The sequence below is a fragment of the Sparus aurata genome, chromosome 20 (assembly GCF_900880675.1).
Source record: "Sparus aurata chromosome 20, fSpaAur1.1, whole genome shotgun sequence".
NCBI classification, from domain to species: domain Eukaryota; kingdom Metazoa; phylum Chordata; class Actinopteri; order Spariformes; family Sparidae; genus Sparus; species Sparus aurata.
In genome coordinates this window covers 5,531,539-5,739,989 of record NC_044206.1, presented here as the reverse complement: position 1 = coordinate 5,739,989, position 208,451 = coordinate 5,531,539, and the positions used below count along the sequence as shown (strand labels likewise).

The 208,451-nt window shown below is 40.8% G+C and overlaps 10 protein-coding genes and 2 long non-coding RNA genes across 20 annotated transcripts; 7 read left to right on the top strand and 5 right to left on the bottom strand.

Moving 5' to 3' along the window:
- Window positions 1-469: 469 nt before the first annotated feature.
- adgra1a (adhesion G protein-coupled receptor A1a) lies at window positions 470-18,013 on the bottom strand. Its single transcript, XM_030400665.1, has 7 exons — window positions 17,880-18,013; window positions 17,133-17,438; window positions 9,389-9,516; window positions 7,602-7,725; window positions 7,140-7,291; window positions 5,239-5,334; window positions 470-5,149 (listed from the first exon to the last, which is right to left on the bottom strand). Exons 2-7 carry the CDS (start codon window positions 17,133-17,135, stop codon window positions 3,661-3,663), a joined length of 1,992 nt encoding a protein of 663 aa, XP_030256525.1. The 5' UTR covers window positions 17,136-17,438; window positions 17,880-18,013; the 3' UTR covers window positions 470-3,660.
- On the top strand, window positions 17,435-21,294 carry LOC115571320 (uncharacterized). Its single transcript, XR_003981901.1, has 3 exons — window positions 17,435-17,951; window positions 18,852-19,784; window positions 21,184-21,294. It is a non-coding gene; the product is annotated as an uncharacterized LOC115571320 (long non-coding RNA).
- tmem26b (transmembrane protein 26b) lies at window positions 18,518-21,428 on the bottom strand. The gene is made up of 6 exons (XM_030400666.1): window positions 21,152-21,428; window positions 20,924-21,020; window positions 20,747-20,830; window positions 19,436-19,638; window positions 19,252-19,331; window positions 18,518-19,104 (listed from the first exon to the last, which is right to left on the bottom strand). The coding sequence occupies exons 1-6, from the start codon at window positions 21,337-21,339 to the stop codon at window positions 18,854-18,856; spliced, it is 903 nt and encodes a 300-aa protein (XP_030256526.1). The 5' UTR covers window positions 21,340-21,428; the 3' UTR covers window positions 18,518-18,853.
- Window positions 21,429-23,152: 1,724 nt separating this feature from the next.
- On the top strand, window positions 23,153-30,046 carry cabcoco1 (ciliary associated calcium binding coiled-coil 1). Its single transcript, XM_030400667.1, has 6 exons — window positions 23,153-23,296; window positions 23,369-23,457; window positions 24,712-24,881; window positions 26,187-26,331; window positions 28,185-28,257; window positions 28,342-30,046. The coding sequence occupies exons 1-6, from the start codon at window positions 23,198-23,200 to the stop codon at window positions 28,447-28,449; spliced, it is 684 nt and encodes a 227-aa protein (XP_030256527.1). The 5' UTR covers window positions 23,153-23,197; the 3' UTR covers window positions 28,450-30,046.
- Window positions 30,047-33,806: 3,760 nt separating this feature from the next.
- On the bottom strand, window positions 33,807-42,476 carry LOC115571821 (zinc finger protein 271-like). 2 transcript variants are annotated; one of them, XM_030401439.1, is made up of 3 exons: window positions 42,388-42,476; window positions 40,000-40,379; window positions 33,807-37,993 (listed from the first exon to the last, which is right to left on the bottom strand). In XM_030401439.1, exons 2-3 carry the CDS (start codon window positions 40,184-40,186, stop codon window positions 36,750-36,752), a joined length of 1,431 nt encoding a protein of 476 aa, XP_030257299.1. In that variant the 5' UTR covers window positions 40,187-40,379; window positions 42,388-42,476; the 3' UTR covers window positions 33,807-36,749. The 2 variants fall into 2 exon arrangements, with proteins under 2 accessions (XP_030257299.1, XP_030257298.1); XM_030401438.1 differs by having other exon boundaries at window positions 42,168-42,455.
- Window positions 42,477-46,545: 4,069 nt separating this feature from the next.
- LOC115571034 (rho GTPase-activating protein 23-like) lies at window positions 46,546-115,238 on the top strand. 3 transcript variants are annotated; one of them, XM_030400034.1, is made up of 25 exons: window positions 87,335-88,747; window positions 96,610-96,690; window positions 96,786-96,977; window positions 99,122-99,152; window positions 99,498-99,590; window positions 99,809-99,887; window positions 99,989-100,043; window positions 101,245-102,697; window positions 104,065-104,229; window positions 104,830-104,938; window positions 105,651-105,690; window positions 105,808-105,945; window positions 106,274-106,582; window positions 106,667-106,728; window positions 106,833-106,939; window positions 107,907-108,019; window positions 108,495-108,647; window positions 108,819-108,897; window positions 109,052-109,125; window positions 109,243-109,332; window positions 110,435-110,560; window positions 110,677-110,721; window positions 110,837-110,930; window positions 111,796-111,827; window positions 111,934-115,238. In XM_030400034.1, exons 1-25 carry the CDS (start codon window positions 88,532-88,534, stop codon window positions 112,915-112,917), a joined length of 4,920 nt encoding a protein of 1,639 aa, XP_030255894.1. In that variant the 5' UTR covers window positions 87,335-88,531; the 3' UTR covers window positions 112,918-115,238. The 3 variants fall into 3 exon arrangements, with proteins under 3 accessions (XP_030255896.1, XP_030255895.1, XP_030255894.1); XM_030400036.1 differs by lacking the exons at window positions 87,335-88,747; window positions 96,610-96,690 and adding an exon at window positions 46,546-47,067 and having other exon boundaries at window positions 99,495-99,590; window positions 99,989-100,049; XM_030400035.1 differs by lacking the exons at window positions 87,335-88,747; window positions 96,610-96,690 and adding an exon at window positions 69,512-69,723 and having other exon boundaries at window positions 99,495-99,590; window positions 99,989-100,049.
- A 622-nt stretch (window positions 115,239-115,860) lies between these two features.
- Window positions 115,861-123,967, bottom strand: acbd4 (acyl-CoA binding domain containing 4). Of its 2 annotated transcripts, none has more exons than XM_030400038.1 (11): window positions 123,754-123,967; window positions 122,549-122,709; window positions 121,563-121,683; window positions 120,158-120,242; window positions 119,732-119,852; window positions 119,391-119,555; window positions 119,080-119,177; window positions 118,776-118,986; window positions 117,797-118,020; window positions 117,402-117,461; window positions 115,861-116,914 (listed from the first exon to the last, which is right to left on the bottom strand). In XM_030400038.1, exons 2-11 carry the CDS (start codon window positions 122,637-122,639, stop codon window positions 116,789-116,791), a joined length of 1,302 nt encoding a protein of 433 aa, XP_030255898.1. In that variant the 5' UTR covers window positions 122,640-122,709; window positions 123,754-123,967; the 3' UTR covers window positions 115,861-116,788. The 2 variants fall into 2 exon arrangements, with proteins under 2 accessions (XP_030255898.1, XP_030255897.1); XM_030400037.1 differs by having other exon boundaries at window positions 122,549-122,687.
- A 1,319-nt stretch (window positions 123,968-125,286) lies between these two features.
- Window positions 125,287-151,573, top strand: LOC115571105 (1-phosphatidylinositol 4,5-bisphosphate phosphodiesterase delta-3-A-like). The gene is made up of 16 exons (XM_030400181.1): window positions 125,287-125,681; window positions 132,691-132,746; window positions 132,849-132,960; window positions 139,140-139,368; window positions 139,632-139,761; window positions 139,964-140,189; window positions 140,961-141,162; window positions 141,646-141,790; window positions 142,117-142,269; window positions 144,668-144,814; window positions 144,905-145,058; window positions 145,206-145,322; window positions 145,526-145,704; window positions 146,029-146,164; window positions 147,412-147,561; window positions 147,644-151,573. Exons 1-16 carry the CDS (start codon window positions 125,594-125,596, stop codon window positions 147,802-147,804), a joined length of 2,385 nt encoding a protein of 794 aa, XP_030256041.1. The 5' UTR covers window positions 125,287-125,593; the 3' UTR covers window positions 147,805-151,573.
- Window positions 151,574-151,899: 326 nt separating this feature from the next.
- On the bottom strand, window positions 151,900-155,874 carry LOC115571108 (uncharacterized). Its single transcript, XR_003981878.1, has 3 exons — window positions 155,623-155,874; window positions 154,234-154,358; window positions 151,900-152,035 (listed from the first exon to the last, which is right to left on the bottom strand). It is a non-coding gene; the product is annotated as an uncharacterized LOC115571108 (long non-coding RNA).
- galk1 (galactokinase 1) lies at window positions 155,042-165,538 on the top strand. 2 transcript variants are annotated; one of them, XM_030400183.1, is made up of 8 exons: window positions 155,042-155,387; window positions 155,872-156,061; window positions 156,314-156,433; window positions 157,034-157,169; window positions 157,286-157,467; window positions 158,292-158,442; window positions 159,104-159,266; window positions 165,137-165,538. In XM_030400183.1, exons 1-8 carry the CDS (start codon window positions 155,223-155,225, stop codon window positions 165,206-165,208), a joined length of 1,179 nt encoding a protein of 392 aa, XP_030256043.1. In that variant the 5' UTR covers window positions 155,042-155,222; the 3' UTR covers window positions 165,209-165,538. The 2 variants fall into 2 exon arrangements, with proteins under 2 accessions (XP_030256043.1, XP_030256042.1); XM_030400182.1 differs by having other exon boundaries at window positions 165,134-165,538.
- On the top strand, window positions 159,311-165,538 carry LOC115571107 (BTB/POZ domain-containing protein KCTD21-like). The gene is made up of 2 exons (XM_030400185.1): window positions 159,311-161,712; window positions 162,278-165,538. Exons 1-2 carry the CDS (start codon window positions 161,293-161,295, stop codon window positions 162,740-162,742), a joined length of 885 nt encoding a protein of 294 aa, XP_030256045.1. The 5' UTR covers window positions 159,311-161,292; the 3' UTR covers window positions 162,743-165,538.
- A 1,781-nt stretch (window positions 165,539-167,319) lies between these two features.
- On the top strand, window positions 167,320-206,470 carry llgl2 (LLGL scribble cell polarity complex component 2). 4 transcript variants are annotated; one of them, XM_030400497.1, is made up of 27 exons: window positions 167,320-167,622; window positions 178,184-178,303; window positions 180,355-180,452; window positions 181,860-181,941; window positions 182,118-182,233; window positions 182,518-182,676; window positions 185,558-185,720; window positions 185,838-185,970; window positions 186,068-186,122; window positions 186,321-186,475; window positions 191,662-191,873; window positions 192,781-192,848; window positions 192,929-193,082; window positions 194,610-194,714; window positions 198,203-198,298; window positions 198,517-198,713; window positions 199,153-199,300; window positions 199,424-199,571; window positions 199,662-199,778; window positions 199,869-200,035; window positions 201,087-201,351; window positions 202,338-202,488; window positions 202,571-202,599; window positions 202,837-202,884; window positions 203,234-203,276; window positions 204,462-204,523; window positions 204,642-206,470. In XM_030400497.1, exons 2-26 carry the CDS (start codon window positions 178,229-178,231, stop codon window positions 204,499-204,501), a joined length of 3,024 nt encoding a protein of 1,007 aa, XP_030256357.1. In that variant the 5' UTR covers window positions 167,320-167,622; window positions 178,184-178,228; the 3' UTR covers window positions 204,502-204,523; window positions 204,642-206,470. The 4 variants fall into 4 exon arrangements, with proteins under 4 accessions (XP_030256357.1, XP_030256360.1, XP_030256359.1 ...); XM_030400498.1 differs by lacking the exon at window positions 167,320-167,622 and adding an exon at window positions 171,731-171,750; XM_030400500.1 differs by lacking the exon at window positions 202,837-202,884.
- Window positions 206,471-208,451: the final 1,981 nt, after the last annotated feature.

Sequence of the window (208,451 nt, the reverse complement as noted above, 5' to 3'; positions counted from 1 at the left end):
GTGGATGGATAATCTTGGCAAAGGAGAAGTGCTCACCTACGTGTTTTTTGTTGTTGTTGTTGTTTTTTGTTATACAAATTTGTGCTCAAATCAGATAAAAAATTATTGTGTGTGCATGAAGAAAATCTTAAAATGGTTAAAAAATGTGGGAAAACATCTAGTGTTGCATCATTTGTTTAATATAACAATTCATTATTATACATATTTTCTAAATGCTTGATCTTGTGTCGTTTCAAAGCTTTCTTTTGTTTGTTTTTTTGGTCCAATAAAAAAAAAAAAAACGAAATATAAATGCATTGACAGTAAAAGTACTGGATAAAGGTATTATTCACCCACTGTAGAATGTAACTCATCCCCCTGACGCTCAACCTGCCAAATTCCTAAAAAAAAAACAACAAAAACACAGAAGGCCTTATATGATCCCCGATGGTAGCCACAGCCCTGTTCAGAAAGAGAGCGATGACTCATGCAGTGTGTCACAGTAAATCTTTATTTCTAGTGCAGACAACACACAGTGCTATTGGTTCTCCCTTTGTCTTACAAGGTGTCACTTTGTTTCTTTACACTGTTGAGAAAATCCACAATAGAAGTGAGAAATCAAATATGTCACATTAAAATGGCTCCGTGTTTGGACAGCTTCTTCAGTGTTATCTCAACAACAACAGGTGATTTCCCCCACCCCCCTCGGTCTGGGAAGACGCTTAACGCTGTCGCAACACTGGGACAACGACACATCACATGTACAAAGTCATCAACGTCAGGCTGAGGGTTAGTGTCTTTTGATGATCACAGTTACATCAAACTGGGACATGTTGACATATAAGTGAACATCTGTGTTAACCTACAATATATAACAGCGATATGACTCATCCTTCTTTAAAGTAACAGTAGTTCCAGTATGAAGACCTGATAACGACCCTAAAGAAGAATAAAATGTATGTGTTTAATGGAGAGAAATTCAAAAAACTTACCATTTTCACTTATTCCAAATGTGCCGCTAAATACCATGAACCAGAGAGGTGTTTCATAAAGATGGCTCAGAAAAGCAGGACTTACTGCGATAAGTCTGGTTTGAGTAATTCTAATGAACCAGGATAAAGCTTGAGGAAACTTAACTCTAACTTGCCCTGGCCGGAAAAAAAAAAGGATGCTAATTTTGCTACTTTTTGACTCAATTGAAAAAGGTACAAAGACAAGCTATTTCATGTTAGGACAGGGGCAACAAAAGACTGGAAAAGTTGTGGAATGATCCAAAAATACAGCATCCGAATGATGCTGCTGATTCATATTGGCCAATGGTCTGACACCTGCTAATGTCAGGGTCCAAAAGCTCACCAGTTAACATACTTATTTGGTATAAGAAGAAGTCACATCCTGGAACTTTATGCTAACCTAGGCTAATTGCCCACTAAGTAGCTCCCTACTTAACACACAGACATGGAGCTGGTGTACATCTTCACTTCTCACTCTCAAACAGGAGACAAAGAAGGGTACATCTACAGAGGACTCTATTTCAATGTGACTGACAGACTGTAACACTGGTACAGAGACTTATTAAACTTGCTTAATGAACCAAAACTGAGCTTAATTTATACTAAGGTAAGTCTGGTCAAATTGCATTATGAAACACCTCATTGGAGAAAACATATGGAAGTTTCTGGAACGACTTGAAAGGGTTGCTGATGATCTTCTATAACCTGAGTTCAAGTTTGTATGATGCTACAAACTGTATGATCTCTCAAAACTCATTGAGAAGAAGTTGTGTGTAGTTTCCCATCACAGTGAAAGCTGGCACATAATTTTGGCACTATACAAAGTTTGTGCTTTGAAGCACATTGCACTTTTTTGGGAATATCTCACCAAGTGAGGGTCACTATAGTACATACTAGTGCAATATTTGTCTGACAAGAGTCTATTTGACTCTATTTGGCAGCATACATAAAGTGTCTCCATAGAAAATCTTCAGAGGCTTCATAAATTATTCTTTATCAATATATTCATAAAATTCTGCAAGGGTGGGTCCATAAGAATAAATACATATAGCACAAACACACCACATTGTATGTACCTACTCATGCACAGTTGCACACATAAAAAACACACATGCTCACACTGATTCAAGTGTTTTCACATGTGTAGCCAATCATATTTAAATTATATTGTGTCGAGCAATGCCATTAGAAATGTAATAATATTAACAAATATAGATCTTTCATTTTTTTCAATAATCAATCCATGTATTTAAAGGTGCAATCAGTGATGTTTTACTGCCCCTTTGCATAATACTTTATATCAACAATGGTTTGCAGATGTTGATGATCAATGTTGCTCATTTATCCTCACTGACTGCAGTGAGTTCAGGTTTTCTTAACAGACCCCTTACACATAATGCACTCACCACAGTAGTTTCTCAAAACCTCAGTGAACACAGGAGCCTCAGATTCTTCCACTTGTTGGTTAATAAGCCTGTGGGTGTTTAAGATCCAAAAGTATATATTATATATGTATATATGTGTATATATATATATATATATATATATATATATATATATATATATATATATATATATATATATATATATATATATATATATATACACACATATATACATACTTCTTTAAGATTGATTGATTAATTGATTGTTCTAAGCTGTATTTGAACCATACTCTTCTTGGCGAGCATCCTGAACTTAACCCATGAAGTTATATTGTGTAGCCCATGTAAAGATAGTGTAGTGGGGAAAAGAGCTGCAAGTCACAGTCCAGTGTCCATTCTGGACACACACATATGCAAGAATGGCAGTTTTTAGCAACTAAGGTGGAGCCAGAATGCAACTCTGCTGGATGCTGTGTACACTGGCTGTGAAGCTTGAAAAGTAAAATCCTGATATATTTGTTGTTTTAAAATTCTAGTTCTGAAGCTAATGCCTTGGTCAAAGGCAATGCCAGCAGAATAATTCTTTACAAGCTGAATTAGCTACTTGCAGTCTAGAGCCAACTTGGGATTTGTCCAAATTATCTTCAGTGTAATTGGACCGGACGATGGAATGTATTGCTTTTATCCGACCAGGGCTGCTAATTTCTGCTGCATCATGATGCTACCGGTGTTGTTTTCTCTCTACTGGGGTCTGCTGTAGGTCATACTCTAGCAGTTTTTTCTTTGGGTCCATTCAGACCAGGTCCTTGAGTCCCATTTGGATCAGTGTTTTTTTCAGAAACTTAATTCATGCACATTTCCACTGGTCTGTTTGGAATCAGGTCTAATGTTTTGGATCTGTGAAGACCTTTTGGTAGGAGTATTAGTTGTACCTGGTATAATCTGTACTGATGGGATTCAAACTCAGGACCCTCACGCTATAACCATGCTAACTGCTGAGCCACCGTGACCGTCAAGAGCCATGCAGTACTGATTGCAACTTTAAACTGCATGGAGTAAAATATTAGTTCAGCATTAATTGAACCATTGCATCATAATATCCCTTATAAAAATGTATTAGTAACACTTAAAGATAACTTTGTTATAAAGGGTTCTGAAACATCAGGATACGAGGCCTCTCTGAAAATTCAGCCTGTGATTTAAGGGCAAAGCTGAAGGCATTGAGACCCATCACTTCAATTACAGGGCTGTTAGGAGGTCTGGCAAGTACAAGCATAAGAAAACTATACAGTGGTTTCATTCTTCCATGGGCCAGTTCGTATGTTTCCTGTAGCGTCTGAACCAAACAGGCCGTCTTCCTGGAGGCTCCTGTTTCGACCGATGGTACCTCGTCGATTGACAGTGGCCTGCTGCCGAGGCAGAGTATTTCTAGGGAAGCCTTGATGCTCCACCTCTACACTGAGATGATCCTTTTCTTTTTCTGTCATCTTTGACATGCAGCTGTAAGTGTCGGAGTCTTGCTGATATTGCAAGGTGAAGGGATCAAGTTTGTCACAGCAGCTTGTAGTGGAAGAGTGATCAGCTGATCTGTACATGTGCCACTGGCAGGTGTGGACCCCGTGAGAAGGCAGGAGGAGGCTGTTACAGGAAGTAATGCTGTCATGCATGTTGTGTGCATGTCCGTGGCAGGAAGTCATTGAGTCTTGTACGCTATGACAGGAGGTCTGGTGTTGCAAACTGTGGCACGAAGCCAGCTGCTTATCCAGGTGAGGGCTTGTGCAGGGAAGCTGGATGTCTGGGTGAGGGCTGCCGGAAACCAGAGGTGAGCCTTCAAGGTGGTGTGCAGCATGAGGGCTGTCCAAGTGGGAACTATGCACACTCCCATCCATACTAGTGGAAGTCATGTGAGAACGGTAGTCTTGAAGGCATGGGCGTGGGCGGTTGAAGGAGCGTGACTTCGTTCTGTTATTAAGGCAGCTCTGTAGAGGCAGAGTGGGACGGGGGAGCTCGTCAGAAAGTGACTGTGGACGTGGTGAGGGAACTCGCTCGGGGAGAGGTGAGATAGGGGTTGAGGTAACGGGACCCATCATGGTCACACAGCATGGACCTGTGTGATTGGGTGCAGGGCTCTGGGGAGGTGGTGTCATTTTGTGGTAAGAAGTCTGGACAAGGTGAGGAGAGAGTAGCGGCTGCTTGCCTGAGCACGGGGAGCTCAACTGGCAGTGTGGCTGATGGAGCTCCTGCCTCTGGCTCTGTCCATCCCCATTCCCTTCCTCTGTCTTAGACTTGGATGGGCAACAAGCCCACCAGCGGTGCCATACGTCATCACGTTTTGCACAGTGCTGGATGAGAAGAAAGAGTCCTAGCGTGACACAAAAAGCCCCATACAGGCAACTGAATATCATATCCAGGAAATGTCCCAGTGATACCGCCAATGCCCCCAAAGCCCAGGTAGAAAGGAACAGAAAGAGGGTGAAGGCTGTGGCCCGTAGCTGGGATTTAAATGAATGCTCATTGGCCAGAACTGAAATGCCAGTTGCAAATGGTGGACAGTCCACAGCAGGCCCAGACGCTCCCCCAACGTCAGCATGGTTTGACTCACTGGACGATAGCTGCTGCTGTTCCTCACTCAGAACTCGCAGCTCGTATTTCCTCTCTGGGTGGCGTTTAAGCTGGATGTAGGTGCACAGAAAGTACACAGACATGACTAAGACCAGAAGACCCATGGGGGCGTAGAAACCTCCGAGGCTCGGTTCCCATGCCATCCAGCAACTAAAAACGACACACACAGACAAAAACATTAATTTTGTTGATAAAGTGATGAGTGAAAACATGATTTTTCTGAAATAATAAGTACTTACTACAAAGCGTCGTCCCTGCTGCCATAGTTATCCATTCCAAATGCTGCTGTAACTCCAACGATTACAAGAGGTATTCCATCACTCACAAGATAAAATCTGCAAAAACAAGTGAAAATTAAGTATCCATATTTTTGTAAAGAAACACTATGATAGGCTAACTGCATGATTTGCCATTAAATCTGTACTTCTGGCAATTCTCAGACTTCTCAGCTTGCGCTACTATCAGGTCAAAATCAAAGCAGAAACAGAGATTTTGGGAGACGATGATACAGACTCCCACATTTGCCTCCTAATTGAGTCTTATCAGTGATGTAGCATCACTGGTTAATGTGAGTATGATATGTGTTATGATTTCGAAGCATCTGAGTTTGCACATTGCGGGAAAGGATGACATATTGTCTGTGTTCAGAAAGACACAAACCGACAATGTAATGTGACAGTGATGAAAAAGAGAGACAAAACAGCTGTTGACAATGTTTTGATGAAAGCAGCATTATTCTGTGAAGAGCCTTCAGAATGCACTGCTTCATCATTTTCATCCTGTTTTCAGAAAAAAATCACTCTCGTCTTGGTTCCAGCCCTTAGTATCTGTAACTCGTATAACATGATACAAAAGTAAAAGTAAGTCTGTTAGTACGTAAAGAAAACGTAAATGTGAAAATATATAATATAATGTATAATATAATATTTTCTGTAACTAAGCAACCAGCTGCAGAGTATCTGCTTCCTGTTTACACCGGCACATTCGTGCCCAGTGTACGTGAACGATCATGTGGTACGTGTTTTCAGGTATGTTAGTATGGACAGCGATCATTTTTTGGAATGGTGCTAAAACATGTTTCAAAACCCTGTTTTCCAAATTACCCATAAACATGTGGACAAGTTCTAAGCTTTAATTTTACGCATAGTACTAGTGTTGCCACTTCCTATACGTCCCATATAATATGTGTCAAATGAGTTTAGATCTCTACACACTGGCCATATACCATCTGCAAGTAAAAGGGCATTATAACTAATACTAACAAGTAATTAGGAAATACATAATTTGAGGAAATTTGGGGACCTTGGGCGGGGTCATGAATTGGACTTTCAGCAGGATGGGAAAGGCATAACTAGGAAAGACCTTATCCTCTCAATCTCTACTAAATTACTTAAAAATACTAAAAGTATTTTGACCAGCCTCAACTCTTTTAGATGAATCTTTTATTCCCTAAATTGTGGTTTTAACTTGGATTACAGAGGAGCTGTACCGAGCCATTTTTTTCCAGTTATTTTTATGTTTTTCAAACAAGTTCCCTTTTACCTCAATTGTTTAATGATGCAACACCGTTTTGCTGTAAAGATCTTGAAATGTTTTTATTTATTACGAACCTCACTATTATATTTAACTTGAACTACAGACAAAAACGGGAGTGCACTAACTCTAAAAACACTAATGCCTTCTGTGACATGTAAAACAAGATACAAAACAACAATACAATCTTATAAGTGAGTGGCTGGTTGAGTGTTACAGTGCACTGATATTTGTCAGTGCATGCTGGCAGGGTAAGCAAGTATGGGTAGCATCAAGCAGCCGAGTATTGTTGTTAAGGGTCTGCAGGGGCACTCAAGGATGAACTAAATAAGGACCAGTTGGCTCAACGCTCTGTTTGCTTTCTCAAAGTCAGCTGAGAATTTCTTAAAAGACAGGGCCATGGGCAAGTGCATCACTACGTTAATCCATAATCCTATGCAACACAGTTTCAAAACATTCAAGCTGTCTTGATCAATCTCTCATGATGGTTTTGAGCAGAATACTGTTTGCTGACAGAGTGACTGAGTCACTGAAACAGTCATGACTTAATCATACATTGTAAATAAGTGGTTTATACAGAACATTTGTCAGCTAGTTTACAGCTTACCTAAGGATGGTTGGTTTGGTGTGAGTCTGGGCAGACCCATTTCTGTCCTGGTTCCGAAGGGGGTCTTTGGACACATCTTTACAGATGTTTCTAGCTGTAAACATCAGCCACAGCATGGTAGACAAAGAAGCATAGTGGAGTACAATGCCAACCTAAAACAGAAAATATTACAATGTCATGTAATAATGTCATAGTGTAATGTACTATTATTTTGGTATCATACTGGTTACTGAGTAGCCACAACGTTATGTTAAGACAATGAAAACAGAGATTACCTAAGATGCTTTTCTTTATTCATTTTTTCTTTTTTGCATTAATGCATTGAGGTACACTAATATCACAATTACAATTAATGCATAATTCACTTTAGCTTAAAGCTGCCGGCAAATGTTTGACCAACAACTGATTTGAAAGTGCAATGAAATACTACTATGCTAAGAAAATAGGAAAACAAAGACTTACAATCTGACACACAAAAGGTAAGTTGATCTGATTGATGCCTCCGGCAAAAACTCCAAACGTCAGCCCGGTGTGAAAGAGGAAGTTGAGGAGTGTGTGCCAGCCATTCCTGCTGATGCGGATCACGCTGCAAAATATGAATAGACTATCAATTTACAGTTTTTTCTTGGCCCCTCAACAGGAACCACCACCCAACCAGTGAAAGGTACCAAATATTTTATTTATGTTATTTACCTAATTTATGTGTACGTTATATTTCAGCCCAGTCTTGCGTTTTTTTTAAATGCACCCAACCTGTCTGGCAACACTGTAATATTGTAATTAATTGGGCTAGCATCTGCAACTACCACCACATACCCCAGTCAACCTTGGGGAAACAGTCACAAAGACAGAAGTCTTTATACCCACTATTTGTTAAGCTGTCTGGGGAGAGAACTCAGTACAGCGCTGTAGGTGGCTAATAAGTAATGTCTTAGGCCTCCTCCTTTGTTCAAAGGCCTCCTCTGTTTCTTTCCTTCAGTGTTATTTATATGTACTTGTGCATGTAAAATATTTTGAAAGTTTAACAGGTGAAAATCCACACCAACAGAAGATTAAATGTGACATCACACTACATCACCATGTCACATGTCTGCATAATTAATTTTAATTAATGCATCACAGCTAGTTTGGCATTAAAGAATTGATTGAGCACAGCTGTTCTGCTGTTGTTAATGGTGGCGGCTCTGGTGTGTTGGGGTAGACTGGGTATTCAGGAGGGGGGTCTTAAAGAGACAGGAGCTAAAACAGAGTGTTTCAGACAGAGGGGGAAAGCAGTGCTGCAACACTGGACAGTATGACACTGATATTTTTTTTTGAGCATTAAAGGGTATACCTATTTTAATGGTAACTCAAAATGAAATTATGAACCTGAGAATGAGAAGTTCTTACCATCCTAGTACAAATCAGAATATTGTGAGCTTGATGATCTCCCTCAATAACACAAGGGAACTCAAAGAACTTTTTCAAGGTTCATCTGAAAACAGCAAAACATAAACCTAAACTCACAGGTCAAAGATGCGTTCCGATGTTTCTAAGTACAATGCCTACATGCCATATGTACAATAAAGAAATATTGTGTGCTCTAGCTTCTGGTCCCTACTGGTCCTGACAGGAACACTGGGTCTCACTCATTTACTTTCCACTCTAAAAGGAATTCTCATTTTCAGCTGATACCAAGTATTCCACCTGTAAACAGTACTTTTTCCAAAACAGTGCAATCAAATTTCACACTTCATAAGGGGACATGTATGCCAACTTTTAACTCCTTGTTGCAACTGTCTGCAGATCACATAAAATGTGTCCAATCCACAAGAGCAAACCATAAAATCAGTTCATATGCAGATGACATGCTACTTTACTTAAAGAACTACAAGTAGGGATGGACCTAATAAGTGATTAATTAATGAATTAATGAACAGAAATTATCTAAAATCTCAAAATTATCCATTAACTGATTCAAATACCCACTCACTTAAAAGAGCTGGAACCCTGCACTCGACTATCACCCATCCCTCCCTCCACAGGCACCATAAGATACTAATATTTCCCAAAGCTGTCAGAACTGGTACACATTTTAACCCATTTATCAAAACAATAGAAAACAACACAAACAGATGATGAATCGCAAAGTCTCAATAACTTGCAGAATTGCAGTCCCCAAGATGACAATACCACTCAAAATAAATGACTTTTTTGCCTCAAATTAAAATAACCAAATTGGAAAAAGGCTTTCAAATTGTTATTCTCACCTGTGGTGGACAATATAGGTCATGATGGATACGAGCAGGCAGAGCAGCATGACTGCTGTGCAGGCATACACCACTGGATGCAAGTAATCCCCGGGGTATGGTGGGAAGGACAGCACTCTCTTCAAATCCTGCAGGAAGACAGAAGTTCACAAATAGAACACAATAATTAGAACCACAAAAACTATACTATTATACTACTATGCTCATGCTTCTTGGTTAGCCAAAAAGGCATAAAGATAGGCAGGAAATTGAGCTACAGCTTGAAAAATACACCTACCAACACCTCTACAGCTCAATAATTAACATGTTGTATGTGGTACAGACAGAAATGTTTAAGGGGGAGTCGGAGACAAATGCTGGAACTATTTCTTTACAAATAACAGTTTGTCCCATTTGACAATTGCTCCTGTTCAGGTTCCGAGCTATGCGGTCTGTAAGCACATTATTTGATTATTTGTACAGGCATCCTCTCACAAAACTGGCAACCTCCCTATGATGACAATGTTGTGTTCACGTCAAATTGAAACAACTTCACGAGTTTCCAGCTTTTAAATAGCCATCATTTCAACATCAAAGTCGCATTATGTTGCATGGTTATTTTTAACCCCCACATGATCAACTTCACAAATATACAAACATCCTTAGTCCCATTAACACTACCCAACGCAAATCTCCAACATGGGAATCTTTCAATCTCTACCATCCATTCTATGATCTGAAAGACCTGCTAGACTGAAGACTCAACAAAACTGTGCACGGTTACTGCACTCGACTGTACAACAATAAATAGTCACAGCATGTAACTCCCTCTAAAAACACTAATGCCTTCTTGCTTACCCTGCCAGCATGCACTGACAAATATCAGTGCACTGTAACACTCAACCAGCCACTCACTTATAAGATTGTATTGTTGTTTTGTATCTTGTTTTACATGTCACAGAAGGCATTAGTGTTTTTAGAGTTAGTGCACTCCCGTTTTTGTCTGTCGTTCAAGTTAAATATAATAGTGAGGTTCGTAATAAATAAAAACATTTCAAGATCTTTACAGCAAAACGGTTTTGCAGCATTAAACAATTGAGGTAAAAGGGAACTTGTTTGAAAAACACATAAAAATAACTGGAAAAAAATGGCTCAGTACAGCTCCTCCGTAATCCAAGTAATCCACGGTTACTGCACTCGACTGTACAACAATAAATAGTTACAGCATGTAACTCCCTCTAAAAACACTAATGCCTTCTGTGACATGTAAAACAAAATAAATGAGTGGCTGGTTCGATTTCCCAGCTCCCCCGACTACATGTCAAAGCATCCTTGAGCAATATACTAAACCTCAAATTGCTCCTGATGAGCAGCTTCTACCACCAGTGTATGAATGGGTGAATGTGATAAGTGCTGTTAAGTAGACTGGAAGAGCGCTTTAGAAATTCAAGTCCATTTACCAACAAGAAAACGCATTTCCCAAAATGTTAATTTTTGGTTGGTTGGTTGGTTGATTAGCAGAATTACACAAGAACTACTACAGGGATTGCTGTGAGAATCGGATGGAGGACTGGTCTCAGCCTAGAAGAGACCATTAACTTTTGGTGTGGAACTGGATAAAGAAAACAATACAGGATTTTTTTTTTCTCTTTTCTTCACCTTCGCGAGATAGAGCATTTTTCTTAATGGGGAATAATCTTTAAATTAAAAAGATGAGTCCTATTTAGGTGGCTGGTTTATGTAAGTGAGTACAATTTGATGCCGATCTAAGATCTAGTAAGCTTAAATTATGGTGAAGCAGTTAAGGGTGATCAAATTTGATGTCCGCCATGTTCGTTATTTCCAATGATTATGTTACTGTTGGCTTTTTTCTGACATGTAATTGAGAAATGACATAGTAAGGTTAGCGATTACAGTGATTCGCTGCGCCCACATAGTACACAGCCCTTGAGCCTCTCGCACAGCAGTTAGCCAACTCAGTAGCACAAAGCAAACAGCCCCTTAGCCGAAGAACTTACCAACAATGGCAACAACAAATTGATTTACGGCTAACCCAGTTAGCAATCACTGTCTATTTTGCTTGTTTTTATATGATTGTGGCATTCAAATAGGCTAGTATATAGGCCTATTACACTAAAAAAGCTAAGAGAGCTCACTGAAAATAGTGAACTAGCTGCCAACACACATCTCCCGCCTGACTTGACTTGCTCTTTCTGGTTTCTACAATCTCAACAATTCCAGCCTCTAAAGGGGGAAGTTCTTTGGCACTTCTGTGTTGCCCTGGAAGATAGTTGTTAATTTATGTTAGTGGATTATTTCTAGACTAACTTTAGCTACTGTTGCTCTCTTTTGGCGGAGCGGAAAGAAGCACTGACAGGAGGCTTTCAACAACATGCATACATGCAAGTTGCATCCATTGGACTGTCGACTGAAAATCCTCCACTAAGAATACCGCAGTCCAGCAGCATTAAGCAACTTAAACAAATCTTCCACAGGCTTTGTATGAGAGAGACGAGGAAGATCTCACTTTTCATGTTGAGTTACAATCTGCTCACGTATTGCCAAAGAAAAAGTGATGAATACGTGTAAGTTGCTTCAAACCGTTACACAGAGCCCCCTGAAGAGTGCCTGTTAAAGAAAATGATCATGTTTCCTCTTAGCATACAGCCAGTGCTGATACCAAAATTGCTGCCATGAACCATCAGCTCTCATAACATCCAGCCTCACTCATGTTAGTCAGAATGACTTCATGAAGCCTGCAGACTTGCTGCTGGAGGTTAGAATGTGCTGCATGTTTCCAAAGCCCTGCACAATTACTCAAGCTTCTTTCAATGTGAGTGCATTAATGAAATCTCCTGACCTGCTCCTCAGATCTACCAACACACTGAGGAACTTAAATGTAAATTATTATAATTAAATGGATTGCATGATTCAAGCAACCCCTCTCAGTTTACCATGGGTTTACATGGGGAGAGTCTTTGTGCAACTGCTACTGTAGTTGTAGTGTTGCCTAAGTGCACTGACATCACTATCTTAAAATAACTCAGTGCACATCATTAAACATGTAAAACATGGTAACAGGGATTTCAGTGTCTCCTGAAATATGAAATCAGATTAACAAAAGGCGCATTGTTTGGGTAGATGTGTGTTTGGAATAGCTCTGAGTGATCTGATAAGATTAGAGGAGCTGCTTTATGGAGAGAAATAGCCACAAATGTACACATCACGACCTGAATAAAATATCAATATCTCATGTACAGATGTTACGTTTCAATGGCGCAGGTTTCGAAAAGGTTCATATGTGAATAAATGCAAAGTAGATGTCTACTGTCAGATATTTGTGACGGTCTGTTGTATTCATTTACAGATTGTTAAATGTGTGTGCACACATTGGCTGATGCACACAGATCGGGTTACATTTGCATCCAGAGGTTTTGAGATGCTTTCCACGATCTCCAGCTCCATTCAGATTCACAAATGCATGCATGCATTTACAGTATTTACAGTACAGTATGTCCTAGTGGAAATATGAAGATACAGTATAGTGCATGCGGACGCAAAACAATCATCAGCATTGGAATAGGAAGTGGGGTTTTAGATTGAGATCAGTCGACAGAGCACTACAGCAGGAACAGGAGATGTGGACGCTTGGTGCTCACATTGAAAAATTGTATTAAGAATAATCTTCTGGGTACAAGCCTGTGTTGTATAATGAAAAATAAATGATTTTGTCACCTTGAAAAAATATACCATCAAGACATTGTTTTCTAGTATTATGACTGTATACTGATACTGAGCTTAGATTAGAGTAACTCCCATTGAACAGAAGTCACATATTCACTGCCTTTCATCTCTTTTTTTGTCACCAACTCCTGAGAAAAATATCAGATTAATTTAGCCAGCAAAATGCTCCTGCTAGCTAGCTAGCTTTGTCTGCTGCTTGGTGCTGGGCAGGTAGTGAATAGTGCAGTTTATCAGAGCTTTTTCTGTGAAAGTCACAACATGCTCTTGCTGAAAAACAGGCGGATGAGAGTTGCAATGAACTTACTAATAATAATCAGGCAGACTGGTGTACCGTAGTTCATTCTGTCATGCCATAGAACCAGACTCAAGCCCAAGAACTATTAAACAAATATATATATAGTATCACACTATACTGTAAGAGTGCCACACCACTGTATTGTTCACATATTATCTAATTACAATACACACAGGCTGTGTAGTATACAAACAGTTTATGATAGAAAGCATGTTCAATAACACTCAAAATATCTGTGAACCTACACATCCACTGATGAAAAGCACCAATCTGTCCATTTGCGTTACTCTATATGCACCTGACGTCCCTTGTGCATTACACCCAGGGTCACTCCCCTCGAGTGACAAACACACAAACAATCAGCATCTGCCGTCCTGCCTTTGCATGGGAAAACAAACATGGAAATCACAGCTCTAGTTCAATCCCACTGCGGAGATCAGAAATAATTCAAGCTTTTAACTGCTACACTGCGAACATGAGATTGACATCGATCTTCTGATCTCTCTCAGAAAGAAAGTGAATAAAAGGTTTTCATAAAAATGTAAAGTTAGTCCTTTAATCTACACTTTTAATTGGCATTTCGTTGGCCATTTTAGTCCTTCTGCGCGTTGGCAATTTGCAAATGCAAGGAGCTACTGACAAATCACTGCACTTGCACTAATATTCTTTAGCCAAGCTCAGATGACTTGGCTGTGGAGGCAGGACTGTGGAGGAGGCTTAGAGAAAGTGACTCATATACAGTAAGTGATGTGCATCTCCTGGGCAGGTCTAGCATTCCCTCTGCGTTAAAAGGCAAAACGTGCCTTCAAACAACAGTTAGGCCTTGTCCGTTCTCTCTCTGGAACACACTCCTGCCTGTGCATAATTCAAGCTGAAGATTCCTGTGGAGGCAGGAATCAAGAGCTAACTTGACTCCATCTTTACGACAGCGTCAACTCGCTTTTCCTTTGTGTTCCAAGGCCCTGTATTTTAGAGACGCTGTCACGTCTTCCTCCTCTCATCTCTCTCTCACTCCGGGACAGCATGCTCTCTCATCACGCTCCACTGAACAACCCATCTATTAGACAGAGCATGACTGATTAAATCCTTTGCAGATCCCATAAAATGAAAAAAAATACAGGCCTGCACCCACAGCAGCAAAGATCTGTGCGCACTACATTCCACTTATCTCAGATGACCGACCGCACACTGTGTCACGAGGTAAGATTTTGGAATTAGGCTTCCTTTGTTCCAAATCTGAATTCAGAGCATCGGTGCTTATCACCAGCTTAGTGTCACACGGACTCCAGATACAAGTTACAAGATTCATAATCATATTTTCGTCTAAATCCATTAAACAGGTCGAAGGTAGAAGCATTCACCTCTTTTATAGTTTTCCTGCCTCTGAGTTTTTCTTCCCACTGTTCACGTTTTTGTCACATTTCAGTAGTATCAGGAATGTCCTGGGCCAACTTAAAGGGACGGATCCAGAAATGTTTTAATTGACTGGTATCATCAACCATGGTGCCTGATTAATTTTGAATCCAGTGACACCATCTTTCAAAAACCCAGCTTTGTACTTGGATATATCTCATTTTCCTTCGTTGGTGCGTATTTTCAGACCTGATCTGTAAGGGCTCAGTTTAAAACCCACCTGAACCCAAAATGCGTAAATTGATTTTCAAGATTTTCAAGCGACCGAGGATGATTGGACCTAATGAAAAACTAGATTGGTGTTCGGTAGAGTGCATACCTCTGCCAAGGCCGAACAGTCTCCCTTGTACTCACGCACAGATACTAGCCAACTAAATACGCCTGATTTTTTTTCCTCCTCCAGATGCATGCATTATTCATTGCAAAATTGTTGAAAAATGCCTTGTCTCAAAATTGCCTGGATCCATCCTGATATCCAGATCTGCACCAAAAGTTAATGGGGTCTATTCTGGGCTAAAAGCCATCCTTCGTTTAAGTTTCATGGAAATCTTTTCAGTATTTTTTATGTAATCCTGCTGAAAATCCAACCAAGCAACCAACGGACATAACCCCCTTGGTGCAGGCAATCATACCAAATGAAAAATTACCCAAACATTAACATATTCAGGTTAGATGACTAACCAGGTCCAGCTAGCAACTGACCCTTACATAGTCCAAAGGCTCCAGGTCCATCGTGAGGCCATTAGTTTGTGGTAATTTGGTGGGAGAGGCATTTCAGTGATTTAGTATTGCACCATTAAGTTGGGGAATGGACATGTTAAGACAGTCTACAGCCATGCTAACAGATCTATGAGGCTGTACAGTGTACAGCACAGTGGTGCTTTGAGCTAAATGCTAATATCAGTTTGCTGATGATGACAATGTTAACACACTGATCTTTAGCAGATAACCCATAAGGTTTAACATATTTCACAAAGTACAGCTCAGCTAAGGATGATGGAAACTGAATGCATATTCAGATATTCTGAAAAATGTGGAGTCTCCGTGTTGAACTTGAAAAAACTAATAAACTGAGTTTGACACGTAAAATCAATGGAGGGTCCCTTTAATTTAGGTACGTATTGTGTTTACATGGTAAATGTGACTACATGTCTGTTGTTAAATAAATAGAAACTAGTGTGACTTACTTACTAATTAACTAATAAGTAATGGACCAAAGATGGGAGAGTCAAGTGGGTTAGTTGGGGCCCACAGCTCATTTTTGCACCAGGGACCCTTTGAGGCCCCTGTTTCTAACGTGCATCTTTGAAAGTTTGAAAGTTGCCACTGAGCAAAGCACAGTTTCAATCAGTATTCTTCACACTGACTGTGAGTGTCAGTGAGCAGAGCTATAGGTTTAAAAAAAAAAAAGAAAAGAAAAAACTGTCCCTTTGCCTGCTGGGTGTATTTTTTGGTCATTACATTTTCTTTTACGGGTATCACAAAAATAAAAATAATCAATTTCATATAAAAACTAATAAAGCCACTCTGTCACCAGAATTTTCTCGAAAAAAGAATGCACTCAAAGACCACAGGCACACAGACAGGCAGTCACTGAATTATATGAATTATTAAAGGAGCATTGTATAGTTTTGGGGAAGAAATTTAAATCAGAGGAGAAAGCTCTTTTTTTCCTGCCGAAACAAACTAAATAAACAAACTCTCTTTGCTTCCATGACTGAATACAATGAATAAACAAACTGACCTTACAGCGCAACACAATTTATACTGTTCTACTTTGTTTATATGGCACTTTACTAGCTTCAAACAAAACAGTGTTCTGGGAACCAGGGGCAGTTCTAGGGGGGGGGGCCAACAGGGGCCAGTGCCCCCGTAACTCTGAGTCTGGACCCCCCTGTGGCCCCCCTGACAGTGAGTCTGCATTAATAATACAATAACAGATTTCTGGCTATGATTTTGTTCTGAAGGGAAAGGCAGAAATAAAGTGTCTCAGCAGTTTACTACCCAATCAAAATTGCTGAAATTGTAAACACTGTTTTGTCTGAATGAGGGATTTACCCTTTTTTCCGGGTTGTATGTGCCCCCTAACAAAAAAGCCGGCCCCAACCTGGCCCCCCTATTAAAACTGGTCTAGAACTGCCACCGCTGGGAACTTACTGTCCTCTGGGAACAGCTTGTTCATTCATTGATGGAAAAATGAATGTCTCTCTGTTAGTACCTTAAAATTCTGAGTTTGAATTTCTTCAACAAAACTACACAGTGCATGCTGAACTGAGTACATGATGACTGGGTGCACTTGTCAAAGCACTTTACCATTAGCCTTGGTGGAGTTGCACTTCAGGTGTGAAGCTCTGGTTTCGCCAGGGGAGGCCCCTGCTGCCCCCCTACCCTGCACCCTCCGGCTCCATGAGACAGGATGAAGAATGTTTTTTTTGTTTTTTTATCCCTCAATCAACTTGGCGTTCTTCCTCCAAAACTCCGGGTGCAGCACAGGATGATCCGATCACAGGAAGTCGTCCAGCCGGCCGGCACTCTTCCTCCAGCTCGGCGGCTCCAGCAGCAGTGCCGACGGGCAGCCACGGCCTCCCGGTCCTGACTCCATCTGCACGGCGGGCGGCACTGACCGGGGGAGCAAAGCACAGGATGCATCAGCCGCTGTGTGGTCACAGCCGAGCCTGTGCACCACACGCCTGCACAGCTCTGAATGACAACACGAGTGTGGGCGGGCGGGGAGGGTGACAGATCACGCTCGGGAACACATCGAGACTGTTTTTCAAAATAATGGCAGCCACAGAATTCACAAGCGATGAGACGCGAGATGAGGGAGTGAAGTGAAGCGTGCTCCTGGTCACCGCGTTATTAGCGTAGTAAAGACAAACGTGGCTATTAATAGACCCGACAGTGCGTTTGCGCTCTGACTGGGATGCAGAACAGAGGATGGACAATTAGCTGATCAGTTATTTCTCCACATACGCACAGAGAGAAGCAGCTAATGGGTCAAGTGACAAGAGACAATGATGATCAGATCATGCGTGAAGAGAAGCGGAGGGCTGAGTTTACCTGTGGTGGTGGTGGTGGTGGTGGTGTCCTCTCCTGTCAGCTGAGTAAGAGTCCAGACCCTCCTCAATCCAGGTCAGTGAAGATAGTGGCTGCGCTCCATTGGCTTGTAACGATGTGCCGCATGTTACGTAGAGCAGGGGCGGCACAGGAGGAGGAGGAGGAGGAGGAGGAGGAGGGTGTGACGTTTGAGCTGACAGATGACAACGTGTTGGACTGACGAATTTATACAAAATAGCACCTATTCTAATTATACTAATGTATTAACAACAACTTAAGACCCTTCATTTACGAGATGAATATATTGCGCTGAATAACTGATCTCTGGCACTGGAAGATATGAAGAATTGTTTTGTCTGGTTTTGTATTTTTCTTGTTTTCAGTTGTCTTGTGTCTATGTGAGAGCATGTGACTTTCACCAGCCATCACATAATATTAAAATGTGTCTCACGCCGTTTTGCGTCTCATTGAATTGTTTTACTCACTCCGCTTTAATAAGGTCTTTGCAAATATTCTCGTGCAAAACCTCCAATAAATGAACTGAAGGATATTACAAATAATTTGAAACCGAAAGATAACACCAAAAGCTCATATGAATCCTACCCACCTCTTCTGAGAGTGAAACACCATGACTCCAGTGCTGCAGAGATCCATTTATTCGGTTAGTTTCTGACAATGAACAGGACACATCCCTTCATCAGGACTAACACATGAGGTCAGTGTTTTCTAGTTGGGATCTCTGATCACTCCCTCTTCACAAGAGATCATTTTAGTCACTGTGACAACATAAATAGGATTGCAATTCTAAAAAACAGTACAACCACTGTACTTTACCTATACAACTGTGGAAACTAGAACATTGCGGTTTCTGTTTAGACAGAAAATTCTCAGGTACACAAGAACACGACGTGCAGTCACAATGCCGTACACAGTAATGTCATTACAGTAACTTTTTCGCACTGGGATTGCATCCAGACTCAGGAGGTCTTGTCACAGACGAGCACGGAGAGTCGGTAGATGTTGAGGACGACAACCAGGAAGTTTTTGATGGCGAAGAAGATGAGCATCTGGTGCACCACGTTGAAGTAGATCATGACGGTGAGGCGGACCACCAGGAACGGCCCGTCCTGGATGAACAAAGCCTCCACAGTGCTCCAGATATCAGTCCTGAGGTGAGAGAGGAGGGAGGGGGCGCGCTCCGAGGGGTCCTCTGAGGTAGCACCCATCACTGTTGAGACAAAGGAGGAAATGACTTTAAAGTGGCAATCAAACAACTTTTCAACTTATCATTCGACAGTACATAGAGTACGATGGCTGCAGAAAAATGGGAAATAAAGAATGAGCCAGAATGTAAAACCACATCGCTGTGCAGTACCTGAGAAATGCAGTGGAAACTGCAGCATGCTCCAAGTCCACACAGCCAGAATAATGTAGACCATGGCTGGACTGCTGTCACTGTTTAAACACACACACACACACACGTTCACTTTACAACTCATTGTTTTATAAGGCAACCAGTGGAATGCAACAGTTCTCCCCTCCTGTTCCCCTCTACTCACTTGATGTCAGACAGTGTTTCAGAGGTGAACTCCAGTATGTCGGCAGCCGTGCCCACAAAGATGAGCAACAGCTGGGAGAGCTGGTCCCTTGTCAGCTCTCCAGCGGCCGGCAGAATCCACTTCCCCAGGATCAGCAGTATGAGCAGGATTTGGTGTAAAGCAAGGATCCAGTCATTGGCACACACTGAAGAAGGAGAGACCCCCTGTGAAGTGGGAGACATGGGGGGAAAACGTCACAGAAAAAGGCACTCCAGGATCAGATGCTGACAGGCTCACAAAGTGTCATATACTCCCGTCAACAGTCTCAGAAGTACACATGTCTTCTGATCCTGTAACCAAACGCTTAAAGGTGCGCTATGTAGTTTTGGGACAAACTGTTCATTCACTTATGGAAAAATAAATATTTCTGAGCCTGTATAATTACCTTCCTGATATTTTAAATATGGTGCCACATAGTGCCCCTTTAAGGTTTGGCTAAGTTTAGTCATTTGCTGATATTCATATATATTCAATGCTAAATGGCATGAGATTTTTCTGAAAATATATTCCCATTTTTAATGAACATTTCTAAGTGAAGTGAAAGGAGAAGCACTGGGTTAAAAATATTCCTCTTTAGTGAAAATTGTGAAGAAATCTGATGGTCAAAACGCAAACAACATGAACTTATTTCATAGTGCGCACAAGACTTTTACTGTTGAGCTTGTAATTGCTTTTATTGAGGGTGGGGAGCGTTATTAAAAGCAGGCAGCTCTATGAATGTGCTTGGGTTATAAGGGAAAAAAAACACCCGCAGCCTCACAACAACCTCTTTGAGGTGAACCAGCATTACACACAGGGCAAGAAAAGAGCCCCACTGTCTAGACATGTGAGGACATGGAAAAGGAGAATCCCCACAATATGTTTACCATTCAGTAAATTTGAAAAAAAACTCTATATAATCCTTCATCCTATGTTAAATCAAAACCCTCCAAATGCTCTAAACCTAGAAAGTAGCTGTCTGTTAAATTACACGAAGTGATTGTTTACATTGAGGGAAACCATGTCTAATCTCAAACACACTTGCACTTAAATCATGAATGATGAATTTAATGTATCTATGCAGACAACAGCCCTACACTAATAGGATAGTGCAACATGTATGTGATGTAATGTAAATGGAAACATTTTTTAGATTTAAAAAAAAAATGTCTTAACTGCACATTTATGGCTTGCATTTTAAATTACTTGAACTAAAGAAAGGCCACATTTAAGGAAAGGGTTCTAAACAACACCAATAAACACTAAATTGGTGTGAAGTTTAACCGTACCTACCTCAGGAAGCTCGCTGCCATTGGTTGAGTTCCTCCAGAGTCGGAAAAGACTTTTAATATTTTCAGTCGAGTCAAGTTTTTCACACTACAATGGGCGAGAGAGAGAGGAACTCTCAATTATCACAGCATATTAGTGTGAAAACTGTCAGACTACAAGAGAATATGAAAGAATAGATACCGCTGAGTCAGTGGATTTGTTTTCCTGGTGGTGAAGCTCTAAAATCCATAACGACGGGATGATACTTATGAGGAAGAGGAAGATAGCTGGAGAAAACCTGCAGGGAGAAGAAAACGTCATGGCAGAAATATTGTCATAATCTCAATTGTCATCAACCAGTTACATCCTATAGCTTAATATCATACACATATGCATCATGTGATAATGAATCGCAGTAGAGTAGCATACCATTTGTAATCATTTCCCCTCCTCCTTCTCAGCGTCAGGATCATCTCAGCCACCAGAGGCAGGTAGAGGATGGTGAGAAGCCAGTAGAGTCCATTGCTCTTCACAAACACCACTCTCCACACGCCTATGAGAGAGATGAGGATAAAGAGAGACCTGGTCACCACAGCACAGATGAACTTGAAGAACATGTTCTGAGTTTGTGAAGCACACTGGAGGAGCTCTGGCAGTACCAGCTGTCGCAAGGGACAGGGGAGTTATATGTTAGCAGTCTGAGGGAGTTCAGTGTTACAAAGGGAGGGAAACAGCAGCCAGGGCACGCCTCCAGCAACCTGCTGGAATACTTTTTTTTTTTCCCCATTTACTGGAATGTTGTCCCGATCATGATATGTTAGTTGCTTGCAGAGACTTGCAGTTGTTGACATTGAGTTTCTGAATTTCCATCGTTACCTCACCTTTACTACGTTTATAAAGCGCCTACTACAAAGTGCTATAAGTTAATGCCTCTCACTTACACAGTCACACACGTATGGATATATTTGGGAAACAGACAGGAACCAAAAACAACGTCTGTAACGTTCTCTGATGATTATAAATGTCAACTACTCCGTATATGTTTAGTATCCAGGCGGGCACCAAACCCACGTATATTTTTCTAATGTTTTTACCAGTGTTTACAGCTGCCAATGTATGTAAAGCTGTCACTGTGATGATGACAGGTAAATATTGAATCTGTGTCTATAATAACCACATCCTGACATGTAAATGTGACATCTGTGGGAATGAAAAGCATCAAAGTTTACACGTATCTGATTTTGATCAATCGTTTTTATAAATACAGTGATTTTTTGAAAATAATCTAAGTACTAATAATAACAATCATGGAGACAAAAAATTAGATGAGAAAAATAGAGATGAGAAACTGCAACTGGCAGTGAGCTGCTTTCTTTTATCTTAGCAGTGAAGTGATATACTCTGTGACAGAACATTATAAAATATGATATTGTATACAATAATATTTCATGATAAACAAAAGTTGCAGAGGGCTACTATTATAAATATGCACCATATATTACATTTTAGGACTTTTACCAGACGCTTTTGTCCAAAGTGACTTACAGTAATTCATACATACTTTCATACACTGAACCAGCACATCTGGAGCAGTTTGGGGTCCAGTATCTTTCCCAAGGACACTTCAGCATGCAGACTAGGGTAATCCAACCAGCAACCGTCTGATAACAAGATGCTGGCACTACCCTTGAGCAACAGCTGCCCCCTATATAGTTTTTATTATTATAATAATTAGTCTTTTCTTTTTTCTCCTTTTCTCCCTGCATGTTCTTGACTTTGAATGGGAGCAGCTGTAACGCAAGCAATTTCCCCTCGGGGGTCAATAAAGTATTTCTGATTCTGACTCATGTATTATGCAGTCAGTTGTCCATATTTAAAGTGAAATTAAAGTAAACAAGTTGACAGAATGGTAGACAGATGTCACATTTACATGTCAGGATCTGGTTATAATAGACACAGATTCAATATTTAACTGTCAGTAATCATCACAGTAACAGCGTTACATTTCAGCTGTAAACACTCATAAAGCTTATAGCACTTTGTAGAAGGAGCTTTATAAAGTTAACTCCATTGACTTGAATAAGTTTAGGGGGGGCGACGTCGACGGACGGTCCAGCGAGTCAATGCGACGTCTGTGTCTCTGGGACAGGAAGATAAAGCAGCTACACCGAACGCATACACCTTCAAAATAAAAGCACACAAAGGTGTCAGTGGTGGGCTAATGATTCTGTTTGAAGAAAACACCACAATTCACATTAGATCTTAATCAGCTGCATCAGAATTATAGCCTAAAACATAATATGTTAACCTACCTAAACAGTTGTATTTAGGGACTTTGGCACACACATAGGCTCCTAATTATTTTGTAAAGAGTTCCAACGGAAGTTCTCCAGTAAAAAAAAACTCGATGTAAAAAAGTACCTTGACGGTGGGCCTGTACTGCTTGGGGACAGCGGCTTTTAATTGGTTGTTGCCATGAAAACCACTAAAGCGTCAAACATGTCCGCAGGAGTGACACGTCGTGAGAAGAAAGAACAACCTAACGTTACAGTAAAGGATAAAGATAAGCTACAGGTAATGAGTTAAGTAAATTTGCTTGGTTTGCTTATATCTGGAATAACTTGAGCCTGTTTTTCTCCTCGTCAGAAAGAGGAAAATGTCTTCCTCCAGTGGGACGCGCTGACACACCAACAAATCCAAGACCTGATGGAGAAGACTGGAGACGACCTTCAGTCGTACGTAGCTAACTGCGTCACAGTGACAGTTGAAATTGTGTCAAACAAAAATGTCTGCCACGATCTGTCTGAGTCAGTGTCAGAGTCACCAGTTACTCACTGGAGTTACTTACTTTAACCCTACGAAGAGTATGACATTACATTACATTAAAGAGTATTTTACTTCCCAAAAATTAAACGGCATGAAAAGCTATTTGTATCATAATTTAAAAAACAAACATTTGAATTATTGTTTGGTTCAGTAGGCCTCCATGCCCGTGTTGGTTAGCTCTGATCAAAAGAGCTGAAGTAGCCAAAGTGAGAAAGGTGGAGGTTTAACCAGGAGAGGTGAATACTTCAGAAAGAAACCCACTTCCAATGTCAGGTTAATGGTTTAGGTAATTTATTAGTAGACTTCATTCTTTAATTACCATTTTTAAGTTCTTGGTGGGAATAAAACTGTATAGTAAATAGTAGTAAGCCAAATAAAACACACAGCAAAATACTGTATGTATACAGTGTTGTGGTCTGCTGGGTGGAGAATTTGCTGTATCCTGTCACCCAGTGTCTCAATTAGCTTTCGAGGCATAAGACTGCAAGATTCCTCAAAAAACTTGCCCAAACGGACCCAGAAGAACAATTAAAGTCTCAGTTGTTTTATTGAAACTCCTGAACCCAACTCTTTGCTCATTAAACTGCCTGCTGTTTAGAAGAGAGGCTGCTGTGATTGGAATCATAAAAGTGTCCCTAATCTTTAGCTGCTGTTGTCAGCAGTATTCCATCATTATTCATCTCTCACAGTTTAAACCAGAGCTTCTCTCTGTCTTGCCCAGCCCAGCTCACTCCTCTGAGGCAGGAGATCAACCTGTAAGCTTATCACAGCTCTTATATATGTTTTCACAAGTGAGACTACAAAGCCTTCATTTCATATGAATGTGTTGTAATATGATTATTAGCCATCTGTTCACTGCGTGTTGAGCCATTTTCTGAATAATATTAAAAGACCTGTCAGTCAGATCTATCAGGATTCACATACAACCTGCCGTTCCTTGCTCCACCATAACCAGACCTAACATCTACACCTCTACCAATCTTAATGCTCATACAACACTTTCCCCACGTACCCACATCACAAATGTTTACACACATCAACATGTCAGCGCAATATATTCCCCTTAAACCCTGCACACTGGACCTTTAAAGTGACTATTTCAGCGCATAGTTACCGCTGCACTTAAACAGTATTTATCCAGATCTGCTTTCTGTTGCCTCAAGGGAAATAAAGGAGCTTCTGGGCTTCAGGAACCATCAAACTTGTATGAAGGAAGCTGTCATGCTGGATTATTATTTCTGTGGTCTCTGGTGGGCAAAAGAGGCTACCTTCACCTCCACACAGACCTCCTTCACCATGGCTGTACTGCAAATGCTGCTGGATAACATTAGAGGTGAGGAGGATGTTCAGAGACTATCTCAACTACACATCGGTGGTAGTTGCCGGTTTCTATCCCTGTTTGTTACCGCCTAAAAATAGACTACCCTCTATGAAAACAAATCAAAATCTGCTAGATCCCAATTTTTATTAGGATCATACATACCAGCTACCTAAATAAGCCATATTGTTTTCAGTGTTGGAACCCTCACCACATGGTTTTGACAATAGAGCGACCTGCGTGTAGACCAAAGCTAAAATGCGTCTCCCTTGCACTAACAAAGCCTGGTAAGCAAAAGAAAGTGCACCGACCCTAATGTCCAGTGGGTGCCACCTGATTGTCACAGTCCCCCAAGGTTTGAGAATGGCCATCTCATTGTCTGAGAGCGCACCTGAATGCATCGTCAGTTCCTCGGCCACCGAATACACAGAGAAGATAAAAAGAGCTGTGCGCCCAATTCACTGCAGTCCCATCGTAATGTGTTGCTAGAAGCATCAGTTTGTGTCTGCGCAACTGTTACTAAAGGGGAGCACACAAACGTTTGGATCTCAACCACCGAGGCCACAGTTTTACATCTCTCTGGATGAGCCAAAACTGCCCCGTGTTTAGAAACACGCTCCGCAACCAGCCTCCCTCATCCCTGCGGAAGAAGACTTCACCCCTCAGAAAACGCCTGCTATCTATCTCTGTCTCCCTGCTAACCCACACGTGCACGTACACACATATGTTCGAGTGACACATATAGGTAATCCTCTGAGTGACTTATGGTCAATGACCTCGCTATGACATTAGATATGTGTGTCCTGAGGTATTATCACCACCATAACATTAGATATGGTTGCCCCTTGGTAGCACTGCTACCTTTGTGGAACAATGTCTTGTGTGTATTCAAAAGAGCATGTGAGAAAACGTTATGTTCATGTCATGTTTAGTTCACGCCTCGCTCAGGCTTGAACACTCCATGATGTCATCGTACAAGAGATTGTGTGAGCCATCTTGGCTCTTTTTCCTTGTCTCTCTGACACCCCACACAGACATATACACACACACTTTCACAATGTTAGAGAAAGTGAGAAAAATGTTTGGATCCATCCCTCTATCTAGATCAATCTCATAGGTAACACAGGTAAGACACAGGTAAATTCACAACATCGTCACAACATCGCTGATGAGGTAATGAATGAGATGATCAAGTCGTAAAACATTTCACAAGCTTTCAGAAAACCAGTAAACTAGCATGACTAGTAAATGCATTACTATATACCCTGTCAAATAAATCAAAATTGCAGCACTAAATTGTGCTTTATTCTCATATTTTAGAGAAGAAGATGGCTTTAGTTGAGAACTTGATGGAGTTTGCTAAGGCCTTAGGTCCTACCTGCCACTGCCCAACACCAAATGCAGACACCACTCCACTTCTAGACAGCAAAGAGGCAACAGCACTCATAAATTACATCAGAAACAGGTAAGAAAATGGTATGTATTCACAGGTCAAATCATGATATTATTATTTTTTTCAAATGTGTGTATGACTCATTGAGAGATGGCTGGAAGAAATCAAACGCATACCTACAGCCAACATGTCCATGTGGGCCCAGCATGGATTAGTGATATGCTGGCATAAAAATGTGTTCATCTATTTGCTCTGTGCAGCCCCTGTGTGGGTTATCCTACCCAATGTTAAACCTGCAAATGCAAAATGCATATGAAACATACATCCCAGTTCTCCCATTTATATCCCACAGTGACCCAGTCATTATTCAATATAAGGTAAGATGGTCAAAAAGGGGCCTGATGTCACTGCTGGCATTGGCTCTATCTGTGACCTACACTGGCATTATTTGAACCACACAGGTTGCACACAGTATATGGAGCTGACAGACAGATCTTCATGCCAGGCCAACAGTGTGGGTGGTGGACATGTTGACTGAGTTCATTTAGGAGAAACCTGTCACAGCATGCTTCGTAAAACACAGCCGGTAGGCAAACAGGACATCTTGGCCTTGCTTTTGCTTTCGAAATCAGTGGGGAAAAAAGTAGGTTAACAGGTAAAACCCAGATTACAATATAATGGAGAAATATTATACAAATGTTTTAATGTATCAAAGTAAAAATACTCATTGCCATATTGTCAGACTATGGAGCAGCTTCATTCCCCGGGCTGTGAGACTCCTGAACTCATTGCCAACACTTTTTGTGACTTGACCATAATTTATTGATTAAGTCATTTTGTGTGTGTGTGTGTGTGTGTGTGTGTGTGTCAATTTAATTATTAGTGATACATCGGCCGGCCCATATTATCGGCCGATTTTTGCGTTTTTTACGTGTATCAGCATCGGCCGGTGCGGGCTGCTGCGTTCACCAATCTGGCATTATTTACAGACAGGCATCCACAGGTAGCTCCGTTTTGCTGGAGAGCAGAAAACCAATCCAGTGTGGCAGCATTTCACAGAGCACTGTTCTACCTCACCTGTTTTTAATATTTGTTAAATATTGTTTACTTGTTGTACCTCACATTTTTCATTAAATGTTCCTTTTTTTTTAATTAAGACTCGTAACATTTGTTATCATCATTGTGTAAATTTTATGACGTAAATTGAGGGAGCAAAAGTAGCATCGGCTCCAAATATCGGCTCTAGAAAATCGGCAGTCCGTATCAGTCATCGGCTAAGGCTGATGAAAACAAATCGGTATCGCATCGGCCCTAAAAAATCCATATCGGTCGATCCCTATTAATTATACAATCTGTACTCCATAATGACAATTAAATAAAGCTTGAATCTGTAGTTTTGTACCTTTGTACCACAGTGGGCTCATTTGTACTAATTTGTGTATTTTATATGTACAGGGTAGTTTAATTTATAACAGTGCATCATTTGTGCTGTACATGTGTTTAAAATCTTAATGTCTTATATGTAATACTGATGTATTATGTAATATCAATATCTGTTGAGTACTGCCATTGAATAAATGTAGTGGAGTAAATTGTGCATTTCCCCCAAAAACGTAGCAGAGTAGAAGTTTAAATTAGCATTATGGGCAAATATTCATGTAAATATCACAGATTTGACCAAAGTGAATACACTTACTGTCCACCACTGCTTACACATAACTTTACCCTCCTTTTAAATGAATAGAATTGACCACAGATTGTGTAATGACACAATGTGCTGAGGAAAAACTCACTTGAATGGACAGCATATTGTGATTTATGAATCACTTAAGATAGATAGGTAATAGCTCTGTGTTGTTGTAGGGTGTGTTGTGTTTTCATAATTGAACTGATGCAGCTGACACTGTGTATTCTGTTGGCTGCAGTCTGTTTCAAAATTACAGACTGTTTGAGCTTCTCTTCACCACATCCAGAGACGAGCTACTGACAGGTGTGGAGGTGAGACAGCTTGTGATCCTTGTGTGTGTACTGTATGTCTATGTCTATATACACTTAAATAATACTTTAAATGCTGTTTTCCAGAGGACTATCGATGTGTTCAGCTGCCAGGATGCTCTCAGTCCATTGGAAGAAGGCATATCCACCCATTTGAACGTAGTAAATGGCTCTGTGTGCTCTCCAGAAAACTGAACAGGTCATGATGGACTGATAGTTGGATGGAGAAACAGCACCAGTGTGAGCTGGGACTTGTGTTTCAGTTTTCAATTTTATGTTTTAACAACACCATGCTTATGCTCTGGTTAGGTTTAGGTAAGAAAACATGACAGACACATGTTTAGTTTGCCGCAAACGGGGCAGGAGATGTCCTGAGGTCTGATAAAATATCTGAGGATATAATAGGATTTGGATGTTATCTTTGAACAATGTACAGACATACTGTAAACCTCACAAGAGTCAGCGCAGATTAATATTGCAGTCAGGAATGTATGAATTTCCGATGGGATTTTGTGAATAATGTATAAGCTTTTATTTCAAGCTTATATGTTTGCATTCCATATAGTGTTTTCATAGAGTTCAAGCATTTAGTTTGGTGTCAGTATCTATAAATTACATGGGAAAATGAAAATAGAAACTTCAAAACGATCTAACCTTGAACACAAATCAAACATGAGATGAGCCAACAGTACCCTTTCACTTGTTGTCCTGGTGTTTTAGTCCATTCTGTGCCCGAGGTGCTTTCAGCCTTCCATTCAGCAGGATTTCTCTGTTTTTAGACCGTCACAGATTTCCTCTGCTGTTCCAGTTTGCTTCCTTGTAAATGCTTTTTCATTCCCTCCATCCTTTCTCCTTCTCCTCCGCATCTGTGGTAATAATAATCACTTCATGTTTTATTTACAAAGCTTTTATCGTGGCAAAATCTCAAACTGCTACAAGGGAAGAAGGTTCAGATATGGAAAGCTCTCTGCCTGTGTGAGGGGGAAGGAGATTTATTTTACCCAGGGTTCTAAATGGACATGTGGCTCCCATCAGACTTCAAAAGGTTGATGTTGGGACTGAACAAAAAATGTCTCATGATACCTGTGTGATATAATGCATTCAGCATCGTATAAGATGCTTTTTAAATAAAGAAGACGTAGAAGTAGAAGTGTTGACATCATAATAAACACATTCATTGTTTTAAGACATTTGTAGGCACATATATAACTATTAACATATAACTAACTAGTGATTTTTACAGTTTTATTCTGTAGTTTTCCTTTGTGTGTGTGTGTGTGTGTGTGTGTGTGTGTGTTGTTGTGACTCTCCACTTCCTGCTCACCTGTGTTACAGGGGTGTTCAGTTTCCCATCTGTAATCTTCCTGTGCTCCTCCCCGACCTGATTTTCCATCCACCTGTCTCACATCAGCTTCATTAGCCACTGTCCTGTTCCCAGCATTCTTCCCTGCTCTCCCTGCTTTCCTCTATTCATCCCCCTCACCTGTGCTTCTCCGTCTCTCTCCACCTGCACTTCACCCCCTCATTAGTTTAGTTTAGTATGTATTTAAATCCAGACATTAGTTCAGTCTTTGCTGCTGTTTTCATCCTGTGTGTTTTGCATCAGATCCCCGGTCCTCCTGTGTTTCCTGTGTTCTGGACTTGTTCCCCATGGCTTTATGGTTTATCATCTGTTTTTGTATTACTGTTTAGTTTTCTAGGTTGTTTTTGTAGCCTGATTTTTTTTTGTTATTTGCATTTTGGATTGCAGGACTTTTTTAATCATCATTAAATCTTGCTTTTTGTCGTTGAACCTGCCCTGGTGCTGTGTCTGCATTTGGGTCCCTTTTTTGATTTCCCAAACAAAAATTCTGGTGAAAATGTGACATGAACAACACATAGTGTAGCCTCAGAGAGAATGCTTTAATTTAACCAGAGAGTCTAAATGACATGACAGAGCTGCAGTCAAATGGCAGAAATCTATTTTTGGTATTGACTTAAGCTGAAGACAGAAGTAGCAATGTTAAGTTGCTCATTCTCTCCGTCTGTGGCAGGCACGCTTGAATACTGTTGTCAAATACAGTCTGCCCCCTTCTGGCCAATAGTACACATTGTACAAGCACTGACTATCCTTATAGAGCCCTCATGCAAGGTACAAAAAAACCAATGCTGACCTATCTCTAGTTAATCAGTGAATGATTAAATGCATCCAGAAAATTGGAGATAAATGAATAAACTGAATAATCCTCACTTAGCTTATGCTTTACTTTGGCAAAATGACCTTAACTCGAGGTTCACTTACTAGCTTTTCCATAGCTTTTAATCGCATATTGTGAGCCTTCATCAGCCAAGGTTAAAACAGTTTATGGTCTTTCAAAAACAAGAAGCACTAGTAGCCAACATTCAAGTGTCCTCTTTGCAACTAGTATAGAAAACATAAGAGTTTGCTGTAGAGTATCTGGCGGTGCAAGAGATGCTTCAGACCTTCCAGACAAGCCAATCAATGCATCAGGTTCAATCCATAAATCACAAATGTTACATAACCCAATAAGGATATCCCGCCAGAAAGGGACAACCTAGGTACAAGACCAGAAAGTACAAGCTATGAGTCGGAAAAAGTACAAGCACCTTTTGACATGTTACGTCTGTCATAAATATCAGATACTTTAGGGTACATCTTTGTCATCTTCTATCTTGTTTTCCAACAAACATACCAATTTTAAAGTCTATTCCTATGCAGTGCGCAAGTTCTTTTGATGCCTTACAGAATTTGTATGGAACCTTTGTGGACTGCTCCTCAGGTGTAGTGCCTGAAGGATTTTTTTTTTGGGTGGTAGATACACACAAGTCTCATGCCAACCCTGAGGAGAGGTCATATGAGTAAAGTGTAATTGCAGCATTGGAACATCTTTTGTCAAAAGAATTGAGATCTCTAGACACTGGCAATATACCATCGGCAAGTAAAAGGACATTATCCCTAGTTCTGATATATAAGAGCCCTGCTATTAGTGTATTGTATTAATAATCAAATGTGTGATTGTTGTCATGATTACGATGAAGTCATAAACAAAAATCGAATGAAGAGATTGACCAGACAAAAGTAATATACCATCTGAAGTGGGGTAAAGGTCAAGACTGATGCCCCTGATGAGGCCAACGACTCTTATTCCCAATTAAGACTATAAAAATCCTGGGATGATAATGCGTTCAGCACCTGAATCATGGCTTACCTATTGCTGAACGTCGTGGCCTGGTGGCCAGGAGGAGCACACGACTCCTTTGCTTTACAGTTCGGTGGGGATGTGTTTGGCTCAGGAAGCTGCTGGAGATGGGCCACTGACAACTGATGGGTCACTGATGGTGAATGATTTGTAATTCTAAAAACCACCATCCAGTTTAACTTTTATAAAACTCAGTTTGATAAAAATGTCACCCTCATTCCATGACACATCCCCAGACCAGACAGGAGTGCTCTTACAACCACTGTGCGCACCTGCTCCACGGTAGAGCGCACAATCGGAGTGCTGAAGATACTGTGTTTTTGACGTTCCTTTAACGCCAATGCTGTCACTGTGGAAGATCACACATGTAATAACTTACATAGTTTTTGTTTTTTTTTCAATTTAACAATACCGTAAGTTCACTGCTGCTGACATTCTCCCTCGTGTTACGACCCTTTTATGGTAAATGATCTGCATTTTTATAGCGCTTTTCCAGTCTAATGACAGCTCAAAGCGCTGTACAACACATGCCACATTCACCCATCCACACACACATTCATACACTGATGACGGAGGCTGCCATGCAAGGCGCCAACTGCTCATCAGGAGCAATTTGCGGTTCAGTATCTTGCTCAAGGACACTTTGACATGCAACTAGTGGGAGCCGGGATTTGAACTGGTGACCTTCCGATCACTAGACGACCCGCTCTACCCACTGATCCACAGCCGCCACCTTTTATTGTGCCATCTCTCCAATCACTGTGCCAGTATCAGCTGTTTGCCCACTGCACAACACCTGCCCTTATGTGGTGGTTAGTAAGCACTTCCTATGCTAATTGGTCATGCACCTCCAATTTATGAGCAAGTGGGATTCATCATTTAGCAGACCTGCTTCAGAGCTAATTTGGAAGGTTAAGAATGTTGGGTGCATCTGGAGGGGAATTGTTTTCTCTTGAAAAAAAAAAGTGATTTTTTAAGGGAGTGTTGCTGCATGATGCCCGATTGTTTTGGCCTCAGTTTTGAAGGGCTTCAAAGTCCTGCAGATATCACTGTGGCTGCTGCATTCAATGCCCCAAAGCTTCAAGTCATTTTCAGCATAAACAGGGAAAAATCCCTGAAGCTTAATTAGGCTTCATCCAACTATCTCTAGCTCCCTGTCAGCTTACAAGGAAAGATCCATCGTTAATGTAATTAGCAACACTTCATTACTTCCTTTAACTTTCACAAATTAAGCCTAGATTTCGTGCTTGTCCACATTAACATTAGCACTCGCCATCTTCCGCAAAAGACTCAAGACTCCCCCCACATAGCATGACTAAGATATGCACTTAAATCAGAGCACTTATGAGCTTAAGGTATCTTTGATAAATAGCAGCTACTATGATCAGACGAGGGCTTGAACATCGTTTCTATTTTTTCTTTCTTACTGTATCGATGGTGGTATGTTGTGGGTTCTTTCTTGTGACAAATGTACTTTTTAAGTCGCTTGGACAATAGCATCTGCTAAATGCTGTAAATGTAAACATTTGTAAATGTAGCCAAAGTGTCTCCGCAAAAAAAAAAATCCATCTAGGAAATTTACAGACACAAGGCAGCTCAATAATATCAGCAGTCCAGATGGACTTGCACGTTTGTATGATAAATGAGCAGACTTTAGTACCTGTCAATGAACACAATGTTGTACCGAGACATCAGACAGGATTGCTTGTGTCAAAGAAGACATTTCCACTGTTCTGTCCACTTGCACATTTTACTGTCAAGTTTTTGTTGGTGCACATTTGAATTCCTGAACCAGTTTCCTGATTTTGTATGCAGATATGAAATGTATATACAGATACAGCCACCTTGATATACCCCTTCCAACCAAAGGCCTTTCGGGTGCCAGCTCACTGCCAGTCACTGGGAGTCGCCCCCTCCCCGTGGGTGTGGCTAGATGTAATTGTAAGGCAGGTTGTTTGCAAATGCCTCTTGTAATGCATCTTTCTTTCAGCAAAGATTTATGAGCCTTCTTTCGTTGTTGTAAAAATATAATATAATATATAAAACCTTAATGGCTACTAACAAGAGCATGAGAAGGGCATTACTTTTCACTTCTGGTGGATGAAACGAAAAGTACCATCATTCTCAGTTGTGTCAACAAGATCAATTAAAGCCATATTCTGTTTCTCTCTAAATTACGATGTGAAACCACATGATTAATAAGGAATAAAGAATTGACAACGTGGCTGAGCAACAAGCACAAATGGTAAATTCTCTTACAGCTTACCTAATGTCTGTATCACTGGCTTGTATACACAGTAACTTTCCCATGAAAACACTGACCAAACACTATAGAATTAGACAGAAGCTTGCTTTTAAACTGTCATTTTCAGATTTTATGTAGAAACCCATTTTCTTACACATTTTCCGAAATAAAATTATTAAAAAACACAACCATATATATATTTTTCAAATACAAATCTTTGAATATAACACAGATACCTAAAACTTAATGGGATAAGTTAAAATACAGGCAAAACACAAATCTATTACACATCCTTCTACGGTTTTCCTACACAAACACATGCTTGCACAGAACAGTTGTCTAGAAGCACTGCTACAATAGTCTACGCCATACTTTGATCTTAAATTACAATTCACATGATTCAGAAAAAGTTGAATTCAGCTTCTCACATTGTCGGCTGCTACGTATGCATTTATCAGATTTCACTGTTGTGTGACCATCGTTAGCCATATTGAATATATCAGCCGGTCGGACAATACTGACATGACAATCAGGACATTTGACTGAAAATGACAGCTGTTAAGTGTCATGAACTGTACTCCACCAGTTAAACCATCCACAATGACAAACAGAGCTGAGTATATATAGAATTATAGTGCTGATATAATACAGAGGCTTTATTTTCATTTGATAATATAAGCCAAGGACAAGAACTTTACCTAAATAAAATTCTGTCTTAAATGGTCACATTTTGAGATTGAACATTGATGTTTGACCTTTGAATCATAACAACATTCACATTAGCCAGTGACAGTGACAGTTGTTGTTTCGTTCTGGAAGGGAAGATTATTTTGTCTCTGCAACGTACACGTCCAGTTAAACCCCTAAACCCACCACAGGCAAACGGAGGGCCATGAAGTCGGGATCTAGGTCAAGGTTCATTAGAAAAGAACATGGTACCTGAGCAATGGCACAGCGGAAGAAACAGGTAGGTAATCACAGCTCAGTGCAGCTAATGTTCAACGTATGATGTTATTGCACAAATGAGAAAAGTAAAAACACATGTTAAAAGACAAGTTATTTATTGCAGCTGTTTAACGTTAGCAAAGTTGGATGCTGCGTTTATGTTAGTCTGTGTGTGTGAAAGAGACAGGTATGATTTTGTACAAATAGTAAACGTGGTATTTAGCACAGGTGGTTTTTGTTAAGGATAAATGTTACTAGCTATAACAACTAGTGTTATCAACGCTAAGTTAACACTTGCTAACATGAGCTGCCAACATGAGTGTGTGTGTGTGTGTGTGTCTGTGATGAAGGCTAGATAATGTTATTTGAGTTTGTACTGTTTTTAATGAGTTTGCTAAATTTTAAATAATTTCTTCTTCCAAATAAGTGTTGAGACACAGCTTTTTCATCCCTCCTCTCCTCAGCCTCATATCTCTGTATGACCTATTCATTTGGAGCCAGGGTTTATACACAATTCAGAAACTGTTTACCAGTGTCCGCTCCTGTGGAAACAGGGCGACAAACAAATTGTGAACAAACAAATCACAACAAATTATAAAAGCATCCATATGGTTTTAAACCGTCTGCCGATACAGGTTTAGATTTACAGGTACATGGGGAAACCCATTGAAAAGACCACACAGATGTCAACGCGTGTAGTGCTGTATGAACTGACACACTGCTGCGGCTTTACGCCAGAGCTGGTTTCGATACTATACTACCGGTACCAGTTGTGCTTTCCCACTTTATCTTCTCTCAAACAGCAGTCTGACACACACAATGTTGCAGCGTCCACACAGGCCGGCCTCCTTCCACTCTTCTGACTATGGTCAGAAATTAACTTGGATGCTGATGTGCTATAGCACACAGCACACATGCCTTATATTTATCATTTAATAGAATCAAAAATGCAATGCCCCTTTTTTCTGTCAATTTTTCACCCTGATATAGAACACTGAATAGAACATCGATATTGTTCAAGGTATTGTTTCACATTTAACTTTCAGCATCATGACAACACTACTTTAATTACAAGGCCACCAAAATAATGTAGTTTAACATGCAGGTAATTGTGCTATCGTGTAATTGTGTACCATACAATTCAATCTAAAAGTACATTTTGTATTTGTATTTGGTATGGCCCTGTTAATTTGGTGTATTGAATTGAAATGCAAAATGTGTGTATACAATGCAACTGTTAAGTATGGAAGCCTGTAACGGCCATACGCACAATTATTCATGATGCCATTATCGCTGGATCACAAGTTAATCATTGGGTTATCTCAAGATAACATAAATCATTTTCTTCCTTCTTTTATGTAGCAAAACAGTTGACCTCTCAAGACAACAAGATCCTTTCATGTGTGTTGGGGTTAGGAGTTTCAAAGCAAACCAAATGAACTTTTTACAAACTTTTGATATTTTTCTAATTTTATACGAGGGTTTTACATTATAGCTATTGTAAGGGGTGAGCGTAACAATAAGATTGTTACATTTAGCTTATTTTCACACATACTTTTTATAGTGACACACTTGTGTGACGTATACTCTATAATAATAGTTACAATGCTTCAATCATCTATTCTGTGTAGAGACAGGGCAGAATAAAACAATAGTCTTAGATGAAATGATCAACCCGAGGCAGATGCGTTACTGTCCAGTGGGTTACGACCTCCTGTTGTTCAAGGGAAAAGTAATCTAAGGAAAGAGAATGTTGTTTACCGTACAGATTGTAAAACCCACTGAGGCAATGTGTTTTTGATTTCGGCCTGTATAAACAAATCAATAAATGATTTGTGATCTCAACATAACAGCTATAAAAAAAAAATGACTGCATTGCTGTTATGACCTTTGTCAGCTGGCAAACATTTGATTTAAATCAGAACTATATGATCAAAGAACGTGGTCCACACAGTTATGAATCAGAGCAGACATGCAGTTCCTGACTAGCTACAGACACATTTCTGTACCAATGAAGGTATTTAGGTTTTGAAAATGACCCTGCAAACTCCACATACTATGTGTAGCTCTGCATGTGACATTCAAAGGAGGACTCCTGACTATAGCTACAGCTGGCACTGATACGATTTCTCTCCTGCATGTTTCTTCATGTGAACCATCAGGTTGCCTTTCTGAGCAAAAGACTTGTGACATTCGTGGCACTGATATGGTCTCTCTCCTGTGTGTATCCTTGTATGATTGACCAGGTCTGACTTCTGACAGAAGTTTCTTCCACAAAACGGGCACTGATATGTTTTGTCTTCTGTATGGATCTTGACGTGTCTTATTAAAGTCTTAGTCAAGGAGAAACATTTGGTGCAACAAGGACACTTGTAGGGTTTCTGTGCCGTCCCTGCTTCAAACTGAATGATGAGTTCAGTGGATTTTCCTGATGGTCTCCTTGGCGGGGGGTTTTTTATGTTGAGATGTTTGGGCTCTGTCTCACCTTCAGCCTGTTCACCTGGATTCACTGACAGGAGCAGCTGATCATCTGTGGTGTTGTCTGATAGTTCACCATCAGCTTCAGCTGGCTCAGTTTTAATGTGATCAACTGGAACTGTCGAGGCTTCTTTATCGATATCAGCAACAGTCTGAATCTGGTATAGACACAGCGGCTGCAGAGACTCCTGATCAAACTCACTCTTATCATAGGGAGTGATAGTGAGAGGAAATGTCTTAATGACAGACTCCTGCTGTCTGGAGTCCAGGTCTTCTCCAATCTTCCTGCCAGGTGTCAGGTAAATATCTGCCTCCACCTTTTCACTTAAACACTGATATGGTTTCTCCTCAGTGTGTTTTTGTCTGTGAAGTAGCAGAGTGTCCCTCTGCTCAAAGCTTTTATCGCAGTCTTGGCACTTGTATGGTTTGGCACCTTTGTGTGTCCTGGCATGAATGATGAATTCAGATTTGTGGCAGTAGCTGCGGTCACAGAACTGGCACTGGTACGATGAGGACTTGTCCTCCGGATGCCTTTTGAGGTGTCGCACCATCGTCTTTTTGGAAGAAAAATTGGCCAAGCAAACGGGACATTTGAATGGTTTCTCCACGTTGAGGAAATGGGAAGGCACGTTCAGGTCAAACTCCTGCTTCACATCATCATCTTCTATATCGACCAGTATCTCCTGGTCACTTTGATCGTTATCACTGGCAGGAGAGGAGTCTGAGTGAGTGCTGTTCATGTTGGGGCTGTCTTCTGTCTGCTCTGATGTGGTGTTTTCTGATTTCCAGCTCACACTGATGTTCACGCTGGCAGCAGGCTGCTGCGGACCAGACTGCATCTTCACATCTGTGGCCGACATCTGGAGAGAGTCTGAAGCAAATGACAGGACGACATTTATTTCACAGGCTTTCATGGATTAGATCACTACTGGACAATTTTAAAGGCTGAGTTGTAAAATGTAACTGAACCGTAACACACGCTGACAGCATGTAACTGGGGCTTCAACTAACAGTTATAACCTCCAGGATGGGTCTCAGCTCACAATAGACCCCATTAACTTTTGGTGCTGATCAGAATAAAGGGATGGATCAAGGAGTTTTTTTCACAATTTTCATAGCTTTATTTGCTATTGTTTTTTTGTTTTTTTTACATTCTCAGGGAATAAAGCATGGATCTCGGTGAAAAAAGAAATCTGGTGTATTAAGGTGGCTGCTATCTGTGAGTGAGTACGATTTGATATGGATCCAAAAAAAAAAAATCTGGATCTAACAGGTTTGATATTGATGAGGCTTGACTGAATTAAAGGGGACTGTTGGGCCTTGGCAGAGGCATGCACACATCTGCCATTCTAGTTTTCGTTACTGGTAAATCTGCCAATTGTTTAATCGATCGTTAACTGGTCAAATGAAAATAAGGAAACAATTAGGAAAATTCTCATCACAATTTCCGAAGACACGTCCTTGAAGATGTAGTGGCAAATATAAACTGGGTCATGATCATGCATATAAATTGATTTGAGAAATACACCTTACAGTTGTGTGCTAACAGTGAATATGAGCCTGATGTAAGACCAAGGTCAGATGCTCCCTTTATAATAACAAGGCTGGAGTGAGGGAGCACCCAAGGCCAAGATAGAGGCCTGGGTGAGACACTTTGCAGCCATTAGGGAAGATATTTAAAAAAAATTATATTAAGATGATAGTCTCGCGTGATCATGACGAGGGGGGTGGTCCAAGAAGGGGCGTTGGTGACACTGACCCCAGGTATAAAAGGGGGTGATCCGGGGAGATTTCTCAGTTGTTCGGGGGTACCTAATGGATTTATAACTTCTCTTGGAATAAACACCTTTTTGACTGAAGACCTGCTGCCTCGCCTCTGATTTGGACTTAGTCTCTGGAGGAGATTTGGGGACTTAGTCTCTGGGCGGATTTCACCTCTGAGTTGGACTTAGAATCTGGGCTGTTTCTCCTTTAATTTGGATTTTAACCTTTGAGCGGATTTACTGGGCCTGATAGTGGAATAATTTGACGGATAAGGATGGTAGTCTCCCACTACAAAGACTCAGAATGACAATGAAAAGCAGCAAATCCGCTCATAGAAGAAGGTGGAACCAGCACATTTTCCACATTTTTGTCAAAGAAATAATTGAAACGCTTCAATTCAATCAATCAGACTCCTGCTCTCTCTGATCACACCCACTGTGTTTTATATGCACCCAGATTCACCAGTTTTGATTAGTCAATCAGACGATCAAAAGTATATGTAATTATTCAACTAATATGATAATTGATTAGTCATTGAATTGAAAAATTGTAATTCACTGCAGTAAATGAAGAGTCTTTTGGTTTGGGACTATTGGTTGGACAAAAGAAGAAAGATTCTGAAGATGACACTCCGGCCTGAGGTAAATGAATGAGTGAAAAAGAGCATTTTTACACAAAGGTTTTTTCTTTTAAAGACTAAAACCCTGACTCAGTTATGAAAAGAATCTGTATAATCTTAATTGATATTGAAATAATCTTTAATTATAGCCCTTAACTTCGTATCACCAGGCTGCAGATACGATAGTTATTCAACATCACAGCATCATCAGACGAAACAAAAACACAGGTTATTAATATACTGTAGGTCACTCGGTGAAGAACGTTTAATAAGTGATGTTACTTTTGTCAATTTACTTGCGGTCCCTACAGTTACAGAAGAGTCATGTTTTATTGACAGCATCTGTAACACAGCCCGTGACTCCTTGACTTCCACCTGAGAATTATGCATCCCAGTGAAAAAAGCATCTGAAAAATCAACTTCTGGAATCCAAAATCAGCTCGTGAATACAGTTTCCTCCTCCTTTATAGAAAGCAAACGTGTGATGAACTGACCTTCGCTGTGTGAGCTGGCAACGTCCAGCAGTCTGCGGTGGCTGTCCACCACCCACTTTGAACAGGACATTTCCTCTTCATACTCGATGATGGTTCTTTCTACAATCTTGAAGATCTCCTGGGCGGCTGCAGACAAGCACTCACTGACAAGTGCTCTCAGAAGCTCCATCTTTGCCGTCTTCACCATGCTGAAGTGCTCTCCACAGTGAAGGCTTATAAAGTAGACATGAGCCCCCCCCCCCGAGTCCTTGTCACTCCCGATCGCTACTCAGCTCCACCTAAACTTTCTGCGTCCTCAGATCCCACCTGTCTCTGACCATGTGTGCAAACACAGCATCCTGTTGTACCAGCAGCAATACTCACAGGAGTGAACTGGAGATCTGAAAGACATTTAACAGCAACAGTAGGGTGTATAAAAAGGAAGAGATCTCAGTTTTGCTTCTGAACTATTAAATGAAGTCATCCTCAACACGCCACCATAAAAAGTTTTTTTTTTTTCGTATAGCATGAAGGGACTAGAACTTACATGTTGCTTTATAAACCCGTGTTGAGAATGACAATTCAATTAACTCTGAACCTTGATTTAAATTCATTGTAAAAAGAAGCAGCAATTTGAAAGAGTGTGAACCTTTTATGATCCTCTCAAAGCAAAGAATGTAACCGAGTTGGCCACCCTGTGTTGTGCCATGTGTTTATGGAGAGGTTGTTTTGTCTGTTTGTTATTACATTTGATAGACAGAACAACCTCTCCAACAGAACAGAGGAGGCGGCCTGCAACATTAGTCCATCAACCACTTGCGATGCAGTAACTGAGTTCCCTCCCCAGACAGCTTGACAACCACTCTCACCTGGGCTCACCTAACCCTAGCAACCCACATGAAGGCCGGTTGGGTCAAACACCACAGGATGCCCTAACAGCTCTGAAACTGAGGGCTCATATGTGTCCTGAACGACTCTGTGAGGACACTCACCACACGGAGTCTAAAAGCCTGCAACTCCCCTCCAGTTCGTTAGAACTGAAGAAGCATCTTGGGTGGGAGGTGAAACATTTTCAAGAGGCTGAAACACATCCAGTTGCCTACGATACAGCACTTAGTACAACTGGTATGATTTAATAAGGCTTATTCCTCTGGCAGAGAGTCTGAACCTCACAACATGTTCTTAATAATACTGGGTCGTCATAAAATAAATATGTTATTCTTACACACCAAAAGTTATTGGAGTATAGTATGAGGCTGTTCGAATTGAACTGATTTGTTGATCAACATAATGTACCTTGCTGGTTTTGCTCAGCTTGTCTGAAACAGTCAGGGAACAGTTTTGGCTGCACATGTGCCCAAAAATCTGTGAAGTGCAGCTGAATATTTTCGTCAGCAGCACCAGTGTACCTGATATTCAGCAAGTCACATTTATAAAAAGTAGAGAAATATTTTCAAAAACATCTCAGTGTGTGACCAGTCGCTTTTGAAAAAAATATCAATATAAACATATTTTCTGTCGATTATTTTCAGCATGAAGCAGGATTTAATGTAAATTTTACACATGTGCTGTGTATGTCTGTGTATGTTAACCTCACACTGTGCTGCACCCACAGTCCTTGCACACAGACGAGAGAAATTGTGAGACAGCACAACCTTTAACCATTGCAGCCTATGTTTCTTACCGGCTACTGATTATTGTTATGTCCCAAAATCTAAAATGCTGTTACTACTTAAGTACTAAAAGCTGGGACTAAATCATCATTGTTTATTCATGAAAAAGACTGTATGAAACCATATATTGTCTTTCTAATATTCATGTGGGGAAAGCTAGAACCTGCTATGCTCCTCAGTTACATGTGTCCAGTCTGCCCGTGGACCTTTTTTACACATTAGATAAAGTGAGGTCCTGTCTTATTAACACTTATTGTTGGTGTTGACGAAGTAATTCCTCATTATTTAGCTATTCGTACGTACCCTCAGGAATTCGTGCTTTTTGTATGTTATGTTATGTACATTTAGTGGCAACTAAGAAAACAAAAAAGTGCAAGAACTTTTAACGAAGTTTGGCTCAATATGATCTGCAGCTAACGCGACGTGTCGGAGATAATTAATTAAAGAGCTAATGTTACAAAACCTCATCACACTTTAAGCGGTCTCCCACCTATCTCGGTAAATTGAAGTGCTTACCCAGCTGACACTGTCGCTGGTTTTCTTTTCAGCCACTACTGGATTAGCAGAGTTAGCTTTAGCTAAGGGAAGCAAGCTAGCTGAGCTGCAAGTTGATAGCGACACGAGCTTGTGATAAGAACAAAGCACTAACTAGAGGACACAGGCTGTGGTCTGCTGGTTTTAGTTTATTAAAGTGCCGCCAGCCTGCCAAGTATCAAAAGTTCCAGAGCAAACTAACCAGCTAAACGCTGCAGAGTGTCCAGTCAAGTTGAGGAGTCACAATGCTAAAAACACAACAGAGCTTCTTCTTCTTTTTCTTTGGTCGACAGACATTGTAGTAAAAACAACACCGCCGCCATCTGTTCGAATCCAGAATAGCGCCACACTTTTATTTTTACTCAACAGCAGGTGTAGAAAAAAAATCAGAGCAGACGAACACTTCACATTTCAGTAAGTGATGAAAGACCGGAAAATACTGAGAGATGTTTGGTATTTTTATAACAAGCGGAGACATTTTTTCCCACATGTAAAATAATTTGTTGACTATGCTGAACCGTTTAAAAATGTTTCCTTTACCTAAGCTTTATGTCCCAACCGCTTTTCAACACAAACAGATGCCCTTGATTATTCAAATTATAGCTTTAACTAGACATGACAATCCTTGAGATTAGAAAAATAAATGATTTAACAATGCAGAAGTGTACCATCATCTCTTATTATCTTTTATGTTTGACGCATGATTTAGATTTATGGCAGCAATTGTCACAAGATTATTTTGTGTTTATTTTGTGTCTTGACTGTAGGTTCAATGGACTCTCTGTGCATTCAAGATCATTTATGTACATCATGCAGCAGATGGTGCAATTCGCTTTGCTAGTTTCTGTACCAAGCAGCAGTTTGACCACATCTCATGCGTCTGATAAAGCTGTGTTCCACTTGACAATTCATGGGTAAAGTCACAGGTTGTTTAAATACAGCTCCTTTAAACTGAGCAATACCAGAGGTTAGAAATGTGTTCTGTGCTGTAGTGTCCAGTAGTAATAACGAGTGGAAACCAGCAGAGAAATAACAGGCAAAAAAATCCATAAATTGAATAATTTTAGTGGATGTTTGTTTTCCAAGCCACGTGTCTGTTAGCACTGAACTACTGTGTAACCAGGAGTAATGAGAGTGATTTGTGGAGTGGAGAACAGTGGGCCGCTGCAGCGCGCCAGCTTGCTCGTTCCTGTTGTTGTGGGGTGGGAGTTTCCAGCTATACAGCTCAGGGGAAGCACCACAGGATGTCCTTTTCCTCATTCCTCAAGGATAGAATGACTCCACATGTGTGTGTTACCATGTTTCTGATGTGTATTTCAATTAAGTAACACCGTGGTTACCATGTTTCAAATGGGTCAGTATGCTGTGATTTCTAACTCAATTATGTCGCAGTGATGTGACAAATAGACCTCTAGAATGAAACTGACTGAACCTAAACCTGAAGTTCACAGTCAACACCAAAAATCTAATTAGTCCAGTCAGTATTATTTACTACTTTCCCTATGTGATATTACATAATCTGATCGATTAGTTATTGTTAAAAATTGTAAATACTGCACTGATTATCAGTAGGACACCCTGAAACAGAATTCTAAAATATAACTTTTTGATCAGACTTCACATAAGGTGATTCATGTGTATGCAGCACTTATCATGTCAGTATGGGTATTCTAGATTTTAGTGTAGAGCGATGGTGTTCCATGGTCTCATTGCTGTTTAAGAGATATTTCCACCCTAAAGAGGCAAAACATGTGATCCCACATTTCATGGGAAATACCAGGAGTAGAACAGAAATAAAAAAGGGATACATTATAACTTGTTGTAGCACACGGCTCCGAACCAAAAATGCAAAGCAAAACTACAACAAAAGCTGTGCGCATATATTTCTGATGAACAAGTCAAGTCTGTGAAAAAGCAATGTGTGTCTGTGACAATTCCTTTTAGTGAAAGAAAAAGAAAGTTTGCAATTATCTGATCTTGGTGAGGAAGTTGTAGTTCTGGCCATCATTCCCATTCCTCACTGGAATAGCACTCAGTAGAGTGTACAACGCCCTGTTTGACATTGTAGAAATCTTGCCGTGTTTCCAGAACTCAGCAAATACATTTTTTGACCAACTGGGTAATGGAACAAGCTGTAAACAATAGGCTTTCAGGGCGAACATTACTTTAATTTAAGAGTATTAAGAGTTTTTTGTAGACATGTACAGTTGAAGCAACATTAGCGTTCAGTCGGACTCATGTTTCGTTCACCAACAAATGTACTTTCAGTCTCTTGTTTTAGGTCTGATTTGATCTCCACCGACTATGTTCAGTATGGTCAATGTGAGAAGGTGAGCATCTATTTTGCTTGCTTTGCACACATTGTTTCTTCATTATGTTCTCCAAATGTATGATGTTTTGTGATGTGACAAGGCTCTGACTAAGAGTTTAAGGTTTAGGCACACAAACAAATGGGTAGGATTAGGGAAAGATCATGGTTTCGGTTAAAATGACCCCTCTTACAACATCTTCCACAAGTCTGAGGTTACCGTCTTGATACCACCATTCACTAGCTATTCATCAACTTTGGCTAACTACTGTTTGGTGCCTCGCAGTACTTGGGTTTTACCTCGGAAACAAGCTGTTGAAATTTCTAAGATAGTTTCAAAAGAGTGAAGCGGTCTATGAAATGAAAACAATGAACTGAAAGACATAAAAATGCTCTGTATAGCAGAGGAAAACAGAATTAAGTTATAATTCTTTGTCGGTTTGTCACTGTTAACGTTTCGGGAAAAATGCTGTAGGGACCTAAAGGGTTACCATCTGATGAAAGAGAGACTTCCAGGGAGTGCACTGAGGGTGCAGACTTCACTGGACTGACCAAATTACCCACAATATATGGCAATGCAGGCAGGACTTTGACGTTTTTCCAGTTGCTGACTGAAAAAACAAAGAAAGACTTATTGTGAATGTGAAAAACAATAACCTTATTCAAATGTTAAAACTATTCAACCACATCGAATACAAAACTATGTAAAAATATAAGGCATGTATAAGGCTATAGATGTTAAAATGCATTTTATTACTGTAGTGTTTGGGCCTGTCTATTGCCATCTAATATCACCTGACGGAGCCACGTCTTTGTAAACTTGATGTGCGGACAGTGAACACATCACATTGTGAACGACTGAACTCCGGGAAGGCTCCGTCCACAAGCCCTGAAGGTAGACATTTGTTTAACACCTCGTTTCCACACAGTTATGTGTCCATAATTATTTCTTTTATGATAAATAGTCAAATAAGATATTCACACATCCAACTAACTCACACGCAGCTTTGATGTTGGAACGTGTCACTTTAGTTTAGAAAAAAGAAGATCCCGAACACTGTATTTGCTCATCATAAAAATCCAATCATTTTACTGATGTTTCAGCCCCTCTGGAAAGTTCCCACTGTAACAGTCTTCTTTCTTCAAGGCTTTTCTGATAGATAGACAGGCCAGTGTTAACATGTATGACATGGTTATACATGGTTATACAGAAGAAAAAAGACCAATCATGCATGGTTAAAAAATAAGTGAGGAGGTTGGCTAGCCTGGTAGGTGGCCAGTTTTGTGTAATATTTTGTCAAACGACACATGGACCCCAAACATTGCGCATGTAATCTTTATGTTTTACAGCTGGCATGCTACCAGTGTTAGCTAGCTGAATGAGATGTCGGACTTTTCACTTAGAACAAAAGCATAAAAGGAGGTATGGGATATTCAGGGATCAGTTCGATGATTCACTTATGCTAACTTATTGTGGCAGAGTGTATACATCCATCTGACATCCGCTGTGAACGTTTCAACCTTTTAAGGGTGAAAAGTGCAATATTTTTGAACAATAAGTGTCAATATTGAAAATCAATAACCTAAACGTTTATCCCAGTAATTTACTGGGAAATCAACCAATTGTTATTATGACATTTTTTTTTTTTATTTGTTCTGTTCAGATTACCCCACATTGTTCCCTTAGATGCCTCGCCTCATTGGGGTGGGACCTATAGTATATAACAGTAAATCTCTTTCTGTGCCTCACTTTGCAGCAGGGATTCAGCTGGTTTTAGGTAATCCTGCTCTATTGACAGTTTACCAACACTGGTCATCAGTGGAAGTGTATGAAGCTCATAGTGAAGCACCATGAAGGAATGAGTGTGACAGCTGCTGGGGGAATCCTACTACACCAGCAGATCACATGGTACACACAGACACACATACTCTATCCCTCTGATCCCTCCACCCTCCCCTACCCTCTGTCTCTCACTAATGCTGTGTACAGTGAGGGGAGGAAAAAGCAGGAGGGTTTTAGAGGAAGGGGGAGGAGGGGGAGCAGCTGAGAGAGCAGAGCAAGCGAGAGGAGGAGGGAAAAGGAGAGGCAGTGAGCGGCGTGAGCCCAGATTACAACCAACCAGATACTGAAGCAGGGAAGACAGGAGCGTGGAGGGCAGAATTAAAGGGATACAAGCTCCTCTGACATATTCTCTCCTTCTGTGTCAGTTGAAAAGAAAAAAAAAACAGGGGGGGGGGGGGGGATTCCACAAAGGTTGTGGCCAGGAAGAGGGAAGGAGAGTGAGAAGAAGGGGAAGGCAAGGAGAGAGGAGGAGTACTGTGTTTCCAAGAGCGAGCGTTTGAGAAGACAGTGTGGAGGAGGAGGTGGTGTGTGCGCCCGTGTGTGTGTGTGAGAGCGCGTGGGTTTGCGACACACCAACGACACGAGACCTACAACACTGTTGGAAGTGAACTCTCCCACCACTCCCCTCTATCACCAGAACCCCAACATCTACAAAGAACCAGCCTGAGAGTTTCACAAGCCATGCTGAGGAGCTGGAGCCAGCTGAGGTCCTGCTGAACACCATGTCCCAGGTGAGGAGAGCCTCTCTCACAAACAAGCACACACACACACACACACACACACAAAGGATGCATGTTGTTGCAGAAAACTGGGATATAACTGAAACAGGGATATTTGAAATGCATCAGCACACTCACTGAGTTCAGCTGAAGTTCCTGTCACAGCCCTCATGCTTTGTTTGTCTTTCTCTTGCTTCCTCTCACACCTTCAAGAGACATGCAGGCATTAGCCGCATGTTTGACAGAGCTGTAAACACTCAAGATGGGTCTTGCGAGTAACTTTGCATCGCTGTAGACCCAAAGAGAACAATGGAAGAAAGGCTAAAAGTGGCATGTGTTTGGAGGTTAGCTCAATGTCTGTAGAATTATCGTGTAATGTGGCAAAGCACTGTGGCAAAGCATAGTACTTTTCGTAGCTTTTAATTTCGCAGAGTTTGAAGTACATGTTTGCTCAGAATCTGTGTGACATTACGTGCACAGATCCAACGCTGGATTACCAAGTGAGCAAAGCGGGAAACTGCCCCAGGACGCCGGACCCCAGGGTGTCTCTGCGACAGTTACTTTGTGGTGATTCAGTTCATTTCAAATTTGATCGGCAATATCAACCCCTAAATCACAACAAGCATTGGTGTTGTGGGGCTGTTACAGTTGAAATGTAAATTCTCCTGTGTGCGTAAATAGATACAATGAGTCTGCAGTTATTATGCATATTTGAACATTGTTCAAAATAGAATAAGACAAGTTTTAGACATTATGTTTGTGGGTGTTTCCTACGACGTCAGCTGGCTGTGAGCTGAATGTTGCTGGGAGGCATGTTGTCAACTCTTGTGGCAAGTCATACTGGACAGTTATGTACATTTATACATTTTATGTGTTTCTAAGTATGCTTAGTATTAGCTTTAGCTAACAATTCAAAATACACCAATTCAAAGGTTAAGTACAGTGTATGAGATTTTGAACATTAATACAGCAACACTATTTGCTATGTAGAGATGTAGTGGAGTAATGGCGTCCTGAGCAGAGAGTGAAGTTGCTCTGTGTTGTAAACCGAGTTTCTCTGTTCGTTGTTTTGATGGCTGGATTGGACATGTGTATGTTAATGCATGTGATAGATTCAGTGTCGAGATAGTTGATTGTTGAGTGTCGTTTCCCGGGTGGTTGGGCCACCAACCTGGGGATGAGTCTCAGCAATCACCTTTAGATGTTCTTTATGACAGATATTACGATACTGCAGTACCTACATCGTTATCTACTAGCAAAAATACATGTTCCCCGGAGAACACCAATGTATGGGGGGGGTAGTCCAGCCCTGTTCGACCCTTGAAAGTTCCCTTGAAATGGCCCCTCACCATGGATCAAGAGGTCTGGGCAGACTGGCAGCTCTCAGTGAACCTTGCCTGACAGGAATGATCAACACAACCTCAACAGAAGATGGAAGCTGGTGTGATGACAGAGAATACAGCAGTGACGTGGTTTTTCTTGCCCAATTTGGCTCTTGGCACCCCTACGACTGAGTCAGCAAACAGGAGCGCTAACTTAGCTGCACGGCTACAAGCTAACTACCTAACCTCAGCTACATTCAGCAGCAGTAAACAGTCTACGCTTTAGCATTGTTTTCTGGGAACTTACTCTAAAATACCATTCAGAACGCCTACAAAACAGCTTTTTTTTTGCCATTGTTGGGCCTGATACTGGCTGATCGCTAAGATAAAGAAGAGTTTAACATTGACTTTGACCTCATGGGAACTTTATTCCCAGCAGCTTTGCATTGAAACGAGCACTCGCCCCTGCTGCTTATTGACAGTTTTACATTTTAAAGTTTTAACTCACGAGTTCCTTTGTTGAGAGAATCTCCTGTCGGCGGCCACACCTGATACAAACATTTCATCTGTGCTAATATGTAGGATCTATGGTGTCTCAGTTAAATCAGAAACTTTTGATGTAGTCTCAGTGTAGTTCTATCCAAGAATTCAACCAAGGACGTCTGGGTGAAAAGGAAGAAGAGCATCTATCAGTCGCTGGAAAATGAGTAAGTGTATGTTTGGGGCTGTCAGTGGAGCAACCGCAGTGTACCAAGTGCAACAAAACCCAATGAAATGAGGAGGGGAGTATTTTGGGCTCGTCTCTATGAGGGCGAGAGTATCTCCCTGAGAGAAAGGAAGGTTGTGTATTTTTAGCCAATCGGCTCAAGTGATGCTGTTTTTTCTGTCTGTGTTGTGTGTGTGTGTGTGTATGGGCAGACTGTGACAGTGTATGGCCAGAGTGTATGGTCAATTCACAGTTGGTGAATCAGACAGACAGTAAGAGAAAGAGAGCATGGGGGGGTCTTTATGGAAATGTTGATATAAAGGACAGTTTATCCTTAAAGATAGAGCAGGCTTTGAGCGTGTAAGGGTGGAACAGCTCATTCTGCCCGGCAGGATAATGGAGAAACTATGTAGTCAGGCTGAGCGAGTGTGAAAGGTGCATTGTGTTTTTGGAGGTTGTGCATTTGTGTGTGTGGAAACGTCAGGATATCCTGCTCTTGCTCTTGTGGATAGCCAAACACATTTACTGGAACAAATATGAGACAGGTTCAAACTGATGAAGTTCCCAACAATTTGTCAAACAAACATGCATCGTCAGATAGGATTGGACTAATAGACCACAATGGTATTAGTCTATACTTTTATTACAGTATTGACTCATGTAATGTACTTTCAGCTGTTTAAATATGTATTATTGTTTGAGTAAGGGGAGACTTCAATCTGAAATGAACTTTTGATGACATGCATTGATCTGATTCCATCTAAATACACAAGACAAAATTTGATTAATAATACAAGCGGACATTATAGGACATACACATCCTCATACCAAAAAGAATGAATAATTAATCTGCCAGTGACTCCCAAAACAACAAATGTCACTGTTCCCAAAATAACATGACTGTTGCAGCATACATTTAGCTTTTGTCCAAAGCAACTGACAGTAATCAGTACATACATTCACACACTGATGTCACAGCAGGAGCAGTTTGGGGTTCAGTATCTTGCCAAAGGACACTTCAACATGCCAAACAGGGGAATCGAACCAGCGACCTTCCGAATAACAAGATGCTGGCTCTACTGCTGAACTAACCCAAGTGACTGTGGCATACCCGCGACAGGGTTGCCTGACTGCCGATGTATGGTCTCAGTTTGGTTAGGTTTAGGCAAGAAAACTACTTGGTTAGGTTTAGAAAAACATCAAGGTTTGGTTTTAAATAACTGTAACGTATGTAACTTCAATTACAAAGGTATGTACGTACATTTTGTAAAAGTTACTTACATGATATAATTTAATTATGTTGATAAATCAAAATAACCATGACTTTGGGCTTCACATTGGATTTGAACAGCAGTCTTCTCCCAAGTGAAATTCCTGTGTTTGTTTAATCCCCAACCCCCTTCCAATGCTGACTTGTGGCTCTTTATATTACCGCTCTTCTCTATATGACTGCCTCCTTTGCTGGAGTAATAATTACTACAGCCACTAGAGGTCACTGCCAAACAACAAATATAAATATGGTCCGTAATATGACGCTTTGAAACTCGACCTATCTGATTTTCTGGAGACAGAACCAGAGCATACAAAATAGAGGAGAAAGAGCTCAGTGAAATTGTTGAATCAAAATTGGGATTTCGAGCCTCATGTGAAGACAGTTACTGTTCTTCCTACTTCAACTTGCCCTTACAGCCTAATACATGATTTAAAAAAAGAATTATCTAGCCTTTAGTATCTATTTAGATAGAGTTCTGTAAAGTCTGATAAATGTCTTTCAGTGATGTCACTGCTGGTTGGTGCAGCAGTAAGTTTGGTAATAAAAAACAGCCTGTTTGGTTTTGAGTAAGACAGACCTGTAGGTCTTTCTCTCTGTTTTAAGCTGGAGTATCAACACTACATCATTTGCTACTAGCAGAACACACCTGATTCTTTATGCGGATTCAACATCTCTGGTTTTACTGCATCCATTTTTTACTTTTTTTTTGTTTGCCTTCCACCTTGAGCAACACAGTGTTATACGAGTGCAATGCTAAATAGCTGCAGTACACTTTAAATACAGAGTTCAAGTCAGACAATGGTTAGCTTAGCTAACATTAGCTAGCTAAACATAAAGCCTGGAAGCAGATGGAAATCACTAGCCTGGATCTGCCCAAAGTGTCAAGAATTTAAAAATCTTAAAATGTTCACAATGTTATAACTCAGATAACTCTGCAGTTTCACTCAAGGCAATGTTGAACAGTGTCTGTTCACTTGTCCCTATAACTTTTAGGATGGCATTTGATGATACATCAGAGAGTGAGGAAGGAAGTTGGTGAACGTGACTAAACGTAGCATTACCTTCAAACCTCCTCAAAGTCTACTGAATCAGCTATTAAGATGGCTTCCCATCCACTATTTCATGACACTCTCAGTGACGGAGACAGTGCACTTTGAATGTTCTATACCACAAGAAAATAAACCGTGATATGAATTACTCCAAAATAAAGCCACTAACGAACCATCATTATCAGATAAAGGTTCAAAAACCAGCAGAAATGGCTGGAGGAATGTTCCACATACATGAGCTTTACTCTGTGACTCACTGAAGTGACTCACATTGAACTGACATATCCTCTGCACTAAGTCCAGCTCTGCAGCTCTGCTGTCTGAAGCCTCCAGGCCTCTCATAGGTCTTCTCCTTTATATCTTCTCTCAATTAGACTGCACTGGCCATTTGTGCTCTAATGGCCAGTGTGTGTCCTTATATGTGGATTTGACTCAGTACATTGCCCTTACAAACTCATCCAGCCGAGGGAAGGGTAGGACGATTGGAGACAAAGATGAGAAGAGGGAAGTTGGACAGAGGGTACTCTTGCGAGTTTGGATAGACACTTCGGGTTGCAACCAATAACACATTTGGACCACTTGTTTAGTGAGATAGTATATATGTCTGAATTCATTGTTTCTGTGAAGATTCTGAGCATCTGAGGGTGGAACATTTACGCCATCATCAACCATCATGAAATGTATGGATGCTACTACCACTGAATAATCAAGTAAAGAATCAAATCTTATTTAAATGTTACATTAAAGTATATTCATGTCACATATCCTCACAGGCCTGCTGTGAGTGGCTTTCAAAACCTCTACAAATGACCACTGTAAAAAAGATTAAGTGCATTTTCTGATCTGCTGCCCATATGTTTAAGGTTTGCTTATGTTTAGGCAACTACATCCACTGAGTGACGATATCGTTGGGATCAATGTCAAAGAAAATATTTGATGAACGATGACTGTCAAAAATCCATCAGAGTTTACAGAGCTGAACTCATTAAATGCTTGTATAATGTATTATCAGGCCTTTGGCACTGATGGGGTCTCTGTTTGTTTTGTCTCTACTGATGTCCTATTTTATGTTCACCAGGATAATTAATGTTGACTCACTGATACAAAAGTGTGAATAAGATTTGCCTTCAAACGAGTGTGTGTGTGTGTGTGTGTGTGTGTGTGTGTGTGCGTGTGTTTGTGCGTGTGAATTTGGGATTTTCACATGTTAAAAAGGCAGATTTCACATGTGACCTTGTCAAAAGGGCAGAGCCAGCGTGTAGACTACAGAGGCTCGGTTCACAGTGAGTGGAATCCTGAGGCTTCTTCAGCCTTTGAGTCCATTTATGTGAATCTAGGCTAAAACATTTTGCGGCTCTACCCATTACTTCGCCCTCTGCTTCTTAGAAAGAATAGTCATTATTCACAAGGCGTCCTATAATTAGGACAACACAACGTATAATGGACAAACCACCAGGGCTTTTTCTAGTGAGGAGAGTCTAACAAATGGTGTAATTTTCATAGGGCCAAACAAAGTGCATTGTGGACTGACTGGTAGTCTTGCGGAAGATTGAGGTTTTCTTCGTATTGTTTCTATCTTACACTGGTCAATATAGCTGTGACATTTAGTGATTTCTAAGAATAGGAATACGAGAGTGCGGTTCTTTATGAAATATTTTTATGGATATACTTATAATCATTTTCAACAACACGTGTATTTTTAAGTTACCCAAAACACTCTGTCAATACAGAGTAATCATACCATATTATCCCACCTTTGTGGTTGTTTGATGCTCGTGATCATGTTTGTTATTGAGTTCGACCCATAGAGGCAAAAACACACTCCAGAGACATAATGAAGTGAGACACAAAAGCATTGCGGGCTGTTCTTACATCCGGGCCTGTAATCGACATCCCAGCACCAGACCTGAGTGTTATCAGCGCTCAGCAGAGCACAGGGGAGGGGGGAGAAATGGAATGGGAGGGTGTGGGTAGGACAAAAGAGAGTGGCGAAAAATTATCATGACAGTTCTCCGCTCCTGCGTGCTTCTCAAATGTTTTCATGTCACAGACGGATCTGTTTGATCACATTTTGTCCCACTTGGCAGGATTTCAGCGGCTGTAGATTTGGTCTTTGTGTAGTCATCTGACAGGACACGGCAGAAAGTGAGATGTATGATGAAATAGTCATTCTTACACGGGACAACTTCCACTGAATTTATTTCTCCCTAACGCTGATGCCAAATTAGCTACAGTTTTGTACTTGTGTTATGCTTGATATTTTTAGAATCAAGAATTTAGAGTTTAGATGTCTAAGAATGGTGTTGTTAGTCAACGACTTGGATGTATCATAATGAAATGTGGTGCAATTATCTGTCCTACTGACTCTGGTGATACTCTCACTGGTATTATTATTTTTTTTACATTTAGACTGAAATAGCTCAACCTAAACATCTGTGTTCCCCTTCAAGCAAAACTAATAGCATTCCCAACTCAGCTGTACTTTGTTTGCAGTGCTGACAAGCAATTGTTAGCCTGCTAACATGCTTAAGAAAAATATGTTAAACGGCCTGTAAGCATTGATACTGAGAGAGTATTAGCTGGAAGACATTAGCATGTAACTTAACAACATCAGATATGTACTTGACAAAATTGTTTTTATGGAGGGTTTATTAGAAACGCTTAAGGCATTGTTTTTATTTAGTGATGCACTTTTGTTTTATTTCCCCCCGCCCACCATAGTTCTTAGTGTCCATAGTTACCCCAAAAAATATTGTTATATTTATAAAAAGTCACTTTACAGCCCAACAGCAATCAATCATCAAATGCTCGGAGAAATTAAAAGGAACAATTCAGCAACTGTAGCTGCTGCAGGCCTCTAAGGCCTCAGTGGCGAGTTCTAACAACAGCCATGTTCAGTATAATACCGTTATATCGTCATGCTGAGACACTGCCCTCACCTTGCCAGCGAGAGCTACAGGGAAGTTCATCTAGTCAGGTGGTGAGCGTGAATGTGTTTTGGGGAAGGCTTGAAGGGAGGTCTGAAGGGAGGGCGGTGGGATTGTTGTGGTTCAGTACTTGAAAAAAATAAACTAAAACTAGCTTTGCATTTGCTGGTTTCTACAGTCTCACCAACCCCAGCTTTAATAGCTTTACACAACATAAGGACAGAGGGAGATCTGTCTGATTTGAACGGCTTTGGCCGTAAACAAGCACACCAGAAAAACAAATGTAAGGGTAAAAAAAAACACATGGACATCCTGAAGCGTGTGGGGGGCAGTGAAGAATAGTACATTGATAAAATGGAAAGTGTATCTGCTCTACAACACAAACAGAGTGACAGACTTTAAAAAAAAAAACTTTCAATAAAGTGTATTTAGATTAAATTATATGGCCTAACTGCAGTGTTTCTTTCAATAATAAGACCACATGCCTTTATGATATTCGCAATTCAGTACACCTCTTACCTGTAGTATCTTTCACTGAACTTCAGTCTGTCCCACAACCGTCTCCATTCAAGCAGAAAAACGTTGTAAGGATCCACCCAAAGCTCCGCTAAACTTGTATGACTTTTTTTTTTCTTCAAGATCAGCCCTGCTTCAGAGAAGCAGACATTTGCGGCAGGAATACCATTCAAGACACAAGTCACAGTAGTGACCATGCTCACTTTCATTTTTAAAAATAGCATGCCCGGCTCAGCCTTACAGAGCTCAGCTGCTTTGAATTTTACTGCTGCTTGACTGCAGATCATTCTTCTAATTAGAGCCCTCTCTATCTTTTAACTGCATGCAGCGGCCTGTGTGTGAGTCTTTGAACTGTTTTTCTTTCACATCAGAGCCTTCAGAGTAATGTAACTGCAGTTTTGGCGGTGGCAAGTAATTCTGTCTTTCTGGAAATGAAGAACGCTGGGACCTATAAAATAGCAAAACGTATTAAAAATAGTGGATGAGTGTTTCGGAGAGTATCAGATAACCAAAACACCTGTTCTTGAAACGTTCCACAGGTAAACAGGGTCATTGGTTACATGTGATAGTATCATGACTGTGTATGAAAGGGGAATTCTTGAAAAGGCTCAGTTGAGCTCGGAGGTTCATCGCATTGTGAAACACATGATTGATTGTATGAAAGGTATTACTGCAAGGGGTCAGAACAACACTTTTTTGGGCAAACAGTTAATTTGCAAATGAGTGAGTGAGATGAACAAAGAGAGTGACTTCATTCAGAGGTTGACAGGATGAAGAAATGAAAACTCTTTCAGGGGTTATGCTTAAAAAAATGTAATGCCACAAGATTGTTCACATAAGCTATGAAAGCTGTGTGTGTGTGTGTGTGTGTGTGTGTGTAAGAGAGAGAGAGAGATAGAGAGAGACTTTTTGTCACAAATGAAATGGTAATTATATGTATGAATGTATGTATGTGACTGCAGTTATGTGTATTATCCCCCTGAATGATGACCAATAGCATAAGATAGACTTGCCTGTGGTACACAAACACACACGCACACACACACACACACAAACACACAGAGTCCTTGTTTTAGCAGCTGCTCTTCATTGTTTGCCAGTGAATTCATGCATTTAGACACGCTTGACCTAACAATATAGTGAAATATGTTCTGTTGATTTAATGAGTGAGGAATGTAGTGGCAAAGTGAAAACAATCCCTCAGCCTCACCAGCTATTGTTTCAAAGACAGTCAGATTTTATTTTCATCCACTCCGTTTCCCTCAGAAATATTACATTTTTAGCAGCATACAGTGCGTTATATCCATTTGTGACATAGAGCAAGACAACACATCCTTATACCAAAATGACTGAATTGGTCAGTTGCCAGTCACCCCCAAAACATCTTTCCTTTGGACCCTCATCATGTGCTTGCAGTTTGGTTAGATTTTGGCACTAAAACTCTTTGGTTAGGTTTAGGAAGACATCGTGGATTGGTTGAAATAACTACTTTACGTAACACATAGTTATTACGTAGCATAGCAAAGCTTCACTATGTAAGTGAGTTTAAAAAGCCCACCACTTTCACACGGACAGCAGTCCCTTGGGTGAAAGTCCTGTGCTCGTTTGAACAGACCGTCCTTCCTCACCCTCCTCCCTATGTGGACTTGTTGCTCTTTACACTTCTACACCTGACTTGTTCCTTTGCTGTTGTAATGATAATAATTACTATGGACACTGGAAGTTGCTGCCTCGAAATATGAATATGGGTCGCAGTAAGCTCCAAAGTTCAACCTGTTTTGAGGTGAACACAGTATGAGTGAGACTATTTCAATTCTCTTCCTCATTCAAATAGCAGTTTCATAGCAATAAATAACAATTGCTCAAGGTTTGCTGCTACAGCCCACTAAGGCCTGATATGATGGGTAGCTTGGCAGCTAATGTTTGCTAAGGCACACAAACTTTAGATAATCCATGTTTCTCTATAACTGATTCCACCGAGACAGCTCACAGACTTTATTGTTACTTGTGTTACACCGTGTCTTAGCATGTGACAGAACAAACCAAGAAGTGGACACATCATACCTTTTGACCTCAAGGCCTGTGTGTCAATTTCTTGACTTTCATCTTCTTGCTTTTGCTCCTCTTCCACTTCCACACAGTCAGGTGGCCTAAAGGTTTGCTTTGACTGAACGCAAAGTGAACATAGGGCATGGTGTGTTGTCTACAAAGTCAGTGCACTACAATGTCAATGCTGGTGTTTCAGCTTGATCAAAGTATTGATATGTGTTACCCCAATTCATAAAGTTACAAAGTTGTGTGTTGCCACAGTTGCTGACTTCATAAGTACTGTACTTGCTTTATTTTCCTGTCATTACTACTTACACAGTTTTTCCTACACTTCCAAAATCTTCCCTTATTCAGGATTTTCCAGAGCATGCAGTATTGTTTGAATGTTTATCATAAATATGATTCTCCTCTACTCAAAGTCTGACATCGCATTTGTGCTGCCCTGCTGCGCTTATATGTGACATCATCAGCGCGCTGCAATCTGCATGGCTCACACCTACAGCGACCAATTGCACCATCTGTACTGTGACACATGCACACGCGCTTTACTCCGTAGGGATGCACTGTGCGCTTGTGTGGAGGTTGTCTAATGATGTGTGTGTGTTTGAGAAAGAAGGAATTTCCCAGTGTGTTTGTGTACAAATGTATGTGTGTGTGTGTGTGTGTGTGTGTGTGTGTGTGTGTGTGCTTCTTTCTGCTCCGCTCTAGTTCATTCAGCTGTATCTGATCTTAAAATAGAATGTTGAAAACCTTTTTTCTGCTGTGCTTGTGTGTGTATGTGTGTGTGTGCTCCTGACCTGGTAATAGGTTTCCTCCAGAGTGCAACCCCTGAGGGTCCTCCAAAGAGAACAGATTACGTGAGTGGATGTGTGTGTGTGTTTGTGCGAGTAATACGTCTGGCAGAAGAGTAAAAGTGCTCTTTGGATCTATCTTGTGTGCTCTTTGATTTTACTCTCCATATGTAAGTTGTTCTTTTGGTAACTTAGACACAACACACCTCATCCACGCCGGCCTGTCATTCTTGCATTTAGCACAGGCAATGTGCTTACTCACTGAAATACATCACAACACTGAACTTTGCTGTAGCATTTTATCATTAAAGCGGGCATTTCACTCTTAAAGGGATATTCCGGCGTAAATTTAATCCATGGCCAACACACCGTGACACTGAGTAAGACCCCCCCTCGAGAGATCAAGTTTTCCAACTGCAAAGCTTACGTAGTGTTAGCAACGTCAGAAAAGACAGCACGATAACAATACACTGCAGTCTATGCCTCCACCAAGAAACTGCCATCAAAAAGCCACTCATAGCCACTTAATTAAATCTTGAATTTATTAACATATCACTACAATACTAACTAGATCTTAAATAAAAATATCAACAGAGAATAGCAAATTAGCCATCAAGCAGGCAGATGTTGTAGACTGTTTTTTTTTTTTTACCATAGCAGATGGTAGTATGCAGTTGACATATGCATTAAAATGATCTTGTGTGGTTCAAAAATTAGAACAGTCAACATATGCCGGTCACTCAGCCTGATGATGTCATGGTGACATCATCAGGAGTCTTGCATCCTGGATTTGAGATCACAAATTTGTGGTAGAAAAGTCTGTGTTGATCATGTGTGCTTATGAGGCAATGAGTGTCTATTAGAATATATATAATTGGTTGCGTCATGGAAAATGTAGGATCCAGCAAGTTTAAGTTTGACCCATAACCCCTTGAATAAAAGTCAGGGTATCTCGGTCCCTGCTACCTCAATGTTGACCATTCTTTTTTTAATCGGTCTCTCACAAATCCCACAATTACATTCAAGTGCTACATCGCTGGAGAACTAATTAGAGACTCTGTGGCTAGGTCAATAGCAACCAAAAATATTATTAACAGCCAAAGAATCCTTTTCTCCATTCCAGTGAATAAAAGGTAAACTCTTCAAAAAATGTATAGACCTCTGGTGATTCAACCTCATTATCAGAAACAAACATTGATGTTAGACAAAACTGTGCAAAACTCCAGATCACATCCAGTGTTTCTTACCATCCAGTGCCAACATTGCAATAGGTTGTATGACTTAATCATATTGTAGACACAGTATCTGTCATACCTGCCAATGCCAATTAAAGAGACTAGATTCAAATGGAGGAAAACATTTCAAGGAAATGTGCCCAAGATACATTGAATATCAAGTTTTCTAAATCCCCTCTGTAGCCAAATCAAATCAAACACATGAAGTTTAAATCTAAGATGTAAACATAATCTATACAACACATATTAACACACAATCTAGTTGACGGTATACATTACTGACCAATGGAAGAGGACCTTGGACAGCTATTACAAACACATTAAAAGTGAAAGCTGCACGTATTTAATAGACTGTGACAAGATATATTGGCAACAAACAGTGTGGCACGAAACCTGTCGAGTGTTTCCACATTAGCAGCAGGTTTACTTCAGGTGACTAAGCAGAGTTGGCAGCCACATTCTGAGCAAGAGCCTAGAAAGTAAATTAATCCTGATACCACTCACCATCTTGGCAACACGAAGCCTTAAGTGCTTGTAATGTGTTTTGTTGGCATGCAGGGGATAAATATGCCTCAATGCAGCTACATAAAAACATTTGGTAGTATTTTAATTACATTTAGTGATGTAAATATAAATGCTTAAACAGTGTTTTTGCTTTAAGCATATAATCACTCAAAGATCTGTTTTTGCTCTATAGTAAAGTTACAGCGTTGTATGACAGGATGCAGCACGGGCCAGAAAACACTTTTTTGTTTGTGTGTTAGTGTGTGGTGCAAGGGCGTGCACATGTGAGTGTGAGCTGGCGAGCGTGGTGAGTGGTGGTGGGGTTTAAGGCCAGCAGATTAAACTCGTTGTGTAATGGTACGTGGGCCTGCGCTCTGTGAGATTGACATGTGCTTTCTGGGAGGATTTTCCTGTGGATGAATTGAGGGGACTTCACTGCTCCTCTGACAGCCAGGTGTTTGTTTGAGAAGAAGGCTTACCTCCTGAACGGTCATGGTTTTGACCAGTTCCTCTATTAGATTTGAATTACACTGGAATAACCGAAAGAAGCAATTTGCCACGAGCACTTCATTTTTTGTACGTTTTAGGCTGGAAATTTGCATAATGAGTATGCACAGCACAAAAGGTCACATGTCAGGATATTTTCGGAGCCTTAAGCTCTTGAAAATCATTTGGGTGAATTGTGTTTAAAGCAGAACATCATTGCTACCAATCTACCAGCCACAGTCTGTTCACCCTGCTGCCCTCTGGAAAAAGATAACAGAAGTATTGCCTTAGACTTCCACATTTTTTTCTTGTGTGGTGTAAAGGCAAATAATCAAATAAATTAACCTTAATCTTTTCAAACAAACATCCATGAAAGAGAGCACTGTACTAAAGAATAAATACCACAATGTATTTTGTGCTTGCAAAGTATTCAATACAAGGCTTAAAACAAAGGATACAACTGGCACTCTGTAACGCACATACCTCCATCAACACCCAACAGTTATCTTTATTTTCATAAAATTGTACTCACTCATAGATACCAGCCACCTGAATACGACTAAAAAACATCATTAAGATCCATGCATCCATGAGAATTAATGAAAATGTCGAAGAATGTTTCACAATGTTAAAGAAAGCGAGAAAGACTCACTGGATCTGCCCATTTTTCTCATCAGCACCAAAAGTTAATGAGGTCTCTTCTGGGCCAGGATCCATCTGTTTCATGGAAATGGTAAAACATGATAATAAAAATCAAGAATGCTAGCTTCAAGGCAATAGTTATACATTTATGTCTATGTAGCTAGAGACAGGACATGGTTAGCCTAGCTTAGCATAAAAACAAAGCTCATTATAGGTAAAAACAGCTATTTTTTATTTGTAGGATGAATTATGTGCCTCATTTTTGCCTTCGCTAAGCTAGCATAACAATGTCGTGATTTTAGCTAGCGGGTTCGTAAAAAAAAGAAAAAAAGAAAAAAACGCAATCAATACCTCTTCATCTCATTTAATTTAGTTCTGTACACAGAAATGTAAAAACAAGACTTTGCTGGAGCCTAACCAACAGCTGCTCTGTGATGCCTTATACGAGAGAGACACATTCATGTGAAGGACTCCAGCAGCACTTGTATAAAACAGAACAGCCTGATTACAGTGTCTCAGCTTGTGGTCTTCACACGGTCAACATGAAACACATTACAAAAAACATTTCAATAAGGTAGGTGTGTAGATGAAAAGATAAAAAATAAAAACTATATATATATATATATATATATATGTATAAATATAAATATAAATATAAATATAAATATAAATATATATATATATATATATATATATATATATATATATATATATATATATATATATATTCATGTTCATCTTAAAAGGTGGGTTGGTTTGTGTTCCGCTAATCTGACACAAATTAGACCACAGCCCCTGATATGATATGATTTTGCCGAGGGTCTTCTCTGGTTTTATTATAGAAAGTGTATGAAATCCATTATTAATATAGTCATGCATTCTGTTACTGTCATACTTATGGAGGTCATTTTACTAAAGATAAATGATTACTGTTGTTATTAGGGACCTTCCAGAACTCCTCAAGGACTTGTGGGGGTACCTGAATCCCACTTTATGAATCACCTGTTCAGAGGATAGTTTAAAACATTCTTTGTCACTTCTTATGAATGAAAGCGTATTTTGACAAAAACTGCCACCTATAGCTTAACTTAACTGAGCTTTGGTGAAACTTGTCATTTCTATCCAGCTGTATAGATCACATGAAGTCCGGAGATGTAAGTTTGTGGTCTCGCTGTGGCTGCCGGCGAGTGACACTGATGTAAGGTGATAGTGCTGTAAAGACAGGCCTCTCTCTGAAGCCACAGAGCTCTAATTCAATCAGCAATTTACATGTGATCAGGACAGGACAGCCTATCTCCACAGAAAAGTTACACTGACGATGGAGAGGTCACATTCTATCACGCTCACACAGAGAGCTGTGTGTGTGTTTCAAGTGTGTGTGTATACATAAAATCTATTATATCTTTCCGCAGTATGAACTGAATCCGTTCATCCATCACTTGTGTACAAACTCTTCCTCCGTGTTTACGAGCATTCATTCTTCTTTGGGTGAAAACACGTCTCCTCCTTCCCAGCAGTAGCAAACAGTTAGCTCACCCTCTAGGGGTCACTTGGCACCACGACATGTTCTGTCAGTAGTGAGGAGGATTAGATGGATTAGATATTTAGCGAAATCTCCCCATGCTGCTGTAAATAGACAGATGGGTGTGTCACCCACCCTCCCCCAATGTGCACACACACACACACACACACACACACACACACACACACACACACACACACACACACACACACACACACGCACACACACACACACACTTCACACCAGCCTCTCTGTTTCCATGCTAGGCCACAACATAACAGAACAGATGTTTGTCTATTTTAGATTTTAATTCCAAAATAAAAATATCCAAAGATTGAAAGAATGCTTAAAGCCTATTTTTTATTGTATGTTACTTGTTGTGTTTTTCTTTAACTCATAGAGAATAGTGTTTTTTTTATTTTTTTAGCATAATGTTGATTAGTTTACATCTCAGGCCAATGGACTCCACGGATAAAAACATTTCCAACAAGAGACTTTTTATGGGCTAACATTGGCCATTGCAAAAGTAATCATATATTATTTTATTCATGTCATCTTACTTCATTCCTATGGCAAATTTCCTCAGTTGGCAATAGACAGTGTTGCTGTGGAATGTTTTTGCCATTCATTTATAGGGTTAGGTAATAATGAACAAAAGGCGTCTAAAACAACGTGGTAGATGAGAGATTTATCAGTGTAAAGCCTCTGTAGCAGGAGGCAAAGGGAAGATGGGGAGTAAGGAAAGAGGGTTAACGGGGGCGGGGTCACAGGGTACATGTAGGGGGTGACTGGGGGGATGATTGGAGGACGTGGATTTCAGGTCTCCACAACCCCCTGCAGTGGGGATAAAACTCTTTTCAAAACACGGCCAGATTAGTGCTTCCACAGCACCCCCCATACGAACACACACACACACACACACACACACACACACACACACTCACACACACACACCCTCCCTCCTCATCCTGACAATCATCACTTTCCAACACAATGTCTAGATTAAAACCTCACAAGCCTTGTTTTTATTGGAGCACGGCGGTGTTAGGATCAAGAATATAGGCTGCTGTGTCCTTAATGGTGATTCTTGGTGTAAGAAATTTTCGGGAAGCCTTTGTTTTGGGATGTTTTGGCTTCAGTGATTGCTGCTAATCTCCTCTGATGGAAGATCAGATACAGTAATTCTAATTAATCCGCAATCGTATTTAATCCACGTTGGGTATAATATTTGATTTCAAAAAGACAAACATGCATTCCCAAACAAAGGCGGTACATGTCACAGAGAGGGGTAAATAAAGGTAGCTCAAACTGACATGGGCCACAGTGCTTTCACATTAGTTTCACTTCTGTTCAGGATTTTCACTGTGTTCTGTGTGTGATAAATACAGTCTAACCCGAATGTGTGAACAGTAATGACACAACCTTTATGTTTACTACAGCATCTTTCAGTTGTGTGAAAAAAAAAACGCTGAAGTGAGCAATCTACTTTCTCTGGCTGAGTTTAAGGCTTTAGCAAATCTTTGTTACACAACACTTCACAGTGAATTGTCTCTTAACTTCTTTGTGTTGTTATCTGCGAATCGCAATCTGGGTCACACTTGTCACGCTGATTTAAAGGGTAAATCCACCAATTTCACAAAAGGCTTCTTACTACTTTTTTTCACATAATATGCAGTAGTAATCCCCAAGACCTGTAAACACACTTTAATGTATTAAATTGGTGGAGTTACCTTTAAACTAGATGAAGGTAGAATCACTGTGTGCAGTTTTTATTGTTAACATTCAGGTTTACATTATCATCAGAACATACTGTCAATGAATGCAAAGGGGTTGGCCCTGTATTGTATTGCTCATGTAGTTCATATAGCATTGGCTTCAGTTAAATCTTACTGAAATATTTATTGAGTCATTTCATTTGAATTAATTTTAAATCAATTGAATTACCTGCTGCATTGATTGTTCAATTATTTATTTGGAAGTCATTTTTTGTCACATAGACATACTGCTGCAGTAGGTCATTTAAAATCTGCCAGCCTCAATGAGTTTCAATAGTTTTTTGGGTCCAATGATGGAAAACATTGTTACAGAGCTTTTCAATATTATGAAAGGTTGTACGTAGTTTCCTGATGCCCTAAGAGTAATCTGAAATGAAATCAAACTTTACAGAGCGGGTGGGACACGCATCCAAAATCCCAATCTGATGTCATGAGGTCAGGGGATGTCATCGGACCAGTGCTTACATAACAGAATTTAACCGTAGTCCGTGATGCGTGATTGCATGTCAGAAGGGAAGTAAAGGAGCAGGAGAGAAGTGAATTATTAAACTTCTATGTAAAGACTTTTTTTTTCCTTTAATGGTGACACAATTGTTTGCAGTGAAATTTGTTTATCAATTCATGGTCTCATCCATCATCTAGTACACACTGGATGGTTGAATAGGTCCGCACCAGCTTAAAATAAGGTGTGTGTGTGTGTGTGTGTGTGCGTTTGTGTGCGTCTGTGTGTGTGTGTGTGTATACATGTATTTGTGTGTGTGTTTTCATTAGGGGAAGCTCTTGCATTATGAGTTCCCTGCCTGTCACAGACTTATAATGATTTGAAGTGGATGATCAGGGTTTGAGTGTGTAACTGTGAGAGCAGTGCAAGGCCAGTAGAGGGTGTATGAGAGTAGGCATCTACACTCTCAGCTCCTCTCTCTTCTTTTTCTATGATTCTGTGCCCTGTTATTACATAATGACTCAGTGTGTGTGCGTGTGTGTGTGTGTGTTTGTGTGAATATATGTACATGTTTGCGCATGCTCTTTCCTCTGTCCTGAGGGCACTGTCGGCCAACATCAGCATTGGGGCTGTGTCTCTCGCTCCACTGACCACCACACACACATACACACACACACACGCACGCACGCACGCACACACACACGCACGCACACACACACACACACACACACACACACACACACACTCCTTCAGGCATGACAATTCTCCCACTTAATTCCATAACACATAACACAGCACACAGATAGAAAGACAGACAAAATGGATATGCAAGAAAATATTAAAAGATACAACAAGCAGTCCAGGTTGTAATCACGTTTGTGAACAAAAACAATAGACGGCAGTCCCACAGAAAAGGTCAACTGACAAGCACACTGATTGGAAATGACATACTCATACTATAGGTTTACTCACAGGACCAATCTCCAAAGCTGAATGTGGTCATGCAACCCTGTCTCTATATACTGTCGCAGCAGATAGGTTTATGAGAAACATACTGTCGTCAAAACTGTCGATTACACTTTTTCATCAAAATAAGGGACATCTTTTCTTCAATGCTTTTATCTGCAAATTCACAAAATATTTACACTGAAATTATGTACCAAATTTGAACAGATAATGTGTTTAATTTGTTTTTAAAAAAAATCCTTTTGATGTCATTCAAAGCAAGTATTTGTGGTATTGTTGGGCTTTGGCGCATTTAATGGGCCATGAAGAAACTATACAAATCAGTCAAAGTAAAGCTGAATTCTAACTGTATAACAGAGATTTGGACTCTTTGTGGCTATTTTGTGACTTGGACTCGTGAACTCACTGTTTTGATGGCTTCCAATAGTTGTTTTTTATTGGGTTGCAAGATACATCTCTAGGATGGGCTGGGATGCATCATCAGTGTTGTTCATGGGGTCATTAAGGTATCCAAAGCCACTTAGTGGCTTTCTCTGCAGCTTCAGTGATGGAACTTATGGCCTCCCTCTTCGTAGTTCCGCTTTGTCAAAGTCCTGCCAGAGCTTGACAGATTGACTAGCAAACCCCCCCGCAGCCCACTTTCATCAGCTTGCAGAGAGCCCCCCAGTCTCAGCTTCTGCAGTGCTCCACCAGCTCCTGGTATTTGGCAAGCTTCTTCTTGTGGGCCTCCTCCATGTGTTTTTCCCAGCTTGGTGGAGTCTGAGAAGATGATCACATCTGGGCGGAGTCACGTGTGCATTATGTGATTAGGGAACTTTGGACAATCTGCCCAGGTCCTGTCTCTTGTTTGGAATAAGTCTTCTCTCCAGCCTTGAAGAAAGGGATGGTTCTCCTTCTGGGGTGGAGTTGGCTGGTCTGAATTGCTGTGGTGACTCTTTCCACAACTGCCTTGAGCACCTGGTCGTGGCGCCAGCAGTAGCGACCATTGGCCAAGGCTTTGGGGCAGCTGCTGAGATGTTGTTTCAGGGATCCACTTCCAGCACACAGGACAGGTAGGTCTCTCAGTCTGCCCCAAGTATGAAGGTTTGCTGGACTTGGTAAGGTGTCACAGACAACTGGAACCAAAAATCTGATGCAGTACATGTCAGCCCACCAGTGATCCGACTAGTGATCATCCACAGCAGTGTGTTATCCCACCTTGTCCAGGCTCCTTGCTGACTGAGTCCCACCATCTTTTTCCTTTTGCTTTGTCAATCTGGCAGCTTGGAAAGTAGCCCAGGCCTGATCATCCTGGTGCTGTAGATTTGTATATATAATCTAGAAGTATAATTTGTAGTATATTAATGTAATTTCAGAACCTGCACACCTACATACTGAACTTGGGTCCTGTGAAATCCCTAATCAGGCAGCGAAAGTGAAAACACCTGTGCGGATGGAGTGTGCTTGGACATGAAATTCACTTTGGAGTTTAGAGCCTAAGGAAACAGATATTGAACATAAAGAATGAATGCATGTTTAGTCAGTGTCCATATACAGTACTGACATATGACAGAGCAAGTCACATAGTGTGTGGGAAAGGGGGCTATGCACTACTATTGATAAGATATAGTACTTTATCAATCTGTCAATGATAGAATGTTTACTCTGTGTGTAACTATTTATTTTCCCTCGGTATTCAGATTGTCCTTTCAGTCTGGGCACCTCAAGGCAGTATATCAGACTTTATAGCCTGCAAGCACAAAAGTACATATTCTTGTTCAGACAGACAATATAATCACATGTATGGTAACACTTATGGAATATTGTCTCTTCCGGTCAGTCCTGTTATCATCTCATGGGTTGTAATCCCAGTGCAAACATTCCTATTTTCCTGAACAGTGATCCATTTCAGTCTGACTCTTTCCATTTTAAAAAGGTCAGTTGGGAGCTCCAGAGCAGAAATCTGTTGCAGAGGAGAGGAAGGAAATGTCATCATGAGGAGAGGAAAGGGGAAAAAAATATTTAGCACCACTTATTTTCTTCATATTCTAGTATTTGTACAAACAAATTTGAGCATGAAAGTTCATCCCTAACCTTGTATTTAGTAGTTTGACAAAATAACCTGAATTAAGGGTTCACTTACTAGCTTCTTCCAGTTCTTGGTTGCAAGCTGTGGTGAAAGATAGTAAATACACCTTAACTTCAGATTATTAGATCAAGGTCTATATAGAGTCCCTACATGTTGTGATCAACCTGTATAAATCCTTTGGAAACCAATGGCTGTCTGAAACACATTGAATCAATATAAAACATATGGTTTACATTGGAAAATGGTCAGCATGTGTGCACATGCAAAAATTACCAGGCAAGTGGACCTTGATTTAGGATTTTAAAAAAAGATTCAAGGTCAAGAATGAACATGCTCAATGTCAGGACTTTGACCAATGGTTTTTGAGGAGATTCATAAACTCATATGTCACCCATTTTAGAGATGATCTTGGCACTCTTGCTTTCCTCTTTCCAATTGGGTCAATTTACAAGACCAGTTTATATGGCTCCCTGACTGAGTCATCATATTGAGTTATCAGTATAATGAAGTATCACGATGCGAGTTGCCTTACATGAAGGTGCCAGTTTTGAAACATTGTGTACCGAAACAGGTAGCAGGGGTAGATTGGCAACATCGAGTGATAATTACTTTTAACAACTGTCTGTGAAATTGTGGTGGGTCGCACACACACTGAAACTTAAGGCACCTCCAGAGATGTATTTATTGGTGCCATGGGTGTCAAGAGTACATACTAACTGATGGGATGGTATTGGCAACCTTGTCTCCTAAAAATGACATGTATGTATGTATAGGCTAATAACAATTTTGAGAAGGAAATGAATCCTGGATTTTTAAATTCTTTCTCATTCTTTAGATATTATAATATGAGATAAATGACCATACTTTACCATTGCACCATTTGTTGATGATTGGAGGATAGCTACACCTAGCATACACAACATTTTCAAAGATAAGGCTGTAGTGTTGCTAACAGACACTCTGTCACAACTACATTGCTTTTCCAGCTACTTTCACTGACTCAATTTTAAAGAGCTACAAGTAGGCTTACTTGCTAAGGTTACTGTGGCATCATCAGCTAACCATTAGCTAACATAAAGATTTATCTGTAAATCAGTGCAGAGAAAGTAATGACCAGTGACCTTTATAAATATGTGTACTTATTATATTCAGTTGAGAAATGAAGAAATCTCTGACAATGGAGCTGTCTTAGGGTGAAAAATGAATTTCAGTGTAAATGCATAAAGTTGCATGGTACTGTGTTGTTGGAGGTAAGCCACCAATGACGGACTGAGATTCCCACCCACACACTGTATATGTGTCAAGTGCCACTGCTGAGGAACTAGTGCTTTCATTGGATGTTAATAATATTATCTAAATTACATAGTGTTTACAGTGATATTTTTCTACGCCTATGGCGCAAATTACATTCTTGTGTCAGCTTATAAGACCACTGTAGAAGATACATGTAACGTTAGCCAGTCAAGGTGATTTAATTTCAAAGGGCGCAGTTTTGGAGAAGAAATTCAAATTATGAATTTTGATATTTACAATATTTATGAAGAAATAATACAAACTCGATATGAATTTTTCTAAAACTGAATAAACATGCTGTTGTCAGAGAAAATTAAGGTCCCTTGAACGCTGTTGAAGCTTGAAAGGTGGCAGGGTCCGCCAAATGAGAATAAAACAGTAAAACTGTATGAAATTGTGTTGTCCTTTAAGGCAAGTTTGTTCATTCAGTCATTCTGAATAATGCTAACTTCATAGTGCGCCTTTGACAATATTATTGAAATTATAATTGTGTTTACAGTGCTTTTTAAAAGTCTGTCGCTCAAATCACATTCTTGTCAGAGGACACATGTAGTCTACTCAAGTGTGTATAGATTTAACAAAGAATTTATTTAATAAAATACATAGATTGGTTTTATATTTTAATGTATTTCAAAATTAGCTCTGCCTCTGCCATTCCTTTATACTAGTTATACCCTTTATATTGTATTGTTTATTGCATCCCGTCATGATCTGCTGAGGATGATAAGATTTCTGGACCCGTGGGTTCCTTTCCTTTTGTTTATGGAAAAAGTCAATTGACAGATTGTGCTCTTTCTCAAAGGCGAGGTCTTAACTGACGCCTTTATTTTGAAGTCCGACTTGCTCGACTTCCGCTACTATTGTGTCTTAATATGGCCGCATGACGCTGCTCGTAGCGGGACTGTTTACGCTGTGCTGAGAGGGAGAGGCGGACCGTTCAGTCCCCCAGACAGTACTTGAGAGAAATGGCCACAATGTTGACAGCTGAATAGCCCGAACACATTTCTTTTTTCTTTTCGGTTTACACTCACCACACGCTGAGAACCCAATGAATGGAGTTGCTTTTTGCCTTGTTGGAATTCCACCTCAGTCAGACACTGAAGTAAGTCAAAACTCAATATTCTGAATATGTTTTTGGTGTCTTCTGTCAGTGATGACTTAAAGTGCTTTTAGGTTTATTTCATTGTACTGTGTGTTTCTTCACCTGTGTTATGAGTTTCCTCTTTCAAATACATTTTTTTTCCTCGGGTGCCAACAACTACAAAATAGATAAAAGCATATGTTCGAGGTGCTAATCTTCACTTTAGCTGAAGTGCAAGGTGTAACAGCATGTCCATAACGTAAAAGCCCTTTAAATTCGCCATATATATTATTTTTTTTACTAAAGGCGACACTTTATTAATTTTTCATATAACCCCCATTGCCCAAATTTGCGTCGTAATCACATGATAAGTGTCAGTTAAAGTTTTAACTTGACATCCCAGTATTCATAAAACTTAACTGCTAGCATAGCTTCAGCATTCGTCGTCTCCTCCAGAAGCACAAGTCCTTTTTGGGGGGGATGTTCTCAGGCACTTGTCCGCGTATTATGCAACTTGTCAAATTCCCCATCTTGAAACAAAAGTGCAGGCTGCAGGCTGTTCACCCACATAATGTTAATCCATGAATAAGTGATGACTTCAAATGCACTGTTTTGTTTGAAAGCAGAGACAAAATGCTCAACTGCACAACACTAATCTATCTGACAACTTGCAGCTAGTTCCACATACTTGGAGTCCTGTCTTCAACACAGCCCATGTTTTTTTTTTTTTTTTTTTTTGTTCACCAGAGGATCATATATTGAACTCTGCAAATGACAGAATCATTGCTCCATGTTTTCAGGGAATGCAGCACATATTTTCGCTGTGACAGTTTTACACTCCCCACCCTCTTCTCGGTGCAGAGATGATAGGGTACGGGTGGGTGGGCAGAGAGACAATAAGAAATTGGGCTGGAATGCATGTATTTCCATATGCCAGCCCACATATGCACAGTTAGCGACAGAAGGCACATTGTAGCCATTAGTCTTCTCTCAGCGGAGAAACATTCATCCAGAAATGACACAACATTTCAGAAATATCCTCCTCCTCTTAACAATCACTACCAGCACTGGTTGATCTAAACAGTGCATATTCATGAGGCCTGTTTCTAGTCTGGATTCTGACATTTTTCTCTCCAATCTCTCATTACTTTGATCACTCCCATCACACGACTCGTTGTTCTTCGCTCAGATGAGCTATTTTTCTCCACTCACTGTGTGGTTTTCGTATTATTCACATCTTATTACTGTGGGATCGTGTCATGGCCCAGTTAGCATCGGGGTCATGGGTCGTATGATAACTGCCATCGGTGTTGGAGTTTCCAAATCAAGAGTTGCAAACTGTGACTTTTTCTGACAATGGCACAGAGAGATTGACAGTCAGTTTATAGAAGATTTATAACCTGTTATTAGGCAGCAGATAATAGGTGTATTCAGGCTTCAGTTGATTTAAAAGGGAGACAAGGAAAAGTTAAACATTTTGGAGAAAAAGAAGGTCAATGTCACTCTCATATCTATGTTTTAAGTACAGAACTGGAGTCGGGGTTAGCCTAGCTTAGCATAAGACAGTTAAGATAGTTAAAGATACAGTTCACCCACAAATATTACATATTTTACCTCATACCTTTAGTGTTATTTATCCATTTACATTGTTTTGGTGTGAGTTACTGAGTTTTGAGGATATCAGTTATAGAGTTTTTTGCTTTCTCTCCAGTAGAATGGAACTAGTTGGCAATCTGCTTGTCGTGTTCAAAGTGCCCAAAAACATTCACTTCCTTCTTCGTGGTGATACGTTTTTTTCAATGTATTCATGATGCTTTAAGTTGAGCTGAGTGTGTCAGAGTGAGTCAGCTACTTCAGCTGATTTCTCCATTTTTCACATTTTTAGGTGGATCAATAGCACTGTAGGTAAGAGTAAAAAGTTTGGGATGAAATGTCCCTTTAATGTGACTATGTCTGAAATTCAAAGATATACCTATCAGTGTATTGTATTTGTTTATCCGTATTCAAACAGAATAGGAGTTTGAGCCCAAACAGGTCTTACAGTTTGAATATTTAAGTTATTCCGATGTTCGAATGAACCTTTGACCGTAGAAATTCAAAGTGACAGCACTAGTATCCATTGTCTGAAAAATGAATGCCAAGTGCCAAAGCCAGTTGGGCTGAGGGCTGCTTGACACACTGGTGGTTAAATGTTTGTACCAAAATATTTATGCATTGGTAATAATAATGATGATAATAAAAACTTACTTATACTGACGTGATACTAGAGGGGTGCTGTCTGTGTCGGAGTTTGACACAAACACGCACAGGGACCTCCCCACAGTTCATCATACATGTAAAATGCAAATCAATGGCAAAATCTAACCATTTTAGAGCAAAATCCCCAAATCATAAGATTGTGATTTTTATTCCAACGTCTTTCCCCTCCACGTATAGCTCAGCTCTCACCGCAGCTCAGTCTCCATGACACAGTAGTCTTCACTGTTGATTGGCTTTTGCTTTTACTTGTGATGTATAACCAATCAGATAGTCCTGTGGGTGGGATATCGAGCGAGACTACAGTGGTGACTACATACAGAGAAAGGTAGCTAGACTAGAGCTAAAGTAGGATTTATTAAAATTAGTTTACCGCTAAACCTTTTTTTATTTCTGCTACTTGTAGTAGAGAGTGGGGAGTCTATTGAGGAAGTTTAAGTTGATTAAACTGATTAACCTTTAAATGTACTTTTATATTTGAACCTTATGTACATTTGATAGTAAATAAATACTAAAGTAGAGAGATCAAATGTTGGTTGACCTTGAGTCGACTAAGTGTTGTAAAAATATATTTGCTTTTTTAAGTTTGTAGTCAACATTATACCTTATTATCTCAATGGAATGTACTGAAATGAACATATATGTCACACAAAAAAGCAGTTTATTATTTTGGCCATTAAAAAAATATGCTTGGCTGGTAGATTTTTTTTTATATATCAGTCAACTTGGACACGACCGCACAGCACGTCTCTGCAGCATGTGTTACGTGCGATGACCAGTCAGAGATGACTAGTGACCACAGGTTCAGGGAGAGGGCTCTGGACAGGCTGGTCAATACAGTTGTATACAGCATATCATTAGAGAAAGGGCTGCAACTAATGATTGCCATCATTGATTTAACTTGTTTTCTCTAGAGATATCAGAAAATGATTTTAGAAAATTATCCAGAGCTCAGGTTGATATCTTCCTATTTTTAGCCAACCATCAGTCCAGAAACCAAACAATTTCACTATGTTATCACATATGACAAAGAAAAGCTTTGAATTCTCACATTTTAGAGTTGGAACCAGATGATATTTGCCATTAAGAATTCCTTCAGTGATTCATCAATAATCAAAACAGCTGCTGAAGGTCAGTTGACCTTGAGCAATAACCCCCACAAACCTTTTCAGTACTTTTGGCAACATAAATACATTGCTGTTTTTTTTTTTTTTTAAGTTCTGTATACTTCATGAATTCATGTTTCATATGGTCCTCCTATTTTGCCAACCCTCCCCATCAGATTCTTTGTGTTCAGTCGAGCAGGCTCCTCTTACCTTATATGTCTTACTGCCAAATTTTGCCCTCAGCCCAGGCCGAAAGGGGTGATTAGTTTGTGCTGGTTTCACTTCACGTGCTCACAGAAGTAAAACAGTGGTATTTCTCTTTCAGGCAGCTACTGGATTTCAGAATAGGCCTGTTTGCTCTGAAAGGACTTGTTTTATTAATGAATTAATTATTGATAAAGCACTCTGGCATCAGGACTATTTCCTTGCTTTCTTTAGAGCTTAGTCATTCTAATGATCATGTAGAAATAATGTCAGCCTGTATGGCATTTCCAGTTGATTGATCCTCTATTGATTGTTTGTAGTAAATGCTACTGACATCTAAAGTGGAGGGTCTTAGTTCATGGTACCCTATTCAACAGTAATCATTGAAAAAATAATGATGTCGTCAGCATCTCAACATCTGTACAATCACTTATAATGCATGGAGCTCTATTAGCTCTATAAAAGTGCAGGCGAATGATTCAGCGGATTCGTAATGGACCAGTAGGATGAGATGCTTTGGTGTCATAGTTGTAACAGTTCCATTAGAAACAGTTGCTGATGCAGCTGGCTGATGCTGATTTATTGCTTGCTTCCTCGCTGAGATATAAACGTATAATGAAAACAGTAACTGTGGTCAGTATAGTTTCAGTCATTTTTTATTGAGATCTTTTTTGTATACCTGTAAACTTTTATGCTGACAGATCAATGGCAGACTTGTTGGCTTTGTTGGCACCAATTAAGTATTAATACAACTTATATTATCCTGTTCTATTTAGTGTATTTAGTATCTACACATTATGGTTTGCTGTTGCAGCCTTAGTTTTATGCGTATGTGTGCATACATAACATTTAGCTATTAAGTGGGGCTGGGTGAAATGGCTTTCAATAGTATCATGATGATTTTACCATATATTGCAATACACTATATATCTCAATAGTCTGAAATCTGACAAAATCAAATATCACAATATTTCTGGACAGATACCTCAATATCAATATTGTGGCATCATTGTCGGGATGACTATAATAATGAAATATTAGCATAATGAGATTTTTGATAAATGATCATCAGTAATGTGGATACAATAACAAAGTGGATGGATAAAGACACAAGTAGAACAGTCTGTCTGTCTGTCAGTCCAGAAAATGACATCACTTGACTGTTATGTAGCCTTTAAAACTAGGAAAAGACAACACTTATGACATCATGATGTAATGGCAACATATCAGTCAGGCACTACCAAAGACGTGAAGGTTAGGTGGATTGGAATATATAATGTTCGTGTGATGGTTATGTCTATCTAAAGTAAATGTGTAAGTCATGTGATAACTGGCTACCTGTCCAAGTCTCACTCTCACTCACAGTGCATACTGCCTGGAATGGGCAGTACTGCAGGGCATATGGTTTAGTGATTAGAAGGATGGAGTGTCCAGCAGGAACAAAGTTTAGGAAAAAAAGATTTAGGGCAGTTTTCCATCAAATACAAATGCCACCATAAGTTTGCCACTTGGTTCATTGCCATTTTGCACAGTGCAAAGCAGAATAAACAGGCAGAGTTGACAGATTGCATTTGCTCTCTGTATCTGCTAATGGGAAAAGTTCAGCATTATCAGCAGTGAAGAAATCTGAAAAAGCAATATCGCTAAGTGACTTTCCCAATTACAATGATGAAGTGTCTCTGAGCTAACAAGCACTTACCCCCCTCCCCTCATATATTCACAGGGTGTGTGTGTGCATGTGTGTGTGTGTGTGTGTGTGTGTGTGTGTGTATGTGTGTGTCAGGGGGAGGGGCTTGTGAGGAGTGACAGGGAGCAAATTGCACGCTGCAGATGGGGAACAGTCATTGTTCTGTTTTTTTCGAACTTGGGGGCTCTGTACTGTATCGCAGAGTGGGGGCAGCTCAATGGGTGGGGTGTGTATGTGTGTGGGGGTAGGGGAGGTAGGCAGGCTGAGCCTTGCTGTGAAATTTGTGACAATGGAGCTCTGTTAAGCTGTGTACTGCAATGTGTGTGTGTGTGTGTGTGTGTGTGTGTGTGTGTGTGTGTGTGTGTGTGTGAAGAGAGGAATGATGTGGGTAGATACTGTGTAGGTCAAGGTTGAAAGGTCGGACATAGGGCTAGTACAGCCTTGTTTAATGCTGATGGTTCCCACCTAAACCCATTGAGAAAAGGTGTGTGTGTGTTTGTGTGTGTAACAGACGGGGTAACTGCACACACTGGACCATTCTTCTTCAAACAGGTGGGCTGCTCAGGAATGTGTCAGTCAAAGAGTGTCGGTGATTACACCGCTGCAATGGAATGATGTGTGTGTGTAAGAGCGAAAGAGTAAAAGCAGTCAGATGAGAAAAAGCAGAATTGAAAAGTGCAGCAGAGACATTGATGGAACAGACTAAAGTAAAGTGTCCTTGTGAAAACGAAGGCTAGCAGAGCTCAGGAAGGATCAGGTGCAGTGGATTGCTGCTGCTGTCCGCTCTTAAATGTCGATGGCTGTACACATGCCCCCCATTTACCATGTCAATCCAGAAAGCTCCAGCTGGATCTCTCTGGGGGGTGTCATCTTGCCCCATCTGGGCATCCAGCTGCTGCCCTGTGCTTTATGGATCAGGTTCCACAGTGCAGCCCTGAGAGCTCATTGACTGTCTCAGGATGTAGCATACAGATACTAAGAGGCAGAGGTTGCTCGTCTCTCATCAGTTTGGAGTATGCTGGCGTGTTTGCAACCTGAAGGTATTCGATTTACTGCCGTTGAGAACCTGAAAATATTCAAACTTCAAGTGGTAGGGTTGGTGTCTTTTGATGTGGGGTTGCATGAGGTACTCATCTGTAGTCTCCATCCTGTATTACCTGCTGTAGATGATGGTCAGCTCTCCCCCTGAGTAGAGAAGCAGCATTTAGCACCGACAGTGAGATGTATTTTAGCCACCTAAAAGAAAGCACACCTTAAAAAATACACTGTATTTTGAACCTATTTGGTGCTTCACATTGCCTTCAGAAGAGCAGAAGCCGTTGCCATGGTAATTGATGTCTCTGTGTCCAAATCTATATTCGAATGCTCCAGGTTTATTTTTAACTTTTCTTCTTAGTTTTTTTTTTTTTTTCTTTTTGAGAAAGGAGATTTTGCGTTGGCTGCACCACCCAAAAAAGAGGTTTTGCATAAAGAGCAAAAAATGGAACTCCCCAGTGGCGGCCAGTAAGTCTCAAAACGTTTTCACATGAAAACCAAGCGTACACATGATAGGAGCACACAGATAAGTTTACATGAGGAGAACATCATCGTCACGAAGGGAGCATTTGTGCCTTGCATTCACAGGGCTGTGACCTTCCTTCTGCTCACGCCACAGTTGAACACCTGCTCACTCACCAAGTTGAATTTAGATGTGGGGATGGAATCGACAGTGGTTGATGTCTCCCCTTCTGTCCTTGTCTCTCATTAAACTCAGAATTACAGGAACAGTAAAGTATAGTAAGTAAATATAGACTGCCAGTTTAAAGAAAGTACTGTATAGTGAAGTATACCCAAAAATGGTATTTAATGTACAAAGCACAGCAACGTAGTTTTGTCAAACTGTCAATGGCCGACTGTTCATCACCTGCAGTGGCTCAGCTGCTGTTTAATGCTCTGATCAGCTGCATTGTGGTGGAGTTGGCCAAAAGGTCCCAGCTGGCACCAGAAGCCCGTTTGGCTTTATGCCGAGCATTTGGCACAGTCATAGCTAAGACTCAGCAATAACTGTAAAGATGTGATATGAATTAGCTTGAACATATTGACATAATTCATTTCTTGGTCGGCACTTAAGAAAATGGTATTGAGAAGGATTTTAGTGGGCGTAAGTAGTATTTTTTCATCCTGACACGAAGATATTATGATGAAACTGATTGTACGACAGATTTGGTGTACGTTTGATTCATTTAGGCAATATTTTTTAATGTAATCAAAATCTAATAAAAACAATATAATAATCAACACTTAAAGGTGCTGTTTGTCAGAAAAGATTCTTAAAACCCATTCCAAACTTGTCAAATAATGACACTCTGGGTTTCCTAACTCGTTAAATATTGACTCTTTGGAGGACCAGTCCTACAATCCCAAAGTGCCAGTTTTTGATGAGTCTCAAAAATCAACTTTTCTTACAAATTGCATCTTTAAGTGAGGAAGTAATTCAAACACAAAGCAATATGCTTGAGAAATGTCAGATTTCATTGGTCAGAAAACTAATTCATTCAAATAACAGGATACATAAATAGTACAATTATTCAAAAAGATCTTGCCTGGATAATAACGGAAAGTTTAGAACTAGGATACAATAGACTACACACGATAATTAGCTTTCACCTGTATGGTGGAAGATTAGATTAAATAGGATGAAAGTACGATAGGCTACCGTTGCTGCGCTCTTAATCTGCTCTTCAGTGTAAAATGCTGTGATAAAACTGAAAACACTGCTTCTGTGGATTCCTTGTGGAAGGCATTTGCTTTCAGGATGAGCCACATCAAAGACAAGAGCTTTGTCTGCTAACCACTGAATTTATAATTTCCACATGTTTCTGAGAAAAACAGATCCCAAAATAGACTGAGTGCCTGTCAAACTTGCCAGGTCAATGGAAGGCAGAACAACTAATGCTGTTAACCAGATTCAAAACAAAGGAAGTGAAGTGACGACAGAGCTCATCATTCTGTCGATAGGAATTTGCCCATAACAGGCTCATTTATTTCTTACTGTGCCTGCATACAGCACACTGGCATGGCTGTGTTTTTAATCGGGCCATTTCATCAATATTGAGCTTTAGCCGTTATTTTCTTAAAGAAACTGAGGGATTATGGGGAAGAATAATCTCACGAAATCTCATCACATTGTTAGGTGACCACATAACTTTGGTCTAGCTTTTAGAGCTTTTAACTGCAAGTATGGAACTTCAGGTGCGTGTTTGGGAAGATCATAACTTCTGTCCTGTTTTCAAAGATGGAAACAATTTAAAAACTTTTGTTTTTAGAGATTGTAATGAAAGATGTCCTTGAAAGCATTCAGTGTTACATGATCAACCTGCGGTTGAGAGCAAAATTGTTGTTTGTTTTTTTGGTCTGAAACATGTCAGACTAGTTTAGTGTATTCAACAATAATGCTACTGAGCCCGTGTTATCACTGAATCTGTCTGTGTGGTATCCTCTGCTGTTGTTTCCTTCCTTTCTTATAGTGCTGTGTTCTTTGAAACACAAAAACACAAACTGTTTTGCATTGCCTCTTCAGGCACACAGAGCCACTGTCTAATGTAGAACAATGGCCTTATACATCTGCCTGGACTGGTCTGTGGTCAGTCCTAGTCCCCAGTAAAGATATCGTGTCTGCTGGGGGTTAATTTGACCAAGCTGATCTCAGAGAAGGTCTGTTCTTAGGGCACCACAATAAATCATGTTTGAAGGTCTGAGGTTACAGAATGTCCCAGGCTCGTGTCACTGACTGCTGTTCACGTTGGGTCAACCAAACGGGGTAATTTGACCCTAAAGTATAAGGATTGAGATCAGGGTTCATATTTAAAGGATCAGTTTTCGGTCAAATGAAGCTGATTGAATACTGATCCTGTCTTAGTATAGTGTCGCAGCATTTGCTCTTGTTTACAACAGCGTACAGTGGAAGCCAGGGTTATAATAATTATTGTCATTGTCGATTGATTATATTGTTTAATCCATTAGCTGTTGTGGTCTATAAAATGTCAGAAAATTGTGAAAAAAGTCGACTAGTGTTTCCCAAAGCCCAAGATGACATCCTCAAATGTCTTGTTTTGTGCACAACCCAAAGATATCCAATTTACTGTCAGAGAGGAGGAAAAGCTGGAAAAGGAACATTTTTACTTTGACTTTTTTTAAAAACTATTTAGCAATGAATTTAATAGCTGCCAACTTATCCATTGATTATTGCAGCTCTAATTGGATTTATCATGAATGTGAAATATAACCAGAGTGTGTGCAGTTGACTCTGATTTGGACATCCTGGTCAATTACACAACTTACACTAAGCTCCGACTATAACTCTCTCTTCATTAGATAGTCGAGCAGCAGTGACAAAAACATCAAGGGAGCGTCCAATTTTTAAGAAAACAAGGAGTCAGCATACAAACTACCCGCTATGTCTTTTGTGGTGCAGCGAGTAAGACCTGCAGAAATCCAGAGAAAAGTAAAAAGTAAAGTCAATCCAACCCACCCTTGTCACCTTTGCATTGATTTGTTTAAATCGTCACTGGCATAGAACTTTTTTCAAGGCATCAATCAGACTCAATCAATCAATCAATCAATCAATCAATCAATCAATCAAACTTTATTTTAGTAGCCTTTTTCATACAAGCAATCGATAAGAAAGGGAACTGAGGAAGCACATTCATGAATAAGATAAAAAATAGTAAGGAAACTTTACAAACAGCCAAGCTTAGAAAACTGTGTAAATAGACAGCATGACTGAGAGAAACAGTGGCCCGCGGGAAAGGAAACACTGCTGCGACTTAGGAGTGTCTTAGGTTGGCCTAACTGAGCTGGTTTAATAAAAAGATAATTAATGGGACATGAGGATGTAATGTTAGTGCACTGAGCAGCAACATGCTTCTTTTCATTACCTCTCCCAACAACCCTACATACAGAATCTCATTAATTTAAGATTCCAACTGTTAAATCTCACCATATCTAAAATCACTGCCATATCCCACATTGTTCTTAAATACTCATAAGTATATGGATGAGATATAGCCCAAGTCAGTAGTATATACAGTAAATGCCCTATGGTGTACAAATATATATATAAAATAACTCTTAAAAAGTGCATATATTATCTCGTTATTAGTAATGTGACATTTAGCAGTTTTAGAGGTTATTGCCAGTGGGTCAAACTTCTAAAATATCACAGTTGTATAATGAACCTCAGTTACAGTTTTTCTGTTATAACTTCAGTGTGAAGATGACATGCGTCTCTTTGAACTGAGAATATGATCATACTTCATAGAGTTATTGGAAACTGCCTTGTAATTAACTGAAAAGAGACCGTTAATTTTGAAAAGAGACAGTGTGTGTAAGTGTTCAGAGGGTGTTCAGACCAGCCTAGTCACAGGGTTTGCATCGCAAGTGGAAACAATTCTGAGAAATGCATAAAAATGAACGTGTCGTTATTTTTAGCTCCTTTTCACAGCTGACTAAAAATAGGTCAATTAGTGACTCTTCCCCACCTTCAACAGAGACATACAGTATTATGAGTGCGTCTGTCCTCCTTTTAAACTCATTCATGCCTCCTATCTGCTCCCATGTTTCATGTTAGCATATTTTGTTAGCAGGTCTTACAGGTCAATTTAGCTAACTCTCTTATTGGATGTGACAGACATCAGGAGGATGTTCACATAGACACTCTCTTTCAACTTACAATATTAGGGATGTATGTCAACATATATTTAAATGATCAGAGCTTATATATATATATATATATATATATGTATATGAGATCCAGGAACTGAAGATCATTGTAGGTGTCTTTGGATAAGAGGAGGTGGCTGCATAACATTTCAAAGTAAAATGTCAAGCTGTTAAGAAACTTCTACAAAACATTATAGTTTGGTTCACATTGAGCTTTACTGAGAAAAAACGCTGAGGCCACAGTAGTAAAAGTATACAGCATCATTATTTTAAATGTGCTCTGCAGATTCACTTTGTCAAAGGGACTATTTTTTTAATGCAGTTGAGTTGTGCCAAAAAATGGCTCTTTTTTAATGCAGTGCTGCCCACTTGTGGCTGTAAAATGGAATCAGTGAAAGTCACTCATGTCAGTTTTCTTACTGTGTATATGTGGTGTGTGTGTGCGTGTGTGTGTGTGTGTGTGAGGGATATTCTTTAGCATTGCAGTCTGTATTCTGTTCGTATTGAAAGACTCTAAATTTGATATACGTAATCTTAATAAACTGAAACCACTCCCTCATACTATGATCAAACACATTTTCATTCAGATATCATGAGGTGAGAAGGGTCAGAGGTGAGGTGGGATTCAAATTTGCTGTGGCTTTAGGCAGGCTGACTATATTATAGTTATATAAATGTCACTTAAAATGGTGTTCTACTCTACCTAAACAGAGTGCTATCCTACATTAGCTTACATGTTCAGATAATGTTGGACAGTGACATAAAAGGTGTTTGTTTTGTTCTAAAACAGGATTATTTTACACATTTCATGTCTGTTTCAACCAGTGATTAAATCACTTTGTTACCTAATTTAATTTCTGTTGACAGAAATAAAATGTTAAAAACAGCTGAACTTAACATGCGTTTGCATAGACTTCCTATAAAGACAGACCACGCCCACTCTAAGGATGTCAGATCAATCCAGTCCATTGTCTTGTGAAGTGTATTATTAATTGCAATACAAATCTGTCCCATTTGACATGATGTCCCATTCACCCTAACGTAAAACTACCTCAGTATATTACATAGTAGTGTAAGGTGTTTTACGTATACGTATGTGTGTGTGTGTGTGTGTGTGTGTGTGTGTATTAAAAAACAAAAAACAGTTAAAAGTTAAAAGTAAAAAGTATTTGACAGTTGGAGGTTGGAATGGGAGATGAGGGTCTATTTTGATCAGAGATATTAGAAAAGCTTTTTTCCCTGAGTGGAAATATCCCCAGTATCTTAGAGTGAGGCAGAGCTTCCTGATCTTTCTCAGCAGAGGAAACTGATGATTTTCGGAAGAGAGGAAATTCTGGGGTGGGGAGTAATACAGTGGTTTCTGTAAGCAGTTATTGTTCTCACATTGTGGTTACATTTCTACTAGGATCAGTTAGTAAAAAGTGGGGCCATTAACTTTGACTTCTAAAACACAAACTGTAGTTGCTGTTTGCTCACTGTAATCAGTTTGTTTGTGTTGCAGCACGTCCATGTGCTGTGTGCTGGGATCACTGATCTGTCCCACGTGTGATATTGTTGAGTGGCTCCAGTGTCTCTATTCAGTGTTCTGTGCTGCTGTGTTACTGAGTTTAGTACTGTCATCAGCTCCAGCCTCCTCTTTATCCCCTATTCATCCTGTCTCTCTTTGTCACCGTCTCTTCTCTCTCCCTCTCTATCACTCTCTCCTAAAAACTTTTGTCAGTTTGAATTCATGGGAGCTGTCTTGGAATGAATGAGAGAGGATATCATTGAATGCTACAGTATTTTTCAAAAATGTATGATATATGTAGTATTTTCCCACTCTTGTTAGGGCAAATAAACTTCATTCAGGAGTTGTTTAATATTTCTTTTTAACATTTAATCAGATGTCTAGTGTGAAGGTGCCTCTCAATTTCTTCAGTACTTATGTACAGATAATAATATAAAAATGATGTAAGTGTTTTCGTGTGAGCGTTGTAAAGTCTGATGGCACCAGGTAGGAATGATTTCCTGTGCCGTTCCTTTAGGCAGCGGGGTTGAATGAGTTTGCTGCTGAAGCTGCTCTTGAGCTCGTCCAAAGTGTTGTGGAGGGGGTGAGAGGCATTGTCCAAGATTGCTAGCAGTTTTGCCAGCATCCTGTCCTCCACCACCTCCTCCAGGGCGACATGCTTAGAGCCAACAACAGACCCTGCCTTCTTGATACGTTTATTCAGTCTGTTGGCGTCCTGCGCTTTGATGCCCACACCCCAGGACGCCACAGCGAAGAAGATGGTGCTCGCAACAACAGACTGATTAAACATCTGGCGTCTGGTTGCAGACATTGAAGGACCTGAATCTCTTCAGGAAGTAAAGCCAGCTCAGGCCCTTCTTGTAGTCTGCCTCTGTGTTTGTAGTCCACTCTAGTTTATTGTCCTGCACCACACCCAGGTATTTGTATGAAACGATAGGACGGGTCAACTGATATGGCTTTTTCAGGGCCGATACCGATATAGTGTATCAGAAATCAAGTTAAGTGAAAAACGATATTTGGGACCAATATTCATTTACAGTAATTCTTTAATTCTAAAGAGTAACTCTTTATGTCCAAATTTCGAACAACTAGTGATGGGGTAAACCTAAGTACAGTTTACTGAAGTACTGTTGTTGGGTACAATTTTGAGGTACTTGCTACATTTAATTACTCGTTACTTCAGATTGCTTCAGATTGTTCAGTGTTCATGGGCTTAATTTTGATGTGTTACCAATTAGATTGTGTTGTGGTCAGGACATTGTGTGAGAGGATGCCACATCAGAGCCAAAGTAGCACATTTGTTTTATTTTGAATTAAATTTTAAAAAATGTTTTTGATTATCTTATTTTATAGGCAATCTGACAGAAAAATCACAGATATCAGTCGAGAGACAATAGCAGGAAAAAGTCAACAGCTTCTTTTGAAATGAAATGATGAAATGATGCATCAGATGGCAAAAATCGGCCTTGAGTACTGATTGGGCTAAATAATATTACACTGATTATAATTATGATTTGTGTCTGCTGACTTTGTTGTAAGAAATCTTGGTCATACATACATATATATATATATATATATATATATATATATATATATATATATATATATATATATTACCCAGTGAATTAGTTCAACAGCCCCTTTAATGTTTTATTACACTTCACTGTAGCTTAAGTGAAATGATTCTGTCTTTGCTCTCTATCCTAAAGGGATCATCTCTTTCTCTCTGTGTCCCTCCTCTCATCTTATCTGCTGTCTGGTTGAGTCGTTCCTCCCTCTCTCTTCCCCTCTCTGTCTGAGTCTTCTCCTTTTAGACTGAGATTCTGGCTGACAGCTCTTTATTTACCTTGCTCTCTGCTTTGTTCTTCTTCCCACTCGTTATCTTGCGCTCTCCCTCACTCCTCATTCTCCCTAAACTTAAGTACTCACTTGACCCCAACTGAAGAAGTTTACAACTTATTTAACTGAAGTGGATGAGTTTTATTTAGAATAGGAAGGGTAGCAGAGAAGTTCATCTATGTTTCTGAGCTTAAAGCTGGAGGATTTCGACAAGACATTGTGTTTTATTTCCACTTTAGGGCACAGGATGAAGTGAGTTTGTTTACTGATGTCGTCATGCCTAAATTCAAGGGTGACTTATGCAGTTTTAAGAAAAAGTCTTAAAGATTCTCCCGCTGAGAGAGCACTGCTTCCTCCAGTGATTTGGCAGTGGAGTCTTACCTGATGAAGGCCTTTCCTCCAGTAGTTTATCCTGAAGAACCAAATCTCTGTAATAGAGAGCTGATATAAAAACTGTCATTCCCAAATTTTGAACAAAGTCACATTCACAAATTTAACATTGCATGTTACTAAAAGTCCAACTCTGGAAAATACTTGACAGTGTTTTGATTGCTTCCCTCTATTTGCCTGGACAGTGATGGTATTCTTCTAAACTATCTACTATTGTTGTGTATTGAAAATGTCTGTTTCTATGAAGGAACGCCCCCATGCCATGTTTCTGCAGCCAGATGACAAACAGTTATTAGACAGCACGGCTAAAATGTTGGAAAATTACATTAGTGGATATCTTTGACAAGGGAGAAATTAGCAGTTACGAAGATTTTCGTTCCTGCAGAGATGGTAAAACACGATGGGAACTGTATTAAGTGTTTTCTTAAAATCTCGAAGAATTTGTCAGCAAATACCTAGTGCTGTAGCAGATAGTCTTTTCTGATGGGATGTGGAAAGAAAACCCTGGTATTATATGATTTTCTTTTTTCAGTGGGACTGTACAAAATAACGAGAGACTGAATGTAGTTACAGAAGCTGGTTGAGCAGTGACTAGCCCGGAGCTAACGGCAGGATCTGGGTGCCTTTTATAACTAACGGCAAAAGTAGAGACAGGGACGTCCTCTTTAATCATACTCTTCCATATCTGCCCCTTCATTTTAGAAAGGATGCGCCACCTACATGATTTAACTAGTTGACTAACAGGCTTGATGGCTTGAACGGTACACAGAGCCGACATCATGCTGTCACCATCAGCTGCTGTTCTGCTAGCTTCTGTGCATGGCTGCCGATTTATTGGGAGATTTGATAACTGACTATGATCAGAATATGTCTTGTTTTTCCGTTGGTAATACATGCGTTGTGTTTGTAATTCCCTGAACCGAACCGAATGGAGAGCCAGACATCCAATGAGAAGCATTCCTCCTCTCAGCCGTCATGTGGTCGTTCGCCTCATACCAGTGGTACTCGCCTTAAGCTCCAGTGCAGTCCTAACAGAGCTGAGGCATAAAGAATCAGGGCAGAACAGATGCATATTCTCTGACTCACGCATCACATTATGTTATTTTTGTTCTGGCTTTACTCCTCCATGATTGTGAGTCCTCACAGTCAGGAAAACAATGTCAGAAGTGCACAGATTGGCCACAGTGCTTTTCCTAAGCCAACACTCCTCAAATGTAGTGACACGCACAGTAATGCTAAAATAATGTTCACAGTAATTTGTTTGGTTTTAAGCAGCATATCTTTGGCTGCGCAGGTTTTGTTTTACAGTTGCAACGTAGGGGAGGAAAGGAAACAATTCAAAGAGAAAAGAAAGAGGAAGATAAAGCAGTGGAGGGAAGAAAAAAAAGAGAGGACAAAATGAAGGGAGGAAAAAGGCCAAAACGAGGCCAGGACATGAGCGATGCAGAGGCTGCTGGATGATGTTTGCATGAACGTCAGCCTCTTTTAGTGTCTCTAGGTCCAACTTCTCCCTCTTTATCTTCATTCTCCCCTTCTCTCGCTGTCTGTCGCTTTAGCTGCTCTCAGGTGTCAATGAAAAGAGGACTGAGGCTGACAGCACAGCTAGAGCTGTTGTGGAGGGCGCAAAGGATGGACACGCACACACACACTCACTCACACACACTCACACACACACACGCACACACACACACACACACACACACACACACACTTATTCACACATTCATTAAACCAGATGCATAAATATACAGAGACATGCTCATGTTCATAGTTTTGTTGTAATACTTTGTGTTCAATTAATTAACATTCAGTTAATTCCTTAACAGGAACCAGCGTTTTCCATGGTAACACAGTGCTAGTCCTTTTCCATGGAGCAAAGGACCGAGCTAAACACTGGAAGCTAGGGTGAAACAACTAGCCTTACTCAAAATTACCCAAATTTAAACATGCCATACACCTTTAAGTCGAAAAAATGATCACATTGTATCTTGTTTGTTTAATCCGTTTAGGGACTATTAGAGGTGTTGTATGATGTGTTTTCTTTACTTTGGATGGACCCCAGCAAGCTGGTATACCCTGTTTCCAGTCTTTATGCTAAGCATTAAAACATTTGACACAAAAACATGTGACTGATATTGATCTACTCATGTAGCCATAGGGAAGACAGCAAAAATGCACATTTCACAAAATGTTGAACCTTTCCTTTGATCTGTGAACTACTGTATCTTTTCAGTTAATTAATCCACAATGTCAGAAACTAGATTTGATTACATGTATTCACGGATATGCAAAATACACCATATTATTGAAGGAAAAACATGTTTAGAGAAGACTTATTTTCAACATGGCCACAGATATATAAAGACAGACAGCAAGTCTCAAAATGAGACTAAAATTGTGCTAAAAGATAAATATTCACATTAATACACCCAAACAGCTATCACTCTTTTTCTCAAAAATACTGTACTAGCTGCAGTAAAAATGTCATTAATAACCCATACTCCATAAGCGCTAACCTGTTTTTGTCAACTTCATGTTTAATGGAAGGCACTATACATGAGTGCACACTGGCCCTGGCATTGTAATCATGTTGTGTGTGCACAGAAAATAGCAAGTTCCCAGGGTCCAGGACGACATCTTCAGATTGCTTGTTGTGTCCAACAGAAGATATCACTTTTATATTAAACAGAGAGAGGTTGCAAATATCCCCCTTTCAGAGGCTGACTAGCATTTCTGCTAGATCATTTATGATGATTAATGTCCTGTTGTCTACTACATTGTACATCTATTAACAGATTAATAACATAATTGTGTCAACACACACCATTTACAGTGTACCCTGGATACCAGCAGCAGCATCATGTGAGTCTTAACGTAAGAGACAGGGAGACCCAACAGAGAGAGAGCGAGAGTAACATTGCTCTCTGCGCTACCAATAGGCTGGACTGCGTAGCAAAGGGATGAGAGGAATGTGACTGAGAGAGAGGAAGAGAGAGAGAGTGTAGGGATGTCAGCAAATAGACCCAAGGGAGAGAGAGAGAGAATGAAAAGAGAGAAAGAGAGAGAGAGAGGGAGAGAGAGGCATGGCAGGGTTGAGAGGAGGGAGCACTATACTTAGACAGCAATAAAGATAGTCAGCCACAGCCAATGCTGCACTATAGTGCCAGCATGGAGGGGGACACACTTGATCTCTAAGCAGCGTGGGATTGTATCGCATTGTAAACCTGGTCTGACAACAAACTGCCTTCTCAGCTCGACTGGTCGAGGAATGGAATTAAACTGGTCTGGGATGGATTTGATGCTGAAATCCAGAGTCGTGCACTGAATTTGTGCCAGCAACTAACCATTACTTCAGAGAGATGAGTGTGCTTTTTCTGAAATGGGGACAATACTACTCTGAAAGCTCTAAAGAGGACTAGTCAAGATTTGAGAGGGCTGTCAGCTAATGCTGCCACAACAGTGAACCTGGGACCGGTGCTGTTTCTAATGCTGTTTCACATTCAAACTGCAAGGATGCTATTAAAGCCTAAGAATTCCTCATTTAGAATTGCTAACTGGGCGAATTGGTAGATCAAGGAGGGCAAGAAGAGGTCTAGATTGTTGAATGGCTGTTTCGATCACAGATCAGTGACAAGGACCAAGTCAAACCCAGATGAACACAAAAAATTAGGACTAGTTAAAGACAACATGGTAGAAAACTGGACAAAATATGATAAGAGTCCAATCTTATCAAAAAACTGGATTTTCCCAGACTTTGGACAGGATCATCATGGCTTGACCACCTATCAGCGATGTCCATAAATCAGGAGCTGACGAGTTACCTAAAGGAAGATACAAATGAATAATGAATCTCAAGCTAAATCCATGGAGGATCCAAGGATTACAAATTCAAACATTTAAAACTTGGTGTTCTGCATCCATAGTGCTGATTGTGACACTTGAAGAGTAGACTTACTGTGTAGGGGTGTTTTCCATTGATTGACCCTCGATTGTCACGTCTGGCTATTATGCATCAAGCCGAGATTGTGCAGAGGTGACCACGTATACCAGTTGTGGGGTCTGAAGCCTTGTGCCCTTTTGTGTGTGTTTGTGTGTGTTCATTGCACAAATAGTACATGTGGGTACAAATGTGGCGGTGCTATGCTGAGGGTGTCAGGTGTTGCACCAGCTCCATCAGGCCACGAGTGGCGATTTCAGTGTTCTGTCGGGGTGGACTGTAGCGACGCTGAACCTCGCTGTATCTGGCTGGCAGTCTTAAAGGGTATTTCACCTCACGCCTCACCCCGGCCAACCCCTATCGCATCACCAAGAAAACGGGGCTCCCGGAGGGTCATTCAACGCCATCGCTTGTCCTGGGTAAGGGGGAAAACAGTATTCATGAAACTTTCAGTGCCTGATTTCTTTCTTGCCATTATTCAGTACCATTACATTTGTATTATTTTCTGGCCATGGTTCAGTAATTTGCTAAAGAAATGATCTTGTCAAGATTAAAAAGAATCTGAAACATGCTTTAGATCACCACTGGACTCCAACTCTTCTACTGAATTTAAAGCCAAACTAATGAACCTTTTTAAGTTATTACTATGTCATCGGCCAATAGTATCCAAACCCATTTATTTTAAAGTAAGGATAATTGTTTTCTTCTCACTATTATGTGCAAAATGATTGTATGTGTTGGAGCACCAAATCATTAGCTTTATGGGATAGCTGGTCCTGATGCTCCCCTCTAAACTTTTAACAAATTTAGCTTTGATTGGATTTTTGAGAAAGTCCTATGCCCTATCGACACGAACTGTAAAATTGTGACTCAAGTGTGATTCAATAAGACAATCTGAAATCTTCATACTTTTGCTGTGTTTCAAAACCTGCATAAGGTACAAAGGTGGTTGGGAAGGAGGGGCCAAGGACCAAGTGTTCCACTGGATACACCAATTGTTTATAGTTCTTTGTGGACAAGTGCTCTGGATAGGGGTCACAAATATGTCAGAAGAACACGTTTTCATTGTGATTTTGTGGGTTGGCCCAGATGCTGCATCAGTTGTACTTCACTATGACAAAATACACCAGTCCAATTCCATGTAATTTAGAAAATGAAGCCTGCTATTTTCCAATTAACTCTTTTAGCTCTACTTAATGTTACACACCGGAAATCTATTCTTCTTCACTCCTCTGAAAGCCAACATAGGAAGTTGTGCTATGCTGCCCATGGCAAACACTGTTTTCGGAGAGCTGAAGAAGAAGTTGATTTCACGCGAGTCAGACAGAGCTAGCAAGAAGTCAGCTAACCCCACCAGTAAAACAGCAACATGTTCAGTATGTAAGGCTGTAATTTCGAGGGATGGCACAATAATACAATAATACCTTGTAAAGCATTTGAATACAAATCTGCTTTCCCCAAACATTATGAAATAATGAGGGAAAACATGTAGGCTCAAAGATATGCAGGCAGACAGCTTTACTTCTGATATTTGGACCTCTGATGTGTGCCCCATGTCTTTGCGGAGTATCCACACTGTTTTAACTGTTTTAAACTGTTCTATGTAAAAAGTGGCAGCACATCAACAGTTTCTAAAGGAATTGTTATTTATTCCTAGATTTATTTGTTCTTTTTCGGTTTATCTCTTGAGGAGTCGACATTGAACTGTCATTTCTCCCGCTAGTCACCACAGCTTGGTCTACAGGCATGAGCTTGTAGTTGCAAGAAGTTCCTCATAGGACGCTAATGCGTGAGTGATCGGCTGCAAGCCCATTCAAGCCTGGAAAGACAGATTTGTGCGATCACATGTTCACGTGATCTTGTGAATCCAGCTGCCTTGCAAGGTAAAGTCTCTAGTGTGGAATGAAGCAGTGATTTGTTGAGTAAAACTAGTCTGGAAACGAGTGAAACAACAACTCTGTTTTGTGACTGCAGAGCTCTGCAGAGGTATGGACTAGATTTGGAATCTGTGTGTGGTTCATCATTGTACATAGCAGATTAACTGCCGCTCTAAAAACAGCCATGGCTGTCATCGTTTTGAACAGTCCTCATCTCCTGTCTGATCTGATGACTGTGGACAGGTGTATTTCCTCCGGGATCTTCGTCAGCCATCTTACTTTAACCTTTCCTGTCTACTCTGATCAGTGCAAGAGCAGCATTATTATTGACTGTCCATGTTCTCTTCCACCATGTGGGTGTCCTGGTTTTATCACAGGGGGGCAAAGTTGATGTTGATTGCTCAACTTTAGGGAACCTTAACCCGTGTCAGGACAGAGACTGCACAGTGGAGTCAAACAGAAGTGATATTATCAGCCTGTTATTATCTGGAGGAAGATTCAGCCGGTGTGGTGGTGTTTGATTCATTTGAGTGTGAGTGTGTGTGTTTGCGTGTGTGTTGGTGTGTTATGCCACGTCTCTGTGCCTCCTTTAGGTATTATGTAATGTAGCACTGAGGGGGCCTGTTGACTAGCAGAGGGGAAGGGAGACGAGGCTGATGCCCTCACTACGCACTGAGATTCATGTAGCTTTATATAAAATGTATATGTGGGTGAGTGTATTTTAAGTCATCTGTTCAGGTATGCATCAAGGATCATACCTTTTCCAACACACACTGCATGAATGTTTGCATATCGGACTGTTTGAGCAGCCTCTATACACTGCGTGTACACTGTGTGTTTGCGTGTGTGTGTTATTACACAAAACCCCATCAGTTTGTATTATTCGATCTGTGTATACAGGGTGGATGCTTGTCTTTTTGTCTGTCACTCTTTCTCTCCCAGTCCAGCTCATTCTGCTGTGGACTGAATGTCAGATGAGCTAAATAATCTCACCCCCCCAAAGTGCAAGGTCAGCACACAAATTCTAAATGAAAGAGAGCCAAATTAAATGACAAGTGCAGTAGACAGGAAAAACAAGTAAATTGAGTGAGTGGCACATGATCATAATAAGCTATTTTTGAATTAGCACAACATGCCCTTGTTGTCCTGAAAGAGTTGCACCATTAGGCCAAGTGTTCAGGATCAGGTGAGAACTGGTATGTGGGGTAAATACATACAATATGAGTCTTCAAGGGGAATGAGTGAAAAAGACAATTTATTCATGCATTGGTCAATTTGTAGAATTTGGTCTGTTTTGCTTCCAACACGCTATCATACAGACTAGTGGAGAGAAAATGTCCAAAATACACATTTCGGTTTTTATTTTAGTTCAGATTTCTGTTCTGGACATTTATGCAAATTGACACATGTTTATTTAACACATTTCAAAATAAAATATCTGAAAACTTGTGACTTAAAAATGAACTGTTTTAATTTAAGTAATCAAATGTGAAAGTTTCATGGTGATGTCTATTGGAATGGAATTTTACAATACTAATCTGAAAGGCTGTTGTCTTTAAATGAGTTTTTCTCATACTTTGAGACAAAAATGTCCCATGTATACTCTGATGAGTTTGGCTCTTTTTTCATATACGGAGTGATATAAAGAGATCCAGAAATTCCCTCTGTAAAACCTCTGACTCTAATATGTCAATAATATAAAAACTTCATCCAGTGTTAATATCTCAGTCCTGGGAAGTTTTGAGTGGCAGTCAACTTTTTTCTTTTACCTATTCACCTGTAGTGTCTTCCGTTAATTATATTATTATAAGTTACTTATGAATGAATTACATTATTAAGAGGTAGGCTTTGACCGAAAGTAAGAGATTGTTGGTTTATTTCTGTAGGTTACATTTTATACGCTTTATCCACATTACAAGTGTGACCAGCATTCTGACTGTGGCAATGACACCGGTAAACAACTGGAACAAATCTATAATCTGTAAAACCCTCACCTCACTTATATAAAGACAGAGATACTAAGATAATAATTGAAGTGGTGTATATATATTTTGATACATGATACATCAGCGCACATGTATTATGTCTAAATAAGCTAAATAAAACCAAACAACTGAATACAGATGATGGTTCTTATTAAAAAAAATGCAGCTGTAGCACAGTATCAGTGTTCCTTTAGTGGATTGTTGGGATTTTTATAGAAGAGGACTGTCTGGATTAGGAGACAGGAAGTATTGAACGAGTAGATATTTATCTCCAGTGTGAACAATACATTAAATGCAGTTTTTAACTAACAGCTACATTATAACACAAATCCATTGCCCTCCAGAGCTTGCCTTTGATAGGCATCTATTCTTTCTTGAGACAGAAGAGTAATTCAGCAGAAATAGCCGGAATACAAACTGAGGACTTGCAGAAGCTCACAGTATTCAGTTAAATTGAGTGCAGTGAACTGTATATGACTATTACCCATTACATTACACAAGTGTTTTAGAATTGCATGATCATATAGTCATAATGATGTGGGGAAGCTGTGGCTCGGGAGGAAGAGCAGATCTGACCACTAGTCAGAAGGTCAGTGGTTCCATCCCTTGCTCCAGCTGTATGTCAAAGTGTCTTTGGACATGATAGGAATAAATCCCATAGTACTTCCATTGGTGCGTGAGTGTGTTTGAATAGCTGAATCTGAACATACCGTAGGGCACTTTGGACAGGAAAGGCTGTATCACTCCTGGTGAGCAGGCTGGCATATTGCAAGGGTTGTAAAGCACTTTAAATTTACATTTAGGGAATTGCTTACAGTAAGTACATTTGTCACAAGAAAGACACCACCACATATCACCATTGATGAAGTAAGAATGAAAAAAAAAAAAAAAATAGAAACAATTTTTGAAGTGAAGAAAAACTTTGAGTGGTTGGTAGAGCAGAAACTGCTATATAAATGCAAGTTATTTTTACCATGGTACAAGAGTCCACGGTTGGTGCTTAGGCCCTAAATATTGTGGACTGCACTGTACCTCCAGTTGTCAATTAAAAATCTACACTACACTTGAAGGAAACCTAAAATTGGGTTTTAACTTAAATCTATGATTGAGTCTTAAATGCTTGCATTTCTTACAACAGTTTTCAATGCTATTCCATGGCAAAGGAGATTTCTGAGAGATTCTAAGGCCCAGGCTAGATCTGCCGTCTCACTTGAAACACGTTCCACTCCCCTTGCTTTTCCAATTTTCTTTTTCTCTTTTTGCTATATTACCAATTTAACTTTAACTTAGTTCACTTAGACTTTTCAAACTTTGTTTTGTCACAGTCAAGGCCAAACTCACATTTCTTTTAGACTTACACACAGGCTGGCAGACTTAAAAACACACATATATATACACAACCAGATGCATATACCTGATTTGTCATGCAAGCAAATTGATTTTCCAACTGAGCGTGTGTGCAGATACAGTGCATGTAGTGTATACAGATTCAAATACAGGTTTTTAGACGTCATCCATGTTAGGTTTTTTTATTTTTTTTGTCCCAGCTGCATTGAATGTACAGCACACACTGCTCACAGTTTAAAATCTTCTCTTCTCTGTATTTACAATACTAAATGAAAGCGACTCAGATAAGGACAGTATCAGCATTAAAGGACCAGTTCCCCCAATAATGAAAACTCTGTAATTATCTACTCAGCCCCGTGCTGATGGCAACTCAGGTGAAGTTTGTTGGTCCACAAAACATTTCTTGATCTTCACTTCAAAACAGCATTGCAGCATTTCCCTGAAAAAGGGAAGTAGCTGGATACTGGTACAACTGGGAAAAAAATGGCTAAATACACCTCATCCGACATAATCCAAGTCTCCAATAGCCCCAAGATCCCAAATTGCGAGTCATTTATTTCACCGGATGAGCAGTTTGAAGCCAATTTATGTTTTTCTCCTTTTTTGATTATTTTTAAATCAAGTCCCGAGGTGTTAAGGAGAATGCTAAAATGCTGTTGCTGAGTTTTGCTGTGAAGTTCCAGATGTTCTTTGTGGACTACAAAACTTGATTTTCCATCAGAATGGGGGTGAGGAGTTAAAGAATTAATTAAAATTTTTGGGTTAACTGTTCCTTTTTTTCTGTAAAACCATTTTTTTTTTTTTTAAGTAGGTAATGTACGCAGACTTTCAGGCATTTGGTCGAGCAAAGAGCTGTGTGAATCACACTGTTCTATAAAACACACTCCGGCATGTTGGCATTTCACACTACGAGTGTGTGTAGGCAAGGTAGGTGAGTTCGTGTGAGGGAGAAATATGGGTAGAGAGAGGTCAGCATGTAACAACATGTCACCTCTATGTGTACATTCACTCATGTGTGAATTGTCACCTGCAGAGACGACGCATGATGAGGAATCTAACACTACAATGTACCCAGCCATCTTACACTCACACGCAGAGATATCATGACTTCATGCTCTGTGGCTTCGCACAACAACTCTCCAGCACACCCACAGCCACAAACACAAAGAAATGTGTCAGTGGGCAGGAATCCTCCGAGGTTATTTCATTTGGTTTGTGAAGCCTGATGGTGAAGATAATATATGTTATGCAATGCTATTAGAGTGGGTCCTAAAAAAAGCATGGGAAAAGTTAGTTTGTAGTGTAAACCATAAAATTGTTTTAATTTGATCACGTAATTCTTCAGGCACATTTTGCTGGTTTATAAGCGGATACAAATCAACCAACAGATTCAGTTTATTCTCTGATATTAAGGTCTCGTTTTAAAAGCAGGCCAACACAACAAAAACGTCACACTGCTGATCAAGCGATTTGATAAGAGCACATGTGATTTGTTGTTACTTGTTCAACCATATAATGGAAAAATTTAACTAATTGGCTTCCCTCTGGGGAAAGTGTGCCTGTTCCCTGCTCTCTCCTTGGAACTATTCTTAGAGGCGAGGTTTCCCTAAAACACGCCTCTGACGGGCTCGGCCATCCACTTCCTGGCTCAAGAAACAGACTTCCTGTTGTTTTCGTAACTGGCTGAATGGGGTTTGGGTGCTTTTTGTGTGGAATGAATGTGTGTGCTGTTATCCATCTCCCTGTGTTGATGTTGATGTGTGCCTGTCAGTGTGTATACTTACTGAACAGTATGTAGGTTTCATTCTCCCCTGTAATGGCTTTTTTGTTATTATTATCCAGCAAGGATAAAGTCACGGATGGGTTTATGATCCAACCTTCTGTTTGCATAGAAGCATTTTCCCAGCACTGTTGACTAATAGTTTCTGGTTTAAAGTACGCAGATTTCAAAGAAGTTCAACAACTGTTTAAAACAGAATATGCGCCTCATAAATAAGCTGAGAATTTGTCTGAAACAAGTGACAACAGTTTGAAGTGCATGAATAGCAACAAATGCCAACTGCACTCAACAAGGTAGAAAAGTTGCTCTGCTTTCGATCATACAACCTAAAAAGTTGGGACACTGTGTAAAACCTGCATGAACCAGAATGTTATCATTTGCTAATCTTTTTTGACATATACCCAAATTAAAACAGAACAAAGACAATATGATAATAAATTAAAGACTTTGCCTATGTCGAGTGTTCAGCTTTTTTACCCTTACAAACGATATAATGTCATTAAAATTCTCCCACTCAATAGAAATTATGATAAGTGTTATTGGCAAAATTATTGACTATAGACAACCAAAAAACGTTAGCATGTATGATGTCCCCAGATGCTGTGTTGACATAGTCCTTCTCTCTAATAGGACATTAAGCTCTGGCAGAGCCCTGAAGTAGCACTTAGATCAGCTGAATGGCTATCAGCTGACCCTATCCATGAAGCTTTAGGTATTATTGACTTTTACACATATTTTTTTGTTAAATCCCACCAAATGACCAATCTCAAAGTTGTTATTAAGAAAAAAAAGAAAACGTTTCCTGATTTGCCTGAGCTATGGTATGTAGCCTTCCGACTTTAAAAGATTAGGTGAATTAGCAACTCAATTAGTGTTGGAGCACCCGCTGCGTGCTTGTAATTGAAACCCTGGCTTAATTCTCACCTCGTTCAGCCCGTAGAAATGTCAGTGGATGTTTTTAGGGACACTCATTGTGAAGTTGCTTTTGTCTATTGTTCATCTGATTTTCCAGATCTGTGTTTATGAGGCCTAATAATTTCCTGTTGTTCCATGACTTTTATTAATAGACTGGTTGTATTTTTAACGCTGCCATTGTTGGCTGGAGGTAATAAATGTGATTATAGGTGAGGTTGTTGGTGAAAATAGAGCTTCCTCTTTAGAGAGGGGAAGTCTCTGAGAAATTCCTGGCATTGGTGGAATTCTGCCCCGGTCGGATATGGGCAGAGTCCTCAGTGAATGGACCACATCCACCCACATCCACCCACTCACACTTCCCTTATTGGATTTAACAGTGGATGAATACACAGTCACATGCTCAAGTTCAGTTGAGACACCTAAAAATGGTACTTACAATGTACTTCAAGACTCACACGGTAAAGTTTTGTCACTGTTTTTTTTCCAACCAAGAGGAAAAGGAAAGCTAAGCTTTATCGATCTAAGCATTTTCTCCATTCTCTCTTCTCAATAGGCTAAAGGGAGAAGAGATGGCATGGTGTCGTCCAATGAGAACAGGCGCCGGCCGCTGTCATCAGGCGAGGTGGAGGGCATGTCATGGCAAGGCCCACGGACCATTTTCCTCCAGAAGAACTCGCAGGGATTCGGCTTCACTCTGCGCCACTTCATTGTCTACCCACCAGAGTCCTCCCTTCACAGCCTCAAGGTATGCCGACTATTCTATGGTGTTGGATGTAGGTAAGGACATGACAACTTTGTATAATCATCCCAAGTGGCCAATAGAGCTCTAAATTGAATCAATATTTGAGAATGACCTGCCTTTCCATCAAAAGCAGGAGGCTGATGAAAATTGAATAAATTCTCTTTCGAATTGGGCAGATTGAGATTGGACATGAGATGCTTTGCAAATGAATCGTCAATAGTCAGTCAAATCCTGACAATCAAAATTTCATCACTAGCCCTTTTTAGCTGCAGTGTGAATGTAGCTTTTAAGGGACTGGACTGACCTGTTTTTCTTAAGCCAGTTCTGGATGGATTGACACTTTGTACAAAGAATCATGGTCTCTCTCCCCAGAGAATAATTCCTACTAGAACTGGTTGTCATCGCTGATTTCCTGAATCGATTCGATTCCAGTTCACATGGTCCCAATACAGCTTGTTTTCTGATTTGGTTCTATTCCATGTCAATTCACTTATATTTCAAATACGATACCAATTTTGCTTGATTATGAAATAAATTGATAAAACTAATCCTGTAAATCTTACAAGAAACCCTCTATGATTAAAAAACAATGTTTACATTAAGAAATTAATTAAATATATATGGTTTTGGATATTTGTGGTTAAAAACTGCCTGTGGAGAATGACTGGAAAATGTTATGACTTTAGAGTTAAATTATTAAAAAATTCTATAGTAAGAGAGCAGGAAAGCCCTGATGAATGTAGGCCTATGTATTTCAACAAAGAAAAATATGAAAAAATGTAAACTTTGCCAGACAGCAGAAGACAGAAGCAGGTTTACTCACCAAATGGAAAATCAACCTGCATTTGGAGCTTGTTAATTTAAATGAAGACTAATTTGAATTGGAATTATTATTCTTTTAAAGCAAGTCCTATTTCCTGATGGCATTGGTGATCCCTTGATTTTTGTCCTGGCACCCTCAGCAGATCAAACTTTACATCAACCAGTGAAATATCTTTACATCTACCAGATGGATTTAAACAAATTAAGCACCATGAATTAATAAAGTAGTTTAGTTGAGCTCAGTTAGTTTTGTTTAGTTTAGTTTAGTTTGCACTAAAACACTTGAATTAACTATTTAAATAGCTCATTTTAGCAGGCTAACATGCTACACTAAGACATGGTAAACACTACCTGCTAAAGAGTAGCATGCTAGCATTATCATTGTGTGCATGCTAACCTCAATGCATAGCTGTAGCAATATAATAATATATAGCAATATGATAATTTGATTATTTATTTATTTATTTATTTGTTTATCTTTTTCATCAGAAATGTTTGGCAGGCCATACTTTGGGCAGCCATGTGCTGGAGTTACTGTGAACCTTTTTTTTTTTCATTACAAATAAATGCAAAAATTTCAAACAAATTGTTATGAAATTGGTTAGAAGTCATCAGGACTGCAGTTGATAAAATTATTGTATACGTGTATATATATATATGTGTGTATATATATACATACACATATTTATATATATATACATATATATATACTCTGAAATATAAAAAGAAAACACACATAATATATATTATGTGTGTTTGTGTGCGTGTGTATTTCTTTTCATACTTCAGAGTTAAAATAGAGTAATAACAAGGTATAAGCAGGTAGTTATTTATGTGTGTTCACCACTTATGGATACATTATTCTGTGCTGCCAAGGCCAGCCAACATCGGACAGGCTTGTTTGTTTACTTACACACTACCTCCACAGATGGGTACTGTAGTCCTGTAGACAGTATGGTAATGTACTTCTGCCTGGAGAGGTTGGTGTTGTGTCGCACCAGACCACCGTCTGTGTGCAGAACCCTTTTGTGTGTCCAGGTCAGGAATGAGCCAACTCAGCGAAGCATCAAAGCCTCCAGATAGAAAAGGCCAGCAGGCCTGTCAGTAAGTCAGACAGACAGACAGTGAGACAGGTAGCCAAACTGACAGGGAGTCAGTATGTCAGTCAGTGAGACAGTCAGACACTCGGTCAACTTGTAAATCAGCCAGTCAGACAGCTGAGCCCCAATGGCTCAGTCAGCTGCAGTCAGACAGACCTGGGAGCCAAGCAGCGCCCCCCTGTGGTCCTCCTGTCCTCTAACACCTGTTCTGTGTATGACCCACAGGATGAAGAGAATGGAAATGCAACTGGAAAAGGTGAGCAGACTTTATGAGGCACACACTCTTCGCCAGTGTTTAGGGATTTAGCGCTATTTAGCTCTAATACTTCAGCATTACAGGATATTGTAAACAGTACATTTACTTCAGGTTTGGTAAAATATATTGTGTTCTGTTCTATAAAGCACAATTGCTCAGGATATGTGTGTGCATGTGTAGGAAGAACTTTTTCTGTATATGTGTAGGTAGAGCTGTTTCAACTTTGTGGGTTTTGCTTTAGTTCGATTCAGTCAGCATGTTTATACACACTATCTGTGTGTGTGTGTGTGTGTGTGTGTGTGTGTGTGTGTGTGTGTGTGTGTGTGTGTGTGTTTGTTTAAGCAGGTTGCCAGCGGTCTCGTTTGGAGCCTATGGACACCATCTTTGTGAAGAGTGTCAAAGAAAATGGCCCTGCCCAACTAGCTGGACTGTGTACAGGTAGAAGACGCAACACACTCACACAAATAGTTAGGAGGAATATGAGTGACATGCTTCAGACTTAAGATACAGCAGAACTTGGGTCATCTGTCCTCTGACTGTCAAACTGCCCAAATCTGCCTAAAGACCTACATTATATATGATCTTTTAGGGGTTTAAGGTTTAAACATGATGATGATTGATTTTATTGCCTTTAATGTCATAATGATCGTGTCCAGGGGACAGGCTGGTAAAGGTGAATGGCGAGAGCATTCTGGGGAAAACCTACTCTCAAGTGATCGCACTCATCCAAAACAGGTGAGAGACTAGTGTTTATTAATCACATTTAATGTTCACATCTCACGTTTTATTATATATATTTTTTTTTAAACATATTTTTTTATATATCTTTTTTGTAGTGAAGACATTTTGGAGCTCTCTATTATGCCAAAAGATGAGGATGTGTTGCAGTTGGTAAGTGTGAGTATTATCTTTCTTCTATTTTCTCTTCTTTCCTGCTTTTCACCTTGTTACAAAGTGTAGCCACTGCAGTTAGCTAGGCTGCTTACATTACAACATAAAATGTGTATTTCACTTGTAACTGTTGTAGTTTCTTATTAAAGTTCAACCTCAGATTTGAAATTGTGCATGGGCAGAAAGGACTGTATTATTATAACCGACAGACAACAAAAATAGTTTGTACTAATGGGTATAAGAGAAGGTTTGAAAGAAGGCAGTGTAACAACTAAGATAACAACACTGGACTTTTTTGCATGAAAAATATTTACACATACCAAGATATAATATATGCAGATTTTTACTGTTCATCGTCTTCACTGTTTACTGACTCAAGTTTATACTGCTGATGAGAATGCAACGTATCCTGTAATTTGCTTCATAATTAAATTCTAAATGACTAAGTCTGAGTCAAACTGAGCAGAGCCAGGCTGGCAGATGTAATGAAAAAACAACAACAGTGGACACAAGAAGTCATATTGATTTCTTTTGCGCTGTGCCGAACACACATGACACTTTGGAGGTGTGTCAGATGTTCCGAGTCCGGCCCCTGGGCTGCAGCTGCATCACACACAGGGATGTGGGGGCCCATTTATCACTGCTTGCAGTTGTGATTTCTCTTTTGTTATTAAATCCACATCAGTGAGCCATACTGTTGCACTGGGTGACATTCAAGAAACACAATTAACTGCAGTATATTTTGTCTCAATACCACTTACTTACACTTACACTTGTTTAGAGACCCTTCAATGGGATTTGTTGCCAGTGACCAAAAATGCAGAGAAACGTCAGCTTCATTGAGTAAAATATTAAAATGAAAATTATACTTCAGCACCATAGTGATTAAGATAGGGTGAAAGAATACATTGTTGTTGTGCTAACATTTTAAAATGCATGGAGTTGGAGTGAAAGATAAAATAGGAAAAAAATAGGCAAGGTTGCAAGGTTAAACACCTGAAAAAAACTGCTGCAGATTTACTAAATTAGATAAAGTGTCGATTATAAAATAAGAATTTTAGTTTTCTAAAGCAAAGGAAGACATTTTGCTGCATCGTGCATGTTGCATCCGCCCACTCTGCCCTCTTCCTGTTCCCTCCATCTTTGTTCTTTAGTCTCTCTGTCAGATTTTACATTGTGTCCTAACTCTTTTTGTCCTCAGGCGTACTCCCAGGATGCCTACCTGAAAGGCAACGAGCCATATTCAGGCGAGGCGCAGAAGCTTCCACAGCCTCCGTCTCTCTGTTACCCTTCCACCAAGCCCAGCTCCACAGCCCCACAGCCCAGCCACAACCTCCACAGTCCCCTGGACAACTGGCAGTGCCGACCGACCCCCGCCATCTCTCCACTGGACAACCGGCCCCCTGCAGCTTCTACCACCACCTCCGGCTGGCCCGGGGGTCCTGAGGATTCCAGTGGCCACTTTGTTCCGTCGGGGCGTTACCGTGGTCGCTCATCTTCAGCCATCAATGCGTTGGACTTTCACTTTGCTAACCACAATGCTGCCATCGCCTCTGCAACTCTGCCTGCACCACGGAAGAGCAGCCTGCCGGCCTCTGCCCGCACTCACGCCGATGCTCTCTGCCACCAGGCTCTGTCGGACTGGTACTACAGCCAGGCTGAAGCTGCTGAGCACATGTCCCCCCGCCACCGCAGTATATCTCAGGATCGTTTAACAGAGCTAGGACTGGGGTTGGCACTTGGCCCCGGACCTACACCTGTTTCTGCAGCCACTATGGAGCATCGCAGAAGAGAAACTCTCCTATACCACCACCAGGCGGCTGCTGCCTCCCATGATTCCTATTGGTTAGGGAGCTGGGGTGGTGTATCAGGACCAGGAAGCAGGTCATGCTCAGAGAGCCTGCTGGCAGCCTACGCCGAGTACGAGCACAACTATGGGCGTTCTGTGGAAACACTGGCACAAGCCTCTGCACTGGTTGCACCACGCCATGAGCCTTCACAAGGCCCCCAAACAGCAAAGTTCAGTGAGCTGAAAGATCAGAAAGTCTTAGCAGGGCATCAGCACCGACCCACAGTGACATCCCCCATCACTGCCTCTTCCACAGTGCCTCCTAGTGGCAGGCAGTCAGGTCAGCAGAAAGCTGAACCCCAAACAAGGCGAGTAAAAGAAGAAGAGTTGGTGGGCTACAAAAGCTACAGTCCTTCTTTCTCCCGCAAAACTGGCCACCTCCTTCAGCAGGCCCACTCCTTCAGGGAGCCCAGCTACAGCGGCCCTCACCTCAACTGGAGCCCTGGTGGAAGAGGCAGCCCTGCGGACAGCGAGGAAGGGATGGCACCCAGGCCCAAGTCCACCCCCGCCCTGTCTGCGTCAGAGGAGGACAGATCCCAGCTGGTTGACGACACGGAGGTCATCTCCCCAATCTCCCTACACCAGGAGGTGGTTCTGAGGCAGAAGCCACCCTCCGGACGCCGAACCCCCGTTCAGGCACTTCGACATACTCACTACAACTCACCCGTGGAGTCGCCTGAGCCTGGTGTGACACCTTCACCAGGGACCCCCTCTCCTGTCTCTGGGGGGCCAAGCTCCAACCGCAGGGCTAATGGTAGCCTGGCACAGCATGCATTCAACTCCCTGTCCTCTATTCCCTTTATAGGTTAGTGACCTTTTCTCTGTAGCAGCTGACTTAATACAGCAGTCAGAAGATTTTGCATCAAGTCCACATTGTAACAAACTTTCCCACGATGAGTAATTTCATTACTCATCAGTTAGTCAATAAGTTCAAAAATGACTTTCTGAAAATAATATAACGCCACACTAACTCAGTTTTATAAATTACACATTTTATGGCATTTTCAATTTTGCACACTTTTGATTTTTTTTTAACAAATGTCTGTTGCTACAGAGCTCTTCTATACCAAAGTCAATTTACGTGAACCTTTAGTAGTCCACCTTTTTTGTGTTTATACATGTCTGTGTGCTGCATATATGTCAACGTTATGCTTGTACCCTTAGTACAGTTAGTTTTCTGTCTATGTTTAAAGGGTTTTAATGAATACTGAATGTTAAATGTTCTTGTATTGTTTTGACCCTCTCCACGTCCATTGTCTGTATATTGTTGAAAAGCAACACTGGGTGGAGTTTCAGTTCTGGCAACATTTCTTACAAAAATCTTACAGGGTCCAATAACAGGCTGAATACTAACATAACTGTCCACTGAAACTTGGTGAAAAATGTAAGAAGTATGAGAGGAGAACTGTTTAAGCCAGCCGTTATTGTTACAAACTCAAAAATCTGCAGTCTAGCTGATACTAACAGCATTGTAAGTCAGATGACCGAGCTTATTAACGGAATACTAGCGCGTAATTATCTGGGTATAAATCTTCATTTGAATTTTTAAAGCGAGAAACTGTATGTTTGCAAAGACAAAACAACAAATAACAAACAAATGCAAAGTTAAACTCATAAACAACCAAACACACCCTGTCTCATTTCAGTGCACACGGGACTTCGCTGCTGTAGCCTTACTTGGTCTGGTCTGAATACACCCAAAAAGTTGTCGGCTAGTTGAGATAGCATATTTTTTCAACCAATAACAACGATCAGTTCTCAGCGAAAATGTCTCATATCCAACCGGTCTTTAATTAGCTCCGAGAGGCTGTTTACAAATGAGCTGTGATCTGGTTGGACTAAACCATTTGCGTGCATGTCTGAGGCCGAGATGTTTGAGGACAGTAACAATGTGACTGCTTTCAAGCAGTAATAAGTAGACTTTTTCATTCTCAAATACTTTTCTGATTATTTTCATAATGTGTAGTTTAGAAAACTGTTGTTCATACAAGTCGATGTTGAGCAGCAACCAACGGTATGTCCGCCTAGCTCCCAGAGTAGGTCCTCCTCAAAGAGATGTTCTAACGACCCAAACACCACCCGAGGAAACTCTGAGCGTGTCTTGTCTTGTCATGTCATTGTTTTTAATCATGTCTCATCCCTTGTTGCTCACCTGTGATGGCGACCTTACAGATGAACCCACCAGTCCTAGTACTGACCTACAGGCCTGCAATGTACCAGCCTGCTCTGTGGTGTCCAGTTCTCAGGCCTCCACTATGGCCACCCTCACTTCCACCTCTGTCTCCCCAACCCTGTCCTCCGTGTCCCCCTTTGTCCGACTTCGTTCTCAGGACTGCAGTGAGTCTCACTCACCCACTCTAAATCCTGAAAGGCATTACGGCTTGCTAGACCAATATACAGTATGTCTTCCAGTATGTTAGAGCTGACATTGCCAAACACCGCTGCCAGTGCTTTTGAAGCAAAATGACAAGCAGTTATGGAATGCCTTAATTCTGGCTCACTGATGTATTTGTCTAGCATTAGCCTCAGACTCGTCTTAAAGGAGTACAGTGACATACATCTGAGGAATTCCCTAGAACTCAATATTCGTTAAGGAATTAACCTCATTTCTGTTTTTACACTTTAGCTTGGTATTGCAGATAGTAATCAGAGCTGGAACACATTCAGAATGCTGTTGCAGTTGGGAACAAAACAACCATAGTGGTCCAAAAACCTCAATGTCAAAGTATTCCTTTAATTGGCAGTATGGACTGTGTGTAATCCATTAATCCATCCTCCTGACTGTTGTCATATTAATCACTCACAGTGTGAAACAGCATAATCACTCCAATCACTCTTCTTCTTATTTCATTTGTCACGACCACACATTGCATTTTTTTAAACTCCGTCCCTCTCCTCCTCCTCTTTCCCTCTCTCACTTGCCTCTTCTCTCTTCAGGCAGTATTAAAGGTCGTCGCTCCTCTTACCTGCTGGCCATCACCACAGAGAGATCCAAGTCCTGTGACGAGGGTCTCAATACCTTCAGGGAAGAAGGACGTGTTTTTTCGTAAGTTGGGAACTCAGTTAAAAAGTGTATTCTACTTTTAACTAGAATGGGTCTATGTAGTTCCAGGAATTAGTTTGTCTGGTAAATTTTAAATTAAGTTACAAGATTATTATTTTCCATTATTTCACCCCACAGGAAGTCCCTGCTTCAGGGTTAGTACTTCTCAATAATCCAACTTTTGGGATGGGGCTTGAGGCTCTGAACATTACAACTTAGTACTCTCAGTGTTTTTAGTTTGTTGTTGTATAGTTGTATGCAAAAATGATGTGCGAAAGCTTTTTCATATGTTAGCGGACTAATGTGACTAATATGAAGGAACCTTTAATTCCTTAAAAAGTGGCTCCTGGGACAATCATTTCTGAGTACTTGGGGTGGAAACAGCGTACTGGATGATATGCACTATTGAGTTATTCTCATTTCATTTTAAAAAGCTGCATATTATAGATAGAGTAGTTAATGATAACAATGCTGTCAATGCAAATTCTTTGACTTTTTGATTGTTTGATGTTAGTTATGCTGTTTAACTTTTAAAACGCTCTGTAAATATGAAGGATTTTTGTAGGATTTTTGTTTTTCTTAAGTCATAAACACAGGAGAGATCTGATTTTTCTTCTCACCTTTCTCTCACTTTTTCACAAACTCTGGGTACCCCTGCCAGGGCTCTCTAGGTGTGCAGTTTCTGTAACATCTTTTTTTCATTTCTGTTTTCCAGCAAACTACCAAAAAGGGTCAAGAGCTTTTTCACTGACGGGGTGAGTCCTCCACACAGTTGTTACTGCAAGACTTGACTCATATTCATATTCATAATCTATCAACAACGTAAACACTTTCTAATGTCTTACCCGTACTTTTGTTAAATTGTGTTTTAGTCTCTAGAAAGCCTCCAAGCCCAGGAGGAGGCCCGCTCCAAGCGCCACTCCACCTCTGAACTGGGAACCATCACCTTCAGTGATGTTCGTAAGGAAGGTTGGCTGCACTACAAACAGATCCTCACAGAGAAGGGAAAGGTACAACACACACTGCTCGTACACACTGCAAGCTCACTGACCTCTCCTTGATCATTTCTTGCTGTGAGCGAAGCATCTGCACTACGAAAGAAGACAGTCAATCTCAGACTTTTTAGCTATAAAATCATACATGGGTTTGACTTAAGTTATCTGATCCCCCCCCCGAAAAAACAGGACAGAACGGCTAATGTGACCTCAAACTCTGATATCTTAACATCTGGTTATGTGTTCCAGTAGCAAGCCTGCCATAGCTAGTTACGGTTGCTTAACTGTGAATGATGTTTTCTTTTCAAGATTATGTCCTTGCTTCTCTTTTTCCTGTCTGTAGAAAGTTGGTGGTGGCATGCGACCATGGAAGCGTGTCTTCTCTGTGCTCCGGTCCCATTCACTTTTCCTCTACAAGGACAAGAGAGAAGCCGTCCTTCACGGGGCTGGGGCGGGGCCCGGCCAGGATGAACATCCTCCAATCAGCATCCGTGGCTGCCTGATCGACATTGCCTACAGTGAAACCAAGCGTAAGCACACCCTGAGGCTGACCACGCAGGACTTCTGTGAGTACCTGCTGCAGGCGGAGGACAGGGACGACATGCTGGCTTGGATCAGGGTCATCAGGGAGAACAGCAAGACGGACAACGAGGTTAGATCTTCATAGCAGTTTATTTAATACAATTGTCACAAACACACACATACCGATCTAATTTCTATTCTCCATTTTCTCTAGGAGATTGGTTTCTCAAGACAAGCTCTCATCAACAAAAAGCTGAACGACTACAGAAAACACAGGTCAGCACGATGGATCATTTTTAGACTGTCAACAACTGTCCCTTACCCCCTCTTTAAAAACGTTTGTAATATTCAACTACCTGTGTTTCTCCCACGTTGTGCAGCCTGACAGGAAATAAGCCGGACACCTCTCCTCGATCTCATCGTATGATGCCTCCCTTCCTCCTGGCTAAGACTGACAACACCTCAGTGAACCGAGCCTCGAGAACGGGTGAGTACAAACAGGACTCTGCTCTGTGCTCATCGATATACAACAAAAAATCCAACTGCTCCACAGAGTAACCACAGTAATATTGGTGTTTTGTTGCATCATTTGACCTTTCAGCCATGGTAGCACTGCAGTTGTAAGGACAGGAATGTCTGTTGGTCTGTTCATTACTTCAGTCCAGACTGAAACATCTCAACAACTATTAGAAGGAACGCCATGAAATGATATACTGGCATTCACAATCCACAGGGGGTGTAGCTTAATTGCTCCAGTGCCGCAATGTTAGCATATGTTAACATGCTAAACTGATATAGTGAATTTAATGATAAATACAGTAATACGTGAACAATAAAATAAATAACAGTTTATCAGGTAGTTACTGGAATAATACAAGAACTCAATCTTATAACCAAAAACTATATTTTGAGGGTTTTTTTTAATTTATTCTTTGAATGGTATTTTGATTAAGTATATCTTTATATCTTTTTCTGTAATAATTCAGATTATGACAAGAATGTGTCACAATGTCATGATTTTTTTAATAAATAAAGGAATTCTGATTTCACCATTAGTTTACTCAGAACAAAGAGAAAAGGAGGAAAATAAAGGTCACATCTAATATATCTAATAATTTATAGCTTCTGCCTGATGAACAGTGAATAATTCAATTTAAGATGCCAGTGATAGACAATAGAAATTTGTTTTCATTTGTCTAATCATTTTTGTACACAAGACATCTTACACACTTTTGTTGAGCAAAACCAAAACTCCTCAACACGTGTTTGATTTAGTTGCCATCTAGAGCTTCTGTAGACTTTTAGCACATTATTAAATATCTGATAGTGGCAACATGATGGTGATGGTAAACCATCGATTTTCTGTGTCAATATGAATTTTTTTTTGTCCCACTTGGATATAAGTATCAACATAGTAAATATGTGTCCATGTGTGCGCATGTGTGTGCATCCAGATGACAACAAGGCGCTTTGGGGCATCAACATCATGAAGAAGGCCAAGAAGACAGGCAGTCCGAAGGCTTTCGGTGTACGACTGGAGGACTGTCAGCCAGCTGTCAACCATAAAGTAAGCCTCGATTCAGAGCATAAAGATAACATGAATTCTACTTCTGCTGACTCAAGCCATCTGTAGACAAACTGAAAACAGTAGCTCACATAGCTGAAGGGGAACAGAGATCGAAATTGACTTCTTTTTTTTTTTCACTAGGGGTTTGCAGTTTATATTGCATTTACATAAACTAGATACATTCCATGCTTTTCTGAGTTAATACATATTATTATTTTGGCTATTCATTAGTGACCTATAGACAAGCTGGGTTCTCCTTGTTGAGGTAATTTTAGAGGTGATGAAAAAGCATTAATCGGGTGTAGCGAGCTGTCAACACCAAACAAAGTCACGTGCCACTTTATTTTTATGTTTCATATTATATCCTTCTAAAATACCATCTCTTTTGTTGGGTCTTCACCCTTTATTCTCTGCTTCATCCCTACATCTTTCCCCAACCATCTCCATCTCCACCATCCCTTCTCCCTTTTCGCAGTTTGTCCCTCTGATTGTGGAGATGTGCTGTGGCGTGGTGGAGGCGACAGGTTTGGAATACACAGGTATCTACCGGGTGCCGGGAAACAACGCCATGGTGTCCAACCTGCAGGAGCATCTCAACAAGGGCATGGACATCAACACTGCAGAGGAGGTGTGCAGGAGACACAGAGTTATTTTATTTTCAAAGATGTTTTGGAATAAAAGTCTTAGCTGGAGTCATAAATAAGTGCTCTATACTCAAAATGATTTTGTCACACTAGATGTATTATTTTTATAGTACTGCTGTAGAAACAGTGAACCCTCATCTTTTGTGTCTCCACAGAGATGGCAGGACCTGAACGTAATCAGCAGCCTGCTCAAATCCTTCTTCCGAAAGCTGCCCGAGCCGGTTTTTACTGATGGTGCGTCCATTCATTTGTTTATTGTCAAGTGATGCATGAATCATAATGGATATGAACAGTGAATGATATGAAAGAAGGGCTGCCACTGGATAATTCGAATTGCAAAAAACCGACCGTGACCGTGCTGAAATATTTCACTTCATTGTGATTGCAGACAAATACAATGATTTCATTGACGCCAACCGGATAGAAGATGCAGAGGACAGACTGAAGACCATGAAGAAACTGGTATGTGTCAAAGGGCAGCAGATTATAGAGTGATGAGTATCTCTCTTATATTTCAACACTGAATAAACCTTTTTATTCTCTTCACTCACTCCTTGTTCCCCATACTTCTTTGTTCAGATCCACGACCTCCCAGATCACTATTATCACACCCTCAAGTTCCTGGTGGGCCACCTTAAGAGGGTGGCAGATAACTGTGAGAAGAATAAGGTAACCTAACGCCCTCGTATTAGCAGTTAGACTCAAAAAGCAAAAAAATGCCTGAACATTGACTTGAAGTATTTTATTTACATCCAAATTTTCCATCTAATTCTATTACATGAGTTCAGTGCTTCTCAACCTTTTATGGGCCAGTGGGCAGAGTGTGTTTCTGGATGCTAGACGCTAAGTTGTTTTCGTGGGCAGTCTGACAGTGGAATATGGCACTTGTTCATTTGTAACCATGCTGTTAACACAGTTGTTATAGTGTATCACAAGGAGAAATTAATGCTTTCAAGAGGAAGAAGAACTGTATTTCCTCCACGGTGAATATCAATGACAAGTTAACAGGGTAAAAGCCATGTTGGTAAAATGTTATAGATGATACTGATACTGATGTCCCGTTCCTGTCAAGGGAGCATGAAGCTGCTCTGCAGAAAGCTGACAGAAGCACTTAAGTAAAGAGTTGTTTTTTCTATAAAACGGTGTCTTGTCTCGTGGGAATGGTGTAAACTGGTATGCATTATAAATGTTGCAGACCACTTTCTCACAAGTAGATGTAAGTCTTAACTCTGGGGTTTTTGCCAACGCCCCTTAAGAACACCTCAGCGGCCCCCCCCCAGACATTCTCCAATGCCCCCCGGGGGGCGCTGCTGCCCTTGTTGAGAAACACAGATGTAAAGTGTCAGATTTAATGCAAAGTTTCTCCTATTTTTAGTCAATGTGTATAAATTAGATAACTGACAGAATACCCAGTTTAAACTGTATTACTTTATGTATTGAATAATGAACCTTTGAAAAACACAGTTTGTTTATGTAGAGTTCAACTTAACTTTATATGTAATAATTTAATAAACACATACGTTTGTTTCTAATATTTAGTTTGCATAAATTTAAAAATACTTAATTCAATCGACTCAACATGAAGAACTGTAAGAAAAAAAAAGTGACCCCTTACAATTAACCAATAAAATTAGATGGAAAGATGTAATAAAAATAATTCAAATCAACATCTGAGGCATAATCATTTGTTTTGAATGGATGTTTTTGCGTTGGGACAAACTGCGGTCATTAATGGAACCAGACGTGAACATGACTTTGATCTTATTCCCAGATGGAGCCCAGAAACCTGGCTCTGGTGTTCGGTCCCACTCTGGTGAGGACATCCGAGGACAATATGACCGATATGGTCACCCACATGCCTGATCGCTACAAAATAGTGGAGACGCTTATCCTGCACGTAAGAACCAACACCTGCTTCTCCAATATAAGAAAACAGTGCACTGTTTTTTTGGGGGGGGGTTGTTATGCGTATCTTGACGTCATTAATGATGCCGTGTTTTGTTCCTTCAACAGCACGACTGGTTCTTCAGTAATGGAGAGTTTGATAAGGAAGAGAAGGTAGGTTAGACCACAGCAGTGGCTTTGTTGGAGCAAAGAACTGAGAATGTCAAGACTAAAGCAATGGTTTCAAACTTGTGTGTGTGTATCTATGTGTGTGTGTGTGTGTGTGTAGGCACCAGAGGATAAGCGGGACATGCAGCCTGTGCCCAACATCGACCATCTGCTATCTAACATAGGCAGGCCAGGCATGCCAGGTGAGGCATCAGGTGAGGAAGGGTCATAAACCAACGTTGAAGTCATAATCTAGTCTGTGACATTTGATGGCACCTTCACCTATATAAAGTCCAGAAATGTTACCTTCATCTATGTAAGGACCAGTTAAAGGTACAGCAAAGGCGCCTCATGTCCACAGAGCTCTCTGTGAGCAAGTCACCTCAGAGTCCATTCATTCCTGTGGGGATCCCCGTGATCAGTCTTTAACACAGCACAGAGAGAGAATGGAGCTTTCCCCGATCAAAGCCTTAATGTCTCATTTCCTCCCCCCACATTCTATACTCCCGATGCTTCCTAATGCTGGCCTTATCAAGTGAGACTCAGCTCAGTGTCTTTCCATCCTTGTAGATCTCTGTACTTCTCCAGCTGTTCTGTCTCTGCCTGTTAATACTCACGATGTTTCCTACTCTTTCCTCAATTTCTCTTGTTTTTTCCGGACCTGTTTTCCTCTAGCTGAGACAGTGGATCAGCCTCTTCGGTAGGACCAGGTCTTCCTAATTGTGTCTTTGTGTTTGGTGTCACTGTTGCAAGTGAATTCTTTGACCCATTCATTTGCTTTTCCGTCAGTCTTGTTTTCCCAACCAGTACTCCATCATTCCTCTGTCTTGCGGGTGTTGAAGGTGAACTCTAGCCATTTTTTTGCTACTTCTAAGTAAAAGCAGAGAAAGCTGCAGTTGTTCCACGGTTTTTAAAGATGAATCTTCAGGAATGGCTAGAGTTCTCCGGAAAAGTTGCAGTGCTGGCAGTGTGTGCTGTGATTAGCCAGATATCACACCTTTGTACCATTCCTAACACTACTTACCACTACTTCTCTAGAGATGACGTTGTTGTAATCAATATATCTCTCTGATCCAACAGATTCCACCACCAGCGATTCACTTAAGTCAAAGGTAAGCAATAAATCTCTTTCTTGTCCTACAATTCCTGGAATACAAGCATGCATTCTAGAATATGAAGTGGAGTGGCCAATATTTGACAGAAATTTGAACCTTTCAGCTGTCTTTAGGCTCCAAGAAAGACCTGAATGCCCGGGACTTCCTGCCCATGTCCATAATCTCCGCCGTGACCCGCAAACGTAAAAAAGGCCTCGGTGCCCACCTGCAGGGCAGCAGCGGTGACGAGGACTCCGACCACGAGCCAGTCAAAGCCAGCAACTGCAGGGGAGAAGAAGGACGTGAAGGCGAGGAGGAAGAGGATAAAGGAGAGGAAGAGGCCATCAAGGAGGAGCACACGATTCCTAAAAAAGAAAAAAGGGATAAAAAGGAAAATCGATTGAAAGCTAGAGAGACCACAGAGGGGATAGAGTCAATAGTGGGAGACAAAGAGGCTGAGGAGGATGAGGGGGATAGAACAGACAAGGGAGCAAAGAAATTTGAAAGGGAGAGCAGTCAGAGAACGACCTTCCCGGGAAATGCACGAAAACTTCATCCAACCAGTTTCCTCTGCTCTAACCACGATACATACCCTGGACCCGTAACTGTGACTAATCCTCCTTCGCATTTGAAGCCTCACCATCTGGCCAGAGGACGTCCCACAGTCCCTTTCTGGATCTGCCCGGCCAGGCCTCCCAGCCTCCACCAGGCTTCCAGCTTTCATGGAACCCAGCAGCCAGACTTGAACCAGTCACTGCCAGTCCGCTACAGGAAGACCAGAGGCGGGAGGACGAGGGCTGTGTCCATGAATCTGGACCTTGAGCTGGGCAGGAGTGAGGACAGATTCAGAGGATGGGGAGCAGAGAGGGTGGAGGTGATCCGAGTCATCGAGGGAACACCTGGTCAGCATGGATGTGTCGGGGTTCCTCAGGGATCAGTTGTTGGTCCGAGGGCAGTCCAACAAAGAGATCCTCTCCCTCTCTCCTCCTCTTCTGCAGGATGGATAGATCAGAGCTCCCCAGGATCTTCCACTGTGGTCCTGAGGAGATCAGCCCTCGGCCCGCCGGACAAGACAAAAGCTTTGCGTCGACACACGGTCGTAGTTTAACCTGACTGTTTCTGTTTCACCTACTAATGCAGTACAAAGTACTCGCCCTTTACTCACAAACACCGGATCACTTCTTCCAGTGCTTCTGAAGCCGAGTGTCCGTCATGTCGCTTTAGAGATCTCAAGTTGGAGAGGTGATCTCATGGTAAAGGAATTCTTCGAAATTGTGCACAGTTGTAGAGTTTCATTCCAAAAAGAGATAACCGCCATTTTGAAAAGGGGAAACTAGCTCTAAAAACACATTACAAATTCTACTATTTAACTGCTTTTTTAACTATTCGTCCTTACTACCTTACTTACAACATAACTGATAATGTAATTATCTATGCCCTCATATACTGTGCAAATGTTGCACAGGCTATTTGGGATCCTGGTTTATCCATGAACATGCTTATCACCTGTGGTTCCATCCAATAACGTCCCATACAAGTTTACAGTTCAGTTTTTTAAATGCTGAAATCCAACATGCAGACCTCCATATCAAACAATGAAGTACAGAGCCGTGTTCAAAAGTTGGAGCATTGAACATGACAGCTAAATGCGAAGAATTCTGGCGACGGTTCGTTAACGTTTATTCCTGTTTTCCTCATTCAAAAGAAAAATACAAGCACACACCATCTGAATTCAAGTTCAAAAGAGAAATATTTCAATCCTGGCCATTCCTTACAAATAACTCCTCTGACCATATTTGGATATTTCCTCCCAACTACTGCAGCAGTAATATCCTCAGGTCGACCAGGTCAGGTCAGACACTACGAGATAACCACTCCAACATTAAAGCTGGTAGAAGATCATAAAAAGGTCTTGTTGCCTCTGTGTTTTATCTCAGTTCAGTTCTGTGGTCAGGATTCTAGGGAATCATATTTTTCCTTTGAAGTTATCGCTATAAAATAAAAAAGAAAACCTCGAACCTCAATGATCAACATTTAAAGTGACCCTGTGATTATAGCAGCTTTCTAATTCATCTGATTAAGGTTTGGATTGTTAATGATTAAAAAGCTTTTACCGCGTTGTTGTTAATACGACCACTCGGTGGTGCCAAAGTAAGACGTTTTCACATCCTACATGTTTTGGAATGGAACCCTTCGATTGTAAGTTTAGATTGATGAGTGATGATAACAAATAAGTGAGAAAAAAAACAAACAATGTTTAAGTAAAAAATGAGAGAAAGCCATATCAGACATTTGAAACTCAGCTCCAGAGCCCAGCTGCTGCTGTTAGAACTAACCCCTCACCAGCAAAGACTTCAGCAGTCATGGAGGCATTTTCATTACAAAGCGACTGTGCTGTACGTATGCTGGTGTCTTCCCCCGCTGGTTCTCACCAATGATGTCTTTGACCCATGTGGGCAAATATTGCATATGCACACGTTCCCGTCAGCCAGAGTGCAGCACAGTGCACTCATTCAGAGAAAACCACACTTCAGTTTTCTTCTCAGCCCTTTACAACTTCTTCCAAAGCCTCCCATGGATCTACAGGGAACTTCAATGATCCATGGGAGCAGAACATCCTAGTCTCTCTCTGGACGATGTCACTCGGGCATTATGCCAAAGCTTCCATGGACTAAAAAAAGTGCATGCATGGGGTCAGTGACATGTTAAAATATGCAAACCCTAAGTGTTCAACTCAAGCCTATCGTGCTTCCCTGTGTATGTTTGTGTGTGTGTGAGAGTGAGTGAGTGTGTGAGGATGTTTGGGAGGAGGGCCGGAGTTTTTAAGGAACAGGTTTGTCAGAAAAAGCAAAGTGTTAAAGGCAGCTATGTTAAGTCATGCCAAAATTCTTTTTTTTAATTTTTTTTTTCTATTTGGGTAATTGTACAATATCAGCAGCGTGGAGCTAAGGGAGAACCTAAGAAAACCTGATCACTTAGTGAACCAGTGAGGCTTCAGTTTCTACTTTATATCAGTGTTACTAAGAGTATTGTCATACAGTTGAAAGTGAGTGAATAACCTCCCTAAATCAAGAACCAGTCTTACCTGCGTGATATTTTTTTTGCATTTTTTCCTTTTCACATTTTCAGTATTTTTTGCTCCCTTCTCTGAACTTTAGTTTTGTTAAGATGAGTCTGGAAAAAAAAGAAACAAAATGGAACTGACCCCAACTGTACTGCCAACCACTGTCGTCCAACCAGACTCGATGTTTGTCTTAATCATATCTAGACTCAGTCTGTCCTTCTCTCTGTCTGTGCCCTTGTGCATGTACTTTATGTACGTGGGTGACTGTGCGTGGACCAATTTTGTAACAGTTGTACAAAGCCTTGTTAAGTTAACCTGTGTATATAAATATTATACATAATATATTAAATTATTTGTTTTGGAAATTGGCTTTTTTTTTGTGTTTCGAATATCAGCACTGGGCGAATTTAAATGCGAATATACCTTTCATGGCGTTGCAATAATGTCCCTCTACCTGCCATCTTGGATCCGGGTATCATGACACAGCCTTATGTGTGACACATCGGTGCACCACCCATCAGCTTCCTCACACTCAGCATTTACCTTCAATTGCTGACGACAAACATTAATCCCATCAGCTTTAAAGGGACAGTTCAACCCAATCAAGTGTATATGTTTTTCCTCTCACCTGTTGTCCTATTTATCTATGTAGGTTGTTTTAGTGTGAGATGTCTGCCTTCTCTCCAGTATGATGGAATTAGATGGCACCCAGGTAGTTAATTAAGCACAACCTTAGAGGATTCCATTCATGTTTACACAGAGCCCCTCCTGCGTGAGCACATCCATGTTAGTCGCTGGGTGTAATCTTTGTTTTTTTTAGAGAGAGGGCAGTCATTATTTATAGCGTCATATTTGGTGGGATCCGATTTGGTGCGTTTTTGTTTTGACCCACCGTCATGACCCGCATTATCGGCCGCCAGATCACCTCGGTAAAACAACAGGTCTTATGACAAAATTCTTCACATTTGTCACTGACACAACACAGTCTTCTATTCAATATAGACTTTTTAATTAGTATTTTACATGACTGTTTCACTACAGGGCAGCTGTGAAAACAGTTCTGATGTTGTCCACACTTGTCATATCAGTGTAATTAATCATCTGATTACACACAGAGCCACGAAAGACAACTCCGGACGCAACAAAACAATCCGGTCACGCCAACATTGATATTGGATCCACAAAATAATAAACAGAATTGCTGTCACTTTGTTCAAATGTTGTGTTCTTGATCTCATATTGTACAGTTTGTCAATGCTCTTGCACGGTTTGATTGTAAAGGTCAACAATCAGATCTTACAAATTACAATGAAATGACAAGTGTAGCCGTAGAGTTATTTATCAATATAGAGCTGCAGCAAAGACAAGGTGACATTATTAGAACTACATGACTCCAGATTGTTTTATTAAGTAGCAGACGCTTTGGCTGCACCGTGCTGTTTGTGATACTGATATATTCTGTGTATAAGAAAAGACATTGAGCATAACCCAAACTAAATGGAATATGGTGAATTGCCATTATGTCTCACTAACTTGGATGATGTAATACTATAATCCAAGATTTTCCATTCAGGGTCGTCATGATCAGTGTTAGCACTTATCCAGGTCATTATGTTCCGTATCTGCTCCCTGCTGCCAATCAGAAGCCAGCTGATTAAATCCTCTTGAATAATTTAAATTTGCCGTAGTGAGTGACAGGATTTCTGGATCCTGATGTGTGCGAGCAGCCAGCTACATTTCTCTCCAAGCAGGAAGCAACAAACTTCTTTCCCTCCTCTCCGTGCACACAATGAGGGAGGATGATGCACAGTCCAATGAATTCAACTCGGATTCAATCCCTTCTGCTCTAGAAATTAAACTTCTTGCACCGGTGCTTCACTGTAGTCAATGGTTGAATGTCTTGATCGGGCTCCCTTCATGAAGATATGCGACTCCTTTTCTGGGCTTTCCTCAGCAGGTAGACCAGACCCTGAGCAACAAACGGCCACAGCAGGAAGAGGATGGTCTGACCCGACACATCCAATGGCCACCACCTCTCCTCCTGAGAGACACATCAAAACAACTCATTTATTATAGAACACGGGGCCATGAGCTGTTATAATACAGTTAACACTACACTTCACACTACCATTAGGGGGCACCAAAGTGATGTTTTCTATATGCACATTAATGACTTAAATGAACCTTGTGTACCTCCTGAGACATTCCACTTTAAAAGTCTGTACACTGAACACTAACATACTGTAATATTAACTTATAGATTTGCTGTGATATTCATACATTCAGTAGAAACTTCAAGAATAATTTGGCTCATTAGCTGCTAAATGGTCTATTATATTCACCAGCTAGTCTTTGAACGAGTCTGTCTGCTGTTGTGGTGCTGCGCAGGTATATAGACAGTTTTGTTAACCCTCATTCTCACATTCTGCATTTAGTTTGTAGACAATATCTTCGGTTTAAAACATTTAGGAATGAAGCCAACAGTGTGGCGACCGCACAGCAAAGTGGACGTCCTGCTCCTCTCTTACCTGTTGTTGTGAGGCTGTGGCTGCACACTGCAGGCATGGTCTCCACTCTGAACTCTGGGTCTGTCACACACAGAACAGCAGTGAGCTTCACACAACTAAAAAGGCAACCTGAGGTGTAAGACTGGTCAAATTCTCAAGTTTTTTTTCTCACATATTGACATTAGGTCTTGTACTTAGATTTACATTTGAGGCTAAAAGACAAATCCATTAGTTTGCTCAGGTAAGCTGAGATTCGATTTTCTACAACACATTTGGTGACTACTTAAGGTATAATACAAGTGTATGTAAACTTTTGACCACGACTAAAGATTACCGCAGAACATAATTTGGTTTCTCTCAAAAAGAATCCATCACGTGTGCCGTCAGTAAAGAACGATTATCAGACAGATGCTCACATGTGTAGCAGCCAGTCTCTCCACCACCTCCAACCTGTCCATCACGCTCCTCATGTCCTCTCTGAGCCTCCGCAGGGCCAGGATGATCTGCTGCTGTAGCTGAGCATCGTGCAGCCTCTCCACCCCTCCCTCTGAGCCGTCCCCTCCTCCTCGCCCTGCCCCACCACCACCACCACCACCCCCTCCGTGGGCCCCCCGCCTTGGACTGCCCTGAGGGACACCACCTACAGACCACAATAGTCATTTGAATCGTCATAATAATCATTTGATAGAAGACAAACAATACACACAGTAAGAACAGTTTAAAGTGGAGCACTGTCTGAATGCAAACATCTCATGTAAAAAGAGGGATAAACTGTTTATTTGATTCCCAATGTTCAACATTAAATTAATGAAAAAGTAATTATTAATTATTATTATTATTATATATTTTTTATTTCAGAATGCCCTCTATCAAACATCTGTTTTATTTCTTAATAGCATTTTTCATGACATCATGATTTCAGTAACTTTCAGCCAATCACATGCACCCTACTGCCTGTTCAAGATAGCAACTGTCAACAAATCATTCTGAGTAAACCAACCAGAGGCTGCCGCTGTAAACACAGTACACAGACACAGATGTTGTTCTGAGAATGGCACACAACCCTGAACTGAACCCTTACAATCAATAAGACAGACGGTCTTTCTTTATGCTAGCTCAAACCAGTAAGCTAACACTGCTAACACTGCCTGTTCACCTTGATGCTGCAAAAAACTGGCGGGAAACCCATAAACCAGCCAGCTAGAAAGGTAGCATGTACACTGATCACTTTACAGTAAAATGTGTATAGTGTAGCTTAGTATTACGCTTAGTGGAGCTGAAGTCATGTGACTGTGATATAGTTAGTTTACAGCTACATTTTTACTCTGCAGTTTTATTTCACACAGTTTTATTTGGATATTTTCTATAAAAAATGTATTATTTGGAGCAGCTTACGTTCTCTCCAGTTATTGTAGGGCGCTTCCCTCCCGGTGTCTCGACTCCTTCTGTTGGGGCCCTGACCCTTTCCATCCTCCGCCCCTTCTCCACCCTGACCTGCTCCGACCTGTCTGACCTCCAGACGACCTTCCAGCTGCTGGCTCTGAACCGGAGACGACTCCGACGACTCGTTGCCGTTATGAAAACCATTGGACTTGACAACCGGATTCTGAAATCAGTATTAATGTAAATGCAATGAAACTCTCCTTTTATACTTTTCATCTTTTCCTTTTGACTTCATCTTCCTGTGAGTGAGTTGTACCTTGACACTGCCGAGTTGCTCCACTGAGTCCACAGAGTCACAGAAGATCTCGCTCTCTGAGTCGCTGGTCAGCACCAAACCCTCAGACACACCAGAGTCTGCAGCAGCACAACCAGCACGTTATTCTTTTGTTTACAGAAAGCAAAATAGTCTATCCATTAAAAAACACAAAAGACATTTAAATCATTAGGGGGAGGACAAACAGGATCATTATAGAAATTGAAACTTCATGAAATGATGGCTGACATGTTATCAATAACACCTTTAGTGCCGAGTGTGTCTAACCATGAAGGGCTCCATCTATTACCTACCATTCAGGATGATATTAGCAGAGAGGTCAATGACCTCAGACAGGCTGAACTGATCCTGATCTGCCCTCTCTGGAAGAAAAGAGTCTTCTTCAGGGCCGCCCTGCTCCACATCACCATCATCCTTCATCTCTGCCGGCCTGTCAGTATGCTCACTGCCTTTCAGACCTACAGTAATGGACAAAGACCAGACACTCCGTTTAATGTCATCGTTCAGAAGTGGATTACAGAGATGTTGCAGATCTCTTTTTAATCAAAAGATGAATATCTCCCAGCAGATCTCAGCGCAGCCGTCAAGCTGCTTGGTCCCTGCTGGTTAGGAAGCGACCCTCAGAGCCGCTGACCTTCTCTGATTGTGAGCAGTGACTCTGGAGGCCGCGGCATGTCATCAATCACCAGGTACAGAGGCTCAAAGTGGTGGAAGAGCGTGGCCGTCTTCTCATTCATGGGCATGGTGTCGATGACCTGCAGAGTCAGTGGAAACTTTAATTGATCGCTGGACGGCTCGTTACAAACCCCTGTGTTCATCTGGCCAGGCAGCATGCTGCTAAGAAACTCATTTATCTTTTGAAATGTAGAACTTCACAATGTTACTGTGAACCGATTTGATTGGAGAGCTAAAGAACGTGCTGCCCAAAAGGTGATTCTCTTTACATCAAAATGATTTGTGAGGACATCAATTAAAATGTCATATTTTCATCTGTATTGTGTAGATAGAATCAGAAAAACATTGAATTTAAATATATGAGTGCGGTAAAAGTGTCATGTACCTCCTGTGCTACTTTCTTCATCTCGTCCACGTATGCTGCCATGGCTCTCTCACTGCTCATGTCTCCCAGCTGGCTCCAGGCGTCCCTGACACAAACACAAACACAAACATCACCCATTACTCAGTGTTACTCTACACTGCTTTTTACAGTTCAATTTAACAATTAGTGGGCTAAAAGCAAATCATTTACAGTGACTATATATTGGTTTAAATGTACATGTGTTTACAGTGTTCACCAGGAGCTTTCATTTGATATACATTTATAGTGTGTCATCACTTGCAGCACTCTGGTTCACACCCCTCCATTAGCACTATTAGGATAATATGCCAAATGTTATCTTAAGAGATCTGATTAGCCATTCTGCTTTATTATCATCATCATGTCACATCGACTGTTCAGTCCGGCTTCCTGCACCTTCACAACATTTCAAAGTTTAGATCTTTTCATCTGAGGAGAACAGGAAAACTGTCTCTGTCCTAAAATGCCGTCTTCTAAAAATACCTTCTCTTCGCTCACTTTTAGAACCTCAGGCAAGAAGGTTCAGTTTTGCATTTACGGCATTTAGCGGACGCTTTTTGTTCGAAGCTACTTTCAGTAATTCACACAGGTGCCATACAAGGTGCTGGCCAGCACATTAGGAGCAGTTTGGGGTATCTTGCCTAAGTACACTTCGACATGCAGACCAGGGGATTTGAACCAGCGGCCAAGGAAGAACCCACATCTCAGGTCTGAAAGATGATCACTCGTTATAAAATGAATCACCAACTACTGTGACAGTCAATTAATATGTTGCAGTAATGTTTTTAAGAAAAAAAAGGAAAACATTTTCTGATGTCAGTTTAGTAAACGTGAATATTTTCATGCTAGAAGCACCTTAATCTGTTAGAAGTGAACTTAACTGACAAACCCCACATTAGCCTCAGTGTCAGGCTGTGTCTTGTCAAGTAAGACTGATCCTCTCTCCACTCACTAAGTATGTAACACAAACTGTAGAAGACTGTGTGTAACAGTGCATTAAACTGCAATATAGAACCCAAGTTGCTGCTCCTTATCAAGAACCAAAGGTTGCAAACACTAACATAGTGTGGAGATTAACTGGATTATCTGATCTGAAGACAAAGAATCCAATCCACAGAGAGAACTTCACACCAAACTCAAAATGTAGCAGCCTTGTGTCTGTCTACTGGCCAAATTAATAAAAAACCAACACATTAAAAAAGGGTTTTCCTAATAAATATATGATGCACAGTATATACTGCATGGCATTCTTTCAGTCTATGAAAGAAGACCATCTATCAGAGCAAGTGAATAGCTTGTGTATCTGCTACTCTAGTTCTGAAATGATGTAGCTCCGATTACAATCAAATACAAGTGCGCACACACACACACACACATACACACACACCATTTGTAGCGACCAATCGGGTCCCAGAAGCCAGGTCGAGACACTGCACAGGGTCCACACACGGCCTGCTTGTACAGACTGTAGAAGCGCAGCATCATCTCGTATGACGGCCGGTAAGAGCCTACAAGACAACAGGGGGAAATTAGCGGCTGGTGTTCACTTCACTTGAGTTTCAGAGCTGTGTTCAGAAATATAAGAGTTTGTTTTTTGTGTTTACAGAAAGTGACCTAAATGACACAGAACATCACTTAAAGTTCATCCAAATGAAAATACATTCCATTTTAGGTTTCTTTTTTCTAGTGGTTTTTTAGAACAAGTCCCCAGCTACTTCAGAATGCTGCAATGCTCTGCAATGCAGTGAACTCCACCACATTTTGTGCACTGTGAAACTTCATCCGACTTACCATCAGCATGAGGGGGAGTCGATAAAGGCCACATTTTAATTGTTGGGTGAACTGTTCCTTTATTGCAATAGTATTTTGTCTTGGAGAAGTTGTTTTTTTGTTTGTTTGTTTTTTACCAGTGGTTGGCTTAAATGGTGTTTGGTGAAGAGTATGGAAGATTATTATTATTAACTTCAGAGACAAATGTGTTGTTCACAAACAGCTTTACACCAAACTTCAGCATAAAAACATTAAAAAAATCAAAAAATTTAAAACGTTAGGGGACCTTCTGGAATGTTTAACAAATAAGCACAGGCCAGTTTGACTGTTGGATGAATATATCAAGGAGATAATGTTCAGTTGTTTAGGCTACACTAAGACAATCCTTTTTAATGACGTCTGGTTTAGAGCTCTCTCTGCACAAGCCACCACAGCGTGAATCACACAGCTGCACTAACAGGTCAACTGCTCCAAAGCTTCCGAGTGATACAGTTCAACCCTAGAATAATACGGCTTCATAAACTTTTTCTACAGCCTAATCAGCAACAGACTTCCTGATCGCGCGCGTGTGAGCTAGTGCGATGGCTGTATGAGGCTACATACCATTTTTAGGGAGGTTATGGATGACATCCACAGCAGCCTGAAACCGCTTCTGGTGATCGACCATGGGCTCTGCCATGGCTGGGACCGGCATGACACTGTGACTTGTTTCAGCTGGCTGGAGGGACGAGTGCAGTTGGAGCCGAGAGGGCACACAAACACAGCTGTAGTGAGAAAAGTCAGACACATTTTGATAAAAGGCACAAATATGTATGCAACACTGAACATCTACTGTGATTGTAAAATTCTGCTTTTTCACATTTGAGAAACACGAGTCAAGTTCAATGAAGGAAAATTCCTCTTCCGACTTTGACTTTAATACTTAAGTAAAGTCTCATCTCTATAAGTCATACACACTTAATATAAAAAACACACAAAATAACTTAATGCTGATGCCGCTGTATGACCTTCCATAAGCGAACAAGTCCAGTAATGAGGCGATGGCTATGACTGTATAGTTACCATATCAGATTCTGACCATTCCAGGCTGCTTAAATCATTAAATTAAAAACATTTTTTATGGCAGATTGCTGAGGAGGGTGGTGGCACAGCACTAAAACCCAAGTGTACTCTGTTTACCCATCGTCATTTCCTATCTACAGGGGCCATCAGAAATAAAAATGAAAGTTCCTTATAGCGGCTTTAAACATTCAACCCAAATTAAACAGGCTTGACTCTGTGTGGACCAGCCTGTAGTACCTGGGTATGTTTGTCTTCATGATGTTATTTTGGTTTGTTTTTTGTTTATTGTGAATGAAAAATGAAAAGAAGAGTCTCTTGTTACCTCAGATACAGCTTTATTTTATCTAAAAAAAAAATACTAGAAACACCTTAATTAATTTCAATTATATCAATTTGTACAGATAAGTTTTCCCTTTGCTGAGCATTAAGTTGTATGCACAGTAATGTGCTGGTACGGCATCTAGAGCGTACATGCTCCACTCAGTGTTTTCTGATGCTTCAACGTTTTCTGCAATTTCATGCCGAACTGGAGAATTGCAACTGGGACAGCGAACAGCGTACACGTGATGTTCTGCTGCATAATTATGCCGAGAAAAACTGCTTTACCCAAAGTGAGTTTAGCTTGAGAAGACAAAACGAGAATGTGAAGTGCAACCTGAGAGAGTTAGCCGAGCTAGCTAATTTAGCTAGCCAAGTTGGGAACCCCGGCGCAGCGTAGCAGCAGTTAGCTTGTTAACTTGTCTTACCTCACTGGACGCGTGCCATCGCCAGCAAGAAGTAAACAGGACGTTTGGTCGTTATCAGAGAGACCACAACAATATGGAAATGCTCACTGGGCCGACTGAGAATTGTGGTATCGGCTATTTATAGGTTTATAGCACTTTGACGGTGAGGCTGCCCAGGGACGGACCTGGGCTGCTGCACAGTGGACTTCCGTGTCAAGTCACATGACCCGTCTGTGACCGCGCCCACCCGGACATTTAAAGCGACCCTACCCCTCTGCACTTTCCCTTCATTCATTCCGTTCAATTAAAATGTAACTATTCGTTTAATTTCTTCATATATGGTTATTTTTGATAAAATGTCTTATTCAGTATTTTTGCGTATATATGTATTCGCTATCCGCCTACCCCGCCATTTTTCAGTTATCTTAAACTCAGTTCTGAAACTGAGCTTTCTATTTTTTATTCCAATCCTCCTTATCATTGCTTAAACTCCAGTCTAATGGAGGACGCTTATTCTTATTCATTCTCAAGAAATATTGTAATGTAGTTCATAAGGCAGCTCAGAAGCTATTTCAGATCGATAGAGTCAATTCATTAAAGAGCCGTCATTATGTAGCACCATTGCCCCAATTACATCAGAAGAGAGACTATTTTCAGATATCAGTCCGTTCATCACTTAGACTGTAATTTAGCTAAAATTAGAGGACGGCTCATACACGCAACACAGGAGCGTTTCTCTCCAGTCTGTAATCCGTTTAAATTCCGTCTGACGTCTAGTTAAAAGAGACAGCAAAAACCGGAATTGTCAAGAGCCTTCAGAATAAAAGCTTCAGGATCGATAGCTTGTGAGTGATGAGTTTTCACTGGAAATACAGAGAACATATCCTATTCAGTTTAAACTTAGTAATCACATTCATAATAGTGGAGATGCAAAGCCCCTCTGGCATGATTGAAACCCAAAGGGCTACTATTTTGGTTAACGTTAGAAATAGAGGGATGTTTAAAGTAATTTTGGTAATTAATGTTGATGAAGAAGGACAGCAGCCTCTGTTGAATTTGGGAAGAGGTTCAAACCCTTTCACACACGATAAGAGCACATGCCACTAATCAGAAGCCTATAAGATCATGTCTTCTCAAAGAGATGTCCCATGTACAGAGGCTTTGTACTTCCTGCAGCGACCGGATTCGAGTCCCGGCCTGGGGCCGTTTGCTGCGTGTCACTCCCCCTCTCTCTCAACCTATCAATAGTCTATCAATAAAAAAGGGCAAAATATAATAATAATAATTATTTATTATATAATAATTATTATAATTCTAATAATAATAATATAATATATATATATATTATTATTATTATTATTATTAATATTCAAAAAGCAAGTAAACGGAACATTTGAGTTGAGAACATGTTGGCAAGTCGTGATAACATTTATATTACGCAATCTCAATTAACTATTTTCGGACCTGAAGTATTCGAAATTGCAATTATCATATTATAATGACATATACACTGAACCTGACATCTGAGCGTCTTTCGGCTACAATTATTTTGAAAGTCTCCCCAGGAAGCCACCGCGTGCTGCTGTCAACGGCTTTGATTCGTTCAACTCTGTGTACATTAATCCAGAGACAGTGACATCAGCAGGCTGGGAGTCTGATTTCTTCCTCCAGGATAAAAGCATGCGGAGCAGCCTGCGAGGAGCCGCTCACACTGTCCTCCTGCAGGAGCTCCACACGGCTCAGCCTCTGCTCTGCTCATCTCCCGCCGCTCCTGAAGAAGCCCGCACGGCCCGGCCACAGGAGAGCCAGAGGACCTGACCGGGAGGCTGAAGGGAATTACAGCGCAGCTTCCTATAGCGACATGTTGGGCAACAGAAAGAAAGCAGCCCCGTTGAAGAACGGAGCCGGGACGTCCGAGTCAAAGGCCATCGATCCTCTGAGGAATCTGGGTGAGGGCTGATGTTACAATCTTCTGAATGTTGCTAATGATCGAGGTTTCTGTCTGCGAGGAGGTGACGCTGATAAATCCTCCTGGAGCAGTCACTGACCGGACCGTTATCCGCCTCCTCCTTCTGATGCTGGACAGCAGCACTGAGGAGGAAATGTTTAAGTAGTGGGGGATAATCTGAATGCGAGCCCTTCACAAGATCAGACCTTTAACAGTGAACAGTCAAAGAAAGACTTTTCCCTCAGACGGTTATTTGGAGACCTGTGTTATATATCCTGTAGGTCATAAACAAATAGTACACAGGCTACACCCCAGGTCCTGGATTTCAATCACTCTAATGAATAAATAATAAATGAATACAATAATAGATAATAAAAACATCTAAAAAGAAAAATTCTTACCAGATGGACTAAATTACAGCCACTTACCGATATTAGCGCATAAATCATTTTCTATAATCTATATATATCCATATATATTAGCAGATATACACACAATATTTAGCAATAAACCCTCAAATGTGGTTATCAAACCCTTTTGACAAAGATATGACACAGGCAGCATATTTAACAGTTTGATCAACTTTATTGTCTAACATGACATCAGTGAACTGAAACAGTAAACCTTCACTGTGAGTAAATTAGCCCGGGCATTTTTCTTCTGCATTCTCACCTCTAAAAAACAAGTTTGTCTCATCTGATAACATGAACACCAGTACAGATATATCTGTGATGGTCAAATCAGCCATTAATATCAGCCATGGATATATCAGTGAGGCTCCAGACAATATCTCGTCACATGGGGGTCTGTGGTCTAATGTGAGGCAGTTTTAGGGTCCCTGACGTGAAAAGGTTTGAGAGCCACTGGTGTAAATACCTGCTGTACAATCATGATGTACATACTGTTTAAGTGATGTGACATTATTTCAATTCAAGGTTGCAAGTAATGATGACTAGGTTGATTTGATTAGAATTAGAGTCCAAGCTGATGTCTTCAAATTGCTTCTTTTATTAGCTCAGCAGTCCAAAAGCCAGAAATATCACATTTACGATGTATAAAAGCAGCAAATCCTTACATTGGAGAAGTTGAAACCAGTTAGAATTTTGTAAATATTATAATATAACTTTAACAGCAATAAAATTAAACATTGACATCCATTTTGCGCCAACTATTCAAATTAGCAACTAATTCTTTAGTCTTTGGGAAAATTGCATGTGTGTTTGATTTCATGAAAGTAGAGCTAATAGGCTGATGCACAGTCGTTCATCACTGACTTGAAGTCAGTATACTCTTGTTTATTAAATGTTTACAATATTCATTGTTAGTTAGATTGCTAGTATTTCCCAGCATGTTGTAGAACAATGTTGTAAATTACCCAAAAGTCATACTTAAATTAAAGTCACCGATACAAATAGTATTTGAATATTTCCTGCACTGTGCTCTACTGTACTTAAGTCTCAAAAGTATGAGTGAAAGTAAATTATACATATATTCACATATGTGTACATACTGTATAGTACGGGTGCTCAGAGTTACGGGGGCACTGGCCCCTGTTGGCCCCCCCCCCCCCCCCCCCCCTAGAATCGCCCCTGACGGGTGAGATGATTACCTGCCGGATGGATCATCAGATCTGACATTCAGCATGTTTCCATCCACTGAAATTAAGTGTAAAAATCGGTTATCAATAAATTGATTTAGAATAGCCTGTTTTGGCTCAGTTGCAGCAGGCTATCCCAAAAGCCATAGTAACTTAACTTATTGAATAAATGTAGTAGAGTAAAAAGTACATTATTTGCCCTCAAAATGTTGTGGTGTGGAAGTATAAAGTAGCAGAAATATGCAACTAAAATAAAAATACCTCAAAATTATGCTTGTACAGGACTCTCTCTGTAGTATACATACTTTTTTGAAGTAATGATCAGAACATTTTAAAGTCACAAAAGCCAGAGGGTGGAGGGTGCAGCTTCCACAGATCTCTGCACCTCCAGCCAGACCAACCAGCTGCAGCAGAGTCGGGCTGCAGACTTGGTTGTGTCAAGTTTGATTCCATTGGGTCCTTGAGTTGTCTTCCAGGTAGACTAATGAAAGTTAGCTGGTGTATCCCGGAATCCACCAGAGACAGCACAGTGTAGCTTCTGCTCTGTGGTGGTGACTGCACATTTATCCGGACCGATTTTAAACTTTGGTTATATGACAAACATTTACCAGCTGTTCAAGCAAATATCTTTCCCAACCAAAGGACGTATTTACAGCGACAGGTTTCCAGGTTCCAGTTAGTGCTCCCCCTGCTGCACTCCTGCTGCTTTTTTGGGGGTTTGGTCAGTGTGTTAGCACAGTACACATTACTAACAGAAAAGCTTTTGAGGGCTTTGGTTTTAATAATACCTTTTTTTAATCAAAATGAAAGGTTTACTCCAGCATTCATATTTGATTTCCAGGCCCGTGGCTTTGGGTAGCACAAACTCAGAAACTGTGTTTTTACAGAAGACTTGGAGGCAGAGATACGCCAACACCAACACAATCAGTCATTTCGCAATGAAAACTGTCAGCGGTGTGTTTGGTGGATTATCCACAGTAACTAGGACATTGCGTCTGGAAAGAGATTTCCAGTGTTTACATGCGGCACAAATGAAGTTCCATCCCCTTTAACCTTTACCAGGTGTTCAGAGCTGGAACCTGTAGTCCCACCAGCCAACTTAAACAGTTCTTAGGTTTGTCAGCCGGATAATCAGCCGGCAGGATGGTGATCTTACCCAGTGATTTAGCTCTGGTTTATGTGCTAAACGGCAGAGAAATGAACTCTGTCTGCTGTTCTCTACAGGTGACCGAGCCGTATCTTCTACCAACCACGTGTTCACAGCTTTAACTTTTAAAGGATGAGTTTACCCAAACATAAAAATCCAGTCTTTTTTCGACTCACTCCAGTGCTGATGGTGATCTGTCGAAGTTTCATAGTAACATCCCCCGGAGCTTCACAGCGAAATAGCATCGCAGCATTCTCCTAAACAACTGAAGAAGCTGGGGATCTCAGAGGTCCCAAATTGATTTTAAAATACAGTATGTACATCCTCAACCCATCCTGTTAGTCAGACGATCCAAGTGTATTCAGAATGGCTGACACTCACTACTCTTATTAAAATGCCTTTATCGTCCCTGATCACTGTACTGTGGAGATGGGCGTGTTTGTTTGATCTTCAGCGTTTCCACTTCAGTGGGACTTTTATTTGCACTCGCTCGAGTTCTGAGTGTTTTTTCAGCCGACTGTGACCTGTGAATCCATTTCTGTCCTGAAACCAGCTCTACTAACAATATGATGACAATACCGATTCCAGGTTCACACTTTTAATTTGGGTGTCTACTAGAAAATGTTTACATGCTTAATCGTTATTATTTACATCATTTCTTTGATACTGTCCACCGCTGCAGCGCGTCTCTTCAGTCTCTATCCGATTGGTCAGTTCTCACAGGCCTGAGCAGGCGCAGCCCGGCGTGTTTCTCTGCCGTGATGGTGGTGTTGCCGAGGGTGGCGATGGCACAGTTGTGACATCACAACCTTAAGGAAGTCCTTCCAACATGTTTTGAAGTGAGTTTCTGAGCGCGGGCTGTGTGCACTTTTTTGTGGATTGAGTGTTTGAGACTGTCACTGTATTTGCTGAATCTCACACCCGGACCATATTTCTAATCAAAACGACATGGAAAACTCACTTTCTACAATACGGGTCCTTTAAAATAAAACCTTTGTATTAAGAAGTACAACAAAAATACTAAGATAAATACATAGAAATGTATCAGAAAGTCAATATATGAGTTGTGGCAATTATTGAGAATGTATCGCCTAATCTTTGTATGATTCTCTCTTTTAGCAGCTTGTCGTCTGAGTGACAAAAAACATACAAGAATAATTCGTATGTATGTTTTTATTACTCGAGCCAGTGACTGTCATTGAGTGTCAGCCAGTTAATGAAGGCAGAGGTGGAGTTTAATTGCCGCAAGACTAGATTTGCTTGTGATGTGTGTGTTTGGCGTGAGGGTTTTTTTTCCCACTTTCCCAAATAAGTACCATAATATCTCTGGTTTCTGTGTGACTAAGTGCAGCACAGTGGTTTTGAGTGTGCATTTAGTGTGTTTGACCTCCATTTAAACTTTTCTTTGATAGAGAGTCAACATTATCACATTGTAGGTGTGGAGTACAGCAGTTGTTGTTGCGGCGATATCATTAGCCAAGCCACAGAACATTCCCGTATTTGGGGTACCTGTCATTTTTTTTTTGTCTCTTTTCCTTCTCACGCATACACACACACACACACACCCCTGATGAATTTCCCCCTCTTCGGTGATGTTGCTGTTCTCATTTACAGTAACTAAGTGTTGCGTACAGGGGAGTGAGTGTGTGCCTGCATGCTTGTGTGCTTTCCCAGTATCAAGACTCCTCTGTGAGTGTAGTGGCCCAGCCCTTTCCTAAACCACAGACGTCACTGAGTCCTGCTTACTCAGCGCAGGACTCACAAGTAACTGTGAGGGAGAGCTTAAAGGCCATGTACTCCTTTTGCTAGACAATATGATGGATAACTTCGTAGTATCTCCCTCAGTGCACATACACTTATGGTCACGTGTGGCTGCTATATTATAATGAAGCCACAGGGCCCCCCTCGGAGCCCATTTCAAGCCGCTCCTCAAAGGAAACTCGAGATAACTTACATGCCACACATTCTATCAGTTGCTATAATTACTGCACTGTCATTGATTAGATTGCTCGGCTTCCTTCAGCAGTCAGAGGAATCGTCCCACAACAGGTCGTCAGTCGCAGCTCAGGGCGTTATTTTCCAAGCATCTGTATCCATCAGTTGCCACATGACAGGAGTAAAATAGGTTTGAGCGTTACAGCTGAAGCTTAAGTTAAGGGTGCATTTGATTACTTTCGGCCAGTTTGGGGCAGCGGAGCAAGCCGTTAACACCAACACTGACTTTTCATCTTGTAAAGAAACACAAATTAACTTCATCTCTTCTCTTCTACCTTGATCAAATCATTTACTAAAAGTGTTTTGATTTGATTTGAGTGATTGATTGTCTCTTGCTGATTAACTAAAGCTGCTGATTGTGCTCTAAATGTATTTTTTTCTGATTCATGAGTCAAGACTGCATCTATCAGACCTTTTGCATCTTACACTTCACATTCACTCCGACTGAGCTCCCCTCTGATGATCCAATCTAAGTCAGGCCACTGCACTTATCATCCAAGGACTGGGACTCAGATATCGCTAATGAAGAAACAAGCCCAGAGATCAGTCATCATCTTGGTGTGGGCGGGTTGACAGATGTCGCATGGTGATACTGAGAATATACGAAGGAGGATTACAGATTACAGTTACAGCTGGATGTTTACGTGAGTCATCAGGAGGTCATTTAAAAACCAGGAACTGATGATACTTCTGTTTTGTGTGACCTCTTTGCGTAATGATAGCTGTCAGCTATTCCCTCATGTAAATATTTGTCACTGGTTTCAGCCCCTAGGTGTGGAGCCAAGAGTTAGCCATCACCTGATTTGTGCGTGTGTGCGTGTGTGTGTTGCCTCCACATCCTTGATTGTATCTTGCTGTAGGGATACGCTGTGTCAATATGCTTTTTTATGAAAGCATTTATCATTTGGAGGGTTTGAAGGTAGCTGACAACGCAGGTCTCACTGAAGCGAAAAAGATACGAACGTGCGTATCCACATATCTGAATCCTCGAATCAGAATAAATGAGTTTGTGTTGCAGAATGTTATGTTCTCAGATTCGAACCTTTAGCCACAATTAGATGTGAAAGATGTTCATTTAAAAGACATGATGCGTAACACGGCTGCATTAAACGACCAGTTGTTGTTAAATTTCAACAAAATCCCAAGTTTACTGAGGGAAACGGTGTGTTTCATTTGGTCACCTGTCGCTCTAACTTCCAAGAGAGTCAGAGCGTGAAGAAGGAAGACGTTGAATGTGACTAGTCATAACGTGAACACAACTTTCATACTTCACCTTGTCTGTGAACATTTCTACCTGAGACAAGTACATAGACTTTCCTTGACGTTGGTGATTCTTTAACAATAAAGGCAACAACTCCCATGATCCCATGCTACTGATGTCTTTTGTTTTGAGTGAGGGACTCCTAGTGGCAGAAATGACATATTGTGCGTTTAAAGACTAATGTTTTTTTCCCTATATGTCGGAGACGTATTTGTCAAGCATTGTCTAACAAGACTACTTGGACTGAAGTCAGTGATCAGTAGTACTGACTGCAACATAGAGCGAGCGGAGTGTCATCTGCATAGAAGTTGAATTTGATACTGAAGTGAAGAACGGTTGCCAAAACTATTTTAAGTTTAAATGAAAATTGGTTAAAAAGTAATGGATAGAGTGTCTTACCCTTTAGGAATATTCTGCTTAACAGTATGGAGAGATTAGTAGTTATCATTATCAGGCTATACATACAGTTACACTGCTTCACATAACGCCTGCAAATTAACACGTGTGTGTTACAATTCTGTTCTGGTGTAAATACAGACGCCTTCAACTGAAAGGCACATCTCATGGGTCATCTTTGTAAGAAATGTTACAGGATAAGTCCTTCATAACAAGCCAAAGGTAGTCCTCCCTGTCTCACCTCAGCACCAGACGATCTTTGTCTATCAGTCTCTCTCTCCTCACCCTTACTCTCGCTTTCTACTTTTTCAAGCAATCCTCACTTTCTTCTATACCATGCCATCTGTAGCCACACCCAACAGCTGGCCTCAGGACCAAAATCACAGAATTGCAGAGCTCCCATACGAGCCGCTGCGGTCCGACAGATGTATGTTCACCAAATTCTAACTTTGACTATGCTCTACTTTTGTCTCTCTTCTTTTCTCTCCTCATTTCCCGGCTTTCTTTCAGTGCTCCAGATATCTGATCACACACTGCCATCCTGCACACAATCAAGTACAGTTTTAATGACGTATCTGTCTTTATTCGACCGTCTTTTTCTGTTTCCTTTCCAGGAGTTCAGGAGGATGAAGATGTGAAGCAGATGTTGCAGGGCTCCAGCATGGTGAAGGTAAAGCTTTTACCAACGATGAACTGAGAGAAGTTGTTAGCATGAACAGATAGCAGTCATACAATGAATGAGATATAATGGAGTCATTTCTCTCATGTAAAGGTCCGCTCGCCTCGCTGGCAGAAGCGTCGAACTCTGAAGCTGTTGGAAGACGGCATCACTGTCTGGTGTCAGTCCCACAAAACCTCGAGCAGAGCCAAGGAGCAACAGTCCTGTAAGTGTGTTTGGATGTATCTGTGTGTGTGTGTGTGTGAGAGGGAAGATTGAGTGTGTGTTCTTATATATGAATTAAAGTCAAATAACCAATCTTTATTCCCTCTCAACAAATGTAAGTCCATCACTTTTTGTGTCTTATGACATCAACACCAAAGAGAGACCGTCTGAAAGGCCACCCTATGTGACCCATCATCTCATGTTCCCCCTCCATAAGACAGCACGCTCTATGGGGTAACTGTAACCATTCAGAACAGCTGCGAACACTTTAGCGTTTAGATGTGGTCAGCCGAAACCAATACAAACCAGTTTTAAGCGTATCCTTGCCGTTAGACATACTGACACACCTACTCCACACCAGCGGCAATAAAACAGGACAGCACCTTACCGGATTAGATTGAACAGCGTGGAATAGACCCTGTCAGTCCACCGTGCCAAAACACATCTGGGCTTGCCTACAATAATACAACACATTCCCATTTCCATGTTCACATTAGCAATAATTAATATGGCACATCTGGTTAGATTTTCAAAATAATGGCATAAAAACCACTTTTTCATCTCTCCCCTGGTTGCTTAGACAAGCCTGTGGGATGATGTGTTGACATGTGCTGCTGGAATGTGGGTTTCTTTGTGAAGCACTCAGGTCAGATTTTCCGTGACAGTCACGAGGATGTGACTTTGCGCACGTTCTTGAGTGCCTCGTCCCAGTGCCTCTCTATACTCCTCTAACCAAGAGCGACAGTGGCTAACAGCAGTTGAATTAGTGACAGACTTCCAGTACAACGTAGAGGTTCCGCAAAACAATCATCACACTCTCAGCTTCAGGGGGGATTTAAACCTTGGTCTCCAGATGAAAGTCCTTTAGCCGTTATATATCATGGGATGGTCTGGATGGAATGTGCTGTATCGCTCCTGATGAGCTGGTTCCCATGTTGCATGGCAGCCTCTTTCATCAGGGCATGAATATGCAAAGAAGAGCATTCTATACACTCAGTCCTTTTTAGCATTTGGAACTGAGTGGCTCCATGAGCCTCTCCCACATACATTAAACATTTTAAAATTAGTTTTATAAAATCCCCCTTTAGGAAGCCCCGCCCAGAGGTTAAGAACCGTCTCTGTGTGATGATGATGATGACGATGATTGGAAGCAAACGGGCCTTTCCTTTGCATAGTTAGGGTTCCACAAGAGCTCAGTGCTCTGACTGGGCGTGTAAGGCGTGTAAGGTGAAACATGGACATACAGTATCTATTTTTGTTCACTTTAAATGCTACTTACTACTCTGTGCAGACATGGACTCGCTCACACAGCGACCTTCCCTCTCATCACTATCTGAGGGTCACACACGGTGCCTTGATTACAGAGCCCATCTATTTCGAGCCTGAAATGGCAGCCCATCCTGCTGTAGTCCAGGGAGATTACAGGACATTATGTGGTGATGGGAGTCAGCCCTGAGCCTGTGGTTTTGTTCCATATAGTTATCATACGGCTCACCCGCTAACTTAGCCTCCAGTGTGCATTACAAGGCCTTTAATTGCCACAAGACTCGATTTGCTTGTGATGTGGCACAGTGTGTGTTCGGTGTGCAGGTTTATGTGTGTGTGAGTGTGTGTGTGTGTTTGTGTGTGTGTGTTTTTTGGGGGGGGGGGGTGTCATGCATATTGCTTTCATGACAACCAGTATCATTACAGACGTGTCCTTCTAGAGAACTTCACATTTTTAATGAATCATATAGTTTGTTCTCACCCTTCACACCACACACTCACAGGCTACAGTTACATTTTGATTTGCTCATTCATTCACGTCTTGTTTTTTGCTGACTCGTCTGCATCATATACTCCACTCTGATCCACAGCTGCTTCTGTTTGCTCTTAAGCAGATTCAGTTGGGCTAAACATGTGGATACGTAAAAAAGTGGTAGCTTGTTATCCACGCCCAGAAATGTATCCCACTTAGCTCAATGTGCTTATTCTGTAACATGACTGGGTGGTCTTGTGCAGTGCTTTCCTACCTATATTCTTGTGGCCCTTTAAACTAAAGTGAGGTCTAACTCCCCAAATATCAGCTATAAACTTGAATAATGTCTTGATAAGTATCGTTTTATGTATAATCTTCACCTGCAAAGTGACTTATAATTAAAGTTTGACGATATAGTAAAAAAAAAAGTGTGATTATTTAAACAAATGTGACAGATTATCATTTTGCTTCACAGTTTGATGATGTGACATTTGATTGGTACATAAGTCCAGAACCAATAAAGGTCCAATTTGTTTTTTCATTGCCAGTATCTCAAGATCACAATTGATTATTAAGTTATCTTGAGATAACAAAGATCTTTTTCTTGTCATAAACATTTATGCCTCCCCCAGTGTGGGTCATTTCTTTTCCCTATGGCGACCAGAGTTTGCAGCCTGCTGGACAGTAACACATCTGTTTTAAGTTGACCACTGTATGGAAGGCTGTTGTATCCTTCTGCCTTGACTCCACACAGTCAATGGACCATTAAGGCAAGGCAAGGCAAGTTTATTTGTATAGCACAATTCAGACACAAGGCAACTCAAAGTGCTTTACAGGCACACACAAATTACATTAAAAGACATAAACATTTCATTTAAAAGACATTAAAAATTGCATTATAAAAAAAAAAAAAAAAAAAAAAAACTCAGAGTAATAATGCAGTTCAAAGACTTGAATTGCTTCAGTTAAAAGCAGTGGCAAAAAGAAATGTTATTAAAGCATTTGAGCCGCTTACACTGTTATTTTATCTGTCACAGACTTATAGACATGGCACAACGAACACTATCCAGCTGCTCCTCACCAGTGTCCACTGTTTTATGTTGCAGAGATCGTAGTGTACCTCTATTCTGTGAGCATCTACCTTCGGGACAGCATTGACGTATTTTGAGCAGAATTTCCACTACGGTTGCTGTCTGACTGTTGTCACGTAAACACAGTGCATAGTGGTGAAGTTTGTAGTCAAACCACAAGCAAATAGAGCTCTGCAAACACCTGGTATGTAGTGTAGTTTCATTTAGTTTTTTAAAAATCCATTAGACAGCGTGATGTGACTATTTAAATGCACATATGGACGCAATAAACTGGAAATGGTCAAGGTGTGCCTGTTGAACAAACAGGTTGAATATAGCACACAAACAGCTGTGCTCGTAAGGGAAACCTTTGCTATAAGTTTGTTTCCTCACCTCTCCACTAATGTTGTTTGCGTGTTATTTGCTGCCAAGCCAACATTGGCGCTGCCTCCTTAAACACTCCTGCAAAAGTATAGAGTGAGAATAAGTTGGTATTTCAGCATGTAGGACTACGCAGGAAAACCAAACACGCATTGAGACTCAACTAGTTCTTCACCAAACCTCATACTCTGTAACCATGAGTTCTTGATGCAATATTATTGTTTGTGTGTGTGTGTGTGTGTGTGTGTGTGTGTGTGTGTGTGTGTGTGTGCGTGGGTGGTGTGTGTGTGTGTGTGTGTGTGCGTGTGTGTATGTGTGTGTGTTCTTGACAAATTAAATCTTTTATTGACTCGAAATGACACCACCTTAAATACACACCACACAGAGGCCTGTGTGAGTGAGCTGTTGTTGTGAGTGGTCATCATGTGTAAGAATTCTTATGTTGTATTTTCAGGGTTCGTACACATTTTTCAAGGTCAAATTCAAGCACTTTTCAAGCACTTTTTAGGGTCATTTTCAGGATTTTCCAGCACCTTATTGCTGGGGTAAAATACGTATCTACAGGAATATATAAACTCATTATTTTTTCTTCACTTTTTTATCACAATTATGTACACTGTATTATGCTGTAAACATCTAAAATTATGTTTCATAATAGCAAAAACTTCAGAAATTAATTATCCAGTCTGATCCCAATTTTGTGAAAAAGACAGAGTTATAATGTCAAGCACTTTCAAGCACTTAAACTAAAATCCAAGCACTTTTCAGACCTAAAAAAAAAACATAACATTGAAATTCAAGTACTTTCAAGGATTTCAAGCACCTGTACGAACCCTGTATTTTGCTCACAAAACGTTAAGTTGATTGGCTTTTGTGAATTTACAACATTATCAACCCAATGATAAAGCAATTTGTGTTTGAAAGCATACATAACACAAAGCAGAAGCTGTTAAATGTATACATTTGTGTTTTTTCATAAAACTCTGTGATGTGTCTGACTTGATTATTTAGTGTACAATCAATTAATACATATGAAGCCGGACTGTAACAGTTTGTGTATCTGTACTGGCACATGGGCAACATGGTATGGAGTTTGATGTGTTCAATGCAGAACCAAAGTTCACAAGCACGAGTTCCACCAAGTGACTTTTAGCCACACGCCGAGCAAAAAGTGCAGCACAACAAGCTGAGTGGTGTGCAGTCACAGTCAGTCAGTTGTTGTTGTAATAATGGGTTTGTTCATTTTGTTATCTCAAGATAACAAAGTTATTGTTTTCATTTCATTCTGTCTTATCTTTAGAAAACGATCTCAAAATGATGTAATAATTAACTTGTGATCTTGTGGTTACAGCTTTAAAAACAAAAATTGCAATTGTTTTGGGCCTTAATGCCAACCAGTATTCTTTCTTAAAACGTATTAAACAATTGTATTTGTGAATTTAACTATATATTTAATGTGGTTGAAAAATACTTATACTTACCTAATTTATTTATTTAATGAAACTTAAGTTTTTCTGTCATGCTAAATGTATAATGAGATGTAGGTCACCACACATGTTTGTGTTACATTCCTGCCACACTTACCCTTTTTTTTACCGCAATTAACCGAGAGCTGATTGTGCTGACACAGCTCTGCAATGACTTTTTGAACTGTACACTTCCTTCTTTATATCCATTTTGTAATACTACTTTTTATACCACTACCATTAGTATTTAATGAAAACACAAACATTTGTGTTTTGAACCTAAATGCTGACTCCCACTGAGGCGAGTATAAGTTGATGCGAACTAAACCCATCTGGTTGTTTTCACCTATCTTAATGACATAGAGTTCGTACGTCTTTTTGACAATCCTGAACATTTGTGTGGACTCTGGACATTAAGGTTTGTGTCATGGATCAATTGGATAAAGTGTGTTGGTAATGCAGAGAATGAGAGGTGGACTGTGGAGTTCTGTGAAGATATCACAGTCTGAGTGTGTCGTTGAGCAGAGAGATCCAAAGTGACAGTTATGATTGTGTAATAAAATCCCAGCAATCGAGCATGGAGGCCGAGGTTGGGAGAGTTGTGCAGGACACTTAGGCTTCCCTCACTATTTTTCCTCCAGTGATGTAAGCATCGGGTTACGCTAGAAAAGGGATTGTTCGTGCTGTTTGACATATCAGACATGATAATCGTCTGAAGGTCCCATATTTTTTAAAGTGAGATTCCCATGTCTTTTTGATTATAAAGCAGGTCTGGGTGCAGCTATAAACACAGTGAAAGTATCACATGCTCAGTCCACGTATTCAGAAACTGTGCCTTTAAAGTAGCCTGTAGCCATGTCCAAATACAGAGCTGATGGTGAAACAGGCTGGGCAGGGCCTGCTCATGCCTCTTAGTGCTGACCAATCAGAGCAGACTGGGCTTCTTTCGGTGGCGGGGACCTTAAAGAGACAGGCAGTGAAATAGAGCATTCAGACAGAGGGTGAATAGAGGTGCTGCAAGAATGGAAAAGAATGGGTTTTGTGAACGTTAGAGCGTGTAAACATTTCTAGGAGACACGCACATAAAAGTAAAATTGTGAAAGTAATAAGAGTATGAGCATAATAGATCTTCAAATATGTGGATAATGGTAAGCGACGGTTTCTACCAGAAGACTTCTGGATGAATGCTTTTCATCTTTCAGAAAAGTTCAGACACTTGGAGGAACCCAGGACAAGGACCACTGATACTATTTTGGAGGCTCTTAAATGCTGATATTTTATGTGATTCAGGGCTTAACTGTGAACTTACATCTATATTTTATTTGATCCTTTTTAATTGCCTGGTCCCTGTATTTTCTGTCCAACCTCTCAGTTATTTCCATCATGAGAACAAAGCACTCACGAGATCCTCTTGATTTAAATGTCAATAGATGACACAATAGTTCACTCGTTTTGCGTTATTTTCACTTGACCTCCTTGTTTTTCCTCCACCTTTTCCCCAAATGTTCCCCGGGAATATCCTCAGTCTCTGTCATGGAGGTGGAGTGCATCCGTGAGGGTTGCCAGTCAGAGACGTTGCGCCAGATGGCTGGCTCAGTACCCGAGGGCCGGTGTTTGACGGTGGTCTTCAAGGGGTCCCGGAAAAGCCTGGATCTCCTCTGCCAGAGCCGGGAGGAGGCTCAACACTGGGTCCGTGGAATCCGAACACTGCAGGGGAGGGTGGAGAATATGACCCAGAAAGAGAAACTTGACCAATATCCTTTTCTTGTTCATTCAGAATTGTATAACTGTCTATAACATATATGGGGAGATGATAGTCAGTGGTCTTGTAAGCCCCCTGCAAAGACCCAGAAGAGTCCCAACAAAAATGCCAACAGAATATACTTTTTACTGTTCAAAAAAGACAGAATACCGACACAAAGTATGTACAGGCAGAACCAGTTTTGGTCAAACTGTGACACCACCAAACACTGTGGATGTTCTGCTCTTGCTGCTTCCTTGACTGTCTGCGTGTCACTTGGATTCATGCTTACCTGAGTCGCGCTGACCAGAACCACGATGATAAGATGAGCTACGACGAAGTCCGGACACTGTTGCAGATGATCAACATCGACCTGAGCGACCAGTATGCGCGTAGCCTTTTCCAGGTAGTGGAACGCATCCGCATGCTTAAAGGTCAACCCAAAAATAAAAAAGAAATCTGTCATTATCTGCTCAGTGATAAATACATTTGACTAGACTAATAACAGTCCTTCATTAACTGTGCAACTACAAGGTTTGACGACTGACAGCAGCTTGAAAATAGTCGTTTAAATCCAAAACAAAGACTGACTCTTGTCCCCCTGACAGAAATGTGACCAGTCAGCTGACGGTCGTCTGGACCACGGAGAGATCGAAGTGTTCTGCCGGGAGCTGTTGCGGAGGCCGGAGTTGGACGCCGTGTTTATCCGCTATTCTGCCAACGGCTGCGTGCTTTCCACTGTGGACCTGAAGGATTTCCTGAAGGACCAGGGGGAGGACGACTCGCTCACTCACGCCCAAAGCCTCATCCTCACCTATGAACTTAATGAATGGGGTACAGTGTTAAATAACAATGCATTGTAAAGTAGGCCCACCAGCAGTGATGTGCACAAGGGGGGGGCAGGGAGGGCAGTCGCCTCCCCTCGTGGCCCAATTGTTGAAAAACACGTGCTAAAGTGCCTTCCTGGGAGCCAAAACGTGCGCTAAAGTGCCCTCCTGGGAGCCAAAACGTGCGCTAAAGTGCCTTCTTGGGAGCCAAAAAAGCAGGCCAAAGTGCCCTCTTGGTTGGCAAAACACACTGCCCCCTTGGCTGGTTAAAACATGATAAAGTGCCCTCTTGGGAGCCAAAACGCGCGCTAAAGTGCCCTCTTGGGAGCCAAAACGCGTGCTAAAGTGCCCTCTTGGGAGCCAAAACGCGTGCTAAAGTGCCCTCTTGGGAGCCAAAACGCGCGCTAAAGTGCCCTTCTTTTCGCCCCTGCCCTTCAAAAAGTCTGTGCACGCCACAGCCCACCAGCATTTATAGGGTGTGTGTTCAGCAAAATGGCTCTGATGAACCAATAGCAGTTCACTTACGCTGTCCCAAATGGGAGAGGGAAAAGTGTTCAGCAGCTAAAAAGACCAAAGCAGAGCTAAAAAGAGAGTGAATGTCAGGTACATGTACTTACATACATACGGCGGGTTGCCAGAAAGTCTTGTCCCAGGTCCGTTTGATGGCTAAATAAGCTATGTATTGCAAACAAACTCAAACCACAGCTGTGATTTGTGGCATGGTATAATAACACCCCTTTCCTTACTGACTTGTATTTGTGCCTTTTGCCCAGTGCAGCCCAGAAAAACCAATTCATGACCCCCAACGGTTTCACCATGTACATGCTGTCTAAGGAGAACTGCGTGTTTAACCCGGACCACGCTCGGGTTTACCAGGACATGAAGCGCTCACTGGTGCACTACTTCATCTCCTCCTCCCACAACACCTACCTCACTGCGGACCAGCTGACTGGAGACAGCAGCACAGAGCCATACATCCGGTAAGGAGAGAGCGGAACTCAGACCTGTACTGCACATGTAAAATGTTTTGAGTAAATGTGCTGCACTTTGCTATGTAGCTCGCTAGGCTAGGTAAAACCAATTCATCAACAGTTCTCTGAAGGCTCTGCGTACTGTTGGGCTGTTAAAGGTGACACATCTCAAATCGGTGATTTGTAAAGCTTGGGATTAGTGCCTGTAAACTTCCAGACGGAGGTTTTTCCCATTCTTTAAAAAAAAAGCAGACATGTGACTTTTAAGAATGTGGGTGCAAAAGTTTATCCCAGGGTGCCTGAAGGGTGCCGTTCAACCACAGAGGGTGTTGCAGTCATGAAACACTTCAAGGATACCAGAGGGAGTTTTCGAGAGTTTGTATTGTTATAACGGATTCAAGCAAAGTGTGTGAAGTGAGAGAGAGAGAGGGGACTGCTGTTAGGCTTCACCTTTACTCACTGAGTCATCTGAGGATTATGTTTCCCTCTTAGAGCCCTGAATCATGGCTGCCGCTGTGTGGAGCTGGACTGCTGGGACGGAGATAAAGGAGAGCCGGTCATCTACCACGGACACACGCTCACCTCCAAAGTGCCCTTTGTTGAAGTCATCGAGACTATCAATGAGTATGCTTTTAAAGTGAGTATTTTATTAGAATCGGAATCGTTTTACTTGTCAAGTGCAAAAATGCAGACACACAGTTATCAGATTTGGTCACGTTCATGCAGAGATATAAGGTACAGGTACATGTTAAAGTCTGTGATTGTGATCCTCCTGAATTGATTACTTAATATGAATTTTAGAATGACAAAGGGTTTATTGATTTGAATGAAATCTATAATGTATGAAAGTTACGTGTACGTTTAGAATTATGCTCACAGGCCAAAAACTGTTTTTTATCCTTTCCTCTCCACGGAAACAAATCCTTTTCTCCCTGACTTCTCACCCTCGCCCCTCTCCCCCAGGCCTCTCCCTACCCTCTCATCCTGTCCCTGGAGAACCACTGCTCCGTAGAGCAGCAGACAGTCATGGCTCGACACCTCCGATCCATCCTGGGAGAGAAGCTGCTCACTAAGCCCCTCAAGGATGTGGATCCTCACAAACTGCCCTCTCCAGAGGTAAGTACACTGTTCAGAAACTAGATTAAAGTTAAATCCCCATAAGAACGACTACATCTATTGAGACCGATGGTGTCTTTAATTGGGACACTGCAGCCACTGGAACCACATTCAATTGTTCTTACACAAGGGCAGTTTTTTTTTTCCAGCTGCCTGAAAGATTAAACAACCTGGCATGATTAAATGATTTGTCCTGATAGATACTGGGACTGCGCTTTGCTACTTTCCAATAGACTGCGGATGTGGCTAAACATAGCCAGTGACTGACTGTCAAAGATTTCCCTCTGACATACATTTTAATATCCAAGCACCCTCCAACTGGACTGCAGGACTTTTATTTCTGAGCCATTCGTGAACACTTTCCCTGAATCGATGGCAACTGTAACTATGTTAGGATTACATGTGTCTGTTTGTGTTAGATGGACTGGGGCCGTCTGCTCTTCTGTGTCCCACTTATTCTACGCGTGCTCGTAATCATAACATGCGTATGAGGGTCGGCGGACTCGTGATCTGCGCCCCAGTAACCACAATCCCTCGGGGCAGCTTCACAACAGCGTTGCCTTCTGGCCACTGTCATGCCTGTGCCTTTGATTACACTCAGAGGAGGGTTAGGGTTTGTCTGCTTTGAGGACCTCTTATTCACGGCTTTACTTTTATCTATTCAGAACTTGTTTCACTTTGGACATATTGACTTGCAAGTTTCCAGGACTTTTTATTTATTTAACACCGTATAAATATTTACCTATGAAATAAAACAAGTGAATGTAACATTACAGTCAGTGACAAGGTTTGAAACTCAACTACTTTCAAAAAATGATGAAGAATGAAGGAGTAAAATAGCATCTTTGAACTGTTTTGTACCGTGCATTCAGTTATTCAGATCCCTTCACTTTTTTCACACTTGTCATCATTTGAATTATCATTTTTCCCCCCCACCAGCCTCTCTCAATACGCCATGAGAAAGTGGTAATAGAATTCTAGATTTTTTTTTTGCAAATTTATTCAAAACTCCCTCCAACCTGACAGAGCTTGAGAGGATCTGCAGAGAAAAATGGCAGAAAATCCTCAAATCCAGGTGTGCAAAGCTCGTGGCATCAGACCCATGAAGACTCAATGCTGTGATTGTTGCCAAAGGGGCTTCAGCTAAGTACTGAGTAGTGGGTCTGAATGCTTATGTCACTGTGACATTTCAGTTTTTCCTTTTTTAAATCAATTTAGAAACAAATTCTGTTCCTGTTTTTATGAATACACGTTTCCTTAGGGTTTCTTTAAGGGACTCATGAGGTTTAAAAAACCATACAAAGACTCACATAAATGCTTAAATTTAGCTTAAAGGTTGATTAAGATGGGAGCGCTGTAACTTCCATGATTTTTTTGTTTTAGATGATTAAATCAACCTTGGTTTTTCTAAAAACAACGTTAAAAAATTTAGCTTAAAGGGCCGAACTTTAAGTTCCTTGAAGCTGCATTACACAAAGCAAAAACAGTGCTGGCAGCCTGGCTGCTATCCAAAGCACTAAACAACAGTAGTAATTCCAATTTGACTTAAAAACCCTGAGCTCAGTGCTATGGAAAGGCAAAGTCACTCACTGTATAAGTGAGTTACTTTGTTACTTGCTGATCTGGTAGACAGAATGCTGATGTGCCTGATTTGTTTTATCGGCGAGGGAACAGACTGTGATATAACGACTGCTCCCTATCACACGAATGCTCGTCTGTTCACTCTTGTTTTATCTCGGTTCCTAACACTCATCCTCTTTACCGTCTGTGCCTCCTCCGTCCTGTAGTGTAGAGTTTCCACAGTTACCTGGGGATAGTGAAACGGGAAAAAACACCCTCTTCCTGTTTTGGTTTGCGCTATGGTAGATGTGCTGCCTTTGTGCCCTAATGTGACCTTCATTTGTGTGGGAAAAATCCAGCCTGGTAGGCGGATGGCGCCATTACGCTGTGCAATTAGTATTTACTGCAGAATGATGAGTAAAAAGCAAAGAAATAACAATGCTGTTGCAAGTTTAACTTAAAGTTACAAAACTACAATTTCAAAAATATCGAAAGCTTATTCTGCTTATTTTCAGCAATACACTTTTATTTTGGATGTCCACTTGGAAATGTTAACATGCTTTAATGTTCAGAAAACATACTTTGTTATCATATTGTCCATAGCTGCAGCACCTCTGTGCAGCCTCTGAATGTTTTATCACCACAGTAATAGTGGTCATTATAAATAAGCAGTCGCGGTAGATGAAACAGCAGGAGTGACTCTTGTATTATTGTAAAAGATGAAAATAGTTTGAGTATGGTATAATTTTCAAACACGCTGTTAATGTATCGTGTGCGCTGTGTTTGTTGTGCTTAATGATGATTGTACATTTGATAATAATGATAGTTGTGTTTGCAGGATCTCCAGTTTAAAATCCTGGTGAAGGGGAAGAAGGAGCTTGTGGTGGAGGAGTGCTCGTCCAGCTCGTCAGACCTCAGCTCCTCAGACGAGGAAGCCAGTCGGTGCAGCGAAGGCAAACCCAGGAGAAAGAAAGAGGAGAAGAAGGTACAGACAACACCTGCCAGATCACCTTTATTTATTTATTTTTTTTAGACTGTTAAAAATGTGATTGGTTTTGTATGTGTGTCATCTCAGCCAGTTGTATCAAAGCTGAGTCCAGAGCTGTCAGAGCTGGTGGTGTACACCCGAAGTGTTCCCTTTAAAAGCTTCGAACAGTCGGCCAAAAGCCCGGCAACCGACATGTCGTCTTTCTCTGAAAGTGAAGCACTCAGGCATGTGAAGGACTCAGGTGTGTGTGTATATGATTAAACCGACTTTCTTAAAGAAAAGCTAAGTAGTTTAAAGACTGCCCACAATTGAAAACATTGAAAATGGAACAATGGAAGAGGTGTGTTGAAGCAGATAGTTATCTTTGATTCTTGTTTTTCTCCTGCAGGGATGTATTTTGTTCGTCACAACAGCCACCAGCTGAGCAGGATCTACCCCTCAGGTCAGCGCCTCCAGTCCTCCAACTACAACCCTCAGGACATGTGGAACGGGGGCTGTCAGATTGGTGAGAACTTATTCTATGTAACTCTAGAAGTAGACTGAATAGTCAAGAGTATTATTCAGACAAAACTTCTCACCTTTCTCTCTTTGGTCTTCGTGTGTGACCCAAATCCCAACATCCAACCAGCCCACTGGTGCTATAAAAATAGCGCTGTGGCAGACCTAAATATACAATGTTAACACAGACGTGTTGTGTTTTTTCTCCAGTTGCTTTGAATTTCCAGACACCTGGCGAGCAGATGGACTTGAACCATGGCAGGTTCCTGCAGAATGGTCAGTGTGGCTACGTCATGAAGCCTCCTTTCATGTGCCCGCCTGACATTAAGTTCAACCCCGAGAATGTGGGTGGAGGTCCTGGCCATCAACCTGTCCTGCTCACTGTTCGGGTAAGATGGCGTCAAACCTGCCAAATGAATAAAACTAGCAAAACAGACGCAACTGCAGCTTCTGAAAGTATTTCACAGTGCTGTCAGTTTGCATCCGAAAAATAATGATCATCAAACTGCAGAAGAGATTTGGTGACTTAGTCTTAGTTGCAATATGCTGCATCTTAAATCCAAACCAAACAGTAGGACATCTGGAAGGAAAGAAAGAAGGAAAGGAAGAAAGAGAGAAAGTCTGTCTTTGCATCGGAGTGTCAGAACAGTTGGATAAGCTCTCGCTGTACTCTAAAGTGATCAAATTAAGCTCTGTTATTATTGTTTTTTCAGATTATTTCAGCTCAGCAGCTCCCTAAATCAGAACTGGACAAGCCCAGCTCCATTGTGGACCCTCAGGTGTGGGTGGAGATACATGGCGTTCCCATTGACAACAACAGGAAGAAAACTCATCATGTCGACAACAATGGTATGTTCGGATTGATGATGGTCGCTCATAAGAATATGTGAATGTGTCTCTCGGAAAGTATGTGTGTATGTGTACATGTGGGTGAGTTTAGAGAGTGGGGGAGACAAACACAAAAGAATTCAAGCTGAAAAGGGATGTTTTCCGAGGGGAAACCTTGGAAACTGGGAAGTTTTGGTTCCTCCAGCGAGGTTAAAGACTGCCGCCTAGGCGGGTAAAATCCAAATGTTGGTGTGCTCCCTTTGAGTAACAGTTGCACAGACGAACGCCGATGCTTTTAGCAACGTGTCACGATGGGACTGCCTTGAAACAGATGATCAGTTGTTTTTATCCCCTCCATGTATCCGATCGCTGTGGAACTGACAGTGTGTTCAGGTGCGCTCTCAGACAATGGGAGATTGGGGTTTTCAAACCTGGGGGTACTGTGACAATCAGGCGCCATCTACTGGACATTAGATAATGATGTGATCTGATAACGTGCATGCCCACTCGACTCTACTTTACAAAAAAATGAGCAGCTGAATTGTTAAGTTACTAAGTAATGGATAAATGGTGAAGAGCTAAAAGTAGTGAGGAAGTGGTTAATAGCTGAAAGTAAATGGTTTATTCATCCACCCTGCATTCCAATACCCCTACTGCCAAACTATTTATAATGCCAGAAAAAGTTTCAGTATGTTCCAATCCAAAGTATGTGAAATGCAGTACGCCAAAAATATCAGCATGTTTTTTTTCTGGCTCTTCTAACCCACAATCCCCTGCGCACATAGTTCACAGTGTGTCACACAAATACAAATAAAGCAGAGAGAGCACCGACTGACAGAATGACAGACGCCGTAATGACAGATTTAATGACAGAACTTACAACACTCTTTGTGCTACTGTGACGGATACAGAAACAAGAGGGTCAAAATTCAAAGTGCATTTTGTCATGACAAGGTAACATTGCCTAATTGTATGCATACTGCATGCAACAGTTTCTACGCTGCAAACGCAACTGCAGTATGCACTAAAAGTAAAAAGGGAAAGATGTGATTCAGAACGCACCCGCAGGATGTAAGAATGCACATGCACTTTACCAAACAAATGATCAGTCATTTGGTAAGTGACAGGTGGAATTGATAAACGAGTACTTCAGGTCAATTGTCAGGGTTGTGAGGGGTTGAGACAAAAAACAACAAACTAAATACAAAAATGAATTCACACAAAACTCAACAAATTGGTGTCAATAAGTCTCATTTCTGTGGCCTTAGGATTTAACCCGCGGTGGGACTGTACCTTTAACTTTACCGTCCATGTCCCCGACCTGGCTCTGGTTCGTTTCATGGTGGAGGACCATGACTATACCTCAAGCAACGACTTCCTGGGACAGTACACGCTGCCCTTCGCGAGTCTCCGTTCAGGTGAGTTTGCAGTGCAGCTTGGCTATTACATAGAGCGTACAATATATTTGCTCTCCTGACCTCCTGTCCTGTATCTCTGCAGGTTACCGTCATGTCCGATTGCTTAAACAGGATGGCTCCAGACGTTCTCCCTCTTCGATCTTCATCCATGTTAAGATCACTCCATGTCAGAGCAGTCCCTCGAAATCATCAGCCAAATCACCGGCCATGTCACCAGCCAAGTCTTCAGCCAAGAAACCCTGATCCCATCTCTACCCCATAACACCATGAAGCTCTAAGGCCAGTAGGGAACATCCCAAGACCTGTTTGATCCAGGCAACGAAAGATCTGTGCTCTAATTCAAAGACTTACATGGTTATAACCTTTTAAATGTTGCAGCTATGTCCTCAGTCTGTCAGTATTTTATGGAACGAGAGGATTGTGTTCGAACAAAATGAAAACAGTCAAACTGACCAGCATTTTACTATATTGATCTCATGAGGGAAAGAAAACACTCTTCTATGACATTTACAGCTGAGTGCGTTACGTTTATTATGCCAGTAGTTTTTGTGAATAAACCCCCTGATCTTTCCAAGGGTGTGTAAACAAAAAAAAAGAAAAGAGACAATCAGGGAGGTGAGTACCGTCAGCACCAAACCCAATGTCGGTTTTAGCTGTGGTTGATTTAGCTGCACTCCTAACCTCATTCCGTCCTCCAAAAAATTCCCTAGTAACTTTGACTGGAGGATACATGAAGCCCCAACATTGTCTTTAATCCCTCTGTGGATGGAGGGTTGATGTAAGGACCCGTTATAGCAGCCTTCAGAATTCTACTTATTTATATAATCTACGAGGCCATGACCGAAATCTGCTGTTAGATTTTCTCCCTACGTTTAAACGACCACATTTAAATGCCTGCTGGTTTGCAATTAGGTCGCAAAATGATCCCAATTTCTGAAACTATTTGAACTATCTTTCTTTCTTTCTCTCTCCTCTTTTTTCGTTATCGCCAGTTTATTGCATTGTTCCCCCTTCTTACTGACAGTGTAGCCATTCAGAAAAGCTACAAAGCTTACCTAAATTTGTCCCAACTCCGACCAGTCAAAGATGGCCGCCCACCATTCAGTTTGGTTCTGCTCAGGGACTACTTCCTGTTAAAAGGTGTTTTTTTTCTTGCCGGTGCTTGCTCATGGGGCAAACTTTGTTATCTGTAAATTGATTTATTAAAAAGTCAAAAATCATCAGAACCTGCCGCAATTGAAAAGTGCCATGAGGTAACTTTTCTTGTGGATTGGCGCCATAGAAATACAACTGACTTCACTTTGTACAAACTACATGGTTTCAAGCATTCCCATGCTCATGAGATACCAGTGTTCTTAAAATGACGGGCATTGGGGTGCTGTTTAGCTCAGCTGGTAGAGCGGGCGTCCCATGTACAGAGGCTTTGTCCTCGCTGCAGCGGACCCGGGTTTGACTTCCACCCTGGGGCCCTTTGCTGTGTGTCGCTCCCCCTCTCTCTCATCCTGTTTCCTGCCACCTCTCCAGCTATTCTGTCAATAAAGCCATAAAAAGGCCCAAAAAAATACTTAAAAAAAAAGACCTGCATTAAAAAATGCAATGGTCTGCAGCCGTAGGTTGCTTGTTTCAGGCACCAGTGGGGCCATAAATCAAAATCCATGTAAGCCAATTTCAGGGAAAGTCACATGAGTGTGACACAATACAAAATCATTGCACATTGTCTAAAATACTGTAATTTGGACTCTGGAATGAGGTTGGAACAAATGAGGTTAACAGCAGAATTACACTGCTCACATTATAAAGTAATCTACTGAGAATGGGATTATCTGCTGCATTTTGTGATCCGGACCTATTGCTGGACTTGAATTAAGTGTTTATCTTTGCTGGTATTTTGTCATGTCAAAGAATCTGCACGTGATTACCAGGAAGTATCCCTCATCTGCAGCTGATCAAGAAAATAAAACACAAAGAGCGAGATACAAACCAAAACATTAAAACTAAACTAAAAAAACTATTTTCTAACTTGTTTCTAACTTGATCTCCTGGTGCCTCATGTTAGCTTTAGGAAGCTTTCTTACTGTGGGGTCACATTAGGAACGATCTGATCACAGACCAGAACAAGTATGTCAACATACACTTAGCATGCAAGTATTGTATTCAGATATTTAACGAAATATTCAATATTCTAAGTTTGGAAAAAAAAACGTACTCTTGCATCCGGGTATGCAATCAAACAGACTGAGACCACTGACAGAGTTTCAGTGGACTTTGGATGGATGATTAACGGTTCTTTCACCAAGCAAGTGAAGTGCCGAATAGAACTCTGTTTAACCTGTATTCATGACAAACAAATCTTGGTTCTCCATGAGACATTTTTCTACTCCCCTACATTAGCTATGTTTCTTACCTCAAATTATATCAAGAACGAATCTCCATGTTTATGTATCAAGACCAACATATCCTTAAAAAATCTTTTATAACTGTATCAGGGAGGCCAGATCTGACTACATCTCTCATTTACAATCTTATACAGGCTTCAAGCCTGGCGTTTTCCCCAATATTATAGCCAAAAACCATATAAACATTTTTTTAACAATGCTTCTGTAGACCTCCACGGTGATGAAAAGCTCTTGTTTCTGCATGCCTGACATGTGCTGTACAAACGCAGGGCCTGCTGGCAGTAAAATCCCACCCCAGTACTTGCGTTATGTAGCCTGTAGTGCATCGTATCAAACTGAAAACACATGAAGACAGTGTGTTGCATGTTTTAGCTCGACATAATTTAAATCTACAGTATGTATGTTCTTTCGTTTTATGAGTAAATGAATCAGACCAAACTATATCATTAAGTAGATACTAGAGATTTTTTTATATTATTTTTATTAGCAAACACAATTTGTGCAGTTATGCAATAGCTAAATGCTGCAGTTCACTAGATACATCTGCTGCCTTATAGTTAGTTTATTATATTAGATGGGTATGCTTCATAGTCACGTGCTTTTCTTGTCTTTGTTTTATTTTTGCCATTGTCCCTGTTTACTTTGTGTTTAAATGTGTACTGCGCGAGGAGAGTCAGCTCCACTGATGATCCACTGAGGCCACTGTGACATAAAGGCTTTATTACAGTCAGTGTTTGAACACATTATAAGACATATTTCTGCGTTAGACATCACTCTGTAAAGTCATCTACCATAACATATTATGTTAAATTAAAGGTTTTTATAGTGATGTTTTTACTGATTTGGCAAAGTTGGTATTAAGACTGTCACATTCATGTTGATTTACATGTGTCCAGAAGAACTATGAATATCTGACATTGTGATAATCTCAAAGAGAATCTTGAAACTTGAAGGAATTGAATTCAGGGCCTGGTGCTGAGAAGATGAAGGGATATTAGAGATCAGTATTAGTCGACGAGCATCTTATAAATGTATGAAGTAATGTAACACATTCAGAATGTGTTTGGTGTGATGAAAAGACTGAATCGTGAATCATGATCTGCTTTGTCCATTTGACAGAAAATGTGATAAGGAAAACTTTTAAGAATCAGTGTAATATTTTAAGTTTTGGAGCCAGTGCCAATGCTTAACAATCTCAAAGATTCCGGTCCAGTTTCTAAAAATATTGCACTTATACAGAAATTTTAGAAAGACCAATATGGGTAGACGAGAAACAAGCTGTGTTTTTTTTTGTTTAGTTTTTTGTTTTTTACTGTAGCAATTATAACAAAAACCGTTCAAACCATTGACATTGTTGTTGTTTATTTATGTATCTGAAGTATTATACTGTTTGCTTTTGTGCTGCACCAGCTGTAGATCAACCTGATGTTATTTATTTGAACTGTTGATACAAAATGATAGAATAGAAATGCAATAAAGAAATTCTGCAAGTGGCTGAAGAACCTCATAATGTCACACAGTATTTATGTAACTGAAGTCCAGCTTTGAACCAAACTGTCAGCTGACACATGCAAATGTTTTTACAGTAAAAAGGTCAATAAAAGTTTGAGTTCAGCCTTCTTATGTCGTTTGTGACCATCATCACCCAAGTTGGTGCCGTAGATGGCAGCCTCTGTGCTGCTGTCCCAGTCCTTTCTCTGTTTTTATTTGTCGTCCTTTTAGCAATCTCTGATATCATACTCTAGCCTTTACCATGAGCATTCACAATTTTGGTGAGTTTAAAAAAACAAAACATTCTTTGCCTTATTTGTTGTCCTCATTCAGAGCTGTATGTCTATTTTGGTGTAGTACAGTGAGAGTAAATTCCTTGAACTGTATGTGTACATGTCATACTCAGTAGTATTCAAAACTGGACCCACAATATAGATGCTGGAGACAGGAGTTTAGAGCAAAGACTGTTTTAATGAAGAAAAACAAAAGGGTTCAAATGAGGCAGCAGCTCCCAGGAATTCCACAGCATATCATCCAGAGCTGGGTTTCTGATGAGACAACAGGCGAGGCTGGGCGGGCTGGTGGGTCTGCAGCACAGAGGGGGGAAAAAAGGCAGGTTTCACACAGGCGAAAAAAAACGAACCATGAGTGGCACTGCACAAAAAACTTAATTCTAAAAAAAAAAAATTAAAAAAAAATACTTTTACTAAACAACCGAATTGATTGACCTTGAAGTGAATTAAAAAGCCAAATCAGAATCAGAATCAGTATTCCTTTATTGTCCCAGAAACAGGGAAATTTGCTGTTTGCCACAGCAGCCAAAAGACAGAATATTATAAAAAACAATAACAATAGTAAAAAAATAAACAATATAATTAAAAGGTAAGAAATAGAATAGAATAGACTTGTATATACATGTGAAGATAATATTGCACAAAATGAACATGTTATTATAAACAGTGTGGCAGTGAATTGTTAATTACAAATAATAAATATGGGTATTAAAAGATTGACTAGATAGTGCAAACTAAAAATGACATGTGACACCTTTCCCTCACACGCATGGGGTGATGATTGGGAGAGAGGAGGGAGTTTGAAGGTACATGGGTTGGAGGCAAAGACCTTAAGTGTTGACTATTTATGTTATGTAAAGTTACTGTGTGTGCCTGTTAACATATAATATTTGCTGAATAATTGTTAACAATCCTAAAATAATTATTTGTCAAGGTTATGTTTTATTTTCAATAAAATGGCATTTTCTTACATCTTGAAAACTCTTGTATATAAGCAAAACAAAGATCTTCCACACTCACTACTGTGCACAAATCTAATTTATATCTAGGTCTCATCAGCCCTTCTGATGATGGCAGAGACATAGAAATGTGGCAATGCATACTTGTGAACATACAAAAAAATCTTTGCGCCCATGTGATACATCCGCTGCTACCACTTGATCCTTGGGGAAACACTGACGCTGGATAGCATATTCATCTGTGACATGTGGCAAACATGGCTTTACAGCAGACCCGCAGAAATAAGTCAGATGTCACGGCCCGACTGTGGCAGTCGGGGTTGTTGTGTGTGTTTTTTTGTGCTGCCCCTGTACTAGCAGAGCCATGATGTACATTTTATATAACATGTTAGTTTGCACTTAAGCCACACACTGGTTGGTTTCCTGCACAAATTAAGTGGCAGGTTCCTGTGTTTGATCTGTAGCATGGTATGTTTGCTGACATCCGTGAGACTTGCCGGTATTGACATCAACAGTAACTTTTGCTGTGTGAGCAGCAATTTGACTTTGCAACTTAAGTAGTGCAGCTTCCTTGTGCTGTGTGGTTTGCACCTCCTGAGCCTACACATTTTTTGTTGTTGTTTTTTTGAGGCCATAGCAAGAAGAGCAGCCCCCTCAGCCTCTGTGTTAAGGCATGCAGAGGAGGTTGATGACATTAATGACCTGTCGCTCAACCAGCGGCCAGCTGATGAGAATGCTTTACCACCAACAATAAATGCTGCGCCAATATCATCAACCACAGGTAAATTTGTTGGAGTTGGTCACAGCACCATCACCAAATTATCACCACCATAAATATTTAAGTTGCTCCCGGGTGTAACACAACCACTCTTTCATTTTTTGTACTATTTCTACTTCTTCTGGTTTTAAACCATTTATTTTGTCATGTCCTCCTCAGTGTATCATCAAACTCCATTTATGTTTTACACTCCTTTTCTGTTTCCCTTTGATCAACTGATGCAATACTTTCCACACAACTAATTTTAATATTGACTTAGCGAAGCTGCCAAGGTCTTAATTTAAATTGATTAGTGAATCATCCACCGAAGCTGAGATTTTCAATATAATCTAGTGCTGAGGTCTGCAATTTTGTAATGTTGAACATGTTGAACACATTGATACAAAGATTTAAAAACACTAGGTGCCCTTAATAAATTAAAGCAAACTCATATGAAACGACACATAAAAATAACAATATTCATATTCTCAGTATAGTTGGAGCACAAGATACAACTTGGATGTATGAGGTGCCATTATAGCTCACCTGGTAATCCCTCTGCAGTGGGTATGATTCAGTTTACTAATCTTAGGCCAATTTAGTCCCAGGGAGTATTGAAGTAGTGAACTTGCAAGTATTCCACTAGAACATTGATATTAGTGTATTTACTACATAAAGCAGAGAAATAAACTTGAACTGTACTGAAGTTTATTTGATCAAATTAACTGGAACTTCTTTTGTGTAAGATATGGTGGGAAAACAAATTCACAACATACCTGAAATAGACCATGTGTAGACACACAGAGCTTTAGACATCAGGATGGCCTGAAAACAACTTTATGATTAATGCTCTATTCCAAGTGGTCTCCCTGGGATTTCTTCATGGACCCTCTGGGGTCCCCTAAAAAATGTGATTAGGAAAGTAATTGGAATGTGAATGTTAAATCAGAACACAGTGTGGTACGAGCCAAACCCAGCCCAGGGAAAACCTCAAAATCAATTTCACCTCATCTCTTGATTAATGTATGAGCCATTATTTATGGCAGCACTCCAACTTTCAGTCAAGTGTAACACATGAGGGGTTTCACGGGGTAAACAATGCGGTGCGTTACAAAGTGTAACCATTAATTATAAAATTATAGAATTATTTTTGTATGATTGTTTATTTTTTTCCTCTTCAAGTAACAACACAAGCACAGCACCTTGGAGAGGTACTTGAACACAACGGCCAGCAGGCGCTACCATTACACCACATTTTAAATCACAGGCTGTGAGGGGAGGAGATGCTGCTGCTGTACAGATGGTTCAGCCCAGAATATCCGGACTTTAGGACTTTTAACGTTTTGAGTTTCTCCTTCCTCCTACAGTGTATGTTCCACTGGAGCAGCTGGTTTTATCAGTAAGGAAAGTGAAACTATTGCAACGAGTGTTTCCAGTAAAAAGTCTATCTTGCGCTGCACCTTTTAAAATGATTCACATTGAGCTCTCTGTCATACTAAACTAAACGAGCTGAAACAGCAAACTAACACATCATGTGATGTCTTCTCACCAATCACAGCCTCACAATAAACTCCACCAGGAAGTAAAAAGCACCTGACATGTCACAAAATATCTCGTCAACGTTCTGCTGCATATGATACCACTACTTGCCATTTTTCTGGTCTTGAGAGCTTGCTAGGTCATTGGGGCTGATAGCACGCTCATATTTCGGCCTTCCATTGACGCTGCTTGTGTTTAAATCAGCGGTTAAATTGTGTTTTGCTCAATGGCCAGTGTATATCCAGCTGTGTCCGAGCTCGTTGCGGAGGCTCGGCGTGTGTACGCGCAAGAGTTCGGGGAAGAGGCTCCTCGGACGGCGGTGTGTGCCCCGGGAAGAGTCAACCTGATAGGGGAGCACACCGACTACAACCAGGGATATGTGCTGCCAATGGTAACAGTATGACTGTTCACTCTGTGGCAAGGAGCTGTCGATATGATTTGAGTGAAATGAAGCATTGTTGGCAATGTACCATCATATGTCATTCAAAAATATGGCGCTAACATTCCCTTGCTTTAAGCGAACACTGGATACAGAAGTGTCGGCCTCTTCAAAAGACTTAAAGAAGTCTCTGTACCAGACCCAGCAACGTTTAGTTGTTTAAAGAATTACAACTTGTATCACTCACCAGCCTTTTCATCAGTCTTACAATAAGCACAGTGTTGGAGTTTTATCTTCTGTTTGGTGGGTCAACGTGCATGTCAGATTTAACAGAAGAGCAGAACCAAGGATAGGAACATGGACTATAATTAGTTCCCTTTACCAGTAATCAGATACTATACTATACTTCCTGATTTTCTTTTTTTTTTTTGGCATCTGAGCCAGAGTAAAAGTTAACTACTCAGCTGAATGGGTTTGTTTGTGTTTGGTGAGCCAGGCGTTGCCCCTGGTGACTGTGGTGGTGGGGAGTCAAACCTCTGGCCAGGATGTTACTGTGGTAACAGCAACCAAGGATGCTGATGAGCCCAGGAGGGTGGACTTCAGCCTGCCTGGTGACGGATCACCGCTGTCTCCAGGGTCACCCAGCTGGGCAAACTATGTGAAGGGTGTAATACAGCATTACAGGGGTAAACAATGACTGTAAACCACTTAAAAACATTATCTGGCATTAATCTTAACTTGGTATTATATATATGTATACACATATATATACATATATATATATATATATATATATATATATATATATGTATATATATATAATATATAGAAACTTGTTTTCTCACAAATGTTCTATTATCCTGCCTTGTTTGGGCAACACATGATATGTATTCAGTGTTTATTCAATGTTTACTCTGCTTGTGTCTGGTGTGCTTCAGCCTCTCCAGTCCCGGGTTTCAGGGCGGTGATAGCCAGCAGTGTCCCCCTGGGAGGAGGTCTGTCCAGCTCTGCCTCTCTGGAGGTGGCTGTCTACACATTCCTGCAGCAACTCAGGCCAGGTCAGAATCTGATTACAGGGACTTCAGTGTGTACATAAGTGTGACTCTGCTATTCAGTGAGTGCAGTCCAGAAGGAATCTTCATTCTCATAAATAAGAAATGGATCATTTCCATCTATTTTCAAGGAGAGATTCATATTTCTACACATCTGCGAACATGCAACCTTTGGCTGCAGCTAATGCTCAAAAATGCAATAAACTCCAACAAAATGTATACAATTCTACAAAGCATATGGTAGGGCTGGGTAATATATTGATATTATATCATCAATATAAAAACATTTGAAAAATGCTGTGCTCCAAACACTTTGTAGTCATGATTTTGTTTCAAGTTTGGCCCTCTCAGCTAAATGTGATTGTCTCAGCCTCACCAACTTCTTTTTTTTTTTCAATGGATTGGGTTGAAATTTCTCGTCCACATATGCTGCCATGGCTCTCTCCCTGCTCATATATTTATCACATATATTTTATCACAATATAGCCTAAAAATCTTACGATGTGATTTTATGACAGTATCCCCTAGCCCTACCCAATGGTTGATTTTCAGGTATATGACGACTGGCCTTTAGTAACCATTTCACACATTTGCCTATTTCCACAGATGATGGGGACAAAGTATCCAAAGCAGTAGCCTGCCAGCAGGCAGAACACACTCATGCTGGTGTACCCTGTGGCATTATGGATCAGTTTGTGTCTGTGCTCGGCAGGGAAGGACATGCTTTGCTCATCGACTGCAGGTAACATCCAGTTAGACTAGAGCAATCCAAGAGTCTTTGGTTTCAAACACAGTTGACATTCTGTATATTAACATGTATTTATCAGTCATGTACTTTTTTTTTGTGGTTTGACTCAGGTCCCTGGAGGCCACCCCTGTCCCTCTGGCTGATCCAGGCCTGGTCATTCTTATCACCAACTCCAATGTGAGACACTCTCTGACCGGCAGTGAGTATCCCATGAGACGCAGACAGTGCGAGGAGGCCGCCTCTACCTTGGGAAAGGAGAGTCTCAGAGATGCTACCATGAAGGACCTGGAGGGTGTGAAGTATATTTTGTATTAATCTCTTCTGATCCATTCTGTACCACTCTGTCTTACTTCATCATCTCCCATCCTGCTCTGTCCTGTGTTAGATTGCTGTCCAGATGTAGTCATTCTGTCCCAGTGATCTAGCGCTGTCCTTTTTTTCCCCTCAAAATAAAGTTCAACACTATTCGTAATATGTTTATTTGCTTTTCCAAGAGCAAGATCAGAATGTCTATCAGTCTCATATTTGTGTGTTAAGTACAGAAATTGAGTTAGCTTTAGCCTAGCTTAGCATAAAGACCGGAAGTGGAGGGAATTAGCTAACCTGTCTCTGTCCAAAGTTTAAAAACATGTCTCACAACCCTTTAAAACCAAAAACATATTTTTTCTAAGGTACAGTCAGAATTTCCCCTCTAGCCTCTAGGCTATGGAATCATTCCTAGGTATATTTTAAGCCGGACATTTGTGATAAAAGCTGAATAGCTAAGTAGCTGCAAAGCTTGTAAAGTGGCATTAACAAGTGCACCTTTCCATCAGGACTTTTCTGTTCACTTTTGAGCAAGACAAAGTGCAACATTTGTACATCATAATTATAGGCATTAAGGGCCAGAATAAATGTATCTGTTAAAGAAAAAATGTAAATGGACAGTGTCAGGTCTACAACATCCTGTGTTTATTCAGATTGGACCTGTTTGCCTTTTCTCCTTTATTTAAGCAAAGTGGCTTGTTAAAACATATGGTTCGCACAGGTCTCCTTAATTTGTCTTCAAAAACTGGGGAAAACACAAATCACATTTAATTCTAAGGTGTGTGGTTTTGACTTTCCGTATCATTTCAGAGGCAAGGGACAGACTGGATGATGTAACCTGTCGAAGAGCTCGTCATGTGATCGAGGAGATAGAGAGAACTGTGCAGGCTGCTGAGGCCCTGAAAAGAGGGGCCTACAAAGAGTTTGGCAAGCTCATGGTGGAGAGCCACAACTCCCTGAGGTACGGTTAAAGCAGCTGGAGCCCATCTGGGAAACGCTTTATATTGTAATAAGCATTATCTAATAGGCAATAAGGCCTTTGTAAGCACATATGAGATGATTCTTAATATTAACAAGTCTTTACACGTATTGATAATAGCATCATAAACAGGTTTATTGTTATATTATACAACACTGATAAGCACCTATGAGAAATGTCTTGTTGTTTACAGATGATTGAAATGTTAAAATCGTAATATGAAAGAACTGGCCACCTGTCAAATTCTTACTCAAAGCACACAGTGAGCAGCATATTATCAGAGCAACTGCTATCTGCTGCTAACTGTAGCTGCCATTCGCTAATTAGCTCAGTTACCATTGCAGCTAGCGGTCCATATTTGGAGCTTGGGAGGCATGCATTTATTAGCAGTTAAGTATCCACTTGTTAACAGTTTACATGTTTTTCGCTGCTACTTTATGTAAAGTGATTTATGCTTTATTTAGGTGAATATATTCTTTATAATACTGTCCTATTAACACAATAATTTTAATAAGCATCTTATGATGACTCATAGTGGATTTACCTCAGTACAAGGGCCTTAATAAACCCATGTGTTTAACCTCGAGCCAGTGTTTAGAACAGACAGAAGCAGCTGTATGATGACTGGATGTCCCTGTGTCAGAGACCTGTATGAGGTGAGCTGCAGGGAGCTGGATGAGCTGGTGTCTGCAGCCATGGAAGTGGACGGCGTGTTTGGCAGCCGGATGACAGGTGGAGGATTCGGCGGATGCACAGTGACTCTGCTGCAGGCCGATGCCATCGACAGGACTATACTCCACATACAGGTTAAAACACAAACACACACCATTGTTACATGTGTTTGTTAGCCTACTGTGCTACTGGGCATATTTAGATAGTATATTGTTATCATGGTATGAGACTATATATGGTCTTAGATTTTGGATATGTCTATTTGATGATATGACATACGCTTTGTCTTTTCCTGGTTTTAGAGGCTCATTACAGTAACGTGATGCAACTCTATGAACTTACCAGACTGTTCTACTTGTTCTGATGTTGCCTTACCCACCAACGAAAGGGCAGCTACTTACAGCATTTGCTTGATCAACAGCTCATCTGTATACCTATATCTACCAGTTTTGCATGGTTACAGGTTAAATTGGATTTACAGATTTGGATGGTGACCTCTGACTTCTGATAGAAACAGTGAAAATAGTAACATTAATGTTACATGCACATCAACAGTACTTGATATTTATACCTGAACTTACCTTTTTATGAATGCCTGCTTGTTTTAATACTTAACCTCAGCTGTTTCTGGCTTCTTTTAGTCTTCTCAGTGGATTGTAAATGAGTTTAGAGCAGACATATGTTCCTTCCATGAACATCAGGCGGCATTAATGACAGAACATGACTGAATATAAGACGTTTTATATTGATGGCAGTGAAAACAGAAGACATTTAGAGTGGCAGCAAAAAATGGTTATGCTCATTGGGAGTTTTCGTAACATTGGCGAAAAACATCTCCAGGTTATACATCCTCTCCTTTCAGCTGGCAGTTATTAGGGTTTTGGCATGTTTTAGGTTTGTAATTTTAAAGCTGCTAAAACAAACTTTCAATTTGATGTTGTCTTTGGTAGCCCCTGTTGACAAAAGATTAAGATGATGGAACAAAGTTAACTTCGTTTTAGTGCCATATTGCCATACCGCCCGAGCAGCTACTTTCTTTCAGCTTTTATGACTTCATGGCTGATCCAGCGATGGGCCTTACCATCTTCTCACTGAAGATCTAATTTCCTGTACATCATATAGAGGCATCAGTATTAAACTGAGACTCTTTCATTACCAGTTAAAAATTAAACATGAACTTGGCGATTTTTAGTGTACAGTCAACACACTAGCTTTTATCCTCTTAAGCCCTGTTTCTTTTTTCGACCACTCTCATTTGAAATTTTTCCTCATATAATTTACGTAAGAAGATTGTGTTCGTTGTTGTTGTTGTTGTTGTTGTATCAGTAGTCTAATAATACAGTGGTATAGCAGGTGCAACAACCTTTTCTGTTTTCAGGATTCTGTTTTCTGCATTCCGAAGAGTATTTGAAAGGAAAAGTGTCTGAGGACATTGTTCATTTGTTCACTGGGGGAAAAAAAGCACTTTTCAGTGTTCTGGCTGTCACTTTAAGGGGGGCATTTCAGACAAATTGCCCAGTCCCCCGTGTCTTGCTCAGACAGCTCCAGTGTGTGTGTGTGTGTGTGTGTGTGTGTGTGTGTGTGTGTGTGAGTGTGAATGTGTGTGTGTGTGTGTGTGAGATCAGGGGGTATGAGCTGAGAATAAAAGCGAGCTTCGTGGAGACGGAGCCAGAAGTGTCCAGTTATTAGCATGCTGGTCTGGTCACCGTGGCCCTGTTGCCTTTCTGCTTTCACACAGTCAGATTGAAGGCCTGCTGTTGGCTGTCACCATTTAGAATCCTGCAGGAGAGACATCAACATAGATGTAAACTTAACCACAGAGAAATACGGCAAAGACCTGCATTCGGAAGGATGACCAGTTTGCTTTGAAGCAACAGTTAAAGGGAAAAGAGCAGCAGCTTTTATAGGCTCGAAACTCCGATTGAGCTTTGGAAGCAGACTTGGCAGATTTCCTTGCATCTTTCCTAACTCGGCTGTATCCTGGCTACTACTGTGACTTGCTAACTGTCAAGGGAAACAAGTCTTTCTCGGAAACAAAAGAAACACTTGAAACTACCACATCTCTCAAACCTCAGCATTCCTCACCAGAGCAGAAGGACCCTCGTCCTCACAACAACAACATCACAGACGGATCAGAGAAATCACTGCTTCAGCTCCAAGATGCTGAACCTCAACTCACAGGACGACAACAGCAACAGCAACAGGAACGCTCTCCAGGACCCGGTGTCACTGAATGTTGGTGGAGAAGTTTACACTACAACCCTGGACACTCTGACACGCTGCCGGGACTCCATGCTAGGTGCTATGTTCACTGGACAAATCCCTGTGCTTAAAGATAACAGAGGAAATGTTTTCATAGACCGTGACGGTAAAGTGTTCAGGTACATCCTGAATTACCTGCGCTCCAGCTCCCTGGACCTGCCCGATGGCTTTTCAGAGCTGCCGCTGCTGCGGAGGGAGGCTGATTTCTACCAGATACGCCCCCTGCTGGAGGAGATTCGCCACTATGAGACATCAGTGCCTCTCAGCCTCAGGGGAGGGCCGCTAGGAGCCATGATTATGGTGAATGTTGATTGCAAGGTACGTTTTGTAAAATTTGACAAACCTCATGCAAGAGCTTGTAGTCTCATACAACACAGGATTGCATAATGACATGACAGTTTGTAGTTCCTTCATGCTACGCAAACACAGGACAGACAATATACAGTTATTCATATACATAAACACGTATACACAGAGGAAGTACTTCTGTTGTGTATTTTTTTTATTTGTGTCAAGGGATTTTAAACAGCAATGGTAATAATATTAATGGCACTAAGGAGAGTGCATACCTCCGCCAAGGTCCAACAGTCCCCTATTGTACTCATTCAGATACTAGTCAATAGGAGCATTTTTTTTTTAAATGTTGCACTTATCCTTTGACATAATTTGACCTTAACTGAAATTTTGATGAGCTTTCAATAGAGAGTTCTCGAAACATAAAGAATGCTAACCTTTACAGCTAATGTTTAGTATGTACACAGTGTATGGGCAGATGATGTTTGTGTGACTCAGTCTGCACATTCAGAGACGTGGAAAGACAGGTTCTTTGTTTGTGTACACTCTGCAGAATATGTAGTCAGCATGTTCTACAATCTCATTCCAGGTTCGCGTTCTGCACTTTAACTTACGCCATGGGCCAGAAAACTACGAGCTCCGCACATGCTCCGTGCAAGCATTCACAGTTGATCTCTTTTGTACCTGGAGAGCCTTCCTGACTCTGCTCTGTGAGCGCTTCTCCTACAGAACATCCCAGGGTCTCACCAGCCCCCATCCATGCAACCCGAGGCAGAACAGGCTGAAACTGGAGTGGGTGCCGAGACCTGATGAACTCCCCCAGGACCAGTACGACAAGCAGCGCTACCGGGGGCTTACCATCTCTAACCCTGAGGTCTCGCAGTCAGCCGACATCATGAACGTGCACTGGAGCCCCTGTGAAATCACAGACATGCAGGGGTTTGTGGAGGAGCTGCTGAAGGTGTCTCTGGCTGAAGGATTTAAGGTCGATTTGGTGACTCCTGACCCAGCGGAAATTCTGAACTGCACCGCACTTCGGCTTATCAAGTGCTGAGCTCTAGAAAAACAAACGTAACGTCAAAGCATCAGAACGTGCCAAGTTAATGAACTGCAGATGGTTCTCTCTAGTCACAACTTAACCAATTATTCTTGAGACTTGTTTAATGAAATCTTTTATGAGTTGGGGTGAGGGCTGAGTTTGCAATATGGAAATCGAAAGGATACAGATTATGACTAGCAGGTAGTCGAAAAGATGTTTTGTCTTTGGTCTCTATATCTGTTCTCTGTCCTAGAGTTTACCAAAATAGTGAATGATAGACAGTTTAAAAAAACTAAGAATTACAAATTCTGACACAATTCTGGGAATATTTAAATGTAACATTTAGATGCAACTGAGCCCTTTTCAGACGTGCAACGTGAAACAATGCTGGCTTCATCTATCTGTGAAACTGATAACTCTTGGGTTTTCAAACATTGATGTCTCCTGTGCAAATATTCTGTTTTGACAGTGTATTTATGTAGTCTTGTATAGCCAGACCTATGTATCTTGAAAAGTCTGGCCGACAACTTGATCTTTAAACCAATCAAAATTGTTCTTGCCAGTGCATAACCCAGGATGCAGTGACAGTGCCCTAGCAAAATAGTGTTAGGGGAGATTTGGTTTGCATGTGGGGGGGTGAGCCCTGGCATTAAAATGGAGAAATCCCTGCAAAAGAAATGGCAACTACTTACGTTCATGCCATTGGTGAACAGGTTAATGTTAAAGAAAGTTGCCAGGTTCAGCGTGTAGGTTTTCCGGCTTGAGGTGTGTTGTTGTTGGTTCACGTAGCAATGGGGGTTGTGAGAACAGTAAACATGGAAGGCAGAAATAGGCTACCAGTGACAGGCTTTATACCTATAGTCGATATCCAGTAAGTCAGACTAGTAATTACCTTACCTGCCCCACTTTGTCCTACCCTGATATTTTTAATATCACAATTGCAATCTGCATGCCTAAACCTACAAAAAAAAAAAACAACCAATGAAGACAACCAATCAGAGGCAGAGTAGGACAGGTCTAAGCAAGAAAAGCCATGTGTTCCAAATAAGACATTGGGGCGGCAGCTAAGGGCATGGGTTAGGTGTGATAACCAGCAAAGGAAGTGACTGTTTGAAAGCAACAATGGCGGCTCATAAAGAGGTAAGTGTAGCATCAGTTATATCAGAACTGTAGAAAAGGGCAGAGTATTTACCAACTGACCACTGGTAGTAGCACTCTTCTACTGTTAGCCCACAAAAGACTGATGATTCAACCAATCACCTTCCAAAAATGTTTTGAAAGCGACTGCCATTTTCTTAACAGTTTCTGTTGACTCCTGACCCACCAGATGGTTGGTTACACATAACCATCTAGCGTGTCAGGTTATCCGTGTACAGGACTGTTATAAAAGGAGCTTGAATGTAAATTCAAATAATTGAATGTTTATAGGCAAATCTAAACTGCAGCCATTGGCAGGACCAGCTTCAGCTTCCTGAATAATCCTACACATCCTCCCAAAAAGATCTCCCATGACTTTCCTCATTTATTACATTGTGATCAATGTAGCATTCTGTTCAATTTTGTCCATATCTGAAAGCACAAGCACAGTTCAAATAATCACTCAATATGTCGGTACATAATCACATCATCATTTTTAGATATTTTTTCAGTGAAAATTAAATACAAAAATAACAATTCCAACTAAAATCATAACTCCTACTGCAATAGCAGTAAATAATAGTAATACGATAGTTTTGCATATTATGCATCATGCATAAAATGTTGTCATAGTGACATTTAGGCTCTCATTTTGTTCCTTTTTTTACCTAACACATTTAAAAGTAAAGTTTGCTGGGTTTCTTGCATGGAATGAAAGGTACAAATGTAGTAAGACTGAGCTTATGATTGGAGTTTTTTTCTTCCTCTTTTCTGCCAATGCATAAAAAACAAATGAGCCTAAACATTAAAAGTGCTCCTTACATATTCCATGATTATTTTAACTAACTGCATATCCTTGTGGGAGGGCTATATCCGCTTGCCCTTTGACTGACTCAAAGGGGGAGTCAGATGAGTTATGGACTGAGTGCGTAATTTTAGTCTGGAGGAAGCTGTAGTAAGGGAAGTTGAGAGGAGGAAAAGATGCATCTCTGCTGAGGAAAGAAGGTGTCTAGTTGCACAAACACTCCGGGTAGTTCCTTCCTCTCGCTCCCTCTCTGAACTTCCTTCCTCGGTCTGTAAGATTGAACGATTCAGCAGCCGTTTGAGTAGACAGTCTGGTTTATCATAAGTTGCATCACGCACAAAGGACATGAGTATTCCCCGATGCAACTAGAATGCTTACATCCCTGGTTTACTGTCATGCTGGTTGAAGGTAACCATGGTTCAAAGTATTCACTATGTGCCTGTCTGTCTATTTTTCCTCAACAGCAGCGATACAGTGGAACTCCAACCTTCTATGTCACCACTCCTTCAGAGGGAGCTCGGGCTCTCAGTCTGTCCTGACCTTTGTCAACACATCTGCTGTAAGAGCACAGCTGATTCATTCCTCTTTATAGGCTTCACTATTTGATTTGTTTTGACTGGAGATGATTGAGAAGCATTTTGCTAATGATGGGGAAAGTGCCTTCACAGTGAAGAACTGCTTTCTGATCAGATTTATTTTTATTAATTTGATTTATTTTTGTCTCAGTAATTCAATGCTTTAGCATCCAGATAACTTGTAGCAGCTGTTTATATAATTATGTAATAAATATACTATACTGTAAATGCAAGCTAAATTGTTTTATTTTCACATGACTTTCATTGAATAAACCATGTCTTTATGAAAATGTAGAGCATGTTATTAAGTGTTTTTATTAACTTTATTTTTAGCAGCAACTGGCAGCTAATTTCCACCAGAACCCACTGTACACCACCTGCACAGCAGACAGACACAGTTAGCGAGAAGCTAGCGAAAGCGTTTAGCAGCTAAAGAGGAGCTGATGAAGACCAAAGACGGAGCTCAAAGGAGAGGGATTACTGTTTTTAACTTTCATCAGGTGCATACAAATCTGTGTCCATTTGGATGATAATGTTGCTCTGTGTCCATCAGATGTAAGAAATTGTCTGCAAACACATCACCAACATCATAATAACATTATAAGGCAATGCAATACTGAAAGAGTGGTATCCAAATGGTGGCTAACAATGAAAACTAGCACGTTAAAGGCCCTGCACACTCACATGGGTATTTTAATTATGTTGGCCAATAGACCTCTGCTAGGATAGATGTTAGGCAGAATTGTGATGAAAATTTTGTAATATCACTGTACTTAATATAGTACAAAGAACATGCTACAGGTTTGCTCTCCCACCCTTACTGGTCACAATAAAAATGATAAGAAGGTCTTGATGTCAATCAAACAATCTGTTCTTGCCTTCACAATCTAGGTCTAATCAGGAAGCTAAAAGGGTACCTGCACCAATTTTACACAATGTGTTAACAGGTCTTGAGGAGTACAACAGCATATGACAGTCTGTTTTGTTGTAACTGCTCATTTTTTTCAATTGAAGGTTCATATATATCTCATTTCCTCTGGTGAGCTTAGCCTGACCCTGCTCAAAATCAGTTAAGATATGATGTATTTAGGATTAGTGAGAATACACTGTTGGGGAAGAAATATGATTCTTCCAGGACAAGAATGACCTGCTATTGTTTGGATACATAATAGCCTGGAAGAATCATATTTCTTCTCCAACATACACAAGATTTCAAATTGCACTTTCCCCTTGCTATCTGGATTTTAGTCCTAATAAGTTAAACTCTCTGTCTTGTTTACATTTTCTGCTGTAAATGCTATGCAGGTGTCCTCCCTATAAAACTTTTCATAGTTCTGACCTTTCAACGAACCCAATGGTCAAATTAAAATTATTGGCTTCATCGATGTCCGCAGTTTGTCTTCACTGGTGTTTTAAACAGAGCAACAATTCCAATTTTGAATCCAAACACGAGGATACATTTTCCCAGTAACATGGTCTCTTGTGTCCAGGTAAATGTAGAGACGGTTTATATGCAACTGTTTCTATTCCTCAGTTTATCCTACCAGGTTGCTCCTTAAAAAGGTATGACCCAGCACACATCTCTCTCTACCATATTTTGGACACAAACAATTGAAAGCGTAGAATGATTGGTTCTTAAAAATGAATGTATAATGAGTAACAGCATAATCAGAATTTGCAATAGAATGCTGAAAACCTAGTTATGAAAGAAGGACTTTAATGCACCTCCTTGATACTAAGTCTCCATTTACATTCATTCAGTCTTTGGTCATAATGACATTCCACCTGTATTCTAGATGGTCATATCTATGATGGTCTTAATGTCTGCTACTTCATGGCTGTAAAAAAGGCAAACACTTAATCATTTTTACAAACAAAACATCAAATATACAGGGAGAGTATGATGGGTTTTTAATTTTTTTTTTTTTTTAAAGAATGGTCAAAGAAGCAGTTCTGATGGTGAAAAACTACACTGGGTCACACGAGAGCATTAACGCGGAAGTGGGACGGGATTCGAACTGTGGCAGGAATTGACCATAGTTTATAAAGTGCACTTGAATGCACCACGAGGGAGGAGTTAGCAGAGCAGTCAGTGAAGTTTAGCCTAGCAGGAAACACCGAGCGAAGCTACCGCCACAGCGGTGGAAAAAGAAGGAGCAGTTTTTATTCTTTACCCGGTGCTCTGACGTGTTATTTTCCTCTGCAAACACGTTGTCCCGTGGATCCTTGGAGTACTCGCTTTCGGTCTGGGCATATTTTCCTTGACTTTGTATGAAGAGAGAGCTCCTAACCAACTAAAACACCGGACACTGGCCGGAGGTGGAATCCAGCGTCTGTAAACGGTGGACATCGGCTAAGCAACGGCCGTTTTGAATCAGGTGGGTTGGGAGGTTGGCCCGCACTTCATGTTTACCGAGAGCTGGTGCCCACAGGTGTTTGCTAACTATTTAACGACGCTGTTTATCACCGCCACCTGTTCTGTGTTCAAAACCTGAAGTACTCCAACTCAAGCTAGCTAAAGTTGCTTGTGTAGCCAAACATCATTCTTGAAATTGCTCACTGGCTAGCTGGCTAAGTTGTACTCTCTAGGTATTCCACCCATAAATCAAGCCGCTTAGTGTTGTTGGCTTTATATGAGATAAGTTGCGAATTTCGCGGATTTAGATTGTTCTCCGCATGAATGATTATATACAGTTAACACTACATTTTTGGTAATAACCAACTTGAGGTTGTTCATCCAACTTGGTTAACATCGATGTTTAACATTCAGCCGTGGTTTTAATTCATCTGCTATTTAACGTTAGCTTACACATATATTCCACCGCTGAAACAATACGTGAAAGTTGACACAACTGGTTTAGCTTCTGCGGTTTTTATTGCAGATGGATAGTCTGCTTGGTGGGTTGCTGTGATGCCGAATGTTCCACAGAACTTGAACGACTTGTAAAAACTTGTCAGTCGAGTCTATGACATAAATTGGTCTGTCTTTAACGACGCCAACAATACATTGTAATCTTTTTTTTTTTTTTCCTTCTTCTTTTTTTTTCTTCACATTTGGCATGGATGAGATGTGATCAGATCGCTGGTTGGTTAACCGCTGCTTAGCTTGTTGTTAACTCTAAGCCCACAGTAAACAAGGGCTAAAATAACTAGCTTAAGCAGGCGCTAGGACACACCTGGTGATGATACCAACTCAAAAGCTGTACATTAATTGGCGAGACACGAGTCCAGAGCAGAAAATTGGCAAGAAATTCCTGAACTGTGTGATTCCTTGTTAACCCCAGACTGCAGCCAGGTGAGTAGCAGTTGCCGATAGTGTTGCATAATTACGGAAACGTAAAACTCGAGCAAGGTGTGTCTCCCTAGGAGCTACGTTAGTAAGCCCTTTGAGTCAACGGTAGGGTTTGAAGCATGAGTAACTGCGTTTGGGGAGGGGGTGTGTGTGTGTGTCTGTGAGAGAGTGAGAGAGGAAGAAGCGTTTCACCGGTTTGGCTAGTTTAAGGAAAATTCACAGGTAAATGACAACATGTTGTAATAAAACAATGAAATACCCCAAACGGCCCTACAAGTCTCTCCTCACATTGTTTGCATTTAGCCAATGTAAACTCCTGAGTCACCTTGTGTCAACTGCCTGCCGACCTCTGTAAATATAACATAGTCCTCCGCCTCTTAAAATCAGATGATGATTAACTTTGACAAACTTGTACGTCACTCAGACTTGTCGAGCACGAGCGGCCCAAAAACGTCCATAATCTATTGTGGATACAGCTGAAGGACGTGCTGTCTGTGTCCTTCCAACTCCACCTGCATCAGGGACAAACTGGCCACACAAAAAGCCTTTGTTCTCTGTGGATTCAGTGCACTTCCACCTGTATAGTAAAGTCCACCTGAAACTATTATGGAGGCAAGATAAATGGCTTGCCCTATGAATTTCCTATGTATCTATAATAAAAGCTGCTTTTTTCAGCTATCTTAGTTGTACAAATGTGTGACCACATGTGCAAGACTGTCAGTGTTGTCTTCAGAGGCTTCCTGTTTTTAAAAAATAATACTCTGAACAGGAAAGTTCATTTATCTAAGCTACACTGGTGTGGAGACGTCCAAGAGGCGTACTGTGCTTGTAAACTTCAAACGGAGGACTTGGCTCAGACTGTCACGCTGTGTTTAGCGCTGTTAAATGTTAACTTGATTCCTTTTTTACTTTTCCCAATGTGCAACACATTATCAGGCAGGAAAAGACACGTTTTCGGTGGTTTGAATATGGGATGGCATAGGAAGTAGAAAATGCTATAAAATGTCCTTTCAGCTCATAAGGCTTTATGACAGATTTACCTGGATGAAGCTCATTGTGAGAATGCATTTTATGATCCAAATTACTTGGACAAGTGATGGATGAATTGGCCATATCGCCCAGCCCTAAGATTGTAGTGTTTGTCATGAAGATAATGATAAAGTTAAAATGCAAGCTTGCTCCAGGTGTTATCCTTTCTCAAGATAACATGGATATGGCACCCCAGATGTTGAGAATAAAGATGAAGACAAATGTGTGGGGTAATGCACTTCACATTGGAAGCCTGATACCATATCATAACAATCAATACAGAAAGAATCTCTTTATGTCTACGGTTTTCTTTCAAAAAATAATTGAATTGATTGAGTAGTTGAATTGATTTAATAGTTGAATTGATTGAATAGCATCAAATGGTCAATTTGTAATAAGTGTAATACTTTCCATTACAGCAACTCTCTAATGAATTCTATGAAGATTCCCATTTTGAAATTGAATTGTCTGTGTCAGAGAGGAATTGATTTAACTCTTGTGCTATGGAAGCTGTGTTTCTGTATTGTTGAATTGAATTATTCTGAAAGGGGTTTCTAACTTGGGTTAATCTTGGGCAAAATTAGGGTGAAAAAGCATTAAGAAACCCTCTATCGTCTGTTACAAGTGTTTTTAAATAGATGGTTCCAAATGAATGTGGGTTTATAACGGATGTATAGAAGACAGGTGACAAGCACAAAAGCAGCTCAATGTTACCATCAGGTTTTAAACACTCATCACTACAAGCAAATGGTGACACAGTCAGAAAAGTCACTAGTTGATCTGGACACTAACTGAGCTTTAACATCAGTGCTCTGACCCTCCCCACATCACCAGTCCGGTCCTCCTGCTGCAGTTATGATGTGATTTGTTTGTCACAACTGACATGTTTCGTTTGAACCGATATCAATACAGGTACCCGTAATTTGGTACCGGCACTTAGCGGTAACTTATTTCTTTGTTGCACTCTCTCTGTAATAACAAGAATGTCTGGTCAAAAACAGCCAGTAGCTGCTCAGTGACAGTCTGAACTGGACTAGTGTAAACGTTGTGCTCCTTCATGCCCCCATCTTCTGTCTCCCTGGTTCTGATTACAGGAAAGAGTCAGTGAGTTGGTGGGAGACATGATATCCTGGCAGCCACACCCAAAACTGACAAGATCTCGTTTCTGTTTTGTTAGTGGAAGGAAGCATTTCTGTAAATTTCGTTGTGGTGGATATGACAGAATCTCCTTTCTGCTCTGTCTTGTTAGCTGCATTCTTCGTCTGAATACACAGGAAAAAACTTTCTAATTCATTAGTATTCGCCGAAGCGCAGTTTGAGTCAAGTGTCAGCATGACACACACCTGATGGTTTCTGTTTCATGTTGCGCAGATGCCCCCTCCCTCCCCTCATTGCACTGACTTGACACCCATCACACCCAAACCCGCAGCAGACCGTCCAATCGCTGACTTGAGAGGACTCATTTCCATCACCACAACCAAGAATAGCTCAGTGATGTCCAGCCCAAGATCAGTATTATTCGGTGCCTTATTGTGTGTGTGTGTCTGTGTGTGTCTGTGTCTGTGTGTGTGTGTGTGCGCACAAGCCACCGCTCTCAGGCTGCACAGGCTAACAGCACCTGCCTAACAGGTTCTGCTCCACCTGCTCTGAACGTGGTTTACTTTAACCTCCATTCTTTGACACCCTGTATGTGAGCAGCTTCAAGTTTATGACTCGATCAGATGGCAGTCAGACAGGGTCTCATTATCCTTGCACTTTTTTTTCTTTCTTGCAGCAAGTGCTGACATTGCTGCTGATTGCATAAGTCCATAAGAAGAATGTTTTGGATGCCAGGCATTTCCTGGCCATTCTTTCTTCCTTTGAGGCACTATGCAAGCTATGTCGATGAGAGACGAAGACCATTTAGAAGCTCTGCTGGTTGAGCCTCCTTCTCTCGAGGTTGTTGTTGTCCTGTTCAGGCATGTTTATGCTCATGTTCTCTCTCTTTTGACTTCCTTCTCAACTTAGATGGCTTGGTTGATATGCTGGGAATTTCATGACATCACTGATGATAAATGGCAGCCTGCTGACAGAGAGTGAACCCGTTAAGTGAAGGACTTTTGGTTGGTGTATTGGACATCAGAGACGGCACATTTAAGGCAGACTGTTGCTGAATGTGACTTTGTGAGAAGAGTCAATACACCAGGTGAATTAGCTATCATAGGCAAATACTGCATGTTACCTTATCTTGCTGAAGGATGAGCTCACTGTAGATCAAACAATGTGATGAAAGACACAGCTTACTGTCAGCAGAGTTCATTGCTCTTTTATTGCCAAGTGAAATTCCTGGGAAAATCCATATGTGAGATACAAGTAGGGCACATCACTGTTGAGTGCTCTGGTGAAACTGGTCTGCTTTGCTGTGTTCTGTGTTGCTCACTTCTGACCTGCCATTGTTGTCCTGATTAACCTGAAACTACCAGGTACTTCCCTGTCACAATAACAGCTTTGTCCACAGTCATCGCTGAATCTACTATCATTTGGGGGAATTGATTATTTTTTTATTTAAAATAAGCTTAGGTGGAACCTTTTTGAACGGCATCATCTTTGTTTAGCTATAAATTGTCACTCAGATAATTTTCTCTATTATTAACACTAAGTATTTGCATTTAAACCCTTTTTTGATGCAACTGATCAGGTGTGGGGCTGGTTGTGACTTGAAATTTCACCTTTGCCACTTCTTCATTTAACAGAAGTAGCCAAACTTCCTATGTTAAAGGTTAAATCTGTTGGTATGCCATAATTTGTTTTTTTGTGTACTGGCAATGTTGCTCCTTTAGCAATGTACACAACAACCCCCCCCCCCCCTACACTATTTCAGAATGTCATGAGCTATGTCTTCTGTTTTCTTTGTTTTGATTGAGATCCCTAACAGCAGAAGTTACACATTGTGCATTAAAGGGGATACTTTTATAGTTAGAAAATATGCCTTTTTGCTTTCTTGCTCACAGTTGAATTAGTGGGTTTGTACCCCACTCATATCTTTCCAGTTCAACCAGCAGCTTATTGGATTATTGCATAAAAACTGAAATAGGTGAAATGGCTGGCCTGTCTTTCTCCAAAGATGACACAATCTTGTTTGTTCAATTTGTATGAAGAAATAAGTGTAGAAATGAAAAGTTTTGGTTGTATGTATGAAATTATTTCTTGACCAGGAGCTGAACCTTCCAGAAGTGTTTTTAAAGTGAAGTTTTAGTCCTAAATAATTGTTGAGGTTGGTTTTTTGTGGGATTTGTTGATTGTCGGAAAATTATGGAACACCTCTAGCTGCATCAGTTAATCAAGTCAATAACTATTCATTTCATTGCCAACTATTTGAATATCTTTCTGTTGTAGACAAAACAAGACATTAATGGATGTTATCTTGGGCTTGGAGAACAAAATTCAAACAACGAAACGAGCCTTGAAAATAATCGTCAACGAAAATAATTAAGTGCTTCCAAATGTAAAATTCACATACAAATGAAATAGTCGAAATGTCAGAATTAAGATTTTAAATCTCTAAATATCTGATGAAAGTATTGGCAATCAAATGTTATGAATCTGGCCAGGAATTTGATGCCAGCTCATTAGCTGTTGGTGACTCTCAGTACAGGCACATTTCAGTCTGTAACATAAGTAATTTCCTAAAGTAAAGTCACCCACATTTCCTGTCCATGTGCTCTTGAGCAAAATGCTCTGTGACCTGCCCTCTGATGAAAGTCATACGTGTCTCACAGATGTAAAAAAGAAAAAGAAAAAAAGAGACACCCATTACAAATTGGAGTATGATGATAAAGTAAAGCTGCTAAATTGTTGCCTTGTTAGCTCGACTTGTTGAATGTTGGGTTGTTTCATCCACTGTACACGATTTGGAGATGGAGAAGAGGAGGAGGTAAATCCAACTGTCTGAACTAACAGCCTTAAACATCACTGTCGTTCACATAATTGTGATCTTCATTCCCAGCCTTGGCCCTTGATAAGTAGCTGGTATAGAAATAACACTTGAGTGTGTTTAATGAATGGGTAATTTGTGCTCTAATGTCTGTCGGGTTACTTGAAAAGCCACAATTAATATGGTCGGAAAGAAACGTATGGGATTAGGATGTCTCACTGCAGAGAGAAACTCGCACCTGACATGTCGCATGTGCTGAAGGCTGTTTTTACAGGAGGAACCCAAGCTCCCCATACTGGTTGTTGGCCTCAGTGTTTACATGTGTGCATATGCGAGGGCTGTATTCTTACTCTCGTTTTCCATCAGCAGATTCCTCTCGTAGCCTTAAGAAGCAGTTGTTTGTGAGATGGACCTCCCACCCTGGCATTGTCAGCAGAGCTCATGGCTTTAAACTCCCTCTTTCTGCTCCATTGCTTCTCCTGGGGCTGTCTCACACACAGACGCACACACGCATGCACACACACACACACAGCATGTACGTGCCTGTGCAAACACACACACAGGGTCCACAAGGACTACACGCTTGTGACCTGCAACAACATCAGGCATGCTACTTGTTGATGAACCTTCAGTGGATGTGTTTATTTTACCAGGTGGAGTTGTATTCGGCCACTCAATTGCCAGGTTAGTAGAGTAGGGCTGGACGATAAAACGATTTTTTTGAGTCCGTTGTCCTCTACCTAGAAAACACTACGCCAATCGCACAGCAGAGAAACACTCAACAACTCAGAATGACGGTGTCGAGACGACACACGAAAATGAGCGGCCCGACTAGCGAAACCGAGTGAGAGAAAACTGACAAAGACAAAGAAAGTGAACCAAAGAAAGGTCATACCACTTTACTTATTTGGAAATAGTTCTCCTACCTGAAGTCTGACAAATGACAGACCAGCTTTAGGTGCAAAATGTGTAGGCCATCTCGTCCATCATCTCAACAGGTACTGTCCTAAACAGAACTCCAAGAGCATCAGTTTGAGCTATCATGCTAGAGTCAGCCTCCCCACTAGTAGCCAACAGACCAGCCCCACTACCTCTACTAGTCAAACTTCATTTCGACAACCAACAATTGCTGCTGCTTTTTCAGCCATTGCCCCATGAAGAAACGGAAGCGATACAAAGATATAACAAGTGCAAATACGTACTGTACCGCTAAAGATATGACGCCTAGAAGCACAGTTTAAAAACAGGGATTTAAGAAGCTAATGACTGTCATGGGTGCTAAGTACACTCTGCAAAACATCAGTCCCTCAGCTGTACGCAGAGTGGAGGGTAAAGGTGGAGGAGCAGCTCAGAGATGATATGTGGTCTGGTCGCACTTCCGAACCACATCAGGTCTTGCAGAACAGGAGGCTAATGAAGCTGAACTGAACAATTACCTGCAAGCTCAAGAATGTGCAGTGTTCACAGGATACAGTAGCATATTCATCCTCAAGATTTAACTTTTTATTATTTTCTTTAATCAATGTTTAGTTCAGTGTACTACCTCTAAAATGATTGAGACACATTTGAAACAAGCGATTTGTTGTACATATACATACATTATATATACATGTATAATGTATATACATACATTATCATTTTACTTTTGGTTGGTTGGCTCCGTTAAATGTTTGTCATCCATTATCTGACGAGAAGTAAATGTATTTTATAAACTATAATTAACATTCTGGTTTGTTTTGGGTTCTGTCCTAAGAAGAATGCTCTAACTGTAAATTCAGCATCATTATTATTATTATTGTTAAATATACATGTGATAAATATCGACATTGATCAATAGAAAAGAACACATTGTGATAACACTTTATACCATATCACCCAGCCCTACATAAAAGTTTAGTATAGTTTGGAATTTTATGCCGGTATTAAAGAAAACCTGATATAAATTTTTGCTAGGACAACAATATGTGTCTCTTTTGCGTTTTGTTCTCCTCACCAAAACAAAGACATTTTTTCTGCAATGATATCTGCTCTGGCATTCCTTGACTTTTTGGTGCTGACTGTTATTTGATTGGTATACCATGAAAGATGACATGAAGTTGAAACATTGGACATGAAAAGAAGTTGGTTTTATCATTGTAATTCCAAAAGTCTCACAGGCAGTTTTGAGCACACTAGATTTTCTGTAGTTGATGAATTGTTTTTGTTGTTGTTGTTGTTGATGTTGTTGTAGTTTTTTTTAGAGACACATACATTATTTTGTTTAAGCTTCTCAAATGTTAACATTTCAAGCTTTTTCTTCTTGGTGAATGAAATGAACTACAAACCTCAAATGCAATGAAGTTGGGACGTTGTGTAAAACGTAAATAAAAACAGAATACAGTGATTTCCAAATACTGTTCAACTTATAGGCAATTGAATTACACTACAAAGACAAGATATTAAATGTTTAAACTGAAAAACATAGTTTTTTGCAAATATTCGCTTATTTTCAATTTGGTCGCCCATTGAAAATGTGTGGCGCGTTATGAAGCACAAAATACGACAACGGAGACCCCGGACTGTTGAGCAACTGAAGTCATACATCAAGCAAGAATGGGAAAGAATTCCACATACAAAGCTTCAACAATTAGTGTCCTCAGTTAGCTAACACTTATTGAGTGTTGTTTTAAAGGAACGGTGATGTAACACAGCGCTAAACATGGCGCTGTCCCAGCTCTTTTGGAACTTGTTGCAGGCATCACATTCAAAATGAGCGAATATTTGCAAAAAAAACAGTTTATCAGTTTGAACATTAAATTTCTTGTCTCTGTAATGTATTCAATTGAATATAAGTTGAGAAGGATTTGCAAATCATTGTATTCTGTTTTTATTTATATTTTACACAACGTCCCAACTTCATTGCAATTGGGGCTTGTGTATACCCAGATACAAGATTTGGCTCATATCAAACAGCTGTCATTTTGAGTAATGTACAAAAACCAACTCGCTAAGGTCTTCAAAGAAATAGAAAATGCTTGTTTCGAGATCTTTACTGGGAAAAAGTATTGCTGACTGTTTTTGTTTTTATTATTTTTTGGAGTATCAAAAGTAAAACATTTCAGAGGTACCTCCCTGTACACACTCAAATAAATGTACAAGGCTTTGTCCAGCCAGCCCACTCTAACAGAAAAGTAATGATTTTTTTTTTGTGAAAGAAGCTAGACCTGGAGGTGTGTGTCGCCGGCCATTAGTGAGTCAAGGCAGCACAGCTGATATGAAAGTAATAACAGAACTATGTCTCGATTTGGACCCAGGAAAACAAGCTGGTTCAGACGGAAAACTGTGACTCACGGTACAGGCCTTTTTGTCATGGACATGTGACGCTGTGGATCATATGTCTGACTGCAGTTATGAGTTTTCCTGTCCCTCAGAAATATTCTTCCCTGAGCTGTTTTCTTTTACATAGTTGAGTGTCAGTGAGTGAAGGAGCCAGGGCGCTGAGGGCCGGGCCTCAGAGAGCAGACGCACCACGCAGACACTCCGGCTTAGAGGCCTTTATGCTGCTCTTTGGTTGAACCTTTCCTTCACGTGATGGAGCTTAGTCAGTCAGTCGCTCTGTAGAACACGGAGCCCATCAGTTTACCACAAGTTGTCTCTGCAATGCCAAGCCTTCTCAGACTTCTTTTGAGATACTTGGAGAATGCAATGACGATGCATATATTCCTCTATATGCCCTCCATAGGCTCAGATGCCCCCTCTCTCTCTCCTCATTGCACTGACTCACACCTTCCTCCAGCAGTCCAAAGATGATGTGATAGCAGTGTAAACACATCCCCGATGGTGCTCAGAGCAGAGTCAGCTAGCAAAGATAACTTGCTTTTCAGAAGGCAGAATGAGATGTACATTTAAACTCTCTGTGAATATTTAACCTTGTCCAGCCGTTGTTTGTGTTACTGTGACTTTAATTCATTTTAGACTTGTTCCATGTTGAAAGTCTTCCAGAACTGGTACAGGTCCAACTTGCTGTCGTGGCATTTATGTCACCTTGGCTCAGCTCTTAGTCAGACGTCAGCCCAAGGTGTAAAATTACCATCACATTTATATAAAGAAATGCACGTCTCCATGGGGCTACAATCATCTCTGTGAAATAAGGACCTGATAAAATGACGATTGTGTTTTGCTTTGTTGCTCTGCCACATTTTATAAGAAAGTCCATTTACAGTACGTTAAGTACATTTAACTAACTGTGAAGCTGTGTTAACTAAATGTTACAAGTAAAAGAGAAATTAAATAAGCCAAACATGTCAAAAATTGATTTGATTATCATTATACACCCAGGATTGTACAACGGAACCATAGATTATAGTCTGTTTATGCAACATATAAAACAAAATTCAATAATTGGATGATTCTATTAGGTCAGGATGAGTCACAGAAGCTGCTCTGTAGTCTGGTAACATATACTTCTGTATCGTATACAGAAGTATATGTTATACTGTATACTGCCAGATGGCAGTAGGGTGAACAGACTGGCTGGGGTGGCTGTTGTCTTTTAGTATCCTTTGGGCTCAGTGCAGACATCTCACCAGAGACGTTTGACAAGAGCAGTGAGAAAACTAGATGGTAATGAGCGTACTAAGACAAATGGAAACACTGAGCTGGTGGATTCATAGTTTAACTCTGCCCTCTCTCCCCTCTCCTTGTCTTCTGTCTGTCCTCCCTGTAGCGTGCGTCAGTGGGCCCGCAGGCTCCACACTGGTGCTGAGACAGGATGAAGAGGTTCAGGCGACACGGCCAGGAGTCCCAGAGAGACAAACTCAAACAGGAGCTTTTCCAGTTCAACAAGGTAAGTGAACCTTGACACATGGCACAGCTCAAGACACACAGTGCAGAAGCCGATAGACATGAGACATCTATTGCCTTAAATCATGTTGACTATTAAAGAGCACTTAAACAACCAAAACCACTTCTGGATGTTGATGTACTTTTCCTGAGCTGTTTCACTTGCAGGTCAGAAAGATGCCCAGCTTTCAGTGTTGAAACAGAATTCACCAAATGTTGCCTGATGTTAACCATAGCTTTGTAAACCAGCGTTTTCTCATTTTGGTTAAACCCACACACCTACTTTGAGCTGATAAGTAAACGAGTAAGAACACAGTTTTGCTTTTTGCTTGATATTTATTTAAGTGATGAAGATTTTCAGAAAAGAATATAATAAAAAACTTGACCATCCCATAACAAATATGGGAATTATAAATCATTAAATGTATCTTGTTTTATGCCTTCCAGGCAAATGTCCAAAAGACAGTTGCTTTAATGTGCAGGATCAGATCCAGAACTCCACTCTGAGCAAACTCTGCACAAGGATGGAGCTGCTCTGAGTGTTTAGCACGATTACTGGTTGACTGCAGAAATATAATGACATTATTTCTGAATCCAGGGGCAAATACAAATAACAGACAAATAGAAGCTGATGAATACAGGTAATAATGCAGAGGTGACATAATTCAGATTATTCACACAGTTTTCAAGAGCAAGCTGAAGTTGAGATGATGATGATGATGATGATGAAGAAAGGTTGTTATAAAGGTTATTAGCTGTTTTCACCAGTTGTGTTTGGAGTCATTTTTATTCATTTTCAGTAATTTGTCAGTCAAAAATAGTACCACAAACTAAACTACATTCACCCTCCACTGTAAGTTGGAGGCAGGTATTTTAGAGAGTTAAAACCAATGTAATAATGCAGAGGTGACATAATTCAGATTATTCAGTTTTCAAGAGCAAGCTGAAGTTGAGATGATGTTGGTGGTGATGATGATGATGATTAAGTTGTCCACTTGTATTAAGTCGGAGGCAGGTATTTTTGAGAGAGTTATCTCAAAACCAGGACAAAAACCTGTATGGCCATGATAATCAAACCCCTAAGATGTATTATTTGTGTCAAGATAAATAGAATGTACGTGGGTGGAAATGTGTTACTATTGTGGTGCTATTTGTAAAAAAAAAAAAAAAAATGGATAAATACATTTTGTGTGTTCAGCTTTATCTCTTATCTGCATTTGAGGCAGGACTTTTTCCATGTGTTACTCATAATTTTGACCTTGAATGTGAACTGCTGTGAACTGCTATGAACAGAATGTTTGATTACCTTCGTGAATTTGATGGCTGCAGTGTCACTGGTTTAGAGGTTCGCGGGATGAATTAATGATAATTCAGATGCTATAAATAGGCAAAGCAGTGGGTAACACTCATGTATAATGACAGCAGTGGCTCTTGTCCTGTTGGAGGACTGTGCCAATGCGACAGTTGGTGAAAATCCACTTCTTCATTTCCAGTAGGCCAGCATAATATTGTTTGAACATCATAATCAATCATTTTGACAGATCTTACAATTGGGCTATGATTACTGGGAATGATCATTTTTGCATCACAATTTTAATTTTTCTAAAAAAAAAAAAGGCATGAACCAAACATATGTTTCCCACATCTAGAGAACAAGATTTTTAGACCCCAGCATCACTACAGCACTTCATTAAATACCATTTTACCTTTATCTAAAAATGGCAGCTTTGCAGATTTGGTATAGCACATGGCCATATTGTCAGTTCAATAATAATTTGATTAATTGAGGGCTTTTTAAATCATGCATGGCTTTCTAAATCATGCATGCAGAAGCTTCAGCTGCATCAAATGTATAGTACTATGCAGTGACATGACAGACGGTGGGTCTGAGACAGCAGGATTTATGTTTCTGTATTATCTGTCATCCTTCCTATTTCTTCTCCACTTGCTTGTATCTGCTCTGTGTTTTGCTGCGGTCTCTCCTATCCTGTCATTGTCTCTGCTGTCACAGCTTAGTCTCACCCTCCCCCTGTCTGTCCTTTGTCTCCTCCTCAGACAGTGGAGCATGGATTCCCCCACCAGCCCAGCGCTTTGAGCTACAGTCCCACCCTGCAACTGCTGTCCATAGGCACCCGCTCCGGGGCCATCAAACTGTATCCTTCACTGTACCTGTCTGCAAGTAGTTGTCAGGGAGGAATCTGGGCGTCATGTTTGAACTTGAGGCAGGCAGCGGTAATAAGCAGCCGTGACGCAGCTAAATCCGCGTCTGCGGTTCACATGAGCACCTGGTTCAGGTATTTCATTTTCCCACACTCTTGCTCAATGCAGCCTGGCATTTTCAGATGCCAAAGTCTATGGCACTTCATAGCCTTTTTCAAAATTATGCTAATCGACCATGCAGCGGAGCCAGTCTGTACACTCTCCCCATTGACACAGAGAGACACACTGGTTTTGTTAACCACGGTACCTTCTCTCAATAGGGTAATCCATTCATACAATGCAGCAGATTGTTCAGGGACAGGACGGCAAGAGGGCACAGATACAAGATCCCTAATGAATATTGTGAGTCAAAGTGCAGACTGCTTCAGACCAAGTCAAAGAACGGCTGCTTCTGTTGTTTTTATGTGGCACACAAGTCATTAGATAATGTGACACTTAAGTCTCCACGGGGACGTTGTTGTTTCTCCACAGTGAGGTCAGGGTCAGATACACGTCTGCAGCCCTGGAGCTGCTTCAGTGGTAACAACTAAAGCAGGGCAGACTCCCTGCTCACTGTCATCCTCACTTCTGTATGACTGTATTACATTAGTAGGTTAGCCAGCTAGCGTAATGCTTAAATCTGGTTTTCTAGTGACTTGAAGATGGCTCACTTTTACCTGAAAGAAATCACCATGGTAACCTGTGCTGAGCATGTGCGTGTTCAGTTCAGAGGATCAGCTGACGAATCAAGTTGTCAGTCTAGCTACTGACCAAGCACCTCACTGAAAAAAGAAATCTTTTTACAGGATCCCAATATGGACAAACAAAAGTTATATTTAGATTGAGTTTATACTCAGCATTCAAAATATAGAATGTAAAAATCCTGATCTGGTATGGCGGAAATGTTGTTACTTTAAAGCTCTCTGCTCACATTATGTAGGAATTTGACATGTTCTGTCGCATGTTTTTATTTCTATTCATCTGTCTACCAGTTGTGCAATAAGATTAAGTTTAACACTGCATTTTTCCTCTCTATGAATAACTTTCTAGCCTGTGACAGTAACCAAATTTCCCAAGTGTCACCATGTCATGTAATATTACATAATGGTTCTGATGCTAATGATGTATTTGATGGCCTGTAATCAGGAACTCTGCTCCTTTTAATATGCTCATGGCTCGAGTCCAAAACCCAGAATTAACTGGGCCAGCTGAGCAGGAAACATTTATGTAGGCGGCAAAATGTAATTTGCATTGTGATACAGGACTCTGGTGTCTTTTATAAAAAACCTGTTGCGAGTATGTCCAATAGGACCATCTCTATACAAATCCAGATATCCAGGCTGTCCTTGACCAGTGCTCAGGTATGGAGCTCCAGGTGTGGAGTTCATGGGTCTACATGATGAGAATGCTGCTGTCACACAGGTGCACTTCCTCCCCCACCAGGTACAGTCAGTACATACACAACACACTTCCAACAGCAGTTCTGCTTTTTAGAGTAGCCTGACTTGTTCTTTTGTATGGAATTTAATTCTCTGCTAGTAATTAGAATATTTCTTTTGTGACTGTTCAATAGTCTTTTGGACAGTACAGTACAGTAAGAGATCGTCTCTTATGTTTAGGTTGAACTGGTGACTCTGCTGGATGACAACAGTCTACACATGTGGACTTTAAAAGCCCATAAGGGACTCTCTGAACTTCTGGAAATAGGACGCTTCACTCTCACTGGACCTCCTGGGTAAAACACGTAGACACACTTTTACACACTTCCCCCTCTCTTGACCTGTTTCTAGGAAGGAACCGTTTCAGACCTAAGGAATGTGAATTTAGATTTTTACATTTCAACGAAAAGGCATTGGTTGTAGTACTTCATTTGAACCAAAGCCTCCTGCCTGAACAACAATGCTACTGCAAAAAACACGGCTTGTGTTTGTATACTGTACGAGTATAGAGATCTATTGGTGGTTTTGGGGAATTAATTTTGTTCCTGTGATAGCATCTGTCTTTTCTTCTGCACCTCAGTGCCCTTCCAAGTGTGACCAGGGTGACAGCAGTGCTGGCTCACTCCTCAGGGGAGCTGCTGCTGTTGGGGACAGAAGGAGGACATGTCTTCATCGTTGAAGTCCCAGGCTTCAGAGAGCTGGAAGAGAGAAACATCAGTCTCGATCAAGTCGCCAGCAGGTCAGCAGCTACCACACACCAACACACTGCACATTGTTTGTAACCTTAAGTCGGAGGTGCAGAGTAGAAAAGCTCTAAATGTTCCCAAAGACACTAAACATTGACCTGAAAGGGACGCAATCCTCATTTTGTTGTTTATATTTATAGAATAATTCATAAGTTTCTTGCGATTTGTTGTTTATTTCTGATGAGTTTCAAGCATGATTACATCCACATCCAGAGGAGTAACCCTAACCCTTTTTTTTTTTAAGGAATTGTATGTGTTTGTAGTTTAAGTTCTAAGTAATAATGAATAACGTAATGTTTAATGTATCAGTGCGCTCTCATACTTGGCTCAGTTGCTCTGATTTCTTGAATGTGCAAGGCAGCGTAATACGCATGATTATACTTCATGTCTGAGTTGCGCACCTGTGCATGTGCTCATGCATGATTAACCGTACCATGCTGAAGCACACCTCTTCTAACCGTGCCAGGGCTGAGAAAGTGTACCGTGCTTGAGCGAAGTATAGAGCACTTACACTAACCAAACAAACTGGACTTTGGGGGTCAAACGTGCTTGGGCATGGTATGGATTTTACAGGCCCCCTACACACAATCTGGACTGTGGCCTTTACATGTACATTTACCCCTACTGGCGTTTACAGTCTCTACCTCTGTATTTAAACTTAACTTTTTGTTGTTCTGTTGACCTTAAATTATTTTATTTTTGTTCTAGAAATTATATTATATTATATCATGTGCACATTCTTGTTATTTCCATATCCATATTCCTCGGTCATGTTTCACAGGGTCAGTCCCTATCAGGCCTTGTAATCACTTCATTCTTTTTACTTTTTTATATTATATTTCTGTGAGTGATCTGTTTTTTATGTGGATGAAATATGTGTGTATGTGTGTGTATGTATATGCTACTGGATGTCTAAAATTTCTCTCGGGATGAATGAAGTATCTCTCTGTCTGGATGCCTAGTGTAAGTGCACACTTAGAAACCTACTGATACAGGGAAAATGAATTTATTAATTTTTTACATTAAACCACTCAACGAATTTCCATGGAACTCTGATTGAGGATGGGTCTCAGCCTGAATAAAGCCCATTCGTGTAGATTTGGATAAAGTGACAGATCCAGAAATGTTCTCTCTGACTAAAACATTGCACAATGTTTTTAAACCTTTTTGGTAATTTGTCAAGGAATAATGCAGGGACCTTAAAAGAAAACATTGAGGTATATTTAGGTGGCCAATATCTATGAGTGAGAACAAAGGGGGCTGTTAGGCTTCGGCAGATGTATGCACTCTACTTGCCTTTTTCATACAGAGACTTTGCATTAACACATAACTTAACTCACCATTTCGCCACCTTTGTTTTTTCACTCTGAACCAAGCAGCTCCAGCGTGAAGTCGCTACAGTGTGTTCTGCTGCGGATCCAAAAGAGACATGGCCGCACAAATAATGACATTCAGATCTGTGTGTTTTGTTTCAACGTGTTTCCCCAGATGTCCACCTGTTAATCTAAACATGTATTCCCCGATTGTTTATAATCATATGGATGCAGTTATAATGTTTTGTTATTTAGATCCTGACCCATCATGCATTGTGGAAAGTGTCAGAGAGGGTTTTCCCTCTAAATTACATAATCGGCATCAGTAAACGGCGGGGTCTGTCTGACTGTCTCACTCGCGAGAAGGAATGCTGTTTTCTGGAGGAAAATTCACTGAAGTTTTCAGATGGGGGAGGCTCACAGTTGTAGATTTTTTTCAATACATGTTGCCAGAGTCCGTAACTCCAACAACACAGTAGTGAAAGGAGACAAACACGTTGTGAGTTAAAGTTTTTTGATCGAATCGTGTCACATAATCACCACCTTTTTAACTGTGGGAGCTGCTGGCTCTTCTGCCAGGGACAGATGCTATTATTTGGTCACAGAAATGTGAGAGTCGGTACGACAGACAGGATGACAGACACTTTTCCACGTATGGCTGCTGTATTTTTTTTTCCTCATAAGTTGCCAAAGAAATTTCCAGTTGCCACATAACTGGTGTTGGTTCCTGTAACGTTGCTTTGTGGGTTGAAGTGTGGGATTTGTCCTTTATTTAATGAGTCAAGCGTTGGGTAAGCTGTCACACTGTGAACACTATCAGACCGACACAGCCCTGACCCGTGCCTCCGCCTTTTCCGTTCACGCACACACCAGCTCGCTTCTGCTACAGCTCTGATACTACCTCCAGAGGCGCAGCAGAGCCACAGCAAAACTGATTCCCCCTTCTTAAATGTGAATATTTTCTGGTTTCCTTCCTCTTGTATGACGGTTGACTAAATGTCTGTTGGTTTCTGGACAAAACAAGACATTTGAGGACGCCATTTAGGGCTCTGGGAAACACTGACTGACATTTACCACCATTTTCGGACATTTTATCGACCAAACAATCAAGATAGTAACCAACAGATTAATCACCTGCATGTATATGAAAATAATTGTTAATTTCAGTCCTACACTATGAGACAAAACCTCTCTGTAGATTCCAGTTAATGAGACGATGTTGAGCCTTTTTAAAGTTGGTCCAGGTAAATGTTGTCGTCTGGCTTTTAATTGTTTGAGATGTACGGTTGGATGCACACAAATAAATGGGCCTGAAAACAACCCAAGCCCACATTAAAACTCTTTAGCTTTGCTTTTTGTATCAAGGTTCTATAGTGTTTGTTGTCTCCCTTTGGTCAGTTCTTTGTTTTTCAAATGAACTGACCATAAACAATATAAACGTGTATTGATTGTTGAGGCTAAAGCAATCTCACACACAAAATATATCACTGTCATCAACAAATCAGCTCTGTGCACACTGCCTCTCAGTCACTACTGATCATATTTTATCGTGTCTCCCCAGTGTACCGGAAGACTACATCGGCCGCAGGAATCTGGAACATGTAGAGGCCTTACAGGAGAACCCAGTAAACCCAAACCAGATTGTTATTGGCTACGGACGAGGTCTCATGGTTATCTGGGATTTGGAGAAGCAGTGTGCCCTCCAGCACATCCCTGCCACACAGGTAACTTTTCAGTGGCAGGCAAAATACAAGTCAGTCCTTGATAAACAGCTTATAACCAGTATGCCAACTCTTGATATTTGCCTTGTCTATTTTGCTTGTAACATGGTGTAACCATAGCAACTGGAGAGTGTGTGGTGGACAGAGGATGGAGGCTACATTCTCAGTTCACACAGTGATGGAAGTTACTGTCGATGGATGGTGGGTGGAGAGGACGAAAACGAGGAGGAGGAGAAATCAGACATTCCTTACGGTGAGGAAATGGAGGTGTATGCCACCTGAACATTGGTATTTACTGTCAGGTATGAAATGTGTTTTTCTTGAGACTGATTATCTTTATTTCACTGCAGGACATTTCCCCTGCAAGGCCATCTCTAAAATAGTTCAGCTACCAACAGAAGAAGGGTGAGTTCACTTTCCTCAACAGTGAGATTAATTTATGCGATATGTTAGAAGTCCTGCCTCACTGAAAGTGGTTCCAACATCCTCCCATTTTTTATGTTAAACTTTATTTCTCAGATGTAACACATAAGCCATTGTTACTCATTAAACTCTGGGTAAACTGAACTGAACTTGAACCTGTGTGTTTGTGTGTGTGTGTAGACCTCCGTTCCTGCTGTTCAGTGGTGGTATGCCCAGGGCCAGCTATGGGGACAGGCACTGTATCACAGTGATCCACAGTAAAACACACATAGCTCTGGACTTCACCTCCAGGATCATCGACTTCTTCGTCATCAGAGACGGACCGCAACACACAGGCAGGGAACACACCAATACAAACAATTGGCTTATGAAACGCTTGTGCACAGTTGTAAAAAGGAAGCTGTAAAGGAAAGCTTGAAAGCTCTGTAGTCTATAGCCATCCCCAACAAATCCAACACCTCCAACATAATCTCTGTTTCACTTAATTTGGCTTTCATTTGATAATATGTAAACAAGTTTTGTTTCTCCAGCTAGTTTTCTTGTGGTGAAAGATTACTTCTTGAGCCCATTTACATCTGGTATTAACATGTTATCTGTAGCCCGATAGATTCATCTGGATATGGAAAAGGGCATATTAATACAGGTGTAAATGCATTTACAGTCAAACTCAGTGCAGATGTTGTCAGACAATCCAATCACCAACCATTCCAATCATGTGTGTTCTGGGTGCATGTCGTACAGCATGGCCACATTGTTGGGGAAAAGAAATCCTTTCAGCTGTCCTATAGTGACCAGCAGAATACTAAACGTAGCAGATATTGAAGTTTCTGAAAAATGAATGGCACCTGTCAATGGCATTGCTTTCTGTGACCTTGTTTGTTTACATATCTGCAGCCCACCTAACTAAAATGCTTTTTGAGATCTGATCTCAGTGCAGTAGATTATACAATTATTTACACCAGGTTTAACTGCAAAGACCTGTGGATTGGATGCTATACTCTGGATAAGTATCTAGATACTGGTCACATGTTATTACCAGCTGGAAGTGAAGGCTTTGTCTATGTGTATGCACAACAAGGTTTCAAGATTATTCATTTATTAAAAAAAACTTTATAATGACCTGCTGCATATAAATGCAAATTTAATTACCTTTGCATTGGACCAACTATCAAACTTCTTTAGCACTGAGTAAAGAAAACTATACTGCTACTAACTGCTGGCTGTCTAGCTTGCTTAGATTCGTGGATAGGTTATAGGAAGTTATACATGTTTGTAACTGAATAAGCAGAGCTACTTTGTTAGCAGTGATTTTTCGATAGTACCGCAGGGATTAGGAAAAGCATGCAATGGTTTAAGACATGAATCTGTTGTGTAACGATGTCTTGTTTTTGTTTTTTGTTTTCTGAGTCTTAAACGCTGAGTGCAGTAGAGTGGTATTGCCGATAGCAAAACTGAATGCCACATATACCGACAAAGTCTATGAGAAATGATCTAACATTGAGCATTGGGTGCTTTTATACCCAATCCTGGGAGTCGAAATACCCAACTCTCCCCATGGTCTCATCCAGTCCTTACTCTTACATTTGCATTTATATTAAAATTCAGGGCAATTAGCAGAGGCTTTTGTCCAAAGCGACTTACAATAAGTACATTTGTCACAAGAGAGAAACCACGACATATCACCGTTGATGGAGTAGAAGAAACATTTTGTCAAGGCCTCATCTAAGGATTGTAGCTGCCATTTATAACAGTCGTAAGAGAATCCATGCGATGTGATTGCAGAGCCTAGTGATCTAGTGTATAGTGAAAACAGAAGCGGTCCTAATACCGAGCCTTGAGGGACACCAGTTTCTAGAAAGCAGGGTTTGGACAAGGATTCGTTCCATGTGACCTGAAAGATGTGATTTGTCAGGTGTGACGTGAACCAGGTTAGAGCACAGTCAGTGATGTGAAGTTCAGCCAGAGTGGAGAGGAAGATTTGGTGGTTTACTGTGTTGAAAGCAGAGGATAAGTCCAGGAGTATGAGGACTGACAAGTGGGGCGAGGCTCTGGCGGCACCGAGTGACTTTGATCATTTGGACTGTTGTAAAATGTGTCGTCTGGCAATAACTATAAGATTGCATAGCCTACGTGGTTAACTGTTGCTTCTCTAAAGCAGGAACTGTCTACAAACAGAGATCTGCTGTTATTGACTGATTATGCATATCTTTACATGATTTCAGAAATGCCTAGTGGCTTGAAGACAGTCATGTGGTGAGCCATCTACAGGTATCACCATCTGTGTTTCTGGGTTAACAGTGTTGCAGCACTGGATTCTAAACTCTGGCGCTGAAGGCACAACTTCCTATCTTGTTTTTCTAGCCTGTGTGAGGGCTAGTGAGTAGGACATGTATTTGATGGGACGTGTGCAGGTGGTTTGGTGTCCCATTGTCACTGAGGCTTTCTGAAAAGCAAAAACTGCTTCTGCCAGTCCCTTATAGCAGAGAGGCAGACCTGCCTCAATATTTTCCTATTTAGTGCTGTAGTAAGCTAGTGGTTGCGTACCAGTTGGAGTCTCCTGCATCCGAACGCCACAGGCATAACCAGCCCTTCCTGCATCATAGCAATAAAATGGTCCAGCATAGTCAGGGTTTCCCAGTGCTAGTGCTGTGTGCATGTCTGTTTTCAGGGCCTGAAAGGCACCCTCTGCTTCTGCTGTCCACTGTCATTCAGTGGAGGCTTTGGTTATAGCCTCAACTTGTGAGGGAGCTATGCTCTTTTTGCTTTCATTCAGCTGTCTGCCTAGATACTCAATCTTTTGAACATTTATATTTTTTAAATCATACTTAGTTTACAGGATTTTTTCACACCTGCCTAAAACTTCTACATGGTACTATATATATGTTTTTTTTCACACTTTGATGTAAACCCATACACCCAGTTTTTCTTTGCATGCAGTTCATTTACGTTTTATTGCTGCCCTTCAGCAATCATGGTGCACTCTTAATTTAGTCACACTCTCGTGACAGCACTCCTCTTCTGGCACTTTAATGCTCCCCTCCTGGCGCTTTTTCAAAGCCTACTGCCCTTTCAGACCCTACTCATCAACTGGCGCCCTGCCACAGAAGATGTGGGTGGGTATCCACAGTGCTTATTTTATCTCTACTTTCTCAATTAAACGTTTACATACATTATGAGGTATTATTATTACTACACACTCCTGGTACCTTCTAATACACCATCACTTCATCTGGTTTTTATTCTGAAAAACACCCAATGTTCAGATTTCAAAAACCCCAATTTTCAAACTTTCTCTGAATACACTTCCTCAACATCAGAGACCTCTTACTCTTACTCTTACTTTTAGGTACACTTAATGTGTAACAAAAGTTCACCCTGCTTTGTTCATTTCTATTCTTTTACTAATTCTCTCGCTTTTATTGCTAGCCAGATCATCCTTCCGGCAAACACCAAGCAAACAATAAGCCAACAGCAATGCTCAAATTCAACAGCACTCTGTCCCAAAAATAATTATCATTCATTCTGCCGCAGTGAGTCAAACCGAGTAGTGCCAGGCCGGCAGATGAAATGGAAACATGGGATGTGGCTGCCTAAGTGTGTGTTTTACAAAGAACACAACCAAAATGAGTGCTATAACATTTTACAAAACAAATATATATTAGTATATAGTATAATTAGTCACTTTTTCAGTTAGGATTACCAAAAATATTTATATTTGCTAAATGCCAGAATAATGAGAGAGAGAATTTTTTTGACAATTTATTACTTTCTTTAAAGTTAGAAGTTAACATACATTTCATTAGTATTCGGTAGCATTGCCTTTAAACTGAATGACTTGGGTCAATTGTTTTTGGGTATCCTCCCACAAGCTTCTCACAGTAGTTTGCTGGAATTTCGGCCCATTCCTCCTGACGGAACTGGTGCAACTAAATCAGGTTTGTAGGCTGCCTTACTCACATGTCTTTTCAGCTCTGCCAACTAATACTCTATATGAATGAGATCCGGGCTTTGTGATGGCCACTCCAAAACATTGACTTTATTGTCATTAAGCCACTTTGTAACCAATTTGGCGGTATGCTTAGGGTCATTGTCCATTTTGACCCCCCTCCAAAAAAAAGACCCATTGCACCTAAGCTTGAACTTCCTGGCTGATGTTTTGAGATGTTGCTTCAATATTTCTACATGTTCTTTCCTCATGATGCCATCTATTTTGTGAAGTGCACCTGTCCCTCCTCCAGCAAAACACCACCACAACATGATGCTGCCACCCCTGTACTTCACAGTTGGGATGGTGTTCTTAGGCATGCAAGTTTCTCCTTTTTTCCTCCAAATGTAACAATGGTCATTATGGCCAAACAGTTCAATTTTATTTTCTTCAGACCACAGGATATGTCTCCAAAAAATGTGTTCCTGTGTGCATTTGCAAACTGTAATCTGGCTTTTTTTATATTGCTTTTGGAGTAATGGCTTCTTCCTCGCTGAGTAGCCTTTCAGCCCATGTCGGTATAGGACTCGTTTCACTGTGGATAATGACGCTCTTTTACCAGCTTCAGCCGGCATCTTTACAAGTCTTTTGCTTCTGTTCTGAGGTTGATACGCACATTATGCACCTAGGCGCATTCATCTCTGGGACACAGAACCCGATTCCTTCCTGAGCGGTATGATGGCTGGACATTCCCATGGTGTTTATACTTGAATATAATTGTTTGAGCAGATGAATGTGGCACCTTCAGGCATCTGGAAATAGTACCCAAGGAAGAACCAGACTTGTGGAAGTCCACAATTCTCTTCCTGATATCTTGGCTGATTTCTTTTGATTTTCCCATGATGTCACACAAGGAAGCAGTGTGTTTGAGGCGTGCCTTGAAATACATCCACAGGTGTGCCTGTAATTAACTCAGATGTTGTCAGTTAATCTCAATCAGAAGCTTCCAATTCAATGACATCATCATCTAGGTTTTCCCAAATAGTTTAAAGGCATAGCAGTCTTGGTGTATGCAAACTTCTGACTTTAATGACAGTAATAAAAAATTGTCTCAAAAATTCTCTCATCATTCTGGCATTTAGCAAATATATCAATCATTTTGGTAATCCTAGCTGACCTAAAACGGGAAGCGTTTAGTCTGATTCAATGTCAGACAGTGAGAAAAAGTGTGTGTGCACGTGTGTGTGTGTGTGTGTGTGTGTGCGTGTGCGTCCTTGTGTGTTCATTGAGAACTCAGTGTTGTCCTAGGGAGGGCCTGACGACATGCAGTCTCTGATACACACACATCAAGCAATCAGTTTTGCATTGCGAAATGTTATAGCAGTCATTTTGGTTATGTTCTTTTGTTGTTGCTTTCAAAGAAGCAGTTTAAATCATTTGTTTAAATCGGGTCTGTTTTACTGAGATTTTCTAGAGATAGAGAATACTTTACAGTGCTATGCAATGAGAATGTTCTAGGGTTTTAACCTATCCTAGATCAGTTTGTACAGTATATCTCTAACTACTGTTTTTTTTCTCTGTCCTGTCCGTCTGCAGGAGATCCCAGTGCACTGGTGGTCCTGGTAGAGGAGGAGCTGGTAGTGATTGACTTGCAGACAGAGGGCTGGCCAGTCATTCAGACTCCATACCTGGTTCCCCTCCACAGTTCAGCCATCACCTGCTCACACCATGTCTCCGCTATCCCCCTCAAGCTGTGGGAGAGGGTCACTGCTGCTGGAGACTTGCAGAAGACACACTACTCTAAAAAGGTACACCATAAGATCTTGTTTAAAGAATGCTTTAATGTAGGCCTTTGATTCCTGTGAGTTTGTTGGGTTTGTTCATTTCCTGCCTTCCCTTTGTGTTTATTGTCACGATCATTTTTCACTGCTTTTGTCGCAGCACAATGAATTATAGAATACAGGCAATACAATTAAATTAAAAAAATGATATATAAAAAAAGATATATAAAAGAGATTTCAAACCTTAATTGTGTGCTTGAAATTGATTGAGATATCACATAATGTACAGTCTGAAAGAAGTATCATGGTTTGGTTTGCAAATTGGCTTTAATGGGGTGTGAAATTATGCTGTTAAAGGAGGATGTTAATTGAAAGCAGATGTATTTTGCAGGGGCAACTAATAATGAATCACAAGCAGTAGTCTGTTCTGTCTTAATGGTTGAGCAAGTTGAAATCCTGTAAAAACTTAGGTTATACAATGGTACATTTTTTTCAGTTATAATTAGTTAAGCTAGAAATGTGAGTACATCAACTGTTGATGAAATTTCTTTTCTCCTCAAAATGTCAATTTCAAACTTGGACACTATGTTCCGACCTCCTGACCGAAACTGTGCATGTAAATAAATAGACATTTTGGTTGTCCAACTATGTTTAAGGCTACGTTAACCTCCACAAGTATGTTAAAACACATGTGAGTGTTTGTTTAATACAAATCAGGCTAGCACACTACAATATACTGGTACCTCTACTGAGAGACAAAAGTAGCCAGATAATAACCTGTATGTGACTTTAAAAAATCCACTTGAACTCTAAAGGTGCTCATCATATATGGTATGTTCCATCCTGAATATGGACATATTGGGTCATTTCTGGTTTACCAGAAAGCCACTAAGTCGTTATTATTGTTAAACTTTAATTTCTCCTCTTCATACAGCCTTGGCCAATCACAGGAGGCCAGAACCTGGCCCCAGACCCTCCACAGAGAGACCTGCTGCTCACAGGGTCAGTTTCTCAACTTTGGAAATCTGTATTGGAACATTTCTGTTGCAGATTAACAATATTCTGTTAATCTGTGTGTGCAGGCATGAGGATGGGACGGTGCGTTTCTGGGATGCATCAGGAGTCTGTCTATATCCTATGTATAAGTTAAGCACAGCTGGAGTGTTCCACACAGATGCTGACCCCAATGATAACATGAACCAAGGCACGGAAGGAGAGTGGCCGCCATTCAGAAAGGTGTGTGTCTGTAATAAAATTAAGCAGTATTAAACAAGACAAAAGTGTAAGCTTTACCATCACGTGAGTGATGTGCTCTGGGACAGTGTGCTTACTTAAGTGCGATATTGCAATAATACAACTGTTACAACAAAATAAAAGATGCAATCAAATTGTGTTCATGTTGCAGAGCAATTTCCCTGGAAATACATGGGCTCTGACCAATTACTGGTAATGTCAGTAGATGTATACATGTACTGAAAACTAGTTTGCTATGACAGCAAGTGGGCCAAGCCTGAGTAACACCCTAGGAAGAAGAACGATTTCTGGTCCCCGTTGAGTCAGCCTTTAGCTGACTGGAGCTGGCATGTTATAGACAAAACAATTACTAGAGCTTGTGGGATTTCTAAATAATTAAAACACAAAACTGAATAATTAAAAGGCATATAATCACAAAACTGCTTAGCCAGCTAAGTCTTGTTACAACTAAGGTGTCTGCTAAAAACATTAATTGTTCCCTGGAGAGAATTAGCTACATCTGCAGACTTCTAGCTTGAAACATCCAGAACATCACATGAAATCAAGGCAGAACAGAGTTTCTATCTAATCCAAACAAGAAGTCTTGTTGTTTAGTGCTGTAGTAAGCTAGTGGTTGCTTACCAGTTGGAGTCTCCTGCATCCGAACACCACAGGCATAACCAGCCCTTCCTGCAAACATAGAAATAAAATGGTCTAGTATAGTCAGGGTTTCCCAGTGCTAGTGCTGTGTGCATGTCTGTTTTCAGGGCCCAAAAGGCACCTTTGCGCTTCTGCTGTCCACTGTAATTCAGTGGAGGCTTTTGTTTGACCTGCAGCTCAGATTAGACCTCCGCAGTGGAGCTTCTTCAATTGTGTAGTCACAAATCCACAGATGACTATACTATAAGACAACATTTGTCCCTCTGTTTGTGGTTTAGGAGCTTTGGTTATAGCCTCAACTTGTGAGGGAGTTATGCTCCTTTTGCTTTCATTCTGCTGTCTACCTAGATACTCAATCTTTTGAACATTTAAAACATTGTTTATATTCAATATGATAAAATGAGGTGTTTACTTACAGGTGAATGACAAATGAGGAGTTACTTGTTGTTGGATGTTGTGATGAAAACGATATACTTATTCCTACCGCTTGGAGGACTTGGACTCAGTCGGCGGTAATCGGCAGTTGTCGGACAGTGTGCGTTCATGGTTTCGGGGTAGCGGTGCTGGAGAGAGGCCTGAGTGCAGGGGGCGAGGGTTACTGGCTGTTTACTTTCAAAATCTAGTCTGAGGTTGGTGGTTTTCCCAACTTACCAATCACAGCTTTAAGCAAATTGAATTAAGATTCACATAGTGTGTCTGTTTTAAAAGGGCAATACATCAATTTTAGACAAAGCTCTGTTTAAGCTTCACAGTAGTACTGCTCAGCCTGTGAAAACAAATGTATAACGTTCTTTAAGAACCTGGACCATCTCTGTCTTAACATAACCCTGATGATGTCATCACTAAATTACCTTTGTATCCATTTTCCAGGTTGGCTGTTTTGACCCCTACAGTGATGACCCAAGGCTTGGTGTTCAGAAGATCCACCTATGTAAATACAGTGGTTATCTGACTGTGGCTGGCACTGCTGGACAGGTGAGTGTACTGCTAAACATTTGTCATTACTGACCATAGTTTATGCAGTAACATAGTTAACTTACTTAAAGTTTCATCCCCACTACTAGCTTCTAGTTTAGCGCCGAGCTAACTTGGATGGGGATAAAATGTAATCGGGCTGCTCTTCACAACACTAGCTTTTGGAGAAAAGTCCCCAGTCCATCACATGAAGATATAATTACGTGGCTTGGCCATGACAAAAGCTGGCTCCAAGGCCTGGCGCTCTTTGTGGGGGCTTAATCTCGACGATGACGCCAGCCGTCTTCTTTGCAGAGGAAGTTGCGGTCAAGCCAACTAGTAAAGTAAACTAAACTAAATAGTCCTCTTCCTCTTCTTCATTGGTTTTACCGGTGGACTAAAAGCCACACCACCGTTCACTGTGTCGTAGTATATAACATCATGCTATTCACTGACGGGTGCGCCGTATAATAATCATAATAATTATGATATTGTGGTGGACCGCCACAAATAAATTAATGTGTGGGAAACACACAGCTGACACACAGAGTGGTATGAATAAGTTTGGGCACCCCTGACAATTTCCCATTTTTAAATATATTTTTTTCTATTTAAGAGACCACTGCAAAATTATCAGTTTCTCCGATGTTACTATTTATAGGTATTTGTTTCAGTAAAATGAATAGTTTTGTTTTATTCTATTACTACTATTTCTCCAAAATTCCAAATACAATATTGCAGAAAATGACCAATGGTCTAAATTACAAAAAAGATGCAGTGTTCAGATCTCAAATAAAGAAACAAAGAAAACACGTTCATATTAATTTCTAAACAGCACAATACTAATATGTTAACTTGGGATGAGTTCAGCAATCAATACTAGGTGGAATAACCCTGATTGTCAATCACAGCTTTCATGCATCTTGGCATGCTCTCCACCAGTCTTTCACATTGATGTTGAGTGACTTTATGCCACTCCTGGTACAAAAATTCAAGCAGCTCTTCAAGCAAGTTTTCCTCCAGGACAACCTTGTAGGTGGCTTGATTCATGCATTCTTCGCAAAGATGGATCTTACTCCAGTCCTCTATGGTCCAATCCTTATGGTCCTTTGTAAACCTCAGCCAGGCTCTTCTTTGCTTCTCATTGATGAAAGGCTTTTTTTCTAGCTTTACAGGACTTGAGCCCTGCCTCTAGGAGACTGTTTTGAACTGTTCTCGCCGTGCATTTCACCCCAATTGCCATTTGCCATTCTTTTTGTAGGTCAGCTGATGTCATCCTACGGTTGCTGAGTGACAATCAAATGAGTTGACGGTCATCCTGGTCATTGAAGAGTCGTTTTCGCCCTCTGCCAGTCTGTAGCTTTGTTGTCCACAATGTCTTGACCTTGTTCTTATGATCCGCCGTCTGAGAAATTTCAAGGATAGAAGCAACCTGACACTTACTGTATACCTCTGCTAGTAACGCCAGAATTGAACCCTTCTTTTTCTCACTGAAAACTTTTCTTTTTCGACTCTATTGGCATGGCCAATTGTTCTTTTTTTTATTCCACTTACTTTTCAGGTACTACTAGCACTGTTTTTGCCATCCAGCTGGTCCTATTACAAGAGGATAGTGATGACCACAGCAGTGGTGTTTATACTTTTCCTCTTAAATAAGATTTGGTTCAGGGGATCGCCTAATCAGTACCTCATTAAGTTGAATGAGGTGTGTTTGTGTTGGAATTCAACAGACACTGGAATGGAATGGCTGTCATACATGTAGAGATGTTGATTTCAGAAAAAATTGCAGTGGTCTCTTAATTTTTTCCAGAGCTGTGTGTTTATATATATTAGAGCTGTAATGGATAGATGGATGGTTGGATGGATGATGGATAGATGCGTGGGCGTTGCTGTGAAGCGTTGTACAGTCTGATGGCACCAGGTAGGAATGATTTCCTGTGCCGTTCTTTAAGGCAGCGGGGTTGAATGAGTCTGAAGCTGCTCTTAAGCTCGTCCAGAGTTTCGTGGAGGGGGTGAGAGGCATTGTCCCTGATCACCAGCAGTTTTGTCAGCATCCTGTCCTCCACCACCTCCTCCAGGGTGACATGCTTAGAGCCAACAACAGACCCTGCCTTTTTAAAGAGTTTATTTAGTCTGGTTGCTTCCTTCCCTTTGATGCCCGCACCCCAGGACACCACAGCGAAGAAGATGGTGCTCGAGACAGACTCATAGAACATCTGGAGCATCCAGTTGCAGACATTGAAGGACATGAACCTCCTCAGGAAGTAAAGCCAGCTCAGGCCCTTCTTGTAGACTGCCTCCATGTTTGCGGTCCACTCCAGTTTATTGTCCAGCACCACACCCAGGTATTTGTAAGAGTCCACAATGTCAGCCTCTGACCCACCATCTCTTTCGTTCAGCTGCAGGTGGTTCTCTCCACACCATTTAACAAAATTGCCGACCAGATCCCTGTACTCATCCTTCCTCTCGCCCTCTAAACGCCCCACAATGGCCGTGTCATCAGAGAATTTCTGCAGATGACACGACTCACTGCGGTACTTAAAATCTGCAATGTAGGTGGTGAAGAGGAAGGGCAACAGCACAGTTCCTGGGGGGCGCCGATGTTGCCGATCAGACAGTCAGACACACAGTTTTGTAGTCTCTCAAACTGTTGTCTGCCCGTCAGATAGTCATCGACCCATGTGACGAGGGGAGAATCCATCTGCATGTTCTCCAGTTTGGCCTTCAGCAGCTTGGGCTGGAGAAGTCAAAGAACATGACGCGTACAGCAGTTTTGGATCTATCCAGGGAGGAGTAGGCTTCCTGCAGCAGGTAGATGATTGCATCATCGACCCCAACATGGGGCTGATATGCAAATTGTACGGGGGTCATGTGATGGGCACACTAGGGGTCTCAGGTGTGCTAGAACTAGCCTCTCCATAACCTTCATAATGTGAGAGGTCAGTGCAATCGGCCGGTAGTCATCCAGTGCCACAGGATGTCCTTTTTTGGACACTGGAACAAGGCAGGATGTTTTCCAGAGCACTGGCACTCTCTGAAGGTGGAGGCTCAGGTTAAAGAGGTGCAGGAGAACTCCAAAAAGCTGGCCAGCACAGGCCTTCAGCATGCAAGGGCTTTTATCGGATTAATTGATCAGTCAATCCCAAGAAAATGTTTTGCTCGTTATTTGTAAATTGGTTAATCGCTTTAGTCATTTTTCAAGCAAACATTTCAAACATCTGAAAGGTGATAATTAGCTGTTTTTCATAATTTATTACAGTTTGGACAGTTGATTGGGGAAAAATATCATTTGAAGCGCCACTTTGGGCTCTGAGAAATTGTGATGAGCTGTGATTATTTTTTTTCCCCTCTTTTTTTGGCAGTGTTACAGAGCAGACAATAAAACTAGGCAGCATATTGATAGATAATGACAATTAGCATGCTATTACCCCCACTTGATATCGTTTTTACAGAGGCTTTGTTCTGCATATTGACTTGTATTCCACTGTGTCCCTGGTTTGTCTTCCCAGATCCTGGTGCTTGAACTGAATGATGAGGCAGCAGAGCAGACGGTGGAGGCTAAAGTTGTGGATTTGCTGCAGGGCCAAGAGGGTTTCCGCTGGAAGGTATTGAGCAGAGTTGGATGATTACTGCAGGAACAAATTAATTATTCATAACAGTTCTCCTCTCTACATTAAATCTGCAATATCTTAGTATGCTCATAACAGTTTTACTTTCCTGTTAATCCCTTTCAACGTTTTTGAATGTATCATACCACCCAACAATAGAACTCTACCAGTTAAAGTGATCCACTCAGTATATTGATGGTTTTCTTGTTGATTAGGGCCACACTCGGCTGGACGTGCGAGAGGAACCGGTGCTGTTTCCTCCGGGCTTCCAGCCTTTTGCTCTGGTCCAGTGCCAGCCTCCTGCTGTGGTCACTGCCCTCACCCTGCACTCAGAGTGGAAGCTGGTAGCTTTCGGCACCAGCCACGGCTTTGGCCTGTATGATTACCAACAAAAGAACAACGTCCTCATCAAGTAAGGAGGCGCAGGGAAAGAGTAAACTTTCAGTATACAAATACAGCTTTGGTTTCTGATGGTTTCCTTTTATTGTCACAAGTTTTGTCCATGCAAGTTTTTACTGGATTCAGTCTTTGTCACAAGCCTACTTGTTGGTTCTAATTTGTAGTTCCGCTGAGACTGCTGTATCAAAGCACACATAACAACAAGTCTAAGCACAAGGATTTAAGAGATTGTTGCAGGTTAAATTCTAGTATACATTCAGGGTGAGACAAACTTTGCAGAAGAAGCAGAATCAAAGAACTACGCCAGCTATTTCACGTGGACTTTAATTTGATCAGTTTCTCTGAAAGCTTACAACATTTTTTAGATTGTTTTGTAGATTAACGGTGTCAGTATTTTGTGCATCAGTGCATTAATTACTGTATGTGTTAACTCTGTATTTTTACAACTGTAGGTGCACCCTAAACCCCAGTGACCAGCTGGCCATGGAGGGTCCTCTGTCCAGGGTGAAGAGCATTAAGAAATCCCTCCGACAGTCCTTCAGGAGAATCAGACGCAGCAGAGTCTCGCTAAGGAAACATCACGTCAACAACGCCGCCAAGGTAGTTCTGCAGCTCTCTGCTCAACTGGTCATTGGGGCTCAATAGCGGCAGTACTGAAAAGATCAGAAAGCTCTTCTTCTCCTTAAAATGTTTTTTTTCATTCTTCACTCGTCTCTTGTGTAGCTTCAGGAGGCGAATGCCCGTCTGGAGGCTGAACTGGCAGAGATGGAGCTTGCTCCTGTCCAGAGGAAGATTGAGGCACGCTCCTCAGACGACTCCTTCACCGGTCTTGTACGGACGCTGTACTTCGCTGACACCTTCCTCTCAGATAGTGAGTTACACTATCAACACTTAATGTAGCCCATTAAAAAAAAAAGGCATTTACTCCAGGGTTTTCACCGGTCTCCTCATTTTCTTGTAGGTTCACATAACTCGCCCTCCCTGTGGGCAGGGACGAATGGGGGCTGTGTGTTTGCATACATGCTCCGCCTTCCTCCTGTAGAGAACAGAGCAGACGAACCAGTCACAGCACAGCAGGGTGAGAAATGGTCTTTGATGTTTGGGGTAGACTGTGTCCACCATCTCTGTCTTCTTGTTGTAACATTCTGTCTTTCTTCCTTTCTTCCAGCTAAGGAGATCCAGTTGATGCACCGGGCTCCTGTCGTTGGGATTGCAGTGCTGGACGGTCATGGGGCTCCTCTCCCTGAGCCCCTGGAGGTTGCTCACGACCTGGCTCGCTCACCCGACATGCACGGCTCACACCACCTTCTGGTCATATCTGAAGAACAGTTTAAGGTCAGGATCACACATATGCACACACTCAGGAACGCACTGATCGGCTAAAAATATGATTTGTCAAGAGAAGACCACCCTACGTAGCTGTAGAGTGATGTTTCTTGTCCATCACAGTCTTCAGCTGAGTCAATACAACTGTAGGGCAAAGAGCCATGATCCAGACAACAAGCACAAGGTTAATTAAAGCTGTTATGTGACCAGCATTCATTACCAAAGCTGATATAATGTGGCAGCTGTGGCAGTTATCCATTTAAAAGAGGAGCTGCTGAGTGTCTTCTGCTTTGTTCTTAGATAATACAAGAAGAATGTCAAAAACACTTTTGAATTGGCCTAGCACTAGATAATCCAACACTATACAAATATAATGTATACCCACCCTTAACTATAACAGACTATGATGAAACATTTCAACTGGATTTAACCGAAAGATGCGGGTGTATATAAATATTGTTTTGGGTTTTTGTTGTCCCATGAACTGTTGTTTCAGAGGCTTATCCAGTAAAGGATACCAGTTGTTTATTTTTTAGCATGATTTTTGTTTAGTTTCATTTTGGGTTTTTTCATGCCTTTATTTGAAAGTACAGCTGTCGGTCTAACTTTACTATTACAGGCAACCTGTTACAGTACATGTTAAGACTGGTGACATTCAATTTATTTGAGACCTGTAGAGTCCTTGGATTTTGATCATATTAAAGATCTATTAAGGGCAGACCTGATTGCTTCAAGGCCTTACCCTTTACCGTAGATATTGACATAGAAATTAATATTCAAATGCTTTTTATGTTTGTTTTGAAAGCATGTGTTTTGCATCAAATGCACCAAAAAAAGGTAAAAGACTGCAAGAAACAGAGTTCCTCTGTAGCATTTAGTCTGTTACTCTGAGAACAACTCCAGTCCTGTGATGATGGAGCTGTGACAAGCACTTATAACATACTTTAGAAAATGGTAAAATCAACAATTTCTAACAATGTTTAACTTCCAACAGCAATAAGTAAGTAGTGCTCACCTGCCTGAAGAAGTTGTGGAGCTGACCATATTTGTGTGTGTTCAGGTGTTCACCCTGCCGAAGGTCAGCGCTAAGATGAAGCTGAAGCTGACAGCCACAGACGGCTCCAGAGTGAGGAGGGTAGGCGTGGCCTGGTTCGGAAGCAGTCGGTCGGAGGACTATGGTGAGAGTGGCCTGGTGGTTCTGACCAATCAGGGCGACCTCCACGTGGTGTCACTGCCGGCAGTCAAGATGCAGGTCCAGTACCCCTGCATCCGCAGAGAGGATGTCAGTGGCATCGCTTCCTGTGTCTTTACCAAGCATGGCCAGGGTAAGGACATTCCTGCACACACATTTTTTGCTATACTTGTGAGGAACACCAGGTCTGACCATTGCAGCTACAGACCTAAGCTTAGCATATATTTCAGTCTGAACATGATTCTAACTTAAACCCTAAAACCAAGTCTTAGGTCTGAGGACCTCATTGATTTTGTTGACTTCACAAAAATGTCCTCAGTCTTTACGGCTAAAAGTCAAGTTTATCATGACAAAGCTTTCATGAGAAGAAAACCCACACAAGCCTGGTGTGGCAAACCAGCAGCTATGGAGTATGTTTCCCATTTGCACTGGTACACACCACCAGACTATTACCTAGACATCATACAAAGTCATGATCTTTAAACAGCACTGCTGTTGGAGCCAGCAGTCTGTAAGCTGTTTCCTTATTTCATATTTGGCTCATTTTCAACTCTGCAACTTTCCTTTCTTGATTTGGATATGCTTGCATACTCTTTATGTCATTTGTATAAACACACAGAGGTAAAATTGGTTAAATGAGCAACCTTAATAAAATGAGATACTAAGATGCATTTCTTTACATCAGTTTGACTGTTTGTCATCAGATTTGTGTCAGCAGTTGGAGGCAAGTATTAGTTTGTCTAGAGACTGTTGGATATCTGTTACAGATCAATACACCATCTATGTTAAACTGTGATGACTAGCTGAGATGGCTGGTAGAGACAAATAACCCTGTTCACACAAGCTTTGCACATACCACTGCAGCTCTCTGTCAGAACATACTGCTAAAAATCTAAAGACCACAGTCTTAGTGATACTAGACCTGAATTGTCTGCTAGCTGCAATTTTTCTTTAAAAAAAAAAAGAATGGATTTTATGGGAGTTGTTCTTCCAAAAAGGGAAGGTTTATGATTGTACTTTCACATCTACATAAAAGGTAAATATGCTTTCTCCAAAAGAACTACAGCTTATTTGGAGCTCCAAAAATGACACCCACCGTGTGCTGTTGTCTTCCTTCAGGCTTCTACCTGATCTCTCCATCTGAGTTTGAACGCTTCTCTCTTTCCGCCCGCTACCTGGTGGAGCCTCGCTGTCTGGTTGAAGTTCCTCTTCGTTCCGGCTCCTCCAACCAACACAGGCCACAGCCTGACGGAGCTTCATCCGCTCTTAGGTCTGTAACTCTGAGCTTCTAGATATCCTTCTGGATTTGCACAATTTCATTCAGTACTCATTTGACTTCTCTGTCCCTCTAGAAACGCCAGACAAGACAGTGAGGATGCAGGTAAAATATTCAGAGACCCTCTTGAGTCTAAATACCAGCATCATACGTAAACATGCATGTGCCATTGGCTGAGAGACACTACATGTCCAGATGTAGTCTTCTCCTTGATGTTGTTAAACATTGTGCTTATGCTTTCTGTCTGTTTTTACACACACACATACACATACACATACACACACACCTTGTTTGTGGCTGACCATACTGAATTGTCTTCTGCCTGCTGCCTGTGTGTTCCAGAAAGTGCAGCTAGACGTGTTATGGAGCATGCTTTGCTGAATGACGAGAGTGAGTACTTCAGAGAAAGAGACAGGAGAGACTGTATTATAACTATGGAGCAAGCGTATCATGTTTAAACTGAGAAAGTTTGGCTTCAGCTGTATTAGCACCATGTGCTGCCTCTCCTAACTGGTATGTCAGCTTCCTTCTCCCATCATCCTCAGACTCACCTACATCAGCTGTTTGGGAACCTGCAGTGTTTACAAAACATCATCTCATTGCATGATCTGTATGACCTCCCTTGGATCGCAGCAAGCTATATTTTAATGTGACTCAAGCGCAGCCACAGGTTCAAATGAAGTGTAGAGTATTGTGTTGAGAACTACTTTAGTTACAGTCATGTTTTGTTTTGTTGCAGAAGTACTTCAGGAGATCCAAAAGTCACTAGAAGGAGACCAGTCGTAAGTATCAGCCACTGATTGTTCATCAGTCCGAAGTGTTGTCCTTGAGATGCAAGTGATGTCAGGGAAGTCCCTGTGGACAGGAGAATTTTCATGATGTCTTGATGTAAAGGCAGTTTTATAAGATACTCCACTACGCCAAGGCCTGTTTGGAAATTATGTTATACTATTATTTGAGAAATAAATCATGACTTAAGGTTCACCCTATGAGCCTTTTCAGATTCTTTCAGCCGCATCTTGCCTCACTTGATATCACATGGCACGAATCAGGAACATAATGCTGTGTCCCAGTCAGAGTTGGCTTCCGACCTCCACATGTTCCAGGTGCAGGATGCCCAAAGTTAACTAAAAACGTGGCTGACCAGAACAAACTTTAAGTGCTTTTATTGTTTGTTTGTTTTCTCATAAGAAGACAAATAGTTTTTGAGTCATCTGGAACACAACATAATGTGATAACTGAAAGCTCCTGGAAAAAGTTCATATGATTCTAGTTTGGACTGAATTCAAATGAAAGGTAGTAACAGGAAAAGGTTGTCATTGGACAGCTCAAAATGGAGGCTGTCAATCCTGTTGTGAAAAAGAAAATAGAAAAACACCTTAACTACATTCTTGAGGGCTTTACCAATTAATATTTAACAGTGGATCAAATCCTTTTTTACCCATGTGATAGGCACTTCTGTAGCTATGAGCCCATGGAATAATCACCTGCTCTACTCTGCTCTTATTATTTCCCTCAGTTGTATGAAGCTTAGTTTTACTTTTTGTTTTATTTTTTATTTTTTGCCTTACGAACTTTGCTCTAATTCACCTAATTTCCAACAGTAATAGGCAGCTGTTTTTAATAGACAATTGCCATAACAACTCCATATTGTATAATATATGATAATGTTGGCTTTACAGTTTGTTCTGCTGCCATAAAGAGACCAAAAATCAATTGATATATTTCTGAAGGTATAGCAAGAGGAATACTACCTAGCTAACGAAACATTATTAACGTCTACTAATAAGTGGATTTTAAAGATGAATGTTACTTTTGGACTTGAATATTAACATGAACCTAGCACAAAGTTCACAAAAGAATTTCATTTTGTCCAAACTAACCTAAAAGGTAATCATTGAAACAGGCCAGCCACTGTAAGGCTTTAAGTAGTCATGTTGTTGAAGGCTACTCTTTATCTGCTACAGGTCGTTCTTGGAGAATAATGTGAAGAGTGCTGTAGCTTGAGAGACATCTCAGGACAGTTGAGGTGAGTCTAAACTACAGTCACATTTTTACCTTTGGTTCCTAAAACCAACATGCCATACACAGTTTTTGTAATCAACTTTGTGATGATTGGTCAATGCTATTCTGTTGTCTGCCCTCAGAGTGAACTGACATGTTGACGTGAATGAAGCGTACTGCAGTCCTGTAGCAGCACTCGCCTCCTGCTCGGCTGACACAACCACTACTGACCCCTGACCCCTCGCCTCAGTGACTGACCTCCCCGCTCTCTTCCCAAACGGCCCCTCACAGAGAGACACCAAAGGGCTCCTGGCTGTAGGGATCATAGCACCATGAGGCCGTTTGAAGGCTCACTAACGGTGCAGACAGAGGTTGAAGGAGGGTGAAGAGACGCCACCTGTGCCTAAAGACCACATGCTGTACACAAATCATTCGAGCTGGACACAAACCATTTAACCCAAAGCTACATGAAGCCAATTCCTGACATGTGATCAATGACATGACTCATGCAACGCCAGCATCAAAACAGCATCTCAAATCTACCACAAACTCCACCTAAAGCTGTTTGACTTAACAACCACACCCACTTCATTCTGGAAGCCTTTAGCACCACCAGCCTTTTCATGTGGAAACGGTTCGTCCAATCACCATGCTCTCTGCTGTGCAATCTCACTGGCCTTCATCTCCCCACATGGACATGGGATGTGGGTGATGATTTGAATAATGTTGCCGAAAATATTTTGTAGCTTAAATTTTACATGATTTGTGCCTAATTCTTTTATTTGAAGAAAACTCAGATTTGTTTAATTTTTTTTTTAACATGGAAGCCCATTTATGCCATAAAAGGAAAAGAAAAAAGAAGAATGAACAGTTAGGAAGTATTAAAAAACCTAATGAGTGAATCAAAACTATGAAATACTACTAAATTGGCTTTCTCGTCATTTTGTTTTAGTATCTTATACTTTTAACTTTAGTTTCTACTCAAGTCAACAGCATATTATAATAGCTTTAAAAAATGGTAAATGTATAGTTAATTAAGCTTAACCTAACAATAAATTGCTTTTTCAACCATTTATTGAGCAAATGTTAATTGTAAAGTTGCAGCTGATGTTGATAAACCTGCACATTTTGCTTAATAAATGGGGTGTAAATCATTTCATTGTTTTTTTTAATGCTGAAATAACTTCTAAATATAGTTTACTTAACCATACACTTACCATTGTATTAATGATTATTAAGATGATATAACAGGTCTTTCATGGTCTTTTACAATGGATTTGTTTTTCAGTTTCTGACTATCCCATAATTTGATTTCATAATCACACAATAGGTATTTTTTGTTTTTTGGCATAAGTGAGCTTCTGTTCTATCCAGACTGTCGAGGGAAACTGTAATCAATGATGCCTCAGAAGAAGAAAAAAAGTTGTACGCATGTTGAACCACACTGATGTTAACTTGTTTTTTTTTTATTGTTCAGTCTACATTCACTAAATTAGTAATAGCATGACAACTGTATACTGTTAACACAGCCCTGCCCCCTCCCGTCCACTCTGTAATTTTATAACCGGCCATAGGTACTCGCCCACTACTGTGGAGCTCACCATGCTGTACTTTTTTGGGGGAACAGCTTTCTATGGGGTTTGGTTTTTAATTATTTTTATGTAAAACATTTTTTTATGCCAGCAAAGAATAATGTAATTTAGGAATGTAATTGTAAGCTATTGTAGTGAAATGTTTTTAATATATACAGTATGTATGTGACTCAGTCTGTACCTGTGGGCCTGTTGTAACGGGGTTGGCTGCTATTTAGATCGTACAAGGAAATATTTTGGTACTGTGTCTCAGAATGCTGGGTATTTTAGTGTTCCTAGAATATATTTTTGTAGTGAACTGATTAAGAACCCTAATTTTTTTGATTTGTAACGTCACACTACATTTTTCTTGTCAATAATTGTTTTTTTTTTCCCAAGAATGAATGTGTCTGTTTTCATTTTCTCAGCACACTAACATCTCACATTCACCACATCATTCATGGCTTCTCTATTACGCAGAAATCGTTGACAGTATAAATGTTGTTTCAGAGACTATGCTCCACTGAAATCTGAAAAAAGGCATAACATTTCGACTCCCAGCCCATCATTTTGGCCTGTCTGATCTTATTCCAAAACATCTCCGCCTCTGTTTTTTCTTCTGACAGTCGAGCTATAATCTTGGTGTTTATGAGCCGCAGCAGAAGGGCCATCTCTGGTGAAGTGGATAAAAGAGGGATCAGTTGTCATACATGCACAGCCAAGAGTTTTGGTCATCCATTATGGAATGAGTTGCTTTGTCCACTAATTGCCTTGAGCCAAGGTGGTTTTGCAGCAACCTGAGCTCCCCGAGGACCTGGCTGAGGCTTAGTGAGCTAACAGCAGCAGCTCTGTTAGAGGATGACCCTGCACGATGAGACATCATCATATGCAACCTGAAGATGTTAAATGAGCTAGAAAATGGTGCCTGAATACCTGGGTGTTTTGTATTGAGTGTTATAGAATTTCCTTTCCCCATTTTATATTCAGGTTGTTGACAGAACCATGCTAGCAGATTGCTCCTGCCTCTGTCTGTACACTAAGCTGAGCTAAACATGCCCTGACTTCCAACTCCAGACTTCACACACGAGATTCATAGCAATGATCTCATCTCACACTGTGGAAAAAAAAAAGTGACAACTGTCCCTTGGGCATAAACTCTTTAGTATTTGCTTTCAAAGGTTAAGTGTAGCGTGGGAATATGAAAAAGAAAAATGTTTGAATCTTTCTCTTTCTTAATTTTTAGATTTTGCCTTTGTGTTCAATCAAAAAAAAAAATTCAAAAAGAAAATATAAGTTTTTACACACACACACACACAGTCATTTTCAAGTTTCAAGATATTTCCTGAAGCACAGCTGAGATGAGAGAGAGATACTAAATACAGTCACTGTCTAAATACTTACGGCCTACACCGAGATATTGGCAATGTATAAGTGAGGCCAGCATTCCAGCACTCACTGACAGAATCTCCCTCTCCCAGAGGAAAAAGCCAGGTAATGAACCCTCCTCTCTCCTCTGTGCCTTCCTCTCTCCTCCATCACCACCTATTGTTGATCCATCCAGGCAGCTCCTCTCACCTTTCCTCCCAAGCATTCACCAGCTGGCTATATGAATGCCAGCAGAGCTGCATGACCTGCCAGATAGAGCTGTATTATTCATAAGGTACTTCACTGTGCCACTCTGTGTGTGTGTGGGTGTGTGTGCACGCTGGCTCACCTTTGTCAAAAGGGGCATTGTGTGTGTGTGTATGTGTGTGAGAGTGTGAATAAAGCGCACACAAACCTTTCCTCATTGTGTCTATTGCATATGTGGTTGTGCGCCTTTGTGTATTATGTCAGTGGGTGGGATATTGGTGTGTAGCTTCCCCTCAGCTCCCCTCTTGAGCATGGTGCTTGTTCGTATCAGTGACACCAGCTCTTGAGGACAAGTCGGAGCATTTTGCAGCCCCCCAGCCATGCCTGGGTTTCACCTGAGAAGCCTGGTAAGCTATATTTTGCTCTACCCCCAAGGTGTGCAGGCTATACAATTACATTCAGATGGATCTAAAGATAGCCTTTCACTGCAGTTTAGATTTAACCTGCAGATAATTGCTGATTTTTGCTGCCACAAAACGAACAAAAGAGTCTAATTTAATTCAGCATGGAAAAGGTTCAAAGCAACTTTGCAAACATTTTTTTGCCCTGGTTCACTATATTGATGTACTGTTGGGTTTGTCTTGGTAGAGGTCTATTGCAGCTTTCAAACAAAACAATGAGGTCAGTTGTGGCTAAACTAGGTCTGACCTGGGTGTCGTTAGCCTCCGAACAAGGGTCAGCGACTTCAAGTGTGAAACCTGGGCTAAATGCTGACAGGTTGAGCTGAGGACCTGGTTTCACTGAGTTTGA

Excerpts from the sequence above, each read along its gene's own strand:
- acbd4 (XM_030400038.1), bottom strand. The coding sequence starts at position 122,639 with ATGCCGGTCCCAGCCATGGCAGAGCCCATGGTCGATCACCAGAAGCGG. Across the intron at positions 120,243-121,562 it reads CCGATTGGTCGCTACAAATG|GGACGCCTGGAGCCAGCTGG; the intron begins GTGTGTGTGTAT and ends TGTTTGTGTCAG. Across the intron at positions 117,462-117,796 it reads AGAGACTGGCTGCTACACAT|ACCCAGAGTTCAGAGTGGAG; the intron begins GTGAGCATCTGT and ends TGTGTGTGACAG.
- llgl2 (XM_030400497.1), top strand. The coding sequence starts at position 178,229 with ATGAAGAGGTTCAGGCGACACGGCCAGGAGTCCCAGAGAGACAAACTC. Across the intron at positions 182,234-182,517 it reads ACTCTCACTGGACCTCCTGG|TGCCCTTCCAAGTGTGACCA; the intron begins GTAAAACACGTA and ends TCTGCACCTCAG. Across the intron at positions 192,849-192,928 it reads AGAGACCTGCTGCTCACAGG|GCATGAGGATGGGACGGTGC; the intron begins GTCAGTTTCTCA and ends CTGTGTGTGCAG.
- LOC115571107 (XM_030400185.1), top strand. The coding sequence starts at position 161,293 with ATGCTGAACCTCAACTCACAGGACGACAACAGCAACAGCAACAGGAAC. Across the intron at positions 161,713-162,277 it reads TGGTGAATGTTGATTGCAAG|GTTCGCGTTCTGCACTTTAA; the intron begins GTACGTTTTGTA and ends ATCTCATTCCAG.
- cabcoco1 (XM_030400667.1), top strand. The coding sequence starts at position 23,198 with ATGAAAACCACTAAAGCGTCAAACATGTCCGCAGGAGTGACACGTCGT. Across the intron at positions 23,297-23,368 it reads AGGATAAAGATAAGCTACAG|AAAGAGGAAAATGTCTTCCT; the intron begins GTAATGAGTTAA and ends TCTCCTCGTCAG. Across the intron at positions 24,882-26,186 it reads GCTGCTGGATAACATTAGAG|AGAAGAAGATGGCTTTAGTT; the intron begins GTGAGGAGGATG and ends CTCATATTTTAG.
- LOC115571821 (XM_030401439.1), bottom strand. The coding sequence starts at position 40,186 with ATGGTGAAGACGGCAAAGATGGAGCTTCTGAGAGCACTTGTCAGTGAG. Across the intron at positions 37,994-39,999 it reads TGCCAGCTCACACAGCGAAG|ACTCTCTCCAGATGTCGGCC; the intron begins GTCAGTTCATCA and ends CATTTGCTTCAG.
- tmem26b (XM_030400666.1), bottom strand. The coding sequence starts at position 21,339 with ATGTTCTTCAAGTTCATCTGTGCTGTGGTGACCAGGTCTCTCTTTATC. Across the intron at positions 21,021-21,151 it reads AGGGGAAATGATTACAAATG|GTTTTCTCCAGCTATCTTCC; the intron begins GTATGCTACTCT and ends TTCTCCCTGCAG. Across the intron at positions 19,639-20,746 it reads ATGGCAGCGAGCTTCCTGAG|GGGGTCTCTCCTTCTTCAGT; the intron begins GTAGGTACGGTT and ends CCCACTTCACAG.
- LOC115571034 (XM_030400034.1), top strand. The coding sequence starts at position 88,532 with ATGCTGAGGGTGTCAGGTGTTGCACCAGCTCCATCAGGCCACGAGTGG. Across the intron at positions 96,691-96,785 it reads TGTACTTCAAGACTCACACG|GCTAAAGGGAGAAGAGATGG; the intron begins GTAAAGTTTTGT and ends TCTTCTCAATAG. Across the intron at positions 108,020-108,494 it reads AGCCAGCTGTCAACCATAAA|TTTGTCCCTCTGATTGTGGA; the intron begins GTAAGCCTCGAT and ends CCCTTTTCGCAG.
- galk1 (XM_030400182.1), top strand. The coding sequence starts at position 155,223 with ATGGCCAGTGTATATCCAGCTGTGTCCGAGCTCGTTGCGGAGGCTCGG. Across the intron at positions 155,388-155,871 it reads AGGGATATGTGCTGCCAATG|GCGTTGCCCCTGGTGACTGT; the intron begins GTAACAGTATGA and ends TTGGTGAGCCAG. Across the intron at positions 157,170-157,285 it reads GCTTTGCTCATCGACTGCAG|GTCCCTGGAGGCCACCCCTG; the intron begins GTAACATCCAGT and ends GGTTTGACTCAG.
- LOC115571105 (XM_030400181.1), top strand. The coding sequence starts at position 125,594 with ATGTTGGGCAACAGAAAGAAAGCAGCCCCGTTGAAGAACGGAGCCGGG. Across the intron at positions 145,705-146,028 it reads CTGTCCTGCTCACTGTTCGG|ATTATTTCAGCTCAGCAGCT; the intron begins GTAAGATGGCGT and ends TTGTTTTTTCAG. Across the intron at positions 147,562-147,643 it reads CTTCGCGAGTCTCCGTTCAG|GTTACCGTCATGTCCGATTG; the intron begins GTGAGTTTGCAG and ends GTATCTCTGCAG.
- adgra1a (XM_030400665.1), bottom strand. Across the intron at positions 5,335-7,139 it reads ACCAAACCAACCATCCTTAG|ATTTTATCTTGTGAGTGATG; the intron begins GTAAGCTGTAAA and ends TTGTTTTTGCAG. Across the intron at positions 5,150-5,238 it reads AGCAGGGACGACGCTTTGTA|TTGCTGGATGGCATGGGAAC; the intron begins GTAAGTACTTAT and ends TGTCGTTTTTAG.